The sequence below is a fragment of the Halichoeres trimaculatus genome, unplaced genomic scaffold (assembly GCF_033239565.1).
Source record: "Halichoeres trimaculatus isolate MK-OKI-2021-1 unplaced genomic scaffold, fHalTri1.1 fHalTri1_scaffold_10, whole genome shotgun sequence".
Taxonomy (NCBI): Eukaryota; Metazoa; Chordata; class Actinopteri; order Labriformes; family Labridae; genus Halichoeres; species Halichoeres trimaculatus.
The window spans coordinates 32,519,758-32,766,510 of record NW_027437187.1 but is presented as its reverse complement, the minus strand read 5'-3'; the positions used below and the strand labels follow the sequence as shown (position 1 = coordinate 32,766,510).

The 246,753-nt window shown below is 40.3% G+C and overlaps 1 protein-coding gene and 1 pseudogene across 1 annotated transcript; both read right to left on the bottom strand.

Moving 5' to 3' along the window:
- Window positions 1–53,219: 53,219 nt before the first annotated feature.
- Window positions 53,220–240,493, bottom strand: LOC141796346 (metabotropic glutamate receptor 8-like). Its single transcript, XM_074677400.1, has 11 exons — window positions 239,594–240,493; window positions 235,500–236,319; window positions 169,154–169,370; window positions 123,470–123,605; window positions 122,819–122,973; window positions 122,603–122,740; window positions 103,941–104,141; window positions 84,225–84,364; window positions 81,363–82,298; window positions 58,319–58,565; window positions 53,220–53,848 (listed from the first exon to the last, which is right to left on the bottom strand). Exons 2-11 carry the CDS (start codon window positions 236,040–236,042, stop codon window positions 53,799–53,801), a joined length of 2,763 nt encoding a protein of 920 aa, XP_074533501.1. The 5' UTR covers window positions 236,043–236,319; window positions 239,594–240,493; the 3' UTR covers window positions 53,220–53,798.
- A 2,021-nt stretch (window positions 240,494–242,514) lies between these two features.
- On the bottom strand, window positions 242,515–244,161 carry LOC141796440 (E3 ubiquitin-protein ligase TRIM11-like; annotated as a pseudogene).
- Window positions 244,162–246,753: the final 2,592 nt, after the last annotated feature.

Here is a 246,753-nt window from a genome sequence, read left to right as displayed (position 1 = left end):
TATATTGACTTTTTTTAAGGGAACAATAAATTTACACTGTTATATAAGCTGTACACTGACTACTTTTCATTGTGACAAAGTGTCACTTCTTCAATGTTATCCTATTACAGATACAATCAAATATCTGCAAAAATGTGAGGGGTTTACTTACTTTTGTGAGACACTGTACATCCTATACGACTGATGTGGTGCTTAGACTTTTTAGAAGCAGTTTAAATAGTCAATACCTGAAAATTGTGCTCCAGAATTGATACCTTAGTTTGTGATGGTTATCCTTTAAAAATTACAATATTTCCAGCTCCACCATGATTTGAACAGGCATTAAAGCTGCTATTAGCACTTCTGTTTGTGTAACCCTTAAAGTTGAACCTCCTGGTTCCTTTAATTCCTCTAATAACCTCTTAAGGCTGGCTCTAATATCAAGTCAGCCTCACAGACAAATTGAACTGTCACCAGCAGGTTTTTAAAGATGGTTTTAAAGACCAAAACTGTGGTCACATTTTTTGGAAACACTGACTAACTTGCTGGAGGTCATGAAACCAGCCTTTTAAAATAATTGTTTTTAAATATCATCTGTAATTACAGCTTATTCTGGCTCTGTCCAAGAAGCCTGTCCATATTTCAATTTGGTAAAAATCTCCATTTAGCTGTCAGAAATAATAACCAATTATCTGCACTTGGCTTGCTAGTTTGTACAGTTATCAGAAGTTATGACCCAAAAAAGACACACTTACAATCTATTAATTTTACACAGATATATTTTCTTTTCCACTTCGGACAGACTCACCACTGTTTCACTCCAGCCTGTGTGACAGTATTTTTCTGTTTGGCTGTCTTACAGGAGCTGTGGTCCATCAGACACAGGGGGGTGAGATACTGACATCAGGGAGTGAGCCTGCCACAGTCCAAACTCACACTGCAGTTCCTTGGAGTGACAGTGTCCCCTTCAAGAATTTTTGTGTTTTGGAGGCATTTTTGGAGGAATCAGTCCTGTCAGGAGTCAAAATAAGGTGAGTTGCTTAAATGCAAATGCTGCTGGCATCATAAAGCCACCTTGGGAGAGTCTACGTCCTTTTTCAGCATGGGGTGTCTGCTCTGAGATGACACGCATCTGTGTAGAGTTTATTTCTCCTTGTATGAAAGTAATACACTTTGGCTGGCTGAGGTTTAGGTACCCCATGGGGATTCAAAATGCAGATCAGTAACACTGTTTCTAAATCTGTAACCCCTGTATTTAATTTCAAGATGAAAAAAGGAGGCTGATTAAGCCAGCATGTCCAGTCAGTCATGTGACCCACACCCTGCAGGCGTGTCATCTGTCTAGACATGTTCAGCCTGTCAAGGAATTTCAAATCAATCTGCCAAGTAATTACTAATATTTCCTGCTCTGCATAAATCTTCATTTTTTTTAGCACAGAGCAGAAACAACAGCTTCCCTCTCATCACACAGCAGCTCTGCTCTGAGCTATCACCATGTCATATTCATGTAACATTAAAGATGGAAACCTCAGAAGCTTTTACAACCAGATTACTGACTGTTTAATTAAATTGAAAAATGCCAAACACTCAGCGAGCCTGTGATAGAGAGCATAATTCTGTCGCCGTATTAGCAGGAGGCTCATTTCTCAGCACTAATGAGTTTCTCCTGCAGTGACACATCACAGGAGCCAGCCAGAGGTTCTGTTCCTGCTTTATGTTTCTAATCAACCATCCTCCTCTGTGAAGAATACCACCAATAAACCTCAAACATGAAGCTGTCCTCCAGATGCAGAACAACAACTTCTATATTGTTCAATTTGTCTGGGTTGCTGGTGGAGAGGGAGAGGAGGGAGTGGGTTATGGGTTCTGGTGAATTGTGTTCACACTGACTTCAAGCTGCCATTAGCTTAGGAGTGTGGGAATCCAGACTCAGATACTCATATTGCTGCTTTGCATCCTCAGATCTGGATATCACTCACAGGTTTTTGAAGAAAGTTTGACACCCAAAACTGTGGTTATTTCATCAGAAACACTTTTATTTTTAAATTTACAAAAAATTCTTCATTTAGAAATCAGAAATAATCACCAATCATCTCCACCTACAGCACCTAGCTTGTTAGCTTGTTACTGTGAAACACAAAATCTGTCAAAATTCAGGGGCACTCACACTTCTCCAGCATCCTTTTCTAGCCCATTTACGACCACTTCTTGGTAAAGGTGTGAAAAAATATTGATCTGGCAATATATCATGATACTTCAACGCATCATAGCAAACAAAAACTTTCACCATAATAACTTCATTCATGAATTTCCTTCGGGGATTAATAAAGTATTGTATCTATCTATCTATCTATCTATCTATCTATCTATCTATCTATCTATCTATCTATCTATCTATCTATCTATCTATCTATCTATCAAGCATTCAATAAAAACATGCCTTTTCGCACATATTTCCAGTACTCACTGTAAATTTTCATTGTAAAGTGCTTTTCATTCTCAAGAACCGATCTTTGTATATATCTTGCTCCTATATAAATATGTAAACAGTAATGTTTTTCTAGATTTCTTATATTTCTTTATATTTCTTCAAATTCCTAATTGTATATTCTATTATCATTATTCTATTTTTATTATTATTGCATTACTGCACTTTTTTGTGAGCTGCTGTGACAAAAAATTTTCCCCCAAGGGGGATCAATAAAGAATATTCTACTTTGACCTGTGATAAAATATTGATGTTTCAACTCTTGATATCAATAGTTTTGTTAAAATAAAAATCATATTTTAACTGAGCTGGAAGTACCATATGTCTTCTGAACCTCCACTGCAGTAGATGGCGCCAAAGAGCTACTACGAAAGATGTGGTCGGTTGGTGAACCCAATGAATGTCACTTGGTGTAACCAATGTTACTCATAAAAAAAATCTTATACTCTTTAAAAAAGTTTCTGTGATTATTATTTTATCAGTCTACTACACTGTAAAAAATTAAACTGAAAATAATTTAAACAAACTGACCCACAAATAGAGAGACAACATTGATGTTTCCAGCATCAAAATCCACATCAAGTTTAGGAATTTAATATTTTGAATATACTTTGACGTTATATTTATTATATAGTTTATGGGAAACATACAGCGGAGTAGCTCTTTGGCGCCATCTACTGCAGTGGAGGTTGACATATTATAACCACAACTCTCTAAAATAGGAAATTTGATTTTAACAAAAAATATCAATATTGAGTTGAAATATTGATACTTTATCACAGGTCAAATCATCGCAATACATTGCAGTATTGATATTTTTTGTGCCTCTAATAAATATAAGCTTAAAGTATATTTAAAATATTTTTTTCCTAAATTTTATGATGCGGGTTTTTATGCCGTAAACATCAATGTTTCTCTCTTTTCTTGGGTCAGTCAATTTAAAATCATTTGAAGTTTAATTTATGCAGTGTAGTAGACTGATACAATAATAATCAGAGTCATGTCTTGTGAAATATTCTATTTTTTATGAGTAACATTGGTTACTCCAAGTGACATTTGTCAGTTCCACCAACTGACCACGTCTTTCACCCAATCATTTTTTTTGCAACATTAGTCTAACACAGTCACAGTTTAAGCAACAAACTTGATACACTTTATGTTTTCTATAAAACACTGCATCTAACTTTCAATATTTCAAACACAATAAAATAGAAATGTTTTTTCAATCAAATAGTTAACTGTGTAGAATAATGCAATATATCACAATATTGTGATATCTTGATGTTATCATATCGTGACCCAAATATCGTGACACGTATTGTATCGTGACGTTCTTGCCAATTCTCACCCCAAATTCTTGGTATTAAAAAAACAACATCATAGCAACAGCTAAAACTAAACTCTATGCTTTGAAAAAGGCAGCGGACAAACCAATGGGTATGTCTGAGTGGTTGCGTGGATAATTTGCAGAGCCAATGGGTTTCATGCTTTATGTTTTGTGTCTTAGTCACACCAAATGAAACTCTGATCTGTCTTTAAGGACTCGGTGTGCTTTTAAAAAACCGAGACGTGTGTTTGACCAAGGCTGCAGTCAAAGTGTCTCAGAGTGAAAAGCCTGCCGTCATCCACACCCCACAATTTCTCTCCAGCATCTCAGTGTCTTTTGTGACTCTTTGTAGTCTCGACACCCTTGGATTTTCTAATGGAGATAATGGAGCAGACTTGAAGTCCGTCCTTGAAAACATCCACTGTGTCTCTCTCAGTCATAGAGATGAAAAGTGACAGAGGTGTTTATGTGGAGAGTGAAAGAGCTTGATACAAAAGTTCAAACTCGGCAGACTTTCACACCTCCACACTTTGGATCACATCACATGACAAAGGACGTGAACGAGAAGTCCTTACAGAGCTCTGTCTACATCGAGATGAGTGTTGTACAGGTTATTTCATTTGCTGAGAAAGATCGTGTGATACACCTTCTCTGTTTCTCACTCATGTAAGGATGCGTTCTCAGCTCAAGCTTGTTTTATTTGCTCTGATTCAGGTGATGAAATGATACGATGTTACATTTTCCCCTCGGGTCATTTTGTTCACACCCTGATGTCGTAAAGCAGGCCAAAGCTCGCACTGCTCTAGGGCTGTCCTTCTGTTACTGTCTCATTTTCTCACAGTGTAGGTACACAAGAGCCATGAGTACTGGTCACACGGCAGAGATTAGACAGTGTTATGGCTTAAGAATGAGCCCATTGATTGACGACCTTCAGCGTGATACATCCTTCCCAAACACTTTTAGATCATCATTAAATACTTAGCTACTTAGCTCGACTTCGGTTTGAGTGCAAGGGGTTCTGGTATGTAAACAAACCAAAAGTGCAGACATTATAAGAATAACTTTTAATCATTTCAATCACCTGCAACTTGCTCATTTGAGTACTTATACTTTATATTTCACAATATTGGTCATTATTTTGAAATGTATTGATTAATGCACTGAAAACTAGCTGACGCCCAGCAGCTGCCAATGATGATTTAATATTAGCAGATGAATAACCTTGCTATGCCATATTGTTTAGGCAGTAATGTGACGTCACAAGCCGGAACTCAGAGTACATAGATGTGATACGAGTTTAGGTGTGGGTAGTCAAGAGTTCGACTGCCGTTCCAGTGCACTTTCATGAGTTACAGGTGGGAAAAACACAAGTTACGGGTTGCCTGGAACGCAGCATGTTTTAAGGGTGTAAATTTATTACTCCAGGACTAAATCAGATCCTAGTTTCTCCAGTTGAAAAGCACACAGCTACTCCGTCAATCAGTTAATCAGACTTCATTTATTAAGCACTTTTCAAACACAAAAATGGTAACACGAAGGGCTTGACAAAAAGAATATAACTGAAAAAAAATAATAATGGAGAAAAATAAGTGACCCAACAACCGCCATTAACACACACATCAATATACAAGCCTTCACCCTCCACCCCAACACACCAACCCACACCCCCTAGTGCACAAGGAGAACACAACATAACTGTGCAGACCTAAACCTGTGCAGATAAACAGAGGAAGTATAGAAACACTATCTGGAGACATTAATAAGAAAACACTGTATTTTATTTGTTTGCCCCAATGAGTTTTATTGGCCCCTCCTGCACATTTCCTGATGTTACTGTTTGTTGTTTTGTTCAGTTTCGTTTCGTTCTTTTCCTAAATCATTATGTATGGCTCATTTCTTGTTTCATTTCTCATATGTGCGATAAATAAAAAAACACTGAAGGTAAAATAAGATGTTAAAACTCAAGATACAAAAATAAAACAACTGATTTAAAAGAAACAAATAAGAAAATAATATATTGGAAGTCCAAAGCAGTAAAAAAAATAAAATAAAAATGTAACACTAAAACTTAAAAGCACAGGATAAAAAATCTGATAGAAGCAGTGACGTAACTAAAGAGAGAAATGATTAAGTTAAAACAGATAAAAGATTAATAAATAAATATTTGACTTTAAAAGATTAAAATTATATGGCTTTGAAGCAAATAAGATCAGAGCTTAAGTAGATTAATTAGTAAAAATCAGTTAAAAGCTAGAATAAAAATACCAGCCTTCAGATCAGACTCTAGAAAGTCCTCGGTTCCTGGGGAAAGTTCCTGTGGTGGAAAAGCACCTTTACACACTTAGGCCCAATTTACACGACAAAGTTTCATCTGAAAATGCTAAAACAGAGTGAAAAAAATCTGCGTTTACACTGAAATGCTGGGGGTCTGAAAACGCTGTAGTAAGCATGCCAGGCCTATAGTTGGCGCTATAACTGTCTTGTCCAGAAGCAGCTTTTGGTAGATCTCCACTGAAGTAGAGTTGATCTGGTGTATTGGCGAATGCTAAGAGTAGAAGTGGAGCAACAGATGCTCATTTTGTTGAAAGACAGTCAGCAGATTCAGAAGATTGAGAAGCACCAGCACAACATGGTAGACCATGACGATCGTAACAACGGTACTGTCGTACGTCAGCGTTTCCATTGAAAACCCTGACTTAATGTTTACACGGCAATGGTGTCTGCAGCGTTTCAGAAAAAATCCACTCTGGAAGCTGTTTTCAAAAGTTTCCATTTTTGGTCGGCTAAAACGCTGTTTCCATGGTAACGCCAGTGTATTATTTTCTTTAAGTCAATCTTATTTTATCTCACACCTCATGACACCCATTAAAATCCCCCCCTTTAATCAAGACAAATAAAACAAATAAATAATACAAGAAGCTTTTTAAAACACTCATAAATACTCCTATAAAACATAACAGGAGACCTGATGCATTCTGGGTAGGTGTAGGTGAAACTCCCCAGGCACTTACACAGATGACAGTAAAATTCATCCATAAATCCTGACACCGAGCTCCTAGCAGCCTCAGGATGAGGAAGAGGGAGAGGAGGAAGACGAGGAGTTGATTTACTCTTCCTGTCCAGCTGCAGATGAGCTCTATCATCTCTGTGAGTCTGAGGCCGGGCCCTGAGGAGAGCGGTGTTATGAGGTGTCCTGTGATCCTGACAGAAACACAACCTGAACCTTCTGCTCTGAGTGATTCACAGTGCACCTTTGCCTTAAAACGTCCTAACGTTTGGAGCTTCTGTCTTTGCACATTCAACCCCCTTAAAAAAAAAAAACAGGTGGAAAAGTTTTCCTCAAGATTAGTTCTCAGTCACGACAGACATCCATCAGGAAAATGAGTCTGGGAAACTGAACTCGGCTAATTGATTGCAAAATTAATACCTAAGTTGAAACAGAAAGTGCAAATAACATTTTTATGGAGTTAATTGCCGCGGGCTGATAGTGTGGGAATGAGACTGGAGCAGTGAATCATTTCCTTGATCAAGGCTAATGCGAGGGAGCACGATGATAACAGCACAACACTGAGGAATGAACGCGTGGATCATTACAGACACGAGACATCAGGGGAGAGCTCAGAGCAAATCAGTCAGACTGAGACGACAACACGAGAATATTAATCCTGAAAAGTCTGATGGAAAGAACGCTCACGGGAGGTCTGGAGCACTTAAACACTAATGATCAATAACCTGACGACAGATTTCACAAATAATTCATCTGTTGTTCAGAAAAAGGGAGTTTTAAAATATTTACCATCTGCTGCTCTGACAAATCTATCAGATCAGGCTCTGAAGTACGGCAGCCCTGAAGGTCAAAACAAAATGACACAAATACATCTCGCATTGCTCAGTATCAGGAGCTGCTTTTGTTGAGTTTTGAATCATCCTTTTTGTAGTTTGGTCTTCATTTCCTGCTTTATTTTGTATTTCTTTACTTCCTGCCATTAACAGTCACAAGTTTTTGTTGTTTAAAGGTCCCATATTATGCAAAAAATCACTTTATTAAGTCTTTTAGTGAAATTTGTGGGTCTTTGGCTTCCCAGCTCACAGAATGTGATATTTAATGACAAAACATGTACTTCGTAGTGCTTGTTAATATAAAATCCTGACCTAAAACGAGCTGTCTGGATTTTAGGGATTTGCCGACATCAGCGATTCCCTTTTTCGACCAACCAGGAACAAGTCTGACCTGATTGGTCCACCCTAGCAGATACCCTCGAACCCCACATGCAAAAGTTGAAGGGCCATCACTGCTCTGTTTTGGGCTGTAAACAGCCACATAGTTACATGCATAAGCTTCCTATCTCAGAAGAAGACAAGACTAAGTGGCTAGAGTTCAAGGAAATGTGCCGGCTACGGTCAGTAAAACTGTGAATGTGTGTGATAGTCACTTCACGGCCGACTGCTTTTCCAACTTTGGACAGTCCAACAGAGGGCTAGTGAATAGACTGGTCCTGAATCCAGGCGCATTACCAACCATCCACCAACAAACCTCAGACCCTGGAAATGTGAGTATTTTAAATGCTGTGTGCTTTGGAGCAGATGGAAGAGCTTTTCCTCAGTGTCCCCCCTGTCTCTGTGTTAGCTTCAGGATGCTAACTTTAGCTGCGGTTAGCCTGTTGTTTTAGCCTGTAATGTTGCGGTAAACGAGCTTCACTGTTTTCTAAACATTGTGCACTCGGAGCTCTTGGCGCTGCTCTCAGTGACGCTGAAGAGCGTGGTGGTATCAGCGGTGGCTCATTTACATATGAAGGTCACGCCCACTAAATCAGAGCGTTCTGAACAGAGGGGCTATGAGAGCCTGGAAACAATGCTGCTGTGCTTGATTTATTGGTTTTTTGGACCAAAATATGTTACTACCATTTCATGAAGACATCAATGATCCATATTAAACTGCAGAAAAAGAGCAGGATATGGGACCTTTAAATTTTCCCAATACCTTTTTTTATTTTATTCTATTTTATAAGTCCTTGCCAGTATGTCAGGTTTATTTTGCTGCCTGTATTTCCTTGCCTTGGTGATTGTGTGCCCCTCCCATGAGCATGTGTTTTCTCTTCTCCCCTCTCTGTCCTCCCATCCTCCCTAGTTTTTAAATCCTAACTTCTAGTATTTTCTGTGTTTGAGATAATCTTGAATTTGAGCCTTTGGTACAAAGTTTGACGCTCATTTATGATTAATATTTCTGTGTCTGGGTCCATGTGTAACAGTGAGCTCATAGTAGATCTGTGGGAGGCAGCTTTTTTATTATACTTAAGACGACCTAAATTAATTTTGGTGACCTTTAATGCCTGCTGTTAAAATATTTAATGGCAAAAAAAAATCATCTCGTTTAATTAAAAAAAAAAACTCAAATGTGGGTATTTAATAAGAAGGAAAAACAATTCCCTGAACTAAACACAAAAACAATTAAAAAGTAATAAAAAAACAAATCACAAAATGCAAAGTCAAAAGAAACTCTCCATAGAAAAAAACAGTTTTGCATTTTTCGATTATCGTTTTTGAGTTTCATTAAATATTTCTGCGGTATGAAATATATTTTGGTAATAACTGAATTTTTTTCTTGCCATCGCACATTAGTGCAAATTGTCCAAATAATAAAGAATATGGAAAGTGCTTATTAATATCCAACATCTCTAGAGTGAGGGGAATCTGAGATCCACAGGTTGGGTTTCCATTCACAGATCTCTGTTCCTGATTTAATTAAGCCCCTTCACCAGCTGATAACTGAAAACAAAAACATTTAAAATCACTGTGAGGTTAATTAAATATCTAATTACTTGTCCACAGAACTAATTATCCGCTCGTTAAGTACAATAGCTCATCTCATTTTATCAGTATAACCAGCGTATTGGCCTCTTCTTCCACCTGTTGAGCACACATAAGTCAAAGTCCTGAGCAGACAAACAGATGTTGACCTGAAATACTATCATCCTGATATGTCTCTTCAATCTGTGGAGACGAACAAAGTGATGAAACTATTTGTAAACCCTGTCATATCCTCCACTCTGGGATCATTGATGAAGTGTCATCCTCTCTGTTTCCCCTACAAACCGCATCAATCTCTTCCTGCCTGTCAGAGACAGGAGGCAAACTGTTTCCTTCACGCCACCGCCGCTCTGATTTATTCTAATCTGAGATTTAATGAGTGAGGGCCTCTGAGGGGACGTGGGCACAGCTAACAAGCTGGAGGTGTTGCTGTTAGACTGACTAAACAAAATCAGATATAGACATTTTTTTGAAGAGGATATGGCTTAATAAGCTGAACAGGGACTCCTTTTTTAAATGTGGGTTTGTCCAGAGCAAGAGTCTGCAACCTGTGGCTCTGGAGCCTCATGTGGCTCTTTGACTCCTTTGCAGTGGCTCCTTGTAGCTTTAAAAACAAAACAAAACATTGAAATAAAGATATTTTTTTCTTACAGAGGGTATTAATGATTGAAGACTCTGACACTACATAAAATCATGCATTTAAAATTTTGGTGGACTAAATATGCTTTTCATCTTGCGATTGAGCCTGCCGCCACTGTACTTCACCTCCTACAAATTCAGTGGCCTACCAACTTTCCATGCACCTGTGGCTAACGTCAAGTTTTACAGCCCTGGTTGGAAAACTAAATCTACAAAATGACAAATCTGGAAGACAATACAAATTTTTATTCAGTGTGGATGGATTCATTTAACTGCCAAAATGCTGGCTTGAAATTCAAGCTTAATATGTGGTGTGACATAAGCAAACAACAAAAAAAATGATGAATTAAGCAAAAATATCAATTATGCTATCAGATTTAGGGATTCTTTCAAATATTTTGGCATTTTGGCAAAATTTTGTTTTATTTATTTTCAAATTTATTTTAATATGTTATAGCCAATTTTCATTTATTTATTTAATTATTTTACAAATTGATAAAACTTTTTAGAATTTTGAAAAATGTTTTTTTTTTAATTCTACAATTTAGAAAATATTCTTTTTTTGCAAACTCACAAATGTATTATTTTCTGAATTTTTGCAATTTTTTGAAATTTCTTTTTTTTTAATTTTGCAATTTTTTTAATTTTTCTTTAATATCATTTTTTTGTGATTTTTTGAAAATTTCAACTATTTGAATTTTAAAGGATTTTTTTAAATTGAAAATTTTTAATGACATTTTTGCCAATTTTTCAAAATTTTGATTTTGTAAATCATCTTTGCTTATTTTTGAAGTTTCAAAAATTTAGTTGGCATTTTTGATAATTTTTAAAAAAATAAAAATTACGACATTAAACATACAATTTTATAAACTCGATAATTATTTCATAGATTTAATTTCACACACTTCAATGTCTTTATTGTAAAGGTAAAGTAGATTTTGTGACAACAGAACAACTTTAATCTAGGTGAGCTGAGGCAAAATGGCTCCTGTGAAAGCAAAGGTCACAACCCCTGGTCCAGGTGGGCATGGAGGGGTCATAATACTATCAACTTTCTCATTAGTGGAAGTATCAGGGCTGTTTGGACATAGTTTGTAGAAGACGCTAAGCTCGAGTACATGAACTACAGTTTTTATTTCCTGTACACAGACTGTATAACACTGCATAATTCTGATTTTTTTTAAAAATACTTAAACTCTAAAAGGAGATTCAACCAATTCAGGCACCAAGGTGCACGATTGAAAAGTTTCCACATAAGGAGGCCAAGATGACATCAGACCAGCTGGAGTTTGAGCAGAGAAGCAATTTACTGTATTTCCTTCACTCAAGCACAGACAGCTGTAAAAAAAAAAAAAACAGTCAATTGAGCACCATGTCCATTAATTTACTCAAATCAAAGCAGCTGCAGCAGCTGTAGGTGAGCGTCTGAACAATCAGTTACACTTAAAGCCTGATTCCTGGCTCAGCAGACCCTACAGATGTAATGATGATATACAGCCAAGCATAAGCTCTCTTAGCTGATCTCCTGCAGTGTGACAGCCCATCCTCTGGGAGTTATTACAGAGACCTGAGCCCAGCGAAGGCTTCCAGATCCAGCGAGTGTGATTTTTATGAGCTGCTGCCGGATCAGAGGTGGAGATATAACAAGAGGGCGGTGATGGATCCTTCAGGAGCTGTGTGACAGCCGGGGATCGTTGTGCCCAGACTCCAGAGCCTCTAAGGGTTGGTGATAACAAGGATGGATATGTGTGGATAATTTAATGTTAAAGTAAAGTTATGCTGCGCGTGAATCAGAGAAATGATAACTTTGCTCTTGTACTTTTAGGAGATGCAGCAGCTGAGAAAAGTTGCTAGAACAGATGGAGGGTTTGTTTAAGTGTCACTTTTACACTCTGACTGGACTATTTGTGTAGGCCTTTAATTAAAATGGTGTGTGTGTGTGTGAGAAAGAGACAGACAGCCAGGGACACTCCCCTCAGTCTAATAACACTCTGACCGTATCTGTCCGAGCGATCTCATTGGTCTGCGTGTGAAAGATGAAAGTTATTCACCTCGTACAGAATCTCAATTATCATCCTTCAGCAGCCGAGCTGTGTAAGAGAGAAAAATGGCTCATTATTGGAACTGCGCTGGTGTAAAAATGTGATTAAAGACACTCTGCATTCTGCTCTGCTGCTCGTAACTTGGAGTTATAAAGTGGTAAAAGTTAATGAATCCTGGAGGACAGCTTCACAGCAGCTGGATTTAAATAATCTCAAAAGCTCATTTGTCAATCACAACTTTGAATAAGTGTGAAGGGAAGAAAACAAAGGCAAGGGTTTTGGAAAGTGAACAATTCCTCATTATGAAAGATTTTGCAATTACATCAGTCCTGCTGCCGAGCACTAAGCTGTTGTGTTTGCTGTTTTGCATAACTACAAATACGCTGAATCTGGAGGGACGCAGCTTTTTCTCCTCCTGCCAGATCACAGATTCAGTTTGAAAAGAGACTCATTCAAAATTTGGAGAATGACACATACAATACAAACTCTGAGGTGTGTAAACCAACTATCATAAAGCTATACCTCAATTTTAAACATTAACACACACCAGATGCATGCAGCAGAAGGTGTAATCATTTAGTTACTGGTATGAAATTGTTTGTGTGTGCTCACAAAAGAATGTCTTTTTGTTATTGAACATGACAGGAAAACGTCAGTTGTATGCCAGATTAAGTTTCTGTTTTGAAGGAAGGTCAACATAATGTAAAAATAACTTGTTCCGCCCCAGCTAAAGAGCGGCCCTATGGGGATAACAACAGTCCACAAAAGAGCCATGTAAAATACAAAGACACACCTTAAACCTTTACGAGAGGGATTTATTAAACAAACTCTAAATTAATAGAGATGACAGGAATCCCTCCAGAGAGGCAGCAGGGCAGCAGTCCCAAACTCAAATGCCTCTCGCCCAATGCAAGTGGCAGTCAGCTTTTAAAAGCCCAAGACCAGATGAGCTTTCTTGATCATCATCAGTCTCACCTGGGGGCAAGGAAAGAGACAGAAAACACCGATCTCACCACCACCAAGTTCACTCTGGAAATACTGTAAACAAACCAAATTATTCTAAATAAATGTGACTTAAAGTCCAGTGTGACTTACACATGTTGTTTTTCTCCTGTTGGAAAACGTGGTGTTTTTCCCTCACGTTGTTAACACTTAAGTAATATTTATCAACTTCCCACACCTCTACAGGGTACTAAGCTTACAACACCTTAGCAGGGCACTTTAAATAAATACAATTTAGGCCCCGTTTACATGACAATGTTTCATCTGAAAACGCTAAAACACAGTGAAAAAAATCTGCATTTACACAGAAACGCTGATGGACTGAAAACGCTGTAGTAAGCATGCCAGGCCTGTAGATGGTGCTATAACTGTCTTGTCCAGAAGCCACTTTTGGGAGATATCCACCGAAGTAGAGTTGAGCCGATCATCTGGTGTATTGGGGAATATTAAGCTAAAAAGTGGAGCAACAGATGCACATTTTGTTGAAAGACAGTCAGCAGATACAGCAGATTGAGCAGCACAAGCACAACATGGAAGTTCGCGAGGATTGTAACAACAGAACTGTTGTCCTGTTGTATGCACACGCGCGAGGCAGAATGTGGCGTCATTGTTTCCACTGAGAACGCCAGCTGACTGTTTACACAGCAACAGTGTCGGGAGCGTTTCAGAAAAATCCCACTCTGGAGGCCGTTTTCAAAACTTTGCATTTAAGGTCGGCTGAAACGCCGTTTCCGTGTAAACGCGATGACTCTTGGTTTGTCGATTGAATTTACTCTGTGTATGAGTTATTCTCTGTAACATACATCATTGTGCTTCAGGTGGTATGGGCAGGTTGATATAAGCTTTTAGCTTCATCCTGTCCCTTCTTGAACATTTGTATTCCTTTTTTTTTTCTTGATTGCTGCTCTCATTGTTAAAAGACTTTGGATTAATGTAACATCACTGCTCATGGGCAACAAATTGTATTATCTTTTTTTTTTCTACTTACAACTTGCAAATGTTTGAGATAAATAAAAATCAAATCTACAGGAAACAGCACAGTCCAGCCATACATATATATTAAGCAGAGTAGAATAAGATCATCAACCAAGAAAGCAACGAGACGTTTGTGAGTGGTCTGTTATTAACTCTGAATCATTTCAACTCTGGTTTCCTATGCCCACTTTTCATGATGACAGAGTTAGAGACCGACTAAACGTGGATCTGAAAGTGTGTAAAGGTCATCATCATGTCTTTATCAACCTTATGTTATAAGAAAGTGACAGTTTTGCATTCAGATTACAGTCAGTAACATCATGTAGATGCATCAGACCTGCTTATCCAAGAGGTTCCTACTCATCAGAGAAAATCCATGACAAGCTTTTGTAAAGAGGAGCTCTGAAGGTCAACCAGGCAGATATTATTATAATAACTCAACTTGTGATGTCACAAGTTGAGCAGATTCTGTGTAGACTGTTACAGACAGATGTGGAATAAAAACAATGGATTAAGATGGTTTATTTCACATTAAGGAAAAAAATACTCCACACATCTAAGTTTATACGCAAAAATACTAAAAAAAAAAAAAAAGTTTACACTCATTTCAAACTTTTTAATTCAAACTAAATAGATTTTTCCCTTTTTCCTGAGTCGAACATTTCCTGCTCATTTTGTGGTTTCAGAGGTTTCCAATCTTATTTTCAGTTTTCTGCAGACTTAAAATCACTGTCCACTTTCACTGCAGCTGTTCTGAAAACAGGAAAGAAATATTGCTGATCCTGAAGAGAACTCAGAGCCTCAGCTCACAGAAAACTCCCCTAAAACCTGCAGCAAACCTCCAAGGAGACATTTTATCAGCATCATCCAGACGTCCATGTTTGATTCGATACCTTTTAGGTGCTTGATTACACTTTAATCTTCGCAGTAAACTCGTAGTTTACCTCTGCAGTGACCCGTCTTATGTGCATTAATATTTCACCCCTCCTAAAAACTTTAAACGGGAGCGAGGCGTGCCAGTCTTTAATTCCAACATGTTGAATAATTGATGCCGTTGGATTCTGATGCACTGCAGAGCTTCAGTAGCCTCTCCACTGGAACAAATTTACATCTTCTTACCCACTGATCTACATTTCCCATCAGGCCTACAGTGCCTGCCAAATCCCTCCCCAAACAGAGAGACATGAAGAGTATCACGTTAGTTCATTGTTGGAGAACTGCGGCTCTGCCACATTGTTGAACAGCTTTCTTTTATACGCAGAGTTGATGTTCTTGCAGTAAATGTTTCTGCAGACGATGGTGCTATAAATCATAACAACCTGGGGAATCTCAATACACTGTTATAAAACGCAGCAGGTTTTCAATGAGTCACTGTCGCTCTACTGAACAAGGCACGTTGGGTTAGTGATGATGTGGCAGATATTTCTAACTCTGCCATGTTTAATTAGAGTTTACTGAAAGTCTGTTGTGTGATTTGAAGCATCTCCTGATTGGTCAAACCCCAAAACAAGGCCACAAAAAAGACAGGACGTCAGCACTCTTCCATCTGACTTAGTCCTTCCTCAAACGAAACACAGTCACTTCTTTTTCTGCGTCCAAAATAAATCTTAATTCCTGAGAGTTAAATCACCTCCAGCTTTAAACCCAGACACTGATAAAGATGGGGGTTTTCAGAGGACAGTCCTGGATTTGGCTCCATGGGTTTCTGTGTGTGTGTGGTCTGCTTATTGCTTTTTACTTCTTTCTTAACACTTCTTTATTTTCTGCTTTCTGCTCTTTAAAATGATGCTGAATCTAACAGAGACTCTGAGACACTTTCAAACCACCTTAGCATCAATAATTTAATATTAATTAGATCATAAGAAGCCGTTCATTGAGATCATCCACAGAGATTGTCGATGTTTTGCTATATGCACATCCAGCTATTAGTCATGTAAACAGATCGTCTGTACCAATGGTGGAAAAAAAAGGATTGGCTGTGTGCATGAGTCAAGTACTCCCCCCAATTATTGGGGGAGAATTAAATGTGGCGGTGGTGGACCCCACCATTACAGGGGAAAACAGCAGGATTTCTGCACCTTTTCGGCTGTTGTAACCCCTTACTGCCTGAATTAAGCAAAAATTATAAAATTGATTGTTTTTATGTGGTTTTGCATTCTCACAGATGTTAAATTCAGTGGAAATTGTAAATTTGAGTAAATTTATTTGTTTAACCTTTATTTAACCAGAGGAAAGACCCACTGAGATCAAAATCTCTTTTACAAGGGTGACCTGGCCAAGAGGTCAGCAACACATGTCACTAAGTGATATTATTTATATATAGAGATGAGAAGTTCATCCCCTGACCGATATATTTTGACATAGTGGACCTGATACAATCTTTGGTTTGTGCAGAATATGAATCAATTCAAAGGTCATTTCAGCTGCATCAAGACCTGACAGTGGAGTGTGCATGCAGTGTTTCAAGAAGATCCCTGGACATTATGACGTTCTGCACCTTCCTCGCTTTCATGGCTTAAATCGTTAATCGGCCAGTTTTGGCAGTCGTACAAGTGGGTAATGCCACAGCCAAATGGGCCATTCCATAATGAGAAGTTATGGCGGATGGTCTTGACTGGAGGTGCATACAGGCCCTAGTTGTTTCAGCATTTATCGGTCTTTTGGCCACAGTTTTCCCGTCTGTTGTCATGTGAGTAGGTCTGATGTCTCATTCTTTACCCCAGCTGTTTTGTCTGACAAGAAAATGTTCAGGCAAAAATGTCAGTTGTTTTACTTTTTCTGGAACTTACTTTGCAAGCTCGGTGAGTTTGCAACTGAAAGCCATGGACCAGGTGTTGTGTCCAGGATGTTATCCGGCTGTTTCTGTTAAGGATATTCTGATACCCTGGTCCATCAGGGCCATATTGGAAATGCTGAACTCAGCATAGCTTTGTTTAATTTTGGATGGGTTTGGCAAGGAGGCGGGCCTCCAGCCTTTTAGCAGACCACCCACCTCTCAATTTAGGGTGTTTTCACACCTGATAATGCGCACCCTGGTGCGGCTTGGAATGTTAAATTAATACTTTGTTGTCATTTTGCAGTTAGTGCGGTTCCTTTCACATCTGCTTTTTGTCACTCGGGACCAAACGCCGCAGTATTTTGAGAGAGTCATGTTTCCATGACGACAACGGCTAGAGCACGTGCAGCGTACTTTCAGCTGGAAGCGCCGAGAGAACTGTTTGCTTAAATCAGAGATGATGGAGAGTCAAATAGGCCTACGCCAAGTTTTTATAGTGCTTAAAATTCATTTCTATATTGTTTGTGTGTATAACCATCTGCAAACGATAGTGTTTTAAAATGAAGTGCAGCTGCGGCTTGAAAAAAGCATACAGATGCACTGGAGACGCTGAGTGGAAATATCTGCCCGATTCCGGAAAAGGCGAAGATTAATAGAGTAGAATAAAATAGAAAATACTTTTTTTTATCCCCGAGGGGAAATTCAGAAATAATGATTTTTACCATGTACCGTGAGATCCTCATCAGACGCAGATACAGACGACCGACAAGGTAAGCAATGCCTGTTATATGATAGGCCATATAAAACGATGTGTTTTTGACGTGAGGAGTCAGGGGAGAGCTCTGCTTTTTAGATGAGTATATAAGGGTAGTTTAGGATGTTGGAGTGCGCAGCTGTCCTGCATCACAAACAAAACTCCACGGGAGCCCTCTAATGTCAAACTCGCCTAGTTCGCCTGACAGTTGCATCGCACCAGAGTGCGGCTGCTTTCACACCACAGCTGGTGCGCACCAGAGTGCGGCCAGAGCCGAACCAAGACCACCTCCTCTGGCCGCACCAGTTTGGTGCGCACCAGAGTCCGATTTTGGTTTCACACCAACCCAAACGGGACCAAATATAGGTCGATCTAAATTTGGGTCGACCTAACACTGTAGGTGTGAAAACACCCTTAGACTTGCCCATGGTAAATGGACCAGTAATCATGTAGTGCTTTTCTAATGTTTATGACCACTCAAAGCACTTTACAGTCTCATTCACCCATCCACACCACATTCACACACTGGCGGCAGAGGTTTCTCTTGGGAACCACCAGTGTTTGTTAACACCATTCATACACCACTGACAACCAGTGGGAGAAATTGAGAGGCGACAACTCTACCACAACCACCCCAAAGCCATCCATAAAAAAGAAATCAGCTCTTTTTTATATCATGGTGTGTGTTGTTTCTAGTGTTTCTGCAGTCTGCCTCTGGTGGAATCTCAAGGAACTGCAGTTTTCAGCAGTAATGCATCAGCTTTATTTGTCCTGGCTGAAAAGTTGCCGCTTGCTTTTAGCACAGCCAAGCTACTTTTCATGACTTTTAGTCTAAATGCCAAGCCAGGCATAGCACCAACACCCCTTTAAACTCTTGAAACACCGTTGAGGACTCAGTGATTACAAAAATCACTTTGAAAAATTTGGCCACCGTCCTACAAGGATTCATTTGCCAACAAGGTCATACTTAAGCAGTAATGTCTAACTGTATCAAATGATGACAGGTCAGCATTTTGCAGACGTCTGATCAAGTCTTTTCAGGTGTTGTTTGAGAGTTTATTCAATATCTGAGTCATTGTGAGAGGATGAATTTACTGGAGTTTGTCTGCTTTCGGAACTTTTAAAGTTCTGTTAGGTAATGCCATTAGGCCCTCACATTAAAACCCTAAAACATTTTCCTCTAACCTCCTTCTGTGTACAAACAACCAGCTCCATTATACATTTAGTTCTTGGAGAGTAAAGTGATTCATGTTGGTGCTTTGGTACCTGCACTCTGTCTGTGTTTTCAGGCTGTAAAATCATTTGTGAAGCTCTGGAGGTGTTTTAACGTATCGGCGGGAAGCTGCTTTTTTTCCTCCAGCGGGGCAGAAAATGTGAAACGCTTCAGGGAGTTTCATCAGCCTCTGAACTGAGACAGAAACTCCTAAAGTGCTTTCATCACTCCGGGGAAACACAGGATTTCATGGCTTTCTGCAGCGATTCAAGCCGCCTGGGACTGAAAATGGCTTTCTGCCGTGAAAAACCTGCAAAAGCACAAATAAAGGGAATAATGAAGGTGAGACTAATGAAAACCATGATTTAAAACCAAAAGACACCCTGTGTGAAGCAAAGGGTCCATGTATAGCTGGGTGTAAGTGCATGTACGTTGCAGCCTGTTTGTGCAGCTATAAAAAAGTGAATTTACACTAAATGAATGTATTCTCTTTGCAAACTGTCTGTTTTAAACGGAAAAATAGTCATTTTGTCCTCTACATCCTAATCTGTCAGCACTTCTTTAGAGAAACAAAGGTCAAACACACGTTCTGCAAACAGCAGAAACTTGCACCTTTGCGTCTGTTGGATTGTATTGGTCCGTTCACCAACTAAGGCATGTCATGGAAATGCATCTGCTATTTCCCAACAAAACATGGCAAAATAAGAATAATGCAATATTTCCATGCAGATTTTTTCTCGAGCAGACTTACAGCAATCCCTTAAAGTCCAGACCAGTGTAGTCCCATCCAGGGCCGTGGGAACTAGGGGTGCGGTGAGTGCTGCAGCACCCACTAGCAAAATGAAGCTCAAACTCCTATTATTTAGAATGAAGTTGCTTAAATTAATATATTTTAATAAACTAATTATTATTTTTTCACTGGTATATTCATAAAATGAAATTCAATATGCTCAGAACTAGGAAATAACTTAAACTGAATTTATCCGAATTTTTGCCAAGGGTGATGCGCGTCCTTGCTGCTCGTGCAAGAATGTTGGTGGGAACTATAGAGGCTGACTCCACCTTCAGCTCTGAACGTTGGGAGATGTGTTTATAGGAGCCAATTCCCCATGCAGCACAGTACAGGAGGTTGCCTCACATCTCTCCAACATGCAGCCCCAAATTTCAAGAAGTGAAGAATCTGATAAAACTTTGCATGTGCCTACCCATCTTTGTTGCTTCTTCAGAGAGAAGTTTTTCAACCTCGAGACGCATGTCCCAGAAGAGACAGGCAAACCTGACCCTGAGCCATGTGCACGGAGATGTTGTCATTCTGTGTTATTTTTTTATGCTGCCGCCAAGCAGCTCGTGTTTATGTATGCATCATGCATACCGTAAAATACCAAATAAACGCCGGGTTCCAATTAAACGCCGGGTTCCAAATAAACGCCGGGTGTAGCAGCACATTTAGACAAATAGACGCCCGTTCCAAATAAACCCCGGGGGTATGGTAAGTTACTCAGCGCAGCCTACAAGCCGCAGTCAATTTCTTTCGTTTTGTTTTTTTCATTCCACGGTCGTAGTTACAGAACACACATGCAAACGCTGAGCTCACAACTGACAGTTGACTCTTGAAAACTGATTTTTGTAAAAGAAACATAATCAGACTGTACTTTATTAGTAGTGGTGCAACGGATCATGATTGATCTGTGATCCGTTCTGATCGACGTAATCAGTTCGGCACACACATGACCCTACAGCAGTGTTTTTTGTACAGCAGAAGCCCAGAGCGCTCGCACCAAACACCCCCTCCCTGGTCATCTGCCCCGTCTGCCATATTTGACTTGACCCAAAACACAAATAAACGGACTCCCACCGAAAAAAATCTGATATTGGTCTGCATTCACGCTTTATTTAGAGAATTTTCAGCGCGCTACTTTCACACAAAAACACCGCTAAATAAGGCTCTAGTTCTCATCGTGCCGTACAACGGCGCTACCTCTGCTGCAGAGCCACAGCTGGCTACAAGGCGCTCGCCGCTTAGTGTATCAGTCCACGCGCGGTGTGCCAGATATAAAACAAACACAGGTAGTCTGCCAGGACGAATTATGCAATAACAACGTAAAGATGAGGGGGCTTTGAAGAGTCAAAGAAGAAGACGTTACCACTTCCGCTGAATGTTATTTTCTGGGAAAGGAATTAAACGCCTGGTCCCAAATAAACGCCTGGTCAGCTCAGTGATTGAAACAAATAAATGCCCCGGCTACTATTTGGTATTTTAGGGTACATAAATGTTGATAGTCAGCACCACGGTCAGCGCAAAAGCACCCGAACGCATACCGTAACTTTAGGCCTGGCACCGCGTGTGTGTTAATGTATGCGTGCCTGCCTGTAAGACAAAGCTGCTAAAATGACGTCATCTTCGAAGCAGCAATCACCATCACACTGTATGCAAAGCAACAATTTAGACCATAAACTAGTATGGGAAATACTTCTGCAGTAACAAAGCAGCTGAGATGGAGAATCAAAATAGATAAATAAATAAATAAATAAAAGATAGAGTTGAAAGAAAAAAAAATGATTCAGCAACAACATCACAATCCTTAATTAGAGCAGATAAATGGGAAGGTTTTAACAAAAAATCACAGTAATGTGCTAGTCTGTGATAGCACAAAATCACAAAAACAAAATAGAAAACAGCTTTTAGGCATAAATAAACCTGAATAAATAACTCTAATTTCAGACTCAGGTTTCTTAAATTAACTTGACAAGACAAACAGGCAGAGGGAAAAGGGAGACACTGACTGTTAAAATACAAGGTAATGGGGCAAAGGTGGAAACATTGAGGGTAGGGAACACAATCACAAAAGCAGGAAACATACAGTGGGAAAAATAAGTGTCGAACGTGTCAACTTTTTTCTCATCACATTTATTTCCAAAGATTCAGTACAAACAAAATTTCTACCAGACATTTGAGAGTCAACTTTGCCGTGTGCTTTGGATCATTGTCCTGCTGGAAGGTCCAGCCACGTCTCATCTTCATCATCCTGGTGGATGGCAGCAGATTCAGATCAAGAATTTCCCCATACATGGCTCCATTCATTGCTCCGTCAGTTGTATGAAGTTTGCCAACACCATGAGATGAGAAACAACCCCATGCCATGATGCTTCCACCTCCAAACTCCACTGTTGGTGAAGTGTTTTTTGGCTGATGTGCAGTGCCATTTCTCCTCCAAACATGGTCTGTAGTATGACAGCCGAAAAGTTCAATTTTGGTCTCATCTGACCAGACAACATTCTCCCAGTATTCTACAGGCTTGTCAAGATGCTGTTTAGCAAACTTTAAACCAGCTTCAACATGCCTTTTCTTGAGGAATGGAGTCTTGTGGGCTGAGCATCCATAGAGGACATGGTGGTGAAGTGCATTGCCTATTGTTTTCTCTGTAACAATTGTACCTGCTGCCTCCAAGTCTTTCTGGAGCACTTTCAGGGTGGTCCTTGGCTCGTTGAGTCCTCTTCTGACTATCTTTCTGACTCCCTGGTCAGAAATCTTCAAGGAGCTCCTGTGCGTGGCCTGTTGATGGTAAGGTGGTGCTTCTTCCACTTGTGAATAATGGCCCCAACGGTGCAGACTGGAATATTCAGATGCTTTGATATAAGTCTGTAACCGGTTCCATTCTGATGCTGAGCAACAATCAGGTTGTGAATGTCTTCAAAGAGCTCTTTGTCTTTACCCATCATGAGGTGTGTGGTATTTAACTGCTTGGTGAAAAAACAACCTTTTTTATAGGACCATCAATTTGGAAGTTCAAGTAATAATTACTGACAGATTTCAGGTGGTATGGTGCATTTTCTTGCAAAAGTATACAGCCTTTCCGTGGTGTGTTATTTATGGTCTTGAATGTCATGATTTCTTTTCATGCATGGATTATTTGAGTTAATACCAATGTCTGGTAGAAATTTCATTTGAATTGCATCTTTGGAAATAAATATTAAGAGAAAAAAGTTGATGCATTCAATACTTATTTTCCCCACTGTATCAGGGCAGGAAGTGAAGTTTTAAAACAGTGTGAGACAAATGGAAGACAGGACTTAACTCAAAAGTGTCAACTAAACATTAATGGTGAGACGTGATCGTGTAAATCAAGACCAGTGCAGTCGCCCCCTGCTGGCCTTTACAAAGTAAGCAGGTTTGATACTTTTGTGATTATGCTCTTAAATGTATTACATGAACTTTTAAAATCATATTTAATGAAACTGTATTTGTTTACAGTCTAAAAGGCTCTTCCTCACTTTGAAAGACGACGTGCTCATGAGCTCTGAACTCCTGTGTTCTCATTGTATGCTCTGAGTGTTATAAAGTGTCACCTGTTAGGCTTTTAAGTCCCATTTTAGACTGAAGACATCACAAGGTTTTCCACCTTTTGAAGAGGAGCATGAACAAACAAATAATGGCACACACTCCCACACACTCATTCAGAGACACTCACAGGCTGTCACCGTATAATTACAGAACTTATTATCTGTCTCTGCAGGAGGTTTGCACGCTTTCTCTGCTGAAGGGAACATTTTAATCAGAGTGTGGAACAAAAGAGATAAAACCTGCAGACTTTTTTTGGATTCAACTTGGGACAAAAGCAGTCAAATCCAGGAGGTGGAGGGTCATGGGTGTTATAAGCACCAGTGTCTGTTTGTTTTTTCATTTATAGGAAAGTTTTACCTTGAAACTCATTTTTCAAATTGATGAGTCTCTCAGGGGAAAGCCACAAGTTTGTCATTTTACTCTGGGTGTCACAGTCTTTTCAACAGTCTCATTATTCTGTTTTGAATCCTGATCCTGCACGGCTAATCGTCTTTTATTCAGCTCGTACAAAAACAAACACTCTAATGGTTGGATTTGTTAAATGCACAAATAATCAGACTTTTATTACCCACAAATAAATTTTGGCCTGCTCTGTTTTTGTTTACACATCAATACCACCATATTTTGTGATTTTCAGGACAAATTTATCAAATATGTTCTCGCCAATCAAAGCCTCCGTGTCCTTGAGAAGCTGCCAGCCTTTAACCATCGTCTCGCTTCCCTTTAAAACACATTTATTTCCTCCGTGTCAGTTGCAGGCATCATCACTGCTCTGACACTCTATATTGAATTTCTCACTTCTGTCTGGCTCCTGTTTTTCCTCCATCAGAAGACTTATTGCAGTGTCACTCTGAGACGCGGCGCTGCCCATTTATTTTTCCATTATTCCAGCTGATGAATATTTTTATGTCTCTGTTTTTGTTGTGGATGCATTAAAGTGTCACTTGAAAGTCATAAAGAAAAGAGAGGGATGCACTCCAAAGACCCCTTAAACTTTGTGTTTCATCAACAGCACTTCAAATCTGACTCAAATCAGACTAATTTCAGCAGAGATGATGCTCAATATGAGATCAGTGATGGACGTCAGACTTCATGTCAAACCACACATCATCACTTAAAGTCAGGATTGGGGTTTTTTGTTGTTGTTTGTCCTTGTTTTTTGGTCTGAAAAATAAATATAAATTCTTAATTTGTGGTTGTTTGTGTGAAAACCAGCAGCTGCCACAAACCTGCAATTCCTCGTTTGACCACCAGGTGCTGCTGCAGAAGACAAATTGTTCTACATTTCTACAGTGCTACAAGTTATTCAGCTGCAAGTGCAAGTTTTTTTTGTTGGGGAGTGTAGAATAATCAAGCCAACAAACCACAATTAATTACTGCAACAATATACTTCAACCTTCAACAGCATTCAGTAATTAGTGCTGAAAATTCACTAAGAGCTGAGTCTGAGACCTACTGACTCACTCTACCCCTGAGGACAAAGAGGAATAGGCTCAGATTAAGGCCTAAGTGTTCCCTGAACAGATGAGTCTTCAGAAATCTCTTAAAGTAAAAAGGGACTCTGTGGATGGTATAGAGTTAGGTAATTCGTTCCACCATTTGGGCACAACAGAGAAGAAGAGTCTGGCTAGAGATTTGGAGCTGTGCTGGGCTGGGAGCACCAGGCGTCTTTCACAAGCAGAGTGTAGTGGGTGAGAAGGAGTGTAGACCTGGATGAGGGACCCCAGGTAGGCAGGAGCTGTTCTTGTCAATGTTTTGTAAGCCAGAAGAAGAGCTTTGAATTTGATTGGAGCTGCCACTGGAAGCCAGTGAAGAGAGACTAACAGCTGGGTGACATGTGCTGTTGCATTCTGGGTAATCTGCAGAGGTTAAAATGTACACGCAGGAAGGCCTGCAAGGAGGGAATTGCAGTATACGATTTGTGATATCACAAGGGCCTGTACCAGAAGCTGCCTGGCCTGTTGTGTCAGGTAGGGTCTGATCTTCCTGATGTTGTAGAGGGCAAAGACAAGATTGAGCAATCGAGGCCACATGAACCTTAAAGGTCAGGCGATTATCAATCATGACACCCAGATTTCTGGCAGAGTTTGTGGCACAAGTTGATTGGAATCAAGCAGGATATTGATCTGTGGTTGAACCGAGGGACAAGCAGGAAGGACAATGAGCCCAGTTTTGAGATATCAGCCAGACACGCTGATATTGAGTCGAGACAGTTATGTCGTCAGGAGGAAAACTGTATAATGAAAGTAAAGTCGAAGAAAAGAATTGGTGAGTTGATTGTTTAAACTTGTTTAATTTTGGCTTTTGGTAGTTTGTGGTTTGTAGTGTAGTTTGGTAGTTAGTTGTTAGCTTAAGCCCTGTTTCCACCAAGCAGTCCGGTTTAGACCAGTACGGTTTGGTACTGGGTTGGCTTGGTTAAGCCTGGTCCTGTTTGCGTGTTAACAGCCAACCATGCCCCCTTATGGTAGGCAGCATGTAAGCTGGATGCAACATCTGCATCAGTAACATAATGGTGTGACGCCACAGAGGCAACGAAGTGTACTCCGTTGATAAATCCAACGTAGAAGATAAACTTGACAAAGTAAACAAAAAGCAGTAATGGAAGACACCCAGCATTGCGTCTTCTTTGTGGTTGGCAGGCGCAATCAGGCTTTGTTTCAGAGAAGACTGTGTGCCGCCAGGTTTATCAGCAGGTTTTTAGACCAATATTAAAGCTGGTCTGATGACCACAGGGCAGGTGCCTGGCGTATTGGTAAGGTGGATGCCTGGATGGTGAATTGTGGCCTGGTTTGTTGGGTCATTTGTAAGCTGATAGGATGGCTCATCGATGGCTAATGAGCCAGTTTTTGGCTGCACAGTTAGTTGGTAAGATGGTATGATGGCTGGTTAGATCACTGGCTGGTTAATTTGATTGTATTTTTGTCGGGCAGTCAGCTTTATGCTGGTCTGATTGGTTTAGGATTGAATGCTTGATAGAGAATTTGGTTTCAAGTTGTTTTGTTTGCCTAGCACCCCTCAGTTAGCCTGTTTTTAATTATTTGTTGGAAATTCATTACGGTCGTTGGTTGACAGGCTTATCATCTGCAAGCAATCAAGGTCTACTGTATATCTACAAGTGTCTTGCAGTCCCTAAGAAAGTTGTCTTTCCATCCAGAAGCTTTATTTCAATCAGCTGATTAGTTCTGAGAGTGGTTGTATTTCTATCTTTTCGGTGTATTAATTATACAACTGCGTTTGAACCATTTTCTCATAGATTTTCTAATTAACAACTCAACAGGAACAGAGCTACAGTTCCTCCTTGTCAAATTAACACCAAACCTGTTTGATTGACACGTTTTAAAATCTCGGGGATCAGAGGTCCAGATACCACCAGCGGAAATCTGACAGAGTCTCTGCTGTGTTTACACATGTAGTCATGTTTCTGCAGATGCTGTGGGTGGATCTTTGTCCCTGATGACAGATTAAACATAGAGCTTAAAAACTCTCATCTGTGAAATCTCATCAGCAGATAAGTATTAATGAGCTCAGTGTCGTGATACGTGGCTCTGTTACAGTCAGAGACGCTTGTGGAGGTATAAAAGCTGAGAGGCTGAAGGCTGAGAGCTTCCAGAGCAAGATTTCTCCTGACTTACTGCCACATGTGACACGATTGTATTTGCAAAGAGGTGCGTTTGATTCTTATACACACAGACAAGAAGATGGGGTTCAGCCGCTCAGGCTCAGCGTGAAGCGACGACTGGAGACAACATGTTAGACGACAGCAGGAGACGACTGATGAGTAACAGCTGAGCTAAAGGCTCCTGAGCTGCTCCACGTTTCATCTGCAGTGACAGATCCAGGACGGAAACATCGCGGCACATCGCAGTCTGGGTCAGCACGCATAAACAACAATAACTAAACTGTACGTTGTTTCGGGATTGAGGAGCTCAGGTTGTAAAGACGCAAGTCTGAATCTGAAACGTCCAGGTTGAATCTCGGTACAGTAGCTGGCGGCTGTGGGAAGAGTGTGGCGGCTCTGAGGCAATGGTGCTCTCAAACCTGGAAGCGCAACAAATCAAAAAGGACATAAACGTTAAGACGACATAAAATAGGATTTGTCCAAAAAAAAATGCAGAGGTTGAAGAAAGTTTATGGTAGAATTAGAAAACAATCCATGGAATTCAGAAGCCTAAAAGTGCCATTATGAGTAATTCATACAATTACGTTAGAGTGTCCACAACTGTCTACAATACCCCACCTGAACACTAGTGGGCAGTGCAACTTCTATGCTAGTTATGTCACTATTTTCTGATCCCACAACACTCATCTCTGCTTTATGCATTGTTGCCACTTAGCTTTGTACAGCAGATCTTGTGCAAATTTGTGTTTTATGCAGCAGCAGTCCATCCTGTCATCTTGAAAAAAAATGTATTCATTTGTCAGATTTTTTTAGCAAAACTTGCAGCATTTATTGTGGGAAAAGGCACTGGTGTTACTTGAATATATTCAGTCTGAAAATGACAGAAAGCTGAGGAACAGGATAACAAACCAATCACATGTACCCTCCTGAACCAGCTGTCAGGATGAGCTCCTCCACAGCCGCAGAAACACTCTGATTAAGATAACCTTCCTTGTAGTGTAACAAGGACGCTCACATTATGCTCTTATTGATTCAGACCAAGAGGGAGTCCAGATGAGTCTTCCTCTAACTCTCCCGGAGATCCTGCTGATAAAAAATGAAGGTGATTCCTTCCTCTCGAGGTCAAATCCTTCCCGAAACATGGAAATGGGGTCAGAGAGCCGGTAAAAACGGACAGGGAGGATCAAAGCAGAGTTATTCTGATACGTCTTTTCAGTTGATGTCGTGTCCAGAGTATGAAATCTTACAGTAGTTTTCATGGAAGTCTTCTTAGATTCTTACCACGACTGCTCAGGCCTCTGCAGGAAAGAAGCAGAGAGACTCCTAAATGCAAAGCATCACTCGCTTCTAAGACCCTGTTTACACGACGTTTCAGCTGAAAACGCTAAAATAGACCTGTAGTTGGCGCTGTAGCTGTCTTGTACAGAAGCTGCTTTTGGTAGATCTCCACGAAGTACAGTTGGGCCGATCATCATCTGGTGTATTGGTGAATGCTCAGAGCAGAAGTGGAGCAACAGATGCTCATTTTGTTCAAGACAGTCAGCAGATTTAGCAGATTCAGCAGCACAAGCACAAAACGGTAGACCACGAGGATTGTGCGACGGCAATGGTGTCGGCAGCATTTCAGAAAAATTCCACTCTGGAGGCCGTTAACAAAAGTTTGCATTTTAGGTTGACTAAAACGCCTTTTCCATGTAAGCACGAGGCTGAACCGTTGTAGTAAACAGCCCCTAAAACTCAAATCAAAAGCTTCTGATTTTCTTATTGTTAGATTTCTAAAATTCAATAAAGGCCACATTCACTTAGCTAGTCCAGGTAAATGTTACTTCAATATCTTTTGGGCCAAAATTAGAATCTGAATTACTTGTAACGTGTGAGAAAAAAATCTACCTATGGAAAAAGAAAAAAATAAAGAATTATGTTTCCAAAACCAGTGCATTATTCTCGTTGCAAGAATTTTGTCAGGTTACTTAAGGCCTTAATTTGGGATGATATATCTTGATTTATAAGACAATTTTCTGGAGTTTTTTTTTTTTTTTTTTTTTGTGAAATGTGGCCAGTATCACCTTAATTGGGACTTTGAAAATTGTATTTATTTATTTGTTTGTTTGTTTATTTAATTTAATTTAATTTAATTTAATTTAATTTAATTTAATTTAATTTAATTTAATTTAATTATATTTTATTTTATTTTATTTTATTTATTTTTTCTTTTTAGAAATAATACAAGTAATGTTCTGGGTTTTGAGTCTTATCACTGCTGAAGCAACGTCAGTTACTCTGGAACCCACTGATTCCATTAAGTTTAGTTACTGGATATGAGTTGCCGATTTGTCTATTTTTATTTATTTATTTATTGTTTTTATTTAGTTTATAAAAAAAACTAGTGGTCTATATTTTAAGTATAAAAGTATGTACAATAAGTTCTGTACTTTACTACATATTACATTTCCATTAGTTAATGAGTCAAAAAGAAGAAGAAGAAGAAGAAAGGATCCAGCTGACCATCAACAGTGTGCCTGCAGCTGACTGGCTGGCATCTCTGGTCCAGTGATCACAACAAATCCTTCCACAGGCTGGTCCTTCAGGTCAATAACTGCTCAGAGAAACATAGATATGATAGAGCTGACACCTCTTTTCGGCTACTGTCAGGTCAAATGTGAGCTACAACCTGATTTTAATCATGGACAAGACGTCTTGCAATCCAGACACCTCATAGTGAAGTCTTGATGTAGGGAGCGTCTACAAAGTGCACAATAAAAACAAAAGAGGAGACTATAAAATCCAAGAACTTCAACCTTAACGTGTTGTTCTCCTGTTGGTTAGACTTCAAAAATCGGCACAGGGACAGATCTTCTGACTGCATTTGGAGCTCATATCTTATTTAACCCTCTAAATTTAAAATAAGTACTCAAGACTTTAAGGGGACTTCAAAGAAAGGCCTTTTTTTTTACTGAGTTCCTGATCTCTTAGCTTCTACTTCACTAAAATGTCATGAAAGTCATTTGCTCATTGTTACCTGGTTTAGGTGTCCTCCTCTGGACTCAGGAAGCATGGCCGCCTTGTGAAGTCTATTTAACAGAGTTTGAGTCCCTGAATGTGTATTCATGTCCATGTCCAGGTTCCTAATGATGTTAAATGAAACAAGTTAGAATCTGCTCTGAATCTGGCTGTGACTCCAGCTTCTCTTTGGTGTTAAAGCTTAAGTCAAGTGTTAAATTTATCTTATATTTCCAGCAGCTGTGATTCAGCCAGCGTACCCCAGCTCAGAGAAAACTTTCCTAAACTTTCCGTCACATAGGAAACACTCCTTCGGCTCTGTGATGGATCAACATGACTACAAGATGGCCGCGATGAGGATGCTGATTCGTGCCATTTGTTCAGCATTCCTCTGCAGTGGTGTTGTGTGTTTTGATGTTTGCAAACAGAAACACACCAGGTTTAAATAATTCTGAGCTGCAGGCCTTTCCGCTGCTTGTTTTCCAGCCTTTAGCAGCCGGGCGGTGGAGTGAATGTAAATAGGACAGCAGGGTTAGCGGAGAATCAGTGAAGTGTATCTGAGCGTACAGGTGTACTGTTTGACAGGGGATGAATGTTTTTGGTGTAATGCATTCAGAATGAGGCAGGAGCTGGGAAGAACACATGCTGTGGACAGATAAGTGCGATGAGCAACACCTTAACAGATTTACGACAATGAAATGCTTCTTTGCTTTCACTGAAATTCAGCAGCAGGTTGCAGGAGTCCTGGTGTGATGACACCAACACACTGTCCTAAAAATAAGTCCAAATTCAAAAGATGTTCAGCCGACCTGTATCAGGATTCAGGTGAAAAATATACTCAAACATGAAAGACGGTGTTTTAAAGTGAACATAGAGAGAAGTTTCTCAGGTAATGCATCCCCCCATCATTAAAGACACAAACTTTAAAGCTGCTGTGCTCAGCCTTGAACTCCTGAAACAGAAATTGTTGCCTACGCTTGAGCAGACAGAGCCATCAGAGACGATTGCTTTGTCTTTATTTTCTTGTTTAACTTCTCCCATAGGAGCTGATTTGCATCACACTGAAGAAGCCAGCGGTTTCCTTTACATCTTCCAGCACAAATGCTCTCTCTAAATGTTACATATCAAGTGGCAGATGACGATAGGATGAGATTTTTTAGGGCATGGGTATCTATTTTTTATTTTCTTTATTTCTTTAGTTTTTTAAAGAGGGCCACCGTTGATTTTTTGGAAATAACCAAGGACCAGTAACTACATCTGTCATATTTATTAACCCTGAAACAATTTAAATGTGGTCACACATCTTTGTGCCATCATTACAGACTGATAAAATCAAAGCTCACCTGTCCCTCAGGTGTCTCTTGATACCAGATGATACCAGCTGTGTGGCTGTAATGACCTCTGAACTGATGAAGACTTTGTTTACGTTTGCCCCTCAAAGAAAGGAGGAAGTGGAGTCAGCTCCCCAGAGAGTACTGCGCATGCGCGGAGGGGCAAACGTAAAAAAGTCTTTGTCAGTTCAGAGGTCAGTACAGCCACACAGCACTGTCTGGAGTGACACAGACTGCAGCAGAGGACTAACCCAGAGCGGACCATGATGGAATATGTTGAAAAACATGAGTTTTTGGATGATTAATGCAGTTTTAGGAGCAGCGCTGTCTATGCCCCGATGGATCCCATTATATACTGCACGATTTTGAATCTAAATATCTCCTGAAGCACTGCTTGGATCAGGAAAGCCTTCTGGGTGAGTATTTTGTTCTACTTTATTCTATAAACAATGTAAAAGCTGTATAAACCAAACTTATCCTTTAAGCTCAATATTTCAGTTTCTGAAACATTTACCCGTTTACATGCAAAAGCAAACCTTTAACATGGTATCACGATCAAAACAGTGACACATACAACATCTCTGCATGGAGAACGTCATGACCATAGACTGTAAAAAAAATAGACGTCATCTTGCCCAGCTCAAAGTGAGGTCTCCACAAAAACTGCTCCCCCTGGTGGCTGGCTGCAGTATAGGTCTAAAACTCCATCTCCCCAGTCATTCCTGATGGGTTGTGGTCAAACTTTAAAAAATGAACACACCTTGCAGAAATGTTTCTCACATCTGATTGTTGTGATGATTTGAAGATATTATTTGGCAGCCTTGTATTCCAGTCTTTTTTTTTTTTAAGTTTCATTTTCATTAGTTATAAGAGGTTAAAATGAGGCTTTATGTCATGTTTGACTATGATTGACAGAAGCCATTCTGAAGGGTTTTTTTCGGGAATCCCACCCATGACAACGTACTTGCATGGCAATTAATCAGCATGTTAAACTCTTCTCCTTTCTGTTGGTGTCCTTATAGAAAGAATGTGTTGTGTCATTTAGAATTGTTAAGTTTTTCACCTCCAAGCTTAACTTTTCCTCCTCCAAAACATCAAATTTCCTCTAGTTCTGACCTACTGATGACTTCCAGCCATGTGACAGTGATGTATTTTTGTTAGAAAAAAAGGAGATTTATGATCAGTTCACTGCAAAAAACTGAAATCTTATCAAGGCTTATTTTGAGTGAGAAGTGTCTTATTATACTTGATATGAGCCATATTCAACTGATCAGTCCAGAAAAATGTCTTGCTTTCATTTTTTAAAGACAAAATGAGTTCTGAATTGCTAGTAAAAAGTACAAAACTCTGCCAATGGAACAAGAAAATTTGCTCAAAAGTTTGCTTGAAACTAGTGTAATGTCTTTATACAAGTAACTTTTTTCTTGTTCCATCAACAGTTTTTTTTATGTGTTTAAAGAAATTTGGACCTCATTTTTGTCTTTAAATAACTTGAAAAAAGACATTTTTTTTGACTGGATGGGTGAATATGTCTCATATCAAGTGTAATGAGAGATTTTCCATTGAAAAAAGACAAAAACACTTGATAAGATTTCAGTTTTTGCTGTGTTTTTGTGTGAATTAGGGGTTAGCCCCAAATATTTCACATCCTGCATTCTGAACTATTAATATGCACAACTTAATAACTTTAATCTCGTCGTGTTTCCTTTAATGTTTTAATTGAACTCTGGATTTTCATGCCTTACACACCTGATCAAGGGACTGGTATAATAGATGCTTCTACTCGTGTGGATTCACACTGCAGAAGAAACTGATCATTAGGCACACATGGTTGCACAGCAGCACTCCTTCTTAGTTACAGCGTGAGTTCTCTGCTTTACACTGAAGTGGAGATGTTGATGACACAGAGGAGTGGAAATAATGAGCTTTTGTTTTCAAGCATCTTTGAAATCATGCAGCCTTTGACATGTTTTGTTCTTGCTTCGGCCTTTTTCTTACCAGTTTGAGCCCTGCTGCTGCAAACCTCTCATCTTCATCCTCTCACCTTCCTCTGTGCAGACTCAGTGGCAGAGTTCCCCTCACAGTGACCTGCAGACAGAAGGTAAGACAGCAAGAGGGGAGGAAAAACAGGACCTAATCCTTTAGCTATTAGCGCTGACGGTGTCGTCCTTGGTTTAAAACCTTGTGGTCCTCAGGGTGCATTTGTGAGTAAATACTTTACCCTAAAGGAGAAAAATGCCACACTTCCCTCAAAGACACAGCGAAGAGTAAATAATGCATCGTATGTGTGACCGGATGGCATGTGGATTATTAATTTCTTAGAGCGCAGGATGGGTCAGAGTCGACTGTAGAGGCTCCCGAGGGCTCCAACTATTTATAGCCTGAGCCCAGGAGGGAGATGATGAAGAAGAGGCTGCAGAGGAGAGAAAGACACACAATGAGTGTGTGTGTTTTAAAGTGTCAGACTGTGTCTATGTGTGAGTCTGCATCTTTTCTTCAGACATCCACGAGTTCCGGTTCAAAACAAAGACGATAATGAACTATTATTCAGCATAATGCTGAGGCAGAATGAATCTGAATTGCTAAAAAGTTATGATGAGACTCTTAGAGATAAATAATTCCTCTCAGACATCCCTGGAGACTATGGAGAAATACGAGACAGTGTCTGTGTCTGCAGCCTGTTTTCTCTCATTCTGTTGTGTTCTGGGGCTCAACCTTTAGGTGTCACGACAGCAGCCAACACCAAGCGCAGGGAGCCGGAGGAAGCCAGTCTCTCTTTTGGCACTAAATGTTATTTTTGAGAAAAATCTGCAGCTGGAAAATCAGACCAAAAACTGTTCTGTGAACAGTTTCACAGAGCGTCATCCAGCCTCTTAGACCACACAAAAAGATAATCTGTACTTTCCTAAAGAAACCCAAAGTGGTGACTCTAATCTCGCTGCGGATTTTGTCCCGTGCTTTTTTAAAGAGTCAGAAATATCACACGCTGTGAAAGTTTGCAGAGAAACAGCTTTTCTCTGTCACTTGTTTGTACTGACACCTACCTCCTGCTGTTAAAGGGATTTAAAGTTAGGATGTAGACACACTCAGTCCTGTTGCTTGTTCTGTCTGTTTTTGTAGGTCATAAACAGTGCTGGTCAAATTTTAAAAAGTAATGAGTTATAGTTAAGCATTACTTTCCCAAAAAAGAAATTAAATTAGTAATTGAATTACTCATTCATAAATGTAATCAGTTACCAGGGAAAGTAGTTATGGCATTACTAATTAAAAAAAAACTCATTTTCACAAAAAAATATATCATTTTTTTAAGGTTCTCAGAATAATGAATGATAGATGGATTTAAAAATAATGGATGGATGGATGGATGGATGGATGGATGGATGGATGGATGGATGGATGGATGGATGTGTGGATGGATGGATGGATGGATGGATGGATGGATGGATGGATGGATGGATGGATGGATGGATGGATGGATGGATTGATGGACAGATAGATTCAATGGATGTATGGATGGATGGATGGATGGATGGATAGATGATGGATGGATGGATGGATGGATGTATGATGAATGGATGGATGGATGGATGAATGATGGATGGATGGATGGATGGATGGATGATGGATGGATGGATGGATGGATGGATGGATGAATGGATGGATGGATGGATGGATGGATGGATGGATGGATGGATGGATGGATGGATGGATGATGGATGGGTGGATGGATGGATGGATGGATGGATGGATGGATGGATGGATGGATGGATGGATAAATCAGAGGATAGATGGATGGATGGATGGATGGATGGATGGATGGATGGATGATGGATGGATGGATGGATGGATGGATGGATGGATGGATGGATGGATGGATGGATGGATGGATAAATCAGAGGATAGATGGATAAATCAGTGGATAGATGGATGGATGGATGGATGGATAGATTCAATGGATGTTGGAATGTTTTGTCGACATTATGGGTTTTGTCAGGGAGAAAACTTTGAAACATACAGTACTTCAGAGTCACACTGCCAATGATCAAACATTTATGTAGATTTGGCGAGCTGAAAGACTTCTATACTATACAGGAGACACAGCACAGAGGAGATTGATTGACCATGGTTTACAGTCTCTTAGCCAATTGGGACACTGAATACATACGCTGTTAAAAAAAAAAAAAAAAAGGGCATGCAAAATAGCACAAAAAAATCTGAGAAACAGCCAGGCTGTGAAAGGTAAACCCCGATATGGCGAGGCACAACTGTACATCCATTGTGAAAATAATGTTAATGTAGGGCCTGTAGGCCTACTCCCATCCTGAAAACACCAGTTATAACCCAACAGGCTGCTTAGCACTCATGCATATTAAGTTTGCAGCTCCTGTCATACCTCTGGCTGAGCAAGTCAGGTTGGATAGACCTGCCAACTCTGATGGGGGTTCATTCTGATTGGCTGGCACAGGTTTTACTTTGGAAAAACAAAGCCACATATGGGTTTGTTTTGCCTTGAGCTGCACTTATTGGTGAATTTTTGAAGGTATTTTAAAAAACAAATGAGGGAGGAATAATTAGTTTTGAAAATGCCCAGCTATGTGTGGTCAAGGCCTGACTACAGGAGATCCTCTTCGACTGCAGGTTACACAGATGCTCACAGGTAGCTGTGTGGTAATTGTTGCTGAAAGTTTACTTTAGCATCAGCTCTTTGTCAAAGATGTGTCAACATGATTGTTCTCATCATTACTTGTGTGTCTGCCACTTTTCCCTACATTTTATTATCTGAAATAGTACTTAATCAGATTTCCTATTACTGGAAAAAGTAGTAGTGTTGGTAACGTCATTTGTTTTAACGCTATTATTCCCAACATTGGTCATAAAAAGATGCTAATGTTAGTTTGAGTTTGTTTGAAAGCTAGCTTTAAACTCTGCACAGTAGCTTTAATGTTAGTTCAGCCAAAGATGTAAAAGCCTCAGTGGAAGGTCGGACAGCCTCTGACAGAATACCCACTACGACCAATGAGAGGAGCTGTTGAGAAGTGAAGAAAACTGAAAAGAAGAGCAGCTTGTGGTTTTATTTTCTTAGCTCCTTTCCTTGTTTTTGCTTCTGCAAACCCAAACACACACCAGGCTGGTGATGTTGATTGCTCTCCTTGTTTGCTTATCTCCCAATCATGCAAGCTTCTGTTAGATCTAATTTTCTTATCGATCTCGCTGTCTTTATTTTTTTGGTATCCTAAGATTTAAAAACCGGTTCTGTTTGAAAACTGCTGCCAACATTAAGCCATGCGTCTCTAAAACACTGAATCAAACCTTGGTCTAATAATCCAACAGAAACATTTTGGATCAGTTTGTTAGTTTCTGACTCGTCTGCACGGTCTGTGGGATAAAACGTGTACCAACAAGCATTTGAGAAAACTTCAATTTGTAAAACCGTGTTTTCATTAAGCAGCTTATAAACAACACAGACAAACGCCTGCGAGACGCGGAGAGTCGATTTCAGGTGGTAATTATCTGATTTACATGTTAATATCAGAGTGAACGATCTGAGAGCGGCTGAATCTGAATCTGAATATGTCTCATCTAAATAAAACAGGCAGACTGCGAGCACGCTTGCTTCGACACATGAACATGCTCTGTGCTCAGGAAATGTCAGGCATAATGTGTTTTCAACAAACAAAGGAGACCTGACTGTGGAGTGTGACAGCCACACAATCTGTGTCTTTACAACGCCTGCGTTTCCATCACGGACGAGAAAATGAATGTGTTTTTCTTCTGAAAGGCAGCTAAGGTTTGAAATCAGAGGAAAGAAATGAGATCTTTGTGCTTTTGTTGGCTGCTTTGTGTCTTTAAAACCCTCAATTTGAGATAAGATAACATCAGATACTCCTTTATTTGGCCCACTGCGGGGAAAATTACAGAGTTACAGCATCCAACAAGGAAGTGTATAGCCCAAACATTACAATAGGAATATATTAAATAGAATATAATATGTGTAACCTAGAGAAAAATATGTACAGGACTGTTTAACTACAAGAAAAAAAGTCCAAAATGTGCACAGACTGATAGCATAAAGGCTAAAAGTCTTCTGAAAGGGGCAAGACATTAAGTCCACCATAGACAACAGCTTGTCCATCATTCTCCCATCAGCCACCACCTCCACAGGGTCTATTGGGTCAACAGGGCAGCCCAGGACTGAGCTGGCCTTCTTCACCAGTCTGTTCAATCCTGTTCTCCTTTTTACCAATCACCCACAGAAGCTGAAAACCTTCCATAGTAGCATTCATGTCCAGCATTAGCTTCATTAGCACAGCTATTGCATCCATCTTACATTCCCCTTTACAATGGACGGAAGGACAGGTTGATATTGCTTCTTCTTAGCTCACACAGCAGTGCCAGCATGTTGCCCCTGTCTCCTTTTCTCAGCTTGCAGGGAATATTGGGCCTAGCACCGCTTAGCATTGACTTGCTACATGCTGATAACAGCTGATCTAGTGTGTAAACAGTGCAACCATGGTTCCACAGGATCAAAAGTGGTGTAAACACCACTGCAGATGTAACAAGTTTGGTGTCTATGGTACAAAGAAGGACAAAGAAGGGAGAGATACTGCAACTAGCAGCTACTTGGGAGACTGTAAAAGATTTTAAGCCTCCTTTTTCCCAAAGGCCCTGCAAAACAGCTGTAAGGTTTCACTTTTTGCTGATTCTGGCGCCCCCTGTGGACAAGAACAGTGTTTCTCCAGTAGTGAAACTTTTTGCTAAACTTTTGTAAAAAAGAAAAAGGCATGTTTAATCACACGCGAAGAGCACAGGACTATGTCATGCACCTCTTCGTTTGTCAAGACGCCTGTTGGAAACAGAATATGTTAACAAAAGAGATGTTAGATAAAGTTTTTATGCCATGGATCCCCCCCCCCCCCCCCCCCCCCCCCCAAAAAAAAAAAAAAAAAAAAAAAAAAGAAAGAAAAAAGAAAAAAAAAATCACGAATTTATTTTGAAATAAATGTAAAACAATAATATCCAAGACATTTGAGATCCTGGCTTGGTTGTCCTTTGACTTAGTAGACATAAGGAAGTGGAAAATCCCATCAGCTACACAGTCTAATAATAGAAGTCATTTTAAACCCCCAAACCTAAAGAATAATTATAATGAAAAAATAATAATAGTGATGCAGTACCATTTTCGTCCACAAGAGGAGCCCTCAGACACAGAAAAGGCACAAGTGAAGGTTTCAAAGCATTGTTTTTTAGCTAGATACCTTCCAGGTTAGCTGGTCCAAAATTAGCTTCCAATTGGTTGACTGACCAAAACAAAGATGGCAGCCTCCCATTAGCACTGTCAACTAACGGGAATAATCTCATTTAAGTCAAATTTTTAATAAATCATCACCCTTTGCTTTTCTTTTTGGAAAAAAAAGAGGTTTTGGATAGTCCCTAAAAAGACATCAATCCTCTTTGAGGCCAGCTTTTAAAAGCAATTTAATGACGTACCATTCTTTTTTTTTCTTTTTTTTTTTTTTTTTAGGAAAGTGATGTAAACATATCTAATTTGTCTTTAGGCTACATTTGGTCTGCAGAACCAACATGTGTCTCATCATGTGTCTGTCATAACTGCCCTGACTGCAACAGTGTTGTATCTCATGTCTGGATAAAATGAGATACTAATGGACCTTTTGACACATTGTGTCATATTGAGTTATACTGTCAAGGTTGCATTGATGAAACACATTTTCCTCTGAGGAAGAAGTCTAATAAACTAGGACTTGAAGTTTCACTTTTCAAAGTTTTCCTTTTGCAGATCGTGACATGGTATCCACATGACATTAACTTTACCCATATCTCATCAGTGAACTTCATGTTCATCTAAGCCACTGTCAGCCTTAAAATCAAGTTAATTTGGTTCCCACAGACACCTGTCCCTCACATGCCAAAGATAACCTGAGAAACGTCTGTGACATCGTACTGAAGCAATCAGAGGCTCCGTTCAGAGCAAGATGGCAGAAAATTGGAGCAATTTGGAGACAGACATTTCTAAGATGATGATTGATGCCACTTGGCACGGCGAGGTGAGATGTTTGTGTGATTTTAAATCAGTGTGTGATTGTGTTCTTCACATGTGTCTGTGTTCATCAGAGTGACTCTAAATGAGAAAATCAATGGGTTAAACTTAGTGTGTGTGATTGGTTAGTCCAACTGATGCAGCGATCACTGCTTTCACCATCACACAGCTGGACGAGAAAAAAGGAGAGACATCTGTTTACACACACACGTTATTTACAGCCTGAATGTGCAGAACGGCAAACACCGAGCAGTGAAGTGTGAGCTGACCGACCTCTGATCATGTCGCTGTTCTGCAGCTCAGAGACCACCTGCGTCTGAACTCGACTGCAGCCAATTAAAACCTGAGAGTCAGTGGGAAGCTATGACCCCCACTCCAACACACACACACACTTTCACACACTTCCCTCAATCCCCAGAGCTGTGAATCAATACCTGGGATGTTAAAAATAAACTTTCATGTCTGCGTCAGAATCCATCAGGGAGGATGAGTTCCTGACAGCTTGACGGGAAGCGTTGTGTGAAAACAGCACAGAAACACGGATCAATATTTATCCTCTTTGTGTGAAGATGAAGAAGCTGTGGAGGAAGTTTCTCTACAACAAATTCTGATAATGAAGGGTGACAGGATCTGAGCTGCAAATTTGATTATCCACAGAATCTTCCTGAAGTCAGCAATCTGTGAGGGTTTTCTCATCTCGCCTGCTGCTTCACAGCTGGACAGGAAGTCTGAGTAGGAATTTAAAGAGATAGTACACCTTTTAAAGCTCCTGAAGCTATCTAATGCTCAAGGGGCAACAGAATTAAGTGTTATAGTCTGACTTAAAAAGGATATCGTAAAGGATGTCCGCGTAAAGACATAAAACAATCTTTCTCCTGTTATTGTTCCAGATAAAACTGCAGTTAATGAAAAAGTTGCAATGCTTGGAGCCTTTGTTACTTGTAGCACAGCAGCTCAGACTCAGATGAAGACTTCTGCTTCCCAATAAAGTACATATGGAGGTGGCTAATTAATATTTAAACAAGAGAAATGGTGTGTCAGACTTCCTATAATAGCTTCACTGCAAATGTTATAAAGTTAATAAGATATTATCAGGTAACAAAAAACATCTATGTTCATGTAAATAAAAATCACTGTTAGTTTATTTTTTGTAATTTTATTCTTTTTACTCCTGATATGTGTTTGCTTGTTGATGTGTTTTTTTTTTATTCTTTGTTTTTTTTTTTTACATTGGCTTTGGCAACCTTTTTTTTCTTGTTTGTTTGTTTTTTAAATTTCATGCCAATAAAGCTTATTTTGAATTTGAAACTGTCTCAGTCAAAGTCTCTGTGAGGACTGTCTGTTTGGAGTTGATTGCAGCAACACCTGTATCTGGAATCAGATCAGTAGTTCCTTCCCGGGATAAAGACTTTGTTTCCCATGAGCACCATAACCCACTGTCATGAATAGAATAGAATAGAAAATACTTAATTTATCCCCGAGGGGAAATTCAGGGTCACAGCAGCAATCAAGAAAACAAAAATAAGAAAGTGTATTGAAAGTGCAAAAAGCTCCATAAGAAAATAGATGCTGACAGCTTGTCCATCATTGTCCAGTCAGCCAGCCTCCACCTCCACAGGGTCCAGGACTGAGCTTCTTCAGCAGTCTGTTCAGTCTCTGTCTCCTGGATCCTGTCTGCTCACAGCAGGTGAAGCTCTTCCAATGTGGCGTTGGTGTCTGGTGTTAGCTCCGTTAGCCATGTCTGTGAATAGCATGATGCTACTCTGCCTTCTGGTATTCCCTCTGTTGCTGGGTTAGCACAGCTAGCTTGTCCATCTTATTGGAGATAGATCTTACGTTCCCAATAACGGTCAATGGACGGACAGGGTCACACCTGAGATCCAGCACGTCCCCTCACCTCCTTCTTCTCCTCTTGTGGGAAACATCCAGCCTTACACCAGTTCGCATTGACATGCTACAGGCTGATTTCACATGCAGCCATGGTTACATGTAGGTGTAGTTTGGTGTCTTGACCAACAAATGAGCCAAAAAAAGTAATGATCCACTCCAAATACAAAGATTACGAAAAAGAGACAAAAAAATAACAAGAAATGGACAAAGGAGAGAGAGCTGCTGTAACAGGCAGCCACAACCAACAAGGCGGGGCCTAACAACGATGTGACTCTTGCCAATTTTATAGAAGGTTATAAATAGTTAGACATTATTGTTTGAAATGTGACAAAAAGCAAATGTATAAACTCAGCTTGTACCGTAGTTTAGTAGCATGCTATAGCCTGGTGCTCTGGGACGTGTCTGTGTAACGTTAGTAAATCCTGGTTAGCTATGTCCTATCAGTCATCTACCAAGCAGAGCTAATGTAACCTCACTCTTCATTTTATTGATAGACTCTCAAGTTTGAACAGACCACTGCAGAATAACTGCTGACTGTGGGTTGGAATCAACATAAGCACAAACAGTTTAACCTGTGTTTTAGCCCATGCTCTATCACTCTCCAGTTTAGCTTTCTCCTGCTGTGACCTCCTTTTTCTTTCAAACAGTTCAGCTTCAGTGTCCACCATCACTACAGAATTAACCTAAGAATTTTCTTTCAGCAGAAAAAATGGGTATATCTTACTTCTCACTGCTGGACTTTGTTGGTTCGGCAGTGTTGTCACAGGGACTTAAAGGGATTGTCAGGGTCGTCCTCTGATACTAAGAAATAGGATTCAGAAATAACAGCTTTAAGCGCTGATAGTCTCATTTTAAATTGTGGCTTAATGAAAAAGCAAATATATAAAAGTGAGACTATTTCAAGATCACTTATGAAATCCTCACAGAGCCTTAAAACTGTAGTCTGAGGCAGGATTATTAAACTTCTGAAATTAAAGAGACAGTCAAAGGAGCTGGTTACCTGCAAAAGACATTCTGCATAATGGTTTTGTGAACACTGAGACAGCTCTACAGGGACCAAATGAAGAAAAGGAAAAAAGACTGAGGAACTTGAGTTTTATTACTTAGAGCTGGCACAGCTGTGAGGCCTTCTGCTGCTAATAGATGTCACCTAACACTGATGTTAATCTGATTAAAGGGTGGATTTCTGTAGCACTGCTCAGCGCAGACACATGAATAAGACACTTTCTGATGTGTCAGAAAAAAACAACAAAAACTCATAACTTACCCAGCCCTGGAAAGCAGATTCACAGAAACAATGTAAGCTCTCTGAGTAATTGGCCCCGAGGCCCCCTGCAGATCAGGAAACAAGTGCTTAGTAATGGAAAAACATTTGGTGTGTCCGTCACAGAGCCAATTAAGCTGAAGGCGCAGGATTCCTGTCGGTGTCTGAGTGGTTTACTGAGATAAGATGCAGAGAAGGAGACGTTAACCTGCTGGAGTCACCGTTACCAGTCAGAGGGAAGACACTGAGGCTGAAGCACACTGGTTGAAGACACATCTACAGGATTATATTTGATGTCAATCCCTTCTCTCTTCATACATTATGTCTTTGCTTTAGCTCCTTTTTGATGAAATGCAAAAAAGACATTTATTGATGTCACAGCTGTAGTTTCTGCCTGCTTTTGCTCTCCATACTGACTGTTTCTCCTGCACAAACCAAAGTCTGGAGAAGCTCTAGGACGCCAAACTTTTTACAAAGTTTACATGACTCCCTTGAGACTGCCTTAGAGACTGCTTTTACCACCATGATGTAACATAATGTATAAAGTAATGAGGTACAGTGTCAGCTGATTCTGTTTACAGAGCCGGAGCCGCAGCAGAACTTCTTGGTTTCCTCCTCTGTGGACCGGTGATGTAAGTGAGCTTTGAGGTCTTTTTATTCAAATTCTTATTTTGGAAACCTCAGTGGACTGAATTTAATTTCCCTTTTGCTGATTATTTTGGCAATGTCCTCCCTGGAGCTGATTACTTCCTGGCAGTCACTTCATAAATACAAGCAGGGTGTTCTGCCAGCCTGCTCGGCTGACTCTCCCTCCGTGGGAACACATTCAGACCCGTCTGTCACATCTATGTTTCAGATGGTTCTCCCCCAGGCTGACAGAAGCTCTGCTGATTATTATTGATTAATGTTACTGGAAGAATCTGAGGCTCGATGACACACTGCATGTTATAGCCCTCAGTCATCGTTCGGCCAGATCAGCCACCATATTCCTCACAGAGCTCACGATTTCTGTGTTTGGTTTGGCCGTCGTTCCCCTCCAGCAGGACTCAGCTGATCATGTAAAAGCTCTGACGTCTTTCAGTACGTGTCAGGAGTTTCCTCGTGAGCCGGTTATTGAGTCTGATGTAGTGACTGTGGCTGGTAGTTTGTGGTTTAGTGCAGTGGAAAATAAAAGCACAGTTAATTTTAAACTTGACATAACTTAACTTCCTAAAAAAGGTTAAAAATTACCTTCCATCATCTACTATGGGCCCCTACACGTGTGTCAGTGTCTGCGTCTGCCTTGAAACCCCTCCTCTGCCTGTATGTTAATGTTTCTGGGCTGACTATAGGAATGTTTACATCAGCCAGTCACAGAGTATCCAGTGCATAAATTACTTTTTGTGGTGATGATTGTGAGTGAAAGATGCTATTCAGAGCAGCTACACTAGTGGATGTAGCACAGAGGAAGAAAAAAACAACCAAAGTGAAACAAAACGGCAAACAGAAAAACCTTTTTCCCAAACAAGGGTGAAGCTTGGCACCACTTTCACTCGCTTTTGGGCACTTTCGAGAGCAGCACGGGACGAAGAGCGACGCAAGTTGGTATGTGTTAAATATCAGTGATTAGCTTTGTGCTAACATGCCAAATCAGGGTTACGATTCTTGAGTCTCTCCCATGTAGAAACGCGATGCTACAGGTGGTTGCTGGGCTAATGAGTGTGTTCACATAGCTTTGGTCAGAGGCACTGAGTGTGTGCTGCTGCTGGCACTGAGCCAAGGAGGAGGAGCCTGTTTGAATTTTATGTTCACTGACAAGCGACAACTCCTGCAGAACCTACCTTTAAGGACAAGTCGTCTCTATAACTTTAATCTAGGTCTGGTTTGGATCATATCTCTAATCTTATTGACCAACTTTTTGTGAACACATGCAGAAATAAAGCAGATCTATTGAATAAAAGAAACCCCCAGTTTGGAGCCTTCTGTTTCTATGTAAATGAAACTCCACTCCTGTGGGGGCACTGTGAGTGCTGCCATGCTGATATTCAGAGACCACTCACGACACATTTTGGCTCTCAGGTCTGCAGGAGGCAGAAAGAGAAGGGAGACCACAAAGTGAGTAAGAAGCAGAGATCATATTTGATTCACAAAGCTTGGGTGATTTTGAACTCATGTGGTGCCATAAGTAACAAAATTCTTTGGCTCCTGAACTCAGCAGCCATCAGTGTTGCCAATGAAGATATCTGAGACTCATTACATACAGCAAAAGAGCTGTGAGCAATCAAAAGATGGTTGATGAAGACTTCTGGAGCTGGTGAAGCGAAGGACTGCAAAGGCTGGGCAGTGATGCAGAGACTGCTGATAAAATCATCTTCCAATGAAGCTACAAAACCCATGGGGCAATGAAGAGGTGATGGGTTGCATGGATCAAATGAATGAATGTATTTGAAACAGGCAGAAGTGAAATGATGGGCTAACAATGAGAATGTGGATCATTGTAACAAGGTGATGAGAACAGGTGATGAAATCAGGGAATAGGAGTGAGCACAATCAGCAAAGTGAAATAGTCTTTATGAATGAACTTGCCATAAGTGTCATTTTTAGAAAACGTATTGGTCAATTCTCACCTCAGTGGAGTAGTCTCTTGTCTCCAAACATCTTCACGTAAACGTAAAAACAGTTCATCATGCACAACTATGAAGACTGTCTGAAATCAGACTTGTTTGTTCTTTCAGAGAAAGGGAAATAGTCCTAAGTCAATCAAGGTTACAGTCACAGAAACCCGAAATCTCAAAATGTTAAAATTTCAGGACTTTTATTCAAAAAGCTCGACATGCACAATGTAGACCGGTACATCGAGCTTCAGTATAACGTACAACGCTCAAAAACTTTGTGGAAAAGCAAGCAGAAAACATAGCTATCTGCCAGTTATACAAACGACACTGCCCTCTTGTGTTATGGAGGAGTACTGCACAGCAATGTGGGCAGTAAAGTGAGGATGGGTACCCAACAGAGGCCCAAACAGTTTAAAAATAGCATGGGCAAAATTTTGTCACTTCATGTTATTTTTGTTAGCATCACATGCTCTGTCTTTCTAAATGAGACATTTTATTTAGCCTGTCAGAAAAAAAATAAAAAAGGGAAAAGTTATGAAACATTCAGCTTCATGTGGGTGGGATCAGAACAATATATTGGGAAAGACTGCAGAATTTTTTTTTTTTTTATCATTATTTAACCGTGGTTAATGTCCTTGCTCCTTTGGCTTATAATAAACTGTAGCGGTGCAGGCTACTGGTGCGTTAGAGCGCCACCTTTTGGGCAGTACCATGGAGGGCGATTTCAGTCAGATCTGTCTTGTGCAGGAGAAGGAAATGCAACTCAATGTGATAAAAGCAACCAAATCCACTGTAAATAACAGAAGTTATAACATTAGGTATTGAGAGTCATTTTAATATATTCATTCAATGATCCACAAACTTTTGTAACTTAGAGCCCAGCCAAAAGTTGTCTAGTCCAGCCAAAACTGAAATCCTGGCTCCTACCCTGGTACCAAATTTGGTACTTTTATGGGTACTGCGACTCTTATCTTAAAATCTATTTTAACTTTTTTTTCCCCTTTTAATTCTATTTTGTTTTATTGTACCTTATTCTTAATCTGCTTTTTAATCGAATTTTAATTGTTTTCTTTTAATTTGATCTGTCTGTAAAGCACTTTGAATTGTCTTGCTGTAATGTGCTGTATAAATAAACTCGCATGCCTTGCCTTGTCAAATACCATCTGTAGTACTAAGTACCAATAGACATACGCATCAAATCAAATGGTACCATGTTTTAATACCTAAACACATCCTTTTGACTGTGAGGGAGTGTAATGCCACAGCCACACCGGACGCAAATTCTCAAAAACGCGCGTTGAGATTACATACAAAGTCAATGCAAAGACGCGTTTGGATGCAGATTCGCCCCAGGTAGCGTAACTGATGGAGCGTTCGGCGCCCTTGGGATGTTAAATGCCTCTACGCTCAAGTTGAAAATATTGAACTTCCGACGCAAATTCATGTGTTGCTGTGCCACGGCAGCCCGTCAATGATGACATTCCCCCTCGACGTCATTGTTTGATGTGTGACACCCCTGCCACCTGCTCTGGCTCCAACCCTGCCAAAAAATGGAGGAGAAGTTGATCTGTGCGGTGTGTTATTATCCAGAGATATATATGATACGACGTGTACTCTACAGAGAACGATAAAAAAAGGAGCAGGCTTGGGTGAAAGTCACCGAGGAGACAGGTTTTGAAGGTAAGTTCTGCAAATATTCGTTTCCCGCTGGATTTGCCTACACGGGTCATCACTGAGTCCGACTGTGTTTTTCTCAGTGGAGTTTTGTCGAAAAAGATGGAAGAGCCACAGGGACACCTACCTGAAAGAGAGGAAGAAGGAGCAGGAAAAAAGGAGCGGGGCAGCAGCACAGCCAGGGAACAGATGGAAGTTCTCTGCAGTCCTCTCTTTCCTCAACCCCTTCATTATCCCTAGAAAGACTTTTGCCCCTCAGCTTGTCAAAATAGTCCAGCGTCTAGCCTTGGTGTGACGTGAGGCGCTTCACAGGTGTTACATGCGTTTAAATTCACCAATTCATGTCCAGTGTGGCCATGGCATAAGAGTATGGGATTTTTCATGGTGAACATGAGCACAGGATTGCAAGTTAATGCAATGATAAATACATATATTACATAAAAAACTAGGAGATTTTATTTTTTAACAAATTTATATTTATTATCACATTATCACACACAAAAGTACCGAAAATTTGTACTGTTAAGTCCCAGTACCACATAGTTTCAGACGCCGAAGTTCAAACCAGGCTTTTGAAAATTTAGAAGAAGAATAAAAAATCTCTTTGACGTGTGTCTCAGCATTCTGTAATCTTTCTCTTGTTACATAATTGCCTCCTTGTGCTCCAAAGCTGTTGGGGTCAAAGGTCACAGCCACATTAGTTCTATTTGACTGAACAAACCAATACTCATCATCCCTGGTTCCTCCCCCCAGGTGTGAGCGTTTTACTCTGGGTTGAAAGAAGCAGGCTCACCCTGTCTAATAGTAAAACATAATAAAAAATGAACTCTAACATTGTTGTACTTTTTCGACAAATTTTCGACTGTGTAACAAATAAATATTAAACTGACAGAGAAGATTCTTGGTTTATTCATCAGACTGAGGAACAGTCAGTGTCGAAGAAAAACAGAGAGACTGTACGTTCTGAAATCAGCAGCCGTGTCGCCACCAGACAGAAGTAGGACAGACGTCATTGTGCAGTTAATGGGTCGCTTTGGGACGACAATGTCAATATTCATCAGCTGCTTCATCATCTGAAATGAACATCAGACCAGCTCATTAAATCCAGCGTCTGAAATATGAGTTCTCTTCTCAGTGTCCTCTCTGCTGAAGGTTGGTTCAGAGAGGCTCGGTGTTTGTGGACTGAGATGAGGATATAAGACCATGATGGTGTCTCTTAAACAGACACTGGTGGATCAGATGACACATCACTAACACCTCCCTCCTGGATGTGCTGAGGTGGGGCCTCCATGGAGTGGATCCTACAGATGCTGGACAAGAATTACTGACACCCCTCTAACAATCTTTGAGATTCCAGCTGATATTTTCTCAGACTGTTGACATTTTAAGACCCCCGCCTTATGCAAACAATACCCTCTGTGTCCTCTTGTTTCAGTCATGTGATGGTTGTTTTATCTCCCATAATAAGTCCACACCAGTTGTTGAATAATTGGGTCTACTTTTCAGCCATTTTATTCCAGTCAATCACTGTGACTCTCCATCTTTCATCCCTCTGTCAATGTGGTTGTGAGTGATCATCCCCAGTGGCAGACTGGGACTGAAAAACAGCCCGGGTCTTTGACTCGGCCCGGCCCACAACAACGGGACATGTCGATAGACTGGCAGCCCATCCCCCCCTGGCAGCATCAGCCGTCAACAGACCGGCAACATCCACCCCACCCCCCACCCCCCAAGTATTGGTCGTCGGCAGCACCGGCCATTCTGGTACTCTCCAGAGCGTCAAGATGACCAGTCTGCCCCTGTAACTTAATGACTTTACTGATTACCTGATTTTAGAAGTAACTAAGATTAAAAGTTACTATATTGGTTACATTTAGCTGCATTATTTTGCAAAATTGTGCGATTGCGATTAATATGAATAATAGTATGAGTCTACATGTTTTGTTTTAAGGGAACATGTAGACATCGGTAGTTGTAAAATGTTTACTGTACCATTAAAAACAAAGGTATGCATTTTGTACATTTTGAATTTCAGAATACAAATAAAGAAAGCTTTTACAGTACTATTTTCAGTTCAATTGTAGATTTTAATTATTGTTTATTTCGAACGCTTTGTTTCAGCCAATTTTGGTTTTTATCGGTTTCATTTTTTGTCATAGCTGCTGCTCTTTACCTCTGAATTACTAAGACACATCCTCAGTTAGAGCGTGAGCTGCCTGAACTTTTCTGACTTGCAGCATCTCGCTATGTCTCTGTCATCTCACATCTTCTCCTCATATCCATGCTGAGCTCTCATCCAAAGAGCGCACCACTCTCACCCACAGTAGTTTATGAGCAGGATTTTGATCGACAAGCTAATCAATCAAATTGACAAAAAAAAAGAGAGTTGGATTTACAAATCTTCTCTTCTTTGTGTATTCATTTGATTGGTCATGCACCACAATTTTGTAACATCTTATAAATAAAATTCTTCATTTAGGAACTTTAAGCAGATATGAAATTAAAATGGGTTCAATTAGATTAATCAATTACAAATTCTGTAGTTAATTACATTAATGTTTTTAAGCGCCTGACAGTACAAATATTTTTACAAGGAAAATGAAAATAATAGTAACGCACAGTGACTTGGATACATAACTTTTATCTGATTACCAGTTTAGAAACAGTAACGCGTTATATAACTTGCTACTAAAAAAAGTGATCAAATCAGAGTAAAGTGTTAGTAAGTAGCGCGTTATCTGCATCACTGGTCACAACCCTTTCTAAAAGACAATCCCTCTTTCTCTGATGGCTTTAAAAGAAACAAAACTCGCCATCTATTCAGGTAATTACGGTAATTGCTTTGCCATGATCCTGGAGTAAAAGATGAGAGTTATAGGGCTCAGATCTGAATGTTGATCTGAATTTTATTTTTGATTTGTGCCACGCTGTGCCATGTCTTATTAAAACTCTTTCATGAATGGAGGATGAACACTGACTCGAACTTGTAGACCAAGATGGAGTTTCTGCACAAACATCTCCGAGCCGGAAATCTGAGATTTCACCCAGTAGGTGTTTAACTGTTAAGCAGGTGAGTCAGATCAAACATAGAAGCCCAAAAAGGAAAACTTTAGAGGAATTCAGATGTGCTGTTTCATCTTCAGTTTTAATTTCAGTGTGAGGATGGAGCTTCTTTTCTTTCACTTGGCTGGAAGAGAAAGAAATGAGAGCAGTGTCGAGGGAAATAAAAGCAGGATGCCCCGAGGCTTCATCACTCACACTCTACCTGTCCTCCTCTTCCTCTTCTCCTCTGCCAGCAGATGCAGAAATATTCATTACATGCATGAGGAGTCTTCTCTGGCAGCTCGTATTGATCCAGCCTCTCCCGTTCCGCAGCACGTATCGATCACATCGACTGGCGTTTTTTTTCAAGAGTCTGTAATGAGGCGCGCGCTGTGCCGAGTTTCCTGCTACACTCAGGTTTGTATGAAGTTAAAGGTCGGATCCAGTGAGGATGGAGTTTCTGCTCGTTTCCTCTGCAGCTTAATAATGCAGGGGCGGGAGGGAAACGGCTATTGTTCTCTGGGTTATATCTGACCTGTCCTATCTAATCTTTCCAGACGATGAAAAAGCTTCTTTCTGGCTCAATTGGAGCTCATATTTAAACATCTGTTCCTCATGGGTGAGTTGCTGACACCAAGCTGCTGCTGTGTAGTTTGTACAGTCCAAACTTGACACTGATTTTTGCTGGTTATAAGTTTCTCTTGGTCTCGGGGTTGAAACTGCAGCCATCAAAAGAAGTTTTCTCCTTGCAGTAGCCAGGTACTTTCCAAAAACAGGCCGTCACTGGTTTAGCTCACAGAAGTTAGCACGAGTTCATCAAGGGTCTGCAACCTGCAGGTCTGGAGCCTCATGCAGCTCTTTGACTCCTTTGCATAGCTCATTGTAGCTTAAAAAAAAACATTATCAAAACAGATATTTTATTTTTCTTTCAGGGAGTATTGATGGTGTAAGGCTTTGACACTTGTAAATATATTTTAACATTTTTGGTATTTTGTATTTTTTTATTTCATTTTTTAAAAAACTTTTTGCAAATTCTAAAACTGCAAAATATCTTGCAATTTGAGGATTTTTAAAATTTGCGATTTTTGAAATTCTAGTTTTTTAGTTTTTGTACATACAGTTTCAGAAATTATTGCAACTTTTTAAAATCGTAAAATATTTTACAATTTTTTTCAGTTTTTTAAATTTAAAAGTTTTTGGTATTTTGCATTTTTTTATTTGATTTTTTCATGTTTGGCAAATTTTAAAACTTCAAATATTAAGCAACTTCAGCATTTTTTTATTTTTGCAATTTTTTGAATCATATATATATATATATATATATATATATATATATATATATATATATATATATATATATATATATATATATATATATATATATCTTTTGCACATTAAGTTTCAGAAATTATTGCAACTTTTTATATTTTAAAATATTTTGCAATTTTTGCACTTTTTAAAATTTTGATTTTTTGGTATTTTGCATTTTTTATTTCAGTTTTTTCATATTTTGCAAATTTTAAAACTTTAAAATATTTTGCAATTTTAGCATTTTGACATTTTTGATATTATGCTTTTTTTAATTTTGAAGTTTTTTTATTTTTTTGCAAATTTATTGAAAATGCAAAATTAAGACACCACATGTACAGCTGTGTAAATTCAAAAAAACTTTTTATTTTGATGGTTAATAAAATTAAACAGTTTATAGTCTTTATTGTGAAGATAAAGTAGATTTTGTGGCTCTTAAATGACTTAAATCCAGGTGAGCTGAAGCAAAATGGCTCCTATAAAAGTTTTTTCTATTATTATTATTTTTTATACCAATCAGTCAACCACCTTGTCCTCCAATGATAGTGAAAATTTTTAAACAAATGTGTTTTGTGTTTTTTTTTTTACAAGTTTTACCTTTTTTTGCACCTGACAACAAGAGGAGCAGACAACTGGCATGTCCAGCTTGTCACTTGTCTGCTAAGAAATAAATTAGGACAAATCCAACAAGATGTCTGGGACTGGGAGCAATAGGACAGCAGCTGTGGTGTGCTGGTAATGGGCCTCTGAAGCCAACTAATCAAGTGAATAAGTGGTCCACTGAGTTGGTCGCCTTGGGGTGAAACTTGGCTCCAATTTCCAGCCAAACAGAGGACAACTTAGTGGGTTTCCACGGTGGTTCCTAAAGAAGGAGCTGAGACCACCTAGGGCAGGGGTCTCAAACTCACAGCCCACCAGTTAATATCAATTGATGGTGAAATCTGAGTAAGGAATGTCTGATTTCCAAGTTGAGGAATCTTGTTTTTTTGAGTACAGGAAGTCCGCTGTGCTGCTGCTGTTGTTGTTGCTATGGATACGGAAGAAGCAGAAATGACATTGTGTCATGGCGTTCTCCATGCATTGAGATGTTGTCCATGCCCTGCTGTTTTGATCAGGATACCATGTAAACAGGAATAATATTAACTGTATGAAAACGAAGCCAGTTTCTCAGGAGAAGTGTTAGAATTTCTGTGGAGTTGAAGGGGAATCACATCTGTCTCCTATGCAAAGAAAGAGTTTCTATTCTTAAGGAGTATAACCTCAAGAAAGAGCTTAAAAAAGAGCTGTCGACAGAACAAAATGTGTCCCAGAGAGCAAGAAAGAAGACAAATCAAAGAACAGGTTCAGAATAAAGGCCTTTGCATGCTGCTGTTCCTCGTTCAACACAAATTTACGCATATAAAAAAAAGGAAAGAAATTTCTTCCCGTGTTACGTCAATCAAGTTTACAAAAACACACAAAACTTTTTTTTGGAACAGGTTCGATGTGTTTTTTTTTGCATCTGCCCAGCTGGTTTCCAGGGTAGTTTGACCATTCAGAGTCACCGTAGGCTACTTGAAACATCAAAATCATCAAATTACTCTAACCCTAACCCTAGCCCAAATTTTTGAAATTCACAGAAAAATATGCAGTGTGCAAGGTGTCTTTGCGTGACTTTTTTTTTCTTTTTTTTTGTTATTGGATTACAGATCCAGAAAACGCATCTTAAAAGAACAGGCTCACTGTGCAAAAGCCTTAAATGATGTCCATCTTCAAGCCAGACTGAGGGTTTCAAGCTGTCACCTGCCTCAGAGCAAATGTGGCCCAGCTGAGAAGAAGATCGCTCAGGTATGTGGAAGCAAGAATTCAGCAAGAAAAAAACAAATATGATTGTAAAATAATTCATGTTGAGAGGAACAGTCGAATGTTTTTTTCATTTTTTTCTTTTTCATTTTTTGTGGCACACATTAAGTGGCTCCCTTGTGGCTGCACTGGATGCTCAGCAGCCCTCAGGTAATTTGAGTCTGAGACCCCTGACCTCAGGGGTAACTAGATGCTTTTTAAATAAACAAATAAAAAGTTGTTTCCCCTGGGACAGACCAGACCCTGACACAGACTTGTGAAACATTCCTTTATTATAAATAGATCATTTGTATAAAAAAACGGGCATGCTTCAATTCAACCATGGCATTTAGACATTTCACGACCAAAAGCTACCGTTCAGTTAGCCGAAAACAGCGACGTACTCATCTCATAATGCAGGTCGACGGACGGACGACATGAGACAAGAATCAGAAACTTCACAACCACAAGTTTTTTTTTTGTTTGTTTGTTTGTTTTCAACGCACAATTAGAATCACAACAAATATGGTTGGTCCTCACAATTTATTTTTTGTTTTCTTCATAAAGACTTGTTATTCTATTTTTTTTTTTAAATCTCTCAGGTTATCGTCCCTCGGCTCAGTTGTGATTCTTTTTGAGATGTGGCGCCGCTCAGGCCCTTTCCTCTTCTTCTGTAAACATAAAAACACCACAGATGTGTTGATTCAGTTCGTTCTGATCGTTCAGATTGTTCAGAGCGACTCTTTTCTGGCTTCTGCTCTGGAGATGTCGCCTCAGAAATCTCTCTGACAGAAATCTCTCTGATGGGAATCTGCTTTTTCAATGTCCCAGGACCTCCACGGTTCACAGGTTCTTCACATGGCGTGGTTGGTGTAGCTGACGTAGGTGTTTTTCGTTGGCGGCACTGAGGAGAGGAAAAAACAGAAGATTTGAAACCCTATTTTATTATTATTATTATTATTATTATTATTATTATTATTATTATTATTATTATTATTTATTTATTTATTTATTAGTTTTCTGTACTTCCCATTGGGTCCTGGTCCTTAAGTGTTTTAAGGCCTTGCACACTGAGTTTTTTTTTCTTTGTCAGAAACCTACGCATGTTAAGAAATTAATTTGATCCCATGTTATGTCAATCATGTTTGCACACTTGATCCAAAACTTTCATCTGTCGTATTTTTTTTTGGAACAGGATTGATATTTTTGAGTTTTTTGGCTTCTGCCCAGCTCATTTCCGAGGTAGTTTGACTGTTCAGAGACGCTGTAAGCTACTCGCAACATCACATTTTCACATTTTCTGACATATTGTCTCTACAAATTTTGGGCCATGTTTAGTTGATGAATTAACGCTTTGGATTCAGTGTGCAAGGTGTCAATGCATGACCATTTTTTTCGGATTTGGGATCCAAAAAACGCATCCGAAAAAAAAAAAAACGTACTCTGTTTGCAAAGACCTTAAGGCAGCTACTCTGCCATGGTGTGCCTCAGGGTTCTGTGCTGGGTCCTCTCTTTTTCTTTTTAATTGTTCTGCCACTTGGCCATAGATTCAAACAATTTCATGAAATTTCTTACCATTGTTACACAGATAATTTGTTTTTTTAAGCCAAATAACCGAAAAACTGTCCAACCTAATACTAATGACTTCTTTCAGATAAACTCAGATAAAACTAAGTATTTAATAGCATTGCAGCGAGAGTTGCTACCTTTATTGGTTCTCTTTCTGCTTCAGTTAAAACCAACCTCAGACATCTTGGTGACATTTTTGATTGCAGAATGTTTTTTATTCAACATATTTAATCATTGACTCAGGTGTGTTTTTCCATTTTGCAAAACTTAGCTTTGTTTCCAAGATCTGGAGGATCCACCGATCAAACATTTACTGAAGAAATAATGTAGAAAGCAAGATTGGGATCCAATACAGTTGTAGCCTTCGTTTCAGCAAACAGATCTCCAAAACTATCCCAGAGCTCCACAAAGGGCTTTAAGACCTGAGTGGGACAAACACATCCTCTTTAAAAGAAAAGTGGGAAGGTGAAGGTTACTTTGCATTGCCAACAGAGGAGTGGGAGAACTGAAATGAAAAGATGTGGTAATTTACAAACCTACTGTGACTTTTACTAGAAAATCAGGGTTAGATATTTTATTGCGCCAAAAGAGAGAAAGACACAGCCTGCTGGAGAAAATGTGGGACGGAAACCAAGTTCATGATTGATTTCTGATTCTTGACTCTGTATGAGCAGGTTACCACCCCAACTTTTTGACTTTTGAAAAGCTTACATCCTTAAAGTTATACTTGCGGCCAACAAAACATTATAAGAAGTCAAAAGCTGCTGACACTGGCAGACTGGTTTAATGTGATACACTAAAAAAATGTTGTGGAAAAATTAACGTTAATTTTGAGACGTAATAGCAACAAACTTGATAAATCCAAACAAAACAGACTTCATATAAAAAGCTTTATTTTTTTATTTACTCCGCTGGTTCTCTGCTCCATTGTTAGGGCCTAATTTGAGGTGTTAAGGGAAAACAACAACTGCATGTGGTAAAATGCTTGGTACTTGTTGACTTTCAATGAAAATAAAAGTTAAAAATGCATTTATTTCCTGCTGGCTCGTCTATTGTAATTCCTTTTTCACCAGTCCCCATAAATCCTCTGTGGACAGTCTACAAAGAAAAAACAAAACAAAACAAACAAAGAAAAAAAAAAAAAAAAAGCAGGACTGTTACCCATGTCCAGTAAAAAACATGATAACTCAGAATTGTAGCTTTTTAAGATTGTCTGCCAAATTAAAGTGTTTTTAATTTTTTTAATTGTTTTTATTTCACCCTTTTTGTCTTTTTAATTTTTTATTTACCGTTTTTATTAAGCTGTAGCACTATGACATTATCTGGTGAAAAGAGCTGTACAAATAACATTTTAATAATAATAATAATGATAATATTAATAATAGTTTATTATAATTATTATTATTATTATTATTATTATCTTTGCATTAGCTGCAAAAAAAAAATCTGGATTCATTTCGAAGACTAACTCATAAATACATTTCACTCATGTACTTTCAGAGCTCTGTGCAACTGATACAACATTTGCATGTGGGCACAATACAGGCATTTAAAAAACGTGCATGCGAATTTCTTGACTGATTTAAAGTGAATTTATGCAGAGACTCAAAGTATCTATAAAGAATTTGACCTGGAGAAAATGCATCAATCCATGACTTTGAATTGATTTAGAAACAGAAAGAGTTTCAGCTTTGAGTCTGAGTGTAACCTCATTATCAGAAAAGTTAAAAATATTTAGTTTTCCTGAGGACAGAGTGGGAGGGAAGGCTCGTTTAAACTTTGAGGATCTACAATCAGGAGGACTAATCGTACAGAAGGTAAAGGTCTCACAGTGTTACAATGGATGAGCTATCTTTGGCTTAGCTCGCCTCTTTTCTGTATCTTAAACAGACTCCTTCCTCCCCGCTCTCTGAACACTGCAGGATTAGGAGGAGTTGGGAAAGTAACAGTGATGCGAGGAGCTGCCGCTTGTTAGATTAAGCAGATCGGTTCAGTCAGCACATCTCTGATGAGTAAACAATCCGACGTCTCCCACTTTTCTGCTGACGGACGGAGAAGCAGCTTTGAAGTGAAACTCTGTAAACACTTTGGCTTCATCAGAGCTGGTCTCAGGTGACGTCTGAGCAAACTTAAGTCAACTCTGTGTTAAATCCTCGTTCGGCAGGGGGGGAATCGAGCTCACTGTGACTCTGACTTCTCCTTGACCAAATCTCCTCTTCTGGGACTTTGGTTTAGACAACACAGAACAATCACGGTTAATGTTTATGCACGTTTATCATCCAGATTGACAAATCAGGGTCCAATCAAGGCTGATGTGCACCAGTTTTTTATCAGTTTTACCTTTAAAGAGGTCAATGTGACTGCTTCTTTAAAGGTCCAATATTGCGCAAAAATCAAGTCTTTTAGTTAATTTTGTGGGTCTTAGGCTTTCCTTCCAGCCCACAAAATGTGACATTAAATGAACAAACCTGTACTTAGTAGTGCTTGTGAATGTAAAATCCTGACCTAAAACGAGCTGTTTGGATTTGGGGGATGTGCTGACGTCAGCGATTTCCCTTTTTTGACCAATCAGGAGCAAGTCTGACCTGACTGGCCCACCGGAGCAGATACCCCCAAACCTCCTCCCCGCCCACTCCCCTCCCTGAGGAAGAGCATGCCAAAGTTGAAGAGCCATCACTGCTCTGTTTTTGGCTGTAAACAGCCACATAGTTCCATGCACAAGCTTCCCATCTTGGAAGAAGACAAGACTAAGTGACTAGAGTTCATTTATCAAGGAAATGTTCCAGCTACACTCAGTAAAACTGTGCATGTGTGTGCTAGTCACTTCACGGCCGACTGCTTTTCCAACTTTGGACAGTACAACAGAGGGCTAGTGAATAGACTGGTCCTGAATCCAGGCGCATTACCAACCATCCTCCAACAAACCTGGGACCCTGGAAATGTGAGTATTTTAAATGCTGTGTGCTGTGGAGCAGATGTAAGAGCTTTTCCTCAGTGTCCCCCCTGTCTCTGTGTTAGCTTCAGGATGCTAACTTTAGCTGTGGTTAGCCTGTTGTTTTAGCCTGTAATGTTTTGTAGTATGCTACTCTGTCTTAAAGTTTCGGAAGGCGGAGCAACAGCTTTTTTTTTTTTTTCCCCTCTATTAGAAATGTACAAAACGAACTATGCGTAGATTATGACTTTTTTTTGTGTTGTTCATACCACAGCAAAAACATTATATTTGATTTTTATCCTTGCACCAAAAGTTTTGCGAGACAAGATTTACTGGTATTTCTTTTTCATCACTTCACTTCTATCTCACAGACCATCCAACGTTAGTGTTGTATTGTAGTTGTAATGCCGACTCATTCCAGTAGATGGCGGTAGTTCACAGAAACCTGACATCTGTATTGAAAAACAGCATTGGCGCCATACATTGTGGGAAACAGTAAGCCAGGTAGACAGGTCCGTTGCATACTGAGAAATTTTCCTGGATTAGTAGGACATCTGGGGATTTTTGTCATACTGCAGATTTTGCAAGTTTTTGCATACTGACTACTACAGACTGAATTTTGGCCAAAATAGGCACCGCTAGTGTAGTAGGCGGTTTGGAAAACAGCAACTATGATGAATCCTTTCAGAAAAATTTACAACTCTCAAATATCAATCAAAACTTTTAATGGATGTCTCTGATTGGCTACAATTAACCAGGAGAAAAAAGGTGAATTCATCACAAAGTGTTTCTCAGCTGCTGGAGAGATTTTAATATCTTAATCCTTCACAATTTACTTTAACAGAGTCCATGTTTTAAATTCTGTAGACTCACCATTGGCCTCCACACCCTCGCACAGCTCCGTCTTCACCTCGCCGTTGGGCCTCTCTGCCGCCAGCTGCGACAGCTTACTCGTCATGGTGGCGGCGGTGACGATGGCCTTGAAGCTGCGTTTGCGTTTGGGGACGTTCTGCTCCGGGTGGAAGATGATGATGTAGACCTTCGGCATGTAGAGCATTCCCAGGGAGACGGAGGCGCTGAGGCTGAGGGAGACGGTCAGCGTGGCCGTCTGGATGTACATCTGAGGGGGAGACAGAGGGGGAGGAGTTACAGGGGGCTGATGGGTAGTGGAGTACCTGGAAAACCGAGACTAAGGGAATTTTAAAGTACACACACAGACTTTCAGGACTCTTAACTGCAGTGAGAGCAAACAGAAGAGGAGCATCACCAGCAACAACAGTCCTCGTTAATTCAGAGCTCTGGAAACATTCACAGCGCGATATTAAACTCAGAGGACTCTTTCTCTCCCTCCTCTCTCAGCCCATAAACTGTAAGCTGTAAATGTTTTCAGCAGTGGACACTTTAACGGCGTGAGCTCCATCATGTGAGCAGCTGGACCGTCGTTAACTGATAATCTGTGTCTTTAAACGCCATCAGCGACAGCGCAGAGGAGCGCCAGGACGCTCTGACTCTCCTCATCACGCTGTGACAGATGACCCTGAACGCATCATTAGGCTTCACGCTGCGTTTATGAGCCTGTGCGGGACTATTGATTCTCCGTTTGTTGTCTTTGCCTGCCGCGTAATGACGAGGAGGCGTTTACAGACCTGATCCCGGGTCTCACGCTGAACCTGAACTCTCTGAGTGAAGAGAAGTTTTTAAAAACATAAACATTAAATCAGAGAAAACTTCAGAGACAGGCTTGTTTTCAGATTCATTAAACGGCTTCATTGTGAATGCATGGTTATGTTAAACCATTAAACAAACTGATGAGTTTTCACATCAAACCCTCGTCAAGGAGATTTTATTAACTTGGTCGTCGTGCAGATGCATAAATGCATTTTAATTGCAGAGTGAGAGGACGCCGTAGGGACTTCTTGTGATTTTATAACAGGATTTATATCTTAGACGCTCTGTGGATCTATAGGTGTGGCAGCACTCACCTCAGGGTGTCAGATCATAACACTTTTTAACGTTAAGGTGTGAGTGTGGGATAAAAACAGAGTCCAGAGCCGAGGCTGCTCTGGCTGTTTATCTAAACTTCAAGGTGAACACACACACGAGCTGAAGAGCAAATTTTTAACACTGCTTTTGATCTCCAGAGTGGGTGTGTGGGGAGGCTCTGCAACATCAAAACACAACTGCATGGGAAAATTATTATGTTTAAAGAGGGGGTGTTGTGCTTTCCCATATTTTAAACATAGACATAAAGTAACAATGCTGAATGTCCAAACTAAACCTGCTGAGTTTTTTTAAACCTCTTAATAATAATATATTGTAAAAATCCTTGAATCCGTCAGTAAACTGATCAAAACGCTCTGTTATGAGATTAGCACAAAGTCTTAGTTACATTTTAAATAGATCTTCTTGAGACTGGCTGAAATGATGACGTCATCACATAAGGATCTGCTAACTGGTTCATGACATGTTGGAAGAGTGGGCCTCAAACACAAAGGTTTATAGCTCTGTCCCCTCAAGCCTCCAGAAGGCTGGCCAATCAGAGGGAAGCCTTAAAGAGACAGCAATTAAAGCAAAGTGTTCCAGTCAGAGGCTAAAATGAGGACTTTCCAAAAAGCAAGTGATAGAAAAACAGGGTGATTTTAAGCTGTATACACTACAAAGCTTAAAAAAGGGAAAGAAATACCCCCTCTTTAACCTGTTGGTTACTTTAAGTCGTTCAATATAGCGAAATGCATTACAAGAAGTTCTGTTTAGCAACAGTTGGCTACTAAAGGACATTTTGACAACCAACAATGTAATTCAGTTTATCCAGTGGCTATATGGGGGATTTATGGAGCAGGGAGCCTTAAAGAGACAGTAATTAAACCAAAGTGTTCCAGACAGAGGCTGAAATGTGGGTTTTCCAAATGACCAAAGAGAGAAAATTAGCTGTTTCTAATTTTCAAAGTGACATTTGTTGTGTTTGTGTGTTTAAATTCGTATTTGGAGCCGTGTCAAAGAAAAATTTCTGTTTTTACTGCAGAAAAGACAAAGTTCCATCCACTATCTATCTATCTATCTATCTATCTATCTATCTATCTATCTATCTATCTATCTATCTATCTATCTATCTATCTATCTATCTATCTATCTATCTATCTATCTATAAATTGACAGCTAGATATGAGTACGAGCAGTTGAGATAAGCCTAGGTAGAGAAGAGAAACTGAAACTTAAGTGTCAATCTCATCGTCCAAGTATTGACCGTTACATCAATACCGTTGGCATCAATATATCAATAGTTCAAATATATAGAATAGAATAGAACAGAATAGAATAGAACAGAATAGAATAGAATAGAATAGAATAGAATAGAATAGAATAGAATAGAATAGAATATTCTTTTATTGATCCTCAGTGGGGATCTTCATTTTTTGTCACAGCAGCTCACAGAAAAGTGCGACAAATGCACTAACAATTAGGAACAGAATAATTATAAGAATGTGAAAAAACTACTATTTACATATTTACATTAAGACAAATAAGTACAAGATCAGCACTGAACAATAAACTATGAGTACTGGGATAATGTGCAAAAGGACCTGTATTTTTAAATGCTGGATGGCATGAGGTGAGAGTTCAGGTTTGTGTGTTATAAAGTCTTATTGCCGTTGGGAGGAATTGATCGGCACACCACTAATATAAATAAATATATATAAAAAAAGTTTTTTAGGAATGGATCAAAGAGCCGCACACCAAAGGGCAAAGAGCCATATGCGGCTTGCGAGCCACAGGTTGGCCACCCCTGCATTGGAAGAAGTCCAGTTTAGTAACAATTGGCTACTAAAGCACATTTTACCAACCAAAACAATGTGATCCAGTTTATCCAGTGTGGAGCAGGGAGCCTTAAAGAGACAGCAACTTAAATGAGGCAAAGGCTGAAACAAGAGTGTGTTCAAACACCAGCGTGAGAAATCACCATGTAAAGACACTTTGAGGGCATCAGAGTGATACTAAAATACCTAAATAAAATCACCATACCCCTCTTTAAAGCATTTCACACCTCTCACGTCAGCATGTAATGGATTAAAACCATGTCTGCGTCTCGTTTCTGACTGATGTGCTGACAGATTGTTTGTGTTTGTTCTTTATGGCTTTTTAATGACTCCACGCCGCACGTCATCCGATCTTCATTTAGTCTCTGCTCCTCCTGAAGTGCATTCTGGGTCCTTCTGCTGTTTCACAGATTCTAGAGGACAAGTGTCAGGGAAGAAGAAGTGCAGGAATTTAACTCTGATTGTTTGAGAAGAGGCGATAAGTAAAGAAAAACTGGCTGTAAATGTGTTTATGTGTTTTTCTACGCCGTTGGAGAGGAAGCATCCTGGCTCAATCTCACTCGCCTACTCACAGCATGGCGAGCTCAACCAGGCGCAGTGATCCTCTGCTTCCTGTCCCCGCCTCCCTCCATTTGTCACACTACACACCTGTGCCCACTCAACTGCACACAACCCTGCCTATCACTACCACCGCTCCGAGACCGCCCGCGTCGCCCTCAAGGCCCCGGTTAATGGTCCTCAGACTGAAGTGTCACACGAGCAGCGGGAAATCCACGGTGGGGCTCTGCTCATCCACCAGGACGGAGAGGAAGAGGAGGGAGGAAGAGAGGAAGGAGGGAGGCATGGCGACAGATGGCGAGTTTCCCCCCAAGAGCCCAAAACAACGCTGGCTGTGATTCCAGCAACGCATCAAGGAGTCATTACGAAAATGTATGACAGACAGCGAAGCATAAACTCATTTGTGTGCCTGGGAGAAAACAAAAAGCTCTGCGGTGATTTATGTGACCGCTCCAACACAAGCTGTTATTACAGAAGCAGCGACACAAACAGCATGAAGGTCAGGAGTCTGATTTTATGTTTCTGGAGAGAGTAAAGGAGTGAGGTGGGGAGTGATGAAAGGTCAACGAACAGACAAACTCTCAGTCTCATGAAAGCATGTTAAAGGAAGTCCCGCCCTGTTTGTCACAGCCTGGATCTGAGTCTGTCTATGAAGAGCTTCATTTGTTAAACTTCAACTTGTGTTTCCTGAAACCTGCTGTTGAGAAGCCACCACACTAAGACTTTGAATCTCATTTACAACAGTAACTATGTATGTGGGACAGAATGAGTTTAGATTATGCAGAGCAAGTGTCAACATGCAAATGGAAAAAGAAAACCTTTATTTCCATCAGTTCAAATACACAAAAAAGAAAGACTAAGTCTGTTTTTCTGCAAAAAAAAAAAGAAATCGTATCAACTGTTTTTGTCTTACTTTAAAGATGCTATGAGGAGGATCTGTTTTAAATGCACTCCATCGCCACCTTGAGGCCCGGAGTCTCCACACACTGTCGTAAATTACTTTTAGCGAGGTGTGTGTTTGTTTTGGAATTAAATGGAGATCGGATCGAAACAAATTTTCTTTGTTCAAGACAACTTTTTACTGGATACAACATGCTGAGGTAAGGTATTTATCAGAACAGTTACGTACCGCTACTGTTTGAAACGTGACATCAAGCAAACGTTGTAGCATCCGGCTATAGAGGGATTATTTGTTTATCAACAACACCAGATGCATGCGTAACTTAGGTGCAGAAGCACTGCAGAGCATAATGGTTTGTCAACTGACGTGAAGGAGCTAACCACCAAAAAACACATTTTTAAACTAAATATCATCACTTATTTGGATGGTAAACAGCTCCCATGTTTGTGAAAGATCAGCAAGTGGACAGATATTAGGTGGATGGACGTTTTTAGCAGAGAAATCCGGTGTGTACCCAGAGAGGAATTTAAACACTCAACTGTCACTCGATGCACATGACTGCTTCATCCATGGACACTAACCAGACTGTGACAGACCAGGACGTAACCGTGTGTCAATAAATCAAAAACCCTCCCAGACCAAAAAGAGCACACAGACTGCTGAGTCTGAGACTGGTTCATAATAAAAGAACCAGAAAACTACATCCAGAGTTAATTATTTACACGCAGACATTGCTGGTGTTTCAGTGTAAAGTGTGACCCTGTTAACTGGTGACTCTCAGCCGTTAATCACTGATACTGCCTGCTGGGAGTTACCAGTTAGCATGGTTGCTGTTACTTCTAAAACACCGGTTGCTCTGTGATGGTCCAAACTTGATAGACGTTGCCTCTGTTGTATAGTGTATCGTTTCTAAAAACTGACCTCAGAACAACTGTAGATTTTCATGCTGATAACAGGTTGATTTTAGTGTTTAAAAAACGCTAATGCAGCCTGGTGCTCTGACATATCTGTATGCTAACGTGACAACAAGTAAACACTGTCAGTTTGAAAGTGGTTAAGTAGCCGTTTATATTTAGCTCAGCTAGCAGCCGGGTGTTCTCAGACTTGTCAGTAATGTGTAACGTTAGTGAATCCTGGTTATGTCCTGCCAGTCATCTACCAATCCGAGCTAACGTAACCTAACTCTTCATTTTATTGATAGACTCTCAAGTTTGAACAGACCACTGCAGAATAACTGCTGACTGTGGGTTGGAATGGACATTAGCACAAACAGTTTAGCCCCTGTGTTAGCCTTTAGCTAGTGCTGTATCTCTCTCCTGTTTATCTTTCTTCTGCTCTTCTGTCCTTTTTCTGTCTCACATTTAGGCTCCAGTGTCCACCATCAGTACAAAATTAATCACAGAAATCCTGGTCCTGGACGATCTAAACTGGAAGCTAAAAATAAGCAATTTAGAATAACCTGTAACCAGTAATATAGGTGCTGTTAATCTTATTTTAAAGTGTGGATTACAATCAGGCATATATCTAGAAAGGAGATTTTTTCAAGATCACTTTCAAGCTCCTCACTGCTCCGTTACGAAAAAATTGTCTCATTACACTTGATATGAGCCACATTCAACTAATCAATCCAGAAAAATGTCAAAGGAATAAAAAAAAAATTCTAGGAAATTTGCTTGAAACTGGAATAACATCTTGATACAAGTAACTTTTCTCTTGTTCCATTGGCAGATTTTTTTTTAACTTGTTACAAGCAATTCAGACCTCATTTTTGTCTTCAAATAACTTAAAACAAGACATTTTTCTGGTCAGCTGAATGTGGCTCATATTAAGTCTAAAAAGACATTTTTCACTGAAAATAAGACAAAATCTCGTGATGAGATTTCTGTTTTTTGCAGTGTGAATATGTCCTATACCTTAATGTACACTGCAAGAAACGTGCTCAATGTACATTATGTATTTCATAGCTCTACCATTGGAAACAGAGTGTGTATAACAGAAAAACATGTCTACTATATTTTAATAATGCCAATCATTACAACTGAATGTTGGAATGGAAAACATCATATCAGTTCAATCTTCAAAGTGTGGATTCAATCAGCAGAGTGAAAATGTTCCTTCCAACACATTTCCAGGGTCTTATCACTTTGATCCATTTCAGGGAGACTGTTCCAAACATACAGAGCAAACAAGGACGGCAGAGAGGTGGATTATTATAATTGCGTTTGGGGAAATGGCTCCATAATGATGCACAGCATCCAGAATATTTCCATGTGATGGGATTTTTCAGCCATTAAAGAGTCTGAAAGCTCGCTCAGTGAGTGAATCATCAAAGCTGAAATCCTCCGTGGAGGGAAGTTTATGAAGGTTTGGGAGGTTAATAGAGGGCTGGATCCTGTGACAGTACAGCTGTCTGTGTCTGTGACCTGGACGACACCTTCCTACCTGATCAAAGCGGAGCTGCCTCGGAGCTCAAAAGGACTGCGAGTGTGATCGGAGAGCAGCTGAGGCCTGAGTGAAACTGGAGCAGAGAGCGTCAGCTGGAGGGAGCAGGACCGAGAACAGGTGGAAAATAACAACACAGTGAAGGGAATTTAAGAGTGGGTCTTCTCTTTTTAACGCCTCACTCATGTCAGGGCTGAGTTCCAGTTTTTGGAGGCATCAGCATCCAGGATGTTCCCGTCCATCTGTCACTCTGCTGTAATATTCCCTCCTTCCTTCCTTCCTTCTTTCCTTTCTTTGGCCCAGAGCGACCTTTTCTCCACAGAAAATAAAAACACGCCGCTTAAACGACAGCTATGGATGGCGGGCAATAACACTGCGGTTGGTATTGACTTTCTCTCCACACATCTGAGGCTCATGAAGAAGATAAGCAGCAGAGCGGAGCTAATCGCTGCTCGCACACAGAGTTTTTATAAAAGGAGGAAGAATAAATTGGTAGACGTAGAGAGACATCAACAGCAGGGTTTTTATGTTGTTCATCACCCAAAAATAAAGAACAAAATAAATCTAAAGGTGAGCTGTGAGGCTTGTCATTAGCTCTGTAGTAGTTATCATTAAACTTTAAATCTTCAAAATTTCCAATAATTAAACTTTGCTTTTGAAATGAAACATGTCAGTGTTCTGAAGAATAGTTGTTTAAATCTCTTTTCAACACTTACATTACGTTAAGGATCAATTTGACCCATTTCTGTTTTCATGTTGACCAAAGAACCAGTTATCCTTTCTTTTTCTTTATGAAATTTTGTGACTTTTTCTCATTTAGGGTCATAAATCTGGGTGTAAAATCTGGGTGACAGGGGTGACAAAAAGCACTTAAAAAAAGTAATTTATTGAAAACAAGTAAACTGAAATAGGCTGTTTATCAGCTGATCAAAAGTTTAATACTAAACCATAAAGTTTTTCTCAGTAGGACTCAGTTGTGAGTAGCTTCACTGTTTTTGTTAACTACTTCAAAAATTGGTTTGGGCATGCTTGATGCAAGTGTTTCCAGGAAGCTTTTGGGAACATTGCTCCAAGTGGTGAAGATGGTTTCAACTGACTATAAACATCATCAACTGGCATCAACTGTCTGGAACTGATGGCCATTTTTATAAACTTCCCTTGCCATCCATCCCCAAATGTTTCTCTATTGGATTTAAAGGTACCATATGATGCAAAAGTCACTTTATTAAGTCTTTTAGTGAAATTTGTGGGTCTTTGACTTTCCTCCCAGCCCAAAAAATGTGATATTTAATGACAAAACCTGTACTTAGTAGTGCTTGTGAATGTAAAATCCTGACATAAAACAAGTTAGGATTTGGGGGATTTGCCAACGTCAGCGATTCCCTTTTTTGACCAGTCAGGAGCAAGTCCCCACCCAATCCCCTCCCCGCTGCTGGACAGAGGAGTGCAGCTGTTTTTGGCTGTAAACAGCCACATAGTTCCATGCACAAGCTTCCCATCTCAGAAGAAGACAAGACTAAGTGTCTGGAGTTCATTTATCAAGGAAATGTTCCAGCTACACTCAGTAAAACTGTGCATGTGTGTGCTAGTCACTTCACGGCCGACTGCTTTTCCAACTTTGGACAGTACAACAGAGGGCTAGCGAATAGACTGGTCCTGAATCCAGACGCATTACCAACCATCCACCAACAAACCTCGGACCCTGGAAATGTGAGTATTTTAAATGCTGTGTGCTGTGGCGCAGATGAAAGAGCTTTTCCTAAGTGTCCCCCCTGTCTCTGTGTTACTACCATTTCATGAAGACATCAATGATCCATATCAAACTGCAGAAAAGGAGCAGGATATGGGACCTTTAAATCAGGGGAACATGCGGGATGGTCCCAAAGAGTGATGTTATTCTCCCTGAAGAAGTCCTTCATCAAGCCAGCATTGTGACCTGCAGCGTTGTCCTGTTAAAAACCAGCTGTTACCACACAGACCAGGGACCTCAGTCATGAAGGATGCCCGCTGCAACATCTGCACGTAACCAGCCGCTGTTTGACCACCCTGCACCACGTGAAGCTCCAGGGTTCTGCTGCTCTGGACTTTTCTACGACAGAGCCATGCTGTTGTAGTCTGTGCAGCGTGTGGTTTGGCATTGTTTTGCTAAAATACGAAAGGTCTTGTCCTTGTCTTGGGCTTGTGTTGCTCCTAAACCTGTTGATATTGCTCGGCATCAGTGAAGTCTTCACAGATGTGTTAGCTCCCCACGCCATAGACCCTCATGATCCCCACACCATCAGGGATGCATCGTGTCCATGATTTCCAAAAAGAATGCCAGATTTGGATTAATGAGACCTCAGGACAGTTTTCCTCTTCCCCTCAGTCCAGTTTGAACAGGCTCAGGTCCAGACAAGCTTGGCTAGCTCTTTGCATTGTTTAGCTTAAAGACAAAGTGTTCACAAATAATAGTTTTTTGTTGTGAATTTGAGCCATGTGGTGACTTCCACTACTGAGTCATGTCTGTTTTTAACACAACTCCTTATTACTCCTTTGTCTTATTTCATTTGCAGTCTCAAAATGCTCTTAAGACTGTAATTTAAGGATTTATAAACAACACAGTGAGTCCTAAAAAGTTAACCATAGCTACAAAAAGCTTAATCTTTGTCTGACCTTCCTTAGGCGTACTATGTAACATGAAACTGTTAAGCTCAGTTTGTAATTCTCAGGATTGGCAAATAAATATTTTGGTGTTTTTCCTATTTTTTCAAAGGTTTATTTTTGTAAAAATCACATTCTGCAAGTTTCATTTCCCCTTTGGAGAATCCCAGCGCCAGAGTAAAAAAGCAGGCTAACTGTAGGAAGCATCACAACTCTTAACTCTGCTTTATTTGGATGTTATATTTCCAATCTGTCAATAGGAAGCAATCAGTTTGGCGTACCTCTGACAGATCATGGCCTGAAGGAGGACTGAGAGTTGAAAGGATCAAAGAGATGCTGCGTGAAGTTTACTAATGAGCTCCTGATTCCTCACTCTGATCTACACTAGAAACAGCACAGATGCTAGATTACACAAGAAGTCGCCTTAAAGGGACGGTTTGCATCTCTGGGGTCTTTACGCCTTGTGTGGTTTGTAAAACTGTGACCTTATTTCACGTCTTGGAAAGCAGTGAGGCTCATTTTGTGTCTGGATTTTACTCTTCCAGATAAATCCCAGCAGCGTGTAGTGGTTGTAGACATGGATAACACTAATAATAGTAGCGTTAGCACATTATTATGATAAAGTAGCTCATCGGCTGAGGTCAGAAGAGCTGGATTCCCAGGAGGAGCCGCTGTGGGTGGAAGCTGCATGTTAATCTACCCTGGGATCCTCCAGCTGGATATCAAAGCCTGGTTCATTATGAATGGAGGCAGCGTGACTCCCCCAGCAAGCCCTGACTCCTCTCCTCTACCTGTGAATGTAAACGCCTCTCAGGGCAGCTGGTGTTGCGTTCAGGGCCCAGCACCTCTGATGTGCTTATTAGTCATTCTCTGGCTTCTCGCTCTGCTGGCCTCAGCTGTGACCGCCTGCTGCTGCTGCTGCTACTGTAAATGTCAGTGAGCAAGAGAGCAAGAGAGCGTACTGCTCCAGATTCACAGCACGACCCAAAAAGTCAGCTGATCAGCGCTGGCTTTAACCTATCATCCTCCAGGTCCTGAGTGAGGATTAAACTGCTCTCTGTCACTGAAAACCTTCTGAGGTGTAAAGCTAACCGTAAAAGTCCTAACCTGATTTACCTCAACAATATTTCATGGTCAAAGCAGAGCTACAGCCTGGAAAGTATCATTTACTTCTTAAAGACTGATATAGTCCACTTACATAGGTGATGAATGGATTGGACAACATCAAACTTCCAGGAAGAAAATAAAGAATGAAGCAAAATACACAAGAACAACAGCCGTCAATTATCGTCAAACATGACATAAAACCTCGTTTTCTAACAAATGAAAACATTTTTTCAGAAAAAAGAGAACCTGAATACAAGGCAGCCCAATGATCTCTTCAAATCACCACAACAATCAGACATGAGAATTATTTCTACAAGGTGTATTGATTTTCTAAAGTTTGACCACAGCCCATCTGGAATGACTGGGGAGATGGCGTTTTTGACCTATATTGCTGCCAGCCACCTGGGGGAGCAGTTTTAGTGGCCACCTCACTTAGATCTGAGCAAGATGATGTCCATTTTTTTACAGTCTATGTATCAACCAAGCAGCTAGCTCTGGTCTAAAAAAAATAAGCCTATGCAAAAGTGCAAAAAACCTCAATCTCAGTCTGCTGGAGGCTGGCGGCAGACGGACCAGAAACCACATACACACCAAGCCAAAACAGTAGACTTTAAGTTTTAAAAATGTGCCTAGAGCCTGGTTCAAAAGATTTTTTTGTTTTTCTAATGCAGCAGTTAAGATAGGTTAAGATCATGAGCTTGTCCAATAAGAAGCGCTGCTCAAATGACTGACTGGTTTGATATCCTATAGCTGTTAGTGATTTTTACATAACATTTTTACATACTGAGCTATTCACTTTAACCCTGGTTTCAAATCAACTTGTCATAGTGACAAAGCTGGAGATCATTCTTATGAGGAGTTATTTTCAAAAAGTTATGGTGTTACATTTATATTACAAGATGTACATACAAACAAAAATGCAAACAAAGAAACATCCAGCTGCATGTCAACATAAGATTACTCCTCATCAGGGCAAATCCAAGACAGGCTTTTGTATAGAGGAGAAGGTATTATTACAGTAACTCAACTTGTGATGTCACAAATTGGGGACAAACAAAGGACTAGGTTGACTTATTCCACATTTTGTGGGTAAGTTAATACTCCAAACACCCAAATATCAGTAAAACTAACAACATAACAAAAAAAGTCTTTTTTTTCATGGTGTGTCCCCTTGAAAGATGTGAGCATACCTTAAAAACACAACACAACAGAAGTCAGACCTTTACCTCAAAACAACCGTCTAAGTAGGGATGGGTACTGAATTAGGTACTTTTATAGGTACCGACCGAATTCTGTCAAAATTACTGGGTACCAATTCTCAAAAAATCAAAAGATACCATGTTTAGGTACCTGAATACATCCTTGTGACTGTGAGGGAATGGAAGAGTAGGTGATTTTCCATGCTGGACATGAACACAGCATTGCAAGGTTATATTCTGAAGAATGAGTATGCTAAACAGAAAAAAAAATACATTTTATCATTGAACATATTGAGATTTATTATCACATAAACATGAAAAAAGTACCAAATATTGGTACCGTTGAGTACCAGTACAGATTGCCAGGTACCGGTACCATATTGCTTCAAATGAAAGGTACCCATCCCTACATGTAAGAGTTTCTTTAACCTCACAGAGCCCAGCGTAGCACTGGCACTGTGATTGGCAGTAGATTTGAAATCAGAAAAGATAGATTGGTTATTGTTGTGCATTTAAAACCTGGGGTGTTAAACTTTCATATTGTGTTTTCAACATTCCCCAGAGTTTTGTTTCCTGCCACTAATCCGTTTTTGAGCATAAACAACAAAATGCTGTTGCTTCCTGCTTTGAATACACATAATCACAATGTTTACATTCACAGTTTTAAGGGAAACAGCCACAAACATTTCTGTGTTTAGAAAAATATGTGAACAATTTTCTTTTTAATGGCCTGTTACACTTTTTTTGCTATTTATTTAGTTAGTCTGGACATAAGTCTTTACATGAATAAAAGTTTGGGCAGACTTGGTATGGTAGATCATAAAGGGTTAATTCAAAATGACAGGATTAAGACCAATAAAACAAAGTACTTGTTACCTTGTAACAGACACTACAGAATAAGGAGACTGGATGATACCATGTGCAGGATGTCACCTTGAAGCTTCATTAAAGATCAAGGTTATAACGTGAAAGAAAGAGGGGTTGTTATATAGAAAATGAGCATCAAGTTATGCAGTTTTGTTCGCTTTGTTTTCAAAGTCATCAGATCTTTGCCGTGTTAATTTTCCGAGCAGACTGAATATTTTACAGAACACTCACACCAAAGATTCTCTCACTCCACAAATACACTCTCAGCTTGATAACGTGTGACAGACGAGTGTGTGACGAGTTAATTATACCACCCAGGATGATGCAGACCCTCTGCTGTCATCTTCATCAGCTGGAGAGTCGAGTACAAGTAAAGATCTTCCAGCGGAGACAGCGATCGATAAACACTCTGTTAAAGTGCAGAGTTTTAACACGCGGAGGCGATAGATATGTTTATTAAGTCTCTTCCACTCTGACAAGGTGAATTTTATTCATCTGGAGCCACTGGTAGAAATCCTAAGTGCAGTTTTAAGACATGTTAGGACTAATTGTTGCTTCAAGCTCATAAATGAGGCCATTAATAATCTGGGGCTTCGAAACTTGTTTTTGAACTCAGGAAACAATGATGAAAAGAACAGAATGAAGGATCAGAGAGCAGTAACCTGAGTCCAGGCTCACAAAAAGTTTTACTTCAGATTTAAAGTTTTTTGTACGACTGAGAAATGACAACGATGATGAAACTCAGGGAAAGGCTTTTTCTCCGCCGAGGGTATACAGCTGTATGGAGAGAAACTTTTCTGCTGAATGTACGTGTGGAAAAGTCTGGCAGGGAGAAAAGAGTTGTGGATGCTGAAAGGAAAGAAATAAAGAGGAGAAAAAGTTTGCAACTAGAGGAGGTTTGGTAGATTCTCCCCCTCACTGGGTAAAGTTTTGGCAGGTTTTCAGGATGAGAGTGTGGAGCAAATAACAGCGATCAAAGTGTTGTTCTCTGTTTGGATCGTTTCGTCTTTTTCTTTCTCATCACTCTTGTTGTTCGGGCGCAGCGGCGGCAGATTAACTTCACCTGGATGAGACTCGGTGAGCAGCTCCATCCTTCAGAGTGAGAAAGCGGCTCGCAGCAGTGATCCTTCACTAAATGAACAGGCTGACCTTTGACCTCCTGTTTATTTACAGCTCTAGATGTAGTCTCTTTCTCAGCGTTGAGATCCACCTCAACATAACTTCAGTCCTTTCTTCCTTTTGATTTCAGCTTGTAGAAAAAAAGTGAAGTGACCCTGTGTTAAACTTTTCTTTCTGTGTCATAAATAATGAAATCTCTCTCTGCACGTCTGAGAAAGGAACAAACCAGAGAGGGTCAGATCCCGACACTAGCCTCAGAGACTCCTTTGATCCTGCTAAAAACACGGGTCCAGGAATCAGAGAGTTGTCAGTTCCTTTCTGATCAGATGTGTCACTTCCAGGCTCCAGGCATTGAACACGATGTCTCAAAGTGGAGTTTTCATGTTGGCTTTCACTAGTTTACTTTTTCTGAGATGCATCTAAATTTCTTAGAAACTGTGCACACACCGATATGATAATTTGGTCCATACCAATACCAATTGGTCTACCAATATTAACATTGGTAAAAAAAAATAATATCCAAGAATATATGTTGAGGTAGTTCTGAGAAGAAGAATGGAGGGATCTTGAGAAAAGACGACCATGGAGAGGATCAAAGGATGGAGCACCCGAGATGTATACGATCAAAAAAGTACGTCTTATCTGTTTTTTGGATCAAAAACAGAAAAATACATGAAAGAAGAGAGTCCACCCTTCTGAGGTAGTTTTGGTGTTTACACAGTGAGAGAAAACAAGATTATTTGGGTCTTGAAAGATTGTTCAAGATGCTCTGACAATGGCTGGCAGCTAATGTGTAAATATCAGCCAATACTGATATGTGGTTTGACCAATATTTGCATAAAATAATTGTACTTCCTGTCCCTTTTTAATAAATTAAACAGTGTTGTTACAACACCTGGAATTAGCGAAGAGGATTAGGGCAACTGAAAACAAAAAATAACAATAAGTGAGTATTTTTTGATTAGTATTTTTTCTAAGGAAAAACTCAAAATTCTGAGATTAAAGTCAGAATTCTGACTGAAAATATCAAAATAAAACAAAAACCGACTTTTCTTCAGTGGCATCATAACAATTAGTCCTTTATCCACATCACCACAACACCAAACTGATGCTACGACTCAAGCTAACTGTCAGACAGACCCAGAGACTCTGCCGAAGCTAGTCTGGCGGACCAAGAAGGAGCTGCTCCTTTCCAATGTGCTAACAAAGAAGGTGAGCGTTCTGTCCTTGAGATCTTTGGTGAGTAATTCATGTGTGACTCATGCAAAGGTCTAATCCATCAATATGCTTGTTAAAATGAAAATCAAGCACTTTCAAAGCTGTAATGTGGCTACCACTCTTCTTTAATAAAGCTCCCACTTTCACTCAAGTTCCCTTAAAGGTCCAATGGGGAACAATGAGTCTTCTTTGGCGCCCCCTGTGGACAAAGCTCTCTTTACTGATTTTGTCACATACAAGTAAAATGAGTGTTTCTAAATGGGAAAAGCCCAAGTTATGGGCCGATCCCAATCGTACCCCTTAGCTCTTGGTTCTGTGTATGCACATGTAATGGAGGGGTGTTGCAATTCTCCGTAAGATCAAGAGGAAGCGCTAAGGGAAAGGGCTACATAATCCTTGAAACAAAGACAAATCAAGACCTCACTTAAAACCAAGGGGCATGACAAATTTCCCATGATATCCATATGTTTTTTTTAATCAGATATCCAATCCTCTGCTACTTTACGTCAATGCTAGCAATTTTTAGAACTGTTGGTTTTATTTTGAAATTGTTCATTGTAACAATCTGCCTAATGCTGCTGTAGCGACAGTTATGGCTTAAGCTAACAATAACAACACCAATGTTAGATTGGGTTGACAGGTTAGCAACAGACGGACTTCACTGTGGTGGTCTGTGTTTCATGAGTGAGTGGACAGTAAGCTGCATTCAGGAGCTGCAACAGTGTTGCCAGATGGGAAATATAAAATTATCATACCAGAGTCTTAAAATAACCGTATTTTGGGGTAAATTATCGTACACCCGACAAAATAATCAAAAAAACTTATAATGATCAAAATAACTGTCTTATTGTTGGGCGAAAGTCACAGCTGATCACTCTGTTTAGTGTCCTACAGGCACTTTTGTGGCATTCATCGCCCCGCCCCACATTATCAGCGTTTATTCAGCAGCCCCAGACTCCGACTCAGCTGTGTTACATACATGCACCCCCTTCAAAAAAATGACAGGTCGTCATGAGACCTCAAGGCTGTTATTTTGAAACAGTATTCACGATAACTGAGAGAGAGAGAGAAATTAAATTAACACCGTCTTCAAGATAACTTCATAACATTAATCTCTGGAGCCTCTTAAGGGTCACAATGAGAGGTTCTTTTGTGTTGACCCCCTTGCAATATTTACGTATCAGCCCTCCGCTTCAGCTCCCCACTCACCCTCGTCCTCTGTTTTGATGCTCATTTTTCTCTCAACTGACGAGAGACTTCCTGAGATCCTACGAGCATCATTGGCTGTCAATCGTTCAGAGACGAATGACACTCAAACTATTATTGGCTGGAAACGTCACATGATATAAGATGCTTTTAGGGTTTACAAATAACTCCGACAGAGGTAGAACAGGAAATTGTCAAATGATCATACATTTTGCCTTTTTTTTAAATTATTGATCATACATCGTACAGAGAGCTAAATTATCGTACAAATTTGATAATTATTGTACGTCTGGCAATGCTGAGCTGCAACAACTACATAAGCTATAAAAAGCAAACATTACAATAGGCAGAAGCTACATAATGTAGCGTCTGAATACTGTAACGTTCATTTAACGTTCACTTTTCATGATTTAGCTGTCTTGGTACTCATGTGATGTGGTGCATTGTGTCGGCGTCTGTTTGCTTTTAGTTTGTCGGCCTAATCTGACATCAGTTTATCATCAGTTTGCAAAAATGTGTTTTGTTTGAAAGCAAATAAACAGCCAGCAAGCATCTGGGGTGATGACGTAGCGGTGATCGAGTGGAGTCTTGTTAAGAGATGTTTTTCTTACCCCTTCTCCTTGGCTTTGAAAACAGAGGGCCAAGAGGAAGGGGTTGACAAAGAGGAAAGGGTAAGAATGACAGTTGGAATTGGCTGTAAGACTCTGTCCGGAGCTTTTCTGTAGGGGGTTAGGGTTAGTTTGGGTTAGGCTGGGGCATTTTGTGGTCTTTGTAATGTAGCTACCAGTCCGACCAATGACCACTGGGACCAGGACTACAGCTTCTGTGTATGGGGTATCCTCAAACCCCTCGGCCAACCAGCTCACCATCCTATTTACTGAGTCAGACATCTGCTCTCCACTGTTACTTCAGACATTCAAAACTATAATTCACAAATGGTCACTAATAGTTGATGTCCTTGTTTACTTTTTAGGTCATAAAGCAGCAGTAAGTATTAATTTCAGTCTGTTTTATAACGGCTCAGAACTCCTCACAGGAGCTTGATGTGACTCATCTGCTTCACACAGGAACCATTTTTCAAACCAGATCATAAAGAGGGCCAAAAGAATGGTTTCTGGTTGTGTGGTTCCATTAAATAGATGATCTCAGGTGTGGATGGAGGTGGACCTGGACTTTCATTATTTATGTCTTTACAGTGTTCAGAGATAATGAATAGAAGACCTGCGGAGAACAGGCTCATAAAACAAACAGCCCATTTTCAGTTTGATTACAGAAACAGTATAATATATAAATCTTAATTCCTCTCTGTGTAATGAATAGTTGCTCTCTTTGGCAGTGAAAAGTTGAGATTCACTGCAGGGGAAAAGCTTTCTGTGTGAAACCTCAGAGGGGGGAGCTTCCGGCTGTTTGATGTGACACCTCAGTGTGTTTGGGGACGATGATGTAATCTTCATCTGAGCAGGTCTGAACATCCAGTCTGCTGCATCAGTGGTTTCTCAACTGCTGTCAGCCATGTTTAGGGCTGTTTGGAGGACAGTATGAGAAGAAAGCCAAAGAGTTTAGACTTGAACTGTCTTGTGTTTTTGTTGGTACCTTGGTTCGAGACCTAAAGGTCATGTGTGAAGCAGTATGTATGGATAAGAACGTAAAAAGCCAAGTTACTGAGATTTTTCCCATCAGAGTCCAAGTTTTTCCAGCACTGCTGAGTTTTTTGTTATTTTTTGTTTTTCAATAATTTTCTGTTTTTACTTTTATTTGAATAAAGGCTTTTTTTGTTGCAATGTACAGTGGTACATCTGGGTCCCCACACGAGGTCCTTGTCACTATCAATCTCTGGAGCTGAGTGTTGAAGCCTGAAGTCGTTGCATGTTAGAAATGCTGACCTCGACCAAACTTCAGTCGAGCTACTGTAAGGTAATGACATGGAGTTGAGTAGGCTTGTAGCCTCCTCACGAACAAATACAGTGTGCCCACCTGTCAGTCAAGTCAGCTGGGGCTCTACTTAAGTGAAACTGGTAATCTAAATATCCCCAAAATGAGATACAGAAAAAAAAGCCCTCAAATGGTCTGCTCTTAGAAAATCTAGCTATTCTGAAGAAATCTGTTTTTGAACCAGGTTGTAAACATGTTTATTGTTGTTGTAGAGATCAGCTTTTTTGAATGGGAGTGTATTTGGTCTTGAGTAGTTCCAGAGTCAGCCTCAAGTGGACATCTGAAGAACTGCACTTGAGGGATTATACATTTCCTGCTTAAGCTTTTGCTGTTTTTTTGTCCTTTTTAAACCTCCAGTCTAAAAATATGAGACAATATGGAAGTGTTAAATCTGTTGTTTCTAGAGTGTCTGTTTGAGGCTGGCCCCTAAAGTACCAAAAGTCACAGACACACCAAGACAAAAAAAGCAACAGAAATTAACATATTTACAGCTTGGTACACACCTGGGGATGATTTATGTTTTCTAACTTGGCAGTTTAGAAGAAATTAAGATCACAAGTTTGATCTTAATATCTCAGCTCACGTGACTGGCGGGTGACCCTCAGCTGTTAGTGTGGAGAGTCAAAGTCTGCGTCACTTCCAATATGGCCCTGCCGATAAGCTTCCGACTACGTCCATTAATTATAGAGGGATTATCAGTCTACGTCGTCATAAAGATGCGTATGCATCTTGACCACAGAAGCAGTGACTAGCTCCAATCATTCAGATGAGTTAGCCTTTTGTAAACACTAAATTTAACTTGTCATCAGCATCAAAATGTACGGTTGTTCTGTGGTCAGTTTTTAGAAACGATACTATACAACAGAGGCAACAGCTATCAAGTTTTTACCGTCACATAGCAACCAGTGTTTTGGTGTGAATAGCGACCATGCTAACTGGTGACTCTCAGCCAACAGTATCAGTGATTAACGGCCGAGAGTCACCAGTTAACAGGGTCACACTTTACACTGAAACACCAGCGACGTCTGTGGGTAAATAATTCACTCTGGAAGTAGTTTTCTGGTTATTTTATCATGAACCGGGTCTCAGCCTCAGCAGTATGTGCTCTTTTTTGGTCTGGGAGGGTTTTTGATTTATTGACACACGTTTACATCCTGGTCTGTCACAGTCTGGTAAGTGTCCATGTATAATGCAGTCATGAGCATCGAGTGACAGTTGTGTGTTTAAATTCCTCTCTGGGTACACGCCGGATTTCTCCCCTAAAAATGTCTGTCCACTTGCTCATCTCCTTTGTCCACTCACTGCTATTTCACAAACATAGAAGCCATTTACCAACCCTTTAAGTGATGATATTTAGTTTGAAAATGGGTTTTTGGTGGTTAACTCCTCCACATCAGTTGAAAAACTACTATACTCTTCTTTTTTCTATAAAAAAAACTCCTTTTTTTCAAAAAACACAGAGATAGATTTAAAAGCACTCCCAAGTTGCTCAGAAAGTTCTCATTCAAACTCATGAAAGTTTCAGCTTTTACAGACAGAAGCAGCAGCTTGTGTGCTTTTACAAAAACCAGTGTGCAAAATCTCAAAGCAAATGCCTATTTTCAGCTCAAAAATCCCCCAAATCAGCAGACATGTCAATAAATAGAAATGTTATCTTCTAAAATGATTATCAGTGTCTTCCCAGGATTGTGTCTCACCCATTCTTTATCTTCCAGTCTCTCAGGAGCCTCCTTTGAGGTCCGACCTGTCCAGGACTCTTCAGATCAGCTCGTACTCAAAGCCCATAGTGCTTTCAATTATTTCCACAACCCAACAAAAACTTAAAAATCCCCCATGGTGTCCACATTAAGGTTATTCTCAGCTGTTCAGAGAGTGTTCCTGCTTGAACTCAAACACAGCTCTTCAGATCAGTGAACAGTAGCAGCAGAAAAAGACTGATAAACTATATTTAGAGGAAAGCTCAGTGAATCGCTCCACCTGTCCTCCAGATCTCCCCACAGACACGATAATGAGCAGAATCCTCCATCTGGCGGCTCGCTCGGAGCAACCCAAAAACTGTAAAACTGTTGTGTGAACGAGCTGGATTTGATTCCAGCTCTAATTAGTTTAGTGTTGAGAGGCTGTGGAGCTCCCTGGCCTGAGACTGCCGTGATCAGAAGACGATCAATCAGACGTCAGTCAGAGAAAACAGAGAGCCGTCGTCTTCAAAGCCAGGTCTGTGTCTCTGTTTGACACCTGCAGAGACAGAAGACTAAAACAGACGTTTTTAGCAGTCGGTGTGTAGTTTGGAGGAATTTAACAACCATTAGTAGCTTAATGAATCGCTGCTGTGACAGACTGTAGAGGAAGTCATGTTCATATTTAGCTTCCAGTCTCTTAGGAGGGTCATGAACATTTCTGTTATTTTTCAGAGGCCAGAAAAAAAGCAAAATATATAAGTTATGGGTTAAAAAAAGTTTAAAATAAAGTTATCTAAAACCCCCAAAAATCTGATAATTCGCCAAACAGTAACCTCTAGAATTGACCAAATATGTTGGGGTGCAAAAAACTGCAATACTTCGGGTGGACACAGGAGCCTAACTGCCAGACAGAAAAAGGACAGAAGAGCAGAAGAAAGCTAATTAGCCTTTAGCTTGGGCTGTATCACTCTATAACACAGGAGCTAAGCTGTTTGTGCTAATGTTGATTCCAACCCACAGTCAGCAGTTATTCTGCAGTGGTCTGTTCAAACTTGAGAGTCTATCAATAAAATGAAGAGTGAGGTTACGTTAGCTCTGATTGGTAGATGACTGGCAGGACATAACCAGGATTTACTAACGTTACACATTACAGACATGTCTGAGAGCACCAGGCTGCCAGCTGAGCTAAATATAAACAGCTACTAAACTACGTACAAACTGACAGTGTTTACTTGTTGTCACATTAGCCTACAGATACATCAGAGCACCAGGCTGCCGATAGCACTACATATAGCCAGCTGCTACAACGTTTGCTTGATGTCACGTTTCAAACTGTAGCGCTACGTTACTGTTCTGATAAATACCTTTACCTTGGCACGTTGTATTCAGTAAAAAGTTGACCCGATCTCCATTTAATTCCAAAACAAACACATGCCTTGCTAAAAGTAACTTATGACAGTGTGCAGAGACTCCAGGCAGAAGATGGGGAGGGAGTGCAATCAAAACACATCCTCCTCATAGCATCTTTAAAAGTCTGATACAAAAACTGTTTTTGGCTTTGGTAACTAATTTCTTTACTTTTAGAAGGTGTAGTCTCTGACATCACCCACCTGTTTCTGGTACAGAGTTTTGAAGCCCTTAGTCAACAGAGGACATATTGATAATGTGAATTCAACCAGGCTTCTTTCAAGTAAGGATAGGGATGGGTACCGAATTAGGTACTTTTATAGGTACCGACTGAATTCTGTCAAAAGTACCTGGTACCAATTCATGGAAAATCAAAAGGTACCATATTTAGGTACCTAATTGCATCTTTGTGACTTTGAGGGACTGGAAGAGTAGGTAATTTTCCATGCTGGCCATGAACACAGCATTGCAAGGTTATATATTGAAGAATAAATATGTGAAATTAAAGAAATTTGAGATTTTATTACTACTAACTTTTATTAAATTGACATTTTTTACCACATGAACACAAAAAAGTACCGGAAATTGGTACTGTTGAGCACCGATACTGATTGCCAGGTACCGGGCATCGGTTCAATTGTGAAAGGTACCCATCCCTAAGTAAGACTAAAGTGCTGATGGAGAAATGTTCTTTTTAGACTGAAACAGTTCTCTAAACCAGGGTGTGAACATGTTGGTTAATTCTCTAAAAATCAGCTCGTAGTTTGAGTCTAAGGGCGGTACATTTTGTTTTTAACCCTTGTGTTGCTGTGGCATCATTTTGAGCCTAAATGAAATCCTTTGCTGTAAAAAATAAAAATAAAAACAGGATATTCCTTTTTTATAAACTATCTATTGGCCCCAAATTCCCCAAAAATATGTGAAAAAAAATCATAGTAATGGGTTGGAGCGAAGTAAGACCGAAGTTGTAACACAAAATTGATGACAGTTTATTCTAAATTCATAAAATAAAACCAGTTGTGGTCATTTTTGACCTCAGAGGACAGAAAGTGTATGGCACACAGGAGGACAGGGTGTTACCATCAAAGGTTGCCAGTCAGCTTGACCATCAGACACCACAGATGGGGTCAACTCTGCTTCAGCTGATTTCAACTAAACCCAACTTTTATCACTGGCAGTAAACTAATTTAACTTATCCTCTTATCTTTAGTCATTTAGTCAAATGTTTTCTAACTTTCAGATGAGGTGGTTAGCTGGAATTTAAGTTTACTGTTAAAGGATCAGGAAATGGTTGTTTTGAACATCTCTTATCTTGAGAGTTGTTTTGTTTTAACCTGTCCTGTGACACAGAAGTCGAACTGTACATACCTCCAAATTTTTCTATTTTCTCTTTTTCAGTTAAACCTGACCTTTTCTACAAAGCTGATGTGTCTGATCCATCTGGAACTCCACACCACGCACACATTGTGCTGTACACACAGAGAGAGCCAGAGCTCATTATCTTGAGATTGAGGAGCTGCCATTTTGACAGCACAGCCACAGCTGTGTTATTTGCAAGACACTGCCACGAGGTAAAGAAACGAGCCGCCGTCAGGGGAACTTTTCAGAAATATGTTCACAAAAAGAAAAGCTACTGCCACTCTGTCGGGAACTCCAACATGACACACGACAGGAGCTCAACATGCTGCCGTCAGTGTCGAACAAAGACCCTGAGTGTGCGTGTGAATAACTGTAAATGTTGCTGACAGCGTGTGTTTCCATTTATAAACTCAGCTGGAGGGCTGAACATTACATTAAACATGACAGTACATTATTTATCAGACTCACCCGCTCAGCCGACTGCGCCGTGCCGAAGAAGATGGGGATGAAGGCGAGCCAGATGATGCAGGTGGTGTACATAGTAAATCCAATGGGCTTGGCCTCGTTAAAGGTCTCTGGCACGCCTCGTGTCTTGATGGCGTAAACAGTGCATGTGACCATCAAGAGGATGCTGTATCCCAGAGAGCAGATGAGCGACAGGTCCGAGATGTCGCATTTGAGAACTCCACGGGCGTTCCCGGGATCCTGCGTGCGCTGCTCACCGTAGTCCACAAAGGTGTGCGGCGGGTCGGCGATAAACCACACGAGGACGCCGAGCAGCTGGACAGAGATGAGCGAGAAGGTGATGACCAGCTGGGAGGCCGGGGAGATGAAGCGTGGCGCCGTCACTGCCTTCTTGCCTTGCTCAAAGATGCGGTGGATGCGGTTGGTCTTGGTGAGCAGCGCCGAGTAACTGAAGCACATGCCGAGGCCCAGGAAGATACGTCTGAAGGAGCAGACGGCGACATCCGGAGCGGCAATCATTGGGAAGGTGATGATGTAACATAGGAAGATACCTGTCAGCAGCACGTAGCTCATCTCACGCCCTGAGGCGCGGACAATGGGCGTGTCGTTGTATTTCACAAAGGTGACGATGACGAAGGTGGTGGCGATGATGCCCAGGACGGAGATGAAGACGGGCAGCAGCGCCCAGGGAGAGTGCCACTCGAGCTTGATGATGGGGATGGCCTGGCAGCCGGTGCGGTTCTTGTTGGGTCTTTTCTCGTAGGGGCAGAGCTCACAGGTGAACTCACTGGCCTGGAAGTGGTAACCCTCGCAGCGCTCACAGTGCCAGCAGCATGGGACGCCTTTCACCACCTTTTTCCTTTCTCCGGTTCGACAGGGGAGGCTGCACACCGAGGCCGGCAGGGAGGGGTCGCCTGTGCTCCACTGCATGGCCTCAACCTGAAACGAGAGGAGGAGAGATGTAGCAGTCCTCATCCGCAGGGCTTTCAGATCATCTCTGCAGAGCTTATATTTATGTTACAAACATCAGAATCCCCATTAACGACCTGGGCCTGTATTCACAAAGAGTCTTAAAGGCTAAAAGTAGCTTTAGTGACGTCATTCCTTGAAAAATCTTAGCATTTTACAGGAGTGGACACTACACATTGGAGACTCTCAGGAAGCCAACCCCTGGCAGTTTTTAGTCAGAGTTTCATACAATGTTTAGATCCATTATTAAAATAGACAAACCACTACAGCTTTCTACTTTTATTTTAGGAAATGTTGATTCCCAAATAAAAAATACAGATAAATACCTGTATGGCATAATGACCTCTGCCTGTAAAAAAGCTATTACAGGAGGTCCTTGACTTACGTGGTTTTCGACTTGCGTTGTTTTGACTTTATGACACTAACAAATCTACGTACCTCTTACTTGCTCTGTAGTTTTCTCTGTACTCACATTTTTTGCATCATGGACACAAAAAGGGCAATAATTGAAATCTCTATTTTAATTGTCTGTACTGTTTTCCCATGAATATGAAGTATAACACATGTATTTGAATAGTTATTTAGAGATTTAGGGTAATTAGGGTAAAAATCCAACTTAGTGTTCGCAACTCAAGGACCTCCTTTACTAGAAGGTGGTTGCTTCCCAAACCCCCCATATTAAAGGAGTGAATTAAAATTGTAAATGATGTTTATACCATGGAAAGTTTTACTTTTTGTTTACTTCTGCAAAAATGATGTTTTTGTTAAACTGTGTACCACTCAGACAGATTTTGTGAGGGTGACAAGCTAAGGAATGTGTGGCTCTTTATAACCTTAATTATCTCTTGTGTGATTGTGGTTTTGTTCTCCTTTTCTCCTTCTCAAGATTATTTCATATATTATATATACATATATTATACTTAGTTGGTTCTGCACACTTTGTCCCTCCCATATTACACTTAGTTCCTTATACTCATGTAAGAAAAGAAAGACTGAATAGCAGAGGACACTCTATTATTTTTCTATCTATATGTTTTTGTCCTGATGTCTGCCTTTTAGAATTGAAAAATAAAGGATTTAAAAAAGGAAAGAAAACTCTTAGAATTCCTTGGTTTCTAAAATTTTTTGTAGAATTTTCTCGTGGTAAGATAAAAGTTCTTCACAAAGCGTCTTAAGCTTACGGAGAGCTCCTAAGGTTAAAAACTGTTAGGAGGAGGGAGGAGGACTTTTAAGAAGCCTGAGATTGGACGTGACAGGTTCAGTCTAGAGTCTGTAGCTTCTTTCAGAGCTCAAACACATTTCTGAAAGCCAACTTTCAAGGTATAAACAAAGGATGTTTAAATAAATGTTTATAAGTCTGCCATAGTTAAGTTTGTCATATCCATGCTGCTGGCGTCTGCAGTGATTTCCTTGCTGATGAGTTTTTACTGACTTGCTCTAATGCCACTTTTCCAGCTGCCAAACTACACACTCGTTTCTCTCTACCACTGTTGCTATGGCGTTATAGATATGCAGCACAGGAAACTCCCCTTTTTTTCCATAATACGTCCCTCCATGTTGTAAATTCTGTGGGTCTGGCCAGCTGAACCTTGAATATTTAGTTAATTCTGAATATGGTCTGAGTGAAGTGGTTTTACTGCCCATTCATTATCAGGCGCATGGTGCTTTTTTCCTCATCTTTTTTCCTTTTTGTACCAACCAATCACAGCTTTTAGGAGACTGCGTCAACCACACCTCCTCACTAAGATCAAAGTTTCTGTCTCCTCTTTGCTCAGAGCTGCTCTCAGAAGCTTCCTGAATCACTCTTAAGCTCAGATTCCTTGCTGGGAGTTTTTAAGCTAAGTTAGGAGCTCTCTGAGAGGACTCAAACTTTGACATGTTTCTTTTTGTTCTTACATTTAGATGCAGCTGATCTGTCCAGTGTCCGATGACCTTGTACTCCGCCACCGACTGGTTGTTGATCTGATACTGAAAGATGTCGTAGCGTCCTGGGGCGTCGCCGTTCTCATTAAAGGTGACCGGAGTTCCTGCACTTCCTGAAGTGAAACACAGAAGAAAGAAAGAAGCTGTAGTTTGTTTCCAGTGATATAAAAAGCCTTATTTTCTTGTACCTCTGTCTCTCTTTGGTCTCTACGTGAGTTCACTGACAGCAGAGACATTTAATCTACTTTCTCCTTGAGTTTTCCTCTCAGGCTGAGTCATCCCATCTCAGTTTCCCCGCCACTTTGTCACCACAAGAACCGAGCAAACATCTTTTTACAATACTGACTGAATCCCTCCTGCTGCGTTAAAATCTCATACTGTGAGACATGGTTCTGATTTTGCCAAAAAGTCTTTCATAAATATGAAAATGAGAGATCTGAAAGTATGAGGCGAAAACATTTTAATATAACAGACTTTGAAAAACTATAATGTTCTTGAAATGTCCCATCAGAATGTGTCAGAGTGGAGACATAAACACACATCAACGAAAAATATTTACAGCATGATGAAAAATAAAAAGCTTGTTTTACTTCTGAAGAGACCCCAAATACACCAAAAGGATAGGAGAGGTGACTCCCATTGGTAGATTCTCAGAGTTATAACATGAAACAAGCAAGCGAGGCTTAAAAACACCGAAATTTGAAAACTGCATGCCACAAGATGCAAGTGTAAACTTTTGCACAGCACCAACATCAATTTAGCTCAGTTTGAAAAACATTTCTGTTTTTTATTTTTGTAGCTTTAGTTACTTTGACTTGAAAACAATTCACACTTTTGAATTTGCTGAGCTGGATTGACTGTGTATGCAAAAGTTGCATTTAGTGGACACAGGCCCTAAGTCACAATTGAAACACTTCTACCTGGGTCATCCTCCCTTTTTGTGACAATGCCAAATATATGCCATAATTCAGAGGAACCCCAACTTTTTACAGCAGCTCACCTTTATTGCCATAATTTTTTTAACTTTTCAAGTTGATTATGTGCGATATCTTTTCACTAATGTGCAATTCAATTTACTCGACTGGCTGATCTCATTTATTAGTTCAGTCATTTATTATCTTGTTACTCAAGCATGACTCGCATTACAGGATTTTAAAAACCATAAAAGAGTCTGAAATCTGGTTGTATCACACACATAAGGAAAACCTTCATTGATTATCTTTAATCTTAAACACACATTACAAGATCTAAAAATAACGACCAGCACACTCCAGGTTTCATCAAGAGTATTAGAAGAAAGAGCGACCCTAAACCATTTCACAAGGAAGCAAATGCACAACAAAGTGTAAAAAGAATGAACACTAGCATGTTGCTGCTGGCTGTAGCCATTATTTGCAGTAATAACAAAAAACTGTAATAGAAATCACAAGTTTCCTTGATGGTCTCTGATATCTTCCAATCATTTCCAGTTCCCCGTGGGCGGCTCTCTCTGATTGGCTAATGTCATCCTCAGTGAAAGTGAGCGGCTTAATCATCCCAATAAATATCAAACAGGTTTAAAAATTATTTGGAGCCTCTGAGAGGATCGTGGGTTTAAGATTGACCCCCCTCTAAGGATGGGTACTGAATTAGGTACTTGTAAAGGTACCGACTAAATTCTGTCAAAAGTACCAGGTATCAATTTATGTAAACCCGAGAGGTACCATGTTTAGGTACCTAAATGCATCCTTGTGAGTGTGAGGGAGTAGAAGACTTGAACACAGCATTGCAAGTTTATATATTGATGAATAAACATTTTCAATTGAAAAAATTCTATATTCTGTTATTTTAAAAACTGATATTTTTACCACATAAACACAGAAAAGTACCAAAAACTGGTACCATTGAGTACCAGTGCCGATTGCCAGGCACTGGGCATTGGTACCATATTGCTTCAAATGTGAAAGGTACCCATCCCTATCCACCACTCGCTCACACTAGAAGATTATCTGGGTACAACATTTGGGTCTACTTTGGTCCTGGATCAGATTTCTCCTCCAAATTTCTGGAGGGCTGAATCTCCTTCAGGCATTATTTTTTGCATTTGTTTTGACTTAGACACTTTGTATTTATTTATTTATTTATTTACTTACTTACTTATTTACTTACTTATTCACTTGTTTTTTTTACTTTGTATTTTCTACTTAAACTAATTTTTGTACTCTGGCAAAAAAAAAAAAAAAAGAAAAAAAAGAAAAACCTTCAAGATTAATAAAGTTAGCATTATCTTAGACAAAATATTTCAAACCCTCCAACCTCTCACCACAACACAATGACACAGAAACTAACATCTATGACCATAAGCCACAGCTTTACCTAGCTTTACCTCTCCGCCCAATCAGATTAAAGAAGAGGCGGGACTTTGGGATATCCACACCGTTAACTACACCGATGGAGGACCAGCTCCTGTACAAAGGCTTCTTATGTTTTAGCTAATGAAAGTTTTTCTTTCCAAAGGTGCTGCTAATGCCCGAGTTCCTGTCAGTCATTCTTAGTAAAATTCGATAAAGATTAAGATATACTTTATTAAGCCCCTTAATGGAATGAAAGCAAATATTTAGCTCATAAAGCAAATTTAAAACAAAGTGTAGATTCATGACTAAGAGAAGTGGAGATGACATGAGACATCTTTTGTTACTGCAACTGTACTAGCTGGTGAAAAGCGCTCTTAAATTAAGGTTATGAGCATTTCCAGTACAAACACACAGCTGTCAGCTGACGTTGAAACGCTATGCTTCGAAAGAAAATGTCAAAATGCATCAAATCTTTTTTGAAAAACTAGCAGTGTCAAGAAAGATAACTTTTTTCTAGCAATTTAAAGAAATTGGTGTATTTTTTCAGTGTTAACTTGAATTGTGATTGATTTGAGAACCATTTCTGAATTCATCCATGACATGGTTTGGGACTCAAATCTAACATATTGCATTTGAGTTGTTTTTATGTTAAGAACATTCAGATGGTTGGTTAATCCTACATTTGAAATGGTCCCTTAAGCCCCTCCCCCTTGGCCGCTGTATTTACTGTACTGAGTATTTGTGTTACAGTAGCACCGTGTTCGTCGCTGCAGGGTAAGTTAAACATGAGTCCTGAGCTCAAAGTGGATTATCTAAGAGAGGCAGATCTGCAGATTGAAGCTAAAGAACAACAACAGAAAACAGATTCATTATGGAGCGAGGGGGCGTCCGTTTGATTCTATCTTGCCCTGATTTCCTTCTTCAACATGAATAAAAGCATCACAAATCACATCAGCATGGAGATGAATCACCACAGCTCGCCTCAGGGTGCAGAACCTCCTCCCCTCTCCCCGAACCATCGCCATCGCCATCACCCCGTCCTCCTCGACCCCCTCCCTCCACCTCACTTCATTTCACTTCAGAGAATCTGTGCTGATAGAATCAACATCATTCCTCCACATTATTTCAAAACATGTTATTCATGAGAGCCCAGTGGTGACACGGGCTGCAGCCTTGCCATTAAACTCAGCGAGCAAACAATCTGCTGTGAACATTAAAACACCCATAAGAACTGGACCATACCATTACATTTGTATATGTTTAGCTCGTTCAGCCTACAGGCAGAGTGTGGGAATCCAAATCTGAAAGCAGATAAAATATTCCTCTCAGCAGGACCTGCATGTTTTTCCAACAACCACAGCCAGCTCTATTTTCCTCCTGTTCTGTTTGCTTCACATGTATCATCAGGAGTGAAATGCCTTTTTCTAGCATCAGTGTCGGTTCTGGATACACTTTATATGTATTACCCGTAGACAGAGTTTTATTGGTCTGAATTGTTCCCTTTTCACCACTTTCATCTTGGTCATGTTTTTATAGGGGCCCAGGAAAGTCTAGAGTTGAGTTTTGTTTCATGTTCTTTTACTGGTTTTGCTGCTTCAAAGAGTCCTCCTACAGCATGTTTTAATCTACCTGATAATGTAATCTGGACATCTGGATGCAGACTGCCTAATTTAACAGTCAAATAAAGATTTGACCAAAACAATATGTAACCATTAACTGTAAAAAAAATGTACATCATCTTACTCGGCTTGAAGTGAGGTCACCACAAAAACTGCTCCCCCTGGTGGCTGGCTGCAGCATAGGTCAAAAAATCCATCTCCCTAGTCATTTCAGATGGGCTGTGGTCAAACTTTGAAAAACTAATACACATCATAGAAATGTTTCCCACATCCAATTGTTATGGTGATTCAAGATATCATTTGGCTGCGTTGTATTCAGCTCCTCTTTGTTCTGAAAAGTTGTTTTCATTTGTTATAAGAGGTTAAAAACAAGGCTTTACTTCAAGTTTAACAATAATTGACAGCTGCCGTTCTTGTGAATTCTTTTTAGACATTGTAAAATATGTCGGGAGGGATAGCCAAGAAGAGATTAGACCCATGAGGTAAATGAAATCAAGCTCATTCAACAGGTCTGTAAAAACTGTTTTAACATCCCCACTTCCTGCTTCCTGTAAGTTACAAACCGTTTCAGAACTTAGCACCACCCCAGCTCCTCCCTGCAGGCTGTGTCTGATTTGACCGGGGTCCTATGTATCATCACTGATGCCTGCTCTGTCTGCACCTCAAGGGTATTTGCTGATGCTCTCCCTGTCTTGGCTTGTCATGTATGCACACAAAAGAGGAGGGAGGCGTGGTTGCGGGCTTAGCATACGGGTTAAATTGCAGGACTGAGCTTCTTCAGCAGTCTGTTCCGTCCAATCTGGCTTTGGTGTCTGGTGTTGGCTCTGTTAGCCATGTCTGTGAATAGCATGGTGCTACTCTGACTTCTGGTACTCCTTCTGTTGCTGGGTTAGCATGGCTAGCTCGTCCATCTTATTGGAGATAAATCTTATGTTCCCAATAACGATGGATGGAACGACAGGTCCATGTTGTCACTTCATAGTCCTCACCTCCTTCTCCTCACCTTGTGGCGAACATCTGGCCTGGCACCAGTTAGCGTTGGCATGCTACAGGCTGCTACAGCTGATTTCACATGTAAACAATGCAGCCATGGTTACATGTAGGATCTCCAGACAAACACAGGAGCAAAAATAGAAAAAAATATCACTGAAGACAAAACCAGTTTGGTGTCCACGACCAACAGATGAACCAAACAAAGTAATGACCCACTCCAAATGCAAAGATGATGAAAAAGAGATGAAAAAAATTACAAGAAACGGACAAAGAGGAAGAGGCGCCTAGCAGCTTGGGTCCCTCTGTCCTTTTTTTTTTCTAAATAAAGTTGTAAAAGCCAAAAAAGAAAAGAAATCATTATTGAATTGAACTTATTTATTTAATAGGGACGATGCAGTTTAACATAGTTCCATCACTTAGTATGAATCTGATGTGCTGCACAGAGAGTTTATAGCAAATGCTAATTTCCAACTCTTGTCCCTAGTGTGGTCCAGACTAAGTCAAGAATTTAGTTGCACCAGAAAAAAACTGAATTTGGTGCACGGAAATGTTTACGGAGGTATTAAATCAGCTGAGAGTAAAGTCATTTACAGTAGACTTACACATCCAAAAAATCTTTTATGGTTGCCCCCTGTTGGCCCTCAGAAAGAATGCAGGATTGAGGCACTTCTGTTTTATTTTCACCTGAGGCCACATCCGCTTCCTGTACACCCTTTTAATTCTCAACCAAAACATAGTAAATATTGATGACCCTACTAAAAGGATGAATCCTGGGTCGTACCTTCCTGTTCACACACAACATGTCCATCTGTGAGGACAGGGAGCGCAGCAAACTCTGGTTTTATCGTGAAGTTCACATCTCAGCCTAACAGACAGCTCCTCTATCTCCCTTTCTCTGGTTGTTTTCCCTTCCTGCTTTGTTCAGCACTTCCTAAAAAGCTGCGTATTTGGAGTGAAGTCACAGCGGGAGATGAGCTCCTCACATATTCATCACTTAGCTCACCTACAGTATCTACCCTCCCCTCCTCCTCCCCCTCCTGCCTCACTGATCTGACTGTAAATGTTTCCTCCTGCAGCTCCACAGGGTCAGTCATGCTGCATCCCTCTTAAAAACAGCAAACAAGCTTTTATCGCCTCTTAGTAAGCATCTGCTGTCCAAATGAATCAAGAAAGGATCTCCCTGATGTCCTCCCTCCTCCCCTCCTCCCCTCCCTCCTCTTGCTCTGCTGATCATGTTTGAACAGGACTTCACTGGAAGACGGCTTCAGCAGAGCGAGCGCTAACATTAGCACAAGCGTCTCAATTAGCCTTCCGACACTACTCTAAAAATAAGCACACGGGCGAGTGTGGAGCACACGGGTGAGTTGGCGATTAGCTCGCAGCCGCCGTCGCCACAGAGCCCCGCTTCGTCCTGTATTCGCCACATTGCAAACATGGAATTATGGGAAGCCCTGCTGCCCTGGGTTCAGAGAAGTGAAGCATAAAAAAACGAGAGGAGCAGCTCCAGTTTGATTTATGTCAACGATTGATGTATGTGAAGGTTCAACCGAGCATGCTGCTCAGAGAACCACACAGGAAAGACCCAAACACGGCGTGACATATGTGTGTGTGTGTATATATGAGGCTTCAAGCTCAGTCAGGCATGAACCACGTATGAGCTACATGCAGCTCAGCCAAGGTTACAGCAGTGATGCTGCGTACCTCTGCAGCTCAGGAGCCTCTTCCTGGCCTTTCAGCTCAGAAGATCGATTCACTCCCATCATCTTTAAGTCATTTCTGGACCAGTTAAAGGTAAAGTCAAGGCCAGATGTGAACTTTCAATATCCACGTAAGTCATCTACGCTTGGCACCAAGGAGAGGCTACTCCTCAGAAACAACATAAAACTGGTGATTTCCTGTCATATCTGCACAGATCACTGATGAATGGACGCTGAGTTCATCATAAAACTGCTACCTGGACACAAAATGAAAACAGAGAAACACCTTTCACCTCTAAGCTTCATTCCCTCTGTATCTTTGTGTCAATCTGACGTCAGGCTATTCGGCAGTAAGAGATGCTCCTACGGGGCGCTCATTGTGAAGCTGCACTCACTACACTACAAACAACAATATTTCTCCACATTTAGCTCTAAAACATCACTTTTAATGCAGATATTTGCAAAGATTTCTGAATACTTAGTCAATATTTTTAAATCTTCAGAAAATATTTTTAAATATTGTTCTTAGATTTCTTAAAGTTTAGTCAAGATTTCTAAATGTTTATCTAGTATGCAAGTTCAAAAAGTTTGCGGAAGCGGACCAAGCTAAGCAGTATTTTGAAATGTCAAACACAGTCAACTTAATCAGCCATTAGAGAAGAAAAGTACCAAGTGCTGTGATGGCACTGTTGAAGATACTATGCCGACAACAAAGATGAGTTCCAGCAGGCAGTATTGTGAATTTGCAAATTCACAAAATATTAAGAAATCTAAGCTAAATATTTAGAAATCTTTGCTAAGGATTTAAAAATCTTGACAAAATATTTCAAAATCTTTACTAAATATTTATAAAACCTCTTCAAAATGTTTCAAAAATCTTTGCTAAATATTGATAAAATCTTGTCTTAATATTTAAAAAACTAAAAATTTAAAAGTCTTGACCAAATGTTTAGAAATCTTTATTGAAGATATAAAATCTTGCATGAATATTGCAAAATCTTTACTTAATATTTAAAAATTTTGCCCAGATTTTTAGGAATCTTTGCTCATATATTTCGAGATCTTGACTTTATATTTAAAAATCTTGACCAAATATTTAGAAATCTAAACTAAATATTTAGAAATCTTGACTTAATATCAAGAAATCGTCGCTTAACATTCAGAAATCTTGACTAAAATTTTCAAAAAATGTTATATTAAATACAAAAATCTTGACAAAATTTTTTAGCAATCTTTGTTAATTATTTAGAAATCTTCATTTAAATTTTCGAAATCTCAATTACTTATTTCAGTCTTGACCAAATCTTTATAAATCTTTACTTAATATTCAAAAATATTGATTAGATATTTAGAAATCTTTGCTGAACATTTAAAAATCTTGACTGATTTTTTTTTTTAGAAATCTTTGCTTAATATTTAAAACTCTTGACTAAACATTAAGAATCCAAAGCAAATATTTAGAAATTTACAGTTTCTACAGTTTTATTTGGCAGAAGCTTTTGTTCAAAGCAGTGTACAATACAAGCAAGAATTCAGACTGAAGCAAAACCTGGTTAGTGCAATGAATGTGCTACAAGTTATTTGGCAGCAGGTGCTGCCATTAAGTGCAAGATTTATTCACAATTAAACAAATAAAAATAAAAATTCTTAGCTTAGTATTTAGTCTTAGCTAAATATTTAGAAATCTTAGGAAAATATTTAGAATGAAAACTACATTTTTAGAAATGTAGCTAATCAATCTAGAATCATGACATAATTTTATAACATTAATATATATCATTTAAGATTCACAATCAAAATTCAACATTTATATTTATAATATTTGACCATAATATTTCTCTAAATCTGCATAAAAAGTGATGTTTTGGAGCTAAATGTGGAGGAATGTTGTTATTTGAATTGTGTGAAACTTTACCATCAGCGCCCCCTATGCTCCTCTGAGGTAGGGACTCACTAAGCATGTGTCAGGCTGCTGGTTTTATGTCCTTTCTATGTGCTACACCTCAAGCTGTAATTTACAGAACGCACTGTTCTAATGATACACACATGTAAAAACACAGTGTGCACCTGATTGTGACTGAGATAAGCTGTCTCAACTCCACTCTGCAGCTCTGAGCTGTGTTGTGTGCTCTCACCCTGACGGTGCCAGAACTTTCTACAAACTGTCTGTGATGAGCTGGATGGAGAGAGTTAGTCCCTCGTTATTTAATCTGGAAGTTAACTCATGACAGATGTGACACAAAATTCCTTCATCTGTTGTGACCTGGAACTAACAAACTGTGTGAGCTCGTAGCACCAGTGTATCTAGAGGATGTTGACGAGATCTGGTTTCTCCACTAAAACCACTCAGTCAGTGTTCAGAAACACCTGGTTTCGAATCCAAAACTGTTGGGAAAAAGAGGAAAGTTTTGTTCTACATTTACATCTACATTTACATTGCTACATCTCCTTGTTCTGTTCTTATTTCTGTAATTATCCTAAACAAACAATAACTTAACTTTAAAATACCTCAGGAGGTGTTATAATGATCACCTGAAATCCTGAGCAGAGGTAAGAAAAACTAAAAACTTCTCAATTTGGCATCAAGAAAGTGAATCAGTCCTCACAAAAATATAAGATGAAGAATTTAAAGATAAATATCTTGAATTCAGCCTCAGTGAAGTTTCCCCCTCAGCCTTTAATCTGAGTGATGACTGCCTAATCTTGCAGTCTGTGACACTTCTCCTGTTTCTGCTCATATTTGCTTTAATTCACTGAAGACAGCAACAGACTGCTAAATGTTTAAAAACCTCAACGTGCAGCCTTCAACTCATCTCTAACTGAGCACAGATTTACTGCTTCAGCCCTCAGGGTGAAATTCACAGCTGATTCAATGTTTAATGTTTCTCCTCCTCCTGCAGAAATAACATCCAGCAGCTCCTCACATCCATCAGGGCCCCGGCACAGGAAGATGAATCCCTGAGAGCGAAACACATCAGCCTCAAAATCTGCTCAATCTCCTCCTCTCTGTTTTATTTCTGGCTCATATCTCTGTGCGCTGAGCAGGTAGATAGAAAAATTATTCAAATTAAATCCCCATCTGCAGGTATGAGGCCGTGAGGCGGGAAGGAGAGGGGGATGGGATGTATGGGAAAGATTTGTTGTCTGAAGTATTATAATTTCTTCGAGGAGCACAGTGGAGTGAAATATAAAGATAGCGCAGAGAAGAGGTTTGTGTTTATCTCTCTGCATCGTGTTCGCTCTATACAGAGGCTAAAACACGCAAACCACTCAATTTCAGCACAACAACGCTGAAAAGTGACAGCAACTATTGGAGGAGCTTAAGCTGGTGTGGAGCTTTTAGACGTTAAAGATGCATTTTCTCCACATGTTATTCAGTCAATGAAGAAAGAAGAAAAACGGCGAGCTTGGCACGCGGCTGTTCCCTCCAGCGTTAACACCTCAGGCCACAAAAAAGCTTATAACCTGTGATGTGTGACTTTTTTATCCAGCCCAGTCACGCCTGTCATCACGCATGGCGGTGTTTAACTCAAGGCGTTATAATATGCCACAGATAGACATCACCAAACCAAAGGTCAAAGGTCATCCTCACCTCATAACTCAGCAATACCTTAAAGGCACTGTAAGGGATTTTATGATAATTCTGGTGACACTCTTTGGATGAAATCTGCTGTTTCTCCAGGATGAAAACTGCATTTCCCATGAGCACCAACTCTAAGCCCTTTGGAGACAGTACCAGAGCTGGAATTGACTGATCTAGGGTGTTCATCTTTATCGTTAAACTGCAGGATGAATTCATCTGTCACACTCAATAATTAAAGAGGTATGACGTCTATTTAATTTTTAACCCTTCAACACTCTCACGTTCCATATGAGAAATAAAAAGCTGCAGAGACGGCTCAATCAGGTTTTACTCAGTTCAACATGTTTTCAATGATATACAACGACTCAAAAATGTTTAAATGGTTAAAGTGTTCATTTTTAACTCAGGTCCAAAGATTAAAGAGGGGGTATTCTGCTTTTCCATTTCTTAAACATAGATAGCGTCACCCTTTTAAAACAATGGCCAAAGTCAAAGCCCAAAATAAATTTACCAGGTTTAAAGTGAATTAGGCCAATTTTTCTAACATTCTAGTGTGACTTAGGCCGACTTTAAACCTGGCTGAAATTCCCATTTCATTTCATAGTGCAAACTCAAAACTGAAATTACCCCGAGTTAAATAAAACAAATGTCGGGAGGCAGTCCCTTTCCTCACTCCTCCAGGTCTTCTTTGCTGTTTTTTTTTTTTGAATTGAACTTTTCTATTTCCAACATCCAGTTTTGACAACTTTTTGAAACCTGACCATAAACTGTCCTTTAATCCCATAAAGCAAACTCAATACATAAACAACTCCAACCTAAAGTGAACGAATGTCAGGTCAATCGTACGCCGAGTTAACCTGACACGTCAGACGAACAGTTTCATATTTCCACTAGTGCTGCACGATTTGGGGAAAAGGTGCGATTTGCGATTAGGTGGACAATATTGCGATTGCGATTGTGCTTGCGATTTAATAAAAAAAGTTGTGTCATGATGAGTCTACAGACTTGCTTGGTTATCATGGAGAAAAATCTGAATTGTATGTGCTGACATTGCGATTGCGATTGCGATATCCTCTTTCGCGATTACGTAATTGCATGTGCTGACATTGCGATTGCGATTGCGATTGCGATAATCGTGCAGCCCTAATTTCCACCACGGAATTATTTCACAAGTCCGTCTGGGTAGCAGCTCTTCTGATTTGTTTTCAGAGGCGGGACTTTAAAAAAAAAAAAAAAAATCAGCAGCTGGTGATTGGACGACCGTTCTGATTAACACACTCACCACGGACCAATCCACATCAAGCCACAGTATGAGGTAGCTTATGTGAGCCAATGCTTCAATGAAACTAGAGATGAACAACTACTGAATCACGAGAAACAGCTGTGAAAAAGGCGTTAGACGACCGCTTCCGCTTTTATAAATTTAACTTAAGAATCAAAGGAACGCTGACAAGTACGAAAGTCTGCTGACGTCACGTCTACTCCCACAGCTCTCGCCTCTCTTCCCTGATTGGGCCGGTCAGAATTTAGCCGAGTAAAATCATTGGTCATTGGAGCCTAGCAAGATGGTCCTGCAGGATTTTAGAAACTGAATCAGGCAGGTCCGTCTGCTCTGCAAGGTTAACGCTGAGTAGGCATACACATAAATCTCCTACCAAAAAGCGAAAACATTTTTTTTTTTTTTTTTGAACTTTGAGGGGTATTATTGCTTTGTGCTCATTTATGTTTGGTTCCAGAAATAAGTGGGTTAGCCAGGAATAGCTAGCTAGCTAAAAGTAGCTAATTTTGTAGTCAAACTATAACTTGTGAAATTTAGACTACATGACCACTCAACATAATGCCCCGAACTCTATGAAAGTAAACCTAATCACTCACCAGTAGAAACTGATTCAACAATCATGTTTACAGCTTCTTCTGCACTTAAGTTTCTGTTTCTTCTAGAAGCAGCCACCGTCATGAAAGCTTGTTAAACTGCCCAAGTCACACATTTTATCCTAAAAAATCCAAAATTTTGACTTAGGCTAGAAAAATAATGTGGCCCTAGTCATCCTCTTGACATCGGCCATTGTCTTATAGGGCATAAAGAGCATTATCTTTTTAGCTAAAGTTTTCAGCAATTTACAAGAGATGGTCAGCATTATCAAAAAGATTATTTCATCCAAAAACTCGTTTTTGTCAAAAATGACTTAAGTCACTATTTTGACAGGGTGACAAATTAACCCATGCTGGATGCTCAGACTAAACGTGTGCAGGTTTTCAAACCTCTTCATATTCATATGTTGATGAAAAATCCTGAATCTGTCTGTAAACCGATCAAAACTGTCTGAGATCTTCACGAGATCTGTAAAAATGATCATTTCATCACAAATAAGGATCTCATAACTGGTTCGTGAGAGGTTGGCGGGGTGGACCTCAAACACCAAGGTCTGCCGTTAGCTCTGCCTCCAACCGGCCTCAGGTGTCACCACCAATGTACTTCGTATGCTCCTTAAGCTAGAGGGTATCTGGAAATGTGTTGTATACACTAATTCCTAATTTTTTTTCCAATTTTTACAAGATGAAAATCAGAGAAATTTGATTTCAGTTTTTCATTTCTCTTCTTTTTAAATGTTTTATTGCTTTTAAACTTTGTTACAATGCACGGAGACATAATTGAGCTACATTAGCTAACAGCCATGATCATCCTGAGTGGACAAGCAGGTCTTCACTTTGCAGAGAAAAATTAGACCACCGTGAGTAAAAATGTGACAGAAGCAAAAACTGACTAGAAACTGCTTGAGATTCAGCGGTTAAACTCTGGTGTGAGAAAAATTGTTGATCATACTTACCGTGCAGATTTTCTCTTTTTTAAAAACTAGGACGAGATCTCCTGGAGATCTTTAAAACATTTTCACTAGGTCTTCACACCACAAAATCATGGAACAAGAGATTTTTTATGAGATCTGCAAAAATAACATCTTCAGAGCACAAGATTTTCACTTCACAAGGTTTTTGCGCTGAGATCTTTACGAGAGCTTTGCAAGACTTGCTACAATGATGAGGTCATCGTATAAGGATCTTCTGATTGGTTCATGACATGTTGAAGGGGTGGACTTCAAACACCAAGGTCTGCAAACAGCTCCACCCCAGATTGGGCTGACCAATCAGAGCTAAAACAAAACTTTCCAGAGGCTGAAATGAAGGTTTTCTACAACAGCACTGCAAGAAAAGAAAAAGATTGTTTGAATTGCTTTACAGAGAGCACAACACCCCCTCTTTAAAGGATGCAAATGTTTTTGAACATAATGGACTAAGTATACATTAACGCCCACTGGTCGTGCATACTTATGTGAGCGTTTTGCTTTGTGGTTGTGAACACAGAGGTAGTCACAGCATCTTTTGTGTGGTATTCTTTTTGAAGCAGGAGAAAACATCCATTTTTACAAAATATCTGCAGACGTTTGGATGCAGCCCCGGAGAGACAGCCACATGAAAGTAAAATCTCCGGGTAAAATCCTGTGTTCCTCTTTTTATTGTTACCATTTGCTGTCAGGGGCTGGACAGAACTCTGATCAAACAGCATTTCAGAGTAAGGGTTGTTTTTAGATCGCATGGGAACAGAATTTAACAGAGAGAAAGTGAAACTAAAGAGATGAAACAAAGAATCCAGGAGCTTAAGTTTGAATCTCATCAGACTCCATCATGTGCTGCTCTCCTTTCATTCAGGATTATTCCTCTTTATATCTCTTATTGCTCCTCTGTGATTTGAAATGAATGTTTCCGCAGGTTAAGGTCATTGGAAGCTTTGTAAGGGACTCGGTTTGTTACGATGTGATTGCTTCTTTGTTCCCGTGGAGGACTGATAAACACGCTCACCTTGATAACGGGAGAAAGTCACATGGAGCTCCAACCTCCAGCACGAGTGAAGAAGCCGAGCTGCTTCAGGAATGTGTTTTTATTTCTCACTTTCAATGGGAGACATTCTTCTCTCTGCTTCCTGAATAGAGCGGCAGCCTTGGCGATGGATGTCGGCATTCGAAGCAGGAGAGGAACATAAATGAGCTTTTGTGAAACCTGCGGACGGCCTTGATTTTACCGCAGAGACGAGGTTTGCGTCACGTGTTGGAGCAAGAGCACAGGTTTGAGCAAGAGGAGAGGACAAGCAGACTAATCAAACTTTTTAATGAGGTGGTGTGGAGATGTTTCCTTTGGAATATCTTTTACAAAAACCTCTTCATTGTGATTATCGATAGGTCAAGTGTAAAGCACGGCTTCCTCTTTAAAAAGCATCAACTGGAGGGTGGGACACGTCAGACGGCGAGGGAACATGTCCTTGAGGGAGAAATGGGAAGTGCAAGCAACTCTGAAGGACCAAATTCGACCTCGAGGCCTCTTAGGTCCTCTGACAGGGGTCTCTGAGTAGTAGAGATTGAATTTTAAATTCAAATGTGACCATGCTTCTGTTATCAAGGCCCCTCACATGTGGAGCAGGAAGGTGGGGATGAATTTTGCTCATTGGTTGTTAGAAGTGTGAAAAAATATCAATATGGGAATAAATCAGGATACTTTGACCTGTGATGAAATATTGATTTTTTAACTCTAAATATTGATATTTTTGCTCATAAATGCTGTTTTTCTACTCCTGTCGTACATGAAATACTCCTTTAAGAAACGTGTATTTACTGACCATAAACAGTATAATAAATACATCCACCGGCCACTTTATTAGGCATTCCTGTCCAACTGCTCGTCAACCCAAATTTCTAATCAGCCAATCACATGGCAGCAACTCAATGCATTTAGTCATGTAGACATGGTCAAGACGATCTGCTGCAGTTCAGACCGAGCATCAGAATGAGGAAGAAAGGTGATTTAAGGGACTTTGAACGTGGCATGGTTGATGGTCTGAGTATTTCAGAAACTGCTGATCTACTGGGATTTTAACCCACAACCAAGAGAAAATATCCAGTGAGCTGCAGTTCTGTGGGACAAAATGCCTTGTTGATGCCAGAGGTCAGAGGAGAATGGACAGACTGGTTGGAGCTGATAGAAAGGCAACAGTAACTCAAATAACCACTGGTTACAACCCAGGTCTGCAGAAGAGCATCTCTGAACACACAACACGTCCAACCTTGAGGCAGATGGGCTACAGCAGCAGAAGACCACACCGGGTGACCCTCCTGTCAGCTAAGAACAGGAAACTGAGGCTACAATTCACACAGCAACACCAAAACTGGACAATAGAAGATTGGAAAAACGTTGCCTGGTCTGATGAGTCTGGATTTCTGCTCCACATTCAGATGGTAGGGTCAGAATTTGGCGTCAACAACATGAAAGCATGGATCCATCCTGCCTTGTATCAACGGTTCAGGCTGCTGCTGCTGGTGTAATGGTGTGGGGGATATTTTCTTGGCTCACTCTGGGCCCCTTAGTACCAACTGAGCATGGTTTAAAGCAGTCATTCCCTAAGTCTGGGTCCTGACCCACAGGTGGATCGCCAGAAATTTTTTATGGGTCGCCAAATTAGTTCTCAGAATGTTTACATGAAATTCATGCTTTCTTTAACTAGAGGAAGTCTCCCCTTGCAGATTTGTTTACAGACGACTGGCTCCTCATACTGTCATATCTGGTTATTTTTTCATCGTAAAAGGACATTGCCACAATGTTTACTCTAACCGAAAACATGTAACTGCTTTAAAAAGTCTGAAGCCACAAGCTCAAACAGCCAAAGCCAAGCCGCCATATCTTTCTTCTGTTTTACAGCACTCAGAGGAAAACGCTGTCAATATCACACAAATGAAAGAATTAACCCACTGATAACTTTGATCACTAGTTCCCAAAAGAAAGATTTGAAGTCAGATTCAAAACTCATTTGACTTTGAAAGTCCAAAATAATTGCTGGATGTTGGACAGGCTCCAGCTGCAGAAATGGACCTTGTTATAGCTCACGCTGAATAAGAGACATGAACAGATGCCTTCACTTCATTCTGGATGAGCATCACATCTGAATAACTTGTCCTGAGTCTGGTATTTTGCTTCTTACCTCTTTCACAACCACATAAAATAAAATGAAATAGAATAGAATAGAATAGAAAATATTATTTTTTCTTGTCTGTCACGACTGACAGAAACTTGACTTTGATAGGCTCATTAAAACAAACTGGAGTTCTCACAAAAATGAAGACAAAATACAGAAACAGAGTGGACGCTGCGCTCAGTACATGCGTTGCTCTCTCATCTTGTACACATGACTGGGTTACAATTCTGAAAAGGCTAACCTGTCACAGTAAAAATGCAAGTATTTTCAGAGTGTAAGCCCAACAAGGTGTAATGCATTTGTCAAATATGTCATTTAGGCCTGTTAGCTGGTACAAAAGTTTTAAGATGATGCAGAAACGTGATTAAAGAAACTTAAGTTTTTTAATCTTTGCACATTTATCCTGTCAATTGATTTACATATTGAACATATTTTGGATTTGGTCGCTGTGGCTTGTTCCTCCAAAAAAAGGGTCGCCGGAAAAGAAGTTTGGGAAATACTGGTTTAAAGTCCACAGCCTACCTGAGTATTGTTGCTAACCATGTCCATCCCTTTATGAGCACAGTGTACCCATCTTCTGATGGCTACTTCCAGCAGGATAACGCTCCATGTCATAAAGCTGGAATCATCTCAGACTGCTTTCTTCAACATGACAATGAGTTCCCTGTACTCAAATGTCCTCCACAGTCCCCAGATCTCAATCCAATAGAGCACCTTTGGGATGTGGTGGAACGGGAGATTCTCATCATGGATGTTCAGCCGACAGATCTGCAGCAACTGTGTGATGCTATCATGTTGCTATGGACCAAACTCTCGGAGGAATGTTTCCAGTACTTTGTTGAATCTGGCCAGTGAGTGTATATAAGGATATTGTGATATTGTGATATTATCGTATTGTCACACAAGTATCAAGATGCATATTGTCTGGTGCGGTTCCTGCCAATACTCAGACTTATTGGTTGTGAAACAAACACTCCACAGTCCTTCCTCAGGAGATAAGAGAGGATACACTTTATTGATCTCCCATTAGGGATAATTGATTCGTTACCACAGCTCCACTCAGAGACAGAGGTAGTTAGGTAAAGGATAAAAAGATGCACGTACCTTAGACATACACTGACACCACAGAGAAGCATTCACAATAAAAACAGAAAACAGGTTTGTTTTCCTACTCCTCTGTAACAGTGGGTCTGTGAAATTAACGTCTCAGCACATATGGGGACCAGTGTGAAATTTAATATTCCACAGCTGTGAAGTTTTGTGTTTATTAAAGACGTGTGAAAGCAGAGGGATCATCCGGCTGCAGCAGCTCCCACCGAGCGGAGAGTAATGAACGAGGAAGCAGGAGGAAATAAAAACCTGACGCCCGTTTCCTCTGTTTATTAATGAGCCCAGAATTCCCCAATGACGGCGTCAGCATTCACACTTCCTGCTGACAAAGGCCTCCACAACCATGACAAGAGCTTGGGCCTGGATTGAGAGGAAGAGGAGGATGAGGAGGACAAGGGGTTAATGAGAGAATGATGAAGACTTGCTCCTGTTGACTGAAGGTGGAGGGAACCCAGCAGCTTGAGAACGATTGAGCGGACTAAGACAAAGATGCTGATGAGGGTTGAGATGTTTGCTAATGGGTCTTCTCTTCTCTTACTTCCTGTTGGTGCTTCTTACATCCTGGTCTCATAACAGGGTGCTGGTTTGGCCTTGAGGTTAAGTCTTATGCCCATGTATCAAGGTCATGGTACCCAAAGCAGGTGGCTTTGTTAACATTCCAAACTGGGACCATCACCACAGGTTGTCCCCCCGTTTCCTCTCCCAGTTTCCCACTGTACACACTTGGTATTTGACTCGCTCCTTCATCGTGTCTGTTTTTAACCCTGGCAGCCTTATAACCTTAGTTGCACCCAGTCAGTAGGGGGAGCTCCAACTGTGTGGTTTCACTTTACGGGAGCTGTGATGTTCCCCCTCTTTTCTCAGAGCCTGTTGTTTTGTACATGAACAGAGAACAACTCAGAGATCAGCACAGCGGAGGAGGTGGTTGTTAAATATCACAGCCAACCAAATGTCCCCATCAGGCCTTTCACCAACTGACATGAACTCTCTTGTCTCATCAACCTTTGAACCAAATCAACACTTTGTTAGTTAAATCAAGACCAGGGGTTTGCAACCTTTACTTTCATAGGAGCCATTTTCCCTCTACTCACCTGGATTTAAGTCAATCAGGAGCCACAAATTCTACTTTCTCTTAGCAAAAAATAAAAATAAAAATAATAATAATAATAATTTTTAACAGATTAAAAATCCAGTGAATAATTATCGCAACAGGACGTTTTTGTGTTTATAAAACTGTACATGTGATGATTAAAGTTTTCTTTATTTATTTATTTTTTTTATAAATTTGCAAAATATTAAAAAAAATGAAACATTGATAATGACATAAATTTCATAACTTTTCAAAATTTATGAAATTTCAATAAAATGTAAAATGTGTCAAAAACTTTAAGATTCAAAAAATCTACCAAATTTTATTAAAAAAAAAGATTTGCAAAAATGTCCCAAAAATTAAAAAAAAAATTAAGTTCCAAAAAATTTGTCACAATTCCAAAAATTTGACAAGAAAGTTGTAATTTTATGTTTAGCTGTAATTTTTTGCACAATTTCATAAAGTGACAAAAAAAGTGCAAAAATATGAAAAAATCCCCCAAATTTTTAAATTTCAAAAATCTGCCACAATTTCATGAATTAGAATAAAAATGTTTTAAAAAAATTCCCAAATTCATTAATTGACAAAAAATGTAATCTCACATTTTGCTAAATTTTCAAAAAAAAGAGAAGAATCATTAAAGTGTATTTTTTTATTAGCCTTATTTTTAGCAAAAAAAAAGAAAAGAAAAAAGAATATAATTTTGCAAAAAAAGATTTTAAAATTTGCCAAATCTTTAAAAGTTGTCATTCAAAAAATATTACAAAAATTAAAAAAAAGAGTGAAACTCTTAAGAAAAATGAAGCTGTATTTCAAGAGGTGATTTTTATTTTATTTTATTTAATGTCACTTCTTTAATCATTAATACCCCCTCCAAGAAAAATAAAAAATACTTCTTTAATTTTTGCAAATAATTTACTTTTAGAGCTACAAGGAGCCAAAGAGTTGCATGAGGCTCCAGAGCTGCAGGTTCCAGACTCTTGGTCTAGATCAAGCTCATCAAAAATAACTTATTATTAATTTGCAATAAGTTATACTTGGCTGTATGGTTCTGTTCTGGGCGCTCCCTGCCCTTCCACATTCCCATGTGGGACACCAAACCCTGAAGCAGGGACACTGACGAAATCAGAAGGGAGGAGCTGGGGCGGTTTGAAAGGAAGAAGTGCGAATTGTTTTACAAATAGTCAAGAGGACAAAGAGGTCAGAGTGAAGGAAAGTACAGAAATGAATCTGGCCAATGAATCTTACCATTAAAGCTGACAGCACGGATGTGGGCCAGCAGCTCTTTGCCGTCGATGTTGGCCATGCGAGGGCACAAGCCGGGGTATCCTGCACAGAGCTCACGGTGCATGTGGTGCAAAGCGTGGGCCATGGCGTAGACTGCGTCCATCACGAACTGTACCTTCCCTTCCTGCTCGTAGGTGGAGTCCCGGCCGACTTTCTCCAGACCTAAAACAAGAACAGACCGATAATCTCATCAGTTTGTAAAACCTTTTGAATAATCCAGTCCTCTTTTCGAAGGGTGAAAATCTGCCTGATGGGATCAAAACTTCAGGAAGTAGAGCAGAAATAAAGCTGATCTTGTCTGAGCTCTTTCTGTGCGTTTCAGACCCAAAGGTTTCAGTGTTTGTCCTTGCCGCTGGGTGCAGAGTAACTTGCAGTGAATAATGAGAATTAAGGGCGAGACACATTTCCTATAACTAACCCATTAGCGTAAAAAAATACATTAAGGGCCATCTTATTAGCTGTGATTAAATAATCAGCTAATAGAAGACGTCCTTGTGTTTTATTTGAAATTCTGTCTTGAAATTTTCTCAGAGTAATTACGGTTATTAGAGCGGCGAAGCTCTGCGATCACGCCTTCAGCAACTGAGCGAACAGTGAAGAGAGGAGGAGGGGACTCACTGCCGGACTGCACCCTCCATCAACAGACAAGACTTCTCAGAATTAATAGGAGCTTAGAAATGAAATCCAATTTAATTTTAATAGCAGGCGGGCGGCGGGATCTGTCCGAGGGGAGACATTTGCACCGGCAGTAAAGACTGATTACACGTCTGTACGGCGGTAATGAATGAGCCTCGACCTGTGAGGGGAGAGCTGGTGATGTCAGACAGCCGAGGCAGAGGGAGATGTACGGCGGGATGCAGGGGATCCCGCCTCGCTGCAGATGATGAGTGCCTCCTCAATATTTAAAGAATACACATGTTTTCTGGAAATTCAAATGGGGCCTGAAGGCAGCTTTTAAGATTTACAAGATGCCCCGTTTCCCCGAGGTCTGTCTCTGACATCTGTGGAAGAAGCTCCTCTGAACTGGATCAGACTTTTTTTCAGATCATACACAAGACTTTGGGTGTAAGACAGGCCCTGAAACAACTTTGAAACATTTGCTTGACTATAAGGAAAAAATCTTCTCCGTGTTGATGCCAGATTAAACTTTTCTTAACCTTAACAACAAACCATCATAATGAGCCGAGCCAGACCTGGAGCCAACAGGTTAGACACACGGTGTCCGTTGGTGTCCATTGGTGTCCATTCCCAAACTGCAGGGGGCGATGTACCACAAACGTACGTCTACCAGAGTCCTAAACGAGAGTCGAAGAAGCTTGTCTTTTTTTACAACACATTTACAAAAGTGTCCTGGAGATTTTTCCAGTTTCTTTTGGCCGATTTCTCTTCTCTGCCGGGAGTGACCGCAATTTCACGCCATGAATTATTTACCACTCAGTTATCCCGGTGATCTCTGTATGAAGGGTCATACAGATCCCTGTAATTCTGCACTTGGACCACTAGGAAATCCTGTTTTTCTGCCATCTTGTCTGCACTTCTACACTTGTCCAGCAGGTTAGAAATTTTCATGTGTGTATGGCGCAGAAATTTTTTCACGTGAAAGGGACTGCGCGCGAGAGGGTGTGTGTGCGAAAATGACTTTATTCATCCGCACAAAGCCACGCGGACGTGTTAAGCATAAACCAGCCTTTAGACTGAACACGCAGCTAGATTAAAGAGTAAGCAGTCAAAACTTATTGGTTGGAGACAGAATGCAAACAGATCTGGTGTGACTCCAGTGTAACACCTCAATACACCAGATGGGTCTGTGTTCTGTTGTGTGTTGACTGCGTTTTTCATCTCCCACCTGCTGCGTGACTGACAGACAGCTGGAGTCACAGATCAAGGGAGTTCCCACTCCCTTGATAAGTCTCTCTCCATTCATTCATTCAAAACCTCAAACCTGTTGACTCCTGGTATGGCTCCACTCATTATGTCCGTTTATCATCACAGTCAAGCTATATACGAACTGATTTTGACACGATCCTTTTTGTTTTGAAAGTCACTGGGTGTTATTAGTTAGCTTATGGTCATGACTTCCTGTCCCACCTGATCTTCCCTATGCTGACTTTACAGCTCCGGGTCTGTTAAAAATAGGATGGTTGCGTATTACCTGTGACATGATAGACCAGCCACACAGACGGACTGCAACAGGACAGATCCAGTGTAAGTTGACAGATTGGCGCACTGCAGACACATCTGGTGTATTTTAGCTGTAACAGACTCCCCATGTCCTGACAGGTAGCTGGTGGTGTAAACTTACAGTTAGCTAGTTCAATCAGTGCAAGAGTGCAAGGGTAGATTGAACACTTGGGAAAAGAGCCACAGGCAGCGCTGCCAACTAAACTTAGAGTTTGCAACCTCTTTGGCAACTCTTTTTCAAGAAAGTGACTACAGCGACTTTTTCGGTACCTATCTTACTAGGGATGCACCGATATGGCCGATACCAATATAAAAAGAGGCCCGAGACACAATCAAAATAGTACGTTTTGCGTATTTTTTGGATCTAAAACAGGAGAGAGAGACATGAAAGAAAAGAGTCCACTTTTCTTGGGTAGTTTTGGTGTTGACATGGTCATAGAAAACAAGATTATTTGGGTCTTGAAAGATCTTTCAAGATGGTCTGAAAATGGGCGGCAGCTAATGAGTAAATAACAGCACACTTTTACACATCGGCCGATGCTAATATTAATACAGATATATTGTGCATCCCTACATCTTACTCTTTGCAATGAACAGCGGGTGCTGTCGTTAGTCCCTCCCCTTTTCCAAACCACTTAAAGACGCAAGCCCTCCTCAATCATGCAGAAGTCCCTCCCAGCTGCAGCCAGAGCAGAGGACTGCATAGAAATGAACAGTGCATGTGAACTCCCTTCACTGGTGGATCTGGTTGTCTTTTACTGGGGGGGGGGGGGGGGGGGGGGGGGGTCACTTTTGCTGGTCCCTGAATAAAGAAGAAAAGTTATTATTCTAATTTAAAGGGAAAAAAATGACAGAAGTTTGTTTGTAGTTTTAAAAATATTTACGGTTTTTTTTTTTTTTTTTTTTTACTCATTTTTCCCCCTTTCCCATTATTTTATAACTCTTTGCCACTGTGTACACGACAAATGGCCGGTACTAAAACTACATAATGACCAGCCAATAGTTACTCTCCTTATTGAGGGGTTGGCAACACTAATCACAGGTTGAACTCAAGCCATGGGGTGCCAACCGGTAACTCTAACACAAGGTCAAACCAACATACCAAGGATTTTTGTGTTTTTTATTTACAAAATGATCAAACTGAAGCACTCCTTTGTGCAACAGTCAGCCTTAAAATGAAATATGAAGCTTAAATCCAAAACTTAAGGATGCTGGGGGCCTTAAAATTCAGTTTAGAGAAGAGAATTTGTTGGACTGACTTAAAAAGGAATCAATCAGGGGTCTGTCTTGCAGAATCCGTCATCAAAAAGAAGTTTATTGGTGAGAAAAGTTGGAACGTGAGCATCACGTTTGGCTACCTGAACACAGGTCTACTTCCTGTGTACTAACAGGCTCTGATGACTGATGATGATGACAGGGAGAGTCTGACTGAGGTGAGGCTGTGCGCTCCACAGACAGCTTCATCACGCCTGCTGGCATTTCAATTACACATCACTTACAAGCTAAATTTAATTCCCCCCTGACAGGACGGACACGTTTCTGCTTTCACCCCCTCTCTCTGCGTCTCCCTCTCCCAGGCGTCCTTCTGTTTCAATTAGATTTGGAAATTAGATAAACGGCAAACTAATTACAGAGGTTAGCGTTGATGGGATGAGTTCAGGGGGAAAGCCTCACACGCCTGAATACATTTACATTAACGCAGCGTTTTCATTGGCTCTGTTGTTTATCAGTAAAGCAGTCTGTGTCAGATTAATAATGATGTTTCCTCACAGCGCCGCTTCTGATTCAGTGTTATTAAAACATGAGGCACGTTTCAGGCCTGCTCCAGCATTCATGGATTCCTCTTGTGAACATGTCAGAGCCGAGGACTGCTCTCTGCTTTTACAGCCTTATTCATTTTCATGTGTGTGAAATCATGTGCATGGAACAGAGCAGTTACACCAGAGCACGTCGTGAAATAAGTGACATAAATCATTTAAGCCGCCTCTCACATGTCCATCTGCTGGACGTTTTCATACTCTGTTTCCTTTCTGGGTAATAATTCAGGCTGTAGATCAGCTTTCATTTCAGGTTTTTCCTTCATAATAAAAGTCTGAGTCAGACATCATTCAGCGTATTCAAAAGTCAGAGTGGCTCATAACAACCTCCGCCATGAATCATAGACTCAAGCCCCAAATCAGAACCAACTATGAGACCGGTGAGTTTGTGTTCAGGGGTGTAAGTGCTGGGACAAGTCTCTGGTCATGATTCAAGACATGCCATTAAACTTCATACTCCCTTTTGCCGTACTTCTCAATGTCAGTTTTCCTTTACTTACAGAGCTTCATTAATTTGGAATTCATATTGTCATTTAACAAAAACATCTACATCTCTGACCAATTTTAAGTGCAGACTAAAGTCGTATATAATCCATCAAGATCCTAAAGCCTCTTTTTTGTTCTCATTCATAATCCATTAATTTGCTTGTTGTCTGTTTGTTGTTGAATTATTTTGAGTTTATTTCATTGTCTTATTTCTTTTTCTTTTTATGTTTTTATTATTAACTTTATTTGGGGCGGTATCTTTGATAAGCCCACTTTGTTTTTTTTTTACCTCTCCTGCACTATCTTGTATTTTCTTTTCAACGCTAATTTCCTTTCCTTTATTCATGAATCTAAAAGAGTAAACCTGTCACGAGAAATGACACCCAAAGCAGGAAATAGATGTAGTACAAACGTAGTATGAACTGAGTACAAAACCTTTTCAAGCTAAGGAAGAAAGCTCACCGCTGAAAAAAAAGCACTTTCTACCTTATAAACATCACTTTCTGGATTGGTACAGCCTGATCCTGTTTGTACTGTCACAGCTAACTGTGCCCCCTGTTAGGAGGCGGCATGTAAACCTGATGCCGATAGACACGTCATTTACATAATAGCGTGACGCCATAACAGCACGACACACTGTACCCCACCAACATATTCAACAAAGAAGAAAAACGCGACACAGTAAATAAAGAGCAACGATGGATGACATCAAGCAATTCGTCTTCATTGTGATTGGCATGTGGCTATGTGCCGCCACGAGAAATACAGGTACTGTCAAACAGGAAGTGACGATTCTTTCAACCCATAAATGGACTTCAGTGTTGTAGCTCCACCTTCTGGGATTGGACTAGTATGTCTGGCACCCCAACAGAAAGTTCCCAAAAAGTGGGACAGTACAGTTTACTTATTTGGGGATTTGTACAAGGGTTAAGCACTACAAAAAGTGTGCTGTACTGAAACGAACTAAACTGAACCACTTGGTGAAAATGGGACTTGAGTGACTCCTGGATGGGAGAATCAGCAAGTGGACAGATATTCAAAGGGTGGACATTTTTATTGGAAAAATACCTTGCTGTGCTTTTAGAACTCAATAGTTATTGCTACATCATTTCATGTTCATTTCATTTTACTTTCCAACCCATACTCAGGTCCAGGTTGCAGAGGCAGCAGTGCCATCAGTGAAGACCAATGACCCCTGTCCCCGGTAGGGATGGTTACCGAATTAAGTACTTTTACAGGAACCGACTGAATTCAGCCAAAAATTCTGGGTACGGATTCACATCAAATTGAAAGGTACCATGTCTAGGTACCTAATTGAATCCTTATGACTGTGAGAGAGTGGAAGAGTAGGTGACTTTCCATGCTGGACATGAACACAGCGCTGCAAGGTTATATATTGAAGAATAGATATGTTAAATTGATAAAATTTGGGATTTTATTATTAAACAATTTTATATTTTTTACCACATAAACACAAAAAAAGTACAGAAAAGTGGTACCGTTGTGTACCGATACCGATTGCTCGGAACTGGGCATTGGTACTATGTCATTTCAAATGTGAAAGGTACCCATCCCTAGTCCCTGGCCACTTCCACCAGCTCCTCTGAGGGGATACCAAAGTCTTCCCAGGCCAGTTGAGAGATAAAATCTCTACGCCCCATCCTGGGGTCTACCCCGGGTCTCCTCTCAGTTGGACATGCCTGAAACACCTCCCATGGGAGACGTCCAGGAGGCATCCTCACCAGATGCCCGAACCACCTCATCTGGCTCCTCTCAATGCGCCACATGAAGGAGGCTCTACTCTGAGCCTCACCCGGAAGTCCGCGCTACGAACCCTATCCCTAAGGCTGAGCCCAGACACCCTGCAGAGGAAACTCAATTCAGCTGCTTTTATCCACGATCTTGTTCTTCCGGTCACAACCCACAGCTTGTGGCCATAGGTGAGGGTTGGAACGTAGATTGACCGGTAAATTGAGAGCCTTGCCTTCTGGCTCAGCATCACTGCCGACGCCGTCCCAATTCGTCCGTCCATCTCTTGTTCCATTTTCCCCTCACTCGTGAACAAGACCATGAAATACTTGAACTCCTCCACTTATCGCTACATCATCAGTGGTTATATTCAGACAGTGAAATATAGAGACCTGAACTTGTGTCAGTGTGATACCAAAAACCCTCCCAAATCAGAGACGAGCACACAGACCACTGAGTCTGAGACCCAAGTCATGACGAAGATGCCACAGAGAACTGCACCAAGTCTCTTAGAGGAAAAATAATTTTCTATTTTTAGATTACTAATTAGAATAATTTATAGTTTGATAATAAAATGTAGTTTTACCATCAATATTACATCTGTTTCTGTTAAACACAATTTAAAGTTCTCCTTTATATTTACCCACTTATACATGGTCCTGAGTATTTTATTTAGTCATAATGGGAAGAATTTGTTTGACTCACAATGACAACATTGTATTCCTATAATACCGTTAAATCCAGGCTAAGGGGGTTTATCTGTGAATGATGAAGATTGCTGTATATGAAAGGGATCCAGGAGGCCATGTCTCGGTACAAAATAGAATAGGTTTCAATTTCAGGTGCTTTTTTTCCATTTCTCCAATAAATGGGGGAAATGCAATAGTCGCATCACATGCGCAATGTGACTATTGCGCATGCGCATATTGCGATGGCGATGTTCAAAGATGTATTGTGCAGGCCTATTGTTTATAGAATGAAGTAGAACAAAATACTCACCCAGAAGGCTTTCCTGATCCAAGCAGTGCTTCGGGAGATATTTAGATCCAAAATCGTGCGGTGGACGTCCGGATAATGGGATCCATCAGGGCATAGACAGCGCTACTCCTAAAACGGCATTAATCGTCCAAATACTTGCGGAGGGGCAAACTCAAACAAATTCTTCGTCAGTTCAGAGGTCAGTACAGCCACACAGCGCTGTCTGGAGTGACACAGACTGCAGCAGAGGACTAACCTGGAGCGGACCATGATGGAATATTGGTGTAAAACATGAGTTTTTGGACGATTAATGCGGTTTTTGGAGCGGCGCTGTCTATGCCCTGATGGATCCCATTATACGGACGTCCACTGCACAATTTTGGATCTAAATATCTCCCGAAGCACTGCTTGGATCAGGAAAGCCTTCTGGGTGAGTATTTTGTTCTACTTCATTCTATAAACAATGTAAAAGCTGTATAAACCGAATCTATCCTTTAAGTTTGACCACAGCCCATCTGGAATGACTGGAGAGACAGATTTTTTTACCTTTACTGCAGCCAGCCGCCAGGGGGAGCAGTTTTTTTGGTGACCTCACTTCAAGCTGAGTAAGATGACGTCCATTTTTTTTTTACAGTCTATGAGCTGAACGCTGCTTCTCTGGCCAAAATGCTCACAAATCTTTACAGTGCTGTAGGTTGTAAAGGTGTGGATAAGGCCTCAATGAGATCAGTAGATACAGAGAGAAGAGCCAAGTCGAGCCCAACAACAAGTACTGCTGAAGATAACCAAAGATAGGACCATCAGTGTTGAATTCAATACCAAAATTAGAAGTCCAGATTCAGGACTGAAGAGTTTTTTCAAGATAACCAGGTACCAAGTAAAGACCATAAGTGAAAAGAAGTGCCAGAAGTGAGGACTTGAGATGGTGAACTAAATTGTGTTTGGGGTTAGAGCAGGTAAACTGTTTGCTGTTTTTATGGCTCAGGATTTATCGCTCTGTTTTAGAGCTCTAGGGTCAGATGAAATCAACCTGTGTCAAACACCAGGAGCACCACAGCTTCAGATTTCTCCTCGTAATAAAGTCATCACCGAGAATCAAACAAAAAGCCGTTCAGACACTTTCCCCTCATCATAACAAAGCGTTTTTGCAAAATGTTCCTGAGTGCCGCTGAACGCTCAAACATCTGCTCGATCTCTGACACGGAGGCAGTTTCCTCCTCTCCGTGTTTATCGCTGCTTTCAAACTGAGGAAAGAGAGACACTCAGCCTCTGTTGACACCACTTCTTCATCTGCTGACGTCTCTCACCGAACAAACTGCAGCACAAAGGTACATAAAAACATACACGGGGAAACACACCAGAGGCTTTCAAATGTAAATCCAGCTTTCATATCCTCTCAGGGTATTTCAAGGGAATGTGGGACACAGAGGAATACAAAAAGGAGGAACAGTGCTGTAAAAAGGTGAGAAAACAATGCGGCTCTTAAGTCAGCAAACACATCGTTCAACAAAGCGGAAGAACAGAATGAAATATTCATGTTTCTTCTGGTGAAACTGTGTTTGTGGAGTCTCCAGGTGGAAGAAGTGATCCTCAGAGTAAAAACAAGGTTTTCCCTGAATGAAAGGAACTCTTTATCCTCGACAACTTCATCCCTGCTAAAAATATCCTTTTTTTTCATCTTCAAGGGAAGGGAAACGCCTGGGTGTTTATTAAACCCTCCTATAGATGTGTACATCCTGATGAGGTGGCTAGCTAAAAATGTAAAACTATAAGATACGGATGTTAAAGTGAAAGGAAGAGCTGAAGGTTGTTTCATCCTTTAAATAACAAAGATTATCTTTCTCGAGCTGTCAAACCACTTCAGGGTTCATAGTGCCACTTTAACCTTTACTTTGACCTTTATCTTTGTCCCACGACTTGAAAAGAAGAGATAAATTGCCTGGATTTCTCTCTTCACGACTGCAGCCAATCAGAGCTCACGACTCGTTCATAAGATCCCAACAAACGAGCCAGGAGTGAGCGACAATCGTGTCTCTATTATCCAAACAAGCCTCTCAGTGGGATGCTGCTGCTGGCACACAAACAAACAGAACACTAATTATAGATCACAATCAATATAAAGCTGACAGAGAATCCATGGACTCCAGGCTGCTGAGAGCGAGGAGGACTCAGACACAGAGGATCTGATCCCGACCTTCAGTGAGGAAGAGGAGTTTTGCTGTGAACAGGATCTGAGACGGAGGGTTTCGTGATGCTAAAAGGATCTGTTGAGGGGCTGGATGTAGTCTGACTGAGACAAGAAGGAACTTTGATCTACCCTTTAAAACAGCTCTGCCTAAGTGTTAGTAATGTGCACATATCCAGGGATTTCAGGGGGCAGGGCCTGCAAGCAGTGTTTTTTGTTCCCCCTCCCTCTGTCAACACTAAGATCTCACCCAGCTGTGGCTGACTTGGTTTAATAACTCCTAAACAATGGTCTTTTTTGAGCCTGAGAGTGTTGATATGTCTCTGTCAGCTCCCAGTGTTCCAGCTTAAAGAGTGACCCTGTAAACTGGGGACCTTCAGCTGAACGTGTCAGTGGATATCCAGTTTACAACTACTGTTCAAACCAAGACTGTTTATAGAATGGAAAGCTTGGCTCAGCCATCTACAAATGTACAGTTCTGAAGCCAAAACACCCCTGTCTTGGAGCCAGGTGACAAAAATATTTAGTTATCTATTTTTTCTTTCAAGAGTCTAATCTGTCTTCTTGGCTCTCCCTCTCAACGTATTTTACTATTTCCCCCAATAAACTACACAAGAACGGCAGCTATTAATCATCATTAAAAGCCGGGCACACACTGTGCGATATTTTAGATCATTTGACTCAGTTTCATCTCAAAATGCACGACTCGATCGCTGAGTTCAAAAGTTCGCAGCCCATGAATCATGTTGTACCACTATACGACTCCATGCTTTGATGCAACTTCAATGCTTACACTATACGTCCGCAAGTCAGACTCTGTATCCTTCTTCTCCTATGGCGTTTGGGAGCTGGGGCCTGTACTACGAAGCTGGATTAAGTCATCCAGGATAATTCTGCGACAACTCGCTGAACTTCACCGGATCTCCGTTATCCAGATCTGCTGTACTACGAAGCTCGTTATTAACTGGATAAGTGAATCCGGCTGGGATCTGTGCGCGCACACGTAAAATGGGTGTGGTTAGCGGCCCCAGAGCATTGTCAAAAATGGAGAAGAGAGCAGCCTACTTTGAGGTGGAGGAGCAGCAAATAAAACCGTAAAAGTACGAGGAGCACCGCAGTATTATCCAGGCCAGGAGCAACATGACTGCAGCCGCGAGAACCCGGAGGGATTGCTGCAAAAAAATCGCCGACTCTGTGAATGTGTAAATTTCCAAAATGCTGATATTAATAGACCTATCTCATCATGTGACGACACGGGCAGTTAGGTCCTTATCCATTCATGTTGTCAGTCAGTGTGTGTGTGATCAGCATCATATCCGACCTCATAATTAAAAAGAGTCCACTTTCCTACAAATCCCAATGAAAACGTTCATCATAGGCAGTTTTTATTTCAGATGCAATAGCAGTGGGGAAAAAAGGACGCGGGAGTGAATAAAAAATGAATATAAAAACATCCTTCAAAGTGCTCAGTATGAAAGATTCCATTTGCACACATTTCTACTTTTCCCTGACAATGTCTCAGTTATGATGATCAGTAAGATATTGTTTGTTCACAGCCCATAAGAAAAAATGTTGGGCCAAAGAGACAGGGGGCGGTCCTGCGCCGAAGGACTTCACTCCGGCTGAGCAAATTGGTGACTGTGCGGTCTTTCATGCCCGCCCGAGAGAACCGATTGGTCAGCGGGCAGTCTGTCTCACCCCGTGAGCTCTTAACCTGGAACTTAACCTGCTCCGGACCAGGTTTGGCGTTCAGCATCAGTTACCAGGGCAACGTGTCTGGATAAAAAGAGATCCACATTCATAGTACAGAAAACCCAAAACTCATCCAGGAAGTTATCGCTCTAAGAGCTAATCCAGCTTTGTAGTACAGGCCCCTGGACTGTTGTATCCAACTCTCTAGAAATAACCCAAAAGTGGGAGACGCACACCAAAGATGTTCAACAAAAACAAACGTGCAGTCTTGGCAATTCGTGCCATTCTGTTTGAAGAGACAACAACAAAAAGAAGGAGAAGAAGATGTGTATAGACAAGGAATTGTCTGGGCAGACATCAGCAACACGGTCTCTCATTCTTCAGTGAGAGCAGGAGGTAGACAGCGACAGCTCAATTGAACTTCAGACCAACTTCGTCCAATTTTAGACCAACTTCTGACATTGTGCGTGCTCTGTGTGTAAGGTTGAGGCAAGCTTGTGGCACTGCTTCTACTATGCGATACCTTCACAATGAGCAATCAAGATCTCAAACATGTTCAGATTTCAGTGGAGCACGGTGTGAGGTATCAATCCCTCCTCATTGTCCCAATCCAAAAAGTTGTTGCACAAGCTACAAATCGGCTCAAAACAAGCCCACAATCGCACAGTGTATGCCCAGGCTAAATGTGACCTATGACCCTGTTTGTAACGTCTAATAATAAATGTTAACAAAACTTTTCAAAAGAAAGAGAACTTTAACACTATTCTGCCCAATAATATCTTCATATCACCACAGCATATGGATGTGAGAAACATTTCTATAGGGTGTATTAATTTTTTAAAAATTTGACCACAGCCCATCTGGAATGACTGGGGAGATGCATTTTTTTAACCCATACTGCAGCCAGCCACCAGGGGGAGCAGTTTATGTGGTGGCCTCATTTTGAGCAGAGCAAGATAACGTCCATTTTTCTTTTTTCTTTTTTCAACAGTCTATGGTTCAAACATAGAAGTCATCTTTGGGAATTCATTCTCCTTTATTTTTACTCATGTCACAATCTCCTCATCAGTATTTTATAATGACCTAAGGTGGTTTGAGAAGCATGTGTCAGGATTCTTGTAACAGCTTCGTTTTTTGCCACTCATACTTGTCTCCTTTCAAGAGTCTGCTAAACCATCTACAGTGACACAAACCACGATCGAAACCAGCACAGGCTAAATATCTTCCGTCATTTTCAGTCTCTGTCACTGTCTTACTGCCCTCTACTGATCTGGTGGTGCATTGCAATTACTTTTAACTTTTTATCGATACATCACACAGCAAAACACTAAAATCTTATCAAGTGATTTTTTTTTTTAAATTTAATTTAATGGAAAATGTATTTTTAGATTTGATATGAGCCACATTCACCTGTCCAGTCCAGAAAAACATATTTTTGCAAGTTATCTAAAGACAAAAATGAGGTCTGAATTGCTTGCAACAGGTAAAAAAAAAAAAAAAATCTGCCAATGGAACAAGAGAAAAGTTACTTGTATTAAAATGAAATTCTAGTTTCAAACAAAATTTTGAGCAAATTTTTCTTGTTCCATTGGCAGATTTTTTGACTCGTTACAAGTAATTCAGACCTAATTTTGTCTACTAACAACTCAAAACAAGACATTTTTCTTAAATGATAAGTTGAATGTGGCTCATAATAGGTATAATACAATTTTTACTTAAAATAAGATAAAAACACTTGAAAAGATTTCAATTTTTTGCATTGCACTGGCTTGATTTACATAATCTACTTGGATCTTCTATTTGAGGTTGAAACCAAACCAAATATGGGCCACAGGAACCATGTAGCTCTTGGAAATGTTCCTTTAGGAAGTACATTGTTCCTCAACCTTCTGGTCACAAATCAACTTGAATCTGCAGCAACAGAAAATGGAAGAACAAGGGTGACATTTTAATCACAGTAATATAATTTCCAATACCACATACAGATGCTTTTGGTTTGCTTGCTCAACATGCAGATTTGCAGAAAGAGATGTGTGATCATGTCTTTAAGCTACATAAGGCAGCTCCAGGATATTGCAGATGTATGATGTTGCTCAGAGTCTGTGACTTTGGAGTTGTAAAGTCTAAGCTCGAGGGGCTCCGTGTTGAAGTAGTGATAATAAATGTTGTAATAGAGGTATTAACTTGTTGGAGGAAGGTGTTCAGAGGTGGCTGCCGCTCTAACGTGGCAGCAGCAGCAGTGTAGCAGAGCAGCTACATTATTCCTACAGGGAAACTAATGGATCGTCACCCTCAGACCTCAGGCTGCTCTGCCTCATGGATGTTTAATTATCCTAACTGATCACAATTAATGTGCAGACCTTTCCCCACGGCCTTTGAAAGAGATCTGCCTGAGCGAGCATTCATCGCTGCCAGCGAGGTTACGCGCCAACATACAGTTCTTCACATGTAAGGTTATTGATTCACTGCTATCTTGTCACAAATGGCAGTTAATGGGAATCCATTGCAATGAATACTTTAGTTACTACAGCCTCTGAAGACCTGCCTTTTTATGGTCATGTTCTTCTCGTGACAGGTCAATTAAAATTTGAAAAGTAAAATCAACAAAGCACCAAGAGAAAACTTTTAGACTCACCAGTGTGTGTTTCTGTTTGTTTAACCGTTATGTGGACTGTCGATGCCAGGAGACTGCAACCTTTATTTTCATAAGAGGCATTTTGACTCAGCTCACCTGAATTAAAATCATTCTGAAGCCACAGAATCTACTTTATCTTCACAATAAAGACCAAAAAGTGTTTAAACATAGTAAAAATCTAGGGAATACTTACCTAAACATGGAAGTTTAGTTTTTTATTTTTAATAAAACTTGCACAACCAAAAATAAAAAATAAAAAAGATGAACGTTGGAAATTTTTCAGAATCTTTGAAATTAAACAAAAAATGTGCACCTTTACCCCCCCCCCCCCACACACACACACACACACACACACACACACACACACAAATGTGCAAAACTTTGCATAAAATTCCAAATTTTTGAATTTTTTTTTTCTTAAAAAAAAACATAAATTTGAAAAAAAAGAAATATCATATTTTTGTTTTGAATTTAAATTATGATAAAATTTTAAAAATTTGCAATTTTTTGGAAAAAATTGAATTTAATTTTTTTGCGAAAAATAAAAACAAAAATATGAAATTTGCAAAAATTTGCAAAATCTTTGATTTTCTTCTTAAATTTGAAAAATTATAAAAAAAAAAAAGTAAAAATCCCCCCAAAAAATTGCGATCATATTTGCAAACAACTTTTCAAAAATCTCAAAACAAGAGGTCCATATTTAATTGCACAAAATATTAAGGCATATCCTTATTTAGTGTTAATGTCTTTAATCATCTATACCAGGGATCTCAAACTCGTGCCATGGAGTCCCTGCTCTCTGCTTGAAGGTGGGGTAATCAGTTAAATTAGCTGGTGGTGTTTTTGATTGGAAAGAAAACCTGCAGCTTCTTGGCCCTCCATGGTATGAGTTTGAGATCCATGATCTGTAGTCTTTGTTAGAAAAACAAACATTCTTTATTTCAATGATATTTATCTAAAGCTACAAGGGGCCACGGCAAAAGGGTCAAAGAGCTCGTTGAGGCTCCAGAGCCGCAGGTTGTAGACCCTTGGTGTTTGCTGACGTGCTGAATGTGAGGGACAAGAAGAAACGTGCAGCATAAAAGGATCCAACGTGCTACGACCAACCACGTCATGATCCATTCATCCAAAGTCCTGATTGCGTTAACTAGGGGGTGTTGTTTCTCCTCTTCCTCTGATGTGAATCAATACAACAACCAGAGGTCATTAAAGGCCTAATTTCACATGATTACAAAAGCGGCAGGTCAGAGCCGCTGCAGGACTTGACTGCACCATTTCACACTAACAGCGCCGACAGATGAGTGTGTTTTTCTACAAGGGCCTCATTATGAGAGGCGGAGGTGAGTGGATGCAATCTGCCATGATTACAACCGGAGCTTAACAAACCCTGAACACACCCACTGAGGAGGGACGGGCTGGAAATCAATCCTGATGGAGCTCGAGGTTGTGACGTTATGTTCTGGAAATCTGTCTCCTACGGCTCTGAAACCAAGCCAAGACATGTTTCACGGTTTTGAATTTGCATCTTTATAATGTGAGAAAAGAGATGTTGTGTACGGTGACACATTTGTAAGGAAGTGTGTGGAAGGTGCTGCATAAATAAAGATCACACACACACACACACACACACAGAGCTGTGAAGGAGTGCAGATGTAACACCTGCAGGGCTGTAAGCTCACACGTCTCTGTAGCTTTAAACAAGATGCAAACATCTGTGTGTGCTCTCACACACACCTGCAGACACTGACCCGCTGACTCAGCTGCTCATCTGTGCGTGTGTGTGATGACACTGCTGTAACTCCAGAACTCAATCTGGAGCTTCGGACACAATCAGAGGCGAGATCAAAGCCGTCAGGTTCAGACTCGCTGCGATCAGCAGCCTGGACGCAGCAGCAGCTCCTCTCAGAGCGCTGACTCTCTCCTTCTGTTGTTTCACTTTCACTGTCTGCACGCTCGCCCCTGTTTACCCAACACCTTCCTTTAAATCCTGTTTTGCGTGTCGGACATGTTTGTAGAGGATTTTGCCCTCGTGGACCCCTGTTCTACAGTTAAAGTCCTTCTGAATCTGGGGGGATTACATCACGCTGCAGGGTCTCTGCAGTCAGCACAGAGAGACTCAGGAGGGCAAGAGTGGGACGTGATGGAAGAGGGGAGGAAGAGTTTATTTCAGCCGAGAGAGATTCTGATTCAACAGTGTTTGATTTACATCTGTATACATGCTCAGGAGGAGTTCACAGTGTTTTTACACAAGACAAGGAGTCCAGAGCTCCAAGACAGTCAAATCAAAGCCTGGTAGCATTCAGCTCCTTCTTTCAGCATCAACAGATGAAATGTGGCATGCACTGAAAGTACAAACAAATCATATTTCCTCAAAAATCCTGTAAACTGTTGCCTTAAAAGTGAGAAACAAAATATAAGAATTTGTGTTGACTTAACTTAAAATCATTCGAACAATTCAAAGTCTATATAAGCCCTGTTTCCACCAGGCAGTTTAGTTCACCTTGTGTCGGTATTGCTCGCACTTTGTGGCGTTTCCTGTGGCTTAAACTGGGACAGGTCCCAAATTACAGACCCCTGCTGTCCCACTTTTAGGTGCCTTTTTGTTGTGGTGCCGGACGTACCGATCCAACCCTTGAAGGTGGAACTTAAAAACACTGCAGGCTGTTGATTGGTCGGAAAAAATCGTCACCTCCTGTGTGACTGCAGTAATACACAACACATAACCCTGCCATATTCTTCTCAGATAAAATGTTTGATTGCACTTTGTGAGAAACAGCCACATGTGAAAAGAAAATTTACTCCTTTTGCAACCCTTTTTTTGGTGCCATTGTATTTGAAGTTTTTACAACCAAAATAAGATTTAATAAAAAAATTTTGTGACAAATGGTTCAGCAGCAGCTTCAGGTCTGCCACTGGTCGCCATTGCCGTAATCCGATGTACAAGTTATACCGCACCCGAAGCGTGGCGTGGAGTGGATGCTATTGTCACCATGAGAAACGAGGAAGGAATCACATTCGGCTTTTCAGATTTTCCTCAATCTTAATATGCCAAAAAAAAAAGGAAACATAACGAATGTTCACAAGTCCCAAAACATGAGTCAGAGTCAAGTCTAAAGTTTTTCGAATACAAGTCCAAGACAAGTCTAAAGTCTGAGTGAGGGTGACTTAAAGATGCTATGAGGAGGATCTGTTTTGATTGTACTCCCTCGCCACCTTGTTGCTCAGAGTCTCCGCACACTGTGGTAAATTACTTTTAGTTAGGCGTGTATTTGTTCTGGAATTAAATGAAGATCGGATGGAAACAGATTTTCTTTGTTCAGGACAACTTTTTACTGGATACAACGCTCAGAGGAAAGGACTTTTCAGTAAAGTTACGTAGCGCCACGGTTTGAAATGTGACAAGCAAACATTGTAGTAGCCTGCTATGTGTTTGCCCGGTGCTCCAACGTATCTTTAGGCTAATGTGACGACAAGTAAACACCGTCAGTTTGTAAGTAGTTTAAGTGTCTCTTTTTAACTCAGCTGGCAGCCTGGTGCTCTGAGACGTGTCTGTAATGTGTAACGTTAGTGAATCCTGGTTATGTCCTACCAGTCATCTACCAAGCAGAGCTAACGTAACCTCACTCTTTATTTTATTGATAGACTCTCAAGTTTGAACAGACCACTGCAGAATAACTGCTGACTGTGGGTTAGAATGGACATTAGCACAAACAGCTTAGCCGCTGTGTTATAGAGTGATACAGCCTGAGCTAAAGGCTAATTAGCCTCAGAAGGGGACAGCCCCTTTAAGTGCAACTTGAGTTAGAGTCCCAAACTTGAGTCCCCATCTCTGACCTGCATCATCTAAACATGCCGAGTTTTTGAAGTGTAGACCCAGCACAAAAGACCCAATATTTCCTGCTTATTTCAATTTAAAAAAGAAAAAAAAATCATCCTTATTTTGATCAGTTTGTTTGTCTCCATTTGTAAACTTTGTGAGTGTTTCCTCACACATTAGAGATGTATTTAGCGACATAATGACTTGGCTCCTCGCCTGAGTTAAAACAAGCGTTTCATCTTCTGCATAAAGTGTTTTCATACTCGACTCATTCTTAAAGAAAAGACTGACTGAATCTGAAGAATGAATTGTTTCAGCTCTGACTTAACTCATCTCAAGCAGTCGTTATCTCTTCTTCGCAGCAGGATGTTCGCTGATGAACTTAAAGACACATCAAGCAAATCTGCATGTTAGCCTCATCATGATCTCTCTTTACTTCTCCTCCAGTTTCGTTGAGGTTTGGAAAACACATTTTGAATTTTCATCACAGTAAAATTCATTAAACTGTGGCTCTTTTCCATAACTGCTCTTTGATTTCTTCTGTAACTACTCACATCACACAGCATTTTAACTCCAGGCTCTCCTGAAAATCTAGAGGATCTTAAAAGCCTCCAAATCTTAAACCCTGAGCTCCCCGAGGGACTCATCTGAAAGCGCGACCTCCTTCTCTTTCAGATTATTATAATCTAAATACAATCAGCATCACACCGGAGATTAATCCTCCTCACACAGGAGCTGAGAGCCCAGGAACAAACACTTCTTCATGTCCCTCTGAATTCTGGATTAATAACCCGAGGATGTCGCAGACGTTTGGTGTCGTGGGGGTCGAGAGCTCCAGCCTCTCCATGATTACTCAGAGTGTTAACTGTCTGCCAGCGCGGCCCGGCTCATGAATATAAATGGAGGAGAGGCCGAGTGTCTGGGCTGCCAAAAGACAGAGGAGACCCCGTTAACCCTCCAACAGAGAGGAGGAGATCATGGAAGTCTCAGGTCTGTTTGTGAAAGCAGCTGAAGAAAGCGGGAAAGTTTGTTTTGATTAAAACTAATCCCTCCATGTTGACCTTTCACCTCTGTGACTCCTACCTGTGCACTTCTTGGGGCTTCCTGGCCTCTTCCCGTGCATCCCTAGCTTGCAGGCGAAGTTCTCCTCCCAGAACTCAGCGAACCAGACGTTCCTCCGGTTGTTGGAGAGGGAGCGGCTTTTGAAGTAACGGTCAAACGCTGCAGACGGAAACAAAAAAAGATTAATCCACAGAACAAAAAAGTTGGTTATTTTGCTTTCACTTCTTCCTGTCTCACCATCCACAGACGCTCTTTTGGGCAGGATGGTGATGGCGCCCTCGGCCACTCTCTCCTGATTGACCACCGGGGAGATCTTAGAGCCCCAGCTGTCAGAGCCCACCCACAGGAAGTGACCCGTCAGGTTGTTGCGCTTGGCTGCGTCCAGGATTCTCCTGGAAAGTCACAAAAAACAGAGTTGAGAGTTAATTCACACACACACCCCTCAGTCTCCTCGTCTGTCGGTGAGGTCTGAGGATGACTGATTCCTCTGTGTGTGACTCAGAGCTGCAGATTAGCATCAGCTGTTACACTGATATCCAGTGTGTGTGAGTGTGTGTGTGATTCTCATTTCACTCTGATAATTGGACGCTTGTTATCTTAATCTGTACTCCACTAAAAGATGAGCTGATTGAATACAGTGAGAGCTTACAGATAGAGAACGAGTGTGTCTTTATGTGTGTACACCAGAGTGTGTAGGTGTGACAAGAGTTTTATTTTCTAAATAAAACTGTCACAGAAAGATTTGTGTAATTTATTTAGGATCAATTATGAGAGACAGAAAAGACTCCCAGTTTTAATCCACTTATTGTTTTTCATTTATTACCTGAAGTAAAACGAAACACTGATGAGTTGTCGTGTGTGTGTGAGTGTGTGTGTGCGTGTTTTTACCGAATGTCATCCTCGTTAGCAAACATGATGACAGCTCGGGCGTTTGGCATCTCCAGGAGACGCAGGACGATCTTGTCGAAGTCTCCTGGTTTGGGCTCCCGCAGAATCTTCAGGGACTGAGCGATACACACCCCACCTGGCAGAGAGAAAGAGAAACAGTAGCCCTGTTTACATGGGTCCAAAAATCCTATTTACAATCAGATTGATATGTCTCATGTAAACATCTTAGCCAATATGATTCATCAGGATCTGATTGTACTTCGGGTCAGATTGTAAAAGATAGTCTACGCCGATTGATAATCCGCTCCATGCTTCATGTAAACGGCTGAGTGGAGCGAATTTGGTTGATAGAGAGGATTGTTCGGTCTGGGCATGAGCTCCCTAGTATGTAAGAGGTGTGTAAGTGATGTACGCAGAGCAACACGCAGCCAAATGAAAACAAACATGGTGAACAAACAGAAAAACTGGACACAATAAGCACTCCCAACAAAGCACGACGTGGATCCGTCTTTCCAGGGGTAAACAGGAAGCAGAAAGTGCACCTCTTCTTCTCTTACACATTTACAGATAAAGGCAAAAAAGCTAGGGCCATGTACACACGGATTGAACGTGGATCTCTTTACTTTAACTTCATGTACACAGATCAAATCAGATTCACTTAATCTGATCGATTTCAATCAGACTGAGGAAAACTACCCATGTAAACAGGGCTATTGAGTATCAAAACTTCCACCCTGTGTCCACTCATGGTGTGACTCTGAAGTGAAGCTGTGTCAAAGTAATTAGGGCCCCACCCTTAAGGGAGGGGGCCCTTTTATATTCTGTCTGTTTCTTTCTTATTATTCCCTATGGTCTTTCAACGCTCCTTAGACCCCTAAACATGCTCAAAAACTCACCAAAATTGGCACACACCTCACAATCACCAACAAATTTTATATGACACCAAACTTGACCACCTACATACCAAAATTTCCTCTCTAGCGCCACCTAGGCACTCGAAAATAACCTTATGAAATGGCTCTAACTAAAAAACACACATCTCTCTTCTCTCTACTAAACTTCGTCAGCCAGCCTGGTGTTGTAATGGTGTTTAGGCATCAGTTTTGTCTTTTAATATCCTAAAATAAGACATTTTTCTAGTCTTGTTGGAAAAATTTGGCTCTGACTTATTTTCCTCAAAATAAGACATGAAGACTTAATTAGATTTCAGTTTTTCAGTACAAAAAATTATTTGTGATTAATTTTTTCTTGCTCGTAAAGAAGCACAAGTATCATGATTGTTTCTTTGTTTGAACTAGCTTGATAATATTGTTTGTAATCAGGAAAACACTTTTTCAATGGACTTAATCAGTACACTTTTCATGTTTTACCCTGATAAATATAAGAAACTCATCGTCCAGAAGTTAAATCTTCATCTACAGTTTATCTCTAACAATATAAATATCTTATTTAAAACATCAGATAATAATCTTCACTGTAACTGAATCAGAGAAGTTAAGCTTCAAATCCATCTGAGATGAACATTTGATCTCTTACACATCTCCACCTGCCTGCCAACAAAGACACTTCATCTCCTCTCCTGTTTATCTGTTCATTTATTTCCTCTCTGAGCTTCATTATGTGAGACCTGTTTTCATAATCTTCACTATTATCTTCACTCTGCTGCCGCGCTGCGTCACCGCAGGAATCATTAAACTTTCAGCTCCACTCCCTGAAACAAAGGTTAGGCTGATTATTAATGCTGCCAGACACTAAATACTGTCAAATTATCACTAATGACGGCGTACGAGGAGGATAACTTCATGCTGCATTTGCAGGAATAAACGCTCGCTTTGGAAAACCAATAAAGCAAACGCAGAGTGTGAAATCTAATTACTCTGCAGAAACAAGAGCAAAAGAGAAAGAAGTTTCTAAAAGCAGGTTTTTAAAGCTGCTTCATGCTGCTTTGTTAGAGTTTTAAGAGGAGGGGGAAGGGTGCATGAGGAGGGGGAGCAACAAGTGGAAGAGCTGGCAGTGGAAAAAAAAGCAGGAGTGGCCGTTAAAGCAGGAGTAGAAGGAGAAAAAAGGAGGAACTTAAGACAACATTCAGCTCTCCTTTGGGTGACACACCGTTAAAACTGAAAAAGACAAATGACACAACTTTGAGATCTGCTGCTATTATCACCACTACTTGTATTTTTTAGGTGTCTTTATAGTGACCAGTAACCTAAAGTTACTCCAACCTGCTCTGCTGCTGTCACTAAGATTGCTGGAAAGAGGCGTTTTGATGCAAACCATCAGCAGGGGCCATACTGGAAATGAGGCAGGCTTTGAGCCTCCTCACAAACAGCTACAGGCCGACTGCCTGTCAGTCAGCTGGGCTGTGCCTCTGACTGGGCGAACTGGTTATCTTAATATCTTCTGAACAGCTGAGTACCACATCTGTCGATAGAGAAATGAGGTACTGGGACCAGAGCTGGTTTTTGAACCAGGCTGTAAAATTTATGTTTGGCTTTTCTGGCTCAATGTGTATGAGGCGCTGATTGTAAAGTTGCATACACTACAAATTGCAACAACTTTTCTCCATATGTAGCTCTAAAACATCACTTTTTTTTTTGGCAGATTTAGAGAAAATTTGTGAAACATTTGTGAAATATATTTCTAAAAAACTATATATAAATGTTAATTTTTTTATCTAATTTTAAATGTAAAATGCAATTGCTACAAATAAATTTCTTGAATCTTAATATTTAGCTACATTTCTAAACATTTAGTTTTTATACTAACATTTATCTAAGAATTCTAAATCTTAAGCAAAGATTTCTTAATATTTGCTAAGGTTTCTAAACATTTAGTAAAGATTTCTAAATATTTTCTAAGAAGATAAAGTTAGTAATCTGGACTGTCTAGAAATCTTCAGCCAATATATTAAAATCTTTGCTTAGGATTTAGAAATCTTTTATACATATTTAGTCTTAGATGAATATTTAGAAATATCAGCTAAATATTTAGAATTGAAAAAACTAGATGTTTAGAAATGTAGAAAATTTAGAGTCAAGAAATTTATTTATAACGTTTCTTTGTATAACATATAACATTTAGATAATAAAGCATTCAACGTTTATATAGATTATTTCACAAATATATTTCACAAATTTTTCTCTAAATCTTCATAAAAAGTAGTTTTTTAGAGCTTAATGTGAAGAAATGTTGTTGTTATTTGTAGTGTGTGTAACCTTACAATTGGCGCCCTCTAAGTGTCAACCTAGCTTCTGGTATTTTTGCAGGCAGCGCTACTTCAGACACTCGATGAACTGCAGACTTCAGCACCTCAAAGCTACATTTCTCCCAGCCGAAGCTTGTCGCTCGGACAGGATCTGGTATGAAAATATTCATGTTGTTTAGCCTGTTGAGGCTAAACAACAAACAAGTTTATCCACATTGTTTAGCAATATGATGCTAATGAAAGCTAATGGCTTTCCCTCAGCTATGGTGTCAACAAGCAGAAGATAAACTCTCTTAACTCGGATTGATTCTTTGACGTGATGTGTGATCAGCCTGCGACTGGGGCTGAACCTTGGTGATAGTTAATAACGGCCATCAAAGGTTGTTCAAGGGTTTTGACCAATCAGAATCAAGCATATTATCCAATAATGGAAGTTAATTGACAGTAGGCCATTAACACTAAAAAAAACTTCAGTGCCTTTGTTTGACTCCTGAATAAAGACACTGTAAAAAATAGTTTTACTTTGTTAAAATGCCATTGACTGCCACAGAAATCCAAATTTAACAAATGATCCAAATTTAAAATGTATTTTTTCAACATTCCTGAAAGTCAAATATCTGTCTCTCTCTTGTAAAGCTTTTCTCATTTTAACATGAGCTTATTCATTGCTTCATCCAGTTAATAGCGTAAAGTTAAAATGACACAGACATGGCGCTCACTCAAAATAAACCTGTTACAGCTGAAATATGAGAGTTCCTCGCTTGTAAAGACGGAAGATTTGAAAAAAAATGAAGGAGTGAATAAACGAAGCTTTGCATCAAACAGCAGAATCAGACTGAAGGGACTAAACTCTGAGTTGAGTACAGCAGTATCATGAAGATATAAGAAGCTATTGTCACACTCGAAGCATTTACATAAACAGGTTAAGGATGGTTTTGAATATCAGCTCCTGAGAAAGTTCGAAAGAAGAGGAAATAGATTTTCATATGCTGACTACAATACAGTTTCCCCTAATGGTATTCTGTTTTATTGCAGTTTTATTCATTTCCTTTAATGTTACGACTCTGTGTTCTGCTCTCTGTTCTGTGCCGCTGCAATCAGCTTCAAGGTTGAGTAATAAAACTTGATGTTTTCTCCTCCTCACATCATTAAACCCTCTGCATCGTCCTCACTGAAGACTGCACTGCTAAAAACACACTCAAGGTTTGTGATATGGCTCCTGCAGCATCGCCCCTGGGACAAATAAAGCAGAGCAGCGGTGGTGTTTCCAACGTGAACTCTCTGACATGAAGTACAGTACGGGAGGAGCTGCAGGAGACGCAAAACTCTCACTGTAAGCTGTTCAGGCTTAATTGGCTCTTGGAGGGTTTTTTCTTTCTTTTGGGAGAGACGGGTGGACTCGCCGGCTGGCTGTCGCGGATATCTTGAGGGAAAATGAAACAGGAGTCAGGGCGGAAAATAACGATGCCCTGTCAGACTGACCTCGATCTTTCAGGGAAGTGCTGGAGAGGGGGAAGATTTCTGTAAAGTGTTGAAATGTTTCTCCGATAAGAGGATTGATTAACGTTATCTGTGTCTGACAAGTTCGCCAACCTTCATGTCTCTGTTTTTCAACGCAAAGAGCGACGTGAATGGATTCATCACGTCTCCACTTTCCTCTTCAGCATCCCACTCAGTGAGTGTCCCGTGTCAACAGCTTGGAGCTGAGGTCGTTAAACAATTAAAGCTGAAAGATGAAGTTGAGCGACAGGAGCAGGAAGCAGTCTTGTCAAAGCTCTACATGATCCTGGCAGGGCGCCATCCAGCAATAAAACCCTCTCACTGAACATTAGTCTGTTTTTATCACACGGCTGAGTAAAATACTTGATTCTGATTGGTTAATGATGGCATTTCAAGGCTCGACATTTCACCCATTGTCTGTACTTTCCATACGAAGAACAGAGTTACTGAGGATGTGACACAATCCCAGAACCGGGAGGACCAAAAGCAAGATGGAAGAAAAATAGGGCTAGCTTGATGCTAATGTAGATTTTGCAACGTAAATTGCATTTATCTAAAAGATGCAAGGCGCCGCCCTGTTGGTTGTAGCTGCCTGTTGAAGCAGCTCTCTCTTCTTTGTCTGTTTCTTGTAACTTTTTCATCTCTTTCTAGAGTAGATCATTACTTTGTTTGGCTCATTTGTTGGTCATGGACACCAAACTGGTTTCGTCTTTTTACTATTTTGTCCTCTGTTTTCTCCTGTGTTTGTCCAGAGATCCTACATGTAACCATGGCTGCATTGTTTACATGTGGAATCAGCTGTTAGCAGCCTGTAGCATGTCAGTGCTAACTGGTGCAAGGCCTGATGTTTCCCACAAGATGGGGAGAAGGAGGTGAGGACGAAGTGCTGGTTCTCAGGTGTGAGCTAAGAAGAGACAACATCGACCTGTCCTTCCATCCATCGTTGTTGGGAACGTAAGATCTATCTCCAATAAGATGGACGAGCTAGCCGTGCTAACCAAGCAACGGAGGGAATACCAGAAGGCAGAGTAGCATCGTGTTATTCACAGACGTGGCTAACAGAGCTAACATCAGACACCAACTGGCTGAGCTGGAGAATGATGGACAATCTGTCAGCATCTATTTTCTTATGGACCTTTCTCCACTTTCTATACACTTTCTTACTTTTGTTTTCTTGATTTCTTCTGTAACCCCTGAATTTCCCCTTGTGGATAAATAAAATATTTTCTATTCTGTTCTATTCTATTCTGTAATAGAGGTTAGCACATATTGATATACCTTCGGTTTAAAACCAGATTTTCATCACAGAAACATATCACAGTAAGTCTCAATACTTAAAACTCTAAATGTCAAAATACTAACAGACAAATGTTTTCCATCTGGAAAATGAATAAAAGAGTTGGAGTTAAAGATGTTATTAAACCCACACATGGCTGGAAATTAAATTATTGGGTCCAAGTGTTCAACACCTGAAATTCATTCAACTGGCTGGAAGTGGCTGTGAAGCAACAAAAGACATTGAAATCCTGCATTATACTTGAAAACTTAAACTCAGTTAATAGATCAGCTCTGCTTTTATTCACAGAGTATACACCTGACCTATGTTGGCACAAAGCTTCAACCTTACCCACTTCACAGATGACCATGACCCTCAACAGATCCCGTACAATAAAGCATAGTAAAGGAAAAATGATTTACAGTCTCGTTTTGATCCAAAAAAGACAGCCATACATTTCTGTATATGCACATGATCAAAAGGTTTTCCACCTGATTCTAAAGAAAGAACCCAGGAACCTTCAGAGACAGTTCTCAAGATAAATCTGATCGGTTAGATAAAGAATTACTGCCCCCTCACTGTGGAGTCAGGAACAATACTGGATAATATCACAGAAATGTCATCCTGAGTTGAAGTCTTATCTCTGAATAAAGAGCAGCTGTGTGAGCTCTGGGTTTCACGCTGAACTCAGACTTCAGGGCGAAGGATTGAGATAAAAACATTTAAGACCTCCCTGCCATTATCTTCCCAACACTGCGCACGGCAAGCCAGGAGGCCGTCTCCAGAGACGGGTTCATTCTGACCCTTTCAGAGTAAAATTGATTTTATGGTGAGCTCATGACTACATTACACAGGTCCATCAGGCCATCAGATTGAAGCTACAGCATCTTTCTTCTTCAGAAAGATTATAGACACGAGAGTTTGAAGGTCAGGCTGCAGAGGGAGTATCAATTTACATCCGAGTTAAAGCATTATTTTTATCTTCATTCAGCTTAAAGAGAGGGTTTCTCTACGATATCATGAGACTCGCATAGAAGATGAGGTCATTAAATAAGGATCTGAGGGGTTTATTTATGACACATTGGAGAGACCAACCTCAAAAACCAAGTCTGCCTCTGATACGCCTCCAGAGGGCTGACCAATCAGAGGGATGGGGGTTTGTGGAGCAGGGAGAGACAGCGGTTAAAATGAAGTGTTTTAGACAGAGGCTGGAATAAGGGTTTAGTGAAACACTTTCTTCTTTACAAGGACACCAAACAGACCCTATAAAGCTTAAAAAAAAAAAAAAATACTCCCTCTTTAATCTGTTTGCTTACCAAGGAGTAAGATACAAGACACATCTTATCAAGTTAATTTGAGATCTAATTTTCTACTAAAACACATTTAATGACCAAAACAATGCAACTAAGTTTATCCAGTTGCTGGGGGGTTTGTGGAGTGAGGGTCCTTAAAGTGACAGCAGCTTAAATACATCATTTAAGACTGGTGCTGAAACTAGAGTTTTCTAGAGCATACGGGGATTTTTTTATTTATTTTTTTTTAGCTTGAAACCATGTAATGCCAGCAAATGAGGGGCAATTTTGAGATTCAAAAAAAAAAAAAAAAAGAAAGAAAAAAGAGAAGAAAAAAAAACACCCTCTCTTTAACTTTGAGGTCTTGATGTGTAAGCTTACTTCCAAAGCATGGACTAAATCATAACAGAGAGGCAACTTGGCACCTGGATAAAAAAAAAAAAGTGTTTCACTACCTAATTGCAAAAATCTATCCTTTACTGAACCTATGTTTTAAAAGCATGTCTTCTTGTAAATGGAAGATTCATGCGTGCCCAGGTGTCCTGCTTTCCCCACGTCTTCCAAATTGAGACGATGTGCCGCGTTTGGTCAGCTCTTGCTCTCCAAAGTGTGGCAGGCTCCTTTCTGACAACTTGATCTTCATCCAATAGCTGAAGGAGGCCCATCACCATGGCATGTGTCTAATGTCAATCAATATCAAGGTACACGTGGCAATCATGTAGCGCACATGAGTTCATCAACCTGTCATCTGCCTCCTCCTTACCTCCCACTCACACTGACATGAAAATCAAAGGCAAAAGCCTCAGACCACAGGATGTAGAATTAAGAAAAAAAAAAAAACAACAACATAAAATTCCTCAGGGCGATATACAGGGAGTATTTTGGGAACTTGATGAAATATTTCTTCACCGTGCATGGAGGTGAGTATGATGTGAAATGACACAGGTCATGATGCAAAACCTACAAGAAACGACTCATGCAGAAAGTTAAAATGTTGTCAACTGTGCCTTTTTGTTTTACTGCGCACAGATTAGTCGACCTTTGAGAGCTGAGGACATGCACTGAATGTAAAAATAGCTGATACTCCAAAAGTATACAATCACAATATTTCACAAGTTCGGATAAGCTTGTGCTTTCTCTTTTGAACTTTTACAAGTAGATTTTTAAAAAGTTTGCTTGAGTATTATTTTCCTGTGACAAATGCATTTCCTTGTCTTTTAAATTCGATAATATCCATTAAAGGAATCCAATTCCAATTAAAGGAAAAAAAAGAAAAAAAAGAAAGCACAAATGTACTACTGTGTGCAACCAAACTGAATTTTTGTCATTCATATGAGCTTGGTGTCAATAGAAACGTTATGTTTTACAGTAAGATGGACATTAATTAAAATTTTAGCTCATGTTTCAGCATAGTGTTATCATGTCCAACATTGTTCAACATTGTCCCGCGCAAACACAATCCTTGCCGCACATGTGGCTTGTCCCAGAGGTTACTGTCTCCTCCGGTGGCGCCGTCCTGAACAACTGTTCAGTGTAAATCAAAGATCAATATAATGTGCTATGAAAATGATAGGTAAGAAAAATTACCTGTCCCTTCAAACCATCTTTAGAAATATCATTGTCAGCAGGGCACAAAACATCTTAAACGACTCTTCTCTTGTTCTTTATTCAGCGACAGATTTTACCGAGTCTTTTGAAATCATTTCACTCACACTCACACCTGTGTTTCTGCATGCTTTGCTTTTCAATGGGGTATGGGGCGGAGAACAAAATGCAGCCACAGCCATGTTTACTTCTGATTTCCTGTGACTTTCTCCCACCTTATTAAAGACAAGCACTTATTCCATGCTTAAAATCAAACAAACAACTGCTGTTTCTAGTGGGTGGACGTGAATGCATGTTGAATTCAGGTAGAGCGGTGCTGCGTTCAAGGCAAACTGGATGTACAGGACAAATTGTCTCCTGTATTGATTTAAAACGGGACACAACATTTAAGTGCGAAATACGGGACGATTATGGGACAGGTGGCAACTCTAGATGCATCATATGTGAGCAGCACTGCATTCATGTCCATGACAAATTACCCTTCAAAAAGTTTGTCTTATCTTATTTTTAATCCGTATGAATCTGGGGTGAGATAAGATACCACACATATTGGTTCAAATCAATCTTTATCCTTCCTTAAGGGACTGTAAAAACAAAGAGTGGTGTTATCAGCATTTGTTTCCATTTTGATATATGAACACAGTCCTTGCAAGGATTCTGGGCCCCTTAAAAGACTGTGACTCATCCTGGCCTGAGTCCTCCTGCATCTGACCCCTCTGACTCACCCAGGTTGACCCTCCTTCCTCCTTTTCTATCCTGTTTTCTATGAACCCACCAGTCCGTTCCTGTGTACCCGATGGCTGCTCCAGGGTAGAGATTAAATTTGAAAGTGCTCTCTCCGTCTCTCCTGCTGCTTCACGAGGAAAGCAAAGCAGCTCTTTCTCATCTGTATGCAAATATGACACGCCGAGTGTTTAGAGTGTGAGATGATGTTCACCTCGGTGTGAGCTCTTCATATTTAAACCTGATGTGTTTTGATGAAGATGCTAACACGTAGCAGCATGAGGTATTTATCACAAGTTATAATGAAACCTTTGGGAAACTTTAGAGACGAGCTGCTGAATACAAATGCTGCCTTTAGGAAGACTCATGACGCCCTGTTTCAAAGTGCCTGATAGCCCCTCTTTAAACTGCTGTATCACTGAATTTAAAAGATAATTATATTTGCAAATAAACTGCCTTCCAGTACGTGTTGAAATATTTTTTAAAAATAACTCAAATGGAAAAAAATAACCTTCATTATTAAAAAAAGGCTCAGGGAAGTCTTTAGCTGCTGCCACACGGACTGGAGGAAATAGAGCATCTGAGCGGGACTATTTTCAGCACTGGATTAACTCATATTTGGTGCTCTAGTGAGTATTTGGGGCAGCAGGATGGTGTGTGTGAGGTTGAGTCATAACTGGAGAGTGTGTGTGCATGTGTGTTCATGGTAATGAGGGAGATTTCACCTCGTGCAACAGTGCAACTCTCTGTTGATAGTTTTTACATACAATTTTAGCCAGAGCTGCTAACCCTCCTCTACCTCCGACTTTGCCTCCTTTAAGTCCCCGAAACTGTTCTTTTATCTAATATTTGCTGGAAACTGGATCAATAAATGGTTTGTAGAAACGTGGAGACATTTCACATTAACTTTATCTGCACAGATCTCACTGATGATGAACGTCTTCAAAGCTCTGGCGACCTTTTCTTGCTGAACTCTGTGAAACTGAGCTGATTTTATCTGAAAACAGCAGCGAGGAAATAAAGTCCAGGAAAAACTACAGAAAGTTTTTAAATTACTTTATATTACAGTTGGATTTACTGATCGGTATCTCTCTGAAACTTTTTATCTCTTCCATTTGTTTCTGTTATGATCTTTACTTTTTCCACTATAGCATCACACAGTTGCTGCAGATTTGTCGGCTGAACATCCACGATGAGAATCTCCCGTTCCACCACATCCCAAAGGTGCTCTGTTGGATTGAGATCTGGGGACTGTGGAGGACATTTGAGTACAGGGAACTCATTGTCATGTTGAAGAAAGCAGTCTGAGATGATTCCAGCTTTATGACATGGAGCGTTATCCTGCTGGAAGTAGCCATCAGAAGATGGGTACACTGTGCTCATAAAGGGATTGACATGGTCAGCAACAATACTCAGGTAGGCTGTGGACTTTAAACCATGCTCAGTTGGTACTAAGGGGCCCAAAGTGAGCCAAGAAAATATCCCCCACACCATTACACCAGCAGCAGCCTGAACCGTTGATACAAGGCAGGATGGATCCATGCTTTCATGTTGTTGACGCCAAATTCTGACCCTACCATCTGAATGTGGAGCAGAAATCCAGACTCATCAGATCAGGCAACATTTTTCAGTGTCTATGGTCCAGTCCTGTTTTTAGCTGACAAGAGGGTTACCCAGTGCAGTTTTCAACTGGCCCCAAAGAGATGAAATATCTACTAAGCAGCAGTTCCTTGAGACAAATCACCTTGTTGATGCCAGAGGTCAGAGGAGCATCAACCTCTTTACAACCAAGGTCTGCAGAAGACCATCTCTGCGCTCACAACAACCTTGAAGCACACGGTAAACCCGAGGGGTAGCTGTGTGTGTGAAAATCCTAGTAGATCAGCAGTTTTCAAGACACTCGGACCAACAACCATGACACGTTCAGAGTCCCTTAAAACACCTTTCTTCTCCATTCTGATGCTCAGTTTGAGAGTGATTCTACAATTAGAGTTACATTTCAGGAGTACAAAAAAGTGAGAAAAAAAAAATGAGGCTTTTTTTTGCTTCACATTCTATTTGTTTGTAAAGTATATACATGGAACGTACTAAATTTAATAGTTGGCAAGCTTAAGCTGTAATGAACTATTAAATGATAAAGCAACTAAAAAAATGGTGCAGTATTTTGTCAACTGTGCTGTGGATAAAATTCGTGACTATTTTTTCAACATAGATCCACATTATTCTGAATTTAGAGTAATTCAACATTTCTATGTCAGACTACGCTCCCTAGGAATGTCCCTCATCATTTATTCTACAGTAACACTTGCCACAGTAGCCAAAATTTAAAAGAATTATGGTGCAAAAATCACATGTAACCCACTTGATAACCATGGTAACCTGCAGACCTTGAACATGCAATCACCTGACCTCCAACCCCTCATATTTCTGTGTGTTTTCTTCACAGTTTGGTTTTTATAACATCTATAGTAAGAACAGCAGAAAATGTTGGAAACACAGTTGATGAAAAATTAATGTACTCCATGTACAGACAATCATTCTGATTAAATATTGATGAGGAGGAGCTGGAACATGACACACTTTCTTCAAGGTTCCCACCAAAAAGGATGTGACCTCAAATAATTTAAGTCATGTGACTTTGGAGCAAACCATTGCTGATTGATATGTTTTTTCTAATGGGTAACATGGTTGACGCAGATTTCTTGGACACACAAAGTGACTTATTTTATCTATCTAAATCATAAAATTGTTTTTAAAACATATTTTTCATGTTTTAATAATAATTTCTAACAAATAATAAACAAGAGAATGTATTCAAGTGTTAATTTTCAAGAGCAAACTTAAAATTTGAGAACAGGAAGTCACAAAAACTACAATTTCCAATACATGATTTTCATTTTTTAGCTTAATTTAATGAATAATGCATTTTAGATCAGCTACGACGTGTTTCCTTGTTAACACTAGGCAGAAACACAATAATGCTTTTGCAATCACCCTAAAACCGTTTTCGTGTAAACAGCCCCTAACCCTGTTCCTGTTTAGTCCAACCTTCTGACAGACGCTTTGAAAGAGAAACAGTTAATGCACCATTTGTGTGGCAGTACCACTAAAAATTGCAGTTATTTGAGTGTCCACCAGAGGGTGGCTGCAGAAACACGGGAAACCACACACACACCAAGCCAAATAAGACCATTTTCACAGCATAAATAAAAATATTTACAGTCTGGCTGTAAAAAAGAAACAGCTTGGGTCTGAATGCCTTTTTTCTTTATCAGTACATTTTTTTAAAGCTTGTTAATTTCCAAGTTGTTAACTTGCTGCGTTAAATGAAAGTGAAATATCAGCCAAATGACGCACTGTAAAATTGTTCATTGTTTGAAATTAATACTTAGTAAAACAAATTGCTTGTCTCCACCATGTCTTCGTGACAAAGTGAGTTAAGATGCTGCCATGTGATTGGCTGATCAGATGTTTGCATTAACGAGCAGAGCAGGTGAACCCAACAAAGTGTCTGCTATGTAGTTTAATAATGAAAAATGGGATTGTTTTTAGACTGCATCTGCTGTTTCATCAACTTGTGAGCAAGGCCACTGATTACTTCCTGGGCTTGTAAAAACCTGAATGTTTTATTTATTATAATTTTATTCCTTAATTTTTATTATGTTTTGGTTTCTGGCTTCATTTCTGTCCAAACAATGGTTTCCTGTAATCCTGTTAGGGTTGGAGTATATTATTCATGCCTGGCACAATCACAAAACATAATCAAGTCTAATTCCTTTTTTTCACGTTGTATGAAATATGAAGCCGTTCAGTAACAATTAGCACATATCACTGAGCCTCTGTGGAGCAGTGCCACTGATTGGTCATGAACAAAGAGATATTTAATATCTGAAATGTTAAATGAGTGAAGCAGAGCCAAGTCGTGCGGCTTTAATCAGAGCATTGGAGCATCTCGTATCTATGAGGTGTTTTAACAAAAAAAAAAGGCTCTTTAAAATCTCAAAGCCACTCTTTATTATGATGTAATAAAAACAATAATGAACACTCTCCTCTGCAGACCAGCCTGCAAAACCACACATTACATTTCATCATGTTTTATAAACAAACTGCTTTAACAGTAAACTCATTTATCTGAATGAAGAAATCCAACCCGAGCGTCCCGAGGGAACCTCTGCTGATAAATGTGGAAATAATAAAGATGGACGCACAGGACATGATTTTAATGAGGTTTCCGGCTTCAGCTGGAAAAAAAAAAAAAAAAACAAAGTGGAAAATCAGCCGCTGAGGCTTTTCCTGCTGCGCTCAAATCCACTAAATTAACTTTGGGCGACAAAGTGGGAAATGATCAGTTAAGAGAGCCCGCTTGAAATGTTGTCATATACAATTTACACTCACAGTAACACACACACACATATACACACACAGTTGTGACAATGAGGAAATGTGCTCCCATTTCCCGGGAACAGATAAAGAAATCCCCTGTGCTTCAAACAGACGGAGGATTTACTTTAAGCTGAGCTGGGAACGTCTCTGCTGCTGCTGCATGGATGTGAAGGAGTTAAGTCCTGCTGATATTGAAGTGTTATGAAAAGAAAAAGGAAAATCATTCTTCGGAGCTCATCAATTAGCACCTCAATAAAATAAACTTCAGATCTTGTGTCACAGCTCAGGCTGCAGCAGAGGGTCTATTTTCTCTCTTTTTGTCAGTGTGAGGGGAGTTGGTGTTGGTGCTACAGCTCAACAGCAGTACTTTCAGGGGCGGGCACTTTAATACAAAACACTTTTCAATACTCACTGGCATCTATTCAGAGATTACATGTAGAATATAAATGCCTATAAATACGAAGGTTGTCAAAAGGGGTTTCAGGCAGTATTCGTTTATGTGTATCAACAATTTAGAATCAACCAAACAACCACAGTTTTTTACATTTTGGTTTTTGAGGCACTGTTTACGTACACGACATTTCATCTCAAAACGATAAAACGCAGTGAAACGAATCTGTGTTCACATGGAAACGCTGAGAGACTGAAAAAGCTGTAGTAAGGATGCCTGGCCTGTAGTTGGCACTATAACTGTCTTGTCCAGAGGCGGCTGTTTACTGGACAAGGCCGAAACGCAATGATACTTTTATGTTTCACCCTAAAACCATTGTCGTCTAGCTTTCTGACAGAAGCCTTGAAAGGTAAACCATAAATGTGCCATTTGTGTGGCAATACCGCTAAAAGCTGCAGTTCTTGGAGTCTCCACTAGAGGCTGGCCACAGAAACACTGGAAACCACATACACACCAAGCCAAAAAAGACAACTTTTACAGCATAAATGAACATATTTACAACCTGGCTGTAAAAAAAAAAAAAAAGCATGGGTCTGAATAACTCACTTCAGTCATGTCAGTACATTTGTTTTTCAAAGCTTGTTACTTTCTAAGTCTTTAAACTCATGAGTTTTGCCTTTATAAGGCCATAACTGATTTGACTGATAGGTGGGCACCCTATAGCTTGCCTTCAAAGCACATTTCGAGTTGCCAGTCAGTGGGACAACTGACCTTTTCTGTATCCGTAGCCCACTTTTATTTCTCCTGAAAAAATTCCACCGACTTTCCTACGAGCGTCAGATGTTAGGTTTCTAGATGGCGCCTCAGTTTTGACAGCTTCAGTGCTTTGTTTGATAGCGTTAGCCCACATTCAACACAATGGTCCCTCGGCTCTGCTTCATTGCCTCCGTTCACAAAGCTGTACTTGATAAAGTCAGGATTGTACTTGCGCAAAAATTTGCCTTTTGGCGGGGTTTTGCATCCATTTCATTATTTACTTTTTTTCTCCAAAAACTTGTCCATAACTCCTTCTCCAAACTATCGGCTTTCTTCCTCTTCTTTTAACTTGTTGGCCAACTGACTGACTGACTGACTGACTGACTGACTGACTGACTGACTGACTGACTGACTGACGCGTTGTACTACAACTTAGCATCTCGCAGCTCTTACAGCCGTGATCATTCAAGTGTTTTTTTTGAACCAGGTTGAAATATTGATTTTAATGCCATGAAGTCAAGGGTTTTTGGCTTGGTGTGTGTTTGTGGTTTCTAGTCTTCCTGCAGCCTCAAGTGGATCAACGAAGGCTTCATTTTTATGACCTGATGTTGCCTCTTAAGTAAAAACTATGAAAATACATATCTATAGAATAAGATTTTTGTTGGGCTAATGATCATTTAAGTTTTTGAAAAATATGATCCATTTCTAATTTGTGAGGTCAAATATAACAGATTTGGGGGTTTTGAGAAAAGCAGAACTGAGTACTTTACTGAAGCATGTTTTGATCTTGACTCCTAGAAATGGAGGAGACAAGGATTTATCAATAAAATACAAAGAAAATACTCAGATCTGCAATTTATTCAGTCTGGTCTGTCACTGGTAATTTGGAGACAACCAAATTCTGTTTTTCTTTTTTTTAGTTTTGCATCATTGCAACAGCAGAAAAGGTTGCACATTATTCCCGCCTTCCAGGGAGTAAAAATTAAAATTTCCCATGATGAGGTCTTTGTCTCTAACTCAACATCAAAAACCCAGAGCAGACACGCGAGCTTTAAAATCAAATGAAGTGTATCAGAGGGACGACAGACCAATGAGAGGGAATAATACAATTTCACTTTCATTTCAGCTCAGCAGAGAAAGTCTTCACAGCTGGAGCCACTGAACTCAAAGGCAGACCAAACAAGCCGGGACATTCAAAGGCATGCCGTCTAATGGAATTATGGGTAATAACAGATGTTATTAAAGGCAGCCCATGGCAGAGCCTTTACACCGACCTTTCAATTAACAGTTCACCATGGCAGTGAGTGTTTATCGCAGCGTAGCACCCCACCCCAACCCCGGCCTCTGAATGCTCAGAGTGACGGACACGTGTGCCCACTCGCCTCTTTCATTCCTCGCCTTTGAGCCGATGAACGCCGACCATGAAAGGTTTCCCGGGTAACTCGTGCTCAGCCTTGACTTGAAAGCCAGATGAAACAAGTGTAGCAGTGTGCCCACAAAGCTGTCCTCCCACCTTTGAGTCAAAATCTCCCCAAACTTCAAAGTGTCTTCACCGCATCTTTAAAATTCTGCAGCAGGTCTCCCCGACATGGAAAAGCTCACACTCTTATTAGATCCAGAATCATTTCAGACATTTGGGTGATTACATTTGAACCTCCGGGCTGTTGGATGGACGAGGAAACATGTTAGAGGTGTTCATTAGAGAAGAGGCTTCAGCCTTTGAATTAATATTTAAAAAAACCTAAATTTTTAATCAACGTTTAACTGGTGACCACTACAAGCTGAAGACTTTCTTTTTTCTTAGGCAAAAAAAAAAAAACAGACAAGGCTTCAGCAGTATTCTAAAGAATTATTAAAAACTTTCTTAAAAATACTTAAAGAAAAAAAAATCACAACAGGATCAGATCCATCCATCTATATCACTATCTTGCTGGTTTTTGCCAGGAGGCTGTTTCCTTGAAGCTTTTTTAATTTATTTTTTTTCCCAGTTCCAAGAACATGTGTACATGGTGAAAGGGCTCTGGCGTGAAAAATAATTTGACAGATAAAACAATAAACAAAACAAAAAAACCCACCAAAATATAGAAAAGAGCCCAAGGTTGTACTCTTTTTTTTTCTTGTTGTTGTGTTTTTTTTGTTTGTTTTTTTGTCTAATTTTTTTTTATTCAATTTTTTTTTTTTTTTTTTTTGGGTGTTTTCTTTAATTTTTGTGACATTTTTTCTATAGTTACATTTTCAGTATTTTTATGCATTCCTTATTTTTTGTTGCACATCTTTTTTTGCATTTTCAGTTTTGTTTTTGTTTCTTTTAGCTGATGCACTGTCTATTTGTCCCTTTTGTGATTTTTTTCCCTAAAATTCTTGCTTATTTTATTTTCTTTAATTTTCCTTTTTCTGCATTCTCAGTTTTATATTTTTTTTTCTTTTTTTCAAACCTTATTTCTGGCTTTTCTTTTTCATTGCATTTCCTCTTTTTTTTGTCTTTGTTTTTTTGCGTTTCTTATTTTGTTTTTTTCATATGCACTTGTTTGTTTTTCTTTTTTGGCACTTATTTTCCTTCTTTTGTTGTCATGTTTTGTTTTTTGTTTGCTTGTTATTTTTTCCTTATAATTTTTATTTTTTCGCTGTTGTGGTCATTTTCTTGCCCTTCAGGGCCACCTTAACCTCAACCTGATATTTGGTTCTCTCTGGCTTCAGGCTGACACCACTGTGAATTCATAATTACCAAATTAACAGCTGCCATTTTAATTGTTTGCAAAAAGTTTTTCACCAGCTTTCTTGTCCAGAAAAATTTGATTGTGTGAATCAGAGCCAGCTTGGGCGAATATCTGTCCTTGTGAGCACAAGAGGGGGACCACTGCTGTAACAATCCTCATGATCAAGAAAATCACAAGTTCTGAGATTTTTTTCTTCCTCTTTTGATGTTTGGGACAGAGACTCACCTGAAACACTGTCTCTGTCCACTTTGCTGTGAAACTCTTTTGCTGAGGATCAGACTTTATCAGACCGACCAAGGGAATATAGACAAGAACCTCACACGGCTCTAAAAATATCCAGTCAGCAGGGAAGAGGAGCCAGAACGGGGACACTTTCAGTATGAAAGGTCCTCCTTTAGTCTGGGCTCGGGTTGCAGAATTTCTGGCACCAGCTTTGGCTTGGACCCAGCGACCTGCTTATAAAAGTGTTTACAGTGTTTTAAGTCTTCACATCGGTGCCAGAAGAAGAGTGCTGCCAAAGTTTCTCAAAACATCAATGTGGCTGAAAGTGTAAATGAGACAAAGAGTGAGAGGTGAGGTTTAGCTTCAGTGAAAAAAAAGCTTAAAGTTAAAGTGACAGTGCAGGGAGAGAAACTGACCCAATAACCAGAATCTGAACTTAATCTTAGCAGACATTAACACCACATTTCACCAGCTCCACTCCCAACAAACCATCAAACATCCTATAACAGCCTTAGCATGTTAAACTCAACAGCGATTTAGACTTTTTAAACTATTGTCACAGTTGTTTAGCTGGCGAGTGGATAAATGATCATTGTTTGACCATAAGGGGAGATAACTCTTGTAAAGGCTGCCAACTTTTTAGGTTTAAGGTGAAGCATAAGGTGCTGAACAGAGAAATTTAGCCACAGGGTAAACTTTAAAATTATATTGATTTATTTGTTAAAATGTGCATCAGTAGTTGCAAACATGTTTTTTTTAAACTAATTTTATTGTATCCAACCATGTATAGTCACCAAACACATTAAAGAAGGGCATTGTGTTGGTTTATTCTGCTTTATACTGTCCCTCTGATGCTTCCGTAGCTGCTTTATATGATTTCAGCTCAAAGAAATCTCAAGCTGGTGGTTTAAAGAGGTGTGATACAGGTCGATACAGCAATATATCATGATATTTTGGCCTCTGATACAATATTTCAACTCTAAGTATCAATATTTTTGTGAAAATAAAAATTCATAATGTAGTCGCACTTCCACTGCCATAGATGACGCCAAAAAGCTACTACCCTGCACGTTGCCAATAGATTGTATGATAAATATCATCTCAAAGTATATTTAAAAAATATATATTTTTAAACTTGCTAATGTTGTACAGAACAAATCAGTATGTCATGCAAGGTTATAATGGTTTTGGATTTGTCATTATAGTTTAGTTTTAGTTACTTTTGACTTTTTTTCCCATTAAAGTTTAGTTTTAACTAGTTTTAAAGCGGGCATTCTAGTTTTTACTTAGTTTCGATTTTTGCAGCAAGGCTTAGTTTTAGTTTATTTTTAGTTTAGTTTCAGTTTAGTTAATTTTTTTTTCATACCTTATTTGCCAGGTGCAGGATTCAGAAAGGTCAGACTAAGTATTTTTCAATGTTTATTTTTCAAAGCATATTTCAATGCTGATACTAAACTGTTGGCCGCTGCCTTAAACACAAGAAAATAATATAAACTTCATATAAAAATATAAACATAAATTATATGAAATAATGTTAACATAAATTACATAAAAAATAATATAAACATAAATTATATAAAACAATATAATATGAGCTTTATTAATTAGAAACTTGGACTCTGTAACAATAAAGTCAGACTTACATGAAATTAAACTATTACACATGCTCTGATTCATTGCTCCACTACATTTCATTGCAGCACAGTAAACAATCATGTCCCAGTACGTCGCTATGATGGTGCCGTACGACACTAACAACTGCATAAAACTTGTAAAATTGGGTAGAATAGAATAGAATACAATAGAAAATACTTTATTCATCCCCGAGGGGAAATTCAGGAGTCACCGCAGCATTTAAGAAAACAAAAGTAAGAAAGGGTATAGAAAGTGCAAAAATGTCCATAAGAAATTAGATGACGACATCCCGTCCACCACTCGTCCACCACTCTCCAGCCCAGCCAGTCTCCACCTCCACAGGGTCCAGGACTGAGCCTCCCCAGCAGTCTGTTCAGTCTCTGTCTCCTGGATCCTGTCTGCTCACAACAGGCGAAGCTACTCCGATGTGTCGCGGCGTCCAATGTCTGCTCCGTCAGCCACGTCCGTGAACAGCATGATGCCGCTGGATTAGCACAGCTAGCTCATCCATCCCCCGGAGCGAGATCCCAACAACGATGGATGGAAGGACAGGTCCACGTCGTCACCTCCCAGCTCACATCCGAGAACCAGCACGTCGTCCTCACCTCCTCCTCCTCAGCTCGAGGGAAATCATCAAGCCCTACACTAGTTAGCATTGACATGCTACAGGCTGCTAACAGCTAATTTCGCATGTAAACAATGCAGACATGGTTACATGTAGGAGCTCCAGACAAACACAGGAGAAAAGTAGTAAAAAATACCGCCGAAGCCACAAAAAGTTTGGTGTCCGTGACCGACAATGAACCATACAAAGTGATGATTCACTCCAAATACAAAGATGACGAAAAAGAGACGAAAAAATTACAAGAAACGGACAAAGACGAGAGAGCTGCTGCAACAGGCAGCTACTTGGGTAGGAAAATGTGTCTGATTTTAGTCCTTTAATCTAGTTTAGTTTTTATTAGTATGAGTTGATTTAAATGTATTTTAAATTTTGGTTTTCGTTTTTTGGTTTCGTTTTAGTTAACCACTATAACCTTGATGCCATGGACATCAATTTTTTCCTTGGCCCTTTAAATTTTGAGTAATATTCTGATTTTGAGTAATATTTTGATTCAACCTCTAGTGTGAGAGAAAAACCTTATTTCAACCTCTGTCTGAAATACTTTGTACCAGCTACTGTATCTTTAAGGCTCTGCACTCCAAAAGCCTCCTCCTTCTGATTGGTCAGCAGTTTGAAAGCTTGTTAGGGGCGGGTCTATGGGCAGACCTTGATGTTGGGAATGAGAAGATACTTTTGTGATGACATCATCATTTCATCAAGTCTTGTTAAGATCTTGTGGAGATCTTGTACTATTTTAAGAATGGACTGTTTAGATCAAGTTATAGACAGATTCCGGGATTATCTACAAGATATGAACATGAAGAGGTTTAAAAACCTACACACACTTAGTAAAAACATCCAGCATTAGGTTTTCCAAAACCTACTGCATCAACTCCAGTTTGAGATCGGCTCCAGAAATAGCAGAGACACAGGAAAGCACCTTAAGATCCCCAAAACTTTCCACCTGTTTGAAGTTCTCATCAGAGGAGGTAAGCAAAGTTTCCTCTCACATTAAAGCAGACTCTTCCTCAGGTTTGAAGCTCACATAAAAACCTTAATGAGCTCATTAAGAGCATCATTTTATGAGTGCTGAAGCAGATAAGGGGGTGAGGAGGCTGGTGATGGTCCATATGTCTGCTGCTGGCTCCGGCTCTTTCTCCCAGCCTGCCTCAACATCTGTCTCACCCGCTGATACGTAGGGGGAAATGGGACGAATACAAACACAGCAGACCAAGAGAGCATTAGTTAGGGAGAGGGAAGGCGCAGCACGGGGGTAAAACTATGAGAAAACACTAAAACATGATGATAGGATGTGGAGAAAGAGGAGCAACCAATCAGAGAATAACTTTTAGTTCAGATGATGGGCTGTAACAGTCATTTCTTAGTCAAACACTGAGCTGTATCAGCACTGAAGGACTAAAAGAGGTGAAACCAGCCTCCTCTGGTCGAAGAAGTGAGGGTCAGCTGAGGTTAAAACCCTTCAGATGAGACAGGAAAAAACACTCTGGATCCTGTTCCTGTCTGACATGGTTTGGAGGCCCTTTTTTCTTTTCTTTGAAGCGTTTTGTTTGAGCGATCAGCATCCTTAACACCCGTCACCCTCTGTGTTCACTTCAAATACCGCCTCTGCTGCTGGATGGATCGTCACGGCACGGAGGGGCGGTTCTGTCCTCTCGCAGTGGGAGCGGAGCGGCTGATGAAATTCAGCAGCAACAGCTCGTCTCTGCGCCTCAGTCAGGACCTGTGTGATATTCTCAAGGTTGTTGTGTTTGTCCGTCACGAAGGGAAATAATAATGGCTGTGTGCTGCGTTGAAACTCAAGCAGGAGCTCTCACTGTAACCTGCTGATGAAGCAGAATTCTTCCCTCAGATTCTGAAGTTTTTGAAATGAGAGGCGCTGAAACAAAAAGTCCTCTCACACCTCAAGGTCAAAGAAATGCTGGAGTGGAGAGTTGATCAAAGTGTTTATAGAAGTTTTGCAACATTTTTATCGCCCTTATATTTACTTATGCGACTTTTTTAATTCACAACTGGTGGAGCCGCAGTATTTTACATCATGTTATAGTGTTATAGGGGGTAAGGGTTGTTAGGGGGTTGAGCAGGTCAGTGAGGTGGGAGAGGGTCTGGTTATGTGAGCTTTAGTTGTTTTTCCACCTTTCCAAGGACATTCCCCCAGATTGACTTTGTTTAATAACTCATAAACTATGGTTTTCTTGGAGCCTGATAGTGTGAATGTGTCTCTGTCAGCTCCCAGTGTTACGGTTTAAAGAGCGACCCTGTAAACTGGAGACCTTCAGCTGAACGTGTCAGAAGACACCCAGTTTTTAACAGCTGCTGAAACAGAGGAAGCCCTCGAGAATGCATCCTAGTTAAGTTTGATACATGTGCAAAAATCTTCTCATCAGATTAATGTTTTATGTTGATCTAAAGCTGTTGGAGAAGGATGCATCCTGCTGAAAGTTGTAGATATACAGGGTCGCTCTTTATGCTGAAACACCAGTCAAAATCTGACATCTTCATTCTGTGGACGGCAGAGTGGTCCAGTGTTTTGCCGGTAGCTGTTTCAGGCACAGGCTCAATATCCCCAATGCTAACAATGCTAATGATGCTGGCATGTCATTTTTGCTGAATGGCCCCACTTCTTGTGCTTTAAGCAAGCAGCAACCTCCGGTCTAAGAATATGAGACAAAGCTGAAGTGCTAAAATCTGCTGTTCCTGGAGTGTCCACTTGTTATGGAGGCTGCAGAAGTACCAAAAGTCACATACACACCAAGCCAAAAGAAGCTGTTTTCAAAGCAGAAATTAACCTATTTACAGCCTGGTTCAAAAAACGCCTCCTATCTGAGTCGCTAATTTCACTATCAGCACAAACTGTATAGAGGGTGAATTTTTTTCTAACTTGGCAGTTCAGAGGATATTAATATTGGGAGCTTGCCTCATCAAAGGCACAGCTCAGGTCATGTGACTGACAGGCACCATATAGCTGTACACGAAGCCCCTGCCACTTCCAGCTTTACAATGCCAAGATCCCCCAAACAGAATTTGCTCCTGGCCGGGGACCCCTTTGGAAACAGACAATGTTTCGAAATATGTAGAGAAATGTCAACCTTAAGAGAGTGTTTTCTAACTTTTATCCACTTTTCAATAGTTATTACATTTGTTTAGAACAGGGAATTACTAGCAAAAAAAGGCCAGACTCAAACAAGTAGGGTGATTTGAAAGGAAAAAGGCACTTCAGGGCTCTGTCAACTCAGCTGGGATACTCTTTTCTTATATGTAGTCAGTAGTTAGGCAGGAAAGAGCCTCTAGGTTCAGTTTAGTTTTTCACATAGCTTTATGACCAGCACAAACCGCCAAGGCAACAGGTATCATGGGTTAGGGTAACCTAAGGGAAGGGAAACTTTTAAAAATAATAATAATAATTTAATTTAATTTCTTATCATATATAAACAATTTCCTGAACATACAACTAGTGCCAAAATAAATTTAATTTGATTTTATTTCTTTATTTTTATAAACATCTGTCCTGAAAATATAACATATATTGAAATAACTTTCATTTTGTTTTACTTTATTTTATTTTCATTTATTTATTTTTCTAATTCTTTATTAACAATTTCCTGAAAATACAACTAGTGTCAAAATAAATTTTATTTCTTTATTTTTTATTAACATCTGTCCTGACAATACAACACATATTGAAATAACTTTTATTTTGTTTTACTTTACTTTATTTTATTTCTTAATTTTTACAAACAATTTCCTGAACATACATGTGTTAAAACAATTTCATTTTATTTTATTTCTTAATTTTTGTTAACTTTTGTTCTGAAAATACAACACTTTAAAATATTTTTTATTTTATTTTGTTATATTTTTTTATTTTATTATGTTTTGTTTGATTTGATTCAATTTGATTTGAAATTTTCTGATTTTTATTTAATTTATTTTATTTCAATTTGTTTTATTTCTATATATTTATAAAAATTTGTCCTGAACATACAACAGGTGTTAAAAATAACTTTATTTTATTTTAATTTTATAATCTTTTTCCTGAACATACAACATGTAAATTGTCATAATTGTCAGAGTTTCTGATTGTTCCTAATGGCATCTTATGTGACGGCTGTAACTTTGGCATGATGCTGTCACGATCCCTGTTGACCTGGCAGCCCCCACTTTGAAAACCACTGCTTTAAGACACCTCCTCCTAATCTAATAACTATTGTTACTGAGACTAGGTGTCCTACCAAGAAAACACAAAGTTTGATTCCCTTTGCAGTGATGCAACAGTTTCTGCTCTTATGTGACTTCATACACATTGAGTGGCTTCCTTTTCCTTTTGTCATCTTTAGACAAACACGTTTGTCATATCAAACAAACTATTTTTTCATTATTGAGGAGGCTTTTCGAGAATAAGTTACAAAAAATAGTAAAATAAATGTTCAGGACTTTGATTTTTTTAACAAAGTGGGACAAAAATGAAAACTAGATGTCTTGTAGAGCTGATGAAATCCCATGTGAAAACATCTCTCATAGCAGAACCGTAACACAGGCTGGAGAATAAAAACCTATGTCCGCCCTCGCCCCCATCATTGTTAATGAGCTCGGGGATAATTACAGCAGCGCCAGGGTTTTCCTGATGATGTATTCAGAAAAAGCAGCTTGTTCTGACTCCCTCCGTCCCTCCCTCCCTCTTTAATGACACAGAAAAAGCTTCACCGTGGGATACTTTTTTTCACGACTGTTTCTCAACCGCACACAACAAAAGCCTGCTGATTACGCTGAGTGATAATTTATGTCTTTGAGTAGTAAAAACTTTAATGGAGGAAAATTCAGCTGCTCTTGTGTTTGTGTTTGGTACATTTTCCTTTCACTGTTCCTCCTCTGATTTGAAAATCTATCAAAGACTTCTACAGGTACTCCACTGGACATAAGAGCTTTAAGTCATGATGTTAAAATCTCATTTCAACATCGACCAGTTTGAACCAAACTTCTCTATAAACCAACTCAGCTTCAACAGAAGCCATATTTTATAAATGTTTGTATTTGAATTTCATAGTTTGACTCATGCAGTCAGTCACAAGAGGGAGCTCTAAATGTTTTAGCTTCACCTTTTCTTCAACTCAAAGATTGTTGGTCTCGTAACTGTGTGCAAGGAATATAATGTACAACAACATCACAAGACAAAGCATGAACACGGCACCACCAACGTGGCCTTTCTGCTCAAGACAGAGACACCAAAGGGAAATACTGAAGCACTAACAAACCACTAAAGCTGACATGATGTATTTTGTGTGTTGAGCAGGTTTAAAAAGGGACACTGTTGTGCAGTTTCTGTGTAGACAAAAGGCCAAAGTGTAGGAGATTGTGGTGACAACTCGTGCTCCAGGCTCTGTTTCAGCACCAGGCGCTGTCCACAGTCAGTGTCACGACCTGCTCAGTGATGTGACTGTTAGTGATGAACCATCACGGTGTTGTTGTTAAGAGAATATATAAAGAAAACCCACCATCAAAATAACCAAGAGGCACATGAATTTCACTTTTTAAATTTAGAATAGAATAAATGTTGTTTATTAATCCCCGAATGGAGATTCAGAGTCATGGCAGCAATGCAAGAGAACATATAGTGAAAAAAAGGTATTACGTGTTAGCCAGAAAAAAACATCTATCAGAGACGACAGCTTGGACATCATTCTCCAGCCAGTCTCCACCTCCACAGGGTCCAGGACTGAGCTGGTCTTCTTCACCAGTCTGCTCAGTCTCAATCTCCTGTATCCTTTCCTCCCACAGTATGTGAAATCCTTCCAATGAGGCATTTGTTTCTAATGTTAGCTCCGTTAGCCATGTCTGTGAATAGCATAAAGCTACTCTGCCCTCTTGTATTACCTCTGGTGCTGGGTTAGCACCGCTAGCTCATTCATCCGAACGGAGATAGATTTCACAATCCCCATAAGGATGGGGCACGTAGTCCTCACCTCGTTCTCCTCAGCTCACAGGGAACATCCGGCTTAACACTAGTTAGCAACAGTGTGCAACAGGCTGCTAACAGGCTGCTAATGGTTAATCTCGTATGTAAACAATGCAGCAGTGGTCACATGAAGCATCTCTGGACACAGGAACACAAAAAAAGGTAAAAAGACTCCTGCAAACCCAACCAGTTCAGTGTCAATGGCCGACACATGAGTCATTAAAAAGTAATGGCTGGCTCCATATTCAAAGATATTTAAAAAACTAGAAAAGAAGAAGAGCTGCTTCAGCAAGCTGCCACTTGAGTAGCGTTTAGCAACAATAATAAAAAAAAAAAAATCACACAATAGGGGATGCTGTTTATACAGTGGGCCTGGTTGTCCCGCAGCTTTAGGTAGGATGATCAAACCTCTATGAAAAATGGAAAACTGCAGAAAGTGTGAAGTCCAAACATGTCCTGATGAAAAAAAACTCAGTTAGGAGAACTTTTTTCTATATTATAAGTGTTCGAACCATAGACTGTAAAAAAAATGGACATCATCTTGCTCAGCTTGAAGTGAGGTCTCCACAAAAACTGCTCCCCCTGGTGGCTGGCTGCAGTATAGGTCAAAAAATCCATCTCCCCATTCCAGATAAGCTGTGGTTTCAAGATATTATTGGGCTGCATTGTATTCAAGTCCTCTTTTCTCTTAAAAGTTTTGTTTTTATTGGATATAAGAGGTTAAAAATGAGGCTTTGCATTACGTTTAAAGATGATTGACAGCTGCCATTCTTGTGGATTTTTTTCAGGGATTGTAAAACACGTTGGAAGGGAGAGTTAAGAAGAGATTAGACCTTCAAAAGAAAAAAGTATGTTTTATTTTTAGCTCCACTCAGATTCTCTCTGAGTCTCTCATAGCCTCTACTGCGCAGACTCTGGCTACACAGCAACTGCCAATGGCGGCGCCTGTGAGGGGGGAATTTTGGCTTCAAACCCATAAAATGGTAAATGGCGGAGTCACACTGTCCACTCGATATAGAGCCAGTGATTATGACCTGTTCCTTGAGAAGAGTGGCCTCCAGTTCACAAATATTCATGAGTTTGCGTCTTCTTCTAATCCCTCAAGAGATTTTCTGTGGGGTTCCAGTCCGGCGAGAATGACTCCTAGCTTGCATAGGGTGCACCAGGCCATGTCTGGTCGAAGGTTTATTCTAAAAACTGAGTGAATGTTACATGCCGCTCTTATATCTGAATTCCTGTCCAGGTCAAACTGCTTTGTTCAGCTCGAAGAGCCTGTGACACACTCCAACTGGAGATTGGGCTGGGTGGACACACTAGACTACTCCAAAACTTCTTGATGGACTTTGAAGTCTGCTTTGGATCACTGTGCTGTTGGAAGGTCCAATAACACCCAAGCTTCAACTCCCTCAGATGGCATAAAATTTCCTTTCACATGATTTTCTGATACTTGGTTAAATCCACCTTGCCATTCACATGCTGCTGGTTTCAAGAGCCAGAAGAAGCACAGCAGCCACAGAGCACCAAAGAGACACCGCCATGCTTCACTGTGGGCTGGGTGTCTTTCCTAATATCATCCTTTTTCTGTTTTTTAGGTATGCTCTAAAGAAAAAGTCAAAGTCAAAACTCTTACTTAGAAATGATCCTGTTTTTTTACTCAGCCATAAAAAGATGACAGTATTTCACTCAGACCGTTTCATAACCAGCTGAAACATCCTCACAGGAGCCTTAAATAACCACCTGCTCCTCGCCTCACCTGTTTGATAGCTCCTCTGATAATGGTCAGAGGTTAAGTTTGAGTAAAGATGAGCTGCTGTCTGCCAAGGAGTCATTTTGCTCACTTAACTTGTTCGAGATGCAGGAAGGGTGAAGGAATCCCTCGCCATTAAATATTCATCCACTCCTCAGACAGCAGAGCGAGAGGATGGAGGAAAAAAAGGCGCTGCTCTCCAAGAGAAATCACAAGAAGGAAAAACATGAGAAGAAAACTTACAAAACACTGCATTAGTGGACGATCAGGACGTAGAGAAAGTAAAAACTGACACTTTGTAGCTTTAGCAGACAAAAGTAAATGCAAAATTAGAATCTTCAGCTTAACAGAGACAGACGAGGTGAGACTGAGAGTATTTCTGTCTTAAAGGAGCGAAGAGGGAAATAGTTTCAGGGATAAAGAAGCACAGGAGGAGAAAGATGGAAGAGGATGAAGAGCTGGGAGAAAAGAAGAGAAAGGAAAGCAGATTATCCACTCCAGGCTTTCACACTTCTGAGAAAGAAAAAGGAGACGAAGGAGTTTTTTTTCCCCCTTCATAACGTCTGATCTGACAGAACGTCAGCAAAACACAGCACCATAACATCCTGCTTTTTATCTGCAGCACACACACTTCAGACAACACACAGGAGAGCCTTCGATTTGACTGAGAGCTGTAGGAATATCTGCTGCTGAGTTCAGAAGAAGAAGAAGAAGAAAAGAAGCATTTCCTGACGCTCTCTGTCTTTATTAAACTTCAAACACTCTGTGTGAGTGGAGGAGGAACACTGACAGCAGGTAAATGAAGTCATCAGCTGTTCTCTGCCTCATTTCTGTTTACTGACAGACGAATCGCAATTTTCCTTCTGCTGTGCAGACGCAGCAGCTGGGTTTTCATTCATTATAACTGGATTTCAAATACAGGATAATTTATCTGCAGGGAAAAAATTAAATCCTGAAAAAGTCTGGTGAAAAAGTCTTTGAAAAATATTCTTTAAGTTTTTTTTTTTTGTTTGTTTTTTTTTAAATATCAAAACAAAATTTTAGGATTTTTTGTCAATGATATTTCAAACTCTGTGGTGGAAAGTGGTGACTTCATTGGACAGCTATTTATAAGCTATTCTCTGCAATGCAATGGTTTCTATGGGGGAACTAAATAAGCCTGTGATAAGAATTTATTCATTTTATGGCACGAAAAAGAAATACTGTTTTTCTTTCTTTCAATTTATTTTTTCATTATTTTTTTCTTTTTAGTTGTTTTATTCTTTTCAATTTATTTTTGTTTTTATTTGTTTTTATTTTTTTTTTTGTATTTTATCTTTTTTTTCTGTTCAATATACTTTTATTTTTCTGTTTGTTTTTTTCTGTTTATTTTTTTATTTTATATTTATTTTTCTTTTCAATTTAATTTAATTTAATTTTTTATTTTTGTTTGCTTTTGGGGTTTTTTTTTCTTCTCAATTTACTTTTATTCTTATTTTCTGTTTGTTTTTTCTTTTTCTTTTTTATTTCATTTTTTTTTCTTTTTAATTTTTTTCTTTCTTTTTTATATATTTTTTTTCATTTTATTCAATTCAATTTTTTGGTAACAAGTTACAGCCATTCATCAAAGGGTTAATGGGCTTTAAAAAAAGATAAAATAAACAAAGTGAAATGTGTGATTGGTTGTGTGTGTTTTTTGTTTGTTTGTTTGCTGTTTTTTGTTGTTGTTTTTGTTTTTGACGGAATTACAAAAAAACATATAAATTCTCATATTGAGTTCAGATGTCTAGTCCACTGGATTGGACATGTCTACAAGTAAAAAAATCAAACATTTGAGAAAAAAATAATAATAATAATAATAGCATTCTTTTTTTATGCTCGAAGAAGAATAAAAACACACACAGGTTTCTTTACTCTAGATTCTGTTCAACACAAATTGAAGAGTCTTGTGGTTTATTAACATTTAAGGTACTTTGTTCCAACTAATCCTCTACCCTTTTTCACCGTCTCTACAGTGATCCCAATAATTATTAATAACATTTTTCCAGTTTGAAATCTCTCTACGGCATTTAAAAAGGCTTGTCTCTACATGATGTATGAAAAAAGTTCTGCCAGGATTAATAAAACATATTCAGTCTGATGAATAGAAGAACTCCAGGGGATAAAATCTGAATATTTCAAAACTTTTATTAAAGTGTGAGAGCCACAGAAGCCTTCAGCAAACTTTAAATATAACTTTAGAAACTCTTTAAGACTCAAATCTTTTATCATTCTGCACAAACTTCAGCGTCTGAGATTATGATTGTTTTTTTTTTTTTAAGTTCATTGCTGAAAGCAAAAGTCTCATGTTTTTCTCCAGAGACAGAGCTCTGACTGATGCCTTTTTGTTGCTTGAAAAAGAGAAACACTTTAAAACTTTTACAGGAGAGCTGAGCAGCAACCTGTGTTGTTGAGAAACATTGACGCAGTAAAAAGAAAAACCTTGCAGTTCCTCAAATGCCCACTTGAGGCAGGCGCTGAAAGCTCCATCTTCAGTCTCTTGGAGATTGTAGAACAGTTGATATGTTCTGTGTAATTCTTCTTCTTTTTTTCTTTTTCTTTCAGTTTTTCTATGAGTTGTGAACTCTTGAACCCCTCCCAGTCTTCTTCCTGTCACAAACAGCTCGGGCTCAAGGGGACGGCAAACATCACCAGAGAGACAAACAAACGAGCGGCTGCTCTGTGACAAACAAAGACGAGGTTTCAGGGTTAAACTGGTAACAAACAGCTGTGGAGCTGGAGTTGGTGCTGAGGGATGAGGGGGTGTAGCCTCAGTCAGAGAGGAGTTCAAACAGGAGTCAGCTCAGAGCTCCTGCTGAGACCATCGCAGCTCTCCTGGTGCGGAGGCTGCTCGACTGAACGAAGACGAGGACAAGGTTGAGAAAGTAAAAGACAAGTTTCTGTTTTTACTCTCAAATCCCGACTCCTGCTGCTTTCTCACTTAAAAAGCGGAAGCTGTTATTAGACTAAAATGTTTTTCTAGAGAAGGTAAAAAGACTTTTCCTCCAAGTCAGCTAAGAGCAACCAAATCTCCTCCTTCACCGAGGGCCCAGAGTATCCTCAACAAAACTCTGCACTTTAAGTTAAACTTCTTATTCTTACTTTATATAAGCAGTACATGATTTCTAAGACTTAAAAACAAAACAATTATTTTAATGTCATACTTTGAAAGCAGGTGGTAAAATGTCTTTCTGGTGTTTCTTGGAAATCAAAGACATAGCTTCATGCAATCTGAGACACAAACATAAGAACATCAGCAAAGAGCTGAGATATCCTGCTTTATCCATTACAGGAACTAAAAATCAACTTTAAACCAATCTTCCTCACAAGCTTTACTTCCTCTTTATGCTTAAGCATTATAAAAAAAAAAAGAGCACGTAAACATGTCTTTATGTTGAATAATGAAAATAGTCCAAAACCACTCAAAGGTGTTTTTTGATCTAAAAAGTCCAGGAACTTTTAGTTTTGGGTAAAAGAGTCACAGGAACTTAATGAAACTAAAGACCAGAGGGCAGTGAGACAACAGTGAAACCATTCAGCAAAAGTGAGGCCATCAAAAGTGAATACAGGCTGGCACTAATATGTGTAGCACTGGAGTTTTAATATGTGTAGCATTGGAGTTAGCCTGTTAGCCCGACTGTTAGCCCGACTGTTAGCCCGACTGTTAGCCCGACTGTTATGGTGCTGGTTTTGATCGTGATTCATTGCACTGCAGATGGATTTGTGGACACTTGAGAAAGCTAGTGGCAAAGCTGTTGCTGGATAGCGCCATTTCAAAAAGCTTGAAACAGTCTTGACCAGCAAAACACCGTCCACAGCTCCACACTTAAGCGCTTTGTCCATCAGGTGCTCAGTCTTCAACATATGTTATGACAGTACATGTGCAGAATCTAAGGGTGTATTCACACCTGTATTGTTTGGGGCAGCTGTTTTGAAACAGTGAGCAGCCCCCCCAAAACCCTGGTTCCTTTGGGCATATGTGAACACAGTAATCGAGCTCGGATGCGGGACAAAACAGGCCAAAAACTAGTTGGCCCTGGCTCCCTTCTATTCCAGCCCTGTAGCAGTTCCTCCACAGTGAGAACACACTTATAACTGTGGCTCACACTGTAGTAATGTAGTAGTCAAACAGTAGAAGAAGGAGTAGAAGAATCAACAACAGCAGCAGAAGAAGAGAAGACCTAAGAACTGAGGAAAACGAGTGTGGGCTCATGTGGAGCGGTAAAGAAATAAAGTGCCTTATTGAAATGCTTTCATGCAGTCAGGACTCTTAAAAACTACATATGTTGATCATATAGCGCACACTTTTAAATGAGCCATAATGCTACATTGCTAATCAACCACACAAGTTGTTGATGCTCCATGAAGATAAGGAAGCACGTGGCATTTGTTTGCAACTTTGGACCGCAACAAACTTTTGCCTTGTAAACACAAACAAACCAAGTGACAACCACTATAATTGTATCATTTTTGCCCCTGAATCGGAACAAAGCAAACGAGCCACATGTGTGAATACACCCTAAAACAAAAGAGAACCAGTCATGTGTTAAAAACCTTTCAAGGCATCAGATGTAATCACAGTCCTTTTTTTTTTTTAAGCAAATGCATTGACCGCAGCATATTTATACTTCAGTTTTGAACTTCTTTGTTCCACAGCTGTAGCATGAAGGTTTGATGTGTTTGATTATGTTTTTAAAAAAGAAACAGTCAGATGGAGATAGATAAGTTCTTCAAGAGCACTAAACTGTAGTCATACTTAATCTACATAACCTCAGGGGCCGTTTACATGACAGCTGTTTTAGGGTGAAACGTAAAAGTATTGTTGCGTTTCGGCCACTAAACAGGGGTTTAGCTGACTTAAAACACAAACTTTTGAAAACAGCATCAGGATTGGATGCTTTTCTGAAACACTGCTGCCACCATTGCCATGTAAAAAGTAAAGCAGCATTTCCAGTGGAAACACGGACGTCACACTTCGCTTCACGCAAACATATTCAACAGTACAACAGTACCGTAGTTACAATTAACGCCGACTACTGTGTTGTGCTTGTGCTGCTCAATCTGCTGTATCTGCTGACTGTCTTTCAACAAAATGAGCATCTGTAGCGCCACCTACAGGCCTGGCATGCTTACTACAGTGACTTTAGTCCCTCAGCTTTTCTGTGTAGACCCAGATTTTTTTTCTACTGCGATTTTTGGATGAAACGTTGTCGTGTAAACATGGCCTCAGTGTAACACAAATCACATGACAAAACCAACCAATCAGGGGCTTGGGAAAAACAATCTCCAGGTATGCTCCAGGAAAACCACAGAAGCACTTCCAACTTGTCTTTATCACAGTTTAAGAAACAATATTCAAACCATATCGAGGCAGTTAATTTAAAAATAATAACTCTTAGTTAAATATATCACAATACAAACACATCTCAATCTGAACTCAAACACATGAATTAACTCAAATGATGAAGAAGTTGCTGTTAGAGCATACCACAGATGATGATGTCTGTAGAAAAGCTGCATCAGTTCTGGTAGAAGAAGTTTTTAATAAGCTGAAAGGTCACCTTTCACTGTGTTTTATCTGATAGTCTCTTGAAAAAGAAAAAATTGGACTATATGTTTTTAAGTTACAACAAGGACACTTTCTCTACGTCAGCTAAACCTGACAAATCTTAAATATAGACATGAGCAAAGGTCACCACCCGCAGCCCACACAGGCCTCTAAATGAGTTCAGCTGTCAGCTCTGCAGGGATAATGACCTAAATAATGATGATGATTATTAAAAATAATAACAATAATGCTCCACCTGGCTGCAGACTCAGACACGATCACTAAACTGTGTGAAATAAGATATCAAATCCACCCTCTCTGCGTCTCAGCAGCTCAGTCCCTTCACTCTCTCCTGATTTAGAGCTCAAACCTGGGAGTGCGGCGTGCACAGCGGGACGCAGTTACAGACAGAAACGACTTCAGAGAGAGCAGTTTTCCCAGCTGGCAGCGGGTCCCTGAATGTATCCTGAAGCCATTTTTCTTGCAGCGAGTTCCTGCTGTTCTCCTGGCTGTGTTCTCCTCTCCACAAAGTGAAACCAGAGGTTTAATAACTTCAAGAGCCCGAACTCTGACTCTCCGCCCGTTCAGCTTTTTATTTATTTATGTTTTCAATTGAAGCTGTTTTTCACCGTGCATGTGTGCTGTTTGAATGTGCTTTTATGAGAGCAGTGATTCACAAGACAGGGTCCAGGACTCACTGCTGGGCTTTGAAGGAGATGAAGGTGCGCTGCAGGAGGTTATTTATAAATGATGAAGTTTTTATTGTATAATAACTATTCACTGATACTTTCTAGCTAGACAAACTGTTGGTTTGAGTGTTCTGAGCTCCATCACAGTGAGAGGATGGTTTTTCTTTGGATTGTTGTTTGTATACAGTGTTACCTCCTCTGGTTAAGCTGTATGTGGCTGTAGAAAACAACAAAAACAAAACTGCTGGCTGAGATGCTTGACTAGCACCAAGCTACTGTTTCAGAACAATGGACAGCGCCGTTTGAAGTGTGTCTGAATGTGGCATGAGTGTGTATGTATGTAGGAGAGAGGAGAGCTGGACCACATGAAGAGCAGTTTACCTTATCCCTGTGTTCTATATTTCATACGTTTCCTGTGGTTTATTTATCTCCATCCCAGATGCAAGTGTTTACAGAGACTCCAATGAAGCTCAAACTCGAAATCAAACCCTGGCTGACAAGTTTTTTAAACATGAATCTCCTGCAGGAGTTTGTTTTGGCTCTAAAGAAAGAAAGTAAATGAAGGATAAAAACTCAGCACAGCCAAGCAGCAGCATCCAGTCTTTAGAAATGAAGCTAATGTAGAGTTTCTACAACTGCAGTTCTTCGAGTGTCCACTTGAGGGTGGCTGGAAAAGCACTAGAAGTCACATACATAACCATTCAAAAAATCAGATCTGTAACAACAAAAATAAATACGTTCACAGCCTTGTACAAGACCACTTATGATGTGATGTAATGTGCTTATTTCTCTATAGGCATTCACTGCAGAGGGGTTGAATTGTTCTGTACCTCATAAATAGGAGCACAGATGATCTGAGTTAGTGGCAGATGTGCTGTAGCTCTTAGCAAGGAAGCTAAAGGCCTACCTACACTTGTTTCCCTCCTGCTCAAGATAAACCAAAAATTTGCCTGAGTCAGCATTTCCTTGATGGCAACTGCCAACAACAGGCTTCAAGACAGATGGATGACATCACGAAGGCTAACTCCATTTTTTATACAATCCAGTGTTTCTGCCCTAAATAGCCAGAAAAAAAGGTCTTTCAGCTACATTTAAAATATATCAAAGCACTTTTTTTTTTTTTTTACAGTCAGCTCTCTCTCTCTCTCACTAGGACCATACACTCTCTAGTGGCAATTTGGAGTATTTATATTACATCATAGAAAAGTGAAAACATAAATACAACTTTCTCTGCTTTTAAAACACACAAAACTTGAAAAAGTATGAAGTGGAGTCTAATTTAACACGTTAATTAGATTAATTAATTACACCGCAAGATTAACTTGTTAGCTGCCAGTCATTTCCCAGCATCGATCTTTAAAAACCCAAATAATATTGTTTGCTATGACTGTGTAAACACCAAAACTACCTAAGAAGAGTGGACTTTCTTCTTTTATGTCTCTTGTCCTATTTTTATTTTTTAAAAGAAACAGTGTTTTTCTTTTATCGCGTTCATTTCGGGCGCTCCATCCTTCGATCCTCTCCATGATCTCCATCGTCTTTTCTTAGGATCGGGCCGCTCTTTCTCTCTGAACTACCACGACACATCCTCAGTTGGAGCGTGAGCCGCCTGAACTTTTCTGACTTGTAGCGTCTCGCTATGCCTCTGTTATCTCACATCTTCTCTTCATATCCATGCTGATCTCTCATCCAAAGAGCGCACTGCTCTCACCCACAGTAGTTTGCAAGCATGATATTTCTATATTGACCAGTTGAAAAAAATGTGGATTTACAAATCTTCTCTTCTTCGTGTATTCATTTGATTTGTCATGTACTACAGTTTTGTAATGTCCAAGAATTCAGATTATTTTTTGGGGGATCTTAAGCAGATATAAGATTAAAATGTGGTTAGTTAGATTAATTAATTACAAATCCTGAAATTAATTAGATTAATTTTTCAAATCGCCTGACAGCATTAGTTTAACGTTTTTTTTCGTTAGGGGGTGTAGCAGGTCAGTGAGGATGAAGGGGAGCTGGTTATGAGGATCTTTAGGAGTTTTTCTTCTTTCCGATTGCATTTCCCCAGAATTAGGGACTTTTGGAGGGTTTCGTCTAGAGCAACTAAGATCTGAATTTAGTGGGTAAAAAAATTAGTCCCAAAAACTACTTTGCCCAAGGAGTAGTGCTTTCCAGTTGTCAAGGAAGTTTTTAGGGCAGTGTTTGTATTCCCTTTCGTCTGGTATAAGATGATCCCCAGCTGTGTTTGACCTGGTTTAATTTGATCTATTTTTTTTTACAAACTGTTGTAGTCCAGACATTGATTATAATTAAGTTTCAAAAACTTTAAAACCATTTTTTTCTTTTTTTTATCAGCTGTGTAACCTTTTTGAACTCCTTTCACAGTCCTGCTTTTTTTACTCTACAGTCCATGCATGCTGATGAATTTGGGACACTTCTAACTTATTACACAAAAATCTTTCTTTTCAGATATTTATCACCGAAAAAAAAGAGAGAGAAAGCGAGATGATTTTTTTTTTTTTTTACAAAAACTGGCATCAGAGTTAAAGCTTTGTCCACAGGGGGGTGCCAAAATCAACACAAACTGAAAGTTCCTTACAGGACCCTTACAAGCCAAAACTAATACTATATACATATACGAAAATGAAAGAGTTATTTACAACTTAAAAGGCAGTTAGTGCAGTTTCCAGGATAAAAAGTGAGCTGCAGATCTGTGGCATTGAAATGCAGAGCCCGTTTAAGGTGTTCCTGTAAAATTCCCTCTTACCTTTTCACAGGCCGCAGTGTAATCCTAAATGCCATTTAAAAAGCTGTTAAATAGCATAAATTAAGCTTCATTAATGCCTCCAAATCTGCATGAAAGTGCTTTTTCCTGCTTCTCAAGATGCTATAGCTGAGCCCTGGTTACACCTGAAGCCCTGAGAGGATCACGGCAACACCTGATGCTGTGCTCCAGTCTTTCTGTCGTCATACAGTGTGTATACTGTGGAGAGGGTATTATCCGATTGGATGCCCATCAGTGAGGAAATATAGGATTAAATGCCAGGTCAAAGTAAGTCTCACTCCTCTTTTTTCTGTCCATCATATTCCAGTCAACATACAGCCGGGGTGTGTATCAGTGTGTGAGTGTGTGTTTGTGAATCAGCTGAGCGTGCAGCAGGTCGAGTTCAGGCCTCGGAGGGAAAAAGCCTGCAGCTGATGTGGAGAGTTCAAACACTTCAAAGCAAACATACAAGAAAGACGTTTAATCTCTGGTTAATGGGATTAGAGAGCCGAGGAAATGATCATCAAAACACATTCTGATATTTTCCATGTGGTGTCAGTGAACTCTGTTTGGGGGGAAGGTTCAGGAAGTTGAGTTGTTCCAGGAAAAAAATGAAAAGGTTGAGTTGATTTGCAGATATTATGTAAATGCTGCTTATATCTGTGACAGCCTCTCCCTCCCCGCCTGTGCGGTCAGTGACTCTGCTCTCTGGGAAACACTGCTGTCATGAGCCAGCTGGCCTCCACACAGCTCAGCTCGGCTCAGCATGGCACGGCACAGCACGACTCAGCCTGGCAGACAGAGACACCTCCAAGTCATCCCACCTGGGCTCATAACGGGAACAGAAACCTGGTGTTGGCTCTGAGACTTTTTCTCTGATGCTGCAGAGTTCTTGTTCAGGTGTTGTAAATTGATTATGAACCAGGAGGATCAGCAGAGCGACACAGAGACGAGCTGAGGAGCTGATTTACATCTGGAGGATGCTAAGAGATTAGCAGGAACGAAACAATACTCAGCTGGAAAGAATCAGGATGATAAAGATTTTTTTTTATATTATCGCTTTGTTTAAATTTGAAGAAAGGCTTGTATGTCATCATAGAAACAGAGCATAACCATGGAATATCCTATTATTTTTATAGAGGGCCTTGGAAAATCAGAATATGTTAAATAAACGGATGTCAAACGAAGTCCTCAAAAGTTTTAACATCAATAATTCAAAAGAAAAATACCATGTGAAATTAAAATTCTACAAATTTATATTGAAATCCATGTAAAACAATAATATCTAAGACATCTGACATCTAGGATTGGTTGTACTTTGATTTTAAATACAGGGAAGAAGTAAAAAAAAAAATGCCTCGGTATCATAGATCAAGAATAGAAATTACTATAAGAAAAAAAAATCAGGCTTTTTTTGTGCCTACTGGTAATGATAAATGATTGTAACACAAATCATAACTCACACCCAAAAATAATTAAAAGAAAAAAAAAAGTATTGCAGTATCTTATTTCTACCACTAGGGAAGCTGTTGGACCATTTATATTGATCTCAGAGAAGGGGAATCATATCCTAGAACTAATGAGGGGCAAACTGGTCCAATACAGCTACTGATTGGTTGACTGACCAAAACAAAGATGGCAGCCTCAAATTAGCGCCGTCGGCTAACAGTAAACATCATATTTTAGTCAAATTTATTTATAAAATCTCCCAGATTTCCTTTGTTTTTTAAAGTGACAGGGTCTGAAAGTCTCTCAAAAGTGGTCAGTTTTCTCTAAAGCAGAGAAAATCCAGAAAGTACAGTCTCATGGCGCTCATAGATGAGACATGGACTCCTTCAGACCTCTTTAAGTGGGTTGCAGTATCTAACACCAAGACGTTGGTGTTAGATTGCTAGCCCTTTTTGGCTATGGCTGCCTTTTGCAGCAGCTCTCTCTTCTTTGTCTGTTTCTTGTAATTTTTTTCATCTCTTTTCTGTAATCTTTTTGGAGTGGATCATTACTTTGTATGGCTCATTTGTTGGCCGTGGACACCAAACTTTTTGTGGCTTCAGTGATATTTTTACTACTTTTTCTCTTGTGTTTGTCTGGAGATCCTTCATGTAACCATGGCTACATTGTTTACATGTGAAATCAGCTGTTAGCAGCCTGTAGCATGTCAATGCTAACTGGTGCAAGGCCGGATGTTTCCTCACAAGGTGAGGAGGAGGAGGTGAGAACAACATGCTGGTTCTCAGGTGTGAGCTAAGAAGTGAGGACATGGACCTGTTCTTCCATCCACTGTTATTGGGAACGTATGATTTATCTCCAATAATATGGACGAGCTAGCCGTGCTAACCCAGCAACAGAGGGAATACCAGAGGGCAGAGTAGCATCATGCTATCCACAGACATGGCTAACGGAGCTAACATCACACACCAACGCCACATTGGAAGAGCTTCACCTGCTGTGAGCAGACAGGATCCAGGAGACAGAGACTGAACAGACTGCTGAAGAAGCTCAGTCCTGGACCCTGTGGAGGTGGAGGCTGGCTGACTGGAGAGTGATGGACAAGCTGTCAGCATCTATTTTCTTATGGAGCTTTTTGCACTTTCTACACACTTTCTTACTTTTGTTTTCTTGATTGCTGCTGTGACTTTAATTTCATTGTACTTGTTACAATGACAATAAAGTTCTATTCTATTCTATTCTATTCTATTCTATTCTATTCTATTCTATTCTAAATGCTGGATTAGACTGGGGAGCAATCTGTCATTGCCCTGATGCTAATTCAGGAGGTTTGGACAGTGTCAGCTTGGACATGATGGACTGGTGTCATCCTGTAAAATTGGTGGAATATCCCTTTAAAGATCACTCACAGTCCTGCAGATCTGAGCAGCATCTCCACATCCTCTGAAAGTCAGGCACAAAATAATAATCTATCTAAGAGTGAATCAACTTCCCAGCAGCCCAGAGGACCAGCTGATGACATCACCAACAGGCCAAATGTCTCACCCCACCTGTCAGCAGCTCACAGCTCCGCCCCCTGCAGGTGAACCCACACCCTGATCTGCTGACAGGGCTGAACTCGGGGGCAGATCGCAGTTATTATCCATCTGTGTGTGCGAGCCCTCAGTTTGTGTGCCGCGAGGAGATCTGCAGCTGTTGTCATGGAAACGGTATTCAGGAGGCGGCGGTGATGCTGCGTTTCGTAGTGATTAGCTTAAGTCTCTGTGGGCTGCAGGTAACGCACCTCAGGAACATCTGTGGACACCTCGACACCAGAGGGGACATCATCGGAGGATGCACGTCCTCTTTCAAAGTCCCCTCCTTTTCTTTCTTTTTTTTATCTCCTCTCTACTGCTACTCCTTTCTTTACATCCTCTTTCCTTTTTCCTTAAACCCTTCTTCTTTCACCTCCTTTCCTCCTTCATACTTCCTCTTATCCTCTTATCCTCTTTACTCCCACTGATTTCCTTCTCTGCATCCTTTAGCCCCTGATCTTCAGAGGACACATCACTTTCCAAATCCATACAGGTGCTCAGGTCTGAAGGACTGAGGTTTGCACCACATGATTTGAGCCCTGACTTTTTGATGTTGACTAACAACAACAAGTTGTTATTTACCAGCTTGAAAACAATATTTTAGACCCAACTAATCAAGCAAGATCTACAGGAAACCATGACTTGTCTGTTTTAGGTACTGTGAGCAGTACAACATCTGTAGTAAGGCTGCAACAATGAATCAATAAAATCGGCAAAAATCAATTATTAAAAGCGTCAACAATGTTTTTCTATAATTGATGCAGTGTGCTGCGTCATTACTGTATTAGTTTCTCTTCAGTTTATTTGTCTTCTTCCTTTTTGCCAGATTAATTAGCTGTAGGCAGCTAGCTGGAGGTGCATACCGCCATCTACTGGACTGGAGTGTAGATTACCTGGGCTGTGGGACTGTATGCGTCATATGTAAAAAGATCAGCGTGGTGGAGGACAAGCCGAGCTGGCAGGTGAGAGAAACAAGTAAACACGCAAATAATGGCAGAGCTAGAGAAGCTGTTTGTCCAAAAAATTCTTGAGTTTGGGAGTTTTTCACGCTAAGTAAAGGCACACAGTGTGTTAATTGACAAAAGTGACCTTGCATGGCACGGCAAGACGACTTCAATGATCCAGCAATTAAAACGCAAACATGTAGGGCTCAACAGCGAGATGAGGAGCTACAAAATCCCACATACACTCCTTTTAGATGTTGTGAAATTCATGGTATGTCTTTTAGGACTCGTTTAGTCTTTTTAATAAATCGTCACCCCGTTTGAAAACCACAAGGAGTTCATTAAACCAATGTTAGCATTAGCATTAGCTCCTACAGATAGTGGTAGGGTAGAGGGGGTGAACTGTTTGACCTGCAGGTGAAAAGATTGAGGACACATTTTTATTTATTTGCCTTTTTGGCTCAATAAGTTCTTAATCTGATGACATAACAATATATTTTCTGTTATTTTGCCCAAACTGTTGATTCTTTAAGTGACAATGCATTCATGTCACTTTTATACTTCATAAATGTAGCATCTTGTCAGTTTAATTATGTTCAAATATGTCGTTTCTTTGTATCTATCAATAGTCATCAACTAAAATAACAACGCATGTTTGTTTTTGTAAATTTTACTTTTATGTATTCTCACCCTTTTTTTCCGATTCATTGATTAATAGTAAATATAAAAGTCAGAGTAATCGATTACTAATATAATAGACAGTGAAAAAAGACACCATCGTGTTTCTGGAAGCAGAAGAAGATTGGGCCTAAAACAGGACCTTGAGGGACACCACAAGTAGAAGTTTTTCTGCTCACCTGGATCCACTTGATTGCCGCACGTTTAACTCTTTTACAACTTTACAAATGTGATAAAGATGTGGTGTTGATAGTGTGAGAGCTCTTTCTGCTGGTAGGAAATAATGTGCAAGATAATTAAACCCAAGAAACTGTTGACTCATTAATAAGTGTTTCCCCAAAACAAACACATTAGCAGCCAATCAGCTTTCAGCTCTGATCGATACATCCTCTGTTCAGAGCGAGCGTCACCTGAACCTCCACGCCGCAGCCTGTGAGAGAGATCATACCAACAAACCTCACTCCTATTGATATAAACACACATTCAGGCAGCTAATGAGCCATTTTCCATGTGTGCAGCAGTGTGTGTGTGTGTGTGAGTGTGTGTGTGCTGAGACAACAGCCGCAGCAGAGATGAAAGCTCATTGATCCCACTGAGGAGCCCCAGCTGCTCTCTGCACAGCGTCTCGTTATTAATCTGACGCTTTTAAACGCCACGATCGCAGCCATTCTTCATGATTACTGCTGCTGCCGCCTTTTACACACAGATTACAGCTGTGTCACACACACAGGTAAATATGTAGAAATTACATCAGCACAGCTTTAAAACCCTGTGACAGTGACAGAGAGTGGCCGTGTGTGTGCAGGGTGGGAAGAGGAATGTAAGATTTTACATATTTTGTAATGTTTCTGCAGGGAGCTATTTTTTTTTTACATTCAGTTACAGAAACTGCAGAGAGATTTATGTTTATTCCCAGAAAATAAAATCAGAAGGGCTGTTGTTTGGATGAGGAAACACAAGCTGCAGAATGCTGCTCATTAGAGCTCAGATTTTACACCAACACAGGGAAACATCCCAGAGAAAACAACACAAGATATCTCAACTGATCAGCTTCCTGGATTTTAAAGTCCCTCCCTGTGAAAACAACCAATGTAAACACATATTAATGACCTGAAGGAAGCTATAGTTTTCAAGGGAAAGCCAGCAGGGACAAGAGATAAGACCATTAAATGTAATTATAAGTATCAGGGTTATGAGCATCCTCAGATCCCTTTAAAAGACTTTTTGAGGACTATTTGTTTGGTGCAGATCGCAGTGACACCTTTGGCCAGCATTGGTGGTGTTTTTCCAGGATAATGACTCAATTTCCCATGATCACCATCACCAACTGACGTCAAGATGCAACTCTTACCAAGACGTGCATTTGGACTAATTTTCTTAAAGACAACTTTTCCCTGGATGCAAAGTGACAAGGTTACGTACTTATTTGTAGTTACGTTGCGGTATTGTTTGAAAGGGGTCAACAATCAAACTTTGTAAACTCACTTTGTAGTTTAGTGTCCAGAAAATAAGCAGACTATCTGTTTAGTGTTCCTCACAGTCAGGGGATGTGTCTGTAAAGTTAGTGTATCCTGGTTATGTGCTTTATTTCTCTTCTTTTTAGCTTTCTTCTGCTTCACCTTCTTTTTGCTCACTGCAAAAAAATGAAATCATATCAAGTGTTTTTTTGTCTTATTTAAAGTGAAAAATGTCTTGTGATACTTGATATGAGCCACATTCATCTGGTCAGTCCAAAAAACGTCTTGTTTTAAGTTATTTAAAGACAAAAAAGAAGTCTGAACTGCTTGTTACAAGTAAAAATAATGTTTTTACTTGTTACAAGTATTCAGACCTCGTTTTTGTCTTTAAATAACTTGAAACAAAACATTTTTCTGGAGTGGTCAGATAAATGTGGCTCATATTAAGTCTAAAAAGGTATTTTCTACTGAAAATATGATAAAAACACTTGTTAAGATTTCAGTTTTTCCCCTGAGTTGTCAGACAGTCGAACTCCAGTGTCCACCTTTACAACGAAATAAATCTAAGAAATCCTTTTCTTCAGGAAAAAGGTCAGATCTTGCATCCCACTGTTTAACTTTATCAGTTGGCGTAGTGTCATCAAAAAGGACTTCTAGTATATATGCCGTAAATGGATTCATGCTCTCCTAGAAAATCTGGGAAATGGCATTAAGAATAAAGAGCAATTGGCTCTGGTATTTTTTATTTTAGGTTGTGGAAAATATATAAAAGAGACTATCTCAAGATCACTTATTAAAGGTAAAGTCTGCAGGATTTAGAAATAAAAAAATAAAATGTCAGCTTTAGGAATAATCCTGCTCAATCGTCACGTTGTGGCCTCTATACATGTGTGTCAGTGTCTGTATCTGCCTCAACCCCCTCCTCTGCCTGTATGTTGATGTTTAGGTTGGATTGGGCATTTCTGGGTGGAGAGTAGATGCAGTTACATAAGCCAGTCACAGCTTGCCCAGTGCAAAGATGACTGTCCGTGTTAATGATAGCAAGTTGACTAAGCTATCCTGAGCGGCTACCATAGTGGACGTGGCACAGAGGAAGAAAAACATAACTGAAGTGAAACAAAACACCAAACAGATTAAGCAAGTTAGCCTTTAGCTAACCAGATATGTGTCAAACACTTGTGATTAGCTTGTGCTAACATGCTAGGTGCACGACTCTAGAGTTTTTCTCTTGTAGAAAGGTGATGCTACTGGTAGTTGCTCGACTAGTGAGTGTGTTCACGTAGTCACAGTCGGAGGTTGTGGGTGTGCACTGATGCTGGCACTGAGCCAAGGAGGAGGAGCCCAGTTTGAATGTTGTGTTAACTAACAAGTCACAAAAATTCCTACAGACCCTTCCTCTAAGTCCTCACAGAAACAAAATTCAAGATGAGCAACAAAGCATGACAAGCGCAAGTTTTGGACTGTGGCTCTGACCTTCACATTTTACTACTTTAAAACAGTAAAAGCGTAGATCCGCTACTTGCTGCATTGCCAAAAATCTAATCTCCATCCTTTTACTCCCCTGCACATGGAATTCTGGGATATCTAACGAGACAAGACGAGCTGCTGATGTCAAAACCATGCGTGGAAAAAACAAACCATATGAGGCGCTGGCTTGTTTGAGAGGAGTCCTGCATTCAGGACGAGTGGAGCAGCAGAAGTGGTCGTCAGATTGGATGCTCGTCAGTGTGAATGCTGTGTAAGAATAATATCACCCCAAACAAAGAGAAGTGATCGGGGTGAGTGTTTACAGGAGTCTGACGCATAAATCACTCCTCCTTATGGGACTGAAACGTCTCTCTGAACGGGCCGATCACGAGTCTCATCTGACTGAGGTGTTTACACCAAATGTTTCTATCAGGCTTCTCTCTTTTCTATGATTGCCTCGTTCTGTGAAATATGAACATAACCACCCTCTTCAACTTTGGTTTCATCTCACAAGTCTTGAACCACAGCTCTTTCAGTGTAGCCGCCAAGAGCGTGAGCAAAGTTTGAAGTATTTGTGTTCGTATGATTTAAATATCAAAGTTGCTCTCTCTTGTGTTTTTATACCCCTCAGCGGTCTGATATCGTCTATTGTTCCTCAGGCAGAATGCATCATGTTACGAGTGCTCTGAGATAAGAGGAGAGGCCCCGACCTGAACTCAACCGACACACACGCTGCTCTCCGTGACGTATGGATCTATTACCGCTGATGAATTTCAACACGACTCTTACAATCTAATTAATGTCGGAGCTCGTCTGGGAGCGATAACATTTTAATCAGCCGGAGCAAGGACTGATTGCTTCACAGTGACCGGCTGAGGAGAAACCAGCGTCGACTTTCTGCTTTAATTACACCCAGAGTCAATTACACGACCTGTCGTCCTGTTCACTCATCAACACGCGGTGAACACGGCGACGGCCGCTTTAACAACCAGCAGCTTAAAACCATCTGCGTATGTGATGCTACGAACTTTACCAGGACTTACTCTAAGGTTGTTATCCTTCTGAGGTTTCCTACCTGACTCCCTGGAAATCTGGATGAAAGCCTCAACGCCGCTCTCGCCGTAGTTCCCCTCAGAGGCGAGCGTGGACACGTAGTTCCAGCCCATCGCCGTGACGATGTCCAGCATGGCTTGAGCCTGGTAGGAGTCTGGAGGAACTACGCGGGAGAAGAAGTCGTAGCGGGTGTTGTCGCTGAGCTCTGGGGCTGTTGAGGCGTAGCTGATCTGAGGAATCTGTGGAGATGGAGAGAAATTAAATGTTAAAACATTTGATTTTAGAAGACGCTTCTTAATTATAGCGCTTTAACCTTTTCCGTCTGTATGGTCTCTAAGAAAAGAAAAAGAAGCTACAGAAGAAAGACTGATTCAACGCCCACTTTCTTTGCAAAGTTTAGGGTTTTTTTGCCTTTTCAAGGGATTGAAAGTGGTATTACCAAAGCTGATGGCTGGAAAACTTCCCCAGCAGCCGTTGTGTGCAGTAGATTCAAGATCAAACACGTGGATGTGTATTTGTTGAGATTTAAAGCAATCGAGTTTGAGCCTAAATCCTGCCCTTCCTCTGCCTCCTGTTGTTCGGTTTGTTGTCAGACTTGAGTTAGCGATCTCGGCTGTGTGAATTAGAGAGGCGGATCGGGTCATAGATCCCACAGCAGACAGCCCGACAGGCCCGGCGGAGCTGGATAATGGTCCTTTAGGGACAGATTGAAGGGCTGATTGATTTCACTTCAGTCAGAGGCCAGCATGTCAGGCTGAACGCCGCCGGACGCCTCATCAGGATTCAAAGAGGAGGAGGAGGAGGGAGGAAGACGGACGGCCGAGGGCCTGATGGCAATACAAATGTCACTCAGACGGAGCGGCTCAGCGACAGGCTGCAAATTAAAGGCCCGTACTGTAAAAACAAACCTGTCTGAGAGCCGACGCTATCGGAGCGCTGCAGGTTCAACCATCAGAGAGGAGCTGAAGTTGTTTTCTACACGACTGAACACAAACAGCACGGCCGGGGCTGCGAGGCTGTACCGGCTCTTTTAACATTTCAGAGACTTTAAATGTTTCCTCTCTGCCTGAAGGCTGCATGAGCGATTACTTTGGAGTGGGAAAGTTCTGTTTCACAAGAAATAACATCATTAAAACAGGACGACAAAATGTTCTGCAGAAAGACACCTGAAGACTTCCTGGACCTCCTATTGAAAATCTGATTGGATCTCACTTTCCTGATTCACACGCACAGAAAAAAATCACTTTCTGTGGCTTTAAACAAACAAAGGAGGAAAACTCAGGTATGCATTGGAGACAGAGCTGCGGTGGTGCATGAACCGCAGAGAGAACTGGGTAATAACAGACTTATGATGTGATAAAAACATGCAGTAAAAAATATCCCACTAAAATCCACATGATGAATGGACAGAGCCATGTTATGAGATGTCCGTACCTTGACCGTAGGATTATAAACCCAGGCCTCTGCTTTTCATTATGCTGCTGAAAGCATGCAGAGGCAAAGCTCCTGCTCTGCGGTGGGCTGCAGTCAAGGACAAGGAGCGTGTCAGAGAGCGGATTTGTGTCACATGCAGAGGAGAAAGGTGAAATGATTAATTGTGAACTCTGTTAACTATTTTTAAGTGCTTATGGCTCACACTCCTTGGTGCAGGATCACCCCCTAAAGGAAATTAAACAAGACCACCAGGCAGCTTGAGTCATGAGGTCAAGGGGTTCCCACTTCCCACGTCAATAACGATCCCCTCTTCATTCATGTCGGGCTGTAAAACCTCAAACCTGTTGACTCCTGGCCTGGCTCTGCTCATTATATCAGTTTGTTGTTAAAGTTAAATATAATCTGGTGTCTTCATGTTTTTTTTGTTTAATTTGAGAGTAAACTGGAGGTTGTAATGTGGATCTAGTGCCCAACTTCCTGTTGCACTCGATCTGCTCGATCCACAGGTGAAGCTGGGAATCAGACCGGTGACCTTCTTACTATGAGGCTGCAGGGCTACCCGTTGCGCCACCATGCAGCCCCCCACTAAATCAGCTAAATTAAAACAACATTTCGGACACTACTCACTCACTCACCAGCCACTGACAGTGACATAATAGTTCTGAGTCGCTTACAGACGGCTGGGGATTCACAGTTATAATTTTTCTCAAACACTGCAAAAAGGCATTGATTTCAAAGATAGCTAATATTATACTTAGCGCATTTTACGCAACAATCAAATATAATAAAAAATATTTATTATACGTTTTCTGAAATAAATATATAAACCATATATTCAGCAACTCTCTACTCGGAGATTCAATGGAGAGCTCAGTGTTATTCTCTGACAGGATGTGATGTTGTTTTATGTTATCAGTGATTAGTAATCATGTAATCAGCCATTTCTTCTGTTTGAACTGTAATGCATGATGGTATGTAAAACACTCATTTTGAAAGTGGGATGTTTTGAGTGGATTATAAAGTGTATGACCATGCTTAGGGATGGATACCTTTCACATTTGAAACAATACGGTACTGATGCCTGGTACCTGGCAATGGGTATCAGTACTCAGCAGTACCATTTTTCTGTACTTTTTTGTGTTTATGTGGTAAAAAATATCAATTTGTTTAATAATAATAATGATAATAACAATAATAATAAATTATATATATATATATATATATATATATATATATATATATATATATATATATATATATATATATATATATATATATATATATATATATATATATATTTTTTTTTTTTTTTTTTTTAATTAACATTCTTCATTATATTACCTTGCAATGCTGTGTTCATGTCCAGCATGGAAAATCGCCTACCCTTCCACTTCCCCATAGTTACAAGTATACATTCAGATACCTAAACATGGTACCTTCTGATTTTACATGAATTGGTACCCGGGTACTTTGACAGAACTCCATCATTACCTATAAAAGTACCCAATTTGGTACCCATCCCTATGTCATACTGATGAAAATGAACATGCAATAAATCAACATTTTCTGACACTGAGGGCATGGTTTATTTTCAGATTGACTGACGCAGAAGTTTTGTGAATATGGATCAAATTTGGCACCATGGTTTTATCAAATATCTGTAGAAAAAAGGGGTTAACCCCTAAGGACTTCATGCCAACATGGTTTCTACATCAGGCGTTGATACTCCAGCTTTATCAGCTGTGAAAAAGTGGGCAGCTGAATTTAAGAGGCGTAGGGGGAGCCTTGAAGATGATCCAAGATCCATACATCCTGCCACAGCAACAACCCAAGAAAACATCTACCATGTTAAAAAATAAACCATGCTGTAAGTGTCAGAAAATGTAGAATTTAATGAATGTCAAGATTCATCACTATGGCACAACTCCTTCCTAGTCAAGTTAAAAACTTTTCAGCCCATTCTTGAAGCTCTGCTCCATTGCATCCTTTCTCCTGCAATCTGAGCCCTCTGCATCGGAAGCACAAGGCTCCTGTTTTTGCCAGATGCTAAAACTGTGACGCGTCAATAAAGCAGGACAGTGCAAGGAAACCACCAAATAACACCCTGTGACTTTGAAATTCAAACTAACCGTGTCAAAACTAGATTGTTTTTAGCTTGACTACAACAACAAACCAACATAATGAGCCGAGCCAGGCCAGGAAGTCATTAGGTTTGTCAACAGGATTAAGGCTCAGACTCACCTTATCAGAGTTCTACTTAGATTAACAACCCGCTCACTATACATCACCCCTTACCTATCTAAAAATGGTTAAAATAACTTCTCTGTTCAAAGACCAAAGTGTTTAAAAGCTTTTAAAGAGTCTGTCAGACCCATGATTGGTTCACACACACACACACACACACACACACACACATACAGTACTGTAAAGGCTGTCATAATGGCTCCTGCGTGGACATATAATGGGGACCCTCCATTAGCATTAATGATGCATTGTGGGCCGGGGAACAGAGCAGCATCAGTTATTGATGCTCAGTCAGCGGCAGCTCCATTAAAACACACTCTCTTACCTCGTTAATATACACACACACTCACACACACACACACACACACACTCACAGCTTCTGTTTTTAAAGGGCAGTTCTGCAGTTTTTCAATATTTTAACCCCTGAGGTGTAGATCATGTGTCACTTTTTGACATTAATTAAATCCCAGCATGCTCTTCCCTGATGTCACAGATATTGAGCTATCCATCTTTACATCTGCTGCTGGTCACCTGAGGGTTCAACACCTGGGGACGACTTCTCAGGAGCCGACCAATGAGAAGAGAAAAATCACACCACATAAAAAAATCATTAGACCTGAGCAGAGGCAGGTGAGAAAAAAAATCTCCCAGAGACCTTTGTGTTATCTCAGTTTTGTTTTAATCTTTATTTATTAAAAGATAACATCTAATCAAAAGTCACTTTTTAAATCTGTGCATCAGTTGAGGACAATTTTTACAAGTTTTACCTTAAAAACATTCTGGGGCGTCAAAATACAGTGAAAAGAAGAAATATAAATCTGAAATTTGAGAATGTAAATCTTTTACGTTCTTCTCACTTCCCTCTCTGTAGACTGTGGTGTAAGAAAAACTGTCGACATTTAATTAAAGCGCTTATCCTAATCATAATACGGATAATGACTGTGATGGGCTTTGTGAAAAGAGCAGCTCGCTGTATTCACGCCGAGCTCCTGATGTGCTGTGAAATAAATTGCAGAGAGACTCTCAGAGAGAAATCAAACTTGTGCCCTGCTGGTGGCTTCTGAAGGAGTCCCTGCCTCCGCTGGAGGACGGTAATTTTAATTAGCGGCTTAATTGGACACCCCGCTGATCAGCTCGCCACACACGCACGCACACACAGGCATATCTCCATCCTCACAACGGTGCAATCAACAGCTAGAAAACATCAATTAGAGGAAACACTGAAGTCTTTTTTAAGTGGAAGATTTTATCCAAAAAGCCCCCCAACGTGGGCTTTTAATTAGGCCGGCGATGCTTCATGAAGAGCTCGCCTTTGTAAAAAAACAACAGACACCATCCATAAAATTCTTATCTTTATTTTTAGGGATGATTTCAGGGAATGTAAATGTTCTCTCTCATGCTTCTTTTTGAAGCTCGAGGAAAAATCAAATCAGAGAAACAGACAAAGTATCCTTTGTGAATTCAGAGATTAGCTACAGCACCATGAACACTGACAGGTGAAACACTTTGGTTTCCTCTCTGCTACAGCACCTGTCAGTGGGTGTGATGTGTCAGACTGAAAGTGAACATCTTGTACTTGAAGTTTATCTCCAGGAAGAAAAGGGTGAGTGTAAGGACGTTAGAACTTCACAGAGGACTAAAACTCTTGTGGGGTGTTTCTAGTCTGCAGGGGTCAACGCACAAGATCTGTGTCCTTTCAGACTCTGCTCTTTTGGTTGTTCAGTCCGGCACATTGCAGGATCATCAAACAGCCGGAGTAAAAATTCAGCAAATTTAAATTTAGGAGACATGACATTTTTTCAGTGAACAGATGAGATAAGGGAGACAATCGAAGTCTCAAACTTTGATTCACTGTTTGCTTTTCTGGGTCTGGGTCCTTCAAGATGTGTGTGGTGAGGTGTTAGAGTTCATAAACTGCTTTAAGAGTTAATCATCAAGGTACTGGGGCATTGTTCCTCAAAGCAGCTTTCATATTACTGGTTTTCTAATTGAGGTTTTCTACTGTGAGCTCAGAAACACCACACACATTTACTCTGTTCAAGATCACCAAACTTTCTCTTTCTCTTTGTTTACCTGATTAAATCACTGATAACAGCTGTTTGTGTTTTCATGTAATAAAATCTCCATTTCTTCCTCTAAAAAATGTTTTTCTTGATCTTCTTTGAGTCACACCGATACCCCTCACCAGGTTTATCACTGTTAATGAATGGTAGACGCACACAGTTCAAGTCCAAAAGAATAGAACTTTATTTGTCATTGCAACAAGTGCAACGAAATTGCAGTCAAGTCAAGTCAAACTTTATTTATATAGCACATTTTAAAACAGCCGCAGTTGGCCAAAGTGCTGTACAGGCTTAAAATCAAGTTCAATAAAAAACATAACCAATTAAAGATAATTTTAATAAAAATAACTTAAAACAGCAGGTAGCTCTAAAAACACAATAAACAGTAGAATAATAAAAAGGAGCGACAATAAATAAAAGCAAATAAAACTTTGGATGTCTCGCCTAACCTGTATCAAAAGCCAATGCAAAAAGGTGTCATAAGACGTGATTTAAAGGTCTCTAAGGTCTTGAGTTTGAGTTTGTTTGATGGGGTTTTCCAGGAGATTCCCCCGAATTATGATGTATTCTGCACCTGTGTCTCTTTCATGGTGTAATTAGTTAACTGGATGATTATTTGCAGTCAGACTGTAAATATAAATGATCATCTTGCTCCGCTTGAAGTGAGGTCGCCACAAAAACTGCTCCCCCTGGTGGCTGGGTGCAGTGAAGGTAAAAAAAAATCCATCTCTCCGGTCATTCCAGATGGGGCTGTGGTCAAACTTTAAAAAATTAATACACCTCGTAGAAATGTTTCTCACGTCTGATTGTTGTGGTAATTTGAAGATATCATTTGCTTGCCTTGTTTTCAAGTCCTCTTTTTCTGAAAAGTTTTGTTTTCATTAGTTATAAGAGGTTAAAAATTAGGTTTTATGTCACGTTCAACGATGATTGACGGCGGCCGTTCTTGTGATTGTAGAGTATGTTGGGAGGTAGAGTCAAGAAGAGATAAGACTCTCAAAAGAAAAAAAAATATTATTATTTTTGTCACCAGGCTCCACTCAGTTTCTCCCAGAATCCCTCACAGCCTCTATTGTGCAGACTCTGGCTGCACAACTGCTGTCAATGGCTGCGACTGTGAAGTGACGGGGGAATTTTGGCTTCAAAACTGTACGATGGTAAATGGTGGAGTCACGCTATACGAGCCATAGACTGGCTGTGCTCATTATGCTGTTTTGTTGTTGTACTCAAGATACATACAATCTGGTTTGTTTTATTTTGAAAGTCAATATACGTTTTATTGGTGTTCCCATGAATGACTTCCTGTTTGATTTTGCTTGATCTGCTTTTTGAATGTTGATGCTTCCCAGCTCCAGCATCCCATTAGGAGGGCTCTGACTCACTGGAGCCACATCACCAGGGTAGACTCTGGTCTGAGTGGCAGCTACTGGAGCTCATACAGGTGTCAGAGCACACAATGCATCACAGTGTGAGCATCATGAGGCTGTTTTTCTCCAGTAGGAGTTCAGTTCCAACATGCAGCATGGAGCAAAAGGGTTTTGTCTAATCTGGAGACATCTTACATTTCAAATGTCATACACTCTGTATGTCTTTGCAACAACTTTTGAATCTAGACTTAAAATAATCTTAATGCGTCAGCAGTTTAAACTTTTTCTGCAGTGTGGAGGTGCCTGTGTACGCTGCAGTGTCAGAATAAAAAAGGGAAGGTCTCAGTTGGACAAATAGCTGAAGTGATCTGGACCTGATTGTGGACCCGCTGTGAGGCGACAGCAGCAGCTGATGGACTCTCCGTGGGCGAGCGGCTGATAGATGGCACCCTGACAGCGCTCATTACCCTCAACAGCACCCTTTACCTTAGCCTGCTGCGCCCCGGCCAGCTGCAGCACACCCGCCCTCACACCGCGGACGGGTTTCAGAGAGGACGTGCTAACGCGTCTTTACATCAGAACGACACGTCTGTCTGTTTTCTGCCGTCTCAGGGTGTTTCCTGTGACAGTGACTGATGCTCGTCATGCTGAGACAGCCTCCAGCTTTCTGCCCGACTGAACGATGAAAAATGAAATCCATCTGCGGTGACAGCACACGTCCATCATCGCTCAGCCTGCGCTCTGATTGTCTTCTTTAAAGTAAACCTCTATTTACTGTCATGTCCCTCCTTCCTGGACAATAAACGGCTTCACCCTTGGGTAAAATCCTCCATGACTCCTGCTGTCACCGCTCGCTTTCGCTGAATGTTTCTGTGAGCAAATTAAATTCAGGGTGAAGGCGCATTGACTCACTGCCACTCTCAGACTCTGCTGTACAGCAAAGAAACTCAACAACCAGACAGACAGCTACGCTTCCTGTAATTAAACGCTTTGATACCTCCAATGAAAGACGACATGCTGCATGCTCTCAGGGCTCCACAAGTTGTGCACAGTTAAAAGTTTAACCTTTAAACCAGTGATGTGTGACATGTGACCTTGATTTCACAGGTACACTCAATCAAAACCTGCACCTGACGCTGAAATCTCCTCTGATTGGTTGACATTTCTCATTCAGCAGCTGAGTGCTCAGTGTCTGATTCTGAAATAGAAATGTGTGAAACTCTTTAAAGCGGTTCAGATCCTCAGTGACATAAAAACCTTTCATGAAACAGCAGCAGAAAGAGAGCAAACACACTCCTGTGTAACGCAGAGCCCGACATGAACCCGGGTCACATGTCGTAGATGAAACAAGAAGTGATCCACCGCCGGCTTCACGGAAAGAAAAGAAACTTTTTCTCTTCTCGTAACACACTGAACTCAGATTCACCTTTTCCACTCTGACTTTCAAAAGATCTGTTTGTTATTTTTCTTTTGAAGTGAGTCACCATGAACGGAGAAACTTCAGAGAGTTTTAACCACTTTAGACGACAGAGAATCTCAAGTGTGGAGAAATCTACAATCCAAACACAAGCTCAGGAAAACCTGGATCCAACAGGACATCTGACCCACATGAGCACAAAAGTGGGACACTGGGTTAACCCACTTAGACCTAAAACACCTGTTAGACACACCTGTAAAAATGTGGGCATCAATTGTTGTCAGAGTTCACTAAAACCTTCATATCTCAGCCTGTGGAGCAGATTGAAACAGGAACCATTCACTCGTTTAGAAACTAGGCTTTTAATTATCAAAATATCATGATGATGACACCTGAAATGACCGACACGTCACTTTTGGCCTTAAATATGTCTAGACGATGCATGCAGTCTGAATAGATTAAAGTTATGAAAGTTTGGTTCAGCTGGCAACTTTTCCAAGTACTTTATTACAGTTTGTGATTTAATATGTTTACCTGCATGATACAGACTCCTAATTCTTTATATATGACACTGAATATGTGAAATCCAGTAAACGAGTAGCAACCTCTGCATTTGCTTCACTAACTTACATCAGGGACATAAAAACCAGCCCAAAACAGCACACGTCACCCTGCTGTTAATCTTTCTTCACTGGCTTCCAGTGGCAGCTCCAACCAAATTCAGAGCTCTTCTTCTGGTTTAAGAAACACTGACAAGAACAGCTCCTGCCTACCTGGGGTCCCTCATCCAGGTCTACACTCCTTCTCGCCCACTACACTCTACTTGTGAAAGACGCCTGGTGCTCCCAGCCCAGCGCGGCTCCAAATCTCTAGCCAGACTCTTCTCCTCTGTTGTTCCAAAATGGTGGAATGAATTACCTAACTCTATACGATCCACAGAGTCCCTTTCTACCTTAAGAGATGTCTGAAGACTCTCTGAGACTTCTCCTCTTTGTCCTCAGGAGTAGAATGAGTCAGTAGGTCTCAGACTCAGCTCTCGGTGAATTTTCAGCACTAATTACTGAATGCTGTTCAAAGTTGAAGTATACTGTTGCAGCAATTGAAAGTGGTTAGTTAGCTAGATTATTGTGCACTTAATGGCAATTCGTCGCATTTACTAGGGTTTTTCCTTCTGTCTAGATTTTTGCTTGTGTTGTACGTCGCTTTGGACCAAAGCATCTGCTAAATGAAACTGTAGAACTGTAGAACTGTAAAAACTGTAATTCCTCAAGTGTCCACTTGGGGCTCATTCCAAAAGACCCCTTAAACACTAAAGCTAAAAAGTGCAGTGAGATGATTTTTTTTTTTTTTCAAATTTGTGTTTAGGATATTGTGGTTTCGAATAACCAGGCAAATTAAGGGTATGACTAAGGCCTTGTACACATGTAGCCGGGCATTTTCAAATATTAATTCCCCCACCCCCCTTTCGTATTGCCATATTTGGCAGTGTTTTCCTGACATCAAACCCGCGCGAGCCAATCAGAATAAGCCCCCATCAGTAGCCTACAGGGAGGGCTGGTGATGGTCACTATAGCAGTTAATCATGTTCACATCTCTCGGACTGCTAGAAAAAAAATGCATTGGTCTTTTCAACGCTGTCATATGACACAGTGCTCAGCAGATAAGGTAATGCAGACAAGGGGAAGAAAAGAAGAAAAAAAAAGAATAAGCCCCCATCATTCAGCTGTGACGTTTAAGAGCTGAAAACTCTACACAAAACCATGACACCAGTTTTTCAAAGTCTTCACTTTGGCCGAAGTTTTCAGAAAACATAGTTTCTAGTGACGTAAAGCTGCATTTTTTTTATTCGTACAAAAATACATGAGGTTTCCAGGTTACCTGGCTATGTGTGGACATGGCCCAAACAAACAGTCACATGGGTACAGTAAATCTATTAGCACACAGGTTAAACACCAGCCTCAGCAACCTCTTTTTGTCATTGTTCGTTCAACCAAAAGTCAGTTTGAGTCAACATTTCCAATATGACAATCTGTTTCTGGTCCAACTCCGCTGTGTCACAGCTGAAGATCTGATAGGTTTCTATTCAAATTTATGTTTTAACTCACACTATCTCCAAACCGTTGCATCTCAACTTGAGCAAGTCAAAGCCCTCAGCATCAGATATGCAAGACTCCTTTTTTCCAGGATACTGGAGCTCTGGCACATCAAATAACAAAACGGGGATCTAAACCGACATACTGAGTGCAGCCAGGCCAGGAGTCAACAGGCTTAAGGGACAATGTTTTTTGGGTGAAACGCAAAAGTTTTGTTGTGTTTCAGCCTCGCGTTATACGGAAACAACGTTTCAGCTGACCTTAAACGCAAATTTTTGAAAACTATCTCCAGAGCGGGATTTTTCTGAAACGCTGCCGGCACCGTTGCCATGTAAACAGTAAGCCGGCGTTTTTAGTGGAAATGCTGATGTCATGCTCCGCTTTGCACAAGTGCATACAACAGTCCAACAGTACCGTTGTTACGATCGCCGTGGACTACCATGTTGTGCTTGTGCTGCTGAATCTGCTGACTGTCCTTCAACAAAATGAGCATCTGTTGCTCCACTTTTGCACATAGCATTCACCAATACACCAGATGATTGGCCCAACTCTAGGGTGGAGATCTCCCAAAAGCTGCTTCTGGACAAGACAGTTCTAGCACCAACTACATGCCTGGCATGCTTACTACAGCGTTTTCCGTCCCTCTGCGTTTCCGTGTAAACGCAGATTTTTTTCACTGTGTTTTAGCATTTTTGGACGAAACGTTGTCGTGTAAACCGGGCCTGATACAAAAGTAAATTTCCGAGTCCAATGATAAAATCCAACGGGTGAGGAGAGGCTCATCAAGGAGGTGAAGAACTGTTTATATTGTACTTGTGACTAGAGGTAGACCGATATATCGGCCGGCCGATATATCGGGCTGATATTTCTATCGGCCATCTGCCGTATTTTCTTTTAAAAAGCCGATTTTTGATCCGTTGTATAAAATGACGCAATTTTTGATCAGGCACAAAAAAGATGAGCACCTCAAACTTGTGGAACCACTTGGATACATTACATACTTTTGTTCAAATTATATTAATTAGTTTAAATTTCTTTTTTGACATTTTAAGAAGAGTGTGAATGTTTACTACTGCTTGTTACATTGTGTGTTTACTCAGACAAAATATGTCATTGTTTTGAAAGCTGAATAAATGTTCAGAGGACTGGACACGACTTGTTGTAATAGATTTCTTTTAGTTGCTCAGAAATTGCTGCGTTTCACAAAAATGTGATAAATATATATTTGTTTAACAATCGGCCTGAATATCAAATTGAAAAAATTGGCTATGCATATCGGCATTGGCTGCCCAAATTTGGAAAGCATCGGCATCGGCCCCCAAAAAACCCATATCAGTCGACCTCTACTTCTGACCTCTGTCTCCAAACTTCAGCTTTCTGTTGATGCCGCTCCTCATAAAACACACCTGAGACTGATCTGGAGACTTCACAACAGAGGACTTGTAACTTGTAAACAGAGACTAACTGGGATGTTTATACAGTTTAAGACCCGACTCTCTGCACTATAAATGTAAGCAGACTACCCAGCACTACACTGCTTATGCACTTCTCCTCAGATACCAAACTGTTATCTTGTTACTTTTACAACAAAGTAAAATCTAATCTTTTCTAATCCCATCACCTCCTCCCCGTGGACCGCTGCAGCGCTGATCTGCATGTAGCCGAGGAAACAGATCTAATCAGGTTTGTGATCGGGCTAATGAAGACACACGTTTGTGGCTGAGAGTAAATGAAAGTGTCTGAGATCTCATTTGGATTTTATCTTTAAAGGAGACACTTAGAATTACAAGAGTGGAGTTTCCTGAGCGCTATCAGCTGGAACACAGAGATTAATTAGATCTGGAGTTCAGATATAAACAGAAGAGCTGCGTCCCCTGGAAGAGTCTGATTACATGTACTGATGTAGGATATGAGAAACATCGAGAGAGAAATATTTACTGCATTCGCTTCTCTCTCAGCGGATGTAATGAGGTGAACATCAGCTGCTTAAAATCTGTGGAAGATTTCAGAATAAAGAAGAAATGTTGAGAAAGACTTTGGCATCATTTTCAGCAGAAGTGAGCAAAACAGATTGATTTTTAAAAACTCGAGATCTCTTGATTTTGAGATATTCCTCTGAAAGTTTTTGACAAACACTGAGTTTGAAGAGAAGCTGAGCAGGATTAAAAGGATTCACCGTCATGTGTTTGGGTGTGTGCTTGCACAGCTGCCCTCCACCTGCTAAAAATTGCTTTTATCGTCTCTTTCCCCTGATTCTCAGACTCTGAAATGAATACCAGGACAAATGCACCGCTATTATTTCCCCCTAAAAATAACTCAGACCTGTCCTGAGACGGACGCTGCTCGCTGCCAACATTATTCATCCGAGAAACAAACCAGCCCACGGCCAGAAATCAATACACTGAGCTGTCCTCCTGCTGACTTCCAGTCCTGTCTGAGACCTGTCCGAGCCCGAGGACACAGTCGAAAATGTGTTTGTCCTGATGCTGGCTCAGGCTTCACAGCCAGCTGGTCCTGACGCAGCCAGCTGGCTCTTTGGCCCCCCGAAATCCAGCAGAGGCCAGCGTTCACCTGGTGTCAGCAAAGAGGAGCTGGAGCCAGGACACACAGCACATGATGCCCCCTCTCAGCAGGCCGGTCAGCATCCAGCCAACCGCAGAGCTCACAACAAACAAACAAACAAACCATCCTTTAGAGCTGGAAGTTTACCCATTCTGTTCCTGCCTCACGTTCATCTCATCCCGCCCCCCAGGATTACATAAAGTGCTCAGCCTTAAGGACGCTCCTTCAGTTCAGAAACATTTCTCTCCACTCGTGTTCAGCCATCAGCTCAGTGGAGTGTGGAGAGGAGCTGCTGCATTATGAATATAATACAGTCAGAAATGGAAGTACCTCTGTGGGTGTTTGTCGCCCTCAGACAGCGTAGAGTGGAGGGATGTTGGAGGAGGAAGTGAATAGACTGTGTTTATTGCGTATGTGAACAGCTGTTTGGAGGTTTCAATCTGTTTGAGTCCCACAGAGGAGACATTCAGGTCTCTGGAGTTACTCAGGCTGCAGATCCAGAGTAAAGTTTTTGTTTAAAGAACCAATCTGGAAAACTTTCTAAAACAAAAAGTTTGTAAAATACTAATTGGATGCATAAAATCTGAAATGTACACCTTAATTTTACACACCCTCACCAAGCCTTCACCCTTTCTGCTGCTGTGATGAGACTAACAACACGACTGCACTGTTAAATGGGCCTTTTTAGAATAAAATAAAACATGCACATTATGTCAGATGAATTGAAAATAAAGCAGAAGAGCTTCAGCTTTGAGGTACCACCTGTGAGTTAAGCATACAGGTGCAGAGCTGCATCACAAAATCCAGCAGAGCAAACGACAGCTGTTGGACAACTACAACTGCATCCCCTGAATTCCCCATTTCCTGCTTTGCACACAACCATGAGGCAACAAAGTGAGATGCACAAGATCAGCACAAGAGAACATGTGTGGCTTTCATACTTTTTAAAGGTCCCATATAATGCAAACATCACTTCATTAAGTCTTTTGGTGAAATTTGTGGGTCTTTGGTTTTCCTCCCAGCCCACAAAATGTGATATTTAATGACAAAACCTGTACTTAGTAGTGCTTGTGAATGTAAAATCCTGAGCAGAAACAAGCTGTATTAATTTTGGAGATTTGCTGACGTCAGCGATTCCCTTTTTTGACCAATCAGGAGAAATCTCTCCAGCAGCGGGGAGGAGAATGCCAGAGTTGAAGAGCCACCACTGCTCTGTTTTTGGATGTAAACAGCCACATAGTTCCATGCACAAGCTTCCCATCTCAGAAGAAGACAAGACAAGAGTTTATTTATCAAGGAAATGCGCCAGCTACACTCAGTGAAACTGTGCATGTGTGTGCTAGTCACTTCACGGCCGACTGCTTTTCCAACTTTGGACAGTCCAACAGAGGGCTAGCCAATAGACTGGTCCTGAATCCAGGAGCATTACCAACCATCCACCAACAAACCTGGGACCCTGGAAATGTGAGTATTTTAAATGCTGTGTGCTGTGGAGCAGATGGAAGAGCTTTTCCTCAGTGTCCCCCCTGTCTCTGTGTTAGCTTCAGGATACTAACTTTAGCTGCGGTTAGCCTGTTGTTTTAGCCTGTAGTGCTACGGTAAACGAGCTTCGCTGTTTTCTAAACATTGTGCACTCGGAGCTCGTGGCACCGCTCTCAGTGATGCTGAAGAGCGGGGCGGTATCAGCGGTGGCTCATTTACATATGAAGGCCACGCCCACTAAATCAGAGTACTTGATTGTTGGACCAAAACATGTTACTACCATTTCATGAAGGCATCAATGATCCATGTTAAACTGCAGAAAAGGAGCAGAATATGGGACCTTTAACACTTTACGTGCAGCCACTCCACATTGCAGGAGGCAGTGTATCGCAAATGCATGCCCACTGCAGTACTAAACTAGACTAGAGGAACAACATTTTTTAACTGCTCTCTTCTCTGTTGAGTTTTACTACAATTTTATGCCAAGAATTGTGTGGCACAGCTATTATGGGGATCTCTGTGTGATGATTTAAATAAATGCCATTATATTTTGTACCTCTGATGCTAGGAGCTTTGGTTTGTCTGCACTTCTCTGCGCAAAAAGTTAGAAATTTTCAGAGGTGCGCAACGCAGAAATTTTGAGCTTAAAAAGGACCACATGACTGGCTGCTTTAATGACGTCATTTTTCTAAACAAAGCAGCGCAAACCTCACAGACACGGATGTCCATAAACTAGAAATGTTCACAGTTAAGTCACAACTCACATCACACACATCCTTCAGCACCAAATCCACTCCAAGATCCTCCTCATCATCTGCAAAGCCTCCAAAAACCTTCCCCCTCTCGATCACATGCCACTCTCAATCTCATCAACTTCCTGGCCTCCATCACCAAGACCAAGCACCAAACCTTGGGGGACCGAGCTTTTGCCATCTCCATCCTTTCTTACTGGAACTCCCTCAAACACCCACAAATCTGACTCACTTCACTCATTTCAAAAATCAACTCCTGACTTTAAAAAAAAAAAAAAAAAACCTACAACACATGACTTCTACTCCACCTGATCCCCAGTCTGTCTTTCCAATCTCCACTACAGACGAGCTACAACTCTTGCCATGATTTTGTTTCTACACTAAGCTTGTCTATGTTGTTTAACTGTAAGTAGTTTAAATGTATGGATGATAAACATTTATGTCTGAATAAGATAGATCTCTGTGATTTGGTACTTCATGATTTATATTTTGTTGAGTTAATAAATGAAGCCATAGTCAACGAAAATGTGATATTTTGTATTTTTTTAAACAAGTAAGTCACTTTTCACCCTTTTTTTTCATTTCATTACATGATAAACTAGGAAAGCACTCAGAGAGCACAGACCTTCACCAAGCATTTTTTGATTGTCACCGACACTTTAGTCCTACTTTAATGTTATACTCCCTTTCAGCAGACTGTCTGCTACAATTTGGTGTTAGATGCAGGTTTGTACGATAATTTGTTTCCTGACAGTGTTAAAAATTATGATGACCCAGTACATATTTCATATTCTGGATCTTAGCATCCAGAATATTGCCAGGATCTGGATCGTACTTTTACATCTGTCAGAAACTGACTTGTCTTGTATTGTTTTGCAAAGCAATCCGACCATTTATGGTGGAGTTATATACAGATATGGTGAAAACGGCCCTATCTCACAATGATAAAGAATCCATAAAAAAAAAAATCCTGGATCCAGATGGTGATCCAGATCACCTCCAGAATTTGATCACTTCTTCCTTATCCCATTTTTAACATTTCCTAAAAATTTCATCAAGATCCAGTCGTCACTTTTTGAGCCATGTTGTTCACAAACAAACAAACAATCAGACAGACAGTCAGAAAAACTCTCCCAAAAACATAACCTTAATTTAAGTAATTAAAAAAATTGAGGAGTCACTTGTGGGCCAAAAGAGACAAATCTTTCTATTGAGCCGAGCCAAAAGAACCAACTCCCTAAAAAGACCTTAAATTCCCGTCACTCTTTCTGGTCACACCTTTGACTGCCACATTTAACCACAGGTAAGAAGCTGAAGCTGTAGATTTAATGTCAGAGTCATAACTGCTTTACCTTTAGATGAAGCAAACATCAGTCCACTGCATGGGTTTGATCACATAAACACACTGTAACTGGTTACTAAAATCAAAGTTGTATTGCATAATGAAATCGGGAACATCTTTAATACATTAATGAGAAACTGTGAAGAACCAGAGAAGAAAAGGTCTTGATAGACATTTCTTTGTTGCGTTATCTCTGTGAAGTCGAGGCTGTTCTTCTCTTCCAGTCAGTTTTTCTCTCAGCGTTGGGCCGACGGGGAATAACCAACACAGAAATCTCTCTTTGTCAGCAGCTGACAGCAGAACAAGGCTCCAGCAGCTTTTTCTGCATAGTAAGTATATTTTTACATGTTATTTATCTGGGCTGTCCCACTTTAACAGCCAGGCGGAAAACACTTGATGACCCAGTTGCTGTTGCGGAGCCTCAGACACTCATTCAGATGAATCTGATGATCAAAGAAAAGCTGAAGTGATGTTTGCTGCTGAGGAATCCAACCTGAGAGAAAGTGTCGAGGAGCCAGAATGATTCAGGTTTGTGTCACTGAGATGTAGGAGGCCTTCATCCATCCATGATTTTATTGCTCTGTCGTGGTTGGATGGTCACCAGCTCGGATGGGGAGGTTAAGTTGAGTGTCATCTGCATAAAAATGTGTGTTGTCTTTATATCTGCAGCTTAAAGTGCACATACAGAGGACCCAGAACAGCACCCTGAGGGATCTCGTAAGATATCATGCCATGGGAGGACTTGAAAATTCGGATGGTATGGGGTATACCAGTTTCATTACCGTCATTTTGTTGCCACGAAATGAATTTTGCAATTAAGCAATTATGCAATTATCGCGAAAAAGCAATCTTACACATAATTTACAGCAGGAGAGAATATTCACAGCAGCTCACAAAAAGGTGCAATAATGCAATAACAATAAAAAATAAAATAATGATAATACGAATAAGAAATTAGAAATTTAAAGAAAAATAGAAATGGAGAAAAAAAGAAAAATACTTTAAATTATTTTTGATAAATTAACTAATTAAAGTTAATTGATTAATTTGATAAATGTAATTATTATAATTTTAATAATGTAATTAATTTAATTGAATTATCAATTAAAAAATAATAATAAAATAAGTCCAAGTAATGGTTAGGCTATGTGGGAGATTTGTTTCTCTCGACGTAGTGAGGGGTCACTATTTAGCCACAGCCTTTCTAAAAAATAAATGTACATACACCTTTAAGGCCAGAAGCACCAAGTTAGTGCCATGGCTTACTAGAGGAAGTAAACATTTACTGATGTTTAGAAAACAAAACAGCGAGCTAAAACAGCGCTAAGAGAGGCCTGTGACAGCAGTCCATGAGCAAAGTTACCAAACCAGACAGAGAACTATCTATGGTCAAATCTAAAAACCTAAAATGTTTTTTTGTTTTTTTTAATTCCTTTTTTAACCTTTTTCTCATTATTCTCTTCTTTTTTTTCTTTTTTTTCTCCATGAAAAAAACTAAAATAAAATGAATAAAAAAACTAAAATGTAATACAACCAATTTTTGACCAGAGTAATGGCATCAAAATAAAACTTATGAAGCAAGTAAAGTAAAGCAAAGTAGTTTACGAACTGTAAGCAGCTACATTTTTCACATGCTTTAAAACCAGCAGCTTTAACAATGGTGCAGCTAAATTATGGATTTTTAAGGTCTAACAAGCTTTGTGTTTCAGGCTCTGAGTCCAAACCATAGACTGTAAAAAAATGGATGTCATCTTGCTCGGCTCAAAGAGAGGTCGCCACAAAAACTGCTCCCCCTGGTGGCTGGCTGCAGTATAGGTAAAAAAAAAAATCCATCTCCCCAGTCATTCCAGGTGGGCTGTGGTCAAACTTTAAAAAATTAATACACCTCGTAGAAATGTTTCTTACGTCTGATTTGAAGATGTCATTTGGCTGCCTTGTATTCAAGTCCTTTTTTTTCGGACAAGTTACATTTTCATTAGTTATGAGAGGTTAAAAACGTTTTACGTCACATTTGATGATAATTGACAGCTGCCGTTCTTGTGCATTTTTTCGGGGATTGTAAAATATGTCGGGAGGTAGAGTCAAGAAGTGATTAGACTCTCGAAAGAAATTAAATATAGATTATTTTTGTCACCCAGCTCCACTCAGATTCTCCCAGAATCCCTCACAGCCTCTACTGCACAGACTCTGGCTACACAACTGCTACCAATGGCGGTGCCTGTGACGGGGGTATTTTGGCTTCAAAACCGTACAATGGTAAATGGTGGAGCCACGCTGTCCACTTTATATACAGTCAATGTCTCTAGTCTCTGACTCATGAAGTCCGAGTAACACAAAACTACTCTGAGAAGCTCTGACAGATTTGATTTTTCCCTCAAACTTTTGATTTGTGCTCTCAGTTTGAGCAGATGGACCAAAGCTGTGTTGGAAAGTAACCGTCTGAAGTCAAAAGTATCTGGCAGGATTACATCCCAGCTGAGTCAGCAGAGAGGAGCCGACGGGATTCAAAGGGAGAAAAACAAACACTGAAGTTCTGCACTGAATAATTAGCCTCAGTTTCTCTTTGAGGAGGAGCAACTTCTCAGCTGGGCATGAGAGTTCACAACGCACGTCTGGCTTTATTAGAGAGTGAGACGGTTTATCAGAGAGACTGTTTACACAGGAGTGAAGCCACAGATTTGTGATTCGGCTTTTTCTTTGTTGGATGCAGAAACCGTCAGCAGGTTTGTCTGGAAACATGCTGCAGCTCGAACACATTAGCATATGAGAGGATCAGCTCTGAATGAGATGTTTAAATAAGATCGCCCTGATAGAGACACGATAATTCACGTCATTCATCATCAGGGCTCACGCTTCAGGGTTGGCAAAACTAACATGACCACGAGACAGCCTCTCTGTCTTTCTCTACGTCTTTGTGTCTTCCTCCTTTGCTCTCTCTGTCATACACCTGGCTCAGAGTCTTGGCGTGTAGTTTTAGTGTCTCTGTAATCTCCCACCTGGAGCAGCTATCATTTTTACACCATATATCGAGCACATCATCAAAATGTTGAGTGAACACAGGTGTTTTGGTCTTAAAATAAGACACAGTCAGGTGACATGTTGCTGTGTTGAGGACACAAAAAGTGACTACAGCTTACACAAACTCATAACCTGGTCTGAAGCCTAGTTAGTCAGAGAGTTAGAGGGATGTAGGAGCTCACATCACACATCACTCTGCTTGTTACAGACAGGTACAGCTTTGCTCCCACACATATGAAGAAGCATCAGTGTTTTTGCTGATCCTGAGTAAGTGAGGAGGGGACGCAGTGGATATGAGACCCTGCTGTACTTCTAGACATGCAGCAGTGGCACAGGTTGTCTCTGCTCTACATTAGTAAAGCCCCAACTTTTTTTCAGGTGACCCACTTTTTTGGAGGACCAAGCCACGGCGACCCAATCCAAAATATGTTATCTGTAAATCAATCAAGAATAGCTGTGCAAAGATTAAAAAAAAGGTTCTTTAATCATGTTTCTGCATCATCTTACATCTTTTGTACCAGCTAACAGGCCTAACATATAACATGCCTAATGTAAGACTATAGAACAGCGTTTTATAGTCGTGTTAGTTTCTTTTTTGTGAGATGAACAGAGATAAATGCTACTGTTAATTCACACCTCCACCATTATCTAATGTAAGACTATAATACGGCGGTTAAAGTCTTGTAAGTTGCTCATTGTGTGTTTACAGTTTTCATTTTTATTTATACTTACTGTTTAAAGTTTGACTTATTTATTTATTATTGTGTTTACAGCTTGTTCTTATTTATCATTGGTTTAAACTACAGTTCTTATGTTAACAGTTTTATAATTTAAGTTCCTTGTTTTAATTTAACAGTGTTCTGTTTCTGTCTTGAACCATATGGGTATTATAATGATTTGTGATTATATACAGTTGGCCTATATATCCTGTGTATATCAATGAATTTATTATGTATATCTGCCAACATATCGGATATCGGCTGATATATTGGACATCAGCTTTTTTTTTGCTCCCAGTATCGGCATCGGCCCCAAAAATTCCATATTGGTCGGGCTCTATTTTTTACTATACAGGTTAGCCTGCTTGCTTTTCAGAGTTGTATCCTAGTCAGCAAAGGTAACAGCATCCGTCCATGCCTCTTTTTCAGCCTGATGTCACTGCACAGCTGTAACAAGCTGTAACAGCCCCATTTCTGCAGCTGGTGCCTGTCGAAGATCCAGCAGTGACTTAAGACTTTCAAACTCAAAGAGGTTTTGAATCTGACTTCAAATCTTATTTTTCTTTTTTTTTGGAAACTAATGATCAAAGAAATCAATGGGTCAGCTCTTTCATTTGTGTGATGGTGACACAGTGACAGCGTTTTCCAGTGAGAGCGCAGACCTCCTCCAAGCATATTGTGATTGTCACCAACACTTTAGTCCTACTTTAATGTTATACTCCCTTTCAGCAGACTGTCTGCTACAATTTGGTGTCTGTTGTAGTCTTGTACGATAATTTGTTTCCTGACAGCATCGACTTTTACATCTGTCAGAAATTGTGGTGACCTTGTCTTGTATTGTTTTGCAAAGCAATCCAACCATTTATTATGGAGTTATATACACACATGGTGAAAACGGCCATATCTTTAAGAAAATCCTTTAAAAAAAAAACCTGGAGCCAGACAGTGATCTGGATCACCTCAAAAATCTAATCACTTTTTCCTTATCCTATTTTGAACACTTCCTGAAAATGTCATCCAGATCTGTTTGTTACTTTTTGAGTTGTGTTGTTCATAGAAAGCAAAAAATATGTTTACACATTTCCAGTAGCACTTAACAATGTGGCGATGACCCCTGCATGATGAAAACATAACAAGCTATGGCAGTGTGAAGAACCAATCATCAGTAAATAAATCGGCTAGGTGAAAATTCTTCTGGTTAAGGAAAGCATTAATTTCGTGGAAAAATTCTAAAAACTTGCTCAGCTGTCCATGCTCTTGGTGGTGTGGACTGTCCGTCTGCATCAAAAACAAATTAATATATCTTTTTACATTTTTCAAAATCAGCTTAAATAGCATGATAGTCCAATCAAAAATGTCATTTATTAGCATATTAACCAGTTAGGCACACAAAAGTCAGTAGGTATAAGACCCCGTGCCATGGAGCACAGACCACCAGTCAGTGCCATGGGGCTCAAACAACCTGTGCCCCCTGAAGAACAATATTTCAATGTACAGCAGGGTCTCATATCTACTGCCTTCCCTCCTCACTCACGGTTACTAAAGTTATGAAATTAGAGCTGATTTTTGTTGTGACGGTGTTTGTAACCATGAGTGAAGAGGGGAACGCGGTGGATATGAGACCCAGCTGTACTTTAAAATGTTATTTGATTTAGTTGTTCCGATCTGCTTCAATTTTTTATTTTTACATTTATATAAGTCATAAGGCAAATTTATTGATGTCTCATCCCTCAGTTTTGAGTAAGGTCAGCTTATATGTTTTACAGTGATATGCAACATTTTTTTAAAAAAAACTTAATATTTTAATTTGTAAAAATAAGCATCAGGTTTATTTGATTTAAGACATTCAGTAGAATGATTTTCCATAATAATCATAACTACCTAAGATGTGGAGTTTAATTAACTTAAGTTTCATATTTTATTACTTAGTTTTTTGAAGGTAACCAGTTTACAAGAATTTTTCAAGTAGACTCAACTCAAAAAACTTGGTGAACATTTACATAAAGCTTTGGGAGCAGGCTGTGGGATAATTTCTCTTTTATATAACTTCATTGTTCAACCCAGAGGAATAATCATCCAATCAGGAAATAATTTGTGCTAAAGCAATGACTCATTTCAGTCGTCATTTATGTTTTGCGTCTCATAAAACCTCTTTCTCCAGCTCCCCCACTGCTGAGTGAAGATGGGAATTTTACTTTCATGTTCAGCTCGTCGTCTTCAGCAGTGATGTACGCTCGGCCTCTGGAGAAAACACACAGTTCCCCTTAAAGCTCGGCTCAATGCAGCTGATTGCCGACTATTCTTTAAACGACAAAAGGCTGCGACTGCAGGCACATTAATTGTTGGGTTTTTGGGGGCTGCTGTGAGGCGACACAGCGTCTCATCATTATGTGTGGGTGAGCGCTGGATTTCTGCAGGTTGGGAGGAATTATAGAGGAAGGAAATTAGCACCTTTAGGGAAGAGACAAGGAGGTTTAAATGTAGCTTTTAGCTTTTTCTCATTTTAAAGTAAAGACGTGCTTTAGGAAAACTTCCCCTGACACATTCAGACTTTAATATAAGGCTGATTTATTTTGTTGTTCAGCCTTTTTCATTAACTTCAATCAGTCCGTCAACAGCACTCTTAGGTAGTCTGTTCTTTCACATTTACAGGTATTTTAAGTAATTAAATATAATATGACGACCATGTTTGAGGTCTGTCTTCTAAACATCAGAATCTTTAAAACCTTTTTTTGACATGAAGAAACTTTAAATAAATCTTCAAATATAGGAATATAAGAAAGACTTTCTTGCTTCTGTTGTACTTGGTGCTTGAACAGTTAAATTAAAATGTTAAAATAGATTTTGTCTTTGTTTTCTTTGTTGTTTTTTTCACGTTTTCTTCAACATTTCTTCATGGTAGCAACACTTTTTTTTCATAACAAGCTAAACTTTGTGTTGACAAAGTCCTATTCATATTAAATCATTCACCATTTACTCCCGTTTGTCAGAGACTCTCCTTTTTCTGTGGCATCCAGAGGAGCTAGCCTCCTGTCAGAGCTCAGGGGAGAGGCACACATCACAAAAGTTGCAAGCAATGCCATGGTAGAGGTGTAAAATAACTTCACGGCAATGAGCCAAACAAAAAAGCTCCTTTCACTAACTATTTCTTAGAACAAAGGGGAAACCACATCACTGCTGCCCAGCGGAAATTAAATATTCAAGGAGAACAAAGCAACACTTTTAAACCAGGAAACAAGGGCTGGCAGACGTGCCTTCAAATGGAAAACAAGACTGTAGAGTACAAAAAACCAGCACAGAGCATAAAAATACACTCTTAAAGAAAGAAAGAGTGAAATCCAGCCCAGTCTGCTGGTGGAGCAAGGGAAGAAAGATCTGATTTTTGAGTTGACCCTGAATGCAGCATCCATAAACTGTTTTTAAATCAAGATGTTTCTCTCAAAGGCTAAAGCCGGGCAGACACTGTGCGATATTTTAAATCGTTTGACACAGCTCCATCTCAAACAGCACGACTAGATCGCAAAGTTCAAAAGTTTGCAGCCCATGAATCATGTTCTCACACTACACGACCAGATGCTCTGATGCGACTTCACTGCTCACACAATATGTCCATATACCACGTCGGACTCCGTATCATTCTTCTTCTTCTATGGTGTTTTGACCACAACGTCAAATATAGACAGGAGAAGAAGAAGACGTACCCGGAAGTGGGAGACGCATATGGAAGATGTTAGGGATGTCCCGATATTACATTTTCACTTCAGATACGATACCGATACTGCAGCATTGAGTATTGGCCGATACTGATATTAATCCGATACGATATCAGCATTAAACATGCATACTTTTATGACTTATTTTATAGTATGTCTGTCATGTTAGAAAAGGCTTGATTAAGTGATATTATTCCATCAAAGAACAGTAATCAGCAACAGTATGTATGAGGAAAAACTGACCCATTTATTACAAAGCAATGGGTGACAGAAATTTTAACATTAAACATAAAAACTACTAGTAATTGAATAAAATAAAGAATAAATTAGAAGACCCAGAAAATAACCTAAATAAATCAAATAAATACAGCAGGAGCAGAGTCTGGAATAGACTGCTTATATCGGAGTGCTTATATCAGAGATTTTAGATGCATTCTGATACGATACCGATATATGTTTTTTTGCTGATATCAGACCGATATCCGATATTAATATCGGACTGGGACACCTCTAGAAGATGTGCGACAAAACAAACAATTTGTGGCAATTTGTGTCATTCTGTGCGCAGAGACGACCACAAAAAAAAAAAAAAAGAGGAGAAATTGTAAAAAAAAAGGGCTGGGCAGACGTGGGCAGTACGGTCTGTCAATTCTTCAGTGGGAACTAGAGGTAAGCAGCGACAACTACATAGCACTTTAGACCAATACCACCTACACATAACTTTTTACACTCCCTCCTTCTTCATCTAAGCATTGCACATGCTCTGTGTGAGAGGTTGAGGCAAGTCGGCTCGTAGCACTGCTTCTACTGTGCGATACCTTCACGAGGAGCGACCAGGATTTCAAACAAGTTTGATTTTCTTGCGATAACTGATTTGTGATCGGGAGCACGTTGTGAGACATCAATCTCTTGTCGTGACCCCACATATACTACACGAAGCACCACACACAATTGAGCTGAAATTTGTCCCGATCACAAAAATGGTCCAAAAATGGTTGCTTGATTGGCAAATCAGCTCAAAACGAGCCGACGGCCATACAGTGTATGCATGACTCAAAAGAAAGGCTGATGTCAGGCACAGAGTGTTTCAGAAGAAGTGGGAGAGGAATTACACCTGTCTCATCTGCACAGAAAAGGTTTCTGTCCTCAAGGTCTATCACCTTGTTATTCAACTAAACACGTGGAGCAGTTTGCAAAGTACTGGAGAGATTAGAGACACAAGGATGTGCAAAGGCAACAAAATGAGTTCAAGAGAGAAAAAAAAAAAAAGAGGGAAAATCAAAGAAGAGGTCCAAACCATAGACTGTACATAGAGTGGACAGCGTGGCTCCTCCATTTACCATCGTACGGTTTTGAAGCCAAAATTCCCCCGTCACAGGTGCCACCATTGGCAGCCATTGTGCAGCCAGTCTATGCAGCCAAGGCTATGAGAGAATCTGAATTATCATTTTCTTCTTTCGGGAGTCTTATCACTTCTTGGCTCTCCTTCCCGACATACTTTACAATCTCAGAAAAAAATACACAAGAACAGCAGCTGTCAATCAATGTTAAACGTGACGTAAACCTCGTTCTTAACCGCTTATAACTACTGAAAACTAAAATTCTCAGACAAAAAGAGGACTTGAATACAAGACAGCCAAATAATATCTTCAAATCACCATATCAATCGGACGTGAGAAACATTTCTACAAGGTGTATTAATTTTTTATAGTTTGACCACAGCCCATCTGGAATGACCGGGGAGATGGATTTTTTTTTACCTATACTGCAGCCAGCCACCAGGGGGAGCAGTTTTTGTGGTGACTTCGCTTCAAGCTGAGCAAGATGACTTCCATTTTTTTGTTTTTGTTTTTTTTCACAGTCTATGGTCCAGACTTAGTGACATCCATCTTCAATTCTGAGGGAATCATCTGCCACCTCCCTCAGAGCAAATGTGGCCCAGCTGTCTGAGAAGAAGAGTTCTCAAGTGTCTGGCAGTAAGAATTTGGCAAGAAAAGACAAATATAACTGTTAAAGAATTCATGTTGAGAAGTGCAGGTGTTTGAACAGTTGTGACAAGACTGGATGCTCAGCTGTCCTCAGGTAATTTAAGTTTCAGATCCCTGACCTTGTGGTTAAGACGCGCCCCATGTGCTGAGGCAACATCCAACTTCAAAACTAAGACTGCCCTGTTTGTTTTGATTCTAAATATTCTTGAATAACTTTGTGAAAGCCTGGATGACTGAAAACTCCTCGATCCTTTTTCAAACTGAAACTAATTCATAAAGAACGACTGAACTCTGAGGATTCCTCTGAACTTCAAACCTTCGATTTTCTTAATGCTGCATTTCCTGCCCTGTGAGCACTTTATTTTGTTGTGTCCCACTTCTTTTTTTTTTCTATTCCCACTCATCCCACCTGCGTGACCTCTTAATCTATTATTTTGAAAGGATGCTGGAGTTGAACACGACTCACAGCTTGACCCTTGCTGAAGAGCAAACACAACAAAGCTGAAGTGGAAAATGATACACGAGGAGGTTTTTTAGGGCAGCCACGCAGGAAGTACGAGTGCTGAGGGGGCTGCGGCAGCGTGTGGTCAGGCCACTGAAAAAAAACAGGTTTTTATAAATCAAGTTTTCAGCTTATTACTATCAGCTGGGTGAATGCAGAGTAAAGATCGTACGAACAAACTCTGCTGATGCTTTCCATCCTTTGGCTGTTTATAAATTCATGGTTTCATAACTATACAACGAATCGTTTTGATCACATCCTGTTATCGGCGACTGGAACTTTTGTTTTGCAGTTTGTTCATCCGGCCTGAAAGTCATTTGTCAGACGAAGTGAGACATCAGCGTACCTGATAAATAAACCTGACCGGAGTCCGTCTGCAGGTTTTTCGCTGAGGGGTATGAAAGTCTTTCTATCCAGAGAACAAATTGAAATGCCAGCGAAATGCCAGCGCTCTGCTCTCTGTATCTGTCTCTTAATTTGGCTCGCCGAAGGAAAGCGGCGCTCGTCCTCGTCTCGCCTTCTCGTCTTAATGATGTGTTGTAAATGAGCGGCGGCGGCGGAGCACGGGTCAGGGGTCAGTTTGGAGGAAGAGGAAAAGCTGCTTGATCTCTGCAGGCTGTTAGTGTGATGGACGCGCTGATGCAGGAAGTGACATCATGAGGAGGTGAAGTGTGACTTAACAGCTTAATGATGTGAGTGATGATCAGAGCAGAAAAGTTGTTTTTACTTCCTGATGGAGTGAGATGATCCAGAAGTGCTTCACACTGGATGTTTGTGTCTCCTTACTTCTTAAGGAAGGAGCTTTGATGCTTCCTTTCTTGTCTCCTTTAGTGTAGGAACCAGTGGGCCTTCCTTGACCAGAGGAAAGAAGATAACAACTCACATTTCTCTACAGTAGAAGGATTTAAAGATCCTAAAGTGATATTCTAAGCTGTTAACAACACACCTTACTCTCCAGAAAATATCACAATTCAGCCTCTGTCTCACCTCATTACCAAGCAGTGATATTAGTGGGCGGGGCTACAATGATATTGAGACCCTGATTGGCTGCCTGAAAGCGGCCTAAGGGAGCAAATTCATGGAGACCAATGCAAAGGTGAAAAGAAGAAAACTCTACCAAACAGAGAATCAGTTTGCTTGATTGTGGAGCTCTGTTTACCAAAATACACCAGATCTGTCTTTTGTCCGGCTCCATTACGTCGCAGCACTGGATCAGATGGATTTCTACCCAGGACAGGAAGTTGTGAACGTAATCCATCCAAAAACTCTTTCAAAATAAAAAACAACTTTCCAAATAAACTATTTCATTTCATTTGTAGGAATTTTTAACTGAAGCCAGGAAACCACATTCATTTTTGTACATTTAGGCCTGTTGTCCACACGAAACTGCAGTTTTGCATCACTGAAAACATTGTTTTTTTGAAAACTCTGGCCACAGTGAAGGTTTTGAAAAACTCTGGTTTCATGGTTTTGTGTAGAGGCCAGGAAAAACTGAGTTTTTGGTTCTCAAACGTCACAGCTGATCAACGGAGGTTCATTCTGAGTTGCTGGCACAGGTTTCACGTCTGAAAAACACTGACAAATATAGGTGTGGTATTCTTTAAGCTACACTCACCAGCTGATTTTTCTGCCATGTGTGGACAAAGTATTTCTAAAATCAAATGAGGGGGTATTCTTTTTTAAAACACCCTGCTACGTGTGTACAAGGCCTGTAAATACAGAGCAAGTACCATGTCAACATAAACCTCACTATCTCTGCAGGAGACTAGCACTCTTAACCCGTTCTACTGAACTCCCAGTTTGTTATTTCTCCAAACTATCTCTCCATTTATCTCATTAATACAATTAAAGGCCTGTTTATTAGCGATGTGTAGTAGTGTGTTATTAGACCTGGGAATTTGCCCTTCGGGCAACTCCTCCAAATACAATTCAACCTAACTTGATGTGAGTAATTTCCTTTTGTTGTTATGACCCATCAGGAGAGTGAACACACATTGTGTAAGGTTTACAGGTCAGATTTCAACACAGAACATGGGGTACGTTAACAGTACAAAGCTGAGGTGGGGGGTTTCTCATCCACTTTGTCAAAGTCTAATGTTGGCATGTTGGGTAACCTTCCACCGACAGGAAGACATTTGGAAACAGACAACTCACCTCTAAAAGATCAACTCAACTCAAACTTTATAACTCACATTTAAAACAACCAAAGAGCTGCACAGATCAAAAGCAGCACAAATGCCAAGATGCAATACTAAAAACAGTGCAAAAATAAAACAAAATAAAAGAAACATAAAAAATTTATTAAGATAATGCCAGATGTCCATTCAACTTTGATTAGAAGCAGACAGATAAGGTGTGTCTTAAGAGGACATTTGAAAAGCTCAGTTAATCCTACAGAGCAGATATGCCAGGACAGGTTGTTACAAAGCTGAGGGGCAGTCGTCACAAAAGCTGGGTCACAGTTGGTTTTAAACCTGGTTCTAGTGGAGGGTAACAGTAACATCTTACCGGAGGATCTCAGTGGCAAAATCTTGATTCAAAATGATCTCAAGGCCTGGAGAGACCTCAAAAGTGTCTTTTCATTGAAGTTTGCTTGACTGCAAACTCTTTACATTTACCTGCTGCTACTCTAAGGAAAAAGACGCCAAAAAAGAACAAAAGCATGCACAGAAACTGTGTCTCAGCCAAGCAGGATTCAATGTTCGACTCCTGCAGGAGAGGAGTGAGGACTGAAGCCCAAAGTGGGACATTTCTGAATCCTGGTCCAGTCAGCAGAGTGTGAACGGCTCATCTCTCTGAGCAGGAGGAGGCTAAAGAGGTGGGGGTGTCCTGGCCCCTATCAGCCACATGTATTCTGCTCTGCGGGCGGGAAAGTCACCAAACCGAGCTTTGAGCAGATGTTTCCAAAGTGATGCTGCATCCTCCCAGGAGCAGAGGCATTAAGAGAGGGGAGAGGAAAGGTAATGTCACTTTAGCTGATCTGGACTCATGAAGGAAGGAGGCTGTTGGCATGCACCCCCCACTTGTTTGACCTCCTTCTTCTCAAAGCTAAAGTTAATGCATGTCACAGATGACGCCCAACTGTCCATTACCCTGATAAACATGGCCAGCACGAAAAGTTTAAAGCCACAAACCCACAGAAGAGGATTTAAACAATCTGCTCAAACAACAAAAGCTGCAGACAGCAGATAAATCTGGAGCATGTGATTGTTTGCTGTTTCTCCTCTTTGCGCGTCGATTTCTCGGCTGCTGCGACATTAATCTTCATTTTACTGCCCAGCTGCAGCCGCTGATTGATAACGCTGCGTCTCTCTTTCTCTCTGTGTGACAGCGACAGTGTGATGACAGGCAGCAGGTTTCCAGCTCATCTGCAGTCAGGCGGGATGATCGCCTCCAGGAGGAGGGAGGCAGAGGAGGGGAGAGGGGGGGTCAGGGTTAGTGGACCAATCAGCAGCAGGGAGCTGTCAGCACCAATGAGCGTCAGAGCAGAGGGATGATGGGACAGTGGACGGATCAGACCTGGGACCAGCTAACGGTCGTCATCGTTTGGACAAGTCTGGAAACTGAACCAAGTGAGCTTTAGCGAAATGTCAAGTGAAAAATGAAAACCTGTCAGCGTTAAAAACTGGAAAACAAGGAAGTTATGGATTTACTGTCAGACGTCCAGAAGATTTCAGACTGTAAGACATGATTAGCTTTTAGAATTTATGGATCCTTCTCCAACAGCTGCACATTTTATCTCCTGATCATCCTTTTTGTGGATTTTAAAAATCAGGATTAACGATCACTGAGGAGTGGAAATCTGTCATTCTTCTGTGACTGAATCTTCAAGTTTCAGGACTCTGCATTCACACATTTCATGTCCTCTTGCCTTTCTGTGCAGAGTTTTCATGTTCTCCAGCCACTCTAGCTTTCTCCTACAGCTCCAAAAAGTGCTCCTCAGGTTGACTGATCACCCTAAAGCCCCCTGTAGGTGTGAGTGTGTGCACGTATGGTTGTTTGTCTCTACATGTCAGACCTTTGATGCAGTCGCAGCCTTTGTAAGAATGGAGGTCATTGTGCTCAACTCAGAAGTACTTAAAACCCTTTGATTCTGACCCAAAGTCGACAATACAAGCAAAGAAATGTCAGCACTTGTAGAAAAGTTCAGAACACTTACTGTCAGAGATTGACTGACAGCAGCTTTTAGAAACAAACACATTTCACCAACGTTTCCCCCATTTATACACTGAAAAAAAAAGAAAAACTTACAAGTGTTTTTGTCTTATTTTCAGTAAAATGTCTTTTTAGACTTTATATGAGCCACATTCAGCTGACCAGTCCAGAAAACTGTCTTGTTTCAAGTTGTAGGCAGATATTGTTACATTTTTTTTTTTACGTGTTACAGGCAATTTTGACTAGAGGTCGACCGATATGGGTTTTTTAGGGGCCCATGCCGATGCCGATGCTTTCCAAATTTGGGCAGCTGATGCCAATATGCATAGCCGATTTTTCCAATTTGATATTCAGGCCGATTGTTAAATAAATATACATTATCACATTTTTGTGAAATGCAGCAATTTCTGAGCAACTAAAAGAAATCTATTACAACGAGTCGTGTCCAGTCCTCTGAACATTTATTCAGCTTTCAAAACAATGAAATATTTTGTCTGAGTAAACACACAATGTAACAAGCAGAGGTAAACATTCACACTCTTCTTAAAATGTCAAAATAGAAATTTAAACTTATTAATATAATTTGAACAAAAGTATGTAATGTATCCAAGTGGTTCCACAAGTTTGAGGTGCTCATCTTTTTTGTGCCTGATCAAAAATTGCATCATTTTATACAACGGATCAAAAATCGGCTTTTTAAAAGAAAATACGGCCGATGGCCGATAGAGACAAATGTCCAAACATCGGCCCGATATATCGGCCGGCTGATATATCGGTCTACCTCTAATTTTGACCACATTTTTGTCTCTAAATAACTTGAAACAAGACATTTTTCTGGACTGGTCAGGTGAAAAGGGCTTATATCAAGTCTAAAAAGACATTTTAACAAAAGGCGAGGGGGAAAAAAACTCAATAAGATTTTTTATGTTGTTGTTGTTTTTGCAGTGTAAGTGAGTAGCACCAGCTTAAAAACCACAAAACAACATTCTAGTGAGAAAAGGAACTGATAAGCCTGCAAACAAATAATCTTACATACTTTCATTATGAAGACTCTGAAGTCAACAATATAAAAAAAAAAAAATCAAAAAAATAAGAAAAAAAAACAACTTTGTCAATCCTGATGAAAACTGTGCAAATGATCTGTCACAAAACCTGTTCCTGATAGAAAAGTTAAAGGTAGGGTCTGCAGGAATTTCTCTTACTTGTTAGTAAACACAGCATTCAAACTGGGCTCCTCCTCCTTGGCTCAGGGCCAGCAGCAGCACACACCCACTACCTCTGATCAAAGCTACGTGAACACACTCACTAGCCCAGCAACCACCTGTGGCATCGTGTTTCTATGCCTGAGAGACTTGAGAGCTGTGTGCCTGATTTAGCATGTTAGCACAAGCTAATCACAGGTATTTGACACATACCTGGTTAGCAGAAAGCTAACTCACATTGCTCTTCATCGTTTGCTGTTCCCCAAGTGTCCAAAAGTGAGTGAAAGTCAAGCCAAGCTTCACCCATATTGAGAAAAAAGCTTTATCTGTTTGGCTTTTCATTTCACGTAGGTTTTCTTGTTACATCTACTATCATAGCCACTCAGGGCAGCGCCTTCCACTTCATGTCATCAACACACAAAGTCACTAGCTAACTGGGCAGTTTGTGATTGGCTGATGTAACCACACTTACTCCCCATCCAGAAACATCCTAAAACAACCAAAACATCAACATACAGGCAGAGGAGAGGGTTCGAGGCAGACACAGACACTGACACATGTAAAGAAGACTATAGGAACAGATGAAGCAGGACTATTACTGTAAAAGTCGACATTTTATTCTTTTTGGAAGATTCCTACAGATCCTACCATCAATCAGAATCAAAATGAGAAGAAAAGGAAACACGCAAACTAAAATTCACACAACCACAAAAACAACCCAAGACTACTTGTCACAAGACTTAGTTGGCAGAATATTAGACACTCAATTTCTTTGTTGTAGCTATGGTTCTTGGTAATGAATCTTATATAGTTGTAAAGCCTGTGTCTTTCACTTCTCAATGGTGCCACATTTATAAGAAAGAAGGATGATTTTGGGAGACTCCCGTCATCATCAAGTTTATTAACTCGTCCTTTTTGGAAATTTGTAGAAAATAAACCATTTGTTCTAGCTCAGTTCTGTAAAAGACAAATAATTCTGCACTCTTTACTGCTGTATACAAGTCCTGAATTATTGATATATGTCCTGTATTTAAATCTAAAGAATTAATTTAAAATTGCCTTCTATCTTCCTGGTGTCATGTTTCAGCTTGGGGCTGCTCTGCACCAATAGAGAGACTTGAAAAAAGTGTTTTGTACTTAGTTATTCAGAGTTTTCATTGTTTTAGAGTACATATTCCATATTATTATTATTATTTTTTTAATTTGTTCTTATCTTGTCTTTGGTGTTTTATAATTGTGTGATGTTGATCTCACGTACTGCGAAACAAATCTACCTATGGGCATAAATAAAGTAACCTGAATCTGAACCTGATATTCAATTCGCCTTTCTTTTTTTGAATAGTTTCTTGTATTCTGGTTCTGTTGTATTGCTGAGAAATTGTTGAGTTATACCTGTCTTTAGCCCTAGTTCCCCTGTCCTCATATAAGTGTAGAACTTCATATTGCAGTGAAAAATGAGTCCATAGTGAGTAAAAATGTGACAGAAGCAAAAAAAAAAAAAACAGCCTAAAATTCAAATCAGCTTATCTTAGGTGCAGGAATGGGTAGATTCTGTAAAGACAGAACCACAACACTTTTTTCCTGTGTTATTTATGCCTCAGGGTACATAAAAGTGTGTTGTATATACTCCCACCTTATTTAAAAATAAATTAAAATCAGAAAAATTCAATCTTCATTTTTCTTTTTTCTAATGAAGAACAGCTTTCAAATTTTGTTAAACTAAAGACATAATTGAGTTACATCAGCCTATAGCCATAGTAGTCCTGAGTCCAAAGAGGTGCTGCACTTCACTATATGGAGAAAAAATGAGACCACAGTGAGTAAAAATATGACAGAAGCATAAAATGCTTAAAAAGTGTTTCAGACAAGCGTAGGAGACAAGAAAGTCTAGGACTTAAAACTGTCCCCTTTTCCTGACACTCTTCAATCATCAGCAGGAACCGAGTCTCCGTCCACCGGGCGCTCCACTTTACGAGCGTTTGCTGACCTCAACTTGATGGATGAACGATGGGTCGTAGCGGCAGGCTCTTGTCAGCGTTCATCACGTCCTGCGACCAGAAAGGAACACGGCCCTCCCACAGCTTAACCCCAAAATGTCACGCCAACGCTCCAGCTGCCGCAAAGAGACGCGAGGAGACGATCTGAGCAGCGGCTTGACGGTAATCTGGACGAGCAACGTTAGTGACGATAGGCTGTGACATCACCGGCCCGGGGCTCTGAGAGAAACGACGCAACATGTTTTAATGTTGACCCCGCGTACTGCGAGCATCCGGCGCCTGCAGCAGCGGGAAGAATCAGGATCAGAGCGGTTCACACGTGTCGCAGCGTTATGGGTGAGAAGATGAATTTATTCTGTTCTGCTGGTCGAGAAACGACGACAGAGAGGAAGGAGAAACTGGTGGAGACTGGAAACTGGGTCTTCTTGATTGATCCGTGTGTGTGTGTGTGTGTGTGTGTGTGTGTGTGTGTGTGTGTGTGTGTGTGTGTGTGTGAGTGAGGGATTCAGCTCTTTCAAAAACAATCCACAAATAAATGCATCTAAAAAAGTGATGCAACCTCTGAAAAGCAAGACGCTGTCAGAGAAAGAACTTTAATATTTCAATCTCAAATATTTTCTCCTGAATAAAAGAGAAAATGATGAACTGAAATCTCAGACTGTGGAGACGGAGCTCAGTCTTCTCTTTTTTTGGTGCACAGTAATTAAGTCCAGAATGAACCTGAGGGTCAGAAATGAGAAAAGGAGAGCAAGTCTGAGGAGTCAGCGGCAGAACTGCGAGTCGGGGTTATTAAAAACCTGACAGGAGAAAATGTTAAAGGTTGTTAAAGACCTGTTTTTTTTCACATTATCACTGTATTTTTGGCATGTAATGCGTTAAAATCACATTTTGGTGCAAAAGAAAGATGCCATGGAGAAGTATTAACTCAAAATCTTCAGAAAGACAGATCTTTCTTAGATTTTTCTTAGGCTCATAGTGCCACAACTGATACAGATGGCCTGAGGGTGCAACTAGGGGAGCTTGCGTCTAGTGGACAGTTGGAAAACGGCAGTTTTGTGGACTTAAGGATTAGTTGGCATAGATAATAAAGTTATGTTTTTTTCTTTTAAGGATTTTTTAAAAACTTTTTCATGGCTTTGATTTTCAGCATGTTACTTTCACAGAAAAACACCGCTAAATAAGGCTCTAGTTCTCATGTTGTCTCTTCGTCCTGGCAGACTACCTGTGTTTGTTTATATCTGGCACACCGCGCGCGCAGACTGATACACTAAGCTGCGAGCGCCTTGTAGCCAGCTGTGGCTCTGCAGCGGAGGTAGCGCCGTTTTACGACACGATGAGAACTCGAGCCTTATTTAGCGGTGTTTTTGTGTGAAAGTAATGCGCTGAAAATTCTCTAAATAAAGCGTGAATGCAGACCTACATCAGATTTTTACGTGGGAGTCCGTTTATTTGTGTTTTTGGTCAAGTAAAATATGGCCCCGTCTGAGTGCAGAGAAAAACCGGTTGAGGAGCAGGGAGGGGGTGTTTGGTGCGAGCGCTCTGGGCTTCTGCTGCACAAAAACACTGCTGTAGGGGTAATTTCTGCCCTAAACCTTGTGATAGCACCCAACTTGTTCCATCCCGGAGTATCACTTTAAGACATGTGAATCCTGGTCATGTCCTGCCAGTCATCTACCAATCAGAGCTAACGTAACCTCACTCTTCATTTTTATTGATAGACTCTCAAGTTTGAACAGACCACTGCAGAATAACTGCTGCATGTGGGTTGGAAGGAACGTTAGCATAAACAGTTTAACCTGTGTTTTAGCCTTTAGCTCGTGCTCTATCACCCTGTTCAGTTTTCTTCTGCTCTTCTGTCCTTTTTTCTGTCCGACAGTTAGGCTCCAGTGTGCACCATCACTACAAAATTAACCCAAGAAAGAGAAAAACACAGATCTCTCTAAACTTTGTCAGCCGGCGTGGTGTTGTCATGATGTGCTGTAAATCAATCAACACAAACAAGAAGCTGGGAAATAGCATTGAGGAATAACCTACATTTGTGACACTTTTTCAAGATCACTTAGAAATTCCTCACGGTCCCTTTAAGGTCACATGTTAAAATGTAATTTTCTTCCTCAGATTTTGATGCTCAAAGCCTGGTTTATACTTATGTCTGAAATTGATTCTGTGGGTCCATGAGATTCTTGTATCTTTCCAGAGGCCTGACTTACACCTCCTGTCAAACAACGTATTGAAACATTTAAGCCCTGTGATTGGTCCGCAGAGCAGGATCATATTTCCCATAGTTACAACATTTCAAGAATCACTGCACATCAGCTAAACATTCCTCCCACATCTTCTCCAAGATCTCCTCTGTAGTCTTCTCTGTAACAGCTGCTGGCAGTGAAGCCAACTTAGCAACTCTGTTGCTATATTTAGCAACTTTTCAGACCCTTCCAGCAACTCTTTTTCAAAAAAATCAACTAGAAACAAATTGACTTTCTCTGGAGTTTGGTGACATGAAAGCACGCATCGATCTTACTCTTCTCACAAGCAGACAAGTCCTCCTCAGTGGTGCAGCAGCCCCTCCCAGCTGGAGCCGGAGCACTGCATGCAGATAAATGGACACGTCTCTTTTTGGTCACTTTAGCTGGTACCAAGTTTATTGTAGTGATAAACATATTTACAGTGTATTTTACTCACTTTTTGTCTCTCTTATAGCTACTTTTCTTAATGAGAAGTCTGTCAAGCCGTCATCTAAATAGATATGAAAGTCTAGGATTGATCAGAAAAGTTTGCTGAATCTTTAATGAGATAACAAATTATCCTCAAAACACCACTCGTCATATTTAAAGTCTTATACCTGAGAAATCCAGAAGAAAAACATTACCTGCTGACATTTTGACGACCCTGCCATTTATATTTTACCTTTAAGGGTTTAAACTGAATGAAAAGAGCCCACACGAGATCCAAAATGAACTTTAGAAATCTTTGAATAGCTGATTAAAAGTCGTATTCACACAGAAATAAATTAAACCAATCAGCAAAAGATTTCTGTTCCCGCAGCTAACACTTGATTCATTAGTTTAAGGACTCTAGGTGAAGAAAAAAGGAGGTGTTTGATTTATGAGGGTGAAAAAACAGAGGAAACACAGTGATTAAAGCATCACTGAGGGCCCGTCCAGGTAATAGTCTCCTCCGCGCAGGGAGACAAGCGTCGGAGAGCGGAGAGCCGCGGGCTCGGCAGGGCGAGCTGTGATTTGTTTGGCTGCTCGGTAAAACGCTGCTAAAAGGTTTTGTCTGTGTTGTTGAATTACTTTGTCTTTTTTTTCCCCCAAAGCATCTGAAACGTAAAATAGATTCTGAAAAAGTGTTTCAAGCGTGTGTCTGTCAAGAAGCAGACAGCGAGGACCGGGGGAGGAAAATGCAGTCCAGGTTTACCAGCGGAGGAGGAGATCCTGACGTCCTGCGGAGAGATTGACATCTGAAGGAGCTTTAAAATATTAATCAGCGGCTGACAGACTGTGTCAATACTCATTTTCCCTCAGTCAGGAGCGTTTCCTAAAGACACAAACCACAGGAGGCGGTTTTTTTTCTTTTAGAAACACGGCTCAAACCAGCGAATGGTCTGCATTAAACTGTCAGACGGTGTCAGCTGCAGGTAAACAAGAGAGAACAGCAACGACCTCAAGGTACATCCTTATATTTCTGTCACATGTGCCTCATGGTAAAAAGAGTTTTCTGAACTTTGTGTGATGAAAACTCAAAAGTTTAAAAGTGGAAACAGCCCGTAAGTTTTTGAAGTTTTCACTCTCACTGATGAGTACAAGTTGTCACAGAGAGAAAACTTCAAGCTTTGGTTTAAAACTGTGAAATTAAAGATATTCATACCTGTTTTGATTCAACAGCAACAAAAGTTTTTGGTAAGTCACAGCTTCCTGAAACTGAAGCGGGGGATTGAAGAGGTAATCTGCCCTCTGTCTTTACTTTTGGTTTTTATTACCTGCCTGTGTTTGGGTCATTTCAGCGTGTTAGTCATTGTGCAGAGGTGTTAGGCTCAGAGCTGCCCCCAGATCAATGTTTGAGGGCTGTAAAAAAAAAAAAAAAAAAAAAAGACCCCTAGTTGTGTGGGGGGTGTTCTGCACTTGATGAGAGCTTGGTAACTAAAATAAGTCCCTGCACAGCTAACTTTGACCTGCACCACATATTTCAAAAACTCAGATGACACTGCCATACTTGCACTCTTGACTGACAGAAACTCAGTTTCCAGTTATTTTGACTCCATCTCCTATTTCACACAATGGTGTAAGGACAATTTCCTCCAGTTGAATTCAACACAAACAAAAGATCTGGTCATCATCTCCTCTGGCATTAACAACCGAGCACTCAATCCTATGTGCATTCTATCTAGGGATGGGTACATTTCACATTTGGAATGGTACGGTACCGATGCCTGGTACCTGGCAATTGGTATCGGTACCCAACAGTACCAATTTTCAGTACTTTTTTTGTGTTTATGTGGTAAAAAATCGAAATTTGTTTAATAATACCATCTCAAATTTTATCACTTTAACATATTTTTACTTCTATATATAACCTTGCAATACTGTGCTCATGTCTAGCATGGAAAGTCACCTACTCTTTCACTCCCTCACAGTCACAAGGATGCATTTAAATACTTAAGCATGGCACCTTTGGATTTTGTGAACTGGTACTCTGAACTTTTGGCAGAATTTGGTCGGTACCTATAAAAGAACCTAATTCGGTACCCATCCCTAACTCTATCTACATTAGTAATGATCTTGGACTCCACCTGGACAACAAACTTAATTTTGACCAGCACACACAGAACATCCATAAACACTGCCAAAAAAGACTGCCTCTTTTCCAAACCGTCTACTACGCTAGTAGTGCCTACTATTTTGGCCTAAATTCAGTCTGTAGTAGTCAGTATGAGGAAACTCGCAAAACTTGCAGTAGTCCCAAAATCCCCAGATGTCCTACTGATCCAGGAAAATTGCTCAGTATGTAATGGACCAGTCTACCTGGCATACTGTTTCCCACAATACACGGCACTAACGTCGTTTTGTCTATCTGCATGGCACGTTTTGGTGAATTACCGCCATCTACTGGAATGAGTCGACGTTACAACTACAATACAACAACACTAATGTTAGACAGTCTGAGATAGAACTGAAGTGATGAGAAAGAAACACAAGTAAATCTTCTTACTTCCTGTTATAAAAGAGGTGTTTACGTCTACAAAATCATTAAAGCCCATTTAAACCAATAATTTCCTTTTTTTAAATCATTGTGGATTATGTGGAAGCGTTTTTTCCTCACCTGTACAAATAAAAACCCCTTCCAGATTTCTTTTCAAGACACAGTATAAGTTTTGGTGTAAGATTAAAATCAAATCTGATGTTCCTGCTGTGATATGATTAACAAAATAACTTAAATACGAAGATCTACCCGAACTCAAAAACACAGCTATCACACACAGAGCACACACCATAGCACTCGACCCCAGCCATCCGCTCCACTCATTTTTCACACTCCTCCCATCTGGACGCAGATACAGGACCATAGCCTGGAAGAGAGCACGTTTCAGCAGGAGCTTTGCCCCCTCTGCCATCACTCTGTGAGTGTATGGATATGGAGGTTAACTTGTTGGCATGTGTGTGTGTGTGTGTGTGTAGTCTTTCTTTTTTTCTGTACAGACAGTGGCAAAAAAGTTTGATGTTAACGACAATAAAGATTGATAAATCCATCTAGCTATCTAATCCAAGATTGTTTCTGAAGCACAGATAATTTCGGCCTCTTCAAGACACCTGAGCATCTGCCTGCACCTTATTTAGCTAAGGTGAGCACAAACACGGGGCACCAGTCTGGGCAAGCACAGGAATGTCCAAACAGACTGATGAAATCAAAGCTCGCCTTTCCGTCAGATGTCTCTTGATACCAGATGATAAATGGTCAGTTTTCTGTAGTGTTACATGCTACATAAACATCGGCAAACTCTGCTTCTGAGCAAAAAAAATGTTCTCCATCAAGGGGCGATGTGGGGAAAATGTGTCTAGATTTATATACGTCAGGATCAGGATCTGGACTTTAACTGGATTGTTTTTCATATTAACAACATTTTTAGCCCCAAACATTTCTGATTCTGCATTCTGAACAATTTTTCTGCTTCATTTCAGCTTTAATCTGGTATTGTGTCCTCTAATAAGGTTTTTTAAACTCTCACATTTTCACATCCTGATGAATCCATTTATCAGACGTCAGCTGTAAGAGTTGTTGAGTTTCTGCTGAACTTACAGAGCTTTAGCTTTACACAAGCAGGCTATGCACAGTCCAAATGGAGTTTAGTGAGACCTTACTGGATACACTTTGGTTTTGTTTGTGATATTGACAAGAACTTTAATGTAAACATGATTTACAGCATGGTTCATTTTAGTGCCATGATTAAAACATTGTAAGACAAAAGCTGAGGCTGTGTGAAAATGGACCTTGGGACACAGATGGCCCCTGGACTGGACTTTGGACTGGCCTAGCAGGTAGATCAGGGGTCTGCAACCTTTACTTTCATTGGAGCCATTTCGCCTGAGCTCACCTGGATTTAAGTCATTCAGAAACTGAAAAATCTACTTTAACTTTGAAATAAAGATTAAAAAAGTGTTTAAAGGTCTAAACTTGGTTGAATAAATTCGCATAAATTTCATGAATTTGCTGAATTTAAGAAATTTCAATAAGTTTCCAAATGTTTAAAAAACTCTAAAATTCCCCAAAATTGAATTCAAATAAATAAAATGTAAAAAAAAAAATGTGCAAAAATTTTAAATATTTGACAATTTCATAAATTTGCAAAAGGAAACAGAAAAATTGGTATAATTTTTTTTTTACCAAATTTTTAATGAAATTAGAAAATAAAATGTAAAATGCAAAATTATATAAGAAAGTGGAATCCAAATTATTTGCAAAACTTTTCAGAAGTTTGAAAATGTTGTAATTTGCAAAAATTCCAAAGCTTTGCCAAGTCTTCAAAAAAATGGAATTTAAACAAAATGGAAAATTTTCAAAATCCAAAAAAGTGGAAAACTCAAAAAAAAATGAAGCTTTATTTCAAGAGATGATGCATATGTAGCTCAACAAAATGTCAAATCATGTCATTATTTAGTGTCAATGTTTTTGCTCATCAATGCCCTTCATAATAAAAATAAAAATTCTTCATTTCTCCCCTAAAAAAACTTTTCATCTGCAAGGAGCCACTACAAAGAAGTCAAAGAGCCACACGAAGCTTCAGACCCTTGGGTTAGATTTTACCCCTTAAAGTGGTTAGCAAAGGTTTGTATACTGATTGTGGTTTACGGGATGGAGAGGGGACAGACTGGATTTGTAATTTAAAAGTAAAACTTTTAATCCAAAAAAGGTCTTTAGTTCCTCCTTGTAAAGGGTTAATCCTTAAAATGTGAAAACATCAGCAGCACCTGAGTTTCTTGCTCTTTTAAACTGTCACTTCAGTTCAGCCTCTTTCCTCCATCACTTCATTATCTCATCCTCACACACATCTCATCACGCTAAGAGGTAGTACAAAATGTTTGGCTTGTATAACAATTTTACAAGACATCCCTTCACTAGATCTGGCACGCATATACCCATAATGCAACATGTCTTAAGTAGTGCATCTGGCTCTCTTCTTCCTGAACAGAGACCAGTGAGGGATCCATCCCTCTCCCGCAGCACTCTGACACGCTCTGAAAAGTGACGACCCCGCAGCAGAGAGGCAGAGACGGGTGTGGGAGTGTGCCGGAAACACAAATGAAGCATGAAGCGTGCTTCACTGACAACAAGGAGGAGAAGAAGGAAAAATGGCTCCTCTGCTCATGAGCGAGCCTCCCGAGACGACAGCTCCTCCTCTCCTGACGACTCATTCATGCAAAAACGATTTCCATCTGCAGCTCTGTAAATGTCAGGTTCCCGTCTGCACCGTTCAGTGTCGCTCCACGCTGTGACTCAACGCACCGCAACATCCCCGACCCATTTCAGGAGAAGAGGAGAAGCCAGGGAGGGAGGGACAAGAACCAGGCCTCGGGCTGGACTGAATAATGAGGGAGGATGTGGAACAGCTGACCAAAAACTGCTGCGAGGGAGCCTCAGAGCACGGCGTCTCAGAAGTTATGGTCTGAATTTGAATGAACTGTTCAAGACTGTTTTTCCTGATCGTTGTAACAGAAAAACACATTCATAACATCTCTGCACATTAGGGTGAACTCTCCTAAACAAAACCATGAATCTTAACCTTGCGTCTACCCCTCAGAGCTGGAAAACTTCAGGTATTTTGTCTTACATCATCGGAAACTACATTTCTGAATAATTCTGGTTGTTTTGCACTTCAGGGTGTTTACAGAAACATCCTGCGATGCTTCAGGTAAAACACTGTATTCAAATACTCAGTGTGACTCAAACAGTTCCTGTTGTTGAATTATAACTAAGAATAAGAGATGCAACTCAAAGCATGATGGTCCCCGGAGTCACGCTGCCGGTGTGGCTGGAAGGAAATCAGAATAATTCTGTTTTCTCAAAGTTTTGAGGCACAGAAAAGTGTAACTAAGGAGGAAGACGCACACACCGCAGTTTGATGCGTGCTCTCAGGACAGAAAAACACATTACCCCACTGTATGTGGGTGTTCATAGGATATGAGTTTTACAGCGTGCCAAGGACGGATATGATTCCTGATCTTAAATGAAATGTAAAAATAAAGCATGCTGCAAAACAAAAATATCACGGCCAATAGCATGTTCTGCAGTTTCCATCAGTTTTTTTGTAGAACACAGGATGTAGAGAAAATCACATTTCTCTAATATCAAGAGAAATGTGATCATTGATGTGGTCTATGGCCAGGGGCGGACTGGGGTTTAAATTCAGCCTGGGAGCTTGATGTCAAGAGGCCTTTTATCCAACCGCAAGATTGATGCAAGTGGAACCGTGATTTTAACACAAGTACCTTAATTAAAGTATAAAAATACTTTATTACAATTAAAACTACTGTGTGGTTTTTACGTTTTTGACTAGGTGATAATAAAAATTAGATATAATTAATTTATACTGGAGAGAAAACATATCTGTTTCAGAACAGAAATGACTGGAGTTGTAAAATCTACATATAACGTCTTACCCCTATTCCTTTTCCATGCAAAGACCAATTTACAACCAAGTCCTGTGCAGTGCACCTGTACCTGACACTTCTGGTCTTTTCTCTATCTACTCCTCCTCCTTCTCCTCCTTCTCCTCCTGTCCCTCCACATCTGTCTCTTTCTCCTGACACTGGCTGCAACTTGCACTGACCTTGTCAGCTAATAATAACAATAAAAGCAACATTGATTAGTGTTAAAGCTATCTTTCAAAGAATTCAGCGTTAGAGAACATACATTGAAATACACACTCACTCAATCATTCGCTTTGATTTTGATCATCTGCTCATTGTTTTTGTTTGGAGTCTTTTTTTTTCTTTTTGTGCTGTCCGCGTGCTTGTGCATGAAGTAAACCGTGCTGAAGCCCACCTCTCTGAAGCACACCAAAGCGGAGACGTGAATCATGCTTTAGGGTTGAAGCTTAAACACAGTACGGTTTGCATGTGTGACCACGTCTTCAAATACCACTTGCTGGCCAAGCACACAGGGGCTGAGGAGAGAAACATTGTATGAGATCATTTTTTAAGTGTGCAGTGTCCAGGGAATTATCTTTCTTTTCCACTCAAAAGTACTTGTTGGACAATGTGTCTGTTGTTGTGATGCATGAGCTCTATCAGTTTGTGTTTAGCTGCCTAAAAAAAACAGGCTTAGTTTGATAACTTGACAATTACAATCATAAAGTACATTTGGAAAAAATGAAAAAGTGTGCCATCAATTTGAGATTAACCGCCGGTAAACTATGACTAATCACATGATTAATTGCGATTAAATATTTTAGCCAATTGATAGTCCTACTTTAAACTAGCTGATTTCCTTAATTTTAGGGGTTTGGTGATCGGCCCATCCTTATAATAATAATAATAATAATACATTTTATTTGTAGAGCACTTTTCATCAAAGCGATCTCAAAGTGCGACAATAAAACAAGGTTAAAAACAACAAGATTACAAAGAGGTTAAATGCCTTCAGTGAAAGCTTTTTTAAAAAGAAAGGTTTTTAGGCCCTTCTTAAAAGAGTCTGTTGTTTGTGGAGCCCTCAGGTGTTCAGGGAGGGCATTCCACAAGCGAGGAGCGGCTGAGCTAAAGGCCTGATCACCCATTGTACACAGTTTAGTCCTGGGGGGCAGAAGGAGGTAGTTGTTACCAGAGCGGAGGCGTGATGAGGTTTGTGGTTTGAGAAGTTCTTTTAGGTATGGGGGGGCGTTTCCATGGATGCAGTGGTGGGTTAGGAGGGAGAGTTTGTATTGAATCCTGAATGAGACCGGAAGCCAGTGGAGGGAGTGAAGGATGGGTGTTATGTGGTCATACTTCCGCACCCTCATCAGGATCCTAGCGGCGCTGTTTTGGATGTACTGGAGTTTTTGTAGGCCCGATGAGGAGTGCGTTGCAGTAGTCAAGCCTTGAGGAGACAAAGGCGTGGACCAGTTTTTCAGCATCTGTAAGACTGAGTAGTGGACGGAGTTTTGCAATGTTTCTGAGGAAGTGAAAGGAGGTCTTATGGATGTGTTTTATGTGAGTGTGGAAGGTAAGGTGGCTGTCGAACCTTACACCCTTACATATGAAACTGATCTTATATACCTCCAGGAAGGTCTGACAGCCAGCCATTGTTGCTTTTTGCTCTGAGACCTAAAACTCAGGACACTTTATTGGTTGTTAAAGCTAAAACATAAAGATTTTATTGTTTCACAGGTATTTTTCAACGATTTTTAATAAAATAAGATTGGAACTTTTAAGGTATATGCTTTCAGTTATAAAAAATAAGAAATACAAATTGGTATCGGCAGGTGAGGCTTATTAAAAATTGGTGATCGGCCACATCAAAGTGACATAAAATTCATTTGATCACCAGTGTCATCAGAATCCATCCTCTGGGGACCAAGAACTTGGATGAAAAATTGTAAAGAATCTGTCAAATTTTGCCAGCTTTCACTGAAAACATAAAAATTTACATTATGGTGTTCAAAACAATAATTTAACCACTAAAGATATCAGAATGCCTGCTCTGGGGATCATGAGTTTGTAAACAAAATCACATTCAAATGATCTAAACTTAACCCAAGAAAAAAACAAAAAACCAACATTATGTAACAACTGAAACCTGTGAACTTCTCCTCTTTGTTCCTGTTTGTCTGCAGAGTTTGACATAGTAGTTTTGAGGACTAACTAAAATCAGAAGAAAAACAAACTGACCGCAGATAAGAAACACCTTGGAGCTGTCTTTAAACACATCAAACTGAGACAAATCTGCTTTGTTTTTATAATCTCTTTATCCTGCAGCACAGACATCCAGTGAGCGACAGAAAACACAACACAACCATGTCCGCTGACTGTAAACACACACTCACACACACACACACACACACACACAGCACAGATCTATAAGACGGAGAGGGAAGGGTGGAGATGGATCGACCGGAGGTGATGAATGAGCTGTTGTAGCTTCGACATTCACAAGGACAGGAACGAAAGCGTGATCAATTCTCTGGAGAGCAGAGGAAGTTAAGTTCATTAAGATTCTGCTCCTAAATTAAGGAGGCGACGAGGGGAGAGGAGAAGAGGAGGAGAAGAGGGGGAGAGGATTTCTAGGTACCACCAATAATAGACTGAAAAACAAATGGATTCCTAAAAGTCACACGCGCCTTTAACCCTACGTCTTGCAACTTGAATTACAAAGTCTGTTTTTAGTATCCATCTTTGAATTATTTGATCCTCCACCTGCAGCAGCAGAGTCTGAGGTGTTGGTGCCTTTTTGCAGACAGACCGAGGACTTCTCAGGTTCATGGATTGGTGGACGGTGGCCCCACAGGCGTTGGCTTACGTAACCATGATTATTTTGTGACCCGGCTCAGGCTCCTCTGTGTTATTTTGGATGTGGTTCAGGACACGCTCAAGGAGGAGAAACCCTCAGCTGTGAGTCAGAGCGGCCAGCAGCGGAGACGATGACCTGACCGGTCTAATGGAGAAAAGTTCAAACACTCTGGCTACAGTCCAGCTCCTTTAAAGGTTTTACTCTGTCACAATACGTGTGTCAAATGTAGTATCACAACTGAGTGTATGTTCACACTAGACACTATGTGAGCATTTTTTGCAGCCATAAGCTTTACTTTCGTGCAATTTATCAAGAATTTGGTTACTTTTGAACTGCACCTCAGCCAAGATCTGAACTTTTCCACCAAAGTTTTAATGATCCAACCCCAACTGTTCACAATCTTAAAATGCAGAATGATGTAAAGCCTGAGCAGGGTATGATTTTTCTTTTTCTAATGCTCGAAATGTTAGCAGAAAGTGTGTGAAATTCACTTTTGACAAAGTGTATAAGGAGGATTTTATTTCAAAATCAACTTGCTAAACAACAAAACAAATACTAAGATTAAAAAATAAATAAGAGAAGAAGAGAATCCAGAAGAAGATGAAGACAAGATGAACAAAAATCAGAGGAGAATAAGAAAGACAAAGAAAATGAAGAAGACAACAGAGGAGATGGTGATGGTAAATATGAAGAGCAAAAAGATAAAGAGCAGAATGGGAGGAAAACAGACAGAGAGAAAAAGATGAGAAAGACAAGAGCAAAAAGACAAAAGAGGAAGCCAAGGTTCAAGGAAAATGGAAATAAAAAGGAGAAGGAAGTATAGAAGGGGGAAAAAAGACAGCGAGAGGATAAATAAAGAAGACAACTGAAAACGAAGCAACGGAAAATGGAAAGAAAAAAATGGAGACGACTAAAGCTGTTCAAGACAAAAGACCTACAAGAGACAAAGAAGTATAGAAAGCAAAAATACTTAAAAGATGACAAAGATAGAAATAACAGAGAATTTACAAAAAGAGGACAAAGGAAGACAAAGAAAAGGGGGAACAGATGATGAGGTCAAAGAAGGAGGAGACGAAGAACATGGAGCCAAAAAAAAGGAAAAAAAAAAAGGACAAAAAAGACAGAGAGCAGACAGAAGACAAAAAGGATGAAAATGAAAAGGATAAGAGCAGAAAGACAAAAAAGGAGATGAGGAACACACCAGGAGTCAAAGGGTTAAAACAGATGATGTAAAGACAAAGAAAAAAAAGGCAAGAGGAAAGAAGACAAAGACAAAAACAGACACAGTGAAGTTAATGAAAAGAGGCAAAGAAACATGCAGACAAAAAAAGAAGAAGAATGGGTGGAAAAGGTGACACTCAAGACTAAAGGTACACAGAGAAACAATCAAACAAGGTAATGAGCATAAAAAAGAGACGAAGAAGAAAATGAGGAAGACAAAGTGGAAGAAAACGGAAAACGCAAATTAAGTCCAAAGACAACAAAGAAAGGAAAGAGAAAAAGACAAAAACAAAAGACGTTAAAGACAAAGACAAGAGTTACAGACAAAGAAGATGAAGAGGACTAAGATAAAGTGCAAGAACCTTAAACTCATTTGACAGTTGACCTTTTGATAGTCTGTGGCTCCTCTGTGTTATCACAGACCTCTGTGGACGTCCAGGCCAGGCCGCCACTGTGGGACCAGGTGTTAAGATCCTGTCACATCCTGTCTCACACCCTGTGACCACCTTCTTTTTCAAACCTGAGCCTGAGCTGAACCACACGGAGATAGATCAGGAAGCAGTCTCAAAAAATCATTTCTGGAAGACAAACTGACAGAGGACGTGTTTGGCTCAGGTATGATGAGCTGTCAGTTCAGGAAAGGATATCATTATGACACCTTCTCTGAGCCAATCAGAAATGAGAGGAATACAGCGGGTATAGTTCTGTATCCTAACACTCAGATTCTGCCCTGTCAGAGGTTTTGGAAACAGAAATAGAGCAGCAGACTGAACATGCTGACTTCAGGAACTAACTGACATGTGGAAACGAGAGGAAAGGCTGAACTGAGGGTCTTTAATTTGGTCCTAATCATGAAGATACGATCGATGACTGTCTTTCTAAAGAGATGAATGACACATGAACATTTCCTCTTCATGCAGATTTATTTCTCACTGCCCTGAGGTGTTATTCAGAGCAGGCAGCGCTGAATAAAAAACGAAGTAATTTCTAGAGAGTGTAATTAAATTATATCACTGAGTGAATGTGGATCCTCATTTCCCTGTGATCAACAGTCTGTAATGAGACCAGCTGATTTCTGACCTTTATCTCTGCAGCTGATGATAATCTGCAGAGGTCACACTGACCACCCACTGGCTCCACAGCCGTCTGAAATTACACAGAAATAAATTCTCCAGTCTAGACTCTGATTTGTGCACGGCTCTGGTTTCTGGTCTGTTAGAAGAATGGTAATGTTTCAGTCACAACAGAGCGAGAGGTGAAACTGATGCTGCGCTTTAAAGGTCTGAATCAACACTCCCTTATTTCTAAATGACAGAATAATCTGCAGCTAAATGACTTCAAAAAACAAGTCTGACCTCTGGAGGGCGCCAGCAACAGGTGCATCACAAACAACAGAAAATACTTGGGAACATTTGACACATGACCACAACTTATAGCTTCAATATAATACATGCATAACCAAAAACAGCAGCTTTAGGCACGCCATAAGCTCATTGATTGTTTGATCTTTGCTAGTTTCAAAATTCTGGAAAAACTCAAACATGATGGTTAAGGATGCTATGAGGGGGATCCGTCTGGATTGCACTCCCTCGCCACCTTGTGGCCCGGAGTCTTTGCACACTGCCGTAAATTACTTTCAGCGAGGCGTGTTTGTTTGGAATTAAATGGAGATCGGATCAAAAGAATTTTCTATCTTTCAAGACAACTTTTTACTGGTTACAACGCGCAGAGGTAAGGTATTTATCAGTACAGTTACATAGTGATGGTTTGAAACCTGACATCAAGCAAATGTTGTAGCAGCAGGTCATATGTAGTGCTATCGGCAGCCCAGTGCTCTGATGTATCTGTTGGCTAACGTGACAACAAGTAAACACTGTCAGTTTGTAAGTAGTTTAGTAGCCGTTTATATTTAGCGCAGCTAGCAGCCCGGTGCTGTAAGACATGTCTGTAATGTGTAACGTTAGTAAATCCTGGTTATATCCTGTCAGTCATCTACCAATCAGAGCTAACGTAACCTCACTCTTCATTTTATTGATAGACTCTCAAGTTTGAACAGACCACTGCAGAATAACTGCTGACTGTGGGTTGGAATTAACATTAACACAAACAGCTTAGCCCCTGTGTTAGCCTTTAGCTCGGGCTGGGGGGTCGGGTATCTCTCTCCTGTTTTTCTTTCTTATGCTCTTCGGTCCTTTTTTCTGTCTGACAGTTAGGCTCCAGTTTCCATCATCACTACAAAATTAATCACAGAAATTGTTTTCAGAAGAGAAAAACACAGATATCTCTTTTCACTACCAAACTTTGGTAGTGGTGTTGTCATGAAGACATAGATGTACCGTAAATCAACCCAGTCCTGCTTGACCTGATCAGGAAGCTAAGAAATTGTGATTTAAGATAACCTGTAATCATCAATATTGGTGCTGATAATCTCACTTTAAAGAGTGGATCATTGTCGGGCATATATCTTGAAGGGAGACTTTTTCAAGATCACTTTCAAACTCCTCACACCCACTTTAAAAGCTGATATCTGAAAACATGGAGACTCATCTCTGGATCAAGTCCGTAGTCATATCCCAATCACATTGTGTGTTACTAAAGATGAATCTAATATCAGAGACAAGACAAAGTTTAGCCCTAGATCAAGTTTTTATAACCCTTTGAATTGAGTTACAAGCTAAAGACTTACTGACACTCATCCTCAAGGTTTTGAGGTTAGGCCAAAACTATTCTGAAGGCATGTAAGGTGGGATAAAGTTGAATCTGAGGGGTATCCAGGACCTATGGTGACGTAAAGTCTCTACAATCTTCAATAAGAGACTTTAAAATACTCAGACCATAGACTGTAAAAAAAATGAATGTCACTTAGCTTGGTTCAAAGCAAGGTCACCATAAAAACTGCTCCCCCTGGTGACTGGCAGCAGTATAGGTGAAAAAGTCTGCCTCCCCAGTCATTCAAGTTCGGCTGTGGTCAAACTTAAAATTTTTATGCTCATATTATTGGGGGTGCATTGTGTTAAAATAACAGACGATGACAGTTTGTCCATCATTGTCCAGTCAGCCAGCCTCCACCTCCACAGGGTCCAGGACTGAGCTTCTTCAGCAGTCTGTTCAGTCTCTGTCTCCTGGATGCTGTCTGCTCACAGCAGGTTAAGTTCTTCCAATGTGGAGTTAGTGTCTGGTGTTAGCTCTGTTAGCCATGTCTGTGAATAGCATGATGCTACTCTGCCCTCTGGTATTCCCTCTGTTGCTGGGTTAGCACAGCTAGCTTGTCCATCTTATCAAAGATAGATCTTACGTTCCCAATAATAATGGATGGAAGGACAGGTCGATGTCATCACTTCTTAGCTCACACCTGAGAACCAGCACGTCGTCCTCACCTCCTTCTCCTCACCTTGTGGGGAAACATCAGGCCTTGCACCAGTTAGCATTGACATGCTACAGGCTGCTAACAGCTGATTTCACATGTAAACAATGCAGCCATGGTTACATGTAGGATCTCCAGACAAACACAGGAGCAAAAACAGTAAAAATATCACAAGACAAAACCAGTTTGGTGTCCATGACCAACAAATGAATCATACAAAGTAATGACCCACTCCAAATATAAAGATAACGAAAAAGAATTACAACATCAATGTGCCATGTTAAGTCACCAGTAAAAATGAGACATTTGGAGACTTTTCACTGATCCAATAATATGACGGTGTCTTCCAGCAGACAGCTTGAATGTGTTACCTTTCCTGACACACTCATCTGTCTGGTCTTGAAAAGAGGACTCATTATTGAAACCGGGCTGGATTACAACACGAGGCCATGAAAACGGGCATAAAGCTCTGAAAAGCTTTATTAACACCGACGACAAAACAATGAGGGTGACAGCTTCAGACGGCTTAACGAGCTGACTGTACGCGCTCTGCTAATGAATTGCTGCTACGATGTGCAAATTCTCCTCGATTAAATTCCCTTATCCTCCCTTTTCCTTTCATTTGTAGAGATATTGCATTTGTTAGCCAACAATGGAGCAATCAGGTAATCGAGACGGATAAGCCCGCGGACATCCTGAGCTTACAATAAATTTGAAAAAGATGGAGCGGTCTCTCCTTCATGTTCATTTTGGATGCTGGTGTGAGATGAGGAAGCTGATTGGATGTGATGTTTCTGCTCAGATTGAAGTACGCAGGTCAAGACAGGACTGAAGAATTGATTGAAATGTTATCCAGGTTACAGCTTGAGCAGGTGTAATTTCTAAAATCAGAGAAGCAGATGAAGGACGCTGTGTGACAAGAAAGCAGGATTAATAATTTCTGATATTACCGCTGCTCTCAGGTCATTTGAGACGAGTCTGAGTCAAGTTAAGGCAAAAGAGATCCAGTCTGATAAAGTGGACTCTGAGTGTGATTTTCTGCTTTCTTTAAAGACAAAAAACACAAACAAAGCAGGATGTAAGACGTTTAATATTTGATTAAGAAAATATCTGTTGCTTTATGAAGTTATGGAGCTCCTAGACCTCCTGTCCTCCTGCTGTCCCCCTTATGATCTGTTTGTTCTCTCATGTGAACCATCTGCTGCCTGTTTGTCAGGAGTTCACACACACTGGTGTTATATGAGGAGGCAACACTCCAGAGAGTGAAACGGTGACGACATTCACACGTTGTCAGACAGCAGAGATCAGCAGCCTGAGAAACTCTGCAGAGATTTCTGGAGCCCCCTGAAGCCTCGCAGGCTCACGCTGTATTTTCTCTTTTCCAACCTATACACCCCCCGTCTGTCTGTCTGTCTGCTCTCTGCTGATCTTTATCCCCGCGCTCCGTCTGTGACGACGAACTGAGATCTTCTTGATCAATAATCTATCACAGAGGAGAAAGATTCAGTCTGCAGTGAAACAAATCAGAAGGGCAGAGGAATGAAACAAGGACGCGAGGGAATCAGAAGCCACTTTAACTGGGCTTACTGAAATACTGTCGTGCTATTTCACCTTGATGCTCTGTATCAAAGGTACAAAGCAAGATTAGAGCGGGTGTTTCTGTGGCAAATCAAATCTGTGGGAAAGATTGAGTCTACAGAACCAGATAGGTGTGATACAAGAGGAAGCACGACAGCTGAAAATGGACAAAATGCAAAGACACACTTCAAGGAAAGGACAAAAACAGTCATGTTTCATGTTGGAAGTAAAGCAGTTGTGTTTCATGCCACATCAACCACCTGGTTATTTATTCTTGTTGGATATAGAAGAGCAATTATTTCAGGTTTTGTTGCAGCATTGTTGAAAAATCTATGTATGAAAACACCTGTTTTAAGGTGGGTACAAACTACAGGATAATTGGCCTGGTTTTTGACCTGATCTCCCCCTTACGGTCAAAGCTAGCTAGGTCAGAGTCGTTCTGAAGACAATGAACATGTTTAATATTTGCAACTAGAAATCCTGTAGTGTGTGAGGCGCTCTGAGAGGAGCCGAGCAGGTACAGCAGGTAATGTAACGCGTACCAGAGCAAAGCCAATCAAGACACGAGCTGACTCAGCTGACTGATCGAAGAGGAAGGAAGAGATATACAGCCCATATCCGTGCCATCCCACAACTTTTTCCATAATCATTTTTCTTTTTTCATGTTTTTTTTCAAAACTTAAGAGGCCAAAAACAACCATCATTGTTTTTTCCCATTCGTCAGTCATGTTTGTGTACAATGAAGTCACGTTTTACTATGCAAGATTTGGAGTATTGAGCGTGAAGAAGCTGATACTCTGCTGAAAATTTGGTTATTGTGGTTTTCTCTGGAGAACACACCACACACTTGAAGATCAGAAGACAGATCTAGTGCAATCTGTCTTTTGTTTTCATCAAGCATGTGCTCTCTTAATCTGTGAAGGTTTGAAGAATCCTGTGATGTGTGTCAGCCTTTAGATGTAGAGTGGGTCACCCTGCAGAGCTGAGATGCTGACAGCTCACCTCCACAGCGATTCAAAACTTTATGTTTGCTAGTATCATGAGCCAAGCATGCATTGGGGTTTTGAACATCCATCTGTTCCTTATCTGAATGCTAAACTCAAACTAGCTTCTATCAACGTAGTGTGAGGTGAAGTGGTGGGCCTTCAGCCTCTTTGCTAACAGCAGTCAAGTCAGCAACTATGCAAAACTGTTCATCTTAATATCTTTTTAATCAGATGTCCCAAGCTTTTTGACCCCTAAAATAGAGCCACTGCAAAAAACTGAAATCTTATCAAGTGTTTTTGTCTTATGTAAAGTATGAATTGTCTAATTATTCTTTATATGGGCCACGTTCCGCTTATCAGTCCAGAAAAATGTCTTGTTTCAAGTTATTTAAAGACAAAATGAGGTCTGAATTGCTTGTAACAAATAAAAAAATCTGCCAGTGCCAGTTTTTTTTACTTGTTAAAAGCAATTCAGACCTCATTTTTGTCTTTAAATAACTTGAAATGAGACATTTTTCAGGACTTGCCAGGTGAATGTAGCTCATCTGAAGTCTAAAAAGACATTTTCTACTGAAAATAAGACAAAAACACTTGATTAGATTTCAGTTTTTTTGCAGTGAGCCAGAGACTAGAAACCCCATGTTATAGAAAAACATTTCAACATGAACAAAAAAGGGACTAAGATACAGCTGATCTCTAAGAAATAAGACAACCTACATGAAGATATCACAAACATTTCCTGTTTGCATGGACTTATATAAAATTTAGCACATATTTTTGTGTTTTTTTTTTCCAATAATTGTAGATTTGTGTTTTTGAGGCTGACAGATCAATGCTTTGTGCCTTTGGGTTCCACTTCAAAAGCACAAGTGAATAAATCCAAAGAAGAACTCAGTTTATTTTGACTCTTTACTTGTTAAATGTGTTAGCTTATTCCACACTTTTACTTAAGATGGTAAATGAGATTAAAGCAGAAAAAAAAATAGAAGAGGAGAAAATTAAACGAGAGGTCAAAAGTTCTGACAGGTTTAGCCTAAACACCAGGCACTTCCTGTTGTGTCTTAAACTGAAATTACTGAACAAGGATATGGAAATTAAAGTTGTTTTAACCCATAGTTCGCTGTTTTAATATAAAATTTATTCCTTAATTTTTTATTTATTTTACTTTGCGGTACTAACATTAAATCTTTGTTTAGATGCCTTCACAGCTTTGCAATCATGAGTTTGCCGGCCCCAGGACTAAACTACTGACCTTTAAAAAAAAGTTCACCCTCTGTACAATGTTTGCAGATAGAGAAGGAAGCTACACACACTGAAATATCATTTAGAATCAGGCTGTAAATGTGTTTATTTTTGCTGTAAAGATCAGCCTATTTGAATGAGTGTGTATATGGTCTCCAGTGCTTCTGGAGCCAGCCTCTAGTGGTCATTCAAGGAACTGCAGTTAGTCTTACTACTGCTGGTCGCCACTGATTTGGATCCTGAGTTGGGTATATACCAAGAGCAACTGATGCCTAAATCTTTGCAGGACTTCACCCTGGGTGAAACTAACCCAGAGTTTACTTGCTTGAGATCTTGATTCCTCAGATGTGAGGCCGAAACTGCGACGGCTTGGTCACCAGCTGGGACTGAAAGACTACAACTAAGGCTCTGCAGGGAGGAATAAGGAAAAGATATTCACAGAAGTAAGCTGAATCATGGCCATAAGGCTTTGAAAACAATAAAAACAGATTAATTCTTAAAATTAGAGGTAGCTAATGTAGGCCAGCGGTGTTGTTTCTAAAGGAGCAGAAGTTGTGTCGACTCGATGAGTCTGACAGTCTTGTATTTGAAACAAAATGTCATCAAAGTCTGTTTTTATCATGTCAAACACCAGTTAAGCTCGGCTAAAACCGCTGTTATAAATAACTTTTAATTAGCAACCAATCCTACAACTAATTATATAACAGGAACAGAGGTTGTCTTTTGTTTTCAGGCACATTTATTGATGATGGTTGTTTGCTGGGAGCATGAAGTTCCAGACAATGTCACAGACGATCCTGACAGGAAGCGATACTTTTCTTCTTCTTTGGTTTCAGGCTCAGTCTCCCTTGTCTCTCTGACAGTTTATATAGAATGATTTAGGAAGGTTCGCTCTGTTTTCATCCCTCCCTCTGCTGTTTTCTCGCCTCTTTCATTTTTTTCGGTTCTGTGTTTTTGGCCGAGCCTGCAGCGAGCTCATAAACACAGACTCTGCGGCTCGGTCTCTCCCACGCAGAGATGGAAATATAACGCAGCAGCTCGAGCGACTGTCACAGCGGAGCGTCCTCCTGAAGACCGGGGCTGGCCTCAGACTGGGTGATACTGTGAGCGAGATGAATGTGAAAATGTTATGCAAATGTGCTGAAACATCACAGTTTCAGACGGAGGATCTCACCTCTGACACTCTGTGAAGAATCCGAGGATTATGGAGAGAGTTTGTTATCAGCAGAACTTAAGCCTGGAGAGAAACTGATGATTTATATATTCATAGAGGCAGAGGGGTGAGACCTGTCAGGGAGGAAGTTCAGATATCTTACACTCCTGGAAATACCATGTGGTGGTTTTCCTTGACTTTTAAAAGCCAGCACTTGTTCACATCAGTGGATGGCGCCTCTTATCTGTAAAGGGAACGTAGCCCTCATGACATGCCCGCACTCTCAACGATGGTAACACAAGAATGAATGATGGAAAGAGACAGAAATAATCCAGAACAAGAGTCATGGTGTAGGTTCCACAATGATGGCTATCAAAAGACAGGAAGTCAAACTAAACATGACACTACTGGAATAAACAACAAAAGAAAACTGGAAAACATGGATCTCTAATAGATGGATCACAACAACCCCCTCCGACCACAATAAGATGGCACCCAGCTGTTATTGAGGTAGTTTAATAACTCCTAAGTAATGGTCTTTTTTAGGCCTGATAGTGTGAATGTGTCTGTGCCAGCTCCTGGTGGTAAAGGTCAAAAAGCGACCCTGTAAACTGGAGACCTTCAGCAATTCACATAAAATCAAAAGGTACCATGTTTGGGTCCTTGTGACTGTAAGGTACTGGAAGAGTAGGGGATTTTCCATGCTGGACATGAACACAGCATTGCAAGGTTATATATTGAAGAATTTAAACTGAAAATGAAAAAAATAAGATTGCATTTCTAAACAAATTGTTATTTCTTTTTTTACCACATAAGCACAAAAAAGTACCAAAAATTGGTAACGTTGAGTACAAATACATATTGCCAGGTACCGGGCATGTACGGGGTATGGTATCGTTTCAAATGTGAAAGGTACCCATCCTTAGCTAAATATGTCGATGGATATCCACTTTACAAGAATTGTTAAAACACAGGGGAAGTCTTCAGGAATGCATCCCAGTTTAGTTTTATACATGTGTCAAAATCTCCTCATTAGAAAAGTATTCAATGACAATTTAGGTTCAATGTTTTGCTGACCGGCCTTTTTGAAACAATTTCGACCAGTAACAGCTCTGCCACAAGTTCTTGTCTACTTTCAAGGGTCAACAAACCCATCAGCAGTGCAACAAATCACGATTAAAACCAGCAAAGACTGATGCTAACAGGCTTCAGTATAGGCCAGGGATCGGCAATGTTTTCGAATAGAATAGAATAGAATAGAATAGAATAGAATAGAATAGAATAGAATAGAATAGAAAATACTTTATTTATCCCCGAGGGGAAATTCAGGAGTCACCGCAGCATTTAAGAAAACAAAAGTAAGAAAGGGTATAGAAAGTGCAAAAATGTCCATAAGAAATTAGATGACGACATCCCGTCCACCACTCGTCCACCACTCTCCAGCCCAGCCAGCCTCCACCTTCACAGGGTCCAGGACTGAGCCTCCCCAGCAGTCTGTTCAGTCTCTGTCTCCTGGATCCTGTCTGCTCACAGCAGGCGAAGCTCCTCCGATGTGTCGCGGCGTCCGATGTCTGCTCCGTCAGCCACGTCCGTGAACAGCATGATGCCGCTGGATTAGCACAGTTAGCTCATCCATCCCCCGGAGCGAGATCCCACGTTCCCAACAACGATGGATGGAAGGACAGGTCCACGTCGTCACCTCCCAGCTCACATCCGAGAACCAGCACGTCGTCCTCACCGCCTCCTCCTCAGCTCGAGGGAAATCATCAAGCCCTACACTAGTTAGCATTGACATGCTACAGGCTGCTAACAGCTAATTTCGCATGTAAACAATGCAGCCATGGTTACATGTAGGATCTCCAGACAAACACAGGAGAAAAGTAGTAAAAATAATACTCAATACTATATTCAGTATTCAATACTTTGAATACTCAAATAGTCATTAATATAAAAAATTGAATAGTTGGTGTGACAGTCGCTTTGTCTTGTCTGCAGCAGATCGCAGTTTTATGCAGGACGCCAAAGCTGTTTCACACAAAAAAAAATAGGTCAAGCGGGACAGGAAGTTATGCACGGAAACCATCTGAAATGCCCAATCTCTCAAAATAAAACAAACCATGTCCAAACCAAATCACCTTTAACTTGACCATGACAACAACCTGACATGAATGAACGTAGCCAGACCAGAAATGAACAGGCTGGAGGATTTACAGCCAAAACAAGAATGAGGAGACATTCAAAAATAGATTGGGGAGTATGGGAACTTCTTTGAAAAATTGAATGAAAATAAGGTACAGTGCAAACTCTGCAAGGTTAGTCCGTAGATCAGTGGTTGGCTTTGTCACCCGAAAAAGTAAGTTTGATGACCAACTTGCAGAGCAGCCCTCTCCATTTTGGCATCTTTGTCAAAGTGAAACGTTTGCAGGTACGTGTATGTGGGTGGGCGGCGGAAGCGGCTTGTGGTGAATAATCACCAAATAGTTGCGAGCAAATATCAAATAGCTCTTTTGCTGAAATGCCCAGCCCTAATTTAGGGGTCAGAGGTCATTTTGTCCCCACCACACGCAACCTGTTTATGTGAAAGCCATCGTAACCCTGATTGTTTTCAGTAGGATAGAAAATTCCGACACTCCTGAACACACCATCCACATGTCAAAGAGAGTTGCAATGAGATGCAGCAGACCACCCTGAGGCTAATAAAACAAGCCGTGCTGCAGCTGACGATTTGTATCTCTGCCAACTTTAAAGAGAGCTAGGACTGGGTTCCTCTTTCTCTGATAAAACCTCTGGTGAGTCAGAAAACTTAAAATACATGACAATCATTTAAAACATGGAATAAGTTCACACTGCAGATTCATTCATAGTGGCCTTACCAAAAGTGACAGTTATAGTCATCATTCACTGCACTTCTAAAAAAAAAGTCACTTTTTCCAACAGTTACTGCCCCCCTCACTTTTTAAAACAAACTGACAATTGGCTATGGAGGACCAAAAATAAATAAAAGTGAAAATAAAATCTAGAATAAAAGATATGCTTATGAGTAGGTAAGTAAGTAAGTAAGTAAGTAAGTAAGTAGGTAAATAAATAAATAAATAAATAAAAGTTAAAATAAATAAATAAATAAAATTAAAATAAATGCAAAAATAAAAGTAGAAATAGATAAGTTAATAAATAAGTTAATAAAATTGCTTTAATTTGTAATATTATTAATAATTATTTTACAAAAAATTATTTATGAATTTATTTTTATTTTCATTTTTATTTATTTTTTATTTTGGCAGTTTTGATCCTCCACAGTTGGCAGCCTATCTTCATCCTCTTTGGTGCCATTTTTGCTGGCTGACCTTTGCCATCCTTGTACTGCCCTCTACTGGTCTGGAGATGAACTGCAATTACCTTTTTTTTCACAATGCATCATTGGCCTGACTTTCATAAGTACCATAAAAAAAAACACTTTCAGAGCTACAAAATAAAAGAGGAAATGACAAAGGATAGCACACTGGTTAGTTAACTAAACAAGGGTTAAACATGACAGACAAATCCAGTGGGTGTGGAAACAGCCTTCTTTGGGCTTCCTATGAGTCTAACAGATTGTACCAATGAGACAAGGTTCATGTTTTACACAATTTTCAATATGGATCCACTTTTTTTTTTAAAGAAGGTAGAAGCTGCTAGTCACTCATCCGATTTTAGTGAGTACTAGGTTTCCATAAAGCAAGACAACAACAAAAAAAATGCAAAGTGGAAGCTTCAGAATCATTCATCAAACATTGGCTTCCTTTAAATGAAGTCTATTAACATTTTTAATGCCTAATGCCTGCTTTCCTGCTTCCAATTAACAAATCCCAGCTTTGAAAAATCCTGTTTTTCCAACCTTGTCACACCACTCTAATTGATTGAACTCCAGCATGCAAATGAACAATGTGATATAATGTGAAAATTACACACATCCTGACACATCTCACGCCGTCCTCGCCGCAGCCACTTAAAGACATCGTAACTATTACCTCATTTAAATATTGGCCTTGATGTTTTTTCTTCCCCCCGCAGGTTGACTGCTCATGAAAAAGCATTAACACGTTGTGACGCGAGTGTGGGTGGTGTTTATTTTCAGGCGAGGTGTCACACAGTGGGAGAAACCTGACTGATAAATTTTTTAATTCCCCACAGCGTCAGCGCCAGAGTCACTTGTTGTTTCTTCATCTCAGACCAATGATTGAAAGTGAAGCTGCAGTTTGTGTTCGTCCCAGAGAATACTGCAGATTCACTCCATGTAGGAGGTCACAGAGAAGGATTTAGGTTTAATCGTGTTGGAGGGGTTTTTCTTTCTATATTTATGCAAACTCATTTTATTTTTAAAAACAAATATTAAACAAGATTTGGAGTAAATATTGTAAATCACATAAAAACAAGTTTGTCAGGCTCATATTTTGCTTTAACACAAAGCTGCTGAAGCCTTTGATGATACATATTACAGATTTAAATCAAATGAATTTACAAAACAAACAGAAAAATGTGTGAAACATATGAAGAGCTGTGCCTGGCAGAGGATACAGAGTCCCTGTGCGCAAATTTAATGATTTAAAAACTCATTTTTTATTGTGCAGTTGAGCTTTCTTGTATCATATTGGATCAAATCTTATTAATTTTATCTTTTCATGTCATATTGTATCTTCCTGCACAGTAACACTGTGTGAAAACCATATTTCACAGCTCATTCGACGATGCTCCCCTTCTTCTTTACGTCATCCAAACTTAAAGGATATTTGTAAATCAGCGTGAACAATTTGTAACTGAGGATGACCAGGAATCATTTTGTCATGTGGTGTCTGAAAAGATCATTTTAAAAGCAGTTTTCTGTGATATGATTTGAATATTTCTGACTACAGTTATCCATTAGTGGTTACTTTTACCTCGGTGACATTTTCATGTAGAACTTTTAATGTGATTTTTATCTCAGACCTTTTCAAACTGTGTCCTCTTTCAAATCTAAACTCCACTCTGCTTTTGATTACTTTTGCCCTCGTTGTACTGTGACTCGGTGAAAATGACTGAAACTAGAGCTGAAACATGCTTCGTTTTTTATCTGTAACCAAGCAGTCCAGTTTGGCCCATTACGGTTTGGCACGGTTTGGTATGGCTAAGGCTGATCTCATTTGCGTTTCCACAGCAGAACTGTGCCCTCTCGTGGTAGGCAGCGTGTAAGCTGGATGCCAAAAGCCACAGCTGTTAAATGATAGCGTGACGCCATAGCAGCGTGACACAGTTTACCCCGCTAATAAAGTACAAAGTACAATCAAGCTTTGTTTCAGAGAAGTCTGTGTGCCGCCAGGAGAAATGCAGCCACTGTTACGGGCTAAGTGACGATTCATTTGACCAATCAACGGTCTACAGTGTGTTTCTCCACCTTCCGAGAGCGGATCGGTTCAGTCTGGCACCCATACAAAAGGATCCCAAAAATTGGGACGGCTCATCTCAGTTATTTGGGGATCTGTCCCGAGATAAGTCCGTGGAAACATCACAAAATGCGAGCAGTATTGAGACGAACTGAACCGGTCTGCTTTGTGAAAACGTGGCTATAGACTGTAAAAAACATAGAGGTAGTCTCCCCAACATCAGCCATCTGTTTCTGAAACGGAAAATGAAGCAAATCTGGAATCGCGGCCATATTGAAAGTGGCAAGGGCGATAGGGCACCTGTCAATCACATGCCTCTGATTGGGCGAGCCCGCGATCTTAATATCCTCTATTCTGCGGAGTTAGAAAAAAAAGTACCCCCAAACAGTGTGTGCTGATCATAAAATTAGCGACTCAGAGAGGAGATGTTTTTTGAACCAGGCTGTAAATAGGTTAATTTCTGCTTCGAAAAGACTTTTTTTTGGCTTGGTGTGTATGTGACTTCACGTGCTTCCAGAGCCAGCCTCAAGCGGACACTCTAAAAACAGCAGATTTTAGCACTTCTGCATTGTCTCGTATTCTTATACCACTTGCCACTTGGTTTTTTATGCGCTGAAGACTCTATTTCCCATGAACACCATCACCAACTGTCGTGAAGACGTGACTCTTGCCAAGGCCTGTGTTTGTTTTGGAGAACAGGTCTTGTAAACGTTTCTTTTCTTTGTTCGAAATAACTTTTCTCCAAGATGCAAAGCAGCAAGGTAATGTATTTATTTTATTCATATATGAGTATATTTAAACTCAGTTTGAACTTTGGTCTCCAGAAGGTGAGCAGACTATCTGTTTGGTGTTCCTCACAGTCCGGTGCTCTAAGACAAGTCCGTAGTGTGTAACATTAGTAAATCGTGGTTATGTCCTGCCAGCAGAGCTAACGTAACCTCACTCTTCATTTTATTGATAGACTCTCAAGTTTGAATAGACCACTGCAGAATAACTGCTGCAACAGTTTAACCCATGTTTCAGCGGGTGCTATATCACTCTCCTGTTTATCTTTCTTCTGCTCTTCTGTACTTTTTCTGCATAACAGTCCAGCCCCAGTGTCCACAATCACTACAAAATGAATCCCAGAAATCTCTTTCTCCAAGAGAAAAGACAGCCGGTAGGGTTTTCTCCAGGGAAAGGAAAACTGGGATACTAAGAAATAGCATTTAGAAATAACACATTTTGGTGCTGATAATCTCATTTTAAATCATGGATTATGAACAAGCTTATATATAAAAGAGAGACTACTTCAAGATCACTTACAAAGCCCTCACAGGGGCCTTTAAATAATGATGCTTTTAGTGGATATGCTTCCACCTGGTTTCCAGAAACAAAAGCTAAAACAGCCCATCTCAATCTGCTGGAACCATCAGAAAGTTTTCTACCGACAGTCACTTAGACTGAAAGAAAGCATCAAACATCTCTCCTAGAAAACGCTGCCCTCGGACAAACCGCTGCAAACAACTGTCAGAGTCCTGACAGCAGCTGAAGGTGTTGACAGAGCTGGTGAGTGGCGGCAGGGTGAGGAAACATCTGCATCACCAAGTCTAACCCCACCACCACCACCCTCCTCCTCCAACATCGCCCCCCTCCCAGGGGCGTCTCCGGCTAATTTTAGATAAGTGATGTTGTTGGGTCTTTCTGTCCTCATTAAGCCAGCCGGGCTCCGACACATACACATGAATCATACAGCTCATCACTAATTTAACACAGAGGAATTTGTTTGCTGCTCTGCACACTAACACGCCGCCTCCAGATACAGTCTGTCTGCACGCACCACAGAAGAAGAAGCCGAGAGAACAGCTGGGATCAACTCTTTATGTCAACGCAGCAAGAGAAACATTTGTCTGAAAATGTTACCCGTGCTGCACCCTGCTTGGGGGAGGATGACGCTAATGGAGAAACGAAGATGGAACATGTTTTCAGCAGCACAAAGTCACAAGGTTTTGAAGTTTTACAGGAAAACGGTCATGTCTGTCAAAAGTTAATCTCACAAAAAATCAGGATTGTTTTCATCCAGAAGATTTAGCATTTCCCTTCATTTTAATGCAAGAAACTTTATCTCTTTAGTAATTATTTTGCTCATTGAGGCTCCAACATTGATGCATTACAAGGCAGAATTACATTTTGACACAAGAGAGGCACTTTAAACTCCCATCACATCCTTTTGTTCCCAATATGCAAACACTTGTATTCAAATCATCGTTAAATTTGCCCTAGCTTGAACTACCGTAATGTGCAGAATCTCAAAGACAACACTTTCTAAAGGAGCGAGTCAACCCTCAGAAGGTCACGGCGTTTTATTCCGAAGAATCACAGACTGACAGCTCCCATTCACCCAGCCCGTCAGAGCATCACCTCTGCAGAAAAGCTCTTCACCTTCCTCCTCTGTTTTCTCTGAAGCAGCCACGGGAATGTTTAACAGGAGACAGCCTGTGTTTTCTCATCAGATCTGTGTCGTCTCAGGTGCAAAGTTTTCTGATCACCTCAGCATCTTCTGCAGGGGGTCATCAGAGGGGGAATCAAAGAGCGAAGACAAGAGTTTACCATCACCAAATGTGAGAATCTTATAAAACACCAAGAGGAAAGAAAAACAGCTCAAGCCTCAAAACTGCTTCAACAAAGCAATGTTGGTCAATGATGATCTAATCTATCCGTCGACTGAATGAAAAATTGACTATAGAGAAAGAATGGACGCCATCTTGCTCAGCTTAAAGTGAGGTCACCACATAAACTGCTCCCCCTGGTGGCTGGCTGCAGTATAGGTCAAGAAATCCATCTCCCCAGTCATTCCAGATGGGCTGTGGTCAAACTTTCAAAAACGAATACACCTTGTAGAAATGTTTCTCACATCTGATTGTTGTGGTGATTTGAAGATATCGTTTGGCTGCCTTGTATTCAAGTCCTCTTTAATTCCAAAAAGTATTTTTTTCATTAGTTATAGGAGGTTAAAACAAACTTTAAATCACATTTAACGATGATTGACAGCTGCCGTTCTTGTGTATTTTTCCCGGGGATAGTAAAATATGTCAAAAGGGAGAGCCAAGAAGAGATTAGACTCTCGAAAGGAAAAAAAAATGTCATTATTTTTGTCACCCGGCTCCACTCAGATTATCTCTGAGTTGCTCATACCCTCTACCTGTACCTGTGACGGGGGTATTTTGGATTCAAAATTGTACAATGGTTAATGGCAAAGCCACGCTGTCCACTCTATATACAGTCTATGGAGTGAAACTACGACACTGCAAAGTCAGAAAGCCAATGTAGCCCCATCGGCATCATCAATTTGCTTGTGGAGCCTCAGATTTGTCATTTTCAGCAATTCTTTTCATGCCAATGGTCTGATGGTATGAAGTATCTGGAAATCTAGGGTTCAACCTTGTCAGCCTAGGTCACACCTACATCAGCCAAAAAGTATTTTTTAATACCTGGTTTAACACTTCTAGTTATGGTCATTTATTTATTTTTAAGTCCTTCATTTAAGGGTGTATTCACACCTGGATAGTTTGGGGCAGTTGTTCTGAAACAGTGAGCAGCCCTCCCCCTGAAACCCTTGTTCGGTTGGGCATATGAGAACACAGCAATCGTGCTTGGATGTTGGACAAAACGAGCCAAAAATGAGTGGTCTCGGATCGCTCCCCTTTGAGCCCTGTAGTGGTTCTTGTGTAGTGAGAACACGAACGCCCCAGCAACCGGCACAACTGACTTATAACTGTGGCTCACACTGTAGTGATGAGAGCAGTAGTAGTCAAAACAGTAGAAGAAGAAGGAGTAGAAGAATCAACCACAGCAGCAGAAGAAGAGAAGACTGAAAAACTGAGGAAAATGAGTTTTGGGCTTACATGGAGCGGTAAAGAAATAAAGTGCCTTTTCGAAGTGCCTTCATGCAGTCGGGACTCTAAAAAAACTACATATGTTGATCATTTAGCGCACACTGTTACATGAGCCACAAACACTATAACGCTAATTAGCCACACACGTTGTTGATGCTCCATGAAGATAAGGAAACTCCCCACCTTCTGGGTATGATTTTTGACCAATGAGAGAAAAAAATGGCTTTTGTTTACAACTTTGGACCACAACAAACTTTTGCCCTTTGAACACAAACAAACCAAGTGACAACCACTATAATTGTATCATTTTTGCCCCTGAATCGGAACAAAAGAAACAAGCCACAGGTGGGAATACACCCTTAGTCTTTGTTAATAAGCTGGGTTGGAAAAAGTTAAGATATCAGATCTCCTGGATAAATCTTAAAATGTGACCCAGATGTGATGTGCATTTTTGGGGGGCAATATGGCTCCTGAAAGTCTGTAAACATCATCACCATCCAGCTGTTTTACATGGTCTGGTGTTAAAAAAGCAAGCTTAACATCACAAAAATCAGAACTTTTGAAGAACCAAAAATTAAAGCACCTTAAAAATTGTTTCTTTCTTAAAATTGTCGGGAGAAAAGCATATCGTCCCGGCCCCATTGTAAAGTAAGGGAAATTCTCACAACTCAACCAACTCAAGCAATCTCCAACCCTGTTTCTCACCCTACCTCAAATCCCAAACCACTTCTGTTTCTATCTCACACTGCCTTAAATCTTATTCATCCAACTTGACTTCAACTTTTTCTCATCCCATGAAACCTTGACCCTTATTCATCTCACACTACCGTCATCCGTATTCATCCCATTCCAGCTGTACCCCAGTTTATCCCATATAACCTTAACCCTCATTCTAACCAACCTACCTCAATCTCATGTGTCTAACCCAATCAGGACCTAATTTCCTCCAACACTTCCTTGATCCTATTCCACCTTTCGTCTAACCCTACTTCTATCTCAGTTATCTCCACCTTGACCCCCACAGCACACCCTACCTTGTCCCTCATTCATCTAACCCTACCCAACCTCACCAATCATCATACCCTATTCCCCCAAATCATCATGCCCTACTTTGATCCTAAAACCTACTTCAATTCCAAATCATTGTACCTCACCTTAACCAACATTGATCCCACCTTTCCTCAACCTTGAATCATTTTTCCACCTTACAAAAATACTATTAATCTGCTCCAGCTTGACTTCATTTAGATCAACCCTCCTTGACTTCCCATTCATGAAAGCCCGGTCCTTGTCCCATTTATACCACTCTACTTTGGCCTCAATTCATAATTCCCTACCTTTCAACTACAAGCGGTGATACCTTTAGACATACTAAGTCAAGTAAACAACAAAAAAGAGACAAATAGCTTGTCAAATTTCACAGCTTTCAAGATAAAAACCAATTCTCGAAAAACTATTTCCCAAGTCACTTGTAAGGATTCTGGAAATGAGCGTCAGGTATATTTTCTGTCAGGGTTTTCTTACCTTGAAGAGTCGAAGGATGTTTGCAACCATGATGGAGACCGAGCTGGCCGACGCCCCGATGACGCCCACCACTTTATCCGGCTTGGCGAAAATGGGCGGGTCTCCATTAGCACAGCGAACATCAGAGCCGTCTCTCTCAATGAGAGCCTGGACAAATGTGAGCGACTGCTCCAGAGCGTAGGTGTCTCGTGAGCACGTGTCCAGAATGCGAGCCCCAAGCGTTACGTTCGGCAGAAGCTCTGGGTCCTTGTTGATGAGGTCAATGGCGAACAGCATGGCCTCCAGCCGGTGGATTCCCTTCTCCTTCTTAAGCTCCCCGCAGGGAACACCCCTCTCTCCACGGGCATGCACAGGGAACAAGCCGCCCAGGATAATGTCACCATCCAACCTGATGGAGTGAGCGTACTCCTGCTGGGGCTGCTGGGAGTCAGCTAAGATGGTGGGCTTTTGTGAGTCAGAGCCCAGCAGCCAGCAGCTCTTGAGCATCAACAGAGAGAGAAGGCAACGGCTGGTGACCCTCAGGGGCTCCAAACCCCACGCCATGTTTTGTAGCGGCAGGGACCAGGGAAAAGGAGAAGCAATTCGATCAACACGCAGTTGGCTGCAGCGGTGGTCGTGGTTGGTGTGGCGAGGAGATGGTGAGCCGGATCATGGAGTATGCCGTCAACAAGGGCCTCGGAAAACCGCGGTAAGGAGGTCGATTTAACCAGGACACTGACCCCTGGGTTTTCCCACAGCACAGGTTCCTGTGTCAGACATGACTGAGGCAAAGAGGAGGCCGAGCTTCAGGGTGTCAGCAGCTTCACATCGTCCCAGAAACCTGCAGGAAAACCAGAGAGAGGAAAATACTAAAACATGTTGAATGCAACACAGATCTGGAGGCTTGAGCAAAGAAACACAACTTTAACTCAATATACAAGTTCTGAATCTACCAAGACAGCTACATAGTTCATAAAAAAGACTCTGTTACCTAAAAAAAAGATATACTTCATACCTTACTGAGTTACCTGGATCATTTCTGCCCCATTAGATCAATTTTTCCTTCCAAAAAGAAAAATGATGCAGTGTGCAGCTCAGAGGCATTCACAGTGAGCACCAGAGTCTGCTTGTTTCATTTTTTGAGGGACAAATTCAAATACTTGTTTTGTAGAGGAAAAGATGTTGGATGTGGTGAATCTTTAGCTCTTCTGTCTGCACACAAGGTTTTAGCATTTAACAGTCAACTCTTTCTCACAGGCTAGTTTTCCCATTTAGGTGAGTTAAGTTAGTTATTTCCCGGTTTATGCTTCTGATATGTCTCTTTTTGGCAAATTATTTAGCTTGAAAAAACTGTGACTGCAAAACTTTTTGCAGCTCTGTTGGGCCATTTGATGTCACTGGCCATGGGGATGGGCACCAAACTGCAAAAAAAATGAAATCTTATCAAGTGTTTTTGTCTTACTTTAAGTAAAAACTGTCTTGTTATATGCAACGTGAGCCACATTTACCTGACTAGTCCAGAAAAGTGTCTTGTTTCAAGTTATTTAAAGACAAAAATGAGCTCTGAATTGCTTTCTGTTTACAAAGAAACGCTGTGTCAGCCAACCTAAAGCGCAAAGGATTGAAATTTTTCTGAAACGCTGCCGACTCAGTTGCCGGCGTTTTCAGTAAGCCAGCGTTTTCAGTGGAAATGCTGATGTCACGCTCTGCTTCGTGCAAGCGCATACACTGGGCTACTGTGCTGCTCAATCTGTTGTATCTGCTGACTGTCTTTCAACAAAATAAGCATCTGTTGCTCCACTTTTGCACTTAGTATTCACCAATACTCCAGATGATCAGCTCAACTCTACTTCGGTGGAGGTCTCCCAAAAGCGGCTTCTGGACAAGACAGTTATAGCGTCACCTACAAGCCTGGCATGCTTACTACAGCGTTTTCAGTCCATCAGCATTTCCGTGTAAATGCAGATTTTTGTCACTGAATTTTTAGTGTTTGCGGATGAAACGTTGTCATGTGAACAGGGCATAAATGTTTACTTCAGTGATTCCATATTAGAGGTGTCCCAGTCCAATATTAATATCGGATAGCGGTCCAATATCAGCAAAAAAACAAATATCGGTATTGTATCGGAATGCATCTAAAATCTCCGATATAAGCAGTCCATTCCAGACTCTGCTCCTGCTGTTTTTATTTGATTTATTTAGGTTATTTTCTGGGTCTTCAAATTAATTATTCATTTTATTCAATTACTAGTATCTTTTATGTTTAATGTTAACATTTCTGCTACCCAGTGGTTAATAATAAATGGGTCGGTTTTTCCTCATACCTACTGTTGCTGATTACTGTTCTCTGTTTGAATAATATCACTTAATCAAGCCTTTTCTAACATGACAGACAAACTACAAAATAAGTAATAAAAGTATGCATGTTTAATGCTGATATCTTATTGGATCAACATCGGTATCGGCCAATACTCAATGCTGCAGTATCGGTATCGTATCGGAAGTGAAAATGTAATATCCAGACATCCCTATTCCATATACTTATTTTTTGGCTTTTACCAAAAAACATTACCAGTTTTATCCCACAGTAGGGCATGCAGGCTATTATTAACACTGGTTTCGGATCGGTATCAGTGAATACCCAAAGTCCAGGTATCAGCATTGAAACTTGAACAATTTGGATTGGTGTACCCCCAGGTCGATGTGGACATTTATCCACAAGGAGGATTTAAGGCTGCTGGTGCTAGCCCATCATGTGTTAAGCCAGGTGAGACAAGTTTTGCTCACTTTTGACCATTTTTCTGGATGTTTTCTTACCTCTAGACTACTTGTTTAAAACCTACCTCCAGTTGGGACACCTTTGATGTAATTGAGCAATTATGGTTGAAACTCAGAGTCTCTGTGTGTCTAGTCTGGTCTAGTCTAGTTGTGTGCCCTAGTTTCTGTCATTTTTCTGATGATGGGCATACAAAATGCAGTTTTAAGCAGTTTTCATTTCACGAATCAACTTTATCAGATGGTGGGAACATTTTTCCAGTTGAGCGCTGTTACAGTAGATAAGATAACGGTTGAAGAATGATGCAGTTGGGCTGATACATTAAGCTGTATCCAGAAAAAAAAAATGTTGCATCTTGCAACAAAATGAGCACCATGAGAAAAAAAAAAGTGATATAAGATGAAATGTGTTTGTTGCATGCTCCACTGGCTTTTTTCTTTGCATCCTCTTGAGCTTTACCCAACATGCTGCGTGATCATCTTTATACTTCCAGTGTTTGTTTGGATTTCTAGATTTAAAAAACTCTTGATACAGACTGTTTTAATTAATCAAATGCTCAAAAGTAGTCCCAATGGTTCACCTTTCTTGCAGTGTTTGTGGTTTACTTTAAAATGCGCGCAAAGCAGGTGAACAGAAACGCAACTTTCACAGCACACTCCGTCTCTGCCTCCTAATATTCTCTCCTCTTTCCACTGACTGTGCCTGTGCCAGCTCTTCTTCTTCTGCGCTATTTCTTTTTATGGACCCCTCCCTCTCTCTTTCCAGCTCTCTTAATGAAAATAATTCCTCAAACACACACACACAGATGCACACACACACACACCTCCTCAGGCAAAAACAACTGTTATCAATGCCTTTGCGCGCAGCGCGCACACACCCACTTTGGCATACGTGGGCATAACCAAGAATTACGCACACACATACACAACCACACACACAGAACATGCGTGTACTCGTGTCTGCAGTCACACACCTTGTTAAACACACCTTTAAACACACATCCGTGCACGTGAACGAGGCTGGATTCCAGCAGATTCAGCTGAAATCTTCTCTCTTATCTGAAACCAACTGAGACGCACCACCAGAACTCATCCCTCCAGCTCTCTGTCCGTCTTAATATTGACTGACAGCCCACAGATCGATACAATAATTAGTTGATTGATTTCACTGGTGGTTTTGCTCACAGGGGGATAAGAAAGTGAGAGCTCACGTCTCGTTAAGGCAACAAGAAAACTAATGATGAGTTAAAGATAATGACATCCAATCAGCTCTCTCATTGATTATCCCGATTTTAAAGCTGTTAAATACAAACAGGAAAAGCTGTGGTGCGTTTAGGTACCTTTTTTCCTCTGCAGCTGGAGCAGGTGTTTCCTCTCTGGTGTCACAGGTCAAACAGATGTTTTCTGTCTCCAGCTGTTTGTTGCGTTTCACAAATATGTCCTGCTAAATTCCTCCGCTGGGTCTCGACCCTGCTCCCCATTAGCATCCATGAACAAAAAGCAATAAATCCACTTTTTCTGTCCCTGCAGTCACAGATTTGAGCTGCTCTTGGTCCTCACAGAGAAGCGGTAAATTCCTCTCAAGAGCAGCAGGTTTAACTCCGCGTCGCCCCAGAGCTCGGGTCCTTCTCTTCCCACACTGGTCGCTCAGGGATGAGTGTGTGGGACTGGTCACCACAGTGATGGCATGTTCACGTCAGGGGTGAGTGGTTTCAAACCACAGAAGTCACTAACGCGCGTTTTCCCCGCTTCTCGCAGGAGTGCGCGGTGCGGTGCGGTAAAGCGCGACGCGGCTGTTCTGCGTCACAGGCTGCACGGGAGGTTCCCGGGCTCATCACACCAGTAGAGTCCACACTGAGGGGACACTGGGGGTCTCATCAAGTTCCCCAGGTCTTAGATCCTAGCAGAGCTGGCATGATCCATGTCCTGGAGAAGAGAGGGAAAAAAAGTCTGCGCAGACAAACACAAACACATGAAACCGCGGAGAAAGCGCGCGTGTGCGGCGCGTGTGGGAACGGCTGAAGTTAATGAGCTTCATTAGAAAGAGAGGAACTGGAGAGAGTGAACGGAGCAGAGATGGAAGCAGGATGCCACCTAGCGGACAAACACTGAAACTACACACAAAGCTTAAAAAGAAGGTCTCAATGGCTGCTTCAGTCACAAGTTTCATTTGGTCTCCCCTGATTTTAGTTTGAATGTTTTGATGAATGAGGTCATGATCCATGGGGATCCCAAAAACAGAAAACCAACCGTAAACAAATGACTGATAAACTTCTAAACAAGAGGCGAAAACACGAGTGGGGAAAAGCTACTCACTCCTACTCTGCTGTTAGTAAATTATTTTACCTTTTATCTAAGATCAATTCATCAAAATCCAAATGATTCAAGATCAAGAGTCACAGTCTGAAGTTGTTCAGGTGGAAATTGTAAGCGACCATGCAAACTGCAGCAGCTGAGGTTTTAATCCTTTGATGTCCATCTTCCACCAATCAGGAAGCAGCAATCCTTTTCGAACTGGCCAATCAGAGGCAACACATGTATCAGCACCTGATTCATTGGCACATACTCTCACACAGAGGAGACAGAGCTGTACAACAACAGTAAAGCTAATCTACTAAATTTATGACTCAGGATAGGATAGTACAGTACAGAGCATGAAAGTGACGAGTTGCAGCTGAAGTTTGAAACTTGTGCTTCAACTTTTCTACTTTTTTTGGGCTGTAATGAGGGTAACTAGTGGGATTATGCACAGAGAGCAGGAGGTTGTGTAAATTAGAGTCCCTTCAGAGCGAGACAAAGACCCCTCTGCACTCTGCTGACCCTGACAGGAATCTGTTTCACACAATCACCCATTCATTGACTCCAATTTAATTCATGTAAACAAGCAATGGTTTCTCACTTTTTCCCACACGTTATTCTGCATTGGATTAACCTTAAAAATCTCAAAGTGTGGTCCTCTTTTATTCTTCCTTTGTTTAAATCTGTGATCAGGTACTGAATATTTGGGGCTTGAATAAAGCTGCGAACTTTTGGTGGTGTTTGAAATCACATAACTTGGTGGTGTACGCTGTCTTTAAAATCTTCATGATAAACAAAAATAACTGAACCAGACACAACATGAACTTTATGATATTTATTTGTCAAAAAGTAGAGACAACAAAAGACATTTTTATTTGATTTTTGTCTGCACTTTGTGCTGAGTCTTGACAAGGGATGGGTATCTTCCACATTTGAAACGATACGGTACCGATGCCCGATACCTGGCAATCTGTATTGGTACTCAACAGAACCACTTTTTGGTACCCTTTTTGTGTATATGTCGTAAAAAATAACAATTTATTTAATTTTTTTTTTTTACTTTAACATATTTATTTGTGAAATATATAACCTTGTGATGCTGTGTTCATGTCCAGCATGGAAAATCACCTACTCTTCCACTCCGTCACAGTCACAAGGATGTGTTTAGGTACCTAAACAACAACAACAACAGATTGATTTCATGTGAATTGGTACTTGGTACTTTTGACAGAATTCAGTCGATATCTACAAAAGTACCTGATTCAGTCGGTATCTACAAAAGTACCTGATTCAGTACCGATCCCTAGTCTAAACTCCTCTTGTAACGCAGACACCAAAACAAGTTATAAAACAATGGATAAGAACAACCACACAAATGACAAGTGTGTGACACAGCACAAAGAGCAATATCTGTTGAATTTCTATCCTGATTCTCATTTCATTACCCAGAAACATGTCAAAGTAAAACTATTCCAACATATTTTTCCCCAAACTCTAATCCTTTCACTTCAAAAAATAAAAAATAAAAACAAACACTGCCTCATCTCTTTACACTGCGTCTCTGCAAACAGCTTTACGGGCACTAAATTGCCAAACCAAACGGATCACAGGACGTCTTTGATCAGCAGTATCACTATCATGTATAAACTATCACTTATTTCTTTCAAATTGAAAATGTGCTTTTTCTTTTCAATGGATGTGTGAGATGATAAGAGGGGGGGTTGCACCATTTTTACTCAGAAAAGGACTGAAGAATGTGTAGTTTTTTAGTGAATAGGGATATTTATGAGTATGTTTTCAGCTGGTTTCAAAGTCTTTAAGGAAAGCAAAGAAGTGATGAGAGCATGAAAAAAATGGCCCATGTTGATTTAAACCAGAATAAATGTATCAACATCATAAGAAGTCCATACTGATCACATTAAATGATATCTGAAACCTTTGAGTAAAATATCAACTTCTGGTTCTACTCAGTGTGACTGACAGGGGAGATGACAAGAGGAGCTGAGTTTGTACCACCAAAGTTTAGAGATGGGCTAAAGTAAGGGTAGAGTTTCTCATTGAAGGAGCAGCCAGTGAAGGAGTAGATCAGAGCTGCAGCATTTACGTCATAAAAAGAGACCAGACCCTCCTCATAATCCACAAACACCCCCACCTTCTCAGGACCAGACTGTAGAGAGAGACGGACTGGGGGATCAGTGCACACTGTGTACACACTTTTAATCCTCAAGCATATCGTCCAGTAACCATTCTGAGGAGACAGTGTGATTTTTCCCTTCCTGTTGATCGACTCTTTGGCTACTCCTAAATACCACTTAGTCTTCCCTTTAACCTGAACCTCATAGTAAAATCTGCATGAAGAGAAACTCTGCTTTGCTAAAACACAGGACCCAGTATTAAATCTCTCTTGATTGTCTGGGAGATTCTACTTTAAAATACTTTGATGAACTTGTTTCCAATCTTTAGAGATAACGAGTTTTGGATTTGCTGTATCAGGATCAAGAGTCACATCCACCTCATACTGCTGGACTCTCTTCAGATCAGCTTCAAACAGCTTCTTCATCCGTTTCCTGAGCGTCTCCTCCAGCTGCTTCACAGCTCTCACCACAGTCCCCTCATATGAAGGTGGATGAACTCTGACTCCAGTCCAGTCCTTGGTGGGTGGAGCAGCGTTTACAGAGGTGAAGTTTTGGAGGAGGTGGAGGTGGTCTTCAGAGCGTGAGAGCTGCTCCACCTCAGAGCTTCTCTTCTCCAGCTCAGAGATTTCCTGTTGCAGCTCTTTGATGAAGCCTTCAGCCTGTTTCTGCGTCTCTCTCTGCTTCTCTTTGAGCGTGTGGATGAGCTGGGCCTGGCTTCTCTCAACACGTTCTTTCAGAGCGCTGAAGACCTGAACACCTTCTGCCATCTCTCTGTCTGCGTTCTTACTACTGAGCTCCACTGACTGTTTGATCTCTTCAATCTTCAGTCGTCTCTTCTGGATCATCTGCTGAATGTCAGCCTCTGTCTTCCCCAGCTCGGCCTTCTTTCTCTCGTATTCTTTTTTCAGAGGAACAACATCATGAGTCCTGTGGTCGGTCACACTGCACAGCATGCAGACACACATCTGGTCGTTCTTACAGAACAGCTCCAGCAGTTTGTTGTGCTTCTCACACGTCCAGCTCTCCAGGTTCTCCACAGGGTCTATCAGCTGATGTCTCTTCAGTCCTGAAGTTGTAAGGTGAGGCTCCAGGTGAGTGTGACAGTAAGAAACCAGACACACCAGGCAGGACTTCAGGGCCTTCAGTTTGGTTCCAGTGCAGACGTCACAGGGAACTTCTCCTGGTTTGGAAATTTGTTGCTCTGAGCTGCTGCTGCTGCTGGCTTCCTGTTGAGCTGACTGTCTGAACTGAGCAGCCATCTCAGAGATGAAAGTGTTCACTTCTAGATCAGGTTTTGTTTTGAAAACCTTTTTGCAGTTTGGGCACTGACATAGGGGATTGACAGCCCAGTGTGTGGTGATGCATTTTCTACAGAAGTTGTGTCCACATGGTATGGTGACAGGATCAGTGAACACATCCAGACAGATGGAGCAGAGGAACTGATCCACAGTCAGCAGACAGCTGGCAGCAGACATTTCTACAACCTGAAGACAAAAAGTGTGAAAATTTTAAACTTTTTAAATACAGTTATTTATGGATCATGCATAAGGTCAGGATGTATCATGATAAGTAAAGCAAAAGTTTATAATCAGCTATATTGATGATGATGTAACATACAAAGAAAACAACATAATGCAACTTTGTCATTTGGCCCATGTCAATTTTCCACAGAACAGATCTTTTACCTGAAGGCTAAACCTATATTAATACATCGCCCAGTCTGAACTAACTTGTGTTTATGGAAAAAGACACAGAGAAGAGGCAGAAACAGATCAAGCACCAGATTCAGCAGCAAATTTACTATTCTAAAAGACAAGGCCAAGCGTTATCCTGACTACAATCACATCCTTGTTCATGACGACTCAAATAAACTGAATACTTGTCTGAACCATTGTATACTGACTTCTTCTTAAATTTTGTTGAATTATTGCCATTTGATGGTAGGGATTGGAGAAAAAATTGAGAATCGATATCTCAGGATTTTTTGTTTGACAATATCAAAATCTGAATTTTTTGTCAGAAATTCTTTTTTGTTGTAGCTGTTGTTTTGTTTTCTCTTTGTTTTTTTGTTTTTTTTTATCAAATTCTTATTTTTATTCTTTGTTCATAAACTGGATTGGAAAAAAGTTACCACTTTTCTCCAGCAGAGGGAGAAATATTTCTCTCTGCCTCACATGATGTGCATGTTATGGGTAAATATGGCTCCTGATATAGTCTGTAGACATTATAATCAATTGTCTTCTTTTTCACATGGTGTGGTGAAAAAAAGCAAACTAAAAATCACAAAAGTCATAAATATCGAAGAATCACAATTTAAATCAAAACGGCAATCCAAAAATCGTGACAGAATCGAATTGCTTGGAGGAGAAGTGGCACTGCACATCAGCTAAAAAACACTACACCAGCAGTGAAGTTTGGAGGTGGAAGCATCATGGCATGGGGTTGTTTCTCATCTCATGGTGTTGGCAAACTTCATATAACTGAAGGAGCAATGAATGGAGCCATGTATGGGGAAATTCTTGATCTGAATCTGCTGCCATCCACCAGGATGATGAAGATGAGACGTGGCTGGACCTTCCAGCAGGACAACGATCCAAAGCACACGGCAAAGTTGACTCTCAAATGGTTTCAAAAAAAGAAAATCAATCTGTTAGAATGGCCTAGTCAATCACCTGACTTCAATCCAACTGAACATTTGTGGAAAGAAGTAAAGAAAAGGGTTCACCAGAGGGCACCAAAGAATATTCCAGATTTAAAGACAATCTGTGCAGAGGAATGGGCCAAAATCACACCTGAGCAGTGTGGGCCATTAGTTCAAACATACAAGAAGTTTCTGGAAGCTGTCATTGCAAACAAAGGCTTCTCCACTAAGTATTAGATGAGTCTCAGTTAGCGTGTTCAATACTTTTTTCCTGTGTTATCGCACTTAATTCACCATAATCATTATTTATGGACCTGAATGTTGTGATTTCTTCTAATGTGTGGATTATTTGAGTTGATACCAATGTCTGGTAGAAATTTTGTTTGAATTGCATCTTTGGAAATACATGTGATGAGAAAAAAGTTGACGAGTTCAATACTTATTTTCCCCACTGTTTATGAGCCTCCCTTCAGTCAAACAGTTATTTCCTGGAGTGAGGTCAGGTTTGTTCTACAAGCAACAACAACCGGTCTTAGTGTGCAGCCCTTATGAAAATGCTACAAATGCAGTTCTTCAAGATTCCTGAGACTAAACCACAAACACACCTAGCCAAAAAAGGCTACTTTAACAGCCTTGGAAAAAGCACACCTTGATTGAAAAAAACGGCTTAGTTCTGAATACCCCATCTCTCTACCCGCACACTGTATGGTGGGTGAATAATTACATTAATTATTCTTTTCAAACATAATTAACGTACAAGTTTTGTCCACATAAAGGTGATTGACTTTACTGACAGGTGTGGCACCGTGTCTACACCAAGTCTGACCAAGTCCTGTCTCTTTAGCACATCCAAACTCGAACATAGTTAACTTTAAGTTTTGATTTTCCAATGTGGAGCCCTATGACGATGGGATTCAGAAAGAGACTGGTGAGTCATGGTCACTACCCTGGTGGATGCTAACTCTATAAGCACATATACGTGCTTATAGAGTTAGCATCTCTTTGAAGCTAAGGCAACACATCGGTTAAAGTTTTCTTTCCTTTCAAAGGACACATTTCTATGACACTGAAATAACGAAACCATAAACAACAGGTTCCAGTTTTTAACCGATGAAAAATATTTCGACAGTACATTTTGTTTTTGTCGGTCAGTTTACCCACCGGTGATAGACTCCAATGTTGCTTTAGGAAGGTCTGTGCGATTCCAGTTGTCTTCCCAGATCAACAGACTCCAGCTCTGCATCAGACAAACTTTCACTTTCATTTTAGGTCATGTGTCGTTAAACCTTTCTTTTCTTTCAATGTTCCTCCTTTTCTTTTGGTATTTCACTCAACACAAGCAACACTTTGAGGCTTTAACTGTGGTAAAGAGTCTTCACTTACTATAAGCATTGACTATACATTTAATATCAGTTAAGAACAAAAT

Excerpts from the sequence above, each read along its gene's own strand:
- LOC141796346 (XM_074677400.1), bottom strand. The coding sequence starts at position 236,042 with ATGGCGTGGGGTTTGGAGCCCCTGAGGGTCACCAGCCGTTGCCTTCTC. Across the intron at positions 84,365-103,940 it reads CCGTGCTGTCAGCTTTAATG|GAAGTGCAGGAACTCCGGTC; the intron begins GTAAGATTCATT and ends GTTTCACTTCAG. Across the intron at positions 53,849-58,318 it reads CGAGGGTGTGGAGGCCAATG|TGCCGCCAACGAAAAACACC; the intron begins GTGAGTCTACAG and ends TCCTCTCCTCAG.